Raw genomic sequence first — 285,913 nt, 5'->3', positions numbered from 1 at the left:
ACCATTGCAAATTGGTCAAAAATAGATTTTTCTCAGCAGCTGAATAAATGGGGACATTTAGCAAGGAGTGGGAGACCGGTATCATGTGGCAATGAGTTAGATGGAAAAATTGCAAAGTGGGTTCTTGTCCACGCAATCTGCAGATCTCTGTTAGTGTGGACACTGTATATGCTTATGCCAAGGAATTTGTGTCAAGTGAACGTCCAGAAATTGAGTCTCAAGCCAGTAGGAACTGGGCTACATGTTGTTTAAAGCGACACAACCTGATGATTCGTTCACAGACAACAATGGCCCAGCAGATTTGGAGGAGAAAATAAAATTATTCCACGAATTCGTAAAGGCCAGAAGAGAAGATGATTTTGAAGGCAAGATGATAATTAATGTGGCTGAAACTCTTATGTACTTTGAGCTCATTTCCAGACGAACTGTCAAAAAGAAAGGTGTTAAAAGTGTGAGAATTCGCACGACTGGTGCGGATAAAAAGCATCTAACCTTAGTACTTGCAGTTTCCGCAGCAGGAGATATGTTGCCACCAATAATAATTTTTTGTGGTGTGATGGAGCTAAAGGATATTCAGGCACCAAAAGGATGGATCATACTTGTGCAGGAGAAGGGTTGGGTTGATGAGGAGGTGATGCTACAGTGGAATAAAGAGATATATCTTAAGTGTATAGGAAAGGAACGATCTCTTTTAGTGATGGATTCATTCTGGGCACATATTACAGATGCTGTAAAACAGGCTTTGAGATATGGTAACATGGTGCCTGCAGTTATTCTGGGAGTATGCACCTCCAAGCCACAACTACTGGACGTCAGTGTAAATAAACCGGTAAAGTCCGATATGAGGAAAAGCTGGACACATTTTATTTGTAAAGCAGCAAAGGGCCTTTCCAAGTAAAAAGACAACATGTCTCGTATTAAGAGTACAGATAAATAAACAGTTGGACTGGATTATTTTAAATGTAGTCAAATCGCTTCAGGACAAGCCAGATCTGATCAGAAAATCATTTAAAGTTTGTGGTATTAACAATAACTTGAATGGATGTTAGGACAGTATCATAAGAGATACTGAATGTGATGGTAGTGACAGTGAAGAGGACGAATTTGATGGATTTTAGCCTGAGGAGGTTGAGTGGGCAATTAAGAATGTGGACAGATTGAAGGACTTAAATTAAATATATTAGCAGCATTCAAGTTTGTTCAGCAGTACTTGGATTATGTCAGATATTGCTTTACAAATAAAGGATGTTCGGTTTCAGAATTAATATGTTTATCAATCACTCTACAGTCACTATCTACGGGTATCTCTATCTCTCTCTCTCTCTCTCTCTCTCTCTGTGAATATATTTTTACGTAATTGCATCAATAGTTTATATTGTGCTCATTAATAGTTATTTTGCCAAAATAAGTTGTGTAACAAGCACGAATGGCAAATAAACCTTTAATAATAAAAAAAACTTTGTTGAAGCATAAATTAGAACAGAAAAATTTGAACTTGTTCTCATGTACACAACAATTCATTCTTACCTGAGCTCTTGTTCTTAGCAAATATGCATCTAGGAAGAAAAGTTAACAAGCAACACTCACAGCGTCGTCTTTTTTTAAAGTTTTCTTTAATAAAATTTATGTTTTAGTGCATTTTCCAACTTGTATTTTTCGAATGATTTAAAAGGTGTCCCACAACTTACAACTTGAAAAAAATCGATGTATACCAGAACATACAGTGCACAAAAAAATTAATTTTAAAATTAATGTATGGTGTTTCTGAAGCTAAATCAATTTAATGCACCGATAAGCAAGAAAGTATGAGTATAAATTACAAGCAGACGAATGAATGAAAGATTGGAAGAAAAAACAAATATGAATGAATATATGTGGATGTGGGTTGTGGGAGAATGAATGAGCCAAAAGACAGCACTGGAAATTTGATTTTGGCTATGTACTTTTGAAAAAGGTGATTAAATGATGAAGGGAATGTACGTATGAATGAAATCTGATTTATGAATTTGTGAATAAATTAATGAAGGAATCATATGACATAGTGAATAAGCAAATAATGGATTCATGGATCAATGACAGAGCTGATGAAGAAAAGAATTAATGAATTAAACAGGAAATAAGTACATTTGTAAATGTAACTCTCCACCAAAAAAAATAAAAATAAAAAGAGAAACAAACACATTCCCATGAAACAAGCAGCAATATTAATAATATTAATTAAAAATATTGTGCAGCAAAACTTTTACAAACCTGTTTGGCCAATTTGACAAGCTCATAAAATTGTAAATTACACTTGCATACTAATTTTCTCATCAATTTCAACATAAGTGTCAAATTTTATCCTTTTTCCTGATTTGGTACTACCATACATGTTACCATTGTTACCGTGCACTTTCATTTTCAGGGTTTTTAGATTAATTTATTGACCAGTTAAATGCTCATCCTGGTCACCACCTCCTCCAGTATATTCCTTTATTTGGCTGGAAATCCTTCAGCTTCCTGATAATCAGAGGTTTACAAGCCTGATGCCAGAATTTGACAATCATTGAAGGTGAATGTTAGGATCAATGTGTGTCGCTCACCAAAACTGTGTGTTTTTATGACAATCTATCCCATAGTTATTTTAAAATCAATTACAACTTGTGTCAGTCATCACTGTCCTGGCTGTAACTTCTATGCCACATCAACAATTGACACTGAAAGTTCACTATATTTGCATCTTGGAATAAGCATGTGTCTTGAATCAAAACTGAATTTTAGTTGCCATGAAACTTTACAGACATTTAACCCAAAGTCTGTTATGATCTAAATGAAAATAGTGTCCTGCTAAGATCCATTAACACCGCTGTTTCTGGCATTTTTAGAATATTCTTATAACTACCCCTGAACAAGTGGTCATATAGACATGGGTTTTTCAGAAGGGATAGTTTTATAGTTGTTTCTAAATGAAAAAGGTGCAGATATATAGCCAAAATATGGCAGCCATATTTCAAAACCTTGTTTCACAACTTCTGGTCATATCGACATGTTTTTTCGCTAAATGACTCCTTATGCTCTATAGTTTTTAATGAAAATGGTGCACCTCAAATCTTTAGTATGGCCACCATGCCAGCGGCCATCTTGAAATTCTTGTTATCAATACTCCTGAATGGACGGTCGTGTTGGCATATGATTACACTAAAAGACTTTTCATGGATCCTAGTTGATGTGGAAAAAACATTTTCAACCTGAGAGTCAGTCTGACCAGCATGATGGCCTTGAGACTCTTGAGAATCTTAGTATCGCTCTTCATCCAGAACAGGTGGTCATATGAACATGGAGCTTACACAAAAAGGCTGCTTATGAATTCTAGCTGGTCCTAAATCAAAATTATGCAGTGTTAAGATTTTAGGTCTTAAAATATGTAACAGAAAGAGGTAAAACCAACAATTTAAGTAAAATCAACTAGTTATGTATTCCTTTACAATACAAAGTGAATTATTCAGGGGACACGTTATTGTGAATTAAATCCCAAATAATCCTAAATGTCACATTACAGGTTCAAAGATATAGAACATTCAAAATGAATTCCAGTAGACTTGAATTTCCTGATGTAAGATAGTAATGCAATCCAGAATGTTTTTGAATGAGTTCACCTTAATCCAAAGTAGTGTCTATAAATCTGAAAGTGATGGAGCTCTTTAGTAATTCCAATGAATATTTTAAATAAATAATTCCTCTCAAATTATATATGAACACAGCTGTTAACTGTGATTACAAATGGATACCAAGAGACTGACCTAAAACGGGAATGAATTATTTAACAACCCAATTTATACACATTTTCATTTCATGTACATCATAATAAAATATGAAGATTTCAAACAGGAAAACATCGTAGAACTAAAATCGAGAATGGCATTGAATTCTTCTTACATAGACATTATTTACAACTTACAATCATGAACAAAAGTTATCTATGTAAACATTCTGTTTACAGCTTATTATCATGGACAAAAGTTAATCACATAATATAAATTAAATATACATAAGGCAGATATAACATCCAACATGGCCAATAGAGTGGCCATCTTGGAAATATTACGTTGCTGCTCTTTTTTAACATATGGTCGTATTGACATGTGGTTTTCAATCCAATATTTTGATGTGTAATTGTTACTAAACGAAAATGATGCCTATCAGATCTACATTGTAACTGCCAACTCTTGTTATCACAACGTTTAAAGGGATGGCCTTCATGACATGGATTTTTTGCTAAAAGGCTCTTCATGCTTGGTTTTTTTCTTCTTCAGAATTCAAAATGGTATATGTTAGATACAGTATTGCAGCCAGCTTGAAATTATTGTTATTACGACATGTAAATGCATGGCTGTAGTGGCATGGGGTATCATTAAAACACTCTTTATGAGGTCTAGTTGGTTCTAAATAAAAATCCTTTCAAACTGACATGCTCAATGGCTGCTGCAGTGGCCATCTTGAAAATGTTCTTGCTACTTCTCCTGAAAGGAGAGTTATATCAACATGGGGTTTTAACTCGAAGGCTTCATGTTATCTTGCTATTTCTTCTAATGTTGACATGGTGTCTTCACTAAACTAAAACTAATTTTTAATGAAAAGTAGCTAGTCCCAATTATTGACAATTATAGCCACCAGTGCAGACTTATTGGAAATCTTATTATCACTGTGTATCCTAAAAGCCATATTGTCACTAAAAGAGTCACTATAGTGTATAGTTGGTCCTAAATGAAATCAGACCCTTGATATGCTCATCCTTTAGTCATGTTGTAAATCTTATTACTGATTTTCATTAACAGATGGTATTATTGGCATGGAATGTCACTTAAAGACATTTTTTAATCTGGCTGATGCTAAATTGAAATGGTGCTGACCTCCAAGTATAATGGCCATGATTACTATATTGAAATATTGCTATAGTTACTTCTGAGGTTACTATAGTTACTTCTGAGGAATGGATAGTCTAGCTATGTAGGATTTTCACTAAACAACATCTTACTGTAATAAATAATTTCTCCAACATCGACAACAAAAAATCCCAAAGAAGCCTTCTTGAGAGCTAGCAAAAATGTGTTGCCTCAAACTGGAAAAGACATATTACCTTACCAACAGACTCATATAAATGTGCTGCACGCTGCTGTCCAAGGCATTCCTTCTTCATTCACTCCACAGCAAGGACTAGGTTGAAAGAGACAACGTAAACCTTCTGTTGAGAGAAAGACCAAGAAAAGCCGAACAGCCAGAGAATTATATGTCTTTGGTTATTAAACAGAAGAAAAAATGATGAAATGAGATGCTTGCAAATGTTCCAAGTCAGGACAGGGTCTGTTTGCCATGGCACCCACCATGATGACAATACAAGAATCCAAATGGGTAGAATTTCATCCTATCTTGATTTTGATAACCTCAGCTCCCATCAAATTTGAAATCAAAGAATAGAATGAAAATTACATCAATGTGAATAGTAGTTACTTGTACCTGAAAGTCAAGGTTCTCAAAACAGACGATACCTCTTCAGGTGCCAGTGCCAGAGTAGCTCCATTCAACAATTTCATGCATTCTATATATGCGGCTTTGGGTGTGTTTATGCATCGTCAACCAAGTGTTACAGTTTTACGAAAGCGCATGGACGGCTCCGACCATGGAAAAGTAGAAACATGCGTAGCTCAGCAGCTAACGAGTTTGGGATAGATTTCATCAAACTCGTGACTAATAAGTTGTTCAAAATATGAAGATGGAGAATTTGGGAAGGCGATTTTATGCCGACCCTGTCCGTGACAGTGAAATGCCTGTAGAGGAGTACGAGGGTCTGCATCTTAAAATGTTCACAATCGTGGTCTGATCGCAGATCGTTAAGATCATTCAAAAGGCTAAAGGAGTTACCCAGGATGTTGACGCGAAGGTTCCCAAGGATGTTGACGCGAAGGTTCTTCGGCACAATATGAATGTGGAATGCTTGCGTGAGCGACGCGAATTTTCAAACTCAGCAAATTTGATCTGGCAAAGAAGCATCACATGAGTGTGCATTGTTGCATCAAGGTGAGTTTGTCACAACTGACACCTATCGAGAGCTATTTCCAGACGGAATTACTACTTAAGTATACAGACTCCAAGCGACAATGAATTACCTTACGATTAATGCGCTATCGCATTAAAAAAGACTTTGGTATTTCTATATCCGCTGTAGTAATTTGAAATTCTTCTCGCACATTTGATCTGCTTGGCGGATGTTCTCCACTCGACAGTGGAGCTAAATGGTAACGTGTTGGCTGCCTCAGAAAGTAGATTCGGTCCAAAATTGTAAATGCATCGATGGACCATACCCGCAAAATAGCACGAAGCAGCAACGGTTCAAATAAATTCCTTAAATGGATTGCCCTGTGACAGCCGAGGCCATGTTAGCGGTAAATTTGCATAAATACATTTAAACACATAGGCAACACTTAATGAATATTTGGACGTCAAAGGATCTGCCTCTTTATATTTGCTGGCAATATCATCAATTGTTAGCGCCTACATATATGTTTCTCCTTACGCGATCGTGTGAAAGAAATTAATGATCAGTCTGACAAACCTCTTTGGGTGTTCTCACATGAAACCATTGGAAATCTTACTTAGTGCGGGTATGGAAATGGGTAAACTTCTTACAATGCATCTTTGACTAGCCATGCTCAAGTAACCTCCTGGGAGATTTTTGTTGCGCTTACTAGCATTCCAATAACTGCATGCACTTTAGTATGTTGCGGATAAGGTTAGCTTGAAAGCTGCGCGTTACCTATTAATGATGTTTGTTTATTATCTCAATATATTTGACCTCTAATGAATGAACTTTGCACACCACCACGTGGCTTACCATGAGCGGATATTAAGATTCGTAGAAGACTTTGCCGAGTCGTTCTTTATCCTCGGAGCGAAATATTAACTTGTATGCCTCATTTGATGATCTGTCTAACGATTCTTTCTCAGACATCTCGCCCCGCGACTCCATTGAAGTCATGGATGAGATCTATATCAGCAAAACTGGCAAGCACTAATATCACTTCATGCTAGGTATGTGACATCAAATTGATTATATGCAGGATTGACGCGGCTTACATGTTTTTCTTTTGGATTATGCTGATTGTTAAAATTAAGTCGTAGATCTAGCTGTATAAGAGGAACATAGCAAATGTGTTCAGGTCCCGAAAAGAGCCAGATATGTTTTCCCACAGGGTATTTCTCAATGGCAGCGACATCCCATTTAACGACTTTTCTTTGCTCAACACCGGCCGCAAATATCTGCAATTGCAGCTCTGCCTGTACGTGTTTAAACTAAGTTGTTTTTGCAGTCCGAACTTTCATGCAGCACAGCATATAATTAGAAGGCATGGTTTTGTTGTTCAGTATGGTATCACGAAAGATAAAAAGCTCAGATTTAAAACTCTCTGCTTTTACAGTCATTGACTTCCCAGCGCAGGCAAAGCCCAGACCAAGCAAGCAAGGTGACATATTTACAAATTCAGTTCTTGTGTCAATCATTGGTATGTCTGGATCCTGGAAAACTAAACTGCTGTTACATTTGATCATGAGATCGTTAACAAGGACTTTTCTGCATGTGACTGCGGCGTTGACGGACGATTGACCATGACATAATGCCAGGAAGCAACCACAAAAGTGTTTGCTAAGGTCTATGTCAGAGAGAAACTAGAACTGTACATGGACATCACCTAATATCCAGCAGTCCGCTTGACTTGGAGACACCCAATCTGGTTAGGTTGGTTGCCGGAAGATATGACAGCTATTTCGACATTGAGTGTCGAGTGGTCTGCAACAGATGTTGTAAACCACTCCCTCGTAGCTGAGCCATCTGTCTACCCTCCTGACTTCAACCTTCCTCGTCATCTGTCGACCACAGTAAATCGCTTTCGGACAGGACAGGGTCATTGTGCGGTCAAGCTTGTACAATAGGGCCAGGCCACTAACTCTTCCTGTTGCTGTGCACTCTTCAGACCATGTCACACATTGTAAACAACTGTCCACTGACAAAGTTCCCCGGTGGACTGGAGGCTCCGCACCTTGCTGATGACTTTATTAAATTGCTAAGCATTCACTGCACACGATAAAGGGATAATACAAAATCACTTTAATCGTCACCAAGGAGTAAATCGGCTACCATTAATTTCGTTTCCACAATTGACGAAACCCCTACCACTTATGACTTTGCTTCGAGTAAGAATCATCGCGTGATGCTTGAGCACCCTTGGAAAATATTTTCCCGAGTTCGACACAAAAAATACATACATGATCTAACACAACTTGCCTAAAGTGGCTCGAAACAAATGCAACATGTTAACTATATTTTGTGGCATTGACGCACATTGCCATGCATACATAAACTGGACATGGTATGCCACCTACCACTTGTAGGTTAAGTTTCAGAATATTCTTGCGGCTGTTACCCAGGACCCGTATATGTTTCACGATATTAACTTGACTAGGGGGAAAATAAAATACGGTATGGATAAAACAATTTAACAACCATAATATTACATATACAGTGCCGAATAAACCAGCTGGCGATGATATAGCAGCGACTGATGACGGACGTCACGAAGCCACGAGCGGTCAACGGAAAGTTCTTTGCGGGTAGATGGGTGCAAGCAAACGTGTCAAACATATGTTACAGTTGAGACAGACTACACTGGAAATTACCACGGTGGGTTTTAAACTAACAAACAAAATAGAATTTAGCTAGGTCCGTAGACACCAAGGAAGAAAGTCGCGCACACAAATGCCGCGATGACGGGAACTAAAGATGAAGCTGATCCGATAAGACGTGCGCCAACAGAATTATCAGGAATTATAAACATGTTACAGGACGTGCAAGAGGACGCTGGAGAGACACTTGCAAATCTTCCACAACAAGAATAGCCTGAGTAAGAATTAAAGCTGGAAACACCAGTTGAATGACTGATTCACCGGCACAGCAGACAATCTTTGACTATCCCCTGATGTTCCTGATTGGAAAATATGAAAAGAATATATAATGGTGCCTAAAATAACCCCAAATAGGCTCTCTTCTTTCGTCATAAAGGAATGATACCTAAGGATAGTATAAAGGTGGACTGGATTAAAATGACCATACAGCAATAATGCCAAGTAGAATGTTATTCATAAATTAGTTCTGCTCACGAGAAACAGTTGAATAAAAGATCAGACTATACAGGAATAATACTCTCCATAGATACAAATATTCTTGCAAAAATATATGGAGTTGTCTTTCTGGGGGAGCAATATCTCTCGCGTTCGGAGAAGTAACAGGCCTAGGATAGAAAAGTTCTCCGTGGTCGTGGACATAATTGAGGGACAAACAAAGCTTTCACTGGTACTAGCTGCTCGCGTGAGACGTCTTCAGCACACGAGTCAGGGTTATAATGCGTGTCTGTGGACAAAGAACAGGTAAAGAACATGGATATCGCGGGCAGTAACCCACCACATGATTGATGATCGGATGCATTCTGGTTTTATACAATATAAATATGGTGGAGTTCTTTTTAACTTTTAACTTTCTGTTCTAGGAAATAAATTATGTATTCAATATTACAACCCATTTTTATTTGTCACTCTTTTCTGTCCCTTAGTTTAAGAACTTACTCCTAACACAATCTCATCAACAGCACAAAAGTTTTATGCAACGTTTCTACACCAATCACCTAAGTGGAAATCCTACATACTTGAGGTTGCACAAGTATCGTTATGCGTGTATTACAGTTAGTCTGACGTCCGATTACGACTCTTTGATAGTCTTACCGCGAATAACTCGTTTTGTGTTTTCTTTAGACGGTGGCACCACCTGTAATGGTATAGAACTTCTCGTGGGACCATACGACATGGAATCCATCAGTGAAGACATTCAACGGAAAATTGTATTGCTGACATTCAATGACTCTAAAATATCAATATTTAATCATGAGCCCACGCGCGGCTATGTCACCTCAATCTAATCTCCATAGTATAAGATTAAAATCACAATTTTAGATTAGTCCGAAGACATTCACGTGGACAAACGGATCTTTATACACAGGACCTACAGTGTCTGAATACCGCATCGGGCCAGAAATGGCCAGGATTGCCTCGGTGATTCAGATTAATTCAACCTGTTACGCAAACAGTGGCAGTTACGAAAGTGGAGCTTCTGCAAGCGTAGTTGCTCAAGCTTGTATACTATTTGGGTTTTCGCCAACCGTGGAATAGTGTGATTTTATATTGATTACAACATCAGTGCCTTGTATCTTCCATTTCACAATCCCTGATTTACTCAGCTACATTTTGCGCCTGTGTGTGAAATATCTTGACAATACAACTGGATATTAGAGATAGACCTGATATTTAATAAAATGACAATCGAGCGTGGACGAGTAATATCCGAACGTGTTGATAACTTTATAAAACACGTTTGCATGAATTATGAAGGAAATGGCATTAGTGATATTGTCCAGGGGTTGTTTACAGACGCACCAAAGGTCCGTGCAGGCTTGTCTGTCCGGACTGCACTAATCGCTAAACAAGTTGCAATGCGAGTCGTTTATAGCACTACGAGTCGTTTATAGCACTACCAACGATGCTCCAGACTTGTAGACAAAAACTGAGATTCGCCATCGACTACGACAATTAGTGACACGAACACTGCGGGTACAGCTAAAGGCTATTTCACTTCAGTCATCAGCAGCAATACCAACTCCGGTTAGTAACGTCATCAGTGAAGCTGCTCAACGGTATATAGTTGATTCAGCGATTGGAAATCTGGCAGTTTGAAGCGGACTACGGTTGCGGACTTAGGGGCAAAACCAACAAATCGTATCAGACGAAACCAATGATGTATAGACAATGCCAAACTTTGAAGAAGTGTCCTATATCAATTTTTATATGGACGCGTCATTAATTGATACTCGAAAGCTAAGAGTGTCTGGAGTTCTTTCGCGGTTAATCAGTCATCAGGAACCAGCCGAATTAATTTTACTGGACTTAACAAACAATCATGTTGCACGTGCATATCACAATTGTGCTCGTTTATTGGTCAGAATCAATAGGTTGACACAGATCTTCATACTTCCCTGAAAGACTTTGCCACGTTGTACTCGATTTATTACCACATCGGTCGACCCATATTTTCATTGCTATCTCACCTTTGTCTGCGTAGGTTCTAGTCTCGGATTCAGCCAATGTGGGTATGTGAGAAAGCTTGCCAGTAGCTTCTCGAGGGTTGGTGGTTCTTTCCGGGGATTTCCCGGGTTCTTCCTTCAGCATTAATACTGGCCGCCATGTACAGCCTATCGTGTGCTGAAAATGGCGTTAAACCCTACAACAACAACAACAACTACTACTACTACTACTACTACTCTCAAATATAATCTTGTTAAGGGTCAAATAAAACTCAACAATTGGGACCACCCTGATGTAGCAGTATTAACTTCAAATCAGCTTGGACCTATTGCATTAGCACCTGAAAATGTTCAGTCGCAGAATGCACAACCAATCCTGAAAACTTACAGGACTTATTTTTTAACAGCGATGAATAGGAAATCGCCGACAAATCCAACTTAGCTGCATTCCCCGTCGATTTTTATGCAACATCAATGAATCAGCCAAGAAGAGAACTATTTTGACTGTTATTTTACATGGACGCACTTGTCCGTGCAACAGTATTTGGGCACAAACGAAAACGATCTTTTCAAAAGCTATTCAATGACATAATCAGTATTATATGAACGTAATTGCTTGGCCCCAAGAAGGCACAATCCAAGCTTATGACCAGCGTTCTGGGAACTGTCAAGTGGCTGTCACAAGGTTACACGATTGATGTCACTTTCTAGATTGCGTCATTTACATGTATTTATGAGGTGTCAAGGCGCAAAAGGCAAGTTATATGTGCACATCCGTTCTTCAGAGCTCCCGGCATGTCGTTGCAAATGGATAAGGCGGCTGGTGGTTCCTTTCTCCAAGTCCTGATTCGAGGATGTTTCCTGGTTGTTTTTCTGTTCAAGTACTCACATACACAGGACGTAAGCTCTTTACTTGATCTGTAATCGTCTTTTCTCATGTTTTATGTGGAATTTTATGTTACTGTTTTTCTGTACAGATATTTCTTTCATGACTAAATAATACAATATTTAGCCGGCACAATATTGAGTAATTAGCCAGAAAACATAATTTGTAAAAGTATTCAAAATAAATGAAAGATTATCAGTAGTTCGAAGAAAACTGTTTTGTAACAATACATAATTAGCAACCGCTCCGGTGGTCTAGTGGTTATAGCGTCCGCCTCGGAGAGGGAGGTCGTGGGTTCGATCCCCGGCTGTGTCATATCAGAGACTTACAAAAATGGTACTAACAGCTGCCACGCTTGGCGTTCAGCATTAAGAGGTTAGTGTTAGGACTGGTCGGCCTGGTGTCAGGATAATGTGACTGGGTGGGACATCATGCTATACATCGCGATATGACTGAAAAATTGTTAAAGCTACGTTAAAAATCGAAATCACATCACATCACATAACACATAATGATCAGTATTCTCGAAAAGAATATTTGTTCTGAACTGTCCACCATATGGGAGGGTGTGTAAATACTGTAACTTTACTTTATCGGTTAAAAATTAGTGGATAACACCCTTATACTTCAAGTTTTGAAGACCTTAATGATGGAATGATGGTTTTACTGAGGCAAATCTTTTTAACGGGTAGCACATAGATGGACCTGCTGAAATACATATTTGCGGTAGTAAAATCACAATCAACATCCTCAAATCTTCAAATATAAGAATTGTATCCACATTCCAACACATTATTCAAGATGTTGACGACAAATAGCTTTTGTATAATTCACGGTGGACGAAGTCACACTGTGATTAAGGCGAAAACGTTTCTAAAACTTTTTCTTGAATTTTACTTCTCCGCCATTTTACCTACTACCAATCAGAAATCACGTTACTTATGTTTTTGTACAAGAATTTTGCATCATTAAATGACCTAGTTTTCCCTTGAAATATCCAGGATATTCAAGATATGTCAGATACTAAGAAATATGTATAATTATTAATCTACTTCGGTCATAACTATAATGTATTATATCATATCTAATTTTAATTGCAAATTCCTCAAACTGCACTTCTTAAAATTAATGTAAAGAATTTAATACAGTTACAACAGGGACAAAGGAAAAATGTATGTAACTACTTATGAGTTCAAGATAACAACAATAGAATCCATTAACTATATCCAGCCTAATTAGGGACACAACTCCTGCTTATTTCAATGCATGTTTTCTAACGCATTTTCCTTCATAGTAATATTAATAAGAATGGAGTATAGTTGAAAAAATATTGTATTACTGAATGCGAATATCATTTATCTTCAGCCTGGAATTCTTATGAATCTATGAAAGTCAATTAACCTCTCTGTTTCATAATATCTTAGGGCATCATTTTGTATCATCGAACGAATGGTAACTTAACAATGGTTCCTGCTTAGATCTGATACCTGTGTGAGTGACCTGCTATTTCTTGAGTCTTCACTGGTGTTACACTGGACACATATTCCTTCTGTATGTCAGAATATATTGGATGTCAATGACAAATGACCTGCTTTTCACCACAGTAATACAAACTACAAGGTTAGCGTTGCTTGAGGCGTTATTCTTTTGTGGACAAGTGGGCATTTATTTATGTTCCGTCATGACGGTAAAATGAGGCGTGAAGTGATACTCTTATCAGTCCGTACGTCCTTCCATCCGTTCGATACATCTTGTTTAATTATTGTGATTGGCTTAGTTTATCAATGCTCTTTTTACTGTGTGATTTGGATTTTTAACGTAGCTTTAACAATTTTTCAGTCATATTGCTATAATGTCTGCAATGTGGCAGTTTATAGTGATATCTAGCACTGGGGCAGCATGCCGCAGACATGTAGCATGATGTCCCACCCAGTCACATTATCCTGACACCAGACCGACTAGTCCTGACACTAACCTCTTAAGGCTGAGCGTCAAGCGAGGCAGCTGTTAGTACCGTTTTTTTAAGTCTTTGGTATGACTCGGCCGGGGATCGAACCCACGACCTCCCGCATCCGAGGCGGACGCTCTAACCACTAGGCCACCGGAGCGGTTCTCTTTTTACTATACTTTGTTCTGTTTATGGCTCTTGATGAAAGCCATATACTTCCACAGTAGCTCGATGCGACATATTTTATCCATAACTTTTAAATATGTTTTCCATTGCAAGTCTGGAAAGTTTGTCTTGCAAGAATAACAATCTAAGATCAAAGTTTGCATGGTCACAGTGACCTGACACTAGCATTAGTCTCTGTTCTGCCCTTTTTTATATGCGTTCATATCTGTATTCTGTGTGCAATTGACAATACATATCTCTACACTACGGGTAATTGACTGCTGTAAATATTTGTATTATGCTTGTAATTGGCTATGCATATCTGTACTCTATGGGTAATTGACTATACATATCTGTACTTTACCGACAATTGACTGCTGTACATATTTGTACTATGCTTATAATTGACTATACATATGTGTACTCTACGGGTAATTGACACACACACACACACACACACACACACACACATATATATATATATATATATATATATATATATATATATATATATATATATATATATATATATATATATATATATATATATATAAAGACTTAGGCTCATTGATGCTTTAAGCATCAAGTCTGATCAATCCAAGGCATGCATTTGATACTTCATTCACAGATTGAATCTAATGAGTACATTTTATTCAATGACGAGGCATGCCTATACAGTGGCACAGTTATCCATCCATTATAATTCAGAAATATGGGCATATGGGTACCACTCTACTATACAACACACTCTTGTGTAAGGCATTGTGCAACTACCATCTAAATGTTTTGCTCTCAAGCAGTGTTTCATTTTATTTTGTCGTAGAAATGCTCCTGATTTTCTGATGCTGCAATAAAAATCAAATTACTATGATAATAATAATTTGGTTATATTCATACCACTTTCAGATAATTAGATGCAGTCTTTATATATAACTGAAATAGAAAAGAAATTACTTAACATTTCAACCTATTTGATACGAACTTCATCATAAATCATAAACAGAATGGCATTTTGACCAGCTGGTATGCATAAATATCAGTCTTATGAATGAAGTACGTGTACTTCCAGCCTAAACTGAGAAGAGCGTAACGCGGATTCAGAAAATGTTGGTATCGTTTTCCTACTTCTAGGAAATGAAGGTATAATTATGGCTCTCTCTTGAACATAATTTGATAGATATATAATAAAATATTGTTTCTCGATGGTATAGGGGAAAGATAATTCCGTGAGTGCAAGATTCTTTATTTACTGGAAAAGCATGAAATAAAGATATCACTTTCAATCAGTATCAGATGTATGTATTCCAGACCCACTATTTAATGATTTCGAACTCTGTTCTTTAATGTCTTATATAATTTGTTTTTATTTCAGCTTACCGCAAATTTCTCGTCCAGAAATAGCCCCAGAACTTCACTCCCTTCTGCGAATCAACCATCTAGTGCAAGTATAACATTTACAAAGCAGATTGTTCCCAATCAGCAGACACAGGAACTCACAAGAAACAACTTTCTTCAGAGATGGGCTAATGGAGACGTTTCTAACAGAAGTATAAACACTGTTCAAGATACATTTCAGTCCGTGCCTATACAAGCCTCGGTAAATATGACCAGTGCAGGTGAAAGAAGGGCCTTGAATTCATCACGTATTTTTAGCGTATCCGTTCGTGAGAGTACGGTCAAGGCATCTCAGACTTCGCGGAATAAGCGACAAGCAGACACAAGGGCAAGGCAATTTGTTGATACGCTTCGACGTAATCCCCTTTTGGGATCGTCGCAACCACTTGGCATCCAAGGGATGGGAATAAATTCTCATTTGCAAAATTCGCAAATAATTACAGTTCCAGAGAGACATATACAACGTGAACATCAGCAGTTTAGGATTAACCCAATTAGTAGTAATCGACAATGGGCTGGAAACCAGCATCTAAGTAATCCAGTCAGACTTCAACGGAATCAAGCTACCCAGCTTAGTCAACAAGTAATTCAGCCAGAGAGTTCAATAAGATTTCAACAGCAACAAGAAATCCAGCCATGGAGTACAACTAGACTGCAACAGCAACAAGTTCCCCTGAATGATCAACGGGCTGTTCAACAAGGAGCTGTCTTCCATTCTGTATTTCCAAGTCAAGTGACGAACCCTGGGATGGCCATGTCACTATTATCCGCTTCATTTGCAGGTGGATTTCCGTTCATGACGAGTCCTGACATGTGGCAGGAAATGATGTTTGGCGATACTACTGATCCTCCAGATATAACACCACCACCAGAATCGAATACAACAAAAGCGGCCACCAAAAAACAACCTACAGACACCCCTGTACAAGAATTGCCTTCTGCAACAGTTGCTCTAGCTAATGTCGCAGCATCTCTCCAAAAGATACGTACTAAGCCAATAATTATTTCAAATACAGAATCAGCTCATAACGGTACTTCAAAGATAGCTACGGGGTCTCAACAAAAGATTGATGATCTATTGATTTCCTTGCTTGAGGAGCTCCAGACAAGCAAAACTCTTCTTGATGTCAAAAGAAAGCAACAACAGATTTTACCTGCTAGCACTCATAAGGTTCAAACTATTCCATCAAGTAAAGCATTTGTTTCAACCGTCATTAATGCCACTGGTCGAATAGAACATGTCGTTCAAGGAACAAACGCTTCTGTTTCGAAAGAGAGTGTCGCGCAGGGAACAAACACTTCTGTTCCGAAAGAGAGTGTCACGCAGGGAACAAACGCTTCTGTTCCGAAAGAGAGTGTCGCGCAGGGAACACACGCTTCTGTTCAGAAAGAGAGTGTCGCGCAGGAAAGAAAACGAAACCCGGCATCATTAAAAACTGAGGGACATTCACACAGTGAAAAAGCCCATAGCGTCCACATACGGGCCACCGCACAACGACCTCAGCCTGTAATATTAGAACCAATAACTCCTGCCAATTTCCAAATGCAAGCCCCGAACGCAACAACCTCTAACCCCTCTTTCATCAGTGTAACAACTTCTAAACCCTCTCTCATCAGTGTGCTCCAGGAACTTCTTGATTTCTTCAAAAAGAGAAAAGTTAATTTTGCTACCTCTATACCTACCACACTCTCAACAACCACAAGTGCTTCAATCATTACAGAGGAAGTATAGATTTAATACTGAATACAACTGAGAGAAAACTGCACTTAAATGGAGCCAGAACGCACGCCCTTACTTCCTCATTCCCAGATTTAGAGATAGACGGCACATGCACACATTCATTACTACGTCCAACTTGGTTTAAGTCTGATTGAATCACTGTGATTTCATTTATTGTCAGAGATATTATTTTTCGTGGTTTAGTCATATATGCCTCTTAATACAATGATATTCATGAAATTGAAATTCCTCCTTTGATCTATCATATCATGGTTGGTAGCAATAATAAAATCCGCAAACATTAGGACCCTCGAATAATAGTGAATTGAATTCACAGTACATATTTCCCCATTAGTACCAACAAATAAATAGTGAATTCACAGTAAAAAATTTCCCTATTCCGGCATTCATATATATATATATATATAGAGAGAGAGAGAGAGAGAGAGAGAGAGAGAGAGAGAGAGAGAGACATACAGACAGACAGACAGACAGAGATATTGTGATTGTTTATGTCTGTTGCCGATTGATTTATAGGTTTGGAAAAAGACTTATTCATTGATTTCTAAAGTTGCCAATGATTAGATTTGCCAAGCTTTTATTTTAGATCCATGTGCACTAAAGCATTAGAGAGAATTTGTCCACTATGGTTTTTGGACTTTCTTTTCCAATCAATCGGCTATTTTGCAAAACTTATAATGTTACAATAGAGCTTTTCACATAGACACAGCCCTCATTATAAATACGATCAATGTTGTTGTGTTGGGTGATTTATAGCTACAATTACATATTTATCTAAACTTCCAAGTTATTTAGTTATTATCTATATTTGGATACCTTGTGTTAAGTATGTACATATGTAGGTATGTATGTTCAATGCAATATTAGTACTTCGTAAACCATTGCCTTGACAGTATTATCACTGATAAGCTTGCATACTTACTGAATCACAGATATTGGGAGAATCAAGGCATACACTGCACCTATCATACTTACTGAATGACATATATGTTAACGATCAAGGCATACACTGCACTTATCAAACTTACTGAATCAGATATGTTAACGATCAAGGCATCCACTGCACTTATCAAACTTACTGACTCACATATTTTAACGATCAAGGCATACAGTGCCCCTATCACACTAACTGAATCAATATTTTAACGATCAATGCATACACTGCCCCATCACACTAACTGAATCAGTATTGTAACGATCAAGGTATACACTACACTTATCAAACTTACTGAATCAGTATTGTAATGATCAAGGCATACACTGCACCTATCAAACTAACTGAATCAGTATCGTAATGATCAAGGCATACACTGCACCTATCACACTAACTGAATCAGTATCGTAATGATCAAGGCATACACTGCACCTATCACACTAACTGAATCAGTATTGTAATGATCAAGGCATACACTGCACCTATCACACTAACTGAATCACAGATAGTTTAGCAATCAAGGCATAAACTGCACCTATCACACTTATTGACTCGCAGATATGTTAACGATCAAGGCATACACTGTACTTATCGTACTTTCTGAATCACATATTTTAATGATCAAGGCATACACTGCACCTATCACACTAACTGAATCAGTATTTTAATGATCAAGACATACACTGCCCCTATCACACTTATTGACTCACAAATATGTTAACGATCAAAGCATACACTGCACTTATCGTACTTTCTGAATCACATATTTTAATGATCAAGACATACACTGCACCTATCATACCTATTGAATCACATGTATTACTTAATGGTTGAGTTTTTATCCTCATCAGATAGACAGTTATCTGTTGTAAACGTTTGTTCCAAGTCTGGCAGTGTTAGTATTTATTATGTTATTCGGGTCAATAATATTGGTGTAAAGATCATTTATTATCTTACTAAATTCTTGATAGTTACGTTCGATTTTATTATTAAAATCTTCTTGTAACTGTTATATTTGAGATTGCAAAGTACCATAGCTTGTGAGAGACGTTTTCATTTTCTCCGTGTCACTCTCTGAAGCAGCTTTTTTTTGCCGGGGTGGGGGGGGGGGGCTATTTAGTATATGCTTGATGCATCTAACTCTTCTCTCACTGGTTTGCAAAGCTTGTACGGATAAAGTATTGAATCTCCGTCTGTACTATTCCTGTGCAGCTACAATCCTTTTCCTGTTATCATGTATATGTTGATGTAGATTTGTGTTACTTCGTTATATAGCACTTTGTTAAGTAGCTCTTAATTTATCGTGAGCGTATTCTATACATATTAACACATATGAAATAGTGCTATTGCATAGAGACTTACTAATCTGTGTATCAGCTCATCTTTTTGCAAAATGTATTCGAGATTTATTAACATGTGTATCAACTCATCTTATTACTACAAGTTTATATCATCCTCGTCAGGCGCTTGTTTACTTCATCTGCATAATTGGTGGTGCTGTTTTTCTTGCGGTATATGCCAATTTAAAGCAGTTCTCCTACTACAGCCTTTTCTCCATCTGTTTCTGTAAAATGTTTAACGGTAATAATTGAATAGGACCTCTAATAGATATGTTCTACTCATTCTGCACATGAGCTGAATTTACATGGAAAACATTGTATAGACACATCAAGAAAATATATCACTAGTGTATCTTTATCTATGATGCTAATATTCCAATCTATTATCAGTTCTCTGTGTAATTGTTTGTAACGTATATTAACTGTGCATGAAATAATGAGTAATTTTTGGTGATTTAATGATGTCTAAATGTTTTGGCTACAAAGACCCTCTAACTGTATCAGATTCAGTAGACAGATCAATAGTTCTCTGAATATTTACTCTGAGTTATTTCGAACTTTTATATACACCGTGTCCTTGTTACTCTGAATTATTTGAACTTTTGAATTGTGTATCATACATTCAACATTAAAAAAAACATTATTCATTATTGCCACATTCAGTTATTCACTATTTTAATTGTTTCATGCTTGTATAATAAAACATGTAAACTATCTTTATTTCATATTTATCATTCTTGTAGTTGAATTGGTTTCGTTACAGGGACGCCACTTATTGCAAAATACTTCTCTTATTTTTTACAGAAACTAAACCGTTCATTGATCTATTAATAAAGGTTGTCTTAGGGAAAAATTTAACTGTTTGTTTCCCTTTTCTTTTCTGACTGTGTTGCTTCTTAACAATCTCTATGTATATACTGTACTCGTGGTTGACCAAAATAAAATATGTATGGTCGATTTCGTTGTTGCAATATCACTAATATTGTTGAAGTTGTTGACAACATATTCTACTATTCAATCTCGCTTTATCAATAAAAGCTTTTAACAACAGTTCCTAAACTGATGTCCTAAATCCGGTCAAACTTAACGGAACTCTACTGGTAGCTTTGTCCGATAAACGCAATTCAGTTGATGAAAGGCCTACATCATCTAAAGATCCTTGTGCACCATCCGCTAATTCAGGACTTTGTATGTCCTTTTATCTTCATATCTCATGTTGTTGAAGCGGGCCATATAATGTTTGATCTCTTTAAATGTTTATATAAGTTGCTGTGTTGTTTTCTTAGATGATGTTTTACACCTATCTAGCTATATTTGATACAAAATGTGCCAAATAACAATTTTATTAGGTAGAAGTTCACTTGCTATCAGGTAGTCGATTTTGAACTGGCTGCTAGAAAGTGGAATTAACTTTTCGACTTCTTCAATATTAAATGTTGACAAAATGAAAAAGCTGCCTCCGAGCTCCACTTTTAAGTATTGCAACCATACCATTATTTCCTCAGTAAAGTTAGAAAGGTATCCTTTTGCAAACATTGTTATATAGTTTGATTGTTTAACTGCATTTGATTTTAGGAGTTCCGAAATTATTGATACGACACTCTATGTTTTTAAACTAATTAATAGAAAACAGCGAAAACCAACACGTTTTGTAAAACTGAGCGAAATAATCCTAGAATTTCTAACACAAGTCCTAACGTTCTGAATAAACTTCAGTGGTATTCCAAAATAACTCCAACCTGTAAGTGTTAATGTTCCTGTGGCACGTATTTTAGTGATGTGCTAACAGTCATTGGCCATTCACGCAATCACCTAATGGAACATTTCATTCTGGAAGGTTCAAAATGTTTACAAGGTAACATCTTAGCTATGACTAGAAGGTATGATACTAAAATTATAATATAAAATGTGGTAAACGACAGGTAGGACAGGCACTTCGTGGGGAATCTCCAATGTTCTGGACTCAGATTGAGATAAACGTTTGTTTACAAAACCAAAATAAATGATTCCGGGACAGGTAGAAAATGAACTTGATGTTGGAAAAGTTCCAGTCTAAAATACAATTATACATGGCATATAATGAATAAAACAAAAATTGCTAACAAAGAATGTAAATTAAATATACATAACAGTATCATTTTTTTTTTTAAATGACCGAATACGTTTTCGTCTTTGATTGCTTCTACCACAGTCGTTTGTTGCCATGTTATGGGTGTTGGTGTATTCATAAGTTACGTTTTTGGTCTTCCTGGAGATATCGGCAAAGTTTTGATTTACATATTTTCGCTATATAGTTTTTTTTTCTCCAGAATACAGCCGATATTGTGCTGATGTACCGTTCAATGTTATGCATACATACATACATACATACATACATACATACATACAAGCGTTTGTTGCCATGTTATGGGTGTTAGTGTATTCATAAGTTACGTTTTTGGTCTTCCTGGAGATATCGGCAAAGTTTTGATTTACATATTTTCGCTATCTAGTTTTTGTTCTCCAGAATACAGCCGATATTGTGCTGATGTACCGTTCAATGTTATGCATACATACATGCATACATACATATATACATGCATACATTGATGTATGCATGCACGCACGCACGCACACACGCACATACATACATACATACATACATACATACATACATACATACATACATACATACATACATACACACACACACACACATACATACATACATACATACATACATACATGCAGGCACGCACACACGCACTCACCCACATACAGACAGACATACATACATACATACATACATACACACACACACGCACGCACGCACGCACGCATACATACATACATACATACATACATACATACGCCCTGAGTGGCCGAGTGGTCTAAAGCGCTCTCCGTCACGGATCACTGCCATCTCATCTCTGTCTGCGTGGCTTCGAGTCTAGAATTCTGCCAATGTGGGTATGTGAGAAAGCTTGCCAGTAGCTTCTCGTGGGTCGGTGGTTCTTCCCGGGACTTTCACGGGTTCTTCACCCACCATTAATACTGGCCGCCATGCATAGCCTATCGTGTGCTGAAAAATGGCGTTAAACCCCACAACAACAACAACAACAACATACATACATACATACATACATACATACATACATACATACATACATACATACTGGTACCGATAGATTATAAGAGTTAACATGACCTCCATAGCCGCTATCTTGCCAATCTTGTTATCGTTACTTCTCTTGAACTGGGAGGGGGGGGGGGGCGAGTGGCCGAGTGGTCTAAAGCGCTCTCCGTTACGGATCACTGACATCTCACCTCTGTCTGCGTGGGTTCGAGTCTCGGATTTGGCTAATGTGGGTATGTGAGAAAGCTTGCCAGTAGCTTCTCGTGGGTCGGTGGTTCTTTCTGGGGTTTTCCCGGGTCCTTCCTCCACCATTGATACTAGCCGCCATGTATAGCGTGTATCGTGTGCTGAAAAATGGCGTTAAAACCCTACAACAACAACAACAACAACAATCTATTGGACTGATATAGGTTTTTACTGCATCTAGTTGGTCATATAATGAAATAGTACTGACATGACTCCACAAAATGTCTGTCGTGGCTGTCTTTAAATCGTATTATCAATAATCTCTCTAAATGGATACTTGTATTGACATTGTGCTTTCACAAGAAACGAAAACGTCTCATGTATTTTATGGATATTGAACATGTTTTTGATTGTTTCTCCTGAACATAATGTCAGTATCGGCAGTGTTTTGACAATGTATGGTTGAAAATAGTTCCGATATAACCTATTTTGATGACCGCCACAGATATCACAGTGAATGACATTTTACATCTATTTGGTTTAAAACGATGGTCGTACCTTCATTGTTTGTACAACCAAATCTTGCTAAATGTGTTTCATCCTATCTATTAAAAATTGCTGATCTAGCTTCCAAATGACAGCTTTTTTATCTTAAAATATCCTTATGGCTAACTACCTCTTGTGAACAGCTGGCCATATTCACGTGTGATTTCAGTAACAACGCCAATGTAGTATGTATCTGGTACGGAATGAAAATGGTCCTAATTTAACCTTTACTGAGGTACCAAAGTGGTCACCTAATACTTTTGTTGACATTTATCCTCTTTAACCAATGGTGGCATTAATATGGGACATTCTTTAGGATACGTCTTGAATATATACTGGGTTCAGAAGGCAAATAACAGAGACCTGATCACCAACGTGACCGCTGTTTTCCGAAGGGATTTGAATAAAGACATGTTTGATCTTTGGGTTAACTCAAAGGTCACTTGCTTGCTTTTCCAAACTTCACTGAGGTTATGAATACAGTATTTGAATGTACACAAATGGAAACTGAGCAAACGTTGTATCATGATGCATTCAAAATATCATTTTGATCACTAACATCAATTTTAATATCAAAGGAAAAAGACAATTTAATAACAGATGTACTTTCTCGTATATAGTAATATTATATTGCTTTATATATGCTTTGTGTCATTCAAAAGATTTCATCTTATGTATTTTATTATCACATGTATATTTGACTAACAGCAAAAAGGAAGCTTTATTCCATAAATCTATCTTTCTCTTTACCAGGGAAGTGTTATGCATATTCAATTTGCATCGTTTGTTAGTTAGTTTCTATTTTAAAAAAATATTTCATTATATGCTAGTGTAATTAGCATTGTATTGTGCTCTTAACATTGTCCCAATTCAAGTTTATCTTCTACTTCACCTGAATTGTTGATTTTTTTTCATTCTGTATACAGCTAATACATAGCTAAAATATTCTCTGTGTGTATGGGTTTAATATCAGGACCATTATTAATCGAAGCATGCATGTTAATTTGGATCTGAGTCTAGGTTATTTGAATTCCCCTACAAAATATCTGGCGTACCTGACATAGTCCAAGTTATATATTTTAATTTTAGTAACAAACGTTCTAATTATAGCGAACATCTTATTTTGTAAACATTAATAATTTTCTAGAAGGTTTTTCTATTAGGTATTTTCTTACAGAAAATGTTAAATGTAACCTGAGGTCAAATGCAAGGCTATATATTCTTTTACTGGAAAAATATTATTCATTCGTGCTTTAGGATCTAGCAGAATCAATATTGAATTATTGTTGTGTCCAGAAGCTGATTTAGGCTGAATTTTGTTTCCTCATTTTTTTTAATTCAGTGATTATTTTCTCTGGAAATATAGAGTGCTCAATAACAAATAGTATTCTTGTCTTGGACAAAGGCAATCACTGGGATTTATAGTGTATGGAAACCTGGAATTATATTGCTGTGTTTCAACAAAAAACTGTTGGTTAAACAACGCTATACGAAACATCACAACCACATCAACACTTCAGCATTAGACTTATTTTGGATTTCCACCAAAGTTTATTCAGAACTTGTTTTATTAGGAATTATGTCTGTAATTATTATATCCTTTTGGGATTTAATTCGCAATACCGTAAGTTCTTTCTTTTTCATTTTCACATGTGTTCTAGAGAAATATATTTATTTTTTGGTTGAATTTTACAACGATTGTTGCATTTTGCTGTTACTTTTTAAAATAAGTAAGTAAATAAGTTTAGAGCAGAGACTCTTAACAGTAGAAACTGGATCTAAAAACTAAAACTAATACAATGAACACCTATTAAAAAGCACTATACCGAAGCTTAATACATGAAGCACATTTAGAAAATATGAGGCTGGGCTACATCTTCATAAACTCTACAGATCTTTACTAGAGAATACATAGGCTAAAGGCAGTTATACTAGATGCGATCAAATCATTCATACCTGGAGCTAGAAAACCTAAAAATGCCACAAGAAACATGCATATAAGTGCTGTTCCGTACGCCTACGAAATATTTAGACTGCTGATGCGAGGCAGAGACAGGTTATTGACTTTTGACATGATGTGTATTGACGAATCCTACACATCAGCTTGCAAAAGAAATAAGAAATATGTGTATTAGGAACACGTTAGGAACGAAAAAGGACATTGTACAAATAAGTATGGAACAAAGACTTAATTTATTTGGTCACAATTGCATAATGAAGAGCAAATAGGTGATTAAAATTGTAGAACTTAGAATGATGGATGGAACTAAAGTACGAGGAAAACAAAGCAGAAAATGGCTCGACGATATCAAAGAATTGTGCCATGTGGATGGATATACGTATTCTCAGCAGGATATCAAATGGCCGTGCATAATGGAGACAAACTGAATCATAGATACAAACGTGCGTTGAACCTGTGGAATGATTGGTGGATTTTATGCGGCTAGCGTTCGGTTCCAAGGTCTGCCCATATTTACATATGGGAAATATTTGATTGGAAACCTAGTTTCAAACCCTGAACCTTGTGTTTGCAATTGTGACGATTAGAGCTATTGTACCAGTTCACTCAGGTATTAATAATATAATTAGGATTAAATATACTTCTAGTTAGTTAATATGTTAATAAAATATTTTATAATAGACTTTTAGATATGACATATCCAGGCAAGAAATGTATTAAACTTCAACAAAATAAATTAGCGTCACCGCCGTCTGCGGCAGAATCTTGTAAATAATCACAGTTAGGTTGACAAGTGCGAAATTATCACCTATGTGCTCGATTTCTAATGTCATCTACATTATAACTTTATATCATTTAATAAGATCAAGTAAATATCTTTTTTACGCACTATCACCAATAAATATCTCTAATTAAACCAGGCACTTTCAGGTTATTAAGAATAATGTGCATGGACATTTTATCTATACAGGTTCTACGTTTCAATATTGTAGCAAAACCAACTAATAAGCTACACAAATAATAATGTTACCTCTGGGTACATGCAAGCTGGCTCTCTTTGCTAGGTGCTTACATATAGCAGGTACAATGGATTTTCATAAAAGTTTATGGTTATGAAACGTATCTAGTTAAATAGCACGCAATGTCATAGCAGTATTAAGGGGTGTATACTTCGACCCTAAAAGTTGTTGCTAAAACTATTAATTAGTTGCAGCGGTGGCAGAGTAATCTTGACGACGAGGAAGATAAGAAGGAAAATGTCAGATAAGATGCAATCTTTAAGTCATACAAAATATTCTGAACAGAAACTTAAGAAATTACATGAAGAAGAAATAACAGTCCACTTGCTCAATATACAAATAAAACAAAAAGAAAGCTTTCCGAGGTTCATGTTAATCATACAGATCATTAGTGAGAAGCATTAGAGTTTATTTACAAGCCTATGAGAACCACAATAATAGTCAAAGATATATTTATGTCTGGTCTAAGAAAATATAAGGAAAAAACGGGTGATGTCATACAACAAGGCCTTTTGAAAATATTGGATGAAAGAAAACCAGAAAAATAGAGTCGTTGAAGGAAATGAATTTAGAAAGTACATTTAACAGAGTATGATTCCATGCATTTAGACAAAGAGTTTCTACAGCAGATAGGTTGACGTCTTCACATAAACAATAACAACATTTGGTTTGTCTGAAGGGCAAAGCATATTCACGTGGCAAAGCCAGACATGGAAACGATGACGTTCGAGAGAAGATATCTTTCCACATGAATATATAGATATTAGCGCAAAGGGACCGATCTCCAAAGAATGGACTTTTAATTTAGCTGGGGAAAATCCGTTTAAAAAATCCACGTAGAAATCGAGAAATGGTTGAATAAGTATAGGAAGCGTTGACCGACACCCCCTCTTGACTTTCTAATGGTCTATTCCAAAAAACGAACCTTCCATCAAATATTACAAGAGCTCCCAATACAATGTTACCGGGGTAAAAAAAATGCTGTAGTGTGTTATAATTGTTTAAATAAGATAACTGGCTTATCAGTGAGCCGCGGCAAAATGACTTGTGTTTCAAAACAAGGTAGTACTCGGTAATGAGTATCCCAAGAAAACAAAACACAATTTCTTGTGTCGCCTTTATTATGTATGCGAGACTGACGCGACAGTGTGTGTGCAATTAAATTGTTACTATACAATAATAATGAGTGATTCTGCACTAATTATGGAATCACGTACGCCTAAACTAGCTCGACAACGACTAGAGACAATTAAGGAATATCTCCACGTTCGTGATTCTGCCCAAAAGCAACTGCATCAGGAAGCTAAAATGGAATTTACTGCAAGTACAGAGCAGTTATTTAAACCAACTGTCGAACCAACCAAACAATTGTTGCAGCAACTGGGACAACACAAAAGGCTCTTGCGACATTACCTGCTGGTAGTGTTGGTCGTCTTCAACCCGCTCAACCACCCCACCCCAGCAACCTCCTCAACCGTAGCCTGAAGTTCAACCACCGCCGCCACCAAAAGTTTGAACAAAAAGAATACAAAATGTATTGCAGCTATCATGGATCCAGACCGAGTACTTAATATTGCTGAGTTTGAATTTGGTCATGGAGATCAGTATGTAGAACCTGAATATGTTTGAAGTCTAACATCTGCCGATTAAGTCAGAGATGTTTATGGCCTTGCTGACAAACTTCAGCAAATGAGATCAAAGGGTGATACTGTAAATTTTAAAATCTTTAACCAAGCAGTAGAAGAATATGATGCAAGAGCACACGAAAGGGAAAAACACCATGAATAAATAAAGTTTGAACTTGAAAAAATCTGTAGAAAAATGGAGAAAATCAGGCGTTAAAACTAGATCTGAAAAAGACAGGAAAACAGAAGATACATCAAGGGTGCTCCACTGCGCGCTCTGCAAATACAACCACATGTACATCACAACACGCCACATTAGAAGAAAAAAACGTAGAGGGACTAACCAATCTTGGTCGTAAAAAATAAAATAAAAAGTAACTCAATCCCTTCTAAAAATTTATCCCCATAACGTTCTCGCTGATGTAGATCGTCTAGAAATCCTGACTGGTGTAAGACGAGCCTTTTAATAATTCTCCAAAAATCACCAGTGAAGCAGCTGAGATTTGTCAACTTTCATTCACAGGCGGGTTAATGGAAAAACACGTCTATCGGGCACATATCAATGAAATTGTTGACGACTACTGCAGTGATTGACCTCGACGATGACGACGACACAATCTGATCAGTGATAATAAAACAATATGAGAATGCACAATGATCAACGTAGGCCTGTAATGGTCAGAGTGATACATTCACGATTACCAACACATATGTTATCTACAGAGATGGATTTAATGATGGTGTTCAAGGTCTTTTTAGAACGGTGACCTCAGAATCGATCCCGATTGCAAAACAATTAGGAATGAAAGCCGTCAACGTCTTTCGTGATAAAGCTATTGGCACCGTTGGTTATGTTGCTGATAAAACATTCTCAGTGGTCAGAGACAGACTCGCACGATTAATACGACGAAAACCACAGCCAGTAAATTACCTAGCACCGAACTGATACAAACAAAGGTATGTAAAATAATACATCAAGCTGCAAATAGCTGAATTAGCTGGCATGCCAAAACAACAAGTTGCCGAAATAATGGGAAAACATAATAAAATGTACAAGCATATATCTGATCCTGCATTTGACATGGACGCACCTGTCCTAAAACAATCCTTGTACAATTATCAGTATTATTCTTTTGATGCACGTGTACCTGATGCACGTGGACGAATCAAAGGTCAACTTCTGAAGGCACCATTGTAGGTAAACAGATGTGTAGGTCTGTCAGCACGAGTATTGGTCAATCATGTCCATGTTTAATTTGCCATGATTGAATCATGCTTATTATACGGAAATATTTAACAATAAATTTTCGTTGGCTCTAGCATGCCATTTTGGCACCAAAACTAAGTTCTAATTTATAACGGGAAGGGAAATGGTAATAAAATGGAGATATTTTTCACATTAGATTTTCTCCTTAACCCCAGATTGTCCTCCCAATGTTAAACCTATAGACTACTGTTCAAGTCAATTGACACCATAGTGCCATTTCTAATATTACATCATCACCCTATCCTACTAGCATATCTGTTAAATAAAACTACCGTAATTGATATAACTATGGAATAGCTACATGACCTTTAAAACTTTTCACTGCCATGTTCCACTTTTGTCAAATGCTCTTATCAAAAAAGACAAACTACATTTAGATAGGTTGCCAAATTCGCGAAATTTTAAGGCGATTGCGCGTGTTATTTAGCCAAATCTTTCTAGACGACCAACCTGATTAAACTATCTCTTCTTCGACCACCAATAGATACCAAAAGAAACTATCAGCATAACACTTATATTAAACTGTGTGATCTGATTTTACAGTGGTCCTGTGGAATGTTTGCTAAAGTATGCTGCACCCATCCTAAAGGTCAATTTAGATCAAACACTTCAGCATGTTTACCAGAGAAAGACTAATGTTTTGTTAATTGCCACTGAAAATGCGTTTTGATTTAAGGTAAATATAGACTTGACTAAGAACAATCATCGAGAATGATTGTGAAATACTGGAGATACATTCGCGATTCAACTCGGGCATCCAAAATGTTATCCATAATTGGAGCCTCATGTGATGCAAATCTAGGTACCATGCTCAGTATTCGCTTCGGCATCTGTCACAGAAATGTCAATTACGAATTTCCATATTCTGCTTCGTTCAAAAACGCCATTAAAGAGACAAATTGTAAAGTGTTCTATCAGAGGCTTTGGCACCTAACTTGATACTATTTTAGTGTTTTTAAGAAAGCATTATTATGCAAACAATAATAAAAGTTGACACCTAACGGTATCTGATATATCTTCTGTCCACAAGTTACAAAGAAGTTACTGTCATATCATTTCAGGTATCATTGAAGTAGTTAAATTATAATTTGTCAGTTGGTGGTCATGGAGACATTCTGAGTGACAGGGTGGTCTGTACAAGAAAGTGACGAAAGAGAGAGACAGACAGACAGACAGAGACAGAGAGTAAAAAATGTAATTTATGCTCATAAGGCCATTTAATAACAAAGATATTACATATGCGAAATAGTGCTTCATGATGATCAATGGAAATGAGGTAACATGGATAATACTATCAAAATTTCAACAAAAACTGAGTTAAGTATCCGGGGATTTAGGTTGTTCGCATAACGCTTTTGTGTAAGTCAAATAAACAAACTAACATAAAATGCACAATTAATAAGCAAAGTTAAGAAGAGAATCATTCATAACAACAGTTTCATCTTTAACACTGTGAACTCTCTCTCTCTCTCTCTCTCTCTCTCTCTCTCTCTCTCTCTCTCTCTCTCTTTGTTATATAATCAGACCTTAAATGCAAAGCAGGTCTTCTTTGCACCGGAAGGAGAATGATAAAAATGAAAGATATATTAGTCTTTATTTATGACATTTTTACCGACTATGCCAGCAAAACAAAATGCAAATATGTGCAAGAAAATAAGGGACACTAAAACACAACATCGCATGAGCTAAGATAGCAAAATATACAATTTCAAGTCATCAAAGAGAGTGACTTTAAATGTAATTGGTTTTGATGGGCTCTGTCGCCAAAGAAAGGCCCCATAACTCCTTTTGTGAAATACATAAATTAAAATCAAACAGCATGGTGAAAATTATTAGTATATGTGGAAGACCCGTTGTAAGAAAACCAGCAGAACTCAATGAAGTTCAATGGGCAGTGAGCTGAAGACCTTAATTCTGTACGTACTTTCGTTGTAATTGTTTTTCTTTTCCTCAGTGATGCAGCTTTCCTCAAATGTTGTTGATAGAAAAGCCTCGCATCTCCGTGCCTCGTGACATCTGGTCAGAATGTTGTTGGATTCATATAGAGATATTAGCGGCTAATTTGTATACTATGAAGGTGGACAACATGGTATGCAGTTATTATTATTCATTAATGTGTTACATCACACTTTTAAAACTTTACTAGAATCAATAGTAGCATTTAATATTGTGCCCCATACAAATGCAGACACGTGTTTAGATCAGCATCGAGTTATATAAATGATTCTTTGCAACCGAAGGACGCTTGTTCAGTAGTAGATAAGCAGAATCGACTAAGCATCATTTTGAAAATACGCAGCAAAATGTCTTCTCTTCCAAGTAGAGATGCATACGACTTCAATACAAGCAACTTCCGTGTATCAAATTGTTTGACACCGCAAATGTTTGGACGGCATCCTTTTACCAGAAAATAAAATACTGAAAATTGAACCACTTGAAATGAAAACGTACAAAATTAGAATATTGCTCATCTTACGTGCTTCCAGTCATAAAAGCGTTCACTTCCTTTCAAAATATATCCTTTACATAAGAAAGGTGTATTTGTTTCAGTTCCGTATATTTAATTGCTTCGTTGTAGTGGTAGACATCGTTCACTGAAACGTGAAACTAACGGTCTACGTCTTCGTCCGGTAAAGCACAATAATACAGCTGTTAGCTGATAATTATTTTCGACTTTCCTTCCTTCCTGTAAAGCCACCCAGTTTAAATCTTGGTGAACCGGGCACTTTCACATTTTTGCCCTCTGTATAACACTATGTTCTTTCGAATAGTTTCCAGACATGAATGAGTATCTTTTATACTGTAAATATAAAAAGTATTAACATGTTCTGCCTTGCCTGGACAGAATTAGAATGGCTCATTCCCCGCACAACACCATACTGCACAAAGACAGTACTGCTGGTAAAACCAATCAATGTATTTACTTAAATTAACCATAGTATATCCATTGTTCTTATTTTTTATCTGCACCCTCTGTTCCTTTATTTTCTTCGCCACCTTCACCAGATGGTGGTGTGGTAGTCCTTCTGTTCCATCTGTCTCTAAGATTTCTTATATTATTATTCCTGCGACCATCATTTGAAGGTGAAAATCTCCAATCGTTTCCCCATCCTGATGAGACCTGGCCACGTGACCACGAAGATGGGGAATCCCTCAAAAATCGATCACCGCCAGCATTAGACCATTGATCTTGTGCTTCGTTACGTCCACCTGCATTGAAGGACCCATCAAGGCTTCGTCTCATGGCAGAACGATCCGATCTTCCATTCCAAGAATTAAGGGGTCTGTTCCTCCAATTAGAATCTGATGATGTACTATCTAGAGGTGTGCCGTGCTGCCAGTTATCCCGTCCTTGCCAAGTTGGAGTTGTTGTACTTGCATCCCAGTTGCTAGCATCCCTATTCCATGGAGGAGATCTTGTCTGCCTATCATTCAATTTGCCGTTATTCCACGAAGAGGTTGTAACTGATCGCCTTGAATCCCATCTATTTATGTTATTACTCCATGAAAGTGTTGTTTGTCTAGACCTCCACCCACCTGTGCCTCTATCCCGTGCTCGCACTGTTGGGGTGGTTCTTTCGAAATGTAGACCTTTTCCTCTTAAGTTATCTTCAACAGTTGAGTTTTTACTAACTTTGGGCTTATTAAAATTGTCCCCACCTCTACTATCATTTAGCAAGTGAGTATAACTACTATTCATGCCATTTCCTATAGGACCCTTTCCTTTCTCATTGAATTCTGTTCTAACTGTTCCATCCGTAGATACAAGATGCTGCGGACGCGCTGGCGTACTTGTGTCATTGAGAAAATTGGTATTATTTCCCGATGGCTCTGTCAAAAGACCTTTACCAGGTGACCATTCACCAATGACAGCGCTATTTTGAGAATCGAGTCTATTTGTCTCCGCTGTAGAATAATATACCTTTGGTGATGAAGATGTATGTAATGTCTCCCTAAAGCCGTTATAAAATACTGATGTGGTCCTAAAGGTTTCGTATCCTGGTGTTGTTGTATAGTCATAATAGGCATCCGTGAAATAATCCTGACCTGCTGTATTGTAATTTGAAGTAATTGTATGAGATTCCATTGTTGTCTTAACAGTTGTTGTTTGAAGGTCTTCTATCTCAATTTCTTCGGCTTCTACTTCGGGAGGTTCCTCTGTAGTAGAAATAGTGGAGATATGTTTTTGTCGAAGACCTTGCTGTTTACGTAGTAACGGATTCAATCTTTTTGCCAATGGTCTCTTAAAAACCTTTCGCTTTGGATCGACCCGCGTAATCAAAGTTAAATTCACAGCCCTATTGCTAGAAAACGTTTCCTTGGAATTCCTACTAACAGTATTGTTTTGATTTTCTCTATTGTAGGAAACGTTACCATTATTCGGATTTACATGAATTAATTGTCCTTTTGTCATTTGATGATCTGACGTTTTAGAGCTATGAGAGAATACTGTCTTACTTTTGATAAGGTTTTTATTTATTTCACTATTTTTTGCATCATGACTTGATGACGAGCATGAACAGTCGCACACAGAAAGAAGACATGAGTCGTTTCGACATTTTTGTACACACCAATCTGCAACTCCTGGCACATTAGCAAACATGTCCTTTCCAGTGCAGTAAAATTGTTTCGCAAACGGGCCGCACGTCTGTTGGTCAGTTCCATTACTAGACATGTTGCCAATGATTGTTTGATCGACACCGATAATCGTTGGCTCTCCCCTTTTCTCTGTGTTTTTATTTGCTAACGGAGAGACTGTATTTAGCGTTGACTCGTCTATTTTATGAGAACTATTGATATTTTGGTGAATCAGTTGAGATAGTCTATCGATCATGGCCCTTACTTGTGCAGTGATTTTGGATAATGGGTCTATCTTCATATTTATAGTTTCGTTTGAAAGAGAACCTCCAGCCTCATTTTCAGTATTTTGGATGGAATGTATTTGTTGTGAGTTCAAACGAGATTGTGCCTCAGTATTTTGGATGGAATGAATTTGTTGTGAGTTCAAATGAGATTGTGCCTCAGTATTTTGAATGGGATGTATTTGTTGTGAGTTCAAACGAGATTGTGCCTCAGTATTTTGGTTGGAATGTATTTGTTGTGAGTTCAAACGAGATTGTGCCTCAGTATTTTGGATGGAATGTATTTGTTGCGAGTTCAAACGAGATTGTGCCTCAGTATTTTGGATGGAATGTATTTGTTGTGAGTTCAAACGAGATTGTGCCTCAGTATTTTGGATGGAATGTATTTGTTGTGAGTTCAAACGAGATTGTGCCTCAGTATTTTGGATGGAATGTATTTGTTGTGTTTTCAGACGAGATTGTGCCTCAGTATTTTGAATGGGATGTATTTGTTGTGAGTTCAAACGAGATTGTGCCTCAGTATTTTGAATGGGATGTATTTGTTGTGAGTTCAAACGAGATTGTGCCTCAGTATTTTGGATGGAATGAATTTGTTGTGAGTTCAAACGAGATTGTGCCTCAGTATTTTGGATGGAATGTATTTGTTGTGTTTTCAGACGAGATTGTGCCTCAGTATTTTGAATGGGATGTATTTGTTGTGAGTTCAAACGAGATTGTGCCCCAGTATTTTGAATTGGATGTATTTGTTGTGAGTTCAAACGAGATTGTGCCTCAGTATTTTGAATGGGATGTATTTGTTGTGAGTTCAAACGAGATTGTGCCTCAGTATTTTGAATGGGATGTATTTGTTGTGAGTTCAAACGAGATTGTGCCTCAGTATTTTGAATGGGATGTATTTGTTGTGAGTTCAAACGAGATTGTGCCTCAGTATTTTGGATGGAATGAATTTGTTGTGAGTTCAAACGAGATTGTGCCTCAGTGTTTGTCTGACCGCTGACATGTAGATCTATTTTATTTGCTGCTTGAAAATGTGGAGATTGTTGCTCAGTACTAGGGATGAATACATCTTTTGAGCCATGATTTGGGAAAACTATTGATTTACTCTGCGGTATTGCCCCAGAGTTGTTGCTGTGCCTCGACTCTTGCATACTGACAAAAGTATTCATCGATAACCGTCCAATTCCCATGTTAATGCTACTTAATGGTATCGCTGTAAATCTTTTCTCAAATCTTTGTGCCTCTGTTACTTGCTGTTGTATGCCTTGCAAAATGTTTGATTCGTTAGAGGCTGCCAGATCAGAAAATGCATTAGGTATTCGTAACAATGTCTTCTCTAATTGTCTACCCGTCAATGCATTTTCTTCTGGCATTTTTTTTATTTGTTCATTTGAGGAGTCTACTTGAAGTGGTGTAGCCCTCTTATTCAAATCAGAAAGGATTAATCCAGAACCGTTTACTTTGTTGTCCAAAGCGGGTGTTTTTTGTTGTTGCGTATGTATAACTGGTAACTGCACCAAATCATTCAACATCTTTGATGTCAATGGCATTGGGGTCCACAATGTTATTACCCTTTCTTTTCCGATTGATGGGGCTGGGGTAGATAGTTTCCTTTGTAGTTCTCGTAACTGTTGTTGTTCATTATTGTCTAAAGATTTTATTATTGTGGGTACTTTTGTGGTTGTTGCCTTTGTTTGCTGATTTTCATTTTCATTTTCATTTTCGTTGCTTGGTGAATCTGGGATATCTGGGATATCTGGAGAATCGGGTGATTCTCCCATGAACGGTAAACCCGGCCAAACCGTGCCTCCATTTGTGCTCAGCCAGCTTGAAACTGATGGATTCTCAAACAAATTAACTGGCACTCCTCCAGTTTGGAACAAATTGCCACTCAGATCTTTCACAATCGAAGATGTCGCGACAGTCGGTTGTAGTCGATGTCTTAGCTGGAGAGATACTTCGCCCAAACTTAAACCAGAAGCATGTTGTCCTTGGACAGATATTCCGTTTGTGATTGGAAATGGGGCATTACGGTTCACAAAGTTTGGTTCACCGAGAGCGCTTTCTCTTTGGATACTAAGAGGATTCGAAGACTCGATCCATTGCGTGGGTCTTTGGATATCTCTGCCTATGTTAAGTAGTTGCCCATTAACACCCCCTTGAATGTTTTGAGTGCCACTTTGATCGACGTTCATATCAACCGTCAAAATTTGAGCTGGTCGTAGTGGAGAAGAGAATGCATCGCCATTGTTCAAATCAGAAACGCTCGGCAACTGAGGCATGGTATGAATAGTCGGGACATGGACCGCATTTGATCGAAAGTTACTGGGTACTCTTCTCGTCATCACGGTATTTCCTATACTTATATCATTTGAAGCTCTTTCTATATTTCTCCCCGGTGACCTGAATATTTCGTTTCTCGGTAGGATTCTGGTACGTTCCGAAGGACCAAGTATACCTTTGGTGTCAGTGTTTTGTTGAATGAAACGTGTATCTATACCCGCCGTGTTTGAACCATGATTAATTGGAGACACGAATCGGTTAGATGTTTCTCGCGTCTGTTGTTGTTGGATTGGTTGATCAAACGTTTGCACATCCGGAATATTTATAAGACTTCTTTGCTTTTGAGTGTTTCCTCGAATGTTCTGATTAATTACATGCTGGCCTACACCATGAGATGGTACTTGTTGCGAATGTGGTGTGATGAGTAGTTGATTTTGCTGAACTGCCTTATTTGCACTAATAATATTGGGTACATGCTGAGAAATTTCAGATCCTGATATATGTTGTCTTGGCAACGAATTTTGCGTTGCATTATTTATACCTCTGAGTGGATGATTTACATTTTGAAATATATTAGTTCTGGCAGATAACGAATTGCGCTGGTCGTTCGTATGAAAGTTTGTAGTACTTGGCGATCGATTAGAATTGCTTTGCGGACCACTCTGCACCATCTGTGATTGAAAAGAATTGCTTCGCGCATCAATGTTCATTTGTTGACCAACTGCACCATGACTGAGCTGAATATTGTTTGCGACTACAGACGAACTCCTTCTTACTGGACTCAAGACATTCTGTCCAACTGAAGCTTGATGTGATTGAAAGTTATTTGAAACTGGAAAGGTACTGCTCCTTACTAGATTATTCGTGCTTTGTTGACTAACAGCAGACATGTGAGGTTGAAAACTGTTTAAAGTTGTTGGCAATACACTTCTGTCCAACCAACGTCCTGTGTCCACAGATTCGTCTCTTCCATTTGATAATGGCCTCGTCCAATGACCAGCATGACGTTGTCCTTCAAACGCCAATGTCCTGGGACTCTGCTGGTCATTAGACCCAGTAAATATTGTCGCTGAACTTCTGCGACTGAGTTGTGGAATAATGTTGTTTTGTTGTGACGCATGACTGAATGGCCCTTGCAAGGATTGAAACTGGAAGAAAGAGACTCAAAGGTATTAAGGAATATACTTTAGCTGGTGAAGTATGAACAAAATGATAGTAAATGTTTTAATTCACGGTGAAACATCAACATCTCATTTATCTGTTTTAAGCATTTCGATTTACCAATAATCAGGGCGCTAATGAGGTTCGCTACAAATATTTTATTACATACCCGTTTAATCTTACATGACTAATCTGGCGTTCGATATAGAAGTTAAATCTGTGATTCCGTATCGCACACCTAACATTCCATAAGCAGTCCCCGTCTGTAACTTCTTTCGCAACTTGTATTTCAATAATAGTCCACTTATAAAATATCTTGAAAATGTATGCTATATACTTTCAAATTGTTTATAAAAATGCCAACATACGTTTGTAATCTTAAGTAATGCAGTCATAGTGGGTGAACATGTCCGCTTTTGCTACTGGGGATAAATGTAAGGAAAGTACCTAAGAAGCAACAAGGCGTGCGTGGGCATATCATGGTATATACCGCCGAGAAATTATAGTTAATTGAGGTTGGCATCACTATTTTATTCAGAATCTTTGACAGTGAATTCAACAGTGACACAAACATATGAGAGAGAACAAGTACTTTGTTGCTGAAATCTTGTATTGAAAGGTGAAACAATCCTGACAGATTAAGGCATCTCAGATAGTCGTATCAAGATACATCTAAAATTGGATACAGTAACTAAGGATACAGCATTTGAACTGACTTTTCATCACTCGGGATGTTTGTTTACATTTTACATTCATGTAACTGTTCAAGTACAAATTAAAGAGAAGAAAATAAAATAATATTATTTAGAATTTTCTTGCTAAAATTATCCAAATGAAAATTAAAGATTTAGTCTGATTGTAAGAAACAATCCAAAAATCTTCAGATTTTTTTAATTTATTACACTGTATGCTTATAATGACACAGTTCAGTTCAATGCATCAATATCTTCTTTATTTTTTTTATAAAAAAAAAAACATAACATTAGAGACTTTGAAAGTTCTGTAAATTAATGAACTTTCTGCATAACCTCAACGTATTTAATTGCTGTTAGTCTGTGAAATTTGCCTCGAAATATGGTTGGAAGTGGAACGTGTGTACTTCATAAGAAGAGTGTCAGAAACATCATCACTTACTGATCCAACACCTATGTACCATTAGAGAAAATATTTTAAAAAATCACTCTCATATGACTGTAGCTTAAATCCATTCATATGTCCCATACAACAGTTTTAAAAATTCAAAGCTAGAGTAAATCACTATATATCGGCAATGCATACAGACCGATGTCACAAATGTACAGTATATATATAGGTCTAGCCTCGGTTACGTACATGGGGTTTTTCTGAGGTATGTACAGTATCTTTAATAAAACGCAAAATGCCTCATCAATTTCTTTTAAAATATACATTAAATTTTTTTAATGAAAGTGAATCAAAAGAGGATATGTGATTGTTTTTCATTTTAAAACCTGGTACTAGTTTGGTTCATTCAGTAATATGCGTCCGGATTCATCAACCAAGTACCGTCAACACCTCTAGGGTCGGAGGATAATCGTTTTGTACATCATGTAAATGCTGTGGAATTCAATATCAACTTCAAAGACGTATCCGTGGTTGATGTGTCTGTTTTAATCGTGTATATACAACACATATGTCAATGTAACTAAAATTTATCCAATAAAACACGAAGACTGGTAACGGTTGCTACATTACCCATAAAAGTTATTGGTATTTAGATATATGATGTAATTGTTAGGGGTAGCGGGATCGTAACAGTCTGTTTGGGTTGTTTGCTAGCTCATATCGGTGCCACGCCATATAAATTCATCCATGAAGTGATTGCTCAAAATGCAGCTGCTAATCAATATCGGTGAGAAATTCCAACTCGATTTTGGTTTTGGACAACAACGCATCTTATGCCATTAACGCTGTCGAGAAGTAATGTGCGGGATCAAACTTGTACATGTGCATGGCAGTCTCTCAACATTTCTTAAATCCACTAACGAGCAACAGTACATAAGTGCACAGATACAGATCGTGATAGTCACCCATGTTTTTGCATTGGAATGCTGAACAAACCTTGTGGGCGCGTAATCATTTTCTGTAACACCGTCACGGGACGGCAATGAATGAAACGCTTCAATTGGTAGCAACTGAGTTTCAGCAAATTTGTTTCAGAACTCGTATGGATACACACATTTTCTCCGGGTCAATTTTTGGGGCGCTAGTACCCTGGGGACAATAACTTTTCCTCTTTAGATTGCCATCTGATATGCCCAAGGACGAATTCAGAAACTGATGAATCAATGAACGGTAATTGTCGTAGCATAAACGTCGTGTAGTTTTCATATTTTTTGGAATAACACTTTTTGGTGAGTTTGAAGTAGTAACCACTACTTGCATTATTACGTGGCCGTCATACCCACACTAGGTATGAAAAGGACACTACAGGGATTTTTGTTTTGTTTGGGTAAATTTGTAATTTTGTTAATTACATACGTTGTTTACAGCTGCCCTGCACGCGCCGGTGAGGTGACAATGGTCAGGGATATTTTTTACTGGTGGAAGTAAAAGCTTCTTTACAAATTCAGCAATGAGTAGCTGTGGAAAATTCACAAATGTTATCGCGGGTCAAAACCAAGTCTGCTGGCGAATATAATTATTAAATTCAACGAAATCTGCCAAGTTTTTAAATCTGTGAAATTATATTCTTGGAGCACAAATTGAACGTAATTATAAGATGAACGCCACTTAAAATTACATGATTTAATAAATTAATTAGCTATTAATTATTATTGTTTTGTTCTTAAGTTTTCTGTTAATTTCTTCTAATTTCTTTATTTACTACCTATTATAATTCATGTATACTGTCCTTATGATAGTAATAGCAATACGATTTTGAATGCTATATACTGATGATACCTTTTGCGTCTTCTCCTGAAGGAGCCTGTGCTTAAGCGCTCTCATGTGATTGAACAAATATATTCCGTTTATTTTACAGGTCACACATTAACGGGTTGTAAACTTATTTTGTATCATATTCCATGTATATATGCATGCGTGTATCAATGTTTGTGTATGTATGTATGTATGTATGTACGCGCACGCGCAAGTACGCACGGACGGACGGATGGATGGATGGATGGATGCATGTGTGGATGGAAGTATTATACGTTTGCATGGGTATGTGAGAATGAATATACATATACAATATGTAATTTGTTTGTATGTGCATTGGAACGTATGTACGCTTAAGCATATGTCTTTAGTATATGCATCAAACGTGTCACCTTCAATTTTTGTAACAAACTTAGTGCGTGTATAAAATTGCTGATGGCCTATTGGCTAAATGCAAATAAAGATCATGACTAACTCAGATTATTGTTTGATTAACACACCATCCATGAATATTAGGGAAAAGCCAAGCTGGAGAGAGAAAAAAAGAAGAAAAAATCTGACGTTGAGTGGACGCTGAAGGATATCGCTTAAAGTCATGGAACTGGGCTTTAGTAAGTTACGTTGTGTTTTACCATGTTCCACAGAAAAGACAGACGTTCTCTTTTTAATACGATGATTTTGTCTTTTAAGCTATGCAAGTATTGAGAGTAAAAATGATAAGTGTTAGCATCGAAATTTTAACGTAAAAAATTATGCTACAGTGGTCTACCAAATGTTTTTTATAAAAAAAATATTCAGATAGCTAGTATACTCATTGTTTCCAGAGTTTAGAGCGCTATGCACGGAGAGTCGTTTTCTACTCTCAATTCTACAAAAACAAAAACAGATAATAATAATAATAATAAGAAGAAGAAGAAGAAGAAGAAGAAGAATTTTATTTTTACAACGAAAGAGCATCAAAACGTAGTAAACTTACTTTTGCTTAAATGACGCGAAATGCGCGTAAAACTATGGGGGTGGGGTAGAAATAAAAACATAGAAATCATGTGATAAAAGAACTTAATTATAAACTACAGACACAGAAATGCTATTCGGCACAGAAACAGATAAACGCGGCATTGCTTTAACAGTGAATCGAAGCGACATTCTCTTTTGTTTTATTGAATCAAGATTATCGATGGTATTCAAACGACAGTAATGTCAGTCTCAAAAATCCATCTTCCGGTTTCCGGTTTGGAATATACTTTGGGGACAAATAATATAGTTCAAACGCCCCTGTTTCAAAATAGTATTCCTACACCGCCTTTGGGGAAGACGAAATCTTTTTTATTTTACCTCTTTATGTATATACACATGGTTGGCTGCACTCATTTGTAAGGAACATACAGCTACCTAAGGGTACCTATTTAGAACAGAAAACCATAAACAGGATAATAACTGGAAAAACTAAACTAGCAAGCAGTTTTGGAAGGTTTATAGGAGCCAAAATATCAACCTGCTAGGAAAATATTTATCAAAAACCAAAAAGAGATTGGATCACCACACACATACCCAGAGTTACTTATGGACTCTAATATAAAAAAATCAGCATATAAAAATATAAATAAATTCATAGACTCAGCAGGACTTAGGAACAAAATATAATTACTATCACACAAAAAAATATAATTACTATCACACAAAACCAAAAGACCCAGTAACTAGCTAAATAAATTTAAAAACCACCACATAAAAACCCATAACGTATCATTCAATTTTATAAAAATATTAATAAATAATTCACTTACGAAGCACCTATCAAAAACTAAGGAAACCGCAGAATCGGATGTCCTAGATGTCCTTAATGAACCGAGTAATCAGCTAGGACTCCGGTCCTAGATGTCCTTAACAAACCGTGTAATCGGCTAGGACTCCAGTCTCTTGATAAATAAAGTATAAATAACATTCAGTCTCTAAAAACATTAATAAATAAATAACATAAAGAGGCAATATCCAAAAACTTATAAATAGCATAATGTAGGAAGCACACCCTAAACACCTCGACTAGTAATATTATAATAGCCTTGAAAATCTCTCTTCATACTTGATTTCTACTAACAACCTCTATAAACAGCATAGAACACACACACACATACCTTTTAAGAACACATACCTTTTAAGAACACTTTTTTAAAAAGCACAAAAAAAACGCATGAAATACCAGGCAAATGCAACAAGAAACCAGCGATATGAAGCAACCAGGGCCGTTCCCGAGCTCTCCTTCCCACTAATGACAGCCAACCATTCAACTGTATGGGACCATTATGGACCCACATATTGAGGCCCATCTATCAGGGTTCCTTGAACCCATACAAGCCTGGGGGAGGTGGTACCATTCCCTTCCCCAGGAACAACTAGCAGGCTGCGGTGCAGTCAGAAAAAGGTGGCACATGCACAATTGTGCGCACGTCACTATAATTAAACTCAACAACAACAACATTTGTAATATAATATACTCTCCTGCACCACTAAAGGCCACACTCTTCTAGAATTTACTGATGCATCAGAATTGATTTGGGGCGGTTGTTCTAGTGGAAATGGGGGAGTCGGGAGGAGAACTAATTAAAGTTACTAAAGCACATTTAGAGTGACTACTCGCACTGGTTGGGATTGGTTTGTTTTGTGTGGGTTGTGGATAAGTATTTTAGGATTATCCTTTCAAGTGCCCATGCATATTCCAGTGTTAAGGCTGCGAAGATGGATGAGTGTAGTTACGGCATATTGATATCTTAGATACATCGATAAAACAATGGTCGATGTATTAATTAAGTTTCAGTCGTGTTTATCAACCTACATCTAAAAGTTTTCGGGTATTTTATATGCTTTCTCCTGAATTAATCTGACGTTTCAATTGATGACAGGGAAATATGTCAACTACACAGTTACATTTTTAGACGGGACAATGAATTAGCAAACAGCAGTCTAATGGATGGTGTCTATGCTGATCTCGTCGCTTTTGGGAAATACTAATAAATAGTGACACATTCAGTTTTCTTCGACATATTCTGAAAGAAATACTGTAATACATTTCTTGGCTGAGATTATTGTTATTTTAAGCGTGTTATTATTAGGCTGGTACTGTCCATTTCCAAAACAATGTAATTTCCATATTTGGCCTCAGGGACCGACCATTCAATTTTGTGTGATGGAGGGGAGGGGGGTAGAGGTGGCATTTTCTTTGAACCAAGATATTTTTTTTCATTTACCTCAAAATAATTTTTTTCTCTTTCATTTAATATAATGGATATAATTCGTTCTTACTGTTTTTCAAATCAGAACAAGAATACTGGAAATGTCGACTTTAAAAGAAAGAAATATATCAGCCCCACTTCCACACTCCAGCTATCTTCCAAAAGTTAAATGGTCGATCGCTAAGTCTCTGGTGATAAATAGCATGACCAAGATTTCATAAAATCGTTCATTAATGTGCAAAGGCTTTCTTCGAGGTCGCTAAAATGTTACGATTTCCACGTGTCAAACATTTGCAGTGTAATTTTAGGCATGCTGTTATTAAGCGATAACTTGTTAACATCCAAACAGCGGGAACAATGTTGGTTTACAATATTTTATATGTTTGACATGTTGGATTATTTTTTTGGTTTCGGGCTTCTTGTTTTGCTTTACTTTTGTTGGGGGTGGGGTGGGATGATCTCTATGATTTCATTTGCTGTTTTATTCCGTATCAGTGGGAAGGAGCTGTGACGAAGGTGGAGGTTGTGCGAGGAGCTAGGAATGAAACCAGACTTAAATGTGTCTGGTTCCAATTCCAAAAGTAATGTGCCGCCCAGAAACAGTTGATTTTGATCGGTCAGTGTCGATGGTCTATAGGCTTAGATATACTACTACCTACGTAGGTCATCTATCATGTCCTAAATTTGACCCAAACGTGTACCTGATAGTACTAGGCCCTGTCTAAGATTGATAGACCATTGGATAATATTATAACATTCCTACTAGGTGATCGCAACCTGCAGACAACGAAATCTGACGGGGCGATATAACATCTGGGCTACATTATAGTCTTTGGATATGACATTTTCTGTGACCATTGTGTTAAGAAAGTGTCACTTATATGGATTATAGCGACATAAGCGTGTGAAAATACACGATACTCTGAACTATGGCAAGTCGTAAACACCCTTTCACTCTCTCTGGCTGGGTTATCGTGACTGCGGACAATATAACCTGACTGGAACGATATGACCACATGGTTACAAGATGGTCAATAAAACATTACATACTGTGTGAAGAACGCGTTGCTTTGGGGATATGGAACGATTACAGAACTGATAATTAACAGGACTATGTTCGATAATACGATAACAGAAGATTGTAGTTTCTGAGTTTATATCTGTATATTTCAATGACCGTGCCCCTAAAACGATCAAAGATTTAAAGAACTGAATTCATAATTTATTGTAAAGTAGACGCAATTAATATAACCATTGCGGTGATAAGGTCTCTTTTGTCAAGTCCTTTTAGAAGTAATATTAGTGAGGTTTTACTCACAAAAACTGGACTTAAAGATTACAAACCATTATAGTATATCTCAATGGCAAAACTCTGAAGCAGTCTTCTGCGGAATTTAGTTTCCCGCTTATTTACTCTGTTTATCATGTAACATTGTGATTTTAAAAACATAAATTTCTCCATGTAATTTATTTCCAAGCAAGGTGAAGAAAATAATCTCATAATAAATATCCGTATCTGGACAGTCTACACACTATCACGTTATACCAGAGTTCTTTCAATTAATGAACACATATATCGTCTCATACTAAACAAGTGGAAAAACGTGAAGTACCTTACAAAAGATTACTCAACTCAATTCGCATATTTCACTTGATATTATATGTGCTCGTTCATGGTATGACATAATTTAATGTCTTGAAGAAATAAACATAAAATAAGTTTGTATCATAAAATTAGTATATCACGCGAAAAATCCATAAATGCATGAGTCTGCAATACATCTTTGTCCGAAAGTTCATACCGCCCTTTTACCAGCTCGACATGACAGGTCATCAAAGGTTGTGATGGATTCGGCATTGTCAAAAGTCTCAATTTAAAATGAATTAACTCAAACTGCATATGTCACACTTTCTTGTTTTACAGCTAACCTGTCAATACCATGATTTTGTACAGACTTTGGCAATGTCCCCAATTTGCCAATGGTGTCACCGATGCTGATAAGGAAGATGAAATTTGATATGTCAAGTTTTCTAAACAAAGCCTTTTCCTGTGTTTCTTCTTTTTCTTCCTCTTCTTCTTTGAAGCGAACACAATTATTCTCAGTTTGGTTTATTAGCCTTTTATAATTGTACCATTTCATCCTCCATTTCTTCCAACCCTTTGTCCCGTAACAAATATTTTCCAAACTATGGAACAAAATGGCTGAGTTTTCTCTTTTATTTTTAAATTCGCTACACAAAAGATCATATGCCTCTTCAGATGTAACTTCTCTGATTTTACAAGCTTTTCCTGAGCAAAGTTTTACATTCTGTTATTGTCTTCCTCTGCATCAAGTTTTGAGTTTTGTGAATGAACTCGTTTATTTCGTTGAGGTCTTTACTTTTAGCATGGGGCGGGGGGGGGAGGCAAAATGGGCATAATTTAAGCATTCTAAATATTTTATTATGGAAAGAGTACACATAAATATGCACTTAACATCGTCCTTAGGAAGTCACCAAAAATCTTTTTCAGTCCCCAAACCCCTTATAAGTACTTTTACTCAGTCATTTTATGTAATTTTAGGTCGAAATATTTGCTCAGTTTTCGACGGTACCTTTATGCAAGTAGATCAAAACTGACTCTTGTGACGTGCATTGAACATAAAGTTCAATATGAAGTTGCAAGAAAGACAATCTGAATGACGAGATGCACCAAATATTCAAAGCACGTAAAGCTGAATGTAATAGTAGGGTTGGAGCATCAAATTAAGAAAATAAAAGAGTGTTCAGCGCAAATGTGAAACATATGAGGAATCATTCGATAGGAAATGACTTAAAGTCGATTATCCAGAATAAACTAATATCTGAAACAGTCTGAAACATTACTGTAAAGAATGTTTAAATTATATATATATATATATATATATATATATATATATATATATATATATATATATATATATATATATATATATATATATATATATATATATATATATATATATATATACACACACGAGTTGTTTATGAATTCTAACATGCCGATAATATTAAAGCAATTTCAACTACATACATTATTGTTTTCTTTTTTCACTGATGAATAATAAAGCTTCAAGTATGATGATTTCAGACACGCTGACATTGAAGCAATTTCAAGCACATACATAAAGGAACGATTTAAAACGATTCCAATTGGAAAAAGAATTACTTAGCTCACCGATGATTTCAAACCAGACTGGTATATCAGTTGATTGTGTGTACATAGATACAAATATGCACCACGTGAATATACAGTTGATGGCCATATTCATATGCCATTAGGACTCAAGATAAAATACAGCTAATCATATTAGACCTTCGTAGATAACAAAACAGGGCTCAAAAGCAAAGACTAGAATGGTAGATAACAAAACAGGGATGGTAGATAATAAAAAAAAGAAACAGGGCTCAAAAGCAAAGACTAGAATGGTGCGGCCCAAGACGTGATATCACACTAAACGCAACGAAGGAAGAAGTAATTCTGCCGCTAAAGACCAGAATGTCAAAGGCTGGTAAAAACGCAAAAGACTAGCCAAATAACGACGAAGGCTTATGCAAGAATTAAAAAGAAAAGATAAATTAGGACAAACTACGATTAAAATTGAAAGGAAATTGATTATTTGCGGACAGAATCAATTATAAACATGTTATGGTTGCACTGGCCTAGACTTAAGCATATTCGATGGGTAGGATGAACCGCCTGTGAAGCAAAGTTTTAGCAGGAGTATGAAATATTGTATTCGGTACTCGTTCAGCTTATACTGGCAATAGACTGAGACGACACCAGACGAGGGCTTTCTACCAAAAGACATAGAATGTTATCTATGCTACTCATTGCAAACACAGCATCGTCAAATATATATATATATATATATATATATATATATATATATATATATATATATATATATATATATATATATATATATATATATATATATATATATATATACACATATATATATATACTCAGATGCTATTCTTGTTGCAACGTGAATTACCTGTGTGATGTCGTGTAATTGCATATTATGACACCATTTGATAGTAAAATCTGAACTGACGTCAATGTATCTCTTGATGATTTCCTTATTGTTAAAGTTAAAGGGGCTTTTAGGACTCAAGTTACTATGGTATGTAAAAATGAGAACCAGTCTAGAAATGGGTGAAGATAAAATAGAGTATGTATGTGTCTGACTTGCCTGGATTGGCTGATAAATAAAAGTTAGATTTTAGTAAAAAGAATCTGTTAAGAGCTTATCCTAGTTGTAACTTAAAAAATTGACAAATTGCAGTTTGAAGTACTCATAACTGAAACTAGGACAATGCTCTTTGGTGCAGAACTGAAAGCACGTATTTCAAACACACGCAGATCCAGAAAATGCAGCGGCTCGTATGCTTTTCTATTCACAGACGCTGACATCCAGGATGCCTCTATAGTGATAAATATAGGTTTGATCTTGAGCACTCAGAAATTTGAAGTTTTTTAATGTTTAATATCACGGTGTTTGCATACGTTTACTATGAGAACTAGATTAGTACCGTGGGTCCTTGAGGTCGAATTCATACTGATCAGTATACGATTAGGAGGGACTGCTTAGAAGTCGTTAAGCAGGGCAGATATTTTTGCTACTGAATGACCTTAATTTGATCCATATTATTTCTGCAGTGGATATTTGGAAACTAGTTCTTCTTCTACAGTCTAGTTTGAAACGTTCATGATTCCATTATTTGGCCTCAATCTTGTCTTTAATAGAAATATCACAGTACATTCAAGAAAAAATACATTTACAATACATTCAAGAAAAAAATTGACATAAAACCTAGACTAAAATGAGAGAGAGAGAGAGAGAGAGAGAGAGAGAGAGCCCTTTAAGCTCTATAAATCATTAATTTTAGTAATCAGCCAAAAGTTCGAGATGCTGTACAATTTTCCACACGAACACAAAAGATGAGATTCAGTATGCTGTTACAAAAACCACGTAAAGCTGCCTGGTTTGCAATGTTACCCGTAGGAAAAGAACATTTTCTTTTTACTGTATACCAAATTTGCTCCAGAATCGAAGTTCAGAAGATTAAACTCACTCTTTGGCACATCACGCTCACCCCTACAATCTTTCCGTAAAATTCACCTCACATTCGTGGCCTGATCATAAAAATATACGTGACTTAGAAAAGCGGTAAGATTGGGTTGAATTATTCTGTTGCAGTAAATTATAGTTTTGTCATTTTGTAAACAATCTGACCCTATGTGAAAACAATGCAAGTTCAACTAAGCTATGTATTACAGCGGGTTTGTCGTTGTTGACAAGGAAGTAAGGGGAAATAACTTCCAAAAGATGCGAACATCGTCTTGTCAAATTTCTTTACCAAATATTAATTTTCGTGACTGAAATCAAAGGATGTTCCTAGCACAAAGTACTTGTATTTGTTGCTTCAGATGCAACTTTTTGTAGGCACACAATCAAGCGTCATATGGCATGATCGGAAATCTCATATTTTCACATATGAACATACAAGGATATATTTTTCACAGGTGAAAATATAGGAATAAAAAATGTTAAAATTAGTTTGCAAATAAATCTCTATATTTCACAGTTGAGTATATAATAAAACACAATGTTAAATAAATTTTGTCTTCTCTTACAATATTTCATCTTTAAATATATATGCCATCGATATTCGATTACAAAATGGTACTCAGAGAGAGAGAGAGAGAGAGAGAGAGAGAGAGAGAGAGAGAGAGTATTGTCATATAGGAATGTATACAACATAATAATTAAAATGAAAACCCCAGCCCTTCACAAAAGCCATTCGCAACCACCACCACCAAAATAAAAAAGAAACCATACAACGGAGCATGAATTTCAAGCTAGCAAGCAGTGAATTAACTTCGAAAAAAGCAAGAATTTTGCTCCAAATGTGGATAAAACCTGTAAAAGTGTGTGTGTGTGTGTGTGTGTGTGTGTGTGTGTGTTGATTTATACCATTTTATACCTTTGTTCATTGTCCAACATTGCAATTTAAATCTCATTCGTTAAAATTGTTCGATTAATAAACTATCCTCTCTGAGACCATCATGCAGCTTGTTCATTATAACGTTGCCCAAATAATGTATGCAAATCCTGCTTTGAAAATAATCTAGCTCAAGATTCATTACTTCACAAATTTCAGAAACGGTGATTGCCTCTGTTACATAAAACGTGTAGGTAGAAAATTATCTTAAATCATATTGACAGTATTGTGACTATTGTTCCTATTTTCATATCTGCAAAAAGGCAGTGTGTACTCGCGATCAAGCCTTTCGCATTTTTGAAATTTTCAAACTATAAAAGGTTTTGTTACTTTTTTATTAGAAAATTCGGTGTGTATTTTTTACATGTAATTAAATTCGCTGTATGATATGGAATCTGTGAATTCTTTTTCGGAATAATTAGTGATTTGTTAGTTCTCATTATTATCGTCTAAACTGCAACGCTCTGGTGGTCTAGTTGTTAGAGAGAGCATCCGCCTCGGATGCGGGATGTCGCGGGTTCGAACCCCGGCTAATCATACCCAAGTCTTATAATACAAATGACACTAACAGCTGCCTCGTTAGGCGCTCAGCATTAAGAGGTTTGTGTTACGACTGGTCGGCCTTGTGTCAGGATAATGTAACTAAGCGGGACATGTTGCTACATGTCTGTAGACGTGGCTACAATACTGTTTTGTAAACTCTAAAGAACCACTGGACGACCCCAGTCTTAAAGTAACACTAGTACACACCAAGTATCCAACCCCAAAAGGACCGTTATCTAGTTCAAACAAAGTAAGATACAGTCTTCAACGAAACGAATCTAGTTCTAATGTAACAACCCCTAATAATGATCTTTTTGATGAATGTCTTTGAAAATTGCACACAGAATTTTATTTTGTCATCATTATATCTATATATATTTTCATTACTTTTAAATCTAAACTCTTGTTCTTTTATTATAACAATTATTTTTAAAATGTTATAATCATGCATCGTTTATGGCATTCCAATATGAAGGCGTATTAAAACATAAGCCACTTAAATTTCGCGACCAAATTTCCATTCTGGCACTCTGTCCCTTTGTAGGCATAGCTAGGAAGAAACGTTTAGGAGCTACGTCAGTAAATGAAGCTGCGGATATAGTAAAACTATTCCCAGATACGTAAGGTGCACTACAGTTGTACATATGCTGGAATCAGCTCATACTTTTTGTAATGATTTGATATTTTACTACCTTTTCACTTAAACCGTTCATCCCAGTTACACTATCATACTCGAAGAGAAATTGACGAGAAGAATCAAATGTGTTTATTTATTAAATATCCTAATTTCCTTATATACTATTCTTGTTACCGGTAATTTTATAGCAATACCTGCTTCATTCAAATTCGTACATCTGTCAAATATTTTTGTTTATTAAATAAAAACATTTTAGATTATTTCGCACAAAAATATTCCCCTTTTTACTTTTTATTTTTTTTAAAATTGTATTACATTTCTGACGCTCTATTTTAGATTATCTTGGGGAATTTCTTTTTAAGAAATAGAGCATACAATGGTCGGCTGCCCCAGAAACCTCAGTATTATTCTACTCACGTAGAAGTCTTGGTATATGAAATGACGTTGTTCGTAACTGGAGAAGGTAGATGCCTTTACCATTACACATTTTGCGTAAATGAAGTATTACATTTGTTTTATGATATGTACATTGATATTAAATTATGTTTTGCAATATATATATTTATCACAGACATTATGCTTCCAATGACACTACTGTGATGTTCGGTTATGTGTTGCAAAATTCAAGCTAATATTATTTATTATTGATAATACTATTTGGAAGTCTCAGAAATTATAGTGAATCATCTATGTCTTCGTTTTTCTCTCATGGTTAGTATCGGTTTGTGTAGTTGATGCTGTTTGTATGTATTCAACATAATAAAAATTTTCATAAGTTTTGAGGCTTCATCCTATGGAGACTACGAAGTTTGATCGTAGTTCTGTAAAACAGCGTTATTTTCTGCTTGCGAAATGCTACACGGTTTTCTTTGCTACCTTGGTTTTGTATTTTACACGATTTATAGCACATTACACAGCACGAAGTAAATAAGGATATGAACAGCCCCAATCCCAACCCCACTCAATGAATGCCTAAGCCGATAATTAATATATTGCCATATATCACTCAAACCCTAGTACGCACCGTAAAATATGGACCGACAATCAATAAACCACCTGGCAAAAGCGTAAGCATTGCTTGATTTTACAGGTACACTCGCAACTTGTTGGACTTTCAGGCGTGATGTCCGTCTCTTATCTGACTGCTATTAATAATAAAATACATATTCAAATCGCCATAGCTTAAATATCTTACAGCCCTTTTCATGAAATGTCCAGTGTGCGCTGAAGAAAATGAACTCTGTCAACATACATTTTTAGACTGTATATGACGTAGTATGCTAATGTTCATGCAATATTAACCTATGTTGTAGTAATAGGTCAGTTAAATACCGCCCTTTAGGTACTTGACACGATAGCTGACTGAAACTTGTGATGGCTGATTCATCATTGTCAATTATTATGAATTTTATAGGAAATTAATGCAGCTTGTAATACGGACAAAGCACGTCATTTATGTATTCATGTGGTAGGGATAGAACTAAAATATGTCGCCATATAATACTCCACTAAAAATATTTCGAAAACCAACGAAAGGTAATAGGCAGAGAAAAAGACGAGCTGCTTTGTGAAATTTTCCAATAAAATAAAATTATAAATGCTGTTTCTTAATAACGATTAAATATGTACATTATTTTCATTACATATATCATTCTTGAAAGAGAAATGAGCTTGCAATTGACCTGTTCTGGACAGGACCCTGGAATTAAATATTATTACATTTTATAATAAACTATAAATGTTTGAGGTCTGAATCCTACATCATTTATCCCGCTGCATTTAAGATAAAATCTACACGTTTTATATTTCGTCGCTAAATTAAAACTTTGGTTGCACTATTTTATGACCATATCATTCATAATTCGAATTCATTTGGGAAAAGGACCCATAACAATATATCTAGCATAAAAAATGAAAATAAATTACAACAAAAAAATGAAAATGGTTGAGTTAATGATACAATAAATTCTCACCCCTCATGAGAAAATAGCTGTGTTAAAAGCTTTCACATTGTCAAAATTAGGCCACTTATTTATGTTTAATCTCTCTGAGATGTTCATAAATAAATTAATCTATTTTAAATCAATTTCTTAGACAGAAACATACGAGTAAAATCGATCAGTTAATAGAAAGATCGATCAGTCGATAGAGAGATCAATTAGTGTTAATAGTTAAGTGTTTAAAGGGATTCAAATGCTTGATATAAGATTGTATTAAATCGCTTAAGAATACATAGATTAGAAAACTTTATCCAAGTTGGTAAATTTATAATTTTTGGTGTGCATTTTATTAAATTTATCATTAACGTTTGGTGCAGATTTGATCTCTCTTGGAAGCAAGTCTACTCTTCTTATATGAAATTCTCACGAAAATCAATACAAATCACGTCATTATTTTGCATAGGAACCATTGAAAATGCAAGGGTCGTATGATCATCAATACAGTTTGGAAAACTGGTATGGAAAAAGATGTTTACTTTGTATAGTATCTCGTAGGTGAAATTCGTTGATTTGTATTAGTTGGTTTTTTTAATAATATTTATGGTATTATAACAAATTTCATTGCATTAGACCAATTTATTATTACAGCATAATTTTATCGAAATAGCAACGACTTACCAGAGAAATTACATACACTAATAACATTGCACTGTAATAAAGGACCCAAAATGTTTGATGCTATACTTGATATCATGTTTTCTTTGTATGTGATAAAACATTGAATGAATCATTTACATTTTGCAATGTAATGTAATATCAAAAGACAAACTGGCTATTCATTTGGAGACAGGTTTTTCCTTAATATAGAAAATTACTAAACACAACTAATATATTATGAATTTGAAGAGAAGGGCACATGCATAAACATGAACAAGCAGAAATGAGAAGGTGGTATAAAACTGACAAGTATTTTCATCTGTATACAAAATGGATATTTCCTGAAGTTAAAGCTATGTGAAATTTGTCTTAGCCTTCCACTCCACTGATCCTAGGCAAAAGTGGCATAAGGGTGTAAACAAGCAACATAATGAAAGGAAAACGTGCAGTAATGTTCTAATCTTGGTATAATTTTAAGTATGATAACAGACGACATTGCATGTGTTTAGTTCTGCGTGGGCGGAACAAACTAGTTTGATACGGCGTACGAATATGTCGGGGCCGTCAGGCCTGGACATATGTTCCTACGCCGTATTAAGCAAGTTCTTTCCCCAGACTTAAAACAGAAGACGAGTATTTATTAGTGATCCCTCTTTTGTTCATATATTCTTTGACAAATCTTAACGTATACTGTTACAAAATGAATTAGACATTTGGCATTTTATTACAGATATTGTACACCCCTCTAAAACTTCGTCACATCCTGTGCAGTTGCGTCATCGGGCTGTCTGCATTGCAGATATGGTTATTTACTCATTAACTTTTAAAAATGGTGTATGGGACATATGAATGGATTTAATCTCGAGTCACAGGCAAGTTCATTTTGTTCTCTTGCTTCTCAAGTAGAAAATTGGTTTTGGACCAGTTAATGACCCTTTATCTTACTTACTGAATAGACATCTACTTTCAAGCCAATTTAAGGGTAAATTTCACAGACTAACAGTAAATAAATGCATCCAATTTATACAGAAAGTTCGTTCATTTACAGTACTTTCAAACTCTCTATTTTTACGTTGTCACTTGATACAAGAAATTACTGATGCACTGAATGTAAGGGTGTTATTTCAAGCATATATTTTTTAAGAAATTGAAGATTCTGCATCTTTCTAACATGAGGGGTGGATTTTTAATATTCATTTGGACATTTTTTCTAAATTCAAACAATATTGTTCTTTTTTCTTCTATTTATTTTTCACTTTGACAGTCGCAAGAATTTAAAATGTAAATAGATACACTACCCTGCGCCTACACTTCTCTGCATGTGTCCCATTAATGACAGTCTCAACAACGTGATGTACTTCGTCTAAATTTGCATCACAGAAGAGCTGATGCTCTCTGTGATACGTCTGCTTTTATGTTGCACATGTTTGTGAGTTTTATCCTCAGATTTACAACATAAATTCCATTCATCTGTAATATCCAAAGACAAACTGAAAGTTCCTCAACTTAAACTTTATCCTTAAAAAATGATATTAAAAAATTTGCAAACAATATTTTTTTAAAAATTATGAAGCTGAGATGGTATTTTTATAAGTTTGGAATTTTAGATGATTTACATCATGGAATGTCTGTTCTGTATGTCTTCGTTGCTTAAGCTGGGAACGAGATCAACGGGTGCTCTGTTCAGAAGGTTTTGTTCTTCGTTTTCTTTGATCGTTGCACCCAGACTAGGACAGGCTACGAATTAGGTGGATGTGACGCCACGTGTAATGACATCATGCCTAAAAATTGCATCACATGGGCAGTGTCGTAATCCTCAGGACAAATGTATGAAATCTGGTTGCTAAGGTTCAAGAAGTATAGTTAACTTAAGATGATCGGAACGAAATTACCTTAAACCGTAATTGTAAGTGATATTTTGTACACATTGATATATGTATAGCAAAGTAGTTCACCGTAGGCATCACCAGGTGTACTCTCCAATTATGTTCCGACACGTCAGGTCTTGCGGGTAAATTCTGTGTATACCAACAAGTCGAATTAGTAGCATGCCCTATTCAGCACTTTGTGGCAATTAGCAAACTCATCTGAGGTTCAAATGTTGTAGCCAAAGTTACTGTCCCCTAATTATATGTTAAATGGTTTTGTTGCAACTTTTAAGAGTATCTGGTTCATGGTACAAACCATCCTGTTTCATTAAAGTGACCAAGAAGTCTTCTATTTAAGCGTTCAATTAAAAATGGGGTAAAGGTTTCTCCAACTATGGGAGCAATTATTACCATGCCTTGAATCCTGACATGACTCTCTAAAACTTTGTAATTTGGTCTGGATATTTAAAACTATCAATAAAAAAATTCGGAGGCAAAGTAATGTATGTCTGTCTCTCTGTCTCTCTCATGCTTGGCGTCACCATACCAGTTTCATATGAGAACTCGCTGTCAAACATTCTGTCCGAGTATTGTTGTCAACCTCCTCTGACCGCCATGTATAGCCTATTTTGTGCTGAGAAATGGCGTCAAACCCAAAACAAGAAACTATAATTTCTCGGCAGTTAATTCTGTGAAATGCTCATAAAATGCTGCTCGTCGCTACTTATGGTACTCCCCAATTATCACCAGCTGCAAAAAGCGGCCATTTTCAAACAATAAGACTGTATTTGCTAAAATTACCAACGTGTGCCGACATTTTTAATAATATAAAATGTATAGCAATAAATCATCCACGATATTCTATAAGTGGACTAGTATTGAATATTAAAAGTTGTTAAAGTAGTTCCTTGTTGGTTGTACGATACCGACATTTGAGGTGTGCGATACGGAATCAAAGACTGAAAATCTGTATAAAACACCAAATAAGTCATATAAGATTAAACGGGTATGTAATAAAGGGGAAAGTAAGAACCTTTACTGGGATTGGAACATTGAAGAACAGGCGTTTATATAGTAAAGTCACAGAATTCACAATAGCTAAAAATGAAACATCATCATAGATAACAGAGATTAATAAGAAGAAAAAGATAAATATGTATGAAATCTGGATTCTAAGAAATACGTGTAAAGCAGAGACATGGGAATTAAAATATTGTATTTGTAATAACTCAGATAATCACATCCAATTGTCTATTCATACATTCGTATCAATCTATATACATGCATACACATACCCGCGCACGAACGCATGCACGCACATACATACATACATACATACACACACATACATACATACACTGAGAAAGATGTATGTTATCCACAAATTAAGTTGTAGAAATGTAGTTATACAAAGTCAAGAAATCAGTACGGATATTATAAAAATATAAGCTTACCTGTCCTGACGTAAATATTTGAGCCGTACCTAGTTCCAAGTATAATCCTGAAAATATTGTTAAAATCTCAATTACTAGTATCCAAACGCTGGGCCCTCGGGCCGACATACTTCTTGAACAGACACTGCGACAATGATAAGCTTTCTATGGTTACCTAATCGCTGTCTCATTCTTCTCGTCGATCAAATGTATGTCAAAACGCTTTCACCAATCATTTTATGTAATGCAGCCCCTTTTGGAAAGCTATGATATGAACAACTTCGTCTAGTTGACATCGTGATGCGCGTGCTTGTATTTAATAGACGAATGCCGGAAAAAAAAGTAGGTGTCTATTTTGCTACAGATATATTTCATATATGTCTTTGGTTTCACAAGTACAAAAGTGTCTAAGAAAGATTAACTTGTATTGTGTCACAATATTTCTATTACGGAAATGAAGTATTTAGTAAAGTCATTTGTCATCTCATTGTATTATTTAGACTCGCATGATATCGTTTTGAAATTACCTGTTGAGCATATCATTTGAATAAACAATAGACGATTAAACATTTGCTGCGCTGAAAATAATTTAGACCAACAAAGCGATAGGTTCTGAAAATTAACCGAAACATACACACACACACACACACACACACACTTAATTTAAAAATAAAAAAAGAATAATTAAAATTGTTAAATGTGTGAGCTTCATTAACTTCGGGATGTCTCACAAAATCGAGGCAAGTGACTTTGCTCATAAACTAATGTATTCCGTCTATTTTGCTTTGAGGAGAACGAGGAGTAGATGTATGGGGCTGTTGCACCTCAAGTTATAAGTGCGATATGGCGTCTGACGGGAAATTTTGTATTAAAGTGGTCCATAGGTGTAACATGAGAATGGGATTGTAGCGTCAAAGGATTGAAAGTTTAAATGCCTCCAACTGGATACGTTGTCGGCTTGAGTCCATATCGCTCCACACCACACCTATATAAAGCAATGGAATCTACAAATGTATGGCTTCCAACGGTTTTGTAGCTTCAAAAGGGAATGGTAATGTTAAAATGTTTGTCTACAATCCAAACACTCACCTTTACAACATATCACATATAACATCAAACACAAATCCCCACAATTCAGCACCCACTTTTTGATTTCAATCCAAACTCACACCCCTGTAGTCCAACGAAAAGGGTAGGAAGTGTTTATAGACATGCTTTCACACAACATACAAGCAAACAATCACACACAAGGAAACGAAGAATTATAGATACTTCTATCAGTGTACAAAATTGTCGCCTGTCCGATGCCAGCCAATAAAACGATGAACTGGGCCAAAACATGAGTAACCAGTCCGTCTTGCCAGCTGGATTTTTAATTTAATCTACAAGTGTTATATTTTATGCTGTTAAAAGATCTATTTAAAACCAAGTGAAAAATAATTATTGTGAATTGTTTCTTATGACTACTCGTGCATCTGATTTATATTAGAAGATAAATAACTCGCGTGTGATCTGCATGCACTAGATGCTTGCAACTCAAATTAAAGACTCGTCTTCATCAATGCGATGTCTGACGTCACACATGTTTTTTTTCAGTTTCCAACATGAACATATTGAGTGTGTGGGATGTGTAGAAGCCACCAGAGTATATAAACCAAAAGCGGCCAAAAGTGATGCATCACTATCAAACGAAAACGATACTTGTATTTAAAAATTCATTCGGACTATGGAAACGGCTGCATGCTAAGACCGTGACAAGACTGGTATACTTTTCATTCGGCTTAGCATAGAGAATGATATACCAGGATCGGTGAGTTTTCACGTAAGACTCTCATAATGTAGCTGAAGTTGACGAATTTGTTTCGCGCACGCATGATTTCAACACCATTTGTATCAACATATATCACAACACTTTTCGTTCGATATATCATTGAAGAATGGTCGTGTACATGTAATCAACCACGTTGCCTCTGGAGTTTTGGGTGTGTTCATTTGTGACACAGGGCAAAGCGGTTATGGGAATCGTCTTGTGCCGCAGATGAAACAGTCATTGTCTATTCATTAGACAGGTTTCATCACAAATATACAGTAAATATAGATGTAAATTAGTTTTATAGAAAACTAGATGATGCAGGTGATTTATTAATTAGGTAAATCTATCTTAAATTTCAAGAGATACAAAACAATAACATTTGCAATGCTGAGCTCGACGAACTATAGCATGTCCAGCTGCATTCTGCTGATGTGGATTGTTATGAATATTTATATTATGTGTTTTTATTATTATTCAGGATTTTAGATTGCCAGAGTCGTTTAGTAGAAAAAAGTATTAAATAGATTTTGTCCCTTTGTACACTAATTACGTAGCTTCAAAATAGTGGGTTTGTATTTCATGATGAGGTCATTTCGTTTGGTATACATGTTATTGCGGCATTTTGACCTTGGAAGCTGTAAAAAGAAATCTTATTCACAAATTGATGGAATAAGTTCAAGTAATGGTATCCCCCTCTTCCCGGAAAACCAGGTGACTTAATTCCTGATTGGCTATCTGCTAAAGTATTTAACCGCTCTGGTGGCCTAGTGGTTAGAGCGTCCGTCTCGGATGGGGGAGGTCGTGGGTTCGATCCCGGCCGAGTCATACCTAAGACTTATAAAAATAGCACTAACAGCTGCCTTGCTTGGCGCTCAGCATTAAGAGGTTAGTGTTAGGACTGGTTGGCCTGGTGCCAGGATAATGTGACTGTATGGGACATGATGCTACATGTCTGCGGAATGATGCCCCATTGCTAGACATCACTATAAACTGTCACACTGCAGACATCGTAGCGATATGACAAAAAAAATTGTTAAAGCTACGTCAAAAAAAACACACATAGGCACACACACACACGCTAAAGTATTTGACCTAGTTGACAAAGTTAGACTGATCTAGAATGAATATTCGACTCTCGTACGTTTCTCTATTAGGTCTTAGAATTTTATATGAGGGACGATTCAATGAAAATTAGTTATTCCTAGCATAAACATCATTCATAGTGGAATTCAATTCAGCTGAGTGGATTTAATTTAACTATTCATTAGAACTACAAGCTGTTCATAAACTGTGAATACAGTAACTAATTTGGATTTACCGTGAATTCATTTAAATATATTTTGTACATTGTAATAAATCAAGACTGTTAGCACATCAGACTAAGCAAGACTATTGGCACATCAGCATAATAGATTGGACTTAATTCGTAACACCACTGAAACTCATTTCGAATACTTGATACTTTTGGACTTGTGATAGAACACTTTGGAATATCTAGTATTTCATTCATCCTATTGTAAGTTATTGATAAATTTGTACTTTTGTATTTAGGGAAAATTATTTGTTCAATTTTACGAAGTTGCTGGTATTCATTCTTTTCTGTTACTTTGTTTACGACCATAGAGTTATAACAAGATTCATTTGATCCAATTCCAATTTTAGTAATCCGCAGACCTATTGACATGAACAGCTGTACGTCGTACACCACAAACTCGTCGTTGCATCTTGGGTCTAGTTCTGATACTGTCATTGTTGAAGGTCAACAGATGAGGATTCTGATTTTTATTCAGACTCTTCTTCAGACTGTTCATCGCTGTGATACCCAGCATCTAGATGAGTTAACGTTAGAATCTGGATCAGTCAGACAGTGAGTATCATTGTCCTGGTCAGTAAATAGTGACCATCTTATGCTCGGTGTAATAGAATTTAATAAAGTTTACATGTGTTATGCATATCTATATTTTTTGTAACTCCTGGTACATGGTTTTATTTAACTTTTGTAATTTTTATGCATGACTGTAAATTGTACAGAATATCTTTAGTTAGATTTTCCTTCGTGACCTGAGTCTGTTAAGAACGAAAGTTACATAGCATCTATAAATATACATTTACGTATGTGTTGATAATCATTAATAATAATCTTAATAATAAGACATAACGGCGCCTTTGGATAATTTCTCATTGGCTGATATGGTTTCGGCGTTTTTAGAAGAATTCAGTAACTTCCCTTTGGTTGGGCTGGGTCACATGAATAGGCAAATTCAAGGCAAAATGAATAGTACGATCTGTCACGCGGGGAGTATCGTGAAACATAGTCGCAATATAAGGTGTATTTAATGAAAGAACTGAGCAATCAGATTCATTCCTATTTTGGAGTCGTCTTCATTTCTTGTGTTCCTGTTGTCTGCAAACGTGTTTTATGTTGCATATATATATATATATATATATATATATATATATATATATATATATATATATATATATATATATATATATATATATATATTATTCGATAGGAAAAAAAATACTTGATTGGACTGTTCATTGGAAACAGAAATTGTTCAGTAACTGTTCTGGACAACGCCATCTTGACGTCACCACTTTTGGCGGACCAGTACATTTCCAGTTTTGAAATTTATACAGAACGTTTTATTTAGGACTTTCATAGAACTTTATAAGGATTATTCTGGATTCAATTCATAATACTGTAATTTGATCACACATTTACATTTATAACTTTGAAAATTAAATTCTTTGTTAAGGTTTACACATTTTTATTTCGTTTGCTTCTTTCTACTGCTTAGTTCATGATCAGATTGGTGTAGTAATATGATTTAAATATCTTATTCTATGTTTGACGTTAAGTACCATGTTTCATTATACAAATAACCTTACTGGGGACTGGTGTTCACGTCTACCTGAAACAATCATTGCGCCATTGACAACATTTTGTCTTCTTGCTTGATGAAATGTAGGACCAGTTGGTTATGGACAGGACCAGTTGGTTATGGACAGGGCCAGTGGGTTATGGACAGGACCAGTTGGTTATGAACAGGACCAGTTGGTTATGGACAGGACCAGTAGTATTCTCAAGTTACTTCTCCTGTGGGGTTGCGGAAATTCTCGCACACTGAGTACTAAATCCTATTACACATAAAAACACACAGAACAGAGGAGTAAAAGAGGGTTTATGTAAAGCTGTGAACAACACAGACATACACAAACAGATACAAACACTGGACATTAAATGCAAACGTTTTGGCAAATAGGAGGTGACCACGAAAAGGGCTCTTAGGTTCTTGCAATTACTCTCCTTTGTGTTTGTATATCTTGGGTCGAGCACCGCAGGCCGTATATATATTACCCCGTTCAACCCCCCTCCCTTTTTCCTCCAACTTGTTTATTGTGCAAAACAGAACCAAAAACTAACCTCGTTCTCTTCCTTCTTTTTCCTCCGTCAGATTCTTTGATCACTTGTCCAATGACGTATTCATAAAATGAATCGAATTGATGAACTGCAATTGTCCCAGTCTGAACATGTTGATGGGAATCACGCTTATCGGTGATTTTAATGTGGCTACTGCTTGCATTAAGTGACATCGTACCCACGCAAGTTAAGAAGCAACCGGGGGATTATTTTTGTTTTGTTATTGATACATTCTCAACTGCAAATTAAATGCTTTGTGTGCAACACTTCTGTACGCACCAGTACATTGTTCGCGAACTTTAGCATCGTTGGACGGTTTTGCTCTTTATCGGTGGAAGGACTTTGCTCTTCAGTTAAAGCTTTTTAGCAAAGCCAGTAACCAGTCGTGAAACATTTGGGCATTCAAAATCTGCGTAGACCATATGAGACAGTTATCTTTCGTTGTACTGTAGTAAATGTGACGGTGGTTTTCACAAGTTCTGGCATGATTGTGAGATTTGGTTTTTGACTGATACTACCGCAGTAAACGTCATGAATGATGAGTAGTTGTCGAGTCTAAATACATGCATACAACGTCTGCATGGATATATTTTACTCTTGCGCTTGCTGTGCATGTTCTTTATCCATATGAAGTACGATATTAATTATGTCTCTACCATCTCACTAATCAGCACAACGTCAATCTGATTTTTATAAATTCTGTCTATGGAGAGTTAGTACCTGTGGATTAAAACCTTTGTCATAACTGAAAACATTAACAGCGATACTTGGGTAACTGGGTTACGTGTTTCAAATGTCTTCACTGTGGGTTTGCTAACCTGCACGGGAAATTCGATATCACACACACTGAGTTCACCCAGGTGTTGTTGGCATTTTTGAGGCATATCTTGGTGATCGCTAGCTGAAAATATCACTGACAAAATTGCCCTTTCAAAACATCTGTCAACGATTTTTATAACTGCCATGGGCGGGACCCATTATGATGTTGTTATGTAACTGAAAACACGAAACAGTTAATAAGGTGAGAGATGTACCTCGACTTGCGCACGTCTCATTCGAGTCCATTCTGATTATACATTGGTGTATTTCGCAAGCGTTTCATGGATCTTTTCAATTACGCAGCCCATTAAATCACTGACGGCGCTGTTGTCTTTGCGGCTCAGGTTTACGTGAGTACCATTATGAATCCACGGAGTAGTAGTTATACAGTAATATCTCGTGCATTCGCGTTTCTGGATTCGCGAATTCACGGATTCGCGAAATTTTCATTGGTAACCTCTTCGTAGGTGTTTACTTTATTGTATTGAATTGTACATTCGTTGCATGACTTCTGTGACATATGAAGTTTACCTAGTTTACCTTCCTGACAATGACAAAGAAAACGTCAGTCATTAAGTTTACAGTCCCATTCGTTACTTGGTTTTACCTTACTGTGAGTGCAAAAGAAAACGGCAGCCAATGAAATAGTATAGGGGTAATATTAGTATACATGTACCGTACTGTAAATGCGCCAGTGTGGCAAATACCCAAAAGGCGATACTGTACTCTATTTTTACGTCAACCATTTATTTCTCATTTTAAGGGTAATGTATTAAGCTAACTTTTAAATGAAATTAAAGTGCTTTGGGAGCATGATTTGGATAATATTTAGGGTTTAAACCCTAGAAATAAGCATTTTTTTATTTGCATTTTTAGTGACTCGTACCAAACATTCGCTATTCCTCCTGATCCGCGACTGGTTCTGGAACCTAACCTCGCGAATGTTCGAGGTATTACTGTAAATCCATCCTTATCATGACGCAGTGGAATAACCAGATGCGCGCTAAGAACAATGTCTGTTTTAATCTCAGCGTGACCAAAGTTTTGTAACACCGCTACGATTCCAGGAATCAGAGTTGTCGATAGTTAACGAGAGTCTTTGCTTGGTGTGTATGTGGGTGAGATCATTTCCGCGTGATTTTTCATTTCGTCAGTATGATTCTGAAATTTGAATTCTGGTACTTGTGATTACTGGGGACCAGAGTGGCCGAGTGGTCAAAAGCGCTCTCCGTTACGTATCACCGCCATCTCACCTCTGTCGGCGTGGGTTCGAGTCTCGGATTCGGCTCATGTGGTTACGTGAGAAAGCTTGCCAGTAGCTTCTCGTGGGTCGGTGGTTCTTTCCGGGGTTTTCCATGGTTCTTCCTCCACCATTTAATGCTGGCCGCCATTTATAGCCTATCATGTGCTAAAGAAATGGCGTTAAACCCTACAACAACAACAACAACAACACAAACTTACCGAGCCGCTTCAGTACTTATAGCAGGTGCGAGACGGCGACGACGGTTTTGTTCATACTCGCTAAATACAGCAGGGATTTCAGCTTCCCTTGCTCACCTTGGTATTCGGATAGTATGCTCACGTGCAAATTGTGTTAACTGCTGTACCATTGTTTTATTTCAGCACGTTGCTGATGCAGTGACAACCGGTGGTGGTGGATTCAAGACAGTTATAAGTCACAATAATTCAGGTATGTCAGACTTTCTCATACGACCTGGTGCGTATATACATGGTATGTATATCGCATTCTGCCGTGCGAGCTGTTTTAGCTGTGGCACATCAGGCGTGTTTATTCTAAGGACAGAGTGAAGAGTCTCTAATTGAGAAAGTCTGTTGTTATATCATTTATTTCTGCTTTATGTTTTGTAGTATTTGTATATGCTAGTGCAGTCACATGTGTTTTTGTTGTATCTGTATGTGCTTGAGCAGTAACGCATTTGTAGTTTTTATTTATTTCTGCACCGCTCTGGTGGCCCAGTGGTTAGAGCGTCCGCCTCGGATGCGGGAGGTGTCGATCCCCGGCCGAGTCAAACCAAAGACTTACAAAAACGGTACTAACAGTTGCCTCGCTTGGCGCTCAGCCTTAAGAGGTTAGTGTCAGGACTAGTCGGTCTGGTGTCAGGATAATGTGACTGGGTGGGACATCATGCTACATGTCTGCGACATGATGTTCCAATGCTATACATCACTTTAAACTGCCACACTGCAGACATCGTAGCGATATGACTGAAAAATTGTTAAAGCTACGTTAAAACTCCAAATCACACACACACACACATACACACACACACACATTTATTTCTGCGTGCACAAGGCTAGAAAAGTAGATTATGTGATTTGATTCCAATGCCACATTCAAGGCAGGGTCGTACTCCTGGACCATTACGTAACACCTATGTGCTTTACAGTACTCATAATGGCATGTTCTGCCACAGAGTTCGTATGTTCCAAGGCAGATAGCTAGCTTTACATTTGCTGCGTCCAAATACCATGGAGCTTTCTATAAATACACGCGAGCGTTTTATCCAATTGAGAAGACCTTGCTTAATAGCGCATCGACGCTTTATTTTCACCATCGCTGCAATATCTTTAGGGCATTCCGGATAGAAAGCTTCATAAAATATGCCATCTTCATCCCATGGACATATAGCAAATCGAAGTTTAAAAACGTATTCTCAGATAAAATACCTGATTATTTCATCAAAAAGACATTGGAATTCAGATAAAATAACTTCCATCCCTGCCTCAGTCCAAATAAGCTCAAATGACTCGTCACTGAGTAGTATGCCAACTCGAACTGCAAACCACTCCATGCGCTAGTATCCAATATCATCAAATTTCTTGGAACGCGAGTAAATATCCCGGAGAAGTTTTTTGCTTCGTTGTTTTTAGCGACAGCTTCTGAAAATTGTTATCGGTGCTCACGCTGTCGCAACTCTGCAACGTCGTATATTACTTGATACAAGAATTTCTCTTCTCAGGACGGACTGCTTCTCCATTATATTGTCTTTGTATACGTCTGAGTGTCTTTGTCATTCTTAAATGTATGACCCAAAAGTAATTGTTTAATTAGCCTGTTCTTGAACATCCTCTTCACTGGTCTCATCAAAAACGTCAATAGCTTCAGACGGAATGGGCGAGTTATTTTTCTTTTCCGGCTGTACTCTATCATGCACAATACTTTGCAGATTCTTTATAGTTCTCTTTGCCTAAAATTCTGCCGAAGTTTAGTCAGTTTCTAAGGTCACTCCCAGGTTATCCGATTCATCAATGTTTTCTGGATTTATTTTGGAGAATGCGTACAACATCTTCTAAACCTCCTTATTAAATATATGTGATGTATTCAAACGATATATCGAAATCGGTATATTCGTTAAATTCTTGATATTCAAATCACTTTATGTCGTTATTAGAGATTTCCGTAGATTCCTTCAGTATACTCTGGGAGTCACTGACCTAGCTACTGTTCAACATCTTTATATAAATCAATACAAGCATTTCTTCAATACGAATTTACTCATAGCTCAACTATATACAGTGGAGCCTCGTTAATCCGGAATCCGTTTATCCGGAAACCTCGCTATCCGGACATAATTCAACGGGAACGGAATTCCTAAACGTTAATTTGCTCCGTTAATCAAGAAATCCGCGTTCCGGATCCGGAAATCAAAATCGGGGACCAAAGTGTAAAATTACTTTAAAACTTGTATCGATAATCCGGAAATAATCTGTCAAAAAATAAGAAAATTCGAAAAATCGTATATGAAAATACAGTCAGTCGGATAATACAGATTCACCTACGCAAATTTGGAGGTGTGTCAATGTATCAATCTCTGATTGTTAAAATTGTAGTGGTATGTTAAAGTTATCCATTAATCACGTGATCATGTGTGTGGAAAAACTAGGTAGCGTGACCATGTTGTAACCAGCGATTGTATAAGCAATGTCTGTTTTAGCTAGTCGCCGACGGGGGTGTTAATAATTAAATAAATACACTGAGATCAAATCGTCCACGCCTTATGACATAACATATGGTAAATAAATTAAAAGTGTCATTAAGCCTCTTTGTTGTTTACCAATTGTATGTAACAATCACAGTTTATTGATGGCTGTACAAAAAACAAAAGTTAATTGATTTAAGCTGTGGACAGTATAGGGCTTCATATCAGAATAAAATGGGGACGTCAATTATCAGCTCATTAGCAACAATAACAGCTGTAAAATACGACTGATAAAAACGACTGCATTTTATTAGTTTACCATAACGCATTTAACTGCGAGATATCAGTTTGTATTCGTTGTACATTTTACATATATTATGGCGACACCATCAAGCAAGCATAGACGAGTAGAGATACCGGCCAGCATAAAAAAGATTTGCCAGCACAAAGATCACCCAAAAGCTACCATTCAAGATATACGCCAGCATATTATAGCTTACTCATCCTTAGTCACTGGCATGTCGAGAGTTGCGGATATCATAACAAAAACCCACGGGCAAATGGTTTTCCGTACCTGCCGACTCAGCAGAGACCTAACTCGCGCTCGCCACGCCAAATATCAACAAGTCGATGATACCCGTCTTCTCGTGGTTCTCAAACATGTGGATCCACCACGCCGCCGTCACCGATGAAATGCTCATTGCCAAAGCAAAGATACTCGGAGACCAACTCGGCATCACTGACTTTGCCTATTCTCGTGGTTGGCTACAAAATTCCAAGAATCGGCGGGGCATCAAAGGCAAATTGTATGAGGGAGAAGCAGAGAGTGTCGACATGAACAAAGTGTTCATTATCTAAACTTATATTTACTGTACATGTATGTACAATCGCATGTTATAATAATATGAAATAAACACACGTCAATAGAAGTATTCATTAATTTATTTCAACCATTATTAAATATACAGTACAATTACAGCTAGCATATACATGTACATGTATACGGTGTGATGACATCGTAAAATAAAAATGTGCATGATTCAATTATCCGGAAAGCTCGTTAATCTGGACATATTCACTGGGAACGAATGTGTCCGGATTAACGAGGCTCCACTGTATTTCTCTTTTGCAAGTACAGAATCATTAGATATGCTATAGGAAATGGGCAAGTACTGCTGCGTAGAAAAATTCATACAGAGTTATTGTTGATATAGCATCGTAAAGTTGCAATCAGTAAAATGCGTTAGCTGCCATTGTCAGTTGCCTGGACAGTATCGATCGGTACCGCATACAACTAAATGCATTCCACAATGCAATACTATGAAAGGCTGGCGTTTTGTTCCCACTGGAGCTATCTGGGCACTTCAATCAGTCCATAGACTCATCTCCATCGCTGGATTACATGACGTGTGTGGAGAAAATTGAAAGTGATAAAGATGCAGTAGTCACTTATGGGCTAAGTATGTTACAGGGTTAGAGTCATGGACGGGTAGAAGCATGTGTGGGATCCGCTTGTGACCGCACTCGCTGAACGTTTGACAAAATCAATTTTGTCCGACCCACTCTGTCTAGTAATCAACATCTTTACGCAATATCAAAGATACGGTAGCTATAAACATTGACGGTCTAACTTTTCTTCGATCACTTTAAACTTGATGATGAAGAGGAGGAGAAGGAAGAAGCAGCAATAATGTGTGTTGGTGATTCTGATATTATCATCAACGACATGATACATGTATGCCAGTGATACACGTTTAATGTTCTTCAAGCAGCGTGACCATAAAAAGCATTTACATTTCAAATGTTACCTATATTTAATTTACATTGTGTGCTTGACCTTTGTCCATGACCAAGGATAGAGTTTTGGTGCGTAACTATTTTGTGTCATCTTTGTAAGTTATAATTAGGTTGATTTCTGATATCCGAGTTCAGTCTCTAGTTTTTGTTAGAAATTTAGAATGTTCTGGTGGAGAACTTCTGACCCACATACTGGTCATTTTATTGTCTTACAGTTTTGTATACCGTTGTCCACATAATTATTTAATTCCTCCTTTTAGTTCAGCCTCTGGAATCGTTTTCAGTTATGTTCAGATATACTTTCAGAAAAATCATTTATTTCAAAAATATGCATTGCAATTAGAAAGCGCTCATTGATATTTAGGACAAAATCACAACTTTGGAATAATTATTAATTCAATTAAAGATATTCTGGATTTTAACATTGTGATTCATAAAGACTGTTGGCACATCACCTTATTCAAGACTAATCATTACATCTAATATTGGAATTCATTCGGAATACTTTATACCTTTGGAATTGTGATAGAACGTTTAAGATTATTTTGAATTATTTACACAGTACTATAAGTTCCTCTTAAATTTTCGCTCTGTAATTTGATGAAATGAATTTTTTTTTATTGTACTAAATTTGCTGGTTACGTTTCTTTCTTTTACTTAGTTTTAAAACATAGAGGCATAACACGAGAATTAAATTACAAAAGCATAAATGACATTGTAATCAATAAGACAAATTAAAATGACCAAAGATGCGCATAAAAACATAAGTGTACATTATTCTTGGATGTATTTGTGTCCCATGAATTATATATACACGCTCATGTCTGTTTCTAGTCTCTGTGAGGTTCACTGTCTCATTTTCCCGAAAGGTTACTTTTTCCTCATTGTTTGCTATTTGTACAATGGTATTACTGCTCTCGTGGACTTCCATTATTTCATCCTGCGTCAGGTTCTTATATCACTGCTTCTAACATTGTCTTTACTTTCATGTTCTCTTCTTGAATGGGTTCAAAGTTAACTTATTTTCTTGGATCAGCGAAACACAATGTCTTTCGCATAGTCAGCCACTTCTTGTATTAAAGCATCGAACACAGTACTTTTCTTGTCACGTACATCTTTTCAGTCCTAAATAATTTGTTTGTGTTTCATGTTTTTTTTTTGTCGTCCACCAGTTACAAATAGCCACTTAGATCTTCCAAATATTCTTCCTGGGCAATAACGGTCGTTGCGTCAGTTTTCCCGCAAACATTTCAAGATGACTTTGTCAAACGATCATCTTCCTTCTTTTTCCTACTTATTCCAAAGCTATGCCTCCTCAGCATCGGTACCGGTTTTGGCGTATCTTTGTTCTAGAATCTTGCAATACCCCGAGCATTGTATAGTTTGAAAGCCCTCAGAATATATTCATAGTCGATTGTGCGCTAAGCTTATACATTGAATTTCTAGGCATGGTTGCTGATAATGAACGTTGCCATTGTCTGCAAGTAACTCGAAGGAAGTGTGTGTATTAGTCTTTCGAACGAATCCAAATCTGAGAACAAACTAGCCATCATACCATCTGCTATTTATATTTAATTTGAATTATGGATTGGCCTTTGTTATGTTTTTCAATGCTGTCGATCTTGAAACACTTGTCAATTGGTAGAAAAACCAAATCTTAAGATACCTAAGGCTCGTCTGCAGCTTAATCCTGCATTTGGCGAACCGATGAGCAGAATAATGGTAGACTGTGTTTGTCCCTCACCTAAGACCAAGTCAGACAACTATTACTTGTTCACCATAATGTGAGCGACCACAAAATTCCCAGAGGCAATTTCTTCGAGTAAACTTAAAACTAATAACATCGTAAAAGCTCTCATAAAGTTTTTTCAACAATGTTTTGCCTTCCCAAATCTTTCCAATCTGATCAAGCGTCAGATTTTATGCATGGAATATCCCAGCAAGTTCTACATGAGCGAGGAATCCAACAGTTAAGTGGCTTTGGAAAGATTTCACAAAGCTTTGAAGAATATGATTCGGTCATATTACATTGATACAGGAAAAGATTGGGAAAGAGGGTGTTCATTTACTTTTGTTTACTTTTATTTATTGAATTTTACCAAACTTGTTGGTTTTCACTCTTTTCTGTTACTTAATTTAAGACCATATATTCTAAATACCTCTCAATATTATCTCTCTGTCAGCCGTCGATGACGAGTTAGCTGTCTCTATATTGTTTGTGTATGTGGTTAAAAGAGTTAAGAACATTATCAAATATGAATAATATTACTACACAGTTAAGCTTTCACCAAAGTATATGTACAGTGTATTCATTATTTTAATTTCTGTTATTTTAGTAATTAACTTCAAACATACAGTATCTTAGAAGTTTATAGCAAATTTCACCCTCATGCTGCTAACAGTTCCTATTTTCCTGTTAAGATTTAATTTCTTGTATGGTGCACGTTTGCTATTTTCATTCTTCCTAATCTAGCTAAATCGGTAGAGCGTCGAAATTGTAAACCATTGGTTACGGGTTCGATACCTGCCCAGGCCCGGCCATTCCTTTGAATGATGTAGCCAATCATATGATGAATGGCACGTTAAAAACCAAACAAACAACTAACTCGAAGAATAATGAAATTTCGATAAATGATTCTTCTGTGTCATCCAATAATATGGAAGTTTGTCATTAAGATAAACTAAATTCAGTATTTTCTACTTGTATGACTCACTTAATTTTGGAATGCTTATGACTGCCATTATTGTTGAACGGGACCAAATTGAAATTAATTTAATTCTAAATTTCTTAATTTAATGTCACAAGACATTTATCTCTGTTAGCATCTGCCAAAAGAGTCGCGTCAAATAATTTGTGCGTTATAACAAGGAAATGCACTTGCCGATGATTGAATTAGTCATGTGTTTCGTCATGTTATGTTTTACAGGTAAGACATGCAATATATGACACACGTGCATACACTTCACTGATAATGTGACACTTTCACTTTGTGGTTTGTAAATTTTTCAACCACTGAATACAAGACTCCAAATAGTAGTCACGTCTTCGACATTTCGATATAATTGGGCAGATGGAAAGAATGGACAGACTTATGGACAAGCGGATAACAGCACAAGCCCAGTGTTGATATATATATATATATATATATATATATATATATATATATATATATATATATATATATATATATATATATATATATAACTTTATACGCCGCCTTAGAACATTGAAACGAAGCGGTCTAAACAAAGAAAACTAGAAAAGAGAGCCACACACAAATCAAATCATTTATTTTATTTTTTTTGCAGAGGGACGTCTTCTTTTAAATAATTCTCTTAATTTGCTTATAAGTCACCCAATGGTCTATTAATTACTATTATAACAATGAAATATCCGGGATATAATTTGTGCTAACAAAAATTTACGTAAAATAACAAATGGTGATAAGGTTCATCGATTTCTAGGTCAATATAAAATATTTTTCTGCATTCGCACCAAGCTGAAGTAAAACTAGTTGAAACATAAAAACAATTTCAAGCTTTTATTCCTGCAGAAATAGTCATTTCCACTTTTGTAACCTCAACGATTTTTCTGGGATTATTTTTATGTTTGTCTTGTCTCTGTTTTGTGTTTGCCTTTAAAAAGGACTCGTTTAGAGTCGAAAGAGTTCAGGGTAGTTAGAAACTACAGCATGAATGTACCTCACAGTTTGTTTGTTCCCCCCCCCCACTACCCATTAAAAAAAAAAAAAACACAAACGAGATGAAAGATGCACAGTTAGTTCATTTACTGATTTATAATTTCAAACCTGATTATGTCCAGGGGGCCCAGACACTGTTATCGTCAGTGTGTTTTATTCTAAATGGAAGTTTTCAGTGTTAAAGACGACCCTGCTCACCAGTCATTTCCGGTTCCTGGACAAGTCGATTTTCAGCGAAAGGGCGTATCCACCGTTACACATGTATGTGGACCCAGAACACAATTAATTTTACTATATATTCTCTGCATTTATTTCTCAATACTGAACTTTCCGCTGTGTGACAAGCAATACAATTCATATGTTAACCTAAAATACCTTGTAACGTTTTAGGCTCTTTAAAACAGTAGCAAGAAAAGAGTGAAGACAAAAACCTTTTTGAAATTTAACAAATAATTTATTTTATCACGCTTGCTCATGGATTTTCATACGTATCTTCCTTCTACGATTGTCCAGCTCCAGATAGATCGATCGATCGATCGAGAGAGAGAGAGAGGGACCTTTTTATTTTGAACATTGGTACACTGTATACATACCATTTGGATGACCCGGGTTCGTGTAGGCTACTTGGTGCAAGTTCAGTTTCATCAGGCCCATGTTCTTTGTTTCTTACGCCACAGAGCCCCGTATTTTGTACTTTATGTAAAAGAGAGAGAGAGAGAGAGAGAGGGGGGAGTAGTATATAGGGCCACCTTTGCGTCAATGGACTTACCATGCAAAAACGGTCCATGCACTCTGGCGTCAAGGGGAATTTAACATGGGGAATTTTAACATGGATGGAAGTGTAAAGTGTCAAGGGGAATTGAACATGGAAATTGAACAGGACCGGTGCTTTAGCGTCAGTGTGACTTTAACGTTAAAATATGGGGTTTGCACTTTGGCGTCAATGGGAATTGAACATGGGAATGTCACCTGGGAATCAATGGGAATTAAACATTGGTGACGTCATAGGTTTATAGGGTCAAAACCTTTTATAGGGTGAAATGTATTTGTAGGGACAAAGGGTTGATAGGGACAAACATAGACATACAGAAACAAACAAACACACATCCAAACACACAGAAAAGAGGACAGAAATATTTTAAAGAAAGACTCACAGATAGAATAGAGACTCTAAAAAGAAAAGTCTGTTGTATGGGTTCAAAACATTTATTCAAGTATATACATGGGCACTCTGGCCTGTGCTTTGGTTTAAGCACTATCTATTTAATACACACACATTTGGACATAAAACAAACCTATTTACGAGTTATTTAGTTATTGAGTCTAGTAATCTAATGTTTAAAATTAACGTTCACTCCTTTCTAAAATCACTTCATATGCAACAAATTTACATTAAATGTTCGTTTATAAGAAAACGCTAAAATAAAGCAAGTAACAAACAATCAAATAAGAGAAAGTTCATGTTTGTCTCTCTATCCGTCACACACGTTGTTTAAAATCTGGTCAGCTACCACTTGTGTCCCAGCATAGATGTTTCCCATCACGTACTCCCTTTCAGTCGTAAATCTGCTGTTACATCCATCGTGCTAGGTACACTTATCGGTAAGCAGATCAAGAGCAGTCATCGTCTTCTTCCCATGGAGGTACAACATATGCCATATGAATAGTCACTTTTCCATCGGTGATGTTAAAGTTTTCTCTCATCGACTGCACGTCTTCAATAGCCCTCAAAAGTTTGGAAGAAGTTATTTCTGCAGGTGTGCTAAATCCGAGACATACAGGCGAGTTCAAACTGTCGTGATACATAGATAGGCTCAAACGACCTCGATCTTTGACTTGGCAATGACATGTTCCTCTAACAGTGAGTCAAGTAGATCCGTAATGAAACCTGATCCTTCCTCGGCTGGAACGTCAGACGCGAAGTCTTTAAATTTCACCGTGTAAGTGTAAGTTGGCGTTCTAAATTTTCTCGAGGTCGCTGTCTGAGTCATTTGGATGCAAAAATACTCCTTTAGGGCTATTGAATCCTTTTTCTTCTTGAATGCACTTTGCTGTGACGGTATGGTGGTGAAAGAGGTCAATGATGTTTGTTCCTTCTCTTTTTTCTTCTGCGTAGAGTTATTCATCTTTCTCGTCGCTTGTCCTCGCAATGAAGTGTCGTTCTTGGAAGTTGTCCCTTTTTATATGCTGACCAATATCGATGTAACCGAACGGCAACGTAAAGTGATTGGGAAGTCTCACTCGCTTCTGGTACACGATTCGATAGACTTTTTCCAGGGATCGACTGACAGTTTGGTGAGTGGGTAAACGTACAATCTTGTTCGGTTGGTGAGTGGTCACTTTAAAGTTTCCATCCTCTCCAGATTGCAAGGCTTCTTTCAATACCCCAAAGTTGACCACTCGACTGGTACGATAATTCAGAGTCAGTCCTTTCACTTTGCACTCCGTGTGCACTTCTCCTTGTTTGTCCCGGTATTCGTAGCCGTAATTTTTATGACCGCCACTCGCGAAACTTAGAATCTTGTCGTCGGGGTATTCGTCTGTCCAGGCTCCTAAACGGTCTCCTTCGATGTTAGGGTGTTGCTGACCCGGTCGATCGATGTAGATGCAACTGTCCGTGTCAAAGTACAGGACACGATCCCCTAACAGTTCTAAAGCTTCGTACAATTTTGAGCGAGCATGGGCTGTCACATAAGCCGCAATGATGACATTTCCAAATTCGTCGGCTTGTACAAAGTTCAGATCTTCTTCGTAATTGACTAAGATCAAATCCTCGCGAACGACGTCCACGTGGTTCATGAATTCGGTTTTGTCGTGAATCATCTGGAAGTAGCGGGAAGGTTCTGTCAAATACTCCGTCTTGGGTAAACACGACCGTTGTGCCATTTTACCCCACAAGCAATTTAACATCACTTTGGCAAACGATCGCCTTCCTTCGTTTATCTCGATGTGGTCTAAAGAGATGCCTTCTTGTGCCCAGTATTTCTCTTTGAATGTCTTTTGGTCTTCGGGAGTGTGACACCAGGAAGGATAGCCACTGGCTTCTTGCTTTAGTTTCAAAAAGGCATCCACGTAGTCTGCGAAAATGCCTTTCTGAGTGGGGTCACCTTTGTGGTATTGTTCTGTCTTGGGAAAGTGGTAAATTTCGTACACTTCTAACAGCTGATATCCCATGTCCAGAGCTTTTGAACAATTCTACGCTGACCCAGGTTCCCGTCAAGGCGCCGTCTTCCTGTGTGTGCTGACAAGGTTGATCTCGGTTGCACGTTTCGGCACAAGTACGGCACAAAGGAAACATCAGTTTGCCTTGACAATGGTGAGGTAACACGGGATGGTACAAGTCGGTCGGAGGCAAAACTTTGCACTTGATCAAGCCTTCGTATTGTCGAATGTTTTTCAGGTCGATGTGTTCCGTTAGCAATTGCGGGTGTCCTGCAGGAAAGTGACAATATTTGCACACGTAGGGATACAGCGAACACACGTCCAAGTATTTGATTTCTTCTCCTTTCTCTTCGTCGGCTTGGTACAGCAAACAGGTGGCATTGGTCCTTCCTCCGTACAAACTATCCCTCGGGTTCAGGGGGTCCACCCACTGGTAACTTTCCACGACACGTTTAAATTCGGGATCGGTTTTCAAACGGTGATCGTATTCGTGTTCCCACATTTCCACCACTTGGTATCCTTGCTGTTCTAACTTTAGGCGTCGCTGACAAGTGTCCTGGTACAAGTCCTCCGTGGTTCGTTGTAAAAACTGATTTTTAGTGCCACGGTCAGGGTAACAGACGGGACATCCGTGAAATAAGCAACCGTTAAACTCGTACACGATCTTGGGGTTTTCTAAGTCGCAGCCATCGACCGAATGCGTTCCGATGATCTTTTCGCCTCCTCCGTTGCGGGCATGCTGAATCCATTTGTCTTCCTTGTCACACAAGTAATGTAACCAGCGTAGGGCTTTGACCGAGTATTGACGTTTGACATAGTTGGTCGTTTGAGGACTGATGACAGCCACGGTGTTTTCAGACATGAATCGTTGCCGGTACACTAAGGAACACGCTTTGGCAATGGTGCAAGCTTCTTTCAAAGGATCGACCCCTCCGTGTTCTATGAACAGTTCTCGAAATTTTCCATAGCAACGCCGTAAAATGTCCACGTCGGAACGACAATACTTTAGCATTTCTTCCTGAAAGTCAAAAGGGTCTGAGGCGTGAGCCTGGTACCAAGCGTAGAAAGCTTCTCGTTGGTCGGTACGCATGTTGTCAGGGTCGTAATAGTGCGCCTCAGGCAAATGGGGTAGAACGGCGTGTTGATTGGCTTCCGTATTGAAAAAGTGTGGAAAGTACCCTTTAGCCATTTCTGTCATTCCAAACGTTTTAGGCATTCGACTCAAATGCATGGCCAAATAGCTCATCGAATCTTTAAACTGTACTTGTCCCACTTGCATGAAAATGATTTTGGCTCGGTTCAAAGTGACTTTAGGAAGTTCGGTGCCACGTTTTGTATAGTATCTGAGAAGAAACTGTCCATCGTATCCGCTGAAATTGTGAGCCATCACCGTGGCATGACGATGACAATCTCGGTAACGTTCGATGTCCTCTTGGCTCCATGTTTTGTCGATGGGGTCTAAGACCCATCGGGCGAAATCGGCTAGCGTGTTCGGTCCCCGAAAGATTTTTTCACGTCCTCCAGGAATCTTGCTGCAGTGAGGGTAATAACTCAAGATAGGTTCTTGAATGCACTTCTCGCACGCTCGATGAGCCACGCAGAAATTAGGAATGTGAATACCGGTCTCTTGCATGCATTCGAAATCGAAAAAGATGAAATTGCCTTTCTTCTTCTTCTTGTGACCATCATCTTTCTCTTGTTGGGTTGCTATTTTTGCATGTAGCATTGGTGTTCCAAGTCCACGATTCGTTGACTAATTTGACATTTTTCTTTCCTCGACATACGTGTGCCTTGGCACTGTTGGTACATATGCCTTGTCCACACGTAGGGCACAATCTCAGGAGTTGACAAGCACATTTCTGTTGTGAACCTTGCGTCTTCAGATGTTGTTGGTAACAGGCAGGACTGACAAACGTGCGCAGACAAGCTGGACAATGCAATCGTTCTTGCCCTTCGTTCAGACAGGGTTGAGAGGCCAAACATCCTGAGCATTTCGATCCACAATGCTTGTGTTGCTCTCGATTGTTATAGCCATAGTCACATTTCTCACAGTAATATCTGTATCCTAGGAATCCGGTGATGGCGGTAATGGTATCGAAATGTTCATCGTGATAACAGACATGAATGTATTTTCCGTTCTTAAAGTTTTGGCCTCGAAACAACAGAGGTCCGCTCACTTCTTGAGGGTGCACTTTCAATGTGTATCGTGGAGCTAGGGCATCTTGCATTTTTTGCATCTCAGGAATGCCACATGGTGTGCCTTTGGACAGTCCGGCTTGTTATAACAAGAGTTCTGCTTCATTTCGTTGTTTGGCTCGGTCGGATTGTTGAATAGTTTTCCAGGTTCTTTTCCATTCTACTGTGTCGTTCTTGTTGGCATAGGTTCGTCCCACCACGATGGCACGGGCTAAACACATCTGGTCTTGAGGGTTGTTAATTCGGACGAGACTTGTTTTGGTGTTGCGAAGGTCGTCCACCAATAAGACCTTTTTGCGTCCAGTCCCTTGAGGAGGAGAGACGTGGGTCATGTCCAGTGTGGCTTTTCCATCGGTGATGTCAAACCCGTCATTGGTTTGTTGCACGTGTTGAATCTTGTCCATGACTTTGGAAGGGGTCAATTCTGCAGGGCTGCTAAACTCGATCCAAACAGGGGATTTCAAACCGTCGTGTTCTATGGAAAGTCTCAAGCGATCGTATTCTTTGGGTTGACATTGTCTCTTTAGTGTGGTGAGCAAAGAATCCCACACCTCGGTGATGAACCCTTCTGCTTTCTCCAACGGTACTTGAAATCTTTAAACTTCACCGTGTATTTGTAAGCCGTGGTTCTAAATTTTCTAAAGGGGCGCTTTTCCGTCTCTCGAATGTGGTAATACTTTGCGGGGGATATTGGTGGACTTTGGTTTGGAGTAGACTCTCTATGTCTGGTCGCAGACGTGGAAGGTATTGGTTCAGGTTCGCTCATGTCTTCTGTTTGAGCGAACACTTCATTTCGTGTGTGAGGCGATACGTCACTTCGCTGCCTTTTACGTTCTTCTTCTCTCTCACTGAAATCGTGCGATCGTTTCATCTCGATTGCTGATTCAGAAATGATCTAACCAAGTTCATTCTCTCCATATATACCCTCTCTACCTCTTGTTGTCACAATGACTTGGTATATTTCACAAGGGCAAGTGAAAGCCAAGCATATAGGAACCCAACGACAGCGGTGCGTCTTAAACACCTCATGCATCTTGACGACCCTTCGATTCAAACTCTACCGCGAAAGAAAAAAGTTACAAGAAAAAAAACCAGACAGTTGGTGTCTTCAAGAGAGCTAGAGACAACAATGTCTCCTTCTCAGTCACTTCTACTTTGTCACTGACTATGATTCTACGAACCCTGTTTTAACACACGTTTTTCTTCATCTGATATTGGTAAAAAATATACTAAACTCATTTTTAAAAGAACTACCCTTTCTCGACAGCAGTGACGGCGTCTCCTCCTGCTGTTACCACTGTTGCTGCATAAAGGTGATCTTTCCTTAAGATCAAAATATGAGACAGATCAAGTAAGTTGTGAAGTTGAGCGGAGGTGTCCAAACAACAACTGTCAAGCCCCTATGTTCCATTTCTGTTTGTGATAATAACTTCTGATACTTCACATTTTCTAAAGTGGAAATCTTTGCAAACCGTACAAAAGTTATATGACTTCGGCTTCTGACAGTTGCACAGACTCTTCACTTTATAAGTGTCACGAGATAATTGTGTATCCAATTTTTACTATTTTCCAAAACACACACATACACACTTGCAACGTGACCAGAAATCTCTACTTCTTTGTTTGTGGATATCCCACAGACCCGTCCCAGCATATAAAGCTGGTTAAGAACTGTAGGAATATCACCTCATTTTTTCAGAAATATCAAAGCTTTTATGTGTATCTTCCCTGTTCCACCCTTTATTAGTGCTTAGGTATGTTCCCTAAAGACACAAACAATTTGGAACAAAATTATATTTTGAATTAAGGTTTCTCTCTGTTTATACATTTTTTTCAAGTTGTTGGTGCATAGCAGATTACATCCAAATACCTTCTCAGAGTGAGAGGCATTTCTACACATGTCATTGCCTTTGTTAAATTCGGTTTTGTTGGTTAATCATCGTTAATCTTTAATTCTATATTTTGACGTATTTCGTTCTTTTTTATAGAAGATGCAAGATTATTTATTGTTGTAACGGTATTTATGTTGTTTAGTCTGTTGCTGCGAAAGAAAATGTCTATAGCAAAGTGCTTAAGTTTGTTCAGTTTGTTTATTTCAAGCTCTACAAAAGGTACCAAGTTTGTCTTGCATGGGGATTGAAACTTCAAGTTACGCAGATGTGAAGGAAAACATCTTTGTTACTACAGTTTGCTGTCTTTGTGTTCGTTCTAATCATGCTTGTCTTATATCTTTGTGTTTTTTAGATCATATTTCTTCCGATGTAAATACATGCATCAATGGACATACAGCTTGGGTTATCATCCTTGAGGATCACTGTACTTTAGTTTATTTACTTCATGCAAACCCCAAATCCACTAGTTTGAAGGGGGAAAAAAAACCCAACAAAAACTGACACCCGATACTGTAACACTTCTGTCTCTATTGATGTGAGTGTGATTGTCAAAATGTTTGAGGAAGATTAAAAATGTTTGTCAGTTTCAAAACGCGAACCAGTGCTCTGGTTGTTTAATATTTGATGTGTCAAGAAGAAATGGTACAATACGCAACAAAGGGATTGTAGGTTTACACGCCAATCTGTCTGCAATGAATGGTAACAACGTTCTTGCGTTGACATTATTTTGCCACACTACCTTAGAAAAAAACAATGCATCACTCATCATAAACGATTTCGTTTGCTAGACTTATTTTCTGACCGCGTTCGCTTCGAATTGACTTCAGTACCTTTTCGCACAGGGATAAGATCGGACGTGTTTCTTTTTATTCTGCGGCTGGCCTCTACACTATTTGCCCTGAATTTACAACCAAACAATGTGTTACACATTGTAAGTGACTTCATTGGCTAACCGATATTTTCCGCCGCCTTAGCTTCAAATTGGTTTCAGTTGTTGTTCGCACCGCGAGATGATTAGATGCGTTTTCCTGTACCTGACCACTAGTCACTTCACAAACAATAAAACTAACACAAACGATCACGCCATGGGCGACTCATGGAAATTATGTTAGTCATATTACGAAATACATCACCACTTGTTTGGATGTACCATTCTGTGGTCACTTTTTAATCACATGCGTCTTCAGTTCACTCTTGTAATATTTTTTAAGGGTGTATTTTTTATGGATGTGATTATGTTATGTTCTATATGGTTTTTTTTATGTTTTCAATGATTTTACTTTATATCTATATTTTAATTTAGATGTATGGACTATGTAGTCTAAAATAAAGAATTCTTATCTTATTTTACGTAAGTGGAATGAGTGTTTCTTTGAAACTTTCATAAGGAAAATATACCATAAAAACAAACGTACGTGTCGTGATACACTCTCTCTCTCTCTCTCTCTCTCTGTCATTGTAGTATTGATTGAAATGTTAAGGGTATCTGTGCCTGTTTGAAGATACCTCTCCAAAATTGTGATCAGTAGTCACCCTATTTCTGTGAACTGTTCCGTTTCTCATGTCATTTTTTTTTCTTCAAACACTTACATCCTTACAAATTGTAAATCAGTAAATTGTTGGATGAAATAAAATTTTGAGTTGATGAACTTGTACAAATCAGGCATCGTAGCTTTCTCTTTATTTTGGCACTGCAATGTGTCACGGAAAAAATTCTAACATTAGATCTACCGTTTCTCAAGAAAGGAAACAAGCACAAGGCTTTTTCAAGAATGACGCAAGTGACATTGCACTGTATAGCCCTGCCTATGGTTAACTCTGAAATGGAAAACCAAAACACATGTTCGGAAAAAAATGTAACAATGTTCAAGAATGACGCGAGTGGCCCTGCACTGTATAACCCTGCCCATGGTTAACTCAGAATTCTAAAGCCAAAACATGGGTTCAGAAGGAAAAAAATGTAACAATGTTCTCTCAGTTTAGACTGTGGATAGAACAAGGAGCGTTATGGTGCTGTATATTTTTTTTTTCTCCGCCCTTAGTGCATCACTCAATGAGATCGAGAGATTGAACGACACATATTATCACTCGAATAATACAATAGGTATTCTTTTATAACAAATCTAAATAGTACACCGTTCCATGGTCAAAATTCGAAAACCATAAAACAAATTAAAAGATAAAATATAATATATCATAACGGATCTTAAATCCAAATTAGGAAGAAATACAACTGGGAAAGATATTTGATTTATACTTGCTGTCTCAAACAGACAGAAAATATAGCATACACACAATATAGCAACACTACATACAGCAAACACTGAGACCTAGGCGACCTATAGCAAAGGTCACAAAATTTCAAGGGAAGGAACTTCGAGGAAGGTAAAGGAAACCAGGCTCGGACGAACAACCCTTTAGATAACACTAAGGAAACATAAATACCCCATCAAAAATTCTAAAAACTACATTTCTGATATAAAATTTTGTTTTAAATAAAACATACAACACATCTGAGGGGGAAACACACAAACATAAAATACTTTTATTTTTTAAAAATGCGGGGGGGGGGGCATTTGTCTGGTGCCCAAAAAAAAAGAAAAAAAAAAGAGAGAGAGATTGAGAGAACTACAGTGGTAAATCCAGTAGGATGACAGAACCAACACGACCAGTGAAGAAATAAATTTGGTTGATACCTCATGAAGATTATTTTATACAATCTAGTTGACCCAAAAGTGACTTGTAGGAAAATTTAGAACGATGACATACACCTACATGGTTACATTAAACGGTTTACGTCAATGGTTGCTATTTCTTTGTTATTAAATGTTCGTACAAACGATATGTGTGTAAGCGAAAGCTAACACACACACGCACACGCATACAAGTGTTACTGCCTTGGGTGACAGTAGAACGGACAGTACTTTAGTCTGGAGTGTTTTGAGAGATGGACAGATAGACTTAACATTACAGTGGAGAGAGAAAAAAAGAATGGTAAAGAAAAAAACAAACGTAGGACACCATTTTTGGTTCCGTTATTCTTGCGGTATTATAGAACAAAGATAATTGAGACAACCATACATTCTGTGTGAAATATGTTCTTGCGGTATTATAGGACAAAGATAATTGAGACAACCATACATTCTATGTGAAATATGTTCTTGCGGTATTATAGAACAAAGATAATTGAGACAACCATACATTCTGTGTGAAATATGTTCTTGCGGTATTATAGGACAAAGATAATTGAGACAACCATACATTCTATATGAAATATGTTCTTGCGGTATTATTTTTTTTTTTTTTGGCCCTATATACTACTGGGGGGGGAGAGATAAAGAGACAGAGATTTCGATGAAAGTGTGTACCATGTTAAATTCATTTAGAAAACGGATATTATTAATATTTTCTTCTTTTATTTTCTCAAGTCGCCAATGATTAATCAGTGGAAATTCACCAATGATTTATAGAGCGTGGAAGTGATAGCCTACTGTTGAAACAATGTTGTTTACACATGCGTTTTAATGTCCCTTGGTCGGATAACAACTTGATATACCAACAGTATTAGTGTATCAAATTGCTTTATATCAACACTTTAAAAGCCGCGTTATTTTTACATAATAATAATAATAATAATAATAATAATAATTTCCAAGGAAACTTGATGCACTCATTAAGAGAGAGAGTAACGATGAAAGCATAAACGAGGACAAAAAGTGGCCAAGACACAAACTTACACCTATCTTTCCGGTGTCAAACTGTCAAGATGAGGTGTTGTGGCCCATCCCGTTACTGAGTATAATCAAGCGATCCGTCAATAAATTAGTTCATCTTTTGCATAGCACCTGTGTTTAGTTATGTCATAAACCAATATCAAAGTCGTATTAACGTAGGCATGAAATTATCTATGCAGGTTTGATCACCATCTAGATATTTCATTTTGAATATGAGTTGACCATTCACAGTGGTTGTGTAAGTAATTCCAGTATTTTGGTACCTAAACTACTTTTAAGTTAAATGAAATGTGATGTTGCAACATTTTTCATTATGATAGCATTTAATTGTTTTTAGAATATACGTAAAACCGAATGTCTTCGGGATAAAACTTTGAAATGTATTGGTTAAGAGTATGCGTCGACCGCAATTTGTTAGGGTATAGATCGGTTGCGGTAAAGGTTTTAGGTGCTATTTATTATTATACAAAATCTTTCGAAAAATACGAGTTTTCTTCTGAGTTTGTTTCTCTCTGTTATGGATATTTAATTTGTATTGTGTGATTGACCTTTATCCATAACTGAGGGTAGAAGTTTGGTAATTCCTTACTAATGTATTTTTGGTAAAAACATATTATATAGCCAATTTTTTGTCTATGACTTTAGATTATATATTAAGATAATATTAGTTGTAGGTAAACATGTTTACTTGGATTTAAGTTCAGGACATTGGTTTTCTTCTCCGGATTTCCTGGTGTACCTGATGTTTGCCGTGTTCTTTACTAAACTTTTATTAATAAACCGGATCTTGCTGACAACCGATAATGTTCTAGAAATACAAACAATAACGATAGAAAACGAACCAGACTAAATGCAGAGTCCGAGACTTAAATCACTAAGGCCCGTGCCCTATCGTGCCGTGTATCTTAGCCAATATGTCGGCGATACCATGTCATTGCCAGATGGGACATGAAGTGAGATGACAGTTACTAGTTCCGGCCAGTAGGCTCTTTGATACTGTCAGATAAAGACTACAGTACAACCCATTCTGTCGACCTACAATGCTATTTTAAACTGTCAGAGAATAATTATAATAAAGCCCACTAATAATGTATGCTTTCCTTTTCTAAGCTGTCAGATAATGACTATACCACAGCCCACTCAGCATATTTACTAGGCTACTTTAAACTGTCAGATAATGACAACAGTAAAACCCATTCAATCTAATATTGTTGTTCGTCCTTCGAGTTCGAAGACGACCAAAAATTCACTGACTGTTCAGCCACGAGTCTTGAAATTATCAGAGTTGTATTAGAGAGACTTCTTGATGTTGTTAAATATTGCCTTATGAGATAATGAAGTGCTGTCTTCTAGATACGTCTTCTGTAACCAGTGCTTCTCATTCAGAAGTCTCTGTATGGTAGCATCGTTCTCGTCAAACCAATCTAGATGTTTGCGTGTTGTGGGATCAAGAGTTTAGGATATTGTTCAGTAGACAGAGTCTCTGAAGGATGCTCAGTTTTCCTCGACTTTCTTGAAGTTTCTATCGCATATATCCAGTTGGCAGCACAGTTCTACAACAAATGCCTGTTTCTATCTACTATGCCATTATAACCTGTCAGATCATGCGAATTGTGAAAAGATATATATACATCGAAAGGATAACATTTACTTTCCCTTGGTTTTATTAACTTGGGTGCATAAAAAACAAACTGAAGTAAGTCAGGCACAAAATACAGTAATTTTTATTGTTAATTTTGGTTGAGTCATTCACTGACCATTGAGTGCGGTATTGAAGCGTAAGCAGATGTCACATTTTACTCAATAATTGTCGACTGACATGCTTAGAAAATAAACCAGAAATGTTAAAACATACCATCTAAATTAACTTTGTGCTGTCTATCTTAATAAGTATGTTTACATATTGTATATGAGCAACTATCCATCCTTGTTTAGAATTTTGGGGACAAGAATTTCATATATTAGTTGGGGATATAGGTTATAACTGTACCTATAGCAGTTGCTATCCACATTATTGACTCCATGCACTTCACATATCCAAAAAAGTTGTTATTTTCAGTCTGGCTTAGTTTATTTATGGTAATATCTTTAAATTTAGTATTTTGTCACTCAATCTTCCTATATACTGCTATGCGTTGTTAATAATAATAATAGTAATAATAATAATAATGTATTCAGTAATTTAGATCACCGGCCCATATTACAAAATAAAAAACACAAGTAAATATAACGTGTGCCATGGTTTAAAGAAGTTAAACATGGTGTTCATCATGAATATATATCATTAAAATCTTTAAGCACATCGTAGCATCTCTGACCATCCACGGATGGTGCCACTAAATATAACTTATCCACTTGAGCCATCTCATTATTAGATTAAGCAGTAATTGTGTTTTACCCGATCCGGATGGACCTATTATTATCATTCTGATGGGATTCGGTAATGCTGAAATATGTTTTACTGGCTCTTGCTTTCTTGTCGCTGAGAAATCAATGACATCCGTGTTGTACAAATATAATAAATAATATGGATTTATACTGTGCTCGATGCAAAGCATCCACCCCCACCAGTGGATTAACAACAATAATAACAAAAAATAAAAAGCATGCACTTAACAGTTACGTATGTAAAACGTGACAAAAGATATAAATTAATCCCCCTTGACAAGTCAAGGAAAACTGGTGGTAATATCACTACTTCATTAGGAAAATTACCAGGAGATCCATGGACTAAATATCCAGGAGAAAAAACATCTTCCCGGATATAATTATTGTGGTCCTGGAACTCGACTTGATATCTGATTTGACGAGCGAGATCAACCAAGACCTGGAGAGTATTCAGTATATGCGATTGATCAAGCATGTCACGTTCATGATGTAGCTTATAAAAATAAGGATTTACAAGAACGACATATTGCAGACGTGAACTTCAAACGTTAGATTTCATTAAAAATAAATCTTTCAGATAATCATTACGTAATTGGTTGATAAGATCTGCGATGAAAGGTAAACTAGTATTAGGGGCCGGTAATTAATCAACTGATAATGATGATGATGATGATTACTGAATCGATTTATTATAGCCTTAGAGGATATTGGAGGGGTAGAGCAGCGATTAGTAACCTTGCTGATGCAGCAAATGTTACGCGTTATGTTGCTGCAAATTGGTTAGCACGACAGGCAATATGGCAAATTTACCTAACGTCGAAATCAGACGAGGACATACCGCAATTCATCGCGATTAGGCAATCGTTGAACGATTTAATCGAACACTTGCTGAACGGTTATTTGGATATCAGTATGCAACGGAAATAATTCAGAAAGACAAGAGATCTCGTGAATGGTTTGGAAGATTGCTAAGTGTGATAGCTGCGTTAAATAATGAAATTACTCGTGCAATTTCTATGAAACCCATCAATGCAATTACCAAAAAAACATATACCAATACATGACTCCTTTTCAAAACAACCAGTACTAGGTAATGTGATTGTCAGATATTTATATGAACCTGGTGAACTTGAAAGTGAAAAAAAAGAGTGACTGATCCTGTTTGGAGTATTATGACACATAAAATTTCCAGCTGTTAAAATCCTCATATTTACAGATTAGATTTAACTGCTCCTCAACGTGGATTTGTACGCTAGCAATTACAAGTAATTACTGAAGACACACAATAACCACCGCATTCATCTTTTGTAAACTAGCATTTGGACGTCGATTGCACTCAAGACGGCCAGCATCATATTTTCGCGTGTGTGACAAAAATTACAATTAATTCTATCTACGGTAAAATATCTCGGATTATTATTTGAATACTGCCACAAAATTACTCTGTTACAGCCTGCACAATAATTATTTTGCTGTTGATTCAGCGTCATGAAAAATTTAACATCGAGATTAACGTCATGTTTATTTTTTTTGTCACACAGTTTATAACCAATTATTTTTTTCTTCTTACTACATCATTATCAATAACATTAATACCAACAATTTATGTAATGTCTATAATAACCCTCCGCAGCTGAGATATTCTTCTGACTCGAGACACTGCGATATAAACTAAATTTGACCATTCGATACGATCGTCAATAATTCAAATATTAGTATCAGAAATAGTTCATCCTTCCAGAGTCCATGGAGTTTTGTCACTGACTTCGTCAGATATTAGCGCGCTCTCAGCAACACTGACAGGATCTAAAACATCATTTAGTACAAGATTTTGTTTCTCTGATAATCCTGGTATACCAGCTTCAATATTCTGTCGCCGCGTATCTGCTGGTCGAAAACATAATGGTACGGGTAGATATAAAATTCCTCAGCCATTTATGTGGAGACAATTCAACAAAAGGTAGTGGTTGACCATGATCGCCGCACATTATTACAGCAATATTTTTTGTCAACAACCAATCAAGAAATATTCGTAGTGTTTCTAACGAGACTGTACATATTTCATCCCAGTTAATAATCTCTGGAATATATTTTTCACCCATTCGCTCAGGAGTCCACGTATCACCCTTCCGCCGAAAGAAGCTATGATAAGTATTAGATTTTACCCCTCGCTCTTTCATTTCTCCTGAGAGTCTATGTGTAGATGTTAAAACAACCATATCAACATAGTTTGAAGAACTTTGACGAAATAATTCGATCATCCATATTGTTTTACCAGAACGTCCTAGTCCATTGGGATAAACAGTTTTATGTCTGGCGACAGGATCAAATACCGATGGTGGTGATGATTATTTTGATATTATTTTTGTAATAAATATTTTTTATTTCAATCTCGGCAGATTCAGAATAATTATCTTTTCCTGTTTTACTCTCCATCCACCCCATGATGCATCAGCATCTATTATGTAATTGTTCTAACAATCCTGCTTGTTTTTACTGACATAAAATGAATGTCTAGATCTTAAGATCTTAAATGAGTAAACTGCGGTGACTCACTATCAATATAACTCACAACTGTACCTAATTTAGTTACATTTTGCAAGAAAACAGTTTCTCGACTTATAAACACATTTCTCTTCGTTGTATCAGCAATTATAAAATCTAGTCCAACATCGTTTAGCATTAATTTTGTACAGTGTCGTTTATGATCATATGATCCTCCTTGGGTAAATTTACCAATTATTTTTCTGCCAAAATCGTTTGCGATTTTATTCTCAAAATCGGTTATATCAGGATTTTCATCATCACAATATTTCTTTTGCTATGGCAACAAACTTGTTTCTGTGGACGATATGATATAATTGCCTCACGTACTGTTAACAATAATAGCATTTTTACATCAAGCATATAACGTATTATACTGTTCGTGCTCACATTTTTTTTCAGAAAAATGTTTGCCAATCCAGACATAACAAATCGCATGAAGATCTTCGGCAAACTTAAATGACTCGATACAAGCGAATCCAGTCAAATCAAAATCTGGTAAGGGTCCGTTTATCGATACTCTGGCCATCTCGTGTGTTGGATGTATGTCCAAATTGCTCAAAATGCTTAGAACACTACCATTCCAAGAAAATTTCCGGGATACCATGCAACCATATCAACCGAGATAACATCTTTATAATCGTAGCTAGTTATTCCATAATAAAGTCTGTATTCGACACAACTCGATATCATATCATCGAGAAAATCAAACCTCATAGGCTTCAACGAATTTGTCTCTCAAGTAAAATGAGCTGCGACTGATGGAATCGTAAAACAATTACTGAGCAACTTTTCATGATCGTTGGTATATTTCAGCGCAAGATTTTTCATTTCTTTGTGGGCAGATTCTGTTAGATAAATCTCACCATTAGGTCTTACAAACTGATCATAGTTTTCATCATCGGAACTCTGAAATAACCATATTGATACGAGATAATTTTACTTATTTCGTTAATAAAATTAAATATATCACCGTTACAAAATTAAGCAGTTCAATTTCGTGGAAATATTGTTATAAACGATGTTCATGCATGCTCTTTATGATCAATAATTTTAATCGAAGCTCCTTTCGATTTATATTTCGATTTGTACAAAATCTCTCTTGTTATTATTTTTACTCTTATTGAGAATTTTAATTTCTTTCCTAATTCAGCAACATGATTTATTGTAACTCCTTTATCCTTGATTGATTCAGCCCATTTGTTTATTGTTTTACGTTGTAGATCTGTTAAACCATTTCCAAGTATCGTGTTTATAAAATGTTCCATTACTTGTTCGGCTACACAATTTATTTTCTAAAATTTCATTGGTTTTAGATCATGACCGAAGGGTTTATCATTCAGCGAATATAGTGCATAAATAACTGTGGTCACATGATAAGCTCTTTCATAATACGGTTTGTCAATACCAGTCAACATTCCTGGTTTGGAATTTCTATTTAATTTTACAGTATCTCCAACACCGTGGTGTAATCGAACATGGTCAAGTTTGTCACTGATAATCCATGTATCTTCTACTTCCTTTATAAATTTTACAATAAAAAAATATCGTTGATTGTCGAGATAATTAATAATCGTCGCCGCTCATTGGTCATTCATTGTAGCATCGATGACTATGTTATCGTTAAAAATTCTAAATGTTGATCACACCTGAGATGCACCATCTTTGCTAAATTCTTTCTTGGTGTCACAAATACGTTTAATAAGAGTTTCTGTCGGATCAACCAAAGCCTGCTTCCGCAAGTCAGAGGTTCTTCTATCAAGGTCGAATCTAGATTTAGAAGGTTCGATTGTAGAAATCTCTCAAATTCTTCCATATTATAATTAAGGCACACACACACACACACAGATATATATATATATATATATATATATATATATATATATATATATATATATATATATATATATATATATATATATATATATATATATATATATATATATATATTTCAAACAAAGAATAAATGCAAATGGCTTATGATAGGTTCTACAACTGCAGCAAAGCCTACATAAACGAATTTTGTGGACTTCACTTACAAAGTGTACTAAGAGGGAGTTATGGACCAAAACCGTGTTTGAAGTTTGGTGTTGGGGTTAGAGCAGAAACGCAGTTGTGTGTGCAATGTGGTGGTAAAAACTACAGAGAGCTGAAAAGATATTATGGAAACAAATAGCGCCGACAATGATGACAATGTCATAAGAAACACTGAAGATTATCTCGCCAGATTTTCAAAATAATTATTTAGACAAATAATATTATTATATAAAATGGAGCAAAAAGAATTTATGAAACATCCTATCATCAAGGATTACGAGGCATCTCGTGATAGTGTAATCATGCCCTGTCGACTAAAAGAAAATAGTTCGTGCTGTTAATAATACTGGTTGTATCAAATTTATTGTGGGAAAAAAAGATATTTTTGTCACAGGTTTGTCTACGAATATTTTCGGGGGGGGGGGGGTAATTGAAGACGTTCTTGTGATCGATCATATTGATTGACATCCCAAAAATAATTCTTTGTACAATTTACGAGTAATTACAGAGTCAGAATTGCAAATATTGAAATACTGGAAGATATAAAACAATTGCTAAAAGGGCAGTTAAAGCTGTAAATACGGAAACTGGTGAAGAAAAAATATTTCAATCAATGAACACAGCTGGCAAGTATTTTGATATTTACTCGTGTTTGGTGCAACATGTTGCAGATAAAATATAATATTTGGCGTTTTCGAAGAAATATAAACAAAAAATAACATTTCAGTATCTCCCGACTGTGTTAGATACAAACAAATGAAGGGACATAACTCTGTCAGGTAAAAGATAGAGCGCTTACAGAGTAACCGCGCTTGTAGTTTACAATATTCAGCAGCAGAGAGGGTGAACAGACCACTTGCTGGAAGATCCATTTTTAAAAATTAAAACTTCCTACGAAAAATGAAACATATAAGGTCAATAACGTCAAAACGAAGCCTCTAACTAAAACCGAGAGTTGTCTAATTGGGTTAGTTTATTTTGTTACTCTATATTTGTCGTTCGTGTTTTTCAAAAATTTGTATATGTTATGTTTACCCACAGTGACACTTATTTGTGGTTGCACCCTCTCTGCTGCTGTAATGTGTGAGTGTAGTGTGTGAGTTATTATAATCATTATTATATCAATAATGGAATCTCGCACAGCTAGATTAGCTCAAGAGTGACTAGAGTTAATAATACCCTGTTCGTGATTCTGTCACGCAGCAACTACAAGCATGTCAGGAGTCTCACGTGGGATTTGCAGAAGGTACAGAACAAATATTAAAACCAATTATCGAACCAACGAAGAAAATTCTGATTAGATTAGGGATGTATACTGCATCGCTACTAATACTCAACAAATCAGATCTTATGAAGATGTTAATAATTGTAACATTTTTAACCAGACGGTAGATGAGCGTATTAGATGATCAATTCTGAAAAGGAGACAAAAAGAAGAAGAAATAAAGTTGCAACTTGAAAAAGCAAATGCATAAATGAAACAAAAAGAAAAAGAAATGATGTCTAAACTTAAGGAGGTTGAATGAGAAAGGAAATAAAATGATTTGCAATCTGAAGAAATTAGACGAAGAAAGAAATTAAGTTCTTCACCAAGTAAGAAAAAAGCAGATAAAACAAGTGAGGAAGTGAGGTTAAAAATGTTAAAATTATTAACATCTTACAGAAATACTAGCTTACCTATCCAAAACTCAAACAAAATGAAAACCATATAGAATCTTCTTTTTCACAAAACCCAACCCCTGTCAGAAGGAGAGGGAAAAGTTAAAATCAAGTCTCAACAGAATTATGGGCATGAAGATTTTGATGAGCATTTGTCTCATTTGAAATTAAGATACAGATCAATAACTGGAACTACCATGAAAAATCCTTATATCTGGCTGGAAGTCTTAGTTGTAGTGCTAGGGGATTTCTATCCAAATTAAGCCCTCAAGAGAGGCACTACCTTGATTATTTGGTTCGGATACTAAATATTAGATTTGGATTAGATGAACGGTCAGAAATGTATAAAGCAAACTTGCAAACAAGAGTTAGGGGAAAAGATGAGTCCTTATCAGAACTTGCACAATCTGTTCGAAAGCTAACCTGGTTAGCCTATCTATCAGCTGACTCGGCCTTATTAAACACTTTGGCCATTGATTATTTTATTGACTCTATCCCAGATTCAGAAGTAAGGCTTCTTATAAGGGAACTTAGGCCCAAAACTATCAACGAAGCTGAAAGTCATGCTATCCGTCTGGAAGCACACAGACTTGCTGAAAGACAACTATCTGCACAGCATAAAAGCAGTGTAACTGTCTGTCAGACCCAGAAGCTGGCAGCCCTGATAAAAAGGAGGAAATCGACATTAAAACCCTTAATGAATCAATCAAAGCCCTGAACAGTACAAGTAAACAGCTAATAGAAACTCTAAGGGGGGGGGGGTGTAACTCTGGACAGAACAGAGTCTCCAACACACAAATGCCTGGAATTGTAATCCAAGTTACATTAAAATGAACCAACAGAATTATAAAGGAAGTCAAAGGTATAACCAATACATCCATGGCAACCAAAGCTTCCAGGGTTAGACAATACACAGACAGAAATAGCCAATCAAAGAGCAGACAGACAGAGGAAAACTAGTTAGTGCTGAATTCAAGGGTCAGAAGAAAGCAGAAATGAAAGAAGGACCCACTGATATTATGATTAGCAATATAAATGACAGTAATCATGGATTGTTTGTTTGTGCTAAAATACAGAATTATCAAGTACCTTTGCTTGTGGATACTGGTGCCAGTGTTACTATCATTAGCCATAAATTTAAAGAGAAATTAGGCAGTATGGAGAAACGTCAGATTGAACCTGTGAAATTAAATTTGGTTAGTGTAACTGGAGATAGGAGACCTTTCCTAGGAAAATGCTGGCTTGACCTTTCACTAGGCAGTCAAAAGCTTAGGAATGAGGTTCTCATAGCCAATATAGAACAGAATGGAATCCTTAGTCTAGACTTCATGACTAGACATTCTTTTGATATTCTCTTAAATAAAAACTGAGTAAACAGTTAAAGGGGAAAATATTCCAGGCTTTCAGTATCAAACTGAAATGGAACCCATTTGTAGCTGTGTTTCAGTCTTGGGTGATGTTATCATCCCTCATAACAGTGAAAGTATTGTCCCTGGAAAACTTATTGGCCCAGCTATTAAAGAAACAATAATTTACTATGCCATTAAAGGACCCAGGTCAAGGACAACAACCAAAATTTTGAAATAGTTATTCCTCAGAGCTTAACAAAGCTCTTGCTCTGAAGCAGTTACACATCAGTGTAACAGGCGGTCATTTAGGATTTAAGAAAATCTTTTAAAAAATTAGAGAAAGATACTTCTGGCAACACATTAGCAAAAACATCAGTGTAACATCAGTGTAACGTTTGTGACCAATTTGCTTCCAAACATATAAAACATCAGTGTAACGTTTGTGACCAATTTGCTTCCAAACATATAAAACATCAGTGTAACGTTTGTGACCAATTTGCTTCCAAACATATAAAACATCAGTGTAACGTTTGTGACCAATTTGCTTCCAAACATATAAATCATCAGTGTAACGTTTGTGACCAATTTGCTTCCAAACATATAAAACATCAGTGTAACGTTTGTGACCAATTTGCTTCCAAACATATAAAACATCAGTGTAACATTTGTGACCAATTTGCTTCCAAACATATAAAACATCAGTGTAAAGTTTGTGACCAATTTGCTTCCAAACATATAAAACATCAGTGTAACGTTTGTGACCAATTTGCTTCCAAACATATAAATCATCAGTGTAACGTTTGTGACCAATTTGCTTCCAAACATATAAATCATCAGTGTAACGTTTGTGACCAATTTGCTTCCAAACATATAAATCATCAGTGTAACGTTTGTGACCAATTTGCTTCCAAACATATAAAACATCAGTGTAACGTTTGTGACCAATTTGCTTCCAAACATATAAAACATCAGTGTAACGTTTGTGACCAATTTGCTTCCAAACATATAAATCATCAGTGTAACGTTTGTGACCAATTTGCTTCCAAACATATAAATCATCAGTGTAACGTTTGTGACCAATTTGCTTCCAAACATATAAAACATCAGTGTAACGTTTGTGACCAATTTGCTTCCAAACATATAAAACATCAGTGTAACGTTTGTGACCAATTTGCTTCCAAACATATAAAACATCAGTGTAACGTTTGTGACCAATTTGCTTCCAAACATATAAATCATCAGTGTAACGTTTGTGACCAATTTGCTTCCAAACATATAAATCATCAGTGTAACGTTTGTGACCAATTTGCTTCCAAACATATAAAACATCAGTGTAACGTTTGTGACCAATTTGCTTCCAGGAAACTGCCTCATAAAAAAAGGAAAAGCACCAGCAGTAGGGAAAGCGAACAGACCACTTGGTTGAAATATAATTTGCTTAAAACAAAACATCATACGAAAGAAAAAATAAGGTCACGGATTATTTTTCGTATGTACTTTGTTTACATATATGAGGTCGCGCCTTCCCTGCTGCTATTAATTAAAAAAATTATTGTAATAAATAATTGTACATCCGGAATCTTATACTGCAAGAATAGCTCGAGAACGATTAGAAGCAATTAAGAAATCTCTTCCTGTTAGAGATTTATTTAGAAAAAAACCTACAAGCGCAGCAGGAAGCACAAGTTGAGTACGAAGAAGACATAAAAAAACTATTTAAACCTGTCACTACAGCTACTGAAAAAGCTGCAGAGACTGCTGAAAAAACTATATGGGGAGATATTAAGGCTGAGGAGGAGAGGAAGAAGGGTATTTTTCCAGTATTAAAACAAACCGCAGAACAAACTGAAAAAATAGCAGGAAGAACTAAAAAAATAAAAGGGATTTTAAAAGATCTTCCAACTAATATAGTGCAGCTCAACCTCCACCTGTCGATGAAGAAATACTTGAAGGTATTGGAAAACTTCGTACTGAAGTCGCCGACGTGAAAGAAGAACTTGCACCTAAACCTAAAACAGGAAGAGGAAATGTTAAATTGATTGCAAAATTTAACGAAGGGTTTATCGAAGGTATTAGAAATACTAAAGAAGCTGATTTACCCGAAAAAAATATTGATTAGTATATTTAATAAATCTAGTAATTTTAAACTCGGTCATGAAAAAATAAACAATAAAAACTTTATTAAATGGGTATATCGTATATATTACAACATAAAACAAGTAAAAAATAATGATTATAGATACGATGCACTTGTTAAGGAAATAAAAAGACTTGATAGAGAGACTGGAACAAATAGAACAACCTTCCCAGGAGGAACTTTCATATCAACTTCCTCCACCTCTGCAACAGATAGAACAACAACAATCTTCTTTACCGCAGCAAAACCTTTCACCTCTGCAGCGATTATACACCCGACAACGTACTAAAATGAATTTAAAAAATTGAGGAGTTTAAAAGAGAAAGAGAACAGATGTTGGCAGGAAAGCATGATGATGATCCTCTGAGTGCTGTAGGAAGTGGTTTCCTGACTACATCAGGAGAAAATAATTATGTTTGTCCTGATAATATCCTCAATGATGTGTCACGGTTAGAAGTTCTCATAGGGGGAAAACGTGCCGGAAATAACTCACCAGAAATAATTAATGAAACAGCTGATATTTGTCGGCGATTATTTCAAGGTGGTATCATGGATATCGGCGTTTACCGAGAACTTATCGATGAACTCGTTGATGATTACAGTGACTAGTTGTTAAATAAATGGTAAATAAAATAAAAATGATCGTACACAATAATCATCGTAAATCCGTACCGGTCAGAGCGGTAAACTCACGATTACCAGTCTACGAGGTATTTTACGGAGATGGACTTTGTGATGTTGTTCAATGGTTATTTAGAAGATTAGCTCCAAAAGTAGCACCTGTTGCAAAACAATTATCGATGAAGAAGCTCCTGGTGCAATTATCAATGTTGCTGGTAAGGCGTTCTCGGCGATCACAGATAGACTAGCACGATTAATGCGCTGAAAATCACAATCACCAGTAAAACTATCAAGTACTGAAATTATGCCCGCAGATGTCAGTAAAATAATAAATCAAGCTGCAAATCTGAGACTAGCAGCACTAGCAGATCAAGGACTCGGTGAACCAAGAAATAATATTTCAAGTTTAATATCAGGAAGCGGAATTTCCCGAACGCGGTAAACGAAAACATTTATAATAAAATGTTCCAGTGCATGTCCGATACAGCATTTGACATGGAAGCACCTGTCCTTAAAGATGAGTCGGTACGTGATTATCAGTTTTATTCTTATGACGCACGATTACCAAATCAACGTGGAAGAATTGAACTACAAGTTCATGACACAAGTAGATATTTCTTACCCGCTGAAGCTTTTATTGAGGTAGAAGGTACAATTGTAAGAACAAACGATGCTAATTACGCAGATGCAGTACACGTTGGTTTTGTCAATAATGGTATTATGGCACTGTTTGATAGCGCCACATATATGATTGATGGAAAAAATATTGAATCAATTCAGAAAGATGTCGACGTTGCTACAACAATAATTGGTCTAGCAAGATATTCTGATGATTATACAAGATTAGCAGGTCCCACAATGATGTTTGTAAAGGATAATACTGGTCACCCTGATGATATTTCGCATAATATAAGACGACCAATTAACAATGTAAACAACGCTGATGATGATGTGTGGCCAGTGGTTCATGGTGCTAACCCAAATTTCAACTCGGAATTTGCAGTGCATAAAAATATGTTGCTAGGAGCCAATAGAAGTTTTTCATGTACAATTCCACTATCGCATATTTTTGGATTTTGTAGGAATGTTATAAGAAAAGTTATTTTTGGAGCTAGACACACGGTTGCTTTTGTAAGAAAGGGTGATGATAACGATGCTCTGTGGAGACCTGCTGGTGATGCTGGTAAAATAGTATTAACAAAATTTTCCTTGTGCCGGTGATGACTCCAACGATCGCAGAAGAACAAAAATTACTTTCTTTCATGGACATAGGTGGTAAATCCTTGTTGTCATGGTTGACAATAAGCACGGATAGTATACAAAGTAATACTAACGGTCAGTTTGCATGGCATATAGCATCACAACAAGGTGTTTCTACACCACGGCATATTTTTATTGCGTTTCATAACTATGATCGTTTAAATAATCAAGAACGTACTCATATGATATTTGATAAACTAGGTAAAACAGATATTTCTTTGCGAATAAACGGACAACAAGAACCAACGGAAAATATACAACTTAATTATGAACAAAATCATATCGGACGTGTGTATCATCGTTTGATGTCATTCATGGGACGTGATCAAAATGTGGATACTGGTTTGCAAATATCACAACATGATTTTAGAACTTTGTATCCGATTTATTATTTTTCAATGAAGCATCTTGATTTATCGAAGCAATCTGTTGTTGATATACATCTTAAAGCAACATTGAATACAGGTGGTGGTGTTGATTATAGAGTAATCGCGGTCATACTCAGCGATAAAGCAATGTTACTTGAAGGTGGTAGTGGTCGAATGAGAATCGTTGATGCACCAGTGGAAAATCTGTAATCATTATTTGGAGCGTGGCAAGTATTTATCATAAAAATGTCATACAGTCAAGTTAATGTCACTCTGACTCCCGGTCAGGTGAAGAAACTTCAATCAAATTCAACAAAAAACTGCGGCACAAAATAATATTAAAACAAGATCAGATTTCTAGTGGTGGTCCAAATAAACTGTCACTAACCAAGAATCAAATTAAACACTTCAGTAAAGCACTGAAATCAAAAACCGGACTTCAACTTGTTCTTTCTCCGAGTGCCATTAAAGATATGGTTAAAACATATGGTATTTTTCCACTTCTTGCAGCAATACAAGCGTTAATAGCTGCTGACGCTCCAGCCGTAGCAAAAGCAGCCGCGTTAGGTGCTGTTGGAACAGCTGCTGGAATGGCTCTAAAGAAAGCAACAGGAAAAGGATATAAAAAAGGGATCTGGTCTAAGATTACCAGGATCTCGTTGTGGAAGAGGTCTGAGGCTTCCAGGATCACTTCGTTAGACGCTCCAGCATCAAATTTTTATTTACTCGATGCTGCTACACTATTAAAAATAAAAAACTTCAGAGGTGTTTTTATGCGAGATCAATTACCGAAACAACCAAACAGTGTTGAAACAGGTATTATTAATCTCGACTCGAATTCAGGACCCGGTACTTATTGGGTATCATACGCGGTTGATCCACGTGGAATCGTTTATTTTGATTCATACGGGTTAGCTCCACCGCGTGAGTTTATCAAGTATGTCGCGCCACTTTACACGCATGTTTGGTATTCAACGCTGCCCACACAAACAATGACAGATCCGCCAATATGCGGCCGTGAAGTAATTAATGTACTCGATGCTATATCAAAATCATCCAAACCGCCACATAATGTCGTGCATGATTATACAAGCAACCGATTCGTTTTAAACAGATCTTAGATCTTATATAATGGTTGGTATTTACGGAAGAAGATCTTCTTCTACCAGCGTTAAAAAAAACAAAGATGACATTGATCTGTCGAAGTACGCGACTAAAGATGAACTCGCTGATATTATGAATCTTGCTGGAGTTGACCCAGATGAGGTTATTTTTCAGGATCGATATGGTAAACTGAAAACTAGCAATATCAAATGGAATGATATAGTTCGACGAGTACTCGGTGCGGTCAGGGATAATATCCCTGTGTTTACTGACAGCGTAAAAATCAGGGATTTAAGTGTATCGCTTTCAACTATCAGAGATGAAATTTCAAAAAGTGTTGCTAATCGCGTGAAAAATACTGGTGACACAATGAACTCAGCATGAACGGGAACAAAATAGTAGTTTTAAAAGATTCAACATCCGACGAAGACGCAGCAACGAAAAAATATGTTGACGTCAACTACAACACCGTAGATGGTAAATTATCCACGTTGCGGGCCGAGTATGACGCCCACGTAAACGCGTTCACAAATCTCCGCAGAAATTTTAGAAAACTTAACGAAACCGCAGATGAATTGTTTGGTAATCCGTTGATCGTTGACGCAAAACTATCTGATATCAAAAAAACATTAGATACGATTAAAAAAAAAAACAAGAAGACATCGTAGCGGGGATTCCTGAGATCGTTAATAAAACCAGTTTGATTAAAATTTTAGCGGGAATAACTCCCGGGCATATTACCAACATCGTGTGCACAGTATCATCTGGATTCGCAACATGGTCAACGCAGAATAATACTTTCAAATATACCGTAACAGTCAATGGCGTGTTCAGGTTGTCTGTGTTCAGTGCTGAAAAATTTGAGATATTCACAACATATCCCTGGCGACATTCCACCGATAGGTTTTCCGGGGTTGTGACTGTTGTATTAAATAAAGGAACCGAAGAAATATTTACACTGGAAGCAGCTGATAAAACATTAACCTCAGCATCTTACTGGTGGTGTTTGGAATTTGTAGCTGAAACACCTCAATTATATACTGCATAAAATAATAATGAGTACCCCACTCGACGTTCAAAAATTCAGGTACAATCAAGCACGTGAATGGCAAACAGCGTTGAAAGATATCATCGAACACTATACAATAAAAATAAAAAAATATCGACGACGACTAGTTATCGTCGACGTGATTGTTTATTCAGTATCCGCTGTTGTTGATGAAACCGGTGTGATATTATCAACAATAACAATGATGGCACCAGTAGCCGTGACAATCTGTATTTCAGCGACAACAACGATTGCAGGTGTTCTTAATATTATTGCAAAAAAATATGCACCTGCATGAATGAAAAATTATCTGATTACATGATAAAATTATATACGGCGACGGTCGCATACTCGAAGTTATCTTCGTTGTTATCAGCGAGTCTCAGTGATGGAATTATATCTGATTTCGAGTTTTCAGAGATGATTAAAATAAACAACTGCGCTGGTATTAAAGGTACGAGTATTAATAATGACATCACTAACAACGTCAGTAGGGCTACTGCAGCAGATCGTGAGAAACACAACTCCACCAAAAACAACAATGATATCAGTAAGCTCGACTAATCCTGAATGTAGTATAAACTTTCCAGCTGCAATTCCAGTAAAAGAAATTGCACTAGCGCAGTTACGAGTATATTATAGTTGGCCAAATATCAGATCGAAATCATTTAATGGTACATCAGCAAATAATTCGCTTGTATTTGCTAATAAAAAATAAACCCGATGGAACACCTGACTGGAACGTTGTTGGGATACCCACTGGTAGTTGTGAGATTGAAGAGATCAATGAAGAATTTCAGCGCAGAATAAAATCAATAACAGGAAAAGAATCAAAAATGTCAATAAAAGTTCATGAACCAACGCTGTCTTCTGCAATCGAAATAAACTCTCCCGACTACATCGTGGATATTTATCAGAGTTCGATCAGAACGGTGTTAGGATGGCCTGAAATCCCACCACCGATACCACCACCGTTACCAGGACCAAAAAAGTCTGATTATGTCACGGACAAGCAATCATACCACGAAATTACCCCATCATATAAACGACATTTACTTGATATAAAAAATGCAACGGCGGATATCGAATTTATATTTTTCAGCAAGAATATTATTCAGTGGAATTTTGCTATTGAGTTAATTCCTGGAAGAGGAAAAATAGAAAGAAGAAAAAGAAAAATGGATGTTTACTTAAGTCAAATTATTGAATACTATAAAGAAATTAATAAAGAACATAAAATACATCTACAGCTGCTACGGCAAAGTTTCCAAGAACATATTTTTAATATAGCAAGTTCACGCATCGAAATCATCAAAAATATTGAAATATTAAATCAGCTCGCGTCCGACATGGAATATATTAACCAGCGATTAATTCAGGCAATAATTTATCATATTGACGACAATTACTTTAGTTCTAAACAACAGTTTTTAAATGCATATTCGTTGACAAAAGCTACACTGGTAAATTTTAAATTTGCCGGGTATAACGCAGACGAACTAAAAAAATCCACCACCAAAATCATCGATGAAAACATTCCTGAAATACTAGCTGCGTGGAGAAAAACAATACCACCTCAGGTTGTTCTTAGATACAATGATCCACACGGAGGCGGTAGACATGTACCCCCCGGAATTGTTAATATAACATCGACAGTCGCGGTTAATCTAGTTTGTGATGTGATCGATGGCAGTTATCAAATTGATCTTGGAAAATCAAATCAGGCTCAACAAGGATATATCTTATACACGTTCACACGACAAGTTTCCCCTGGGGATTTCATCGTGCAAGTACCAACCAATCCTGTTTATCTGCGGTGTCATACTAATATGTTAACACGAATAAATTTTAAACTAACTGACCACCTTGGACGCTTAACTGATCTGCGTGGGGAAGAATTAATTGTAAATCTGTATGTAAAATCGTTGATTTTTATCGTAATGATCTTTGATCAAAAATATTTTATTATTATTCTGAAATATTTTATTATTATTCTGAAATATTTTACTTTATCAGAAATATTTTATTATTATTCTGAAATGTTTAATTTAATCAGAAATATTTTATTATTATTGTGAAATATTTAATTTTATCAGAAATATTTTATTTTATCAGAAATATTTTATTATTATTCAGAAATATTTTATTTTATCAAAAATATTTTTTTAATTCTGAAATTGATGGGTAGTTAGGTAGTCAAAATTAACAAAATCAATCAATTTTGTAATTCTGATGGGGTGGTTGGTACTCAAAATTATACAAATCGATCAGTTTGTTAATTCTGATGGGTAGTTAGGTAGTCAAAATTATACAAATCGATCAGTTATGCAAAAAATACTACAAAATTATCGGATTGATATTCTGAAATATTTTATTTATTCTAAAATATTTTTTTATTCTGAAATTGATGGGTTGGCTGGTACTCAAAATTAACAAAATCAATCAATTTTGTAATTCTGATGGGTTGGTTCCTACTCGAATTTATACAAATCGATCAGTTTTGTAATTCTGATGGGGTTGTTGTACTCAAAATTAACAAAATCGATCAATACCACCGAAAAAAATATCTTATTATTATTCTGAGATATTTTTTTATTTTATCAGAAATATTTTATTTTATCAGAAATATCTTATTATTGTTCTGAAATTGATGGGGTGGTTGGTGCTCAAAATTATACATGTCGAGAGTTTGTTAATTTGTGATGCGGTGGTTGACACTCAAAATTATACAAATTGATCAGATTTTATGCAGAAAAAATATTTCAGAATAATAAAATATAAAATATTTCAGAAAAATAAAATATTTCAGAAAAATAAAATATTTCAGAATAAATAAAATATAAAATATTTCAGAATCAATAAAATATCAAATATTTCAGAATAAAAAATATTTCAGAATAAATAAAATATTACACGTGCCCATGTTCGATCGTTTCATCAGTAACGAAGTTACTTTGGATCATTTCATGATCTAACATAATTTTTCTTAATTGTCTTACACGAGCATTAATTGTTTTCTTTGCCTCGTATTCACGAGATAACCCAAATCTAATTTTTTGCTACTGCGGCAGAGAGAGGGACGAATTCCTTGACCTGATCATCTTTTACTGCAGCTAGTAACTGGAACATCGCCGCCTGAATTCGTTTTATAAACTTGCATTCAGATGGCAGTGAATAACCACCATCCATTTTACATTGTTCTAAAAAATCAAAATCACAAATAATCTTTTCAGGATTCAGTTCATCATATATATTAATACCGTCTTTTTCTAATTTTTTAATAGCAACAATTACATCATTAATATCTTCATGGTTCATTATTTAGTATATATATATATATATATTTAAAGGAAAAAATATATCCCCATGTGAACCTCAAGTCGAGTGTTCCAGCAGGCTCAGGAGGATGTTTCAAGGACAGCACAACATATATAATGAATGAATGAATGACGACACAACATATAATCCCCTTATGAACCCCTAGTCGAGTGTTCTAGCGAGTTCAAAGAAGACCCTGTTGAGTTTGGTATATGAAACACAACCCCCCAGTGTTCTAGCGAGCTCAAGAGGGCGTGTTTCAAGGACAGCACAACATGTATAATGAATGAATGAATGAAGGACAGTACAAACATAAATTTTAATTAAGGAAGGCACAACATACAAAATTAATTAACTTAATTCTAGGGACGGCACAGTACATATAGAAGCAAATTTACAGCATCGTATTTACATATTTACAAGTACTTACAGTAAGGACGGCACAGAACATATAGAAGCATATTTACAGCATTGTATTTACATATTTTCAAGTATTTACAGTAAGGACAGCACAATATATACGGGGGCCTTCTCCACACTCAACAAATTTTGACACCCCCCCCAATAATCAGCCCGTGGGTGATACAAAACATGTATCCACCACTGGTGACCTGGTGGGAGGGAGTTTTCTTTTCTGTTGAGTTTCGAGGCTTTAAACGGAGCCCCCATTTAATTATAAATTCGCAAATAAGCGTAACCACCGACAGCTGTCAGTCATGTAACTCGATCGCCAGACCTCGAGTTTCATAGTTCGACGCGTTCGCAATGAGCTACGAAAGCATCTGATATATATACGTTTCAGAAATTATTATATAGTTAACCGTTCACAGTTATCACCGAAGAAAATAATATTTCGTGTTTTTCGATACAACTGAATTTTAATTCTGAACATATAAATTCAAAGTTACACAATATATTTATTTTTACCTAAACAAAATCAGATGTACCTAAAAATAATTTAGGAAAAGTTGTGATTTCGTGACATGGTCAAAGGGAGGTAACTTCATTACATGAATATACTCAACAGAGTTATCTCCATTAAATACACTGAAATTTTTATTTTAACGCAGAATACTAAAAAGAAGAAAATTTATCCAATTTATGATACAATATTACCGGTTTTCACCTGACATAACAAGGATAATTAACGTAAATTTTTTTTATTTATTTACAAGTCTGCTATTTTATCGTAAATACGTCTGCGGGTCCGTGACATGGTCAAAGAGAGGTAACTTAATTACATGAGTATACTCAACGGAGTTATCTCCCACTAATAAACTGAAATTTGTATTTTTTACGATATAGAAAAAAAAAATTAAATAAATAGTTAATAAATATAATTCGAGGTAATTACTTGCTAAAGATGATAGTTTATCTCATTAACAATAACAGAAAATAATTTTTTGTTTATATTTTTTTGAGAAGGCGGATTTGGTTATATTTTCTGCGACTTATTTTACCACACGCGGGTTAACATCAAAGTATTTCACAGCAGAACACATTGATTGAAAAATCATTTCTTCGCTAGTCTCTGTATTAAAGGATTTAACCACCCTCCTTGCAACTGTTTTTTTCATATTTACCGGTTCCTCCCCGTGTAGAATTCTCACTTTGTGTAATAGCCTGAAGATTGGATAAATTATTATCGATTTTTACACTGGTGATGTGATCGATCACAAGACCATCTTTGATCAACCCCTTGTGACACTCGTATATGAAACGATGACAGAAATACGTTTTCTTCCCAGCACCAAACATTAGATAACCAGTATTAATAACAAAACCAACTGGTCTCTTCAACCTGTAATTTCTAATCACACCATCACGATTTGATTCGTAGTTTGTTATTGTAGGATGTTTTACAAACTCGTGGTTCATATTTTGCTCTATTTATATAATAATATTATTTGTTTAAATTATAATTTGTCTGAAAACTTAGTTAGATAATCCTCCACGGATTTTATAGCATTATTTTTTTATCATAATATCTTTTAAGCTCGCGATATTTTTTCCAATCACAACTTCCGCACAAATGTATTTTTCCTCGTACTGCAACACCACATCGCAGACATGGTATTGGTCCTAAACAACCTCTACGAACGCTCTGCAAGTGTTGTCCGCAGAATTCCTTTTTACAGGATTTATTACAAGGGGTCAATGAACCGATCATGAGCCATTTGCATCGAGACATTGTATACATAATATTTTAATTTAAATATTTGTTTGAAATGTAATATGAATGAATTCGATAGATTATCACGAATAAAGCCTTGGATAGCAGATAAATTTAATCTCGACAGATTATCTCCTGACCGACCGATGCGAGATCTGGTTGATCCGAAGAAAAAAGTTTGATTAATAAAATTCACGACGCCAAGAAAGAATTTCACGCAGATGGTGCATATCATGTCTGGTCAACGTTCAAGATTATACGCAACAAAGATATCATCAACGCTACGATGAACGACAAACGAGCAGCAACTATCGTTAAATACCTTGATAATCGCAAATATCTTTTCAGAATAAAATTTGTCGTGCTAACAGAAACAGACGATTGGATTATCCGTGACAAATATCATCCTGTTCATGCTAATAAAAAAAAAACTGTCGTACTAAGTAAAGATTCCAAACCAGGTCTATTGACTGGTACTGACAAACCGTATTATCAACGAGCATACCCTGTAACAGCAGTTATTTATGGAATGTATCCGATAAATGAAAACCCTAGCGTTGATAATCTGAAGCCGATGAAATTTTCAAAAATAAACTGCGTAGCTGAACGAGTAACAGAACATTTTACCGTTTCGACTCGTAAAAACGGTCTAACGGATAAAAGACGTAAAATAATAAACGAGTGGGGAGAAAGGGTTAAAGATACCGGAGGGTCTATTAAAGATGTCGCTGACTTAGGAAAAAATGAAAATTCCCAATAACCGTAGCGACGATAAGAGGAGAAATATTTATGAATTAAAATATAAATCAAAAGGAGCTTCGATTAAAATTATTGATCATAGTGCACACGCGTGGACTAACGCAGTAACAATATTTCCACGAAATCGACCTGAGTAGTGAATGGGGGCACTTTACGGACAATGGGAATTAGCATTAAAAACACCCTTGGGGCACTTTACGGACAAGGGAAAATTAACATGGAGAAAAATCGTGGGGCACTTTACGGACAAGGGGATTTAACATGGCAATAAATCGTGGGTCACTTTACGGACAAGGGGAATTGAACATGGGAATAAATCGTGGGTCACTCTACGGACAAGGGGAATTTAACATGGGATTTTTTTTTTTAAAAAAATTTTTAAAAAATTTTTTAAAATTTAAATTTAAATTTAGGCAATTCAAAGACTATCTCTTTTCGAGAAATATGGCTGGCCCTGAAAAGGGCCTTTGGGTTTTATGTTAATCTATTCATTAACATAAATGGCACCGCATTGGTCTTCTTCTTGTTCTTAGGCTACGTCTCACTGTTGGTCCGTACATCAGCACTCTTTTTAGGCATCCTTGTCTTTCAACGTAGATCCTACGTATCCACAGGCTGGTGTTTGTCCTGTGGACAACGGTCCACTTCGATCGGACATACATGAGCAAGTCTGTCCGAAACATCATGGAAGACACAAGGGTGGATGACTCAACTGTGGTCCACATCTTGAAGCGACGAGAACAGGTGAATCAATGCAGTCAACGGTGCTTATTTATAGGGACAGGTAGGATTGAAACGGATTGAGTTCATTCACCAATCCGAACACGCGTTACAAAATTCAGCCAGCCGCATCCAATCCGAAGAGAGCAGTCTGTGACGTCACGTAGTCAATATAGATCTGCTAGCGCTTGTGTGCAGTCAATCTATGCGACAGTCATTCAACATGACGGAAACTCAGAAAACGATCCAGTGGGGTGCACCAACAGGGGAGACTGCCCAAGGGAACTCGGACTTACTTTCAGAAGAGGTGAATTGGGATTTTGTGGATTTTCTCTCTTCGCAAGAATTTGTTCCGGAACCTGCGTTACCTTCTTCATTACCGCAAGTGGAAAATTTTAGACAGAGACAGAAAGAAGAATTGGAGAAATTTATACAACGACAAAAGGAAGCGGAACAGGCTTTTCTCTTACAGCAACAGCAACAAGAAGAAGAGGTAAGAAAAAAACAACAGCAACAACAGCAAGAAGAAGTAGCAGCAAAGAAACAAGAGGGTGAAAATCAAACGGTCACGGTACTGTTGGACATTTTAGCGGAGTTAAGAAGTCTGAAACAAATGTATCAGACTTCTTTATCACGACCGAAGAGAATACGACCTTCCCGAGCCAAACACGTCAACCCTGTGACTAAGCCTACCGTACCACCCTTAGTGATTTCAACCCAATCATTATCATCATCATCATCAACATTACGCAGTCCAGAAGTAGGCCTTGGCCGTGGCAAAGGCTTAAGGCAGTTAAAATTGATTGCTTAAACTCACCATAAAGAAAAAAGGCCCTTTTCAGGGCCACCCACATTTCTCGAAAAGAAATACAATTTCAATTTGCCAATAACTCATAAAAAAACTCACCCATGTTACCCTTATAGTACGTGTCTGTGTATGAGTGCGTGAGTGTAGCTTCTTATTTTAAAATCAAAACTCAAAGACTCTTACCTTATATCATTCATTTATTCTTTTCTCCATTTTTTACAATCCAATTCACAATTCACAACACAACACTTTAATAAAAAGTTAATTGACTTCTTCTTTTCTCCTTGTTTAGTCTCTCTGTTTTTTGAATTTCTTCACCGTCACACTCTTTTCCTCTTCTTCTTCCTCCTCGCTTTCTTCCCTTCTTCTTTTTTTCTCCTGTTTCTTTTTCTTCACCTGTCTTCTTTCTTCTTCAGAAGAATCTCTCTCTTGCTCTGAAGAATCCCTCTCTTCTTCTGAAGAATTCCTCTTTTCTTCTGACTCCTCTTGTTTCTTTTTGGGGCAATCTGGAGACCAATGTCCTTTTTCTTGACAATAATAACAGGTATCTTGACTTTTGTCTTTTTTATCCCCTGTTTTTTTTCTTTTTTGACGGTCTGGACACTCTGAAGACCAATGCCCTTTCTTCTGACAGATATAGCAAGTATCTTGACTTTTATCTCTAAAGGAAGGAGAGTAGTCCGTAGGCTGGTCTGAAGAGAATTTTCTAATGACCCCTCGCAAAGCTCTGACGAAACGTTCCATCTGGTCAGTCTCTTCCATCGTTGTGTTCGGCTTGAGAGTGAAATGAATAGTGAAAGGACAAGACACACACCCTTTTATATACGCTGGTCTGCTATGACTATAAAGTAGTTTATGGTGTTTGAACTTGAGTCATTTGACTTTTTGCTTTCAAGATGAAACGATCCCATTCATTCGAGAAGAAAGAAGAAGAAGAAAGAAGTAAGAGGCAGAAACGTGATCTATCGCCTCGTACCAGGGCTGAAATCTTGGCACAAATTCATGCCAGTGATTTTGAAGAGGACATGAGTGAACCAGAATTTGAAACCTCTAAACCAAGTTCACCACCCTTAGTCAACCCTGAAAAGTACTATTCCATTCGAGAGACGGAAAAGCGCTCCTCTAGAAAATTTAGAACCACGGCTTACAAATACACGGTGAAGTTTAAAGATTTCAAGGCTGAAGTGCCGTTAGAGAAAGCAGAAGTGTTCATCACTGAGGTGTGGGATTCTTTGCTCACTGCACTCAAGCAACAATGTCAACCCAAAGAAGACGATCGCTTGAGACTTTCCGTACAACACGACGGTTTGAAATCCCCTGTTTGGATCGAGTTTAGCACCCCTGCAGAATTAACTGCTTCCAAAGTCATGGACAAGATTCAACACGTACAACAATCTAATGATCAGTTTGACATCACCGATGGTAAAGCCACACTGGACATGACCCACGTCTCTCCTCCTCAAGGGACAGGACGCAAAAAGATGTTATTGGTGGACGACCTTCGCAACACCAAAAAGAGTCTCGTCCGAATTAGCAACCCTCATGACCAGATGTGTTTAGCCCGTGCCATCGTGGTGGGACGAACCTATGCCAACAAGAACGACACGGTAGAATGGAAAAGAACCTGGGACACTATTCAACGTTCCGACCGAGCCAAACAACGAAACGAAGCAGAACTCCTGTTGCAACAAGCTGGCCTGTCCAAAGACACACCCTGTGGCATTCCTGAGATGCAAAAATTGCAAGATGTCCTAGCTCCACGATACACCTTGAAAGTGCACCCTCAAGAAGTGCGCGGACCTCTATTGTTTCGAGGGCAAGACTTTAAGGACGGAAAATACATTCATGTCTATTATCACGATGAACATTTCGATACCATTACCAGTATCACCGGATTCCTGAAATACAGTTATTACTGTGAGAAATGTGACCATGGTTATAACAATCGAGAGCAACACAAGCATTGTGGATCGAAATGCACAGGATGTTTGGCCTCTTCACCCTGTCTGAGCGAAGAACCAGTGCCTTGTTCCACTTGTCTGCGCACGTTTGTCAGCCCTACCTGTTACCAACAACATCTGAAAACGCAAGGTTCACAGAAGAAATGCGCTTGTCAACTGCTGAGATTGTGCTCTACGTGTGGACAAGGCATACGTACCAATAGTGTCAAGGCACACGTATGTTCAGGAAAGAAAAAATGTCACATTTGTCACCACATCGTGGACTTGGAACACCAATGTTACGTGCAAAAATACCAACCCCCACCAGAGAAAGAGGACGGTCACAAGAAGAAAGGCAATTTCATCTTTTTCGATTTCGAATGCATGCAAGAAACCGGCATTCACATTCCTAATTTCTGCGTGGCTCATCGAGCGTGCGAAAAGTGCATTCAAGAACCTATCTTCAGTCATTGCCCTCACTGCAGCAAGATTCCTGGAGGACGTGAAAAAATCTTTCGGGGACCCAACACGTTAGCCGATTTTGCCCAATGGGTCTTAGACCCCGTTGACAAGACGTGGAGCCAAGAGGACATCGAACGTTACGGAGATTGTCATCGCCATGCCACAGTGATGGCTCACAATTTCTCCGGATACGATGGACAGTTTCTTCTCAGATACTATACGGAACAAGGCACCGAGCGTCCTAAAGTGACTTTGAACGGAGCCAAAATCATTTTCATGCAAGTGGGACAAGTACAGTTTAAAGATTCGATGAGTTACTTGGCCATGCCTTTGAGTCGAATGCCTAAAACGTTTGGAATGACAGAAATGGCTAAAGGGTACTTTCCACACTTTTTCAATACGGAAGCCAATCAACACGTCGTTCTACCCCATTTGCCTGAGGCTCACTATTACGACCCCGACAACATGCGTACCGAACAAAGAGAAGATTTCTACGCTTGGTACCAGGCTCACGCCTCTGACCCTTTCGACTTTCAGGAAGAAATGCTAAAGTATTGTCGTTCCGACGTGGACATTTTACGACGTTGCTGTGGAAAATTTCGAGAACTGTTCATGGAACACGGAGGGGTCGATCCTTTGAAAGAAGCTTGCACCATTGCCAAAGCGTGTTCCTTAGTGTATCGACAACGATTCATGCCTGAAAAGACCGTGGCTATCATCAGTCCTCAAACGACCCACTTTGTCAAACGTCAATACTCGGTCAAAGCCCTACGTTGGTTACATTACTTGTGCGACAAGGAAGACAAGTGGATTCAGCATGCTCGCAACGGAGGGGGCGAAAAGACCATCGGAACGTATTCGGTCGATGGCTGGGACTTAGAAAACCCCAAGATCGTGTACGAGTTTAACGGTTGCTTATTTCACGGATGTCCCGTCTGTTACCCTGACCGTGGCACTAAAAATCAGTTTTTGCAACGAACCATGGAAGACTTGTACCAGGACACTTGTCAGCGACGCCTAAAGTTAGAACAGCAAGGATACCAAGTGGTGGAAATGTGGGAACACGAGTACGATCACCGTATGAAAACCGATCCCGAGTTTAAACGCCTCGTGGAAAGTTACCAGTTCATGGACCCGCTGAACCCGAGGGATAGTTTGTACGGAGGAAGGACCAATGCCACCTGTTTGCTGTACCAAGCCGACGAAGAGAAAGGAGAAGAAATCAAATACTTGGACGTGTGTTCGCTGTATCCCTACGTGTGCAAATATTGTCGCTTTCCTGTAGGGCACCCGCAATTGTTGACGGAACACATCGACCTGAAAAACATTCGACAATACGAAGGCTTGATCAAGTGTAAAGTTTTGCCTCCCACGCACCTATACCATCCCGTCTTACCTCACCATTGTCAAGGCAAACTGATGTTTCCATTGTGCCGTACTTGTGCCGAAACGTGCAACCAAGACCAACCTTGTCAGCACAGCCAGGAAGAACGGGCCTTGACGGGAACCTGGGTCAGCGTGGAATTGTTCAAAGCTCTGGACATGGGATACCAACTGTTAGAAGTGTACGAAATTTGCCACTTTCCCAAGACACAACAATACCGCAAGGGTGACCCCACGCAGAAAGGCATTTTCGCCGACTACGTGGATGCCTTTTTGAAACTGAAGCAAGAAGCCAGCGGCTATCCTTCCTGGTGTCACACTCCCGAAGACCAAATACAATTCAAAGAGAAATATTACGAACAAGAAGGTATCACTTTAGACCACATCGAGAAAAACGAAGGCAGGCGATCGTTTGCCAAAGTGATGTTAAATTGCTTGTGGGGCAAAATGGCACAACGCCCGTGTTTACCCAAGACGGAATATTTGACAGAACCTTCCCGTTACTTCCAGATGATTCACGACAAAACCAAATACATGAAACACGTGGACGTCGTTCGAGAGAATTTGATCTTGGTCAATTACGAAGAAGATCTGGACTTTGTGCAAGACGACCCTTTTGGAAATGTCATCATTGCGGCTTACGTGACAGCCCATGCTCGCTTAAAATTGTACGAAGCTTTAGAACTGTTAGAAGAACGCGTCCTGTACTTTGACACGGACAGTTGCATCTACATCGATCGACCGGGTCAGCAACACCCTAACATCGAAGGAGACCGTTTAGGAGCCTGGACAGACGAGCATCCCGACGACAAGATTCTAAGTTTCGTCAGTGGCGGTCCCAAAAATTACGGCTACGAATACCGTGACAAACAAGGAGAAGTGCACACGACGTGCAAAGTGAAAGGACTGACTCTGAATTATCGTACCAGTCGAGTGGTCAACTTTGGGGTATTGAAAGAAGCCTTGCAATCGGGAGAGGATGGAAACTTTAAAGTGACCACCTACCAACCGAACAAGATTGTACGTTTACCCACTCACCACATCGTCAGTCGACCCTTGGAAAAAGTCTATCAAATCGTGTACCAGAAGCGAGTTCGACTTCCCAATCATTTTACCTTACCGTATGGACACGTTGGTATAAAACATTGGTTGTAAGAGGATAGTTACCCACCAGAAAGATGACTTCGCCACAGCAAGAATCGAGTGAGAAACCCGATGAGAACTCCAAGTTCAAACCCTACCATTTTCCAGTCTTCTTACCTGACTATTGTGATTGTGCCCGTCGATTGGACACGTTTCAGAAATGGCCTACGGATAGGGAAGGATTACCTTCTTCGCATGTTTTAGCTAGAACAGGATTTGTCTACTTGGGACCTGAGTCAGGATTGGGATACGAGGTACAGTGTTTCGCTTGCGGACTGAAGTTACGAATGGATCTATGTATCTATAAAGATTCAGCTATTCTGGAGCATACTCGATGGTCTCCGCACTGCCCTTACCTTTCTATGGCCTTTCCACCCATCACACTACGGTACAATGTTGACGGTACCTTAGAGACGGTACCTTCCAGAACAGGACATAAAAAATGTAAAAAAGGAAAGATGTACAAGTTGGAGACTGCATTGAGACTAGTATAAAAAAGGGGCTATGGTCAAGATCGATAGTTCATTGTGACTACCAAGACCGAGCGAACAAGATGAATACTTTGAAAAAGACATCGTTTCAGTTTGGGGATTGTAAAAAAGTTGTATCTTCCTCTAGTGTGACTAATACTGGATGGATAAGACCCATGCATTGCGACGGAAAATGTCCGGAAGGAAACTGCGATTGTCCATGTGGTTACCATTGTAATTGCGTAACGGAGTTTGCAGACGAGTGCGATTGTGAGCCTTGCGATGGGACCGATGCTGTACGTTGTGACCTGAGCGATGCCGTAAAGCATCATGGGAACTTTAGTGCCCCTACCCCTATCATGGAAAGTGATGCTGTGCGTGTCAAACCTGTGGGGTGCGAAAGCGATGCTGCTCGTCCTCTTGGACATTTTACTGGGTTTCGTTTTAAAGGGGAATGTTCACCTTCACGTCTACCCCCCTACGGATGTCATCCAGCCCTGAGCAAACTCCTGTTCCTGTCACCCAACCCTCATCGAAACGAACCTGTGAAAGACGAATATTCGTTTCCTGTGCGTTTGTCGGAATACTGCGACTTTGAAAATCGTCTTCAATCGTTCAAAGGAAAATGGCCAAAGTATCTGGGAGGACCGACCCCCGAAGAATTAGCCAGAGCCGGATTTTTCTACTTGGGCGAAGGAGATAAAGTCAAGTGCTTCAGTTGCGGTGTGTCACTTCACCACTGGGAACCGCAAGATTCGGCCTACGTAGAACATGCTCGATGGTCACCGAATTGTCATTACTTACCTTTAGTGGGACCGAGACATTGAAGTAACTTCTTACCATAATCATCTGTTCATGGATACTTTACAAGAGAACATTTGTGCTTTGCCTGTGGAGTTGAGAGAACGCATTTACCGAGAGCTGGTCAAAATACAAGTGAAACGTAAAGAACAATTGCATCCGATACGTCACCGGTGTTTGAACCACTGGTACCTTCAGGCTATACAAGGACTGATTCAATTGAAAGTGTTCCATTGGACAGACATTGATCAACGATCTCCTGGTTATAAAAAGGATTGGTTTGGTATGGACGATTCTATCTACTACATTGTAAACGTATTGCATCGAATTCCAGAGGAAGAGTTAACGAATTACCAACATCTTGAACACAATGTCAACTTGGTGAAAGAGGAAACTTCTGAACGAATTGTAATGTGTAGATTAGTGACTCAACGATTTAAATTCGACACTGAAGTGAAACCATGTTTGTGCAAAGAGTACATTTCTTGTGTCAGACCAAAGAGGATTTAGTATGACCTATTCATGGATACTTTACAAGAGAACATTCGTGCTTTGCCTGTGGAGTTGAGAGAACGCATTTACCGAGAGCTGGTGAAAATACAAGTGAAACGTAAAGAACAATTGCATCCGATACGTCACCAAATCTTTAACCACTGGTACTTGAATGGTATAAAAGAACTGATTCGTCAGAAATTCTTTCAATGGTCAGACATTGTTCAAAACTTTGAGGTCGCTAATGATCGACATGTTCATGATTATGGTTACTTCGAGATTCACCTACAGCAATACATTGAGGAAGACAAGTTAAAGGATTACCAACATATTTTACGTGGAATCTACTTAGAGGAAGAGGAAACACCTAAACGAACTCTGACGTTTCGGTTACAGTATGCAAGATTTAGATTCCCTACTGGAGAACGAAGATCTCTGGCTAGAAAGTACGTCTATTGCATCCGAAAAAAAGAGAATATAAAAAGAGGCTGCCATGCCACGGTTTATGTCACATGTCATCCAACAGATTCCGTGGAAGGAACTCAATGACCATATTCAAACCGTGGATCATTACCATCAATTATTACAAGAACTGTATCCATTCAATTTTGGACGACAAGTGGTGTGTGTCTTAGTGACTTGTTTTCTGGGATTTCGTTTACCAGCCGATTCTTTGTGGACTCTTTACGATCAGTACTTACCACCTCCATGGCCTTAAATGGTCACGAAAAACTCCTCTTGCTCAAAGCCTTGCGTTTTCATCTGGATACTTCTCGACCTCTACGGGAAAAAAAGATTCGTCAACTTTTAGCTACCCAAGACGTGTATGACGATGTGTGTGTAGCTTGTGACTTACATCCCCATTGGACAGATGTCCGTGCCTGGAAAGAATGGGATTTTGAGGCTTGGACCCAAGAAGTGGCCCAGTATGCACGAGAGTTGTTCAAGGAAAAAAGTTACTTTTCAACCCGTGTTAGTGACGGTGCCAGAAGAACCCGTCACCCAGGACAGGACTGTCGTGGACAGACCTGAAAGACCCTTTCGGGAGGACACTTGTGTGACCTTACCCCCTGTTGAACTGGTTAGAACATTACCCAAAAGATGTGATTGTTGTACAGACACTTGTGTTTATTCCACGTTCATCGTTATCATGTGCCTTTTATCCTTGTACTTAAGCCTTTGGCTTTTATGTATTTTTGTCTTTCGTATTCATGTTTGAAAAAAAAAAAACATTCAATAAACGTGTTCTGAAAAAAGTATATAAACTCTTGTCTTGTTTGTTTTCGTGTCACAAGTGACATTTCTCACACCATGGCTACCTCTGCTGTCTCTGCTCCCTCTTCCTCTACTGTCAAAGTCATCGACGAACACTTAGATCGTGCCAGTTGGGAGGCTTTGTATCTTCGCCATCCCTTTAACATGCTCATTGCTGGACCTAGCGGTTCAGGCAAAACCGAATTCGTCAAACGTTTGATCGAACATAAACATCATTTGATCGATCGGCCCCCTCAACGGATCGTGTGGTGTTACAAAGAGTGGCAATCGGCGTACAGCCTCTTGCGTGAAAGTCAAGGCGATTCCATCATGTTTGTGGAAGGCATTCCTAAAGAAAACGATGGCATCGTCTCTGACTCCCGTCTAACCCATTTGGTCATTTTCGACGACATGTTAGGAGAAGACGAAGAAGAAATTAAATTGTGGTTTACGCGCAAAGGGCATCACCGTAATGCCAGTGTCGTTTACATCACCCAAAATTTGTTTCAACAAAGTAAAGCCCATCGCACCATCAGTCTCAATGCGCATTACGTAGTCTTGTTTAAAAGCCCTCGAGATAAATCGCAAGTGCAAGTCTTAGCCAAACAGTTAGGAACGCCTTGGCTGACTCAGGCGTACGACGATGCCACTCAAACGCCACACGCCTATTTACTCGTCGATTTGAAACCTACGACCCCCGAGGATTTGCGATTTCGTACCCACTTGTTTCACCACTGGTGCCAAGACGGAGGGCCTGTCCTGTACACGTCTCCGTCCTCGACTTCATTTCACTCCTCCCATGAAAAAAATCTATAAAAACCTCAGACCCTTTTTCGTCTGTCTCACACAGTGTGAACATGACGTCCCTTCAGTCGCATCTTCCCGTCAAATTGATTCGTGCCTTGTATGGCATCAGTCGAGAAAAAGATCCACAAACACGAGCCCGTGTCTTAGAAGCTAGTCTCAAAGAAGTCTTACGATGGTTCACGGTGACGGCACGTCAATTACTCCAAGGAATCATTCAGATTCCTCATCAAACCCAACGCTTTTTCGATCGAAACAAAGTCGCTTTGGTCCAACTGGCCGATCCCCGCATCGACACTCAAACCAAAAAACAAATCATTTTGAAACCTGGAGGGAGCGGTACTCTAGGAGGGGTCATCATTCGCTCACTCTTAAGATGGGATCCTAATGCCCCCAAAGTTATCCCCAAGACAAAAGTCCAACGAAGCCCCAAGAAGAAAAAGAAAAAGACCAAGTCCCCAAGAAGAACTTCTCCAGTGGGGGGACCCTCCTCTTACCAGACACCACCACCATCACCCCGGAAAAAGAAAAGAAGCCCCAAGAAAAAGAAACAGAGAAAAAGTCCCCAGAAAAAGAAAAGTCCACAGAAGAAAACTAGTCGCAAGAGAGGCACTTCGGCCAGGACGCAACCTTACACTCGCAAGCCACGACCTGCCACAACGTCTCCGGCAGCCTCACGTTTGTCCACTTCTCCGTTGATGTCACCAGGAACTGAAGAGTACTTGGAGACGTTGATTACACCAAGAACTTCTCCGTTGATGACCCCCAAAAGAACTTCCCCAGTGGCAGGACCTTCCAATTTAGCGGCAGTGGCTGCTGCTCACAAAGTACCTTCTCCCAAAATCAAAGTTCAAGAAAGATCGGGCATGTTACAAAGTTTACTGGATTTGTCCAAGCAAGAACTGGCTCGATTTAGTCCGTTACGTACCCCTGCACGACGTGTCATGCCTGTCCTCAAACTGATAAAACGTAAAGACAATCAGTGGCGACGCGTTCCAGTATAAAAAAGGCCTGTGACCGAGTAGGGTATCAGTGTTTTTTAGGTGCTCCTAAAGACTCAAAGATGTCACCCTCCAGAAAACCCCAAGGAAAGAAAAGGAAAGGACTGCCACCACGTTTAGCCAAACATGGGGACCTGTTATCTGTCCTGTCCAAAGCTTCTCCACCCCTACGAAAAAAACTCATTCAAACGGCCTCCAAAGAGGTCATCGATACCGTGTGCGAATGTTGTTTGAACGTTTTGAAAGGCACGATCCCTTTGTCCAAACACCAGAAACAATGCTTAGGCAAACATCGTCACGTTCTTCGGAAAATGGTTCAAAAGAAAATTCCCATTCGTCAAAAAAAGAAGATGTTGGTCCAACGTGGAGGCATTTTACCTCTCTTGTTAGGCCCCATACTGAAAGGAGTCTTGGGAACCATGTTGGGAGGACTGATGGGAGCAAGATAAAAAGGCCTTCGGAAGTCCCAAGATCTCAGAATTCACCCCTGACAACCCCATGGAAGGACGAAAACTAGCTTTAGTGCCTTACAAACGATGGATGGAATACCATCGGTGGCAAGAACAACGCACCCCGCATTTACCTCCCAATCCCAATTTAAGCGAAATGTCCCAGTTACAACACGAATTGCAATCCTTGCTGGATCGCCAAGATTTGTCCGAAACAGAAAAATCGCAAAAGTATGGTCAACTCTTGCAACGACTGCAACTCTTTCACCAGAAAGCTTTAGACGAAACAGCTTTACCCACTCTGAAAGATTTTAAGACTTTGATGAAAAGTCCAGCACCATCACCAGTACCAGTACCAGTACCACCAGTACCCGTGACCAAGACAGAAAAAGGAAAAGAAGAAGAAGAAGAAGGGTTTCAAACTCCACCAGAAAAAGTACGCAAGTTAACAACACCACCTACCTCCAGAATTGGATGGATTAAAAAGATGATGGCGACCCCTTCTTCCTCACAAGAGAAAAAGAAAGTGAAGACAGAAGTGAAGACAGAAGTGAAACAAGAACCGATATCCCCTGCTCAGACATCTTCCTCTTCGACACCTATTGCTGGCCGCACACGCAAAGCCTTGCAATCCAAGAAAATACCCCAAGAGAAAAAGAGTAGCCTCTTCCAAGAGTGGGTGCCTTATTAAGACACCAATCAACACAAAAAAAATGGAAAAAGTCTTAGCTAGCATTTACTACGATCCCTCCCATCCTGCAGGTTACGCAGGAGTTCAAAAATTGTATCGTGCTGCCAAAACGCGACTGAAAAGTCTCCGTTTACCTCAAGTGCAACGATGGTTACAAGAACAAGCTACCTACACTTTACACAAACCCATTCGACGCAAGTTTGCCAGAAGTCGCACCCGAGTGGAAGGCATCGATCATCAATGGCAAGCCGATTTAGCCGATGTCTCTCATTTGGCCAGCTACAATCGTGGTTACAAATATTTGTTTTGTGTCATCGACGTCTTTTCCAAATTTGCCTGGGTCGTGCCTTTGACTTCCAAATCGAGCAGCGAGTTAGTGCGAGCCCTGCAACGGGTGTTGAAACAAAGCGGTCGTCACCCTCTTCGATGGCAAACGGACAAAGGCACCGAATTTCTGAACCAAGCTTTCCAAAAAGAATTAAAGAAACGTGACATTCATTTTTTTACCACCGAGAATCCCGAAACCAAAGCCAGCATCGTGGAACGTTTTCAACGCACTTTGAAAGAACGCATGTGGAAATATTTTACGCATCACCACACTCTGAAGTACATCGACATCTTACCGCACCTGGTGCAAGCGTACAACCAATCTTACCATCGAAGCATCGGACGTGCCCCGCAAGACGTGACTCCCGACAACGAAGTGCTGGTGTTCGAGCGCCTGTTCGGTACGTCCCCGACGAGGGCTGTCCCCAAGAAAAGTGGAGAGTTGGCCGTAGGAGATTGGGTGCGCATTGGCAAAACCAAACGCACTTTCGACAAAGGTTACTTACCTAACTGGACGACCGAATTGTTTCGCGTCACTGGACGAGTGCATGGCCGTCATCCTGCCGTCTATAAATTGGAAGACATGAACGGAGAAGTACTCAAAGGAACGTTTTATTTGCCCGAGTTACAACGTGTCACCAAAAAAGAAGACGACGTGTACGACATCGAAAGCATTCTGGAACGCAGAACCCGTAAAGTGGGCAAACGACGTGTCAAAGAAGTCAAAGTACGTTGGAAAGGATATCCACCCAGTTTCGATTCTTGGATCGACGCTTCGCAAGTCATCGACTATAAAAAGAAGAAGTGACCATCATGCCCTTTCACACAGCAGACGCAGCTACGTCGACCAGTCCTTCTTCCCCTAGTTCTTCTGTGCAAGATTTACAAAAACAACCCTTGTGGGTGTGGTGTGGAGAACGTGTGCCTAAAACGCAAATCGTCTTTTTCTGCCAAATCTTCGTGGTGTATTGTGTCATCGGGGCAGCCATCGCCAATTTGAGTTTGCAACAAGGAGACAAACAATTGTGGACCATTTTATTGAGCAGTTGCATCGGTTACCTGCTTCCCAATCCCTCCCTGAAATTCTCCTCGAACGGGAACGTTGTGTCCAGTGCCAGTGCCAGTCACCACTCCAACAACCACAACCAGAACCCCATTTTGGGCGGAGACACGCCTCTGACATCCAGTAATATCCCCTCGGACAGCCACAGAACTCTGGAATTATGAGTCACCAAAACCAATTTTACTTAACCTTACCCAGTGACAGTTCCATGGAGGTGTTTCCCAACAACACGTTGTGCTGTTACACGGCCAAATTACCTCAAGCCATCCCCTTAGATCACGAAGCCCATTGGGAAGTGGCTTTAGTGGAAATGATTCACCCAACCCAAGTCCACAATATCACTGCCCAGCAAAATTGGTTTAAGGTGGAAGTTCATGACAAACAATTGCAAGAGGAGTTGGATAAGATTGGCACATATACCAATAAAACCTCTGATGACAGAACTAAAACAACCACCTACAACTTGTTCATTCTCCCAGGCTATTATTTCAGTGGTCATCATTTGGTCAGCGCCATAGCCTCCAGGTTTAATGGCGTGTTCCATAAAGCTTTGAGTAATGTCCAAAAAAGTGTCACCCTGGAATACCACAAAATAGCTCGTCGCTTTCTGATGAAATTTTCTGAGGGGTCCAAAAAATTCATGTCTTTCTTATTTTGTCCTGAATTGTTTGACATATTGGGCGGTGACGTGGAGCTGAGGAAGACAGGAGAACAAAAAAAAAGCCCCGAATTACCAGTCATTCATGACAACGACTCTTTTGCCAGGTATTTTCGTTTCCCGGTAGAACTGAACCAAGGACTGAATTTGATCTTCGTGTACTCCGATGTGGTGGAGTACAACGTGGTGGGACACACCTCCGTACCGTTACTACGTGTCATTCCTTTCAAAGTGGATTCTGCCACAAACGCTGACGAGGAAGGTGGAAACACTTATCATGTTCACCGCGAATTTGTCCATCCTCACTATTTGCCGGTCAGCAAGTCGTATTTGGACACGGTCAACATTACTATAAAAGGAGATTTGGGACAAAATATTCCATTCACCAAAGGAAAAGTCACGGTGAAACTCCATTTTCGAAAACGGTTCTCTCACGACTCGTAAGCAAGTCATGTATCCAGTGTACCAAGGGGTGGCTCGACAGCGAGGACACGGTTTAGGAGACATGTTAAAATCGGCCTTTCGTTCGGTGGCCCCAGTGTTGAAACCGATGGTGACACGAGGATTGCACGCCTTGAAAGATGCGGCACTGACGCAAGGCAAAGAATTTCTCCAAAATGTCATCATCGACAAACAAAACCCTAAAGAAGCCTTCATGAGGGCAGGCAAAAATGTCTTGCTGCAAACGGGAAAAGACATTTTGGGCCGACGAGACACACCTATAAATGCCCTGCACGCTACCGAGTCAGGCATTCAGCAAGGACAAGGCAGAAAGAGACGACGAAGAAGAAAACACCCTTTCACCAGACTTCAAGCGAGAAAGGCCAAGAAAAGAAGAACCGTTCGAGACTTAGACGTTTTCGATTATTGAGACACAGAACAAAAAAATGATGCACCGAGAGTCTTGCGCTTGTTCCAAGACGGAACTGGATCTGTTTGCCATGCCCCCCACCATGATGACCATGCAAGAATCTCAGTGGGTGGAATTTCACCCCGTCTCCTCATTGACCGATTCCGCTCCCATCGAGTTTGAAATCAAAGGACAGCCCGAAGATTACATCGATCTGAATAGCAGTTACTTGTACCTGAAAGTCAAAATTCTAGATAAGACTGGAGGTCCTATAGACACTGAAGCAGTAGCTCCCGTCAACAATTTCATGCATTCCTTGTTCAGTGGAGTGGACTTGTACTTGAATAACAAACTGGTCAGTAGCAGCATGGATACTTACCCTTATCGTGCCTACCTGGAAAATCTCTTGACGTACGGAATAGATGCCAAGAACACTCATCTCAATTCCTGTGTGGTATGGGAAGCTGACGAAGCAGGCGAGTTTGAAACATTCGAAATTGATACAAAGAAAGAACACAATGCGGGATTTGTAGAACGAAGAGACAGAATCAAAGATGGACAGAGTTTAGAACTGATGGACCGTTTGCATTTGGACATGTGGTTGCAAGAGAAATATTTGCTAAACGGAGTGAATGTTCGCCTGAGACTGAATCGGAGCAGTACCGCTTTCCATTTATTGGGTAATGCTCACGAGTACAAAACCAAAATCCTAGAAGCCAGACTCTACGTACGCCGTGTGGAAGTGTTACCTAAAGTGGGAAACGACATCAGTCAGACGTTGAGCAGAACGACCGCCAAATATCCCATACGACGCGTGGAAGTGAAAACCTTCACCATTCCCAAGGGACAGCGATCCATGATCGAAGATCATCTGTTTCAAGGACAGTTACCCAAACGTTTGATCGTTGGTATGGTCGAGAATACAGCCTTCAACGGAGCTGCCGATAAAAATCCTTTCAACTTTGAACACTTTGACGTGTCTAAGATCGAAGTCAGTCGCGATGGTAAGACCTTGTGTACCCGACCTTTTGAACCTGACTTTAAAGAGAAGAATTACTTGAGATCGTACTTGTCCTTGTACGAAGCCACCGGTCAGTTAGGAACCAACACCAGTCACGGTATTACGTACGAAGATTATGCAGGAGGCTATGCTTTGTGGGCGTTTGATTTCACTCCAGACCAAGGCAGCGACGAGGGACATTTCCACCCTATAAAATCCGGCCAGATTCGTGTGGAACTTCAGTTTGCAAATCCTCTGCCAGAGACAGTGAACGTCATCCTGTATGCAGAATTCGATAATACCATAGAAATCAACAGTTTGAGAGAAGTCATTCTAGATTATTAGAAGCCATGGAAGACTGTTATCCCTCTTTACAAAGTGAAGAAACTTTGGACATGAAATGTGAGGAGACCGTGGAAGGAGAATCCCAAGACGAAGAAATTGTCATGATGAAGTCGAGATGGCCAGAACAAGAAGCCCATTTAGTCTCCTGTTTTGCCAAACACTTGGTCGACAAAATGACGGAATTGATCAAGAAAAATTGCTATGGATGTCAAAACGATCATCCCAGTCAAATTCAACACGATAAATGCCTGATGTTAAGTCAAGAAGAAAAATTGGACGAGTATCTGGACGAAGCTTGGAGTCTCATCTCGAATGAAGACGTGTTGCACCAGTGGTATAAAGACTTGCGTGAACATTCTTGTCCACCATTAACCACTCAAGAGATCCATCGTATCGAAGCTCTCCTGAATCAGAGTGAGGAAACAGAACGAATAACCGTTTATTCCTCAGACATTTTCAAGCAAAAAGTCAGGATCGAATTGACAACGTATTATTACCTGTGAAGAAGAAAAAAACAAACACAAAACAATGGATACCTGGGAACTTTATTACCTTTTGAACCACAGTTCATATACGTCTTCTTGGAATCCCGTCGTCTGTGCTAAAGATGAACTCCCTCATCGCAAACCTAAAGACCATCAAGCTTACGTGATCAACACGGACGACAGTCATCTCCCAGGAACCCACTGGGTAGCCGTCTACTTTCCTCAAGAAGGATGTGTGGAATATTTCGATTCGTATGGATTGCCCCCTTTGGAAGACGATATCATCGACTTTATGAGAAGAAATGCTCAAACCACCCGATTCAATAATGTGAAATTACAAGGCACAGATTCCTTGGTGTGTGGACAGTACTGTGTGTATTTTCTGCATCATCGGAGCCTGGGCTATTCCTTAGAACATTTAGTGACTCATTTCGATCCTCGTTCTTCTGCTAGAAATGATGTGAAAGTAGATCGATGGTTTTGTGACCATTATGTTTATCTTTTGTCTCAAGCTAGGAAACGTAGTGTCCATCAATGGCCTAATGATTTCCAACAGTGGAAATCACAATTTCATTCACAACGTTGTCAGCCCTGTTTAAAGTAGATTGTGAATTGAGAAAAAAATGTTTGTGATTTGAAAAAATTGTTTGATGTTATAGTGTTGGATTATTGTTAAAAATGTTAGAGTTGTTGTTTAGTGTTAAGTGATTTTTGAATAAAAAATGTTGTGTTTTGAAAAAATGCTTTTGTCTTTTGTTTAGCTATAAGAATGTTGAATTGATGCTCTTTCATTTCTTACTATCCCTCTCATGACAATCACTGAACGTTGCGAATCGAAAACCGTGTGGGGGATGTTTTCCTTCACGTCCGCGCTTTCACTTTAAGAACCGGGGTTGTTTCCAGTCTAACCATCCATTGTCGACTCATCCTCCTACGAAGATGTGCTCCAAACTAGCTAAGCTCAACGAAGCCTACGTGAATTTGCATAGGGTCAGACACAGTCTGATACCGAAGCCAGAAGAAATAGAGAATGTGAGAATGTTAAAAATCACTGAAGACCTGATAGAAGAGCTCTTCAGAGAAGAAATGAACAAGGAGAAAGAAGAATGGACAGAGAAGTACAGACTTCAGAGACAGCAGCAACAGCAGCAACAACAACAGCAGCAGCAGCAACAACCTGAAGCTGACAGAGGCTTTGTCGATTGTCGTATCGACACCAAAGAATTCTTCTTCTCTTTCCGAAGAAGCAGACCTATCGCCAGAAAGTCTATCCTCAGAGGACATCGCATTCTTAGAAACTAAAAAGAATGCCATAGCAAACAAAAAAACAGCCCTTTTCAGGGCTACCCAATACTCTAGAAAAGAAATAACGATCGATTTGCCAATGTGTGTAGGTAGAGTAGTGTGAAAATAAACACTAACTCTTTTTAAAAATGTGAGGGTATGTGTTGGTGTGTTTGTGTTAGTAAGAGCTCAAGTAAGTTGGTGTGGATAGTAGATTAAAATGATATCTTTTCTTAGTGTTTGAGGTGTATATTTGGAGTTAGATTGAATTGCTTTGCGTATGTGGATAGTCTATTGAAGTGATTTATAAAAAAATTTTAAAATAGTGATGGGTAGCATAAAAAAGTGAGTGAGTGTTTCTTTTAGGTCCGCGCGTTGTTGTTGTTTTTTTGGTCATGATCTAGGTAAGATGAATTTTATGTTTTTAGGGGATGTTTTCCATCACGTCCGCGCTTTCAGTATAAATTGAAACTCGCTGGGCAGTCAAGCTACCCTTGTTGATTGATCAACACAAGAATGAATAGCAGAATAGTGAAACTGTTAGAACTCCAGATGCACCTGGAATATGCCAGGCGCATAGTAAACGAACTATCAGCGGAGGCTATAGTAGAAGAAGCAAGAGTAAAGAAGGAAGAGGAGGAGAGAAGAGAGAGGGAAGAAGAGGAAAAGAAAAGAGAAGAGAGGATGTCGTTCAATATTCCCGAGACAGAGGATTGGGGTGTTGAAGCGAATCATCCTCCCTCTGCGCTTCCCAGAAGAAAGGTGAAAGAAGACTGGGGAAGAAGATGCGTGTGTGGCGCCAGGCCAGGACGGTGCAACCATTAGATAGGTGCATCAGGAGTTCAAAAAACAGCCCTTTTCAGGGCTACCCAATACTCTAGAAAAGAAATAACGATCAATTTGCCAATGTGTAGGTAGAGTAGTGTGTATATAAACACTAACTCTTTTTTAAGATAGTGTGAGGGTATGAGTTTGTGTGTTTGTGTGTTTGTGTTTGTAAGAGCTCAGGTATGTTTGTGTGAATAGTAGATTATGGGTTTCTTAGCGTATGTGAAGAGTATAGTTAGGGTTTCATTATATGAAATGAGAAAGTAGGGGGATGTTTTCCTTCACGTCCGCGCGATGTTTGGTCATCATCTAGGTAAGATCCATTTTATGTTTTAGGGGGATGTTTTCCTTCACGTACGCGCTTTTCGTATAAGAACCCACAGTATTCATCGTTCAAACCATTCTGCAAAGAATACAAAGAAGATGGCGTCAAACCAAATGGACAAGATGCAAACCTTGCAAGACGTGTTAGACAACTTAGGAATAATGGAACAGATGCTAATAAGACTGGTTGAAGACCATTATTCCTATCGTCCCCATCGTGTAAAGATGGAAATTAACAATTTAAGAAAAGCAAAGGACAAGATTAGTGGTGTAATGAAGGAAATCAAGGAGGAGAAGGAGGATGAAGAGGAAAAGATAAGAATAAGAACATGGAACGAAAAAATTGAAAAAGAAGAGGAAAATGAGAAGAGGAAGAAAGAAGAAGAGGAGGAAGAGAAGAAAGAAGAGAAGGAGAAAAAAAAGAAGAGAAAGAGTGTTGGAGATAAAATAAGAAGTTGGTGGAGGAAAAGAAGAAATTAGAAGAAGAAGAAAACCCAAAGGCCCTTTTCAGGGCCAGCCATATTTCTCGAAAAGAGATAGTCTTTGAATTGCCTAAATTTAAATTTAAATTTTAAAAAATTTTTTTAAAATTTTTTTAAAAAAAAAAATCCCATGTTAAATTCCCCTTGTCCGTAGAGTGACCCACGATTTATTCCCATGTTCAATTCCCCTTGTCCGTAAAGTGACCCACGATTTATTGCCATGTTAAATCCCCTTGTCCGTAAAGTGCCCCACGATTTTTCTCCATGTTAATTTTCCCTTGTCCGTAAAGTGCCCCAAGGGTGTTTTTAATGCTAATTCCCATTGTCCGTAAAGTGCCCCCATTCACTACTGACCTGTTAAATACTATCGCGGAGATATGTTTGATTTTATTAACGAAATAAGTAAAAACGATCCTGTGTCAGTATGGTTGTTTCAAAGTTCTGAAAACGACGAATTAGATATGGAAGGAAAAAATAAATTTGATCAATTTGTAAGACCAAATGGTGTTATTTATCGAACAGATCTTCTTCACGAGAAAATGAAAAATCTTGCACTGTAATATACTGATGATACTGACGAACTATTAAGTAACTGTTTTACTGTTCCGTCAGTTGCGGCTCATTTTGCTAGAAAGAAAAATTCGTGGAAACCAACTAGATTTGATTTTCTCAATGATATAATATCGAGTTGTGTCGAATACGGGCAAGGTGGACAATGGAATACTAAATACGGTCATAAAGATGTTATTTCAGTTGATATGGTTGCATGTTATCCAGAACGTTTTCTCGGATACGGAGATTGTTCTGTATATTTTAAAAAATTCGGTCATCCGACACACGAAATGACGCGAGTATCAATAAGTGGACCATTACAGGATTTTGACCTGACTGGATCTGCTTGTGTCGAATCATTCGAGTTTGCTAAAGATCTTCATACGATTTATTATGTTTGGTTCGGTAGGCATTTTTGAGAAAAAATGTGGGCACCAATAGTACTATTATGGTATATGCTTGATTGTGCGATATTAATATCGCTGATTGTAAGTGAAGCAATTATATCATATCGAAAACAAACCGAAGTTTGGTTACCACAGCAAAAGGAATATTCCGATGATGAAAACCCCGATAAAACTGATTATGAGAATAAAATTACGAAGGATCTTGGCAGAAACATAATCGGTAAATTCACCCAGGGAGGATCATATGATCATAAACGATATTGTACAAGACTGATTATGGACGATGCTGAGTTAGATTTTATAATCGCTGATACAACGAATAAAAACACGTTTATAAATCGAGAAATAGCCTTCTTGCCAAATGGAAATAAACTAGGTACAATTGTGAGCTATATGGACGGTGAGTTACCTCAATATATTCATTTAAGATCATCAATGTTAGCGTACGTTTCGATAAATGTATTATCGATGATAAATAAAATTTCTGAGTTTGCTGTCAGAGTCACTACAGATTCGTTTTATATCAATAAAAAATATTCAGGACTGTTAGAAACATTAAATATAGACACTTGTGCATCGTGGGGTTCGTGGAGAATAAAAAAGAAAAATATACTTAATTATTCCGAATCAGCTGATGTTGCGGTTAAAGATATTTACCTGATAAAATCAGGCAGAAATAATCAGATATCTTCTGCACCATCGGTATACGATCCAATAACCAGAAATAAAACGGTTATCTAAACGGACCTGAAGGTTCTGGTAAAACCACTCGAGCGATCGAACTATTTCAGAATTCAGATATGATCGTACTAACACCTATACACAGACTCGCGCGAAAAATGAAACAACGAGGAGTACAATCATGTACTTATCACAGCTTCTTCCGATGGAAGGGTGACACATGGACTCCCGATCGAATGGGAGAAAAAAATATTCCGAGGATTATCGTTTGGGATGAAATATGTACTGTGTCGTTGGAAGTATTAAAAACATTTCTCGATTGGTTATTAACGAGAAATACTGCTGTGATAATGTGCGGCGATCACGGTCAACCACCACCTATAGACGGACCATCTCCACATGATTGGCTGAGAAATTTTGTTGATTATTACGAAGAAATAAATGATGATCATAGAGCACTTGATGCAGAATTAAAGGAATTTAAAATATTAATCAGACTATAACCGAATAAAATTCAGTGTGAGGTAATGCGCGAGATAATTTCAGAAACACCCATGAACGACTTTCTACAAACGTGGAGACCAAACGATTTGATAGCTGCAAGTAGAAAGATAGTTTGTGATACACTTCAACGGGAGTTGTTTCAGTTACAACGAGAGAAATTTCCAACGTTGCCAGTTCCGTTATGTTATCGACCAGCAGATACGCGAGGGCAAAATATTGACGTTGATATACCAGGATAGGGGAAACAGGATCTTGTGTTAAATGATATTGTTGCAGTTGATGTTGATTTTGTTGAAGATGCTCTACGTGCTGATAAATCCCGTGGGCGCTTGGATACGCGATGACGATTCATTCGTCTCAGGGATTAACTATTACTGATACAGTTGTCTGGATCGTTGATGATCGTATCGAATGGTCGAACTTAGTTTATCTTGCAGTATCTCGAGTTAGAAAAATATCTCAACTGCGGAGAATCGTCATGGACTCGTCAGTGATCAATGATGACTTCGATAATGATATAATAAGAAAAAAATTGGCTGGTTATAAACAAAGTGACAAAAAAAATAAACGCGATTTTGATCTTGATGTTGAATTTATCAACACGCTGCAACAACAGCAGAATAATCATTGTGCAAGTTGTAATTGTATAATGTTATGACGGTATCTGAAAAATGATCCAAGACAATTTACCGTAGATAGAAAAAATAACAATCTTGGTCATACACGAGAAAATACTATGTTGACCTGTCTTGAGTGTAATCGACGTAGAGGTGCTAGTTAAGTGATTTGGGTGGTAATTGTGTGTCCTTGGGAATTATTTGTAATTGTTCACGTACAAATCCACGTTGAGGAGCAGTTGAATCCAGTCTGTAGATTGCTGGTCTACCAGTGGATCTTGTTACGCTAGATATCTTGTGCGTCGTAATACTCCAAATAGGATCAGTCGCTCTTTTTTTTTACCACCTTCATGTTCACCGGGTTCATATAAATACCTGACAGTGGTATTTATAGGTTACTGCATTTGTATGGGAAAATAGGAACGAGTTTTCGGAATGAATACTGCACGAACTTGTGAGTGCAGTATATCCTTCCGACAAAACGAGTTCCTATTTTCCCATACAAATGCAGTAACCTTTTTATTATATGCTCATTTTTTTATTCAACCTAAGGTTTAGTTATATAAACAAAATACACTGCAAGAAACAACGTAAATGAATGAATGCTGTATTCCAAACTAAATACACAAGCGCAGATTTGACATTACAAAATGACATCATTATTAATACGCACATAGCTCCGCCCAGATAAATTTGAACTTAGTCGCGCGGTCGACATAACTTTCGAAAAGAAAATGGCGTGTCTAGTTAAAATTGAAATTTGCAGTCATATTGTGAATGACTGGGCATTGCAACGACTTTTTCATTTGATCTGGAGTGAATATATTTTGGTGTTTTGTTTCGATTCGACGAAAGTTTGTGATTTTGGACTGGATTCATCTGTGCAAATTATACATGAAATACATCGGATTGAAATGGCGCTGGAGAAGCGTGTTTACGTCTGCAAATGTGTTTCTGTTTCTGTCACTGAATGTTGCAAATCCTAACGTGGGGAAAATATGAAGTCTTTCAATTGCAATTTTCAAAAAGACGCTATGGAATTTAATGTGTATTTCATTTTGAGTGCAGTAAGGAGGATGCAATTGTACTTATCGAAATTACAGCACACTTTCGAAATGTGTAATCCAGATTGAAAACCTATGACATGGCTCATGTAATTCGGATTTGCAGAATTAAGAAAAAACATTTTGAGGAAATTCAGGATGTAAAACTGTAAGTATATTTTATTTTGCCATTCTTATCACCAGCTAAAGAAAACAGTATATGCATTGTTATTTGTAAGGACCTAATCCGTCATTTATACAAGGTAGCTAGCCTAAGTCGGTAACATTGTATCAGCGCAAAATGTCAAGACAGCTGGGGTTTTTTGCAGTCCACGAAACATGTTTAAGTTCATTCAGAAACAAATAAACAACCACAACTTAAAGAGCCTCTTTTGCGAGTGTGCATGGTTTGTTTACAAATCAAAAGTGCTGGCGTCTGATTCCATTGTTTATTTACAAAAGAAAGTAGTTCTTTTATTCACGTGAATGCTATATGTGTATTATCGCGCGCGTTCAGTATCGGGGAATACTGAACGATTCTGTCAATGTAAAGTTAACGGGGAAAAAAATGAGCATATAATAATACCTAATACTGGATGCGCTGAAAAATCACGTTGTTGTATTGGTATATGTTTCTTTTTTGTAATTGCATGAATAGGTTTCATGTTGGTTGTTCGAGTAATCTCATTATTTAATGCAGTTATCACATTTGGTAATCTTGCCACCCATTCGCGAGATCTCGTATCCTGAATAAATTCCTTCACGTATTGATATCCAAATAACCGCTCAGCGAGTGTTCGATTAAATCGTTCAACAACTGCCTGATCACGATGAATTGCAGTATGTCCCCGTCGTATTTTGACATGTTGTTTCATCAACGATGATACTGGACCAAGAAATTCCTTGCCAGGATCAACCTGTAATAACTGTGGCCATCGTAAACCACCTCGTTGATAAATTCGTTCAAATGCATCGGCTACTTCAGATGATGTTTTAGTTGATAGCGGTTTTGCATCTTTGTATCTACTTGCAACATCAACAACAGTTAGCGAGTATTTATATGTTATTTGACGTCGACCAATTTTAACGGTATCATGTGGTAGAAATAATATATCAGTCTGATGAACTTCATTAGGAACACTAACATCGAAATGTGCAAATTGAATTTGCTTGGGTGGCGGTAGGTAGATTTGCCATATTGCTTGTTTGGATAACCATTTTGCGGCTGTAGAATACTTGACTTTTGCTGCATTAGCGAGTTTACTAATTGCTGCTTTACCCCTCCAGTATCCAACTGGGGAATAATAAATCGATTCCATTTATACATTACCAGCCCCTAGCGCTAATTTACCTTTCATCGCGGATCTTACTAACCAATTAGCTAATGATTCTTTTATATTTTATTTTTTATAGAATTTAATGAATGAATCAACTTCACATCTGTAATATGTCTGTCTTGTAGGTTTTTGCTTTTATAAGCTACATCATGAACATGACACGCTTTATCAATAGCGTTTATTGGTTCCTCGCCTGGTTTTGGTTGATCCTGATTATCAAGCCTGATATCAAGTCGGGTTCCAGGGCCACAGTAATTATATCCTGGTAGATGTTTTTCTCCAGAGTATTTAGCCCACGGAGTTCCTGGGAACTTTGACATTAATTTAGCAATATCACCACCATCTACTGCACATTTTCCACCATATACTATTCTCGCATTTTTTGTTGTAACCGTAGATAGATCATTAGTTGGGGTTTTAGTTCTACAGCGTAAACAATATAGATTCATATGTTTTTTATATGATATGAATATAATTGATTTCTCAGCGACTCGAAAACGACAACCTGTCAAACACCATCTTGCGTTACCGAACTCGATTAGGATGATAATAATAGGCCCATCTGGAAGTGGAAAGACACAGTTGTTACTTAATCTTATAATGAGATGGCTAAAATGGGATAAGTTGTATTTGGTAGCCCCGTCTGTAGATGATCAGAGATGTTATGATGTGCTTAAAGATTTTAATGAAAACGCAAGATTATTGGATAAAGATAAAGATGTTGTCGGGTTTATAACCGATATTGATGAAGCACCATCAGTAGATTCCATAGACGGATTTATTAATAATTTGGTTGTATACGATGATGTGATGCTGGACAAACAATCAAATCCTGCTAGGATTTTTTCTCGAGGTAGACATGAAAACACTGATGTGATTTATGTTACTCAGCGATACACACAAATACCAAAAGTGATCAGAGACAATTGTAATATTTTAGTTTTGCTTGATGGAGTTGATACAAATACGTTGCGAAATATTCATCAAACTTCGTGTGGCGGTGACATGGATATAAATAAATTTAGAAACTTTTTTTCACGAGCGCAAGCTACTCCGCATGGATTTATAACAATAAATTTACATGATCATCGAACAAGATAACAAATCGGAGTTGATAAAATATTTGGATACATTAATAGCAGCAGGGAAGGCGCGACCTCATATATGTAAACAAAGTACATGCGAAAAATAACCCGTGACCTTATTATTTTTTTCGTATGATGTTTTGTTTTAAGCAAATTATATTTCAACCAAGTCGTCTGTTCGCCTTCCCTGCTGCTGCACCCACGAAATCCTACAATGTAGGAACCCCTATGGAAAGATGGGCAATTGATGTGACTGGGCCTTTACCAAAAAGTAATAAAGAGAATTTATATTTACTGGCGGTTGCCAACTATTTCACAAAATGGGTTGATGCTATCCCCAATAGGAATCAAAAAGCTACAACTGTTGCACAGAAATTTGTTGAAAGATTAGTAACCATTTTTGGCACCCCATGCTGTTACATTCTGACTATGCAGGCAGATCCATCATTGCTACTGAGCAAGATGATAACCAAAGAATCCCCTCTGCAACCCTATGAAGTAGAAAACTTTTATACATATTTAATTGACCGTGACCAAGGCATTTTAGGACTATATTAAATTATCTCAGGAATATCAATTTTGGCTCAATATCCAGAACGTTACCATCCAGCTATGTACAATTAGAGGAACTTCTGGCAGAAGTTCAGTTTTATGAATTGTCGGGCTTGGAGAAAATAATCCATGACTGACTTAAAAATTTTATAGATAAACCGTAGTATGTAAAATTATCTATTGGACCACACAAAAAAATGTCATTATATTTGGCATAAAAAGTTTCACACATTAAACATTTTAATACGAATTCTCATTATATGTAGCTGGAAAATATGAATTTGTTATTTTGTTTGCCTTTAAATGTTTTGTTGTAAGACACCACATACATGTACAGAATTAGACGTATTGAGAGAGAGGGAGAGACAGACAGACAGACAGACAGAGACAGAGAATTTCCTATAACATCAATCGGGTGTGTTTGTGGTGTGATTTGGACTTTTAATGTAGCTTTAACAATGTTTCAGTCATATCGGTATGATGTCTGCAGTGTGACAGTTTATTGTTATGTCTAGCACTGGGGCATCATAACGCAGACATGTAGCATGATGTCCCATCCCGTCACATTATTCTGACACCAGACCGACCAGTCCTAACACTAACCTCTTAATGCTGAGCGCCAAGCGTGGCAGCTGTTAGTACCAATTTTTTTATTAAAAAGTCTTTGGTATGACTCGGCAGGGGATTGAACCCACGACCTCCTGCATCCGAAGCGGACGTTCTAACCACTAAGCCACCGGAGCGGTCCCGTCAATCGGGTTATTATCGGACGAATGCAGTAATAAGACTTATCTGTTAAAGTTTTTCCTGCCAAATGGAATTAATGTTAGCAGATAACCTCAATTGCTATTTTGCAGCATCCATTTTGAACATATATGTATCACGTGATCATGCTGGGTCATGCAAAATAGAGGCTCAACACAGGGTAAAATCGGACACTCCCGGGTATTCTCTAACATTTTTTAAATATCTTTTTAAAAGATGTTTAAACCCTAACATATGTAACGTAATCAAACACAAGAAATAAATTAATCAAGACCATGTAAATATTCAAAAATTATGGTTATATTTACCTTGATTGTTACTGTTTGTATCAAAACTGCACAATGAGGCTTCAGAAATGTTTAAATGAACTATGTAACAAAAAAATCCATACAGTTATTCCTAATGTCAACACTGCCAGTACTATTTTGTTTTCAAATAACAAGTGCAATAAAAGAAATTACATCATTTAAGCTTCAATATAATCTTTCTTTTACATTACTAGTCCATGAATTATCAAGCATGGGATTTTTATAAACATTTCATTATGTCTTAATAATGTGTATTACACTGTTATGTAAACAGTGTTGATGATACGTCATGAGACAGTTAAAACTTTCTGAAATGAAACATCTAAATAATAATAATAACAAACAACTTGGTAAAAAGATTTTATTTTATTGTCAGTGGTGAGGGTTAATGTAGAGTACTATACAGACATATTCGATTCTTAATTATTTATTATTTAATTACTTAATTAATCATAAATGTTATGAACGCAGTTTTGCTGGGAATACCAACTAAATCATCTACAATATCATTTAAAGTGTTTATTATCTTCTTTACAGGCTTAATTTATTTGAAATATTAGCCAACGGGTTGTACTTAACAACCTGCTACGTGCATGTCAAGCGTCCGATAACACTCCCTTCGGTGAACCCCTATTTATTTATCAACCAATCAAACAAATATCAATGCAGGCCTAAGAGTAAACATTCAGGTATAATGGTACAATTGTATAAGACCAGGCGGGCGGAGCTTGATGTGTATGGAACAGTGTATTCAGAAATAAAGAACAACACTAGCTGTAATTGGTTAAGCTTCTTGGCAACATGTAAGATTATGTTAATTTATATTTAGATAATATTTTTTGTATTTATTTTTTTTTTTTTTTTTTTTTTTTATAAATGTGGTACACATGGATGAAAATGTGGCTGTTGTGACTAGATAACTCTTACCCTTGTTTAGTTCCAGCAGAGCTATCTCTCTTGCATGCATTGGAGTACCTGGTTTTGTCCTTGCCAAATTGACAATCTAGCATTGTTCTCAATAGCAGTGTGTGACATGCATGATGAGGTAGGATAGAAAGTATATTTATTTCACAAAACATTAGCATTGAGGTCTATGGAAAAAACAATTGGTACTGTGATACCTATAGGGAAGAACAGCCTCACATTGTATCCATAGAAATGCATACATGTGGGCGGCATTTATGAACTGTACTAGTTTGATGTATGAAAACAAACGGATGCTGAACAGTTTTGGTCAAATATTGAAGTCTATTAAGAACAAAATGCATGAATCCTTCAGAAAATAGCACAAGTTAGCCTTGGATGGGGACTTTTGATTTATATAGCTATAATAGATATTGACTTGTGTTGCCTGATGCCTTTAAGTCTGCATTGTCAGTTCCTAGATTGGAATACATGTAACATAATAGTTATGTAAAAATATAATATAGTTGATTTTGGACAAATATTGACTAATTTACTTGCAAAAGATGAAAAATCATGTATAAAAAAAACAACCATTTTGTTCTTGTAAGGCATGCCATAAACCAGGATAGAGAACACTCTAAGTACTTGTAGATAGATCACTTGTATCATGTATTATATTCTGGTATGATTAATATTAGGTAATTTATTAAATATATGGTATTCCTTCCCACTTTGAATTTAATTGTCCTGCTCTAATTGTCCATTTGTGTACACTTTCCTGCCTTGAAATTGTTCATGCAGTTTATTTAGTTAAGTTCTCTTGCATTCCCTTTTGCTGAATTAGCAGGGAATACCAACAGACAAGAGCAGTTTCTTTAAGTCAGCATTTCCCATTGACACTTGTATAAGCCCAGTTATAATCTACTATTGACTTTCAATTAATTGTATTTACATATGTCCAGCTGTTAATTCTTGTGGAACTTCCATATTAGGTCTAACATTATTGAATGATAACCATTTGAGTCACACATTGCCCATTCATTCCATTCAAGTCCACGCTTTTCTTCAGAATTTGCAAACCATCGCAAGAATCCAAATTGGCATGGGATCATATCTGCTTGGTTATGGAATGCTGCATTCTTCATGGCGGCATTGTAAAGAACATGAACCATATGATAAAACACAGCCGCCTCATAGTCAGAAACCAAAAATACATCCCTCCTGAGGTCTCCACTACATATATGTCTGAATATCAGGTTCTCACTTTATCAATAATGTATTTTTGAATATTTAATTGCATTGAAGAGATTTGTGAAGTATTATATTAGCCCTCAATCATGATGCAAATGTAAGTAGAAGCAATTTAATAATTTCTCACAGTAAAGTTTACAAGTTTAAAAACTGAAAAGGTATGTTTTGTTTGGTTTGGGTAAATTTCTGCCATTATTGTAAATTTCTTACGTAGAAGAAATATACCATATATGTATCAATGTTATTTAAATTATTCACCCTTATATATTAGATGGAAATAAGACACTACTTCACCTGGAATTTGGGTACCTGTAAGGGATGTTATAACCCAGTTGCCTTCGGACTGTCCATGGACCTATGGGGCCCTGCCCCCATAAATTTGTCCAAGGTAAGGTCATCAAAGTAGCTGTCACTTCACATTTTTCTCATGTTGGCATGAGGCTCAACTTTTTTTTATAAGCTTAACAGAAAGTACACCTTAAGCTCCGCCCACTTCAATTGTACAATTGGTACCGTTATACCTTTTGTCCTTGTCAAATTGACAATCTAACATTGTTCTCTATGACAGTGTGTGACATGCATGATGAAGTAGGATAGAAAGTATATTTATTTCACAAAACACTAGCATTGAGGTCTATGGAAAAACAATTGGTACCGTGATAACTTCAGTAAAACAGAACAATAATTGGTCTGTACTATGTCGGATTCATATGCTGTTTCAGGCATATTTATTTTGTCACCGGGAACGCAATAATACGGTTTGGGAGTTAACTATCTGAATACCGGAAATGCTGCAAAAAGTACTCGTTGTAGTACAAAATACATTTTTCATCTTTTTTAATCAAAGTGTCGTTGTATTTCAAAATAATGAACATGATGAGGTCGGATATTACATATGATAATATATTTATGGGTTACTACTTTGCCTTTAAATAGTTTTTTTTTTAATTTGTATTGGTTTGTCCAATAATTTGTCTAGTAATCATTGTTGTATCTTGCAAGACCAAGTATCGTCGTGGCAATTGGTGCATCTGTGTTAAATGCTGGATGGACCAGATACACGTTTGAACATTTTATTATAACTGTTAACGTTTAACACGAAGACCACTTCCTTTTTCTGCCATGCATACACCTGGCAACTCTGCTAGATTTCTTATTAGCAGCCTGATTTATTATTTTACCAACATCTGCAGGCATAATTTCAGTACTGGGCAATTTTGCTGGCTGGGGTTTTCGTCATATTGTGTTAGTCCATCCTTGATTGCTAAGACTACTTTGCTAGCAACATCACCAACAGTACCAAATCTTTTATCACGAACAACGCCAATAGCTTTCATTCCCAGTTGGTTTGCAATCGGTATTGCTTTTGGGGCTATCCTTCTAAAAATACCCTGAACAACATCACCAAGTCCATCACCGTAGTTCGTTTTATATGTTGGTAATCGCGAATTCATCGCCCTAACCATGATTAGTCCACGTTGAGCATTATGTATGATCATCTTATTTTATTGCCACTGATCTAATTATATACCCTCAATCACTGCGATAATCGTCAACGATTTCATCCATGAGAGACCAATAAACATTAATGTTCATGATACCGCCCGTAAATAATCGTTGACAAATATCAGCTGCTTCATTGATGATTTCTGGGGGATTATTACAGCTCGTTCTCCTCCAATACGGATTTATAATCGTTCAACATTGGCAAGAACATTGCTAGGGCAAGGAGTAACAAGACCACTTCCTCGACTAGCAATACCACTTCCAGTGGCGCCGGTGGTGGAACTTGCATCCTGCCATCCTTCTTCCTCACTTGTTGTTTGGACTGGTTGCTGTGGTTGTTGTTTTTATCATTGTTGTGGTTGTTTTGGTTTTTTTATCATTAATTGTTGTGGTTTTTGTTTCTTGTTGTAATTGTTGTTGTTGTAATTGTAGTTGTAGGTGTTGCAACAGTGTAAGATAATTATTACTTCCATCACTAAATGCAATATATCTTCGATCATTACTTCGGACCCGATGAACTCCGTAGTTAAGCGAAATATCCATTTGTAACAGTTATCACGATTTACAGTATCATTAATGTACTCCGGTTTCAAAATTCCTTTTCTTTGATCAAAACTGCGCACGGCAAACGAAGATAATACTTCCACGCCGTGAGCTTTTTGTTTTTAATTTTGTTTTTTAAATTTTATTGTGGTAATACTTTCTTTGGTAAATGTATCAGTTATTTCAGTTCTCTCTCCTCCTTGTTCTGGTTCTGGTATACGGCCTTTAATATCGCCTATTTCAGCACGAGATTTGTCAATACCTTCAAGTATTTCTTTCTTGATTTTGTCAAGAGGTTGAGCTGCAGTTATTTCGCCTGGAAGCTCTGGTATAATCGTTTTTATTATAGTTCATTATGCTATTTTTCCAGCTGCTTTAGCGGTTTGCTCCAACATGGGAAGATCTTTGGTAGCCTTCGTAACCGGTTCAAATAATTGTTCTATTCCCTCTGTAAATTCCACATTAGACTCCTGACGCTCTTGTAGTTGTTGCTTGACAGAATCACGGACGAGGATATATTTCTCAATTGCCTCTACTCGCCCTGGAGCTAGTTGAGATGTGTGAGATTCCATTACTGATATAATAATGATTTCGTTACAGCAGCAGGGAGGGTGACAATGAGTTTCCGGGTGGGTAAACAAACACATACAAATTTGAAAACACGAGCGACAAAGATAAAGTAACAAAATGAGGTAACCCAATTAGAAAAAAGTCTCGGTCGGTTAGAGGCTTCGGTTTGACGTTATTGACCTTGTATTTTCATTTTCGTAGGAAGCTTTATTTATAATAAAAAATATCTATAAAAAAATATATAAAATTTGGTCTGTTCACCCCCTAACCAGCACAAATAAAAATAAACAAACCAAGTTTGTTCAGTCTTTTTATCTATGCATATTTATTGCAATGGCATACTTTCTTTATTTCATTAAACGATAACCTCATAACTATATACACTTACTGATTATAACAACAGAGATATTCGCATGGTTTTTGCGTAGGAATACGGACAAGCATATCGCCCTACATGTATAGTATACAGTACTTAAAATATTCATGCACAAAATTTGCCTTCCAAACCTGAGTCAAAATTTAATTATTCAATGTAATAATGTGGCTAGATTTACTTTAATGGTATATATGAACATATATTCATATAACGTTATTTCATTCGTTAAAATTGATTTTCTTCATTGCCCCCATTGAGGGCCCCAGTTTTAAGTCTACAAAGAATTGAATATAGGCCTGCATGCGCATAGGAGAGAGAGAGAGAGAGAGAGAGAGAGAGAGAGTCATCTATAGTTACTTTAAACAATGAAAAGGTAGAAACATACTTTGGCTCGTTTTTCATCCAAGTTTATCTGCAAACTTGTTCCCACAAATTCTTTGAAGCTGCATTCATTCTATAAATCCCCGAATATTGCACGATGTAAATCAGCATCTTTGTAGACTCTAAGTGCTGGTAAATAGCATTTAAAAAACAAATAATAACATGATTGTCTTTCCAGTTGTTCATTATAGGTATATGTTCTTTATAAACGTGTACATCCTCTCTTTTCACAGACAATTGTGTTCAGTAAGTACAATGCAGTATCCCCGCGCTTGTTTAAAAATAGACGCAAACGGTCTAAAGAGTACAATATCTATAGTCTGTTTCTTTCCTGTATTCTCCAATGCCGTTACTTCTAAAACATATTTCACATTTTTCAGAAGTTCAGTAAAAGTGCTGAACAAAGTGGTTTTTTTTTTCTTTCTTATTAATGTCCATATTATATCTTTACGGATGAATGTATAGATTATAAATCGATTCTAGTTTGATTAGAGGCTACCTCAAGGGGTACAGGAGACAACTTATTTTTGTTTTCTTCTTCTAAAGATAGAAACACAGCAGTGTTTATGTTGTAGAGCCATGAAAATGTAAGGATAAAAGTACATAAATACATAAAGAACATTTGTCATTTCCAGTGAAGGTAACAAACCCATGTATTCGGCGAAGAAGCGAAGGTACAGGCCCCTGTTAACATCTCCATTACAGTGATATTCAATAATATCAAACAATCATTTAATTAATTAAATAATATTAAACATCATTCAGTAATATTAAATACTATTTTACTGAGAAACAGTTGTTTGTTGTTTGTTTTGTTTTTTATTTTATGATTAAATACCTTTTTGTCAACGTATTTTAGAAATAGTTTTCAGCTGAAGTATAAGTTCGATATTCTATTTTTGTCTATGATGGACCATTTTGGTATAGTTTTAGAAACTAAACTTCATTTATAGAGCTTTATAACCCCTAAAATAATAAAAATGCACTATTGCAAATTTGAAAATGAGTGAATAACTCACGGTAAAGCAGTATCTATGAGAAGTAATGGAAAATATTACTGATTTTCATGCCTTTTAACCATGGCAACGGACACGTGAACATAAAACTGATGTCAGAAATAAATGTTAACCACCTAGTGTGTACAGTATACATTGTATCAGGACATTTGGAGAGGCGGCAGAAAATGGCCATTAATCAACATAGTCCATTCCAACAATTTGTTCAAACCCACTTTAAATAAATATCGAAATAACGCTGTCATTCTCATAATGTCTCTATCGAAATCTCTAAAAATGTCCGGCCATAAACAGTTCAAGCGCTGTCAGCCGGGCTTCGGATAGAATATGCAAAATTTGACAACTGCAAAAATAACTGTAAATCACATGTATGGACCTGGGCCGCCCTGAACTCGTATTATTAACACTGATAACAGCGAAAGTGATAAACTGCTATGAGTGAAAATAAGTGACTGTTGCTACACACGCTTCGTACATAAAGCTGATGCTCATCAGCATAGGGGACGTCCATTAATTATGTCAACAATTTTTAGGCAATTTTTTTGCACCCCCCCCCCTTGTCAACAACTGTCAAACTTTCAATGACCCCCCTAATAAACTTTTACCACCACCCGCTACAAACTAACAATATTTTATACGGCTGGCTTTTATGCTAAAAATAGAATTATGGAAATTAAAAGGTCTACAAATAAATTTTAATACATTTTTTTTTACTTGTTTAACAGATTTCAAATTGATTATAACACTTTGAATTCATGAAAAAATCGAGAGTTTATATTCTAGCTTCTATCGTCTTCCCATGGGGAAGCCAAATGTTCCTCAATTGTTATAACGGGCATAGTGGCTGATTCATTAATTTCTTGGGGAACCGAAACACCCGACAAGTCAACATCATCTTCATCTAACCATTCTGCGCTTAACATCTCTCCATGAGCAATAATTGCCATCAGCTCTCTCTGTCTTTTGGGGCAATGTTAATTTTCGCATATAGGCTACAGCAATTTTACAGCACATGCAAATTGGGGGGAGGGGATTTGCCTGAAATGAACAAGAGTCTGTTATCAAAGTGTACAATATTTGTAAGGCATTAAGGTTACTGCATCTGGTTGAAGAAGTTGTATGCTTGTTTAGGCTACATAATTTATTTTATGTATTATGTTAAAGATGACTGTATAATAGTCAAGCTCTCAAGTTTCCTAGGCTCAGTTATCCATCCTTGGAGGGATAGCTCATGGACTTCAATATATATAGCATCTATACATATAACATAGATGATATTTAATATAAGTCCATGGATAGCTATACTATTTAGATGTCTATGGCTCAGTGCAGTCTTTGAATTTAGTAACAGCTTCCCTTAAAAATATGTCTACAGTCTACAATCTACATTGAATAAAAACAAAATATGATGATGCAAGACTATGACTTTCTTGGCAAGAGCTCAGCCGGTTTAGGATTAAACTGGTGGGCTGCTGACGGGCGAGTGAGTGTGTGCCATACCAACACAACGACTAATTTCCTATTTTTTGATTTATTATAAAAAAAATAACATTGTTGACGTCAATTTATCTTGAACTCCCCCATCCCCCATGTCAACAATTGTCAAACTTCTTCAAACCCCCTCCCCCCTCCCCATTTTGTTGACATAATTAATGGACGACCCCATACTAACTCGGATTATGAGTTAAGATGAAGATGATTAGCATACTGAAACGAGTTGGAAACTAAGCGAAATGGGGAACGAGCGAGAGATAATTTTTCAAAAATTTTAATGTATTTACAGTTCATCTAAGTCATTATCATGATAACATACAGTTGTTTCTACCCTCCATTTCTAACTTTCCCAGTTATGTTGCTTTGTGTGACTAGATTTTTCCACTATTCGTAGGTCCAGAGACACCATTGCATAACAAAGGCAAAAATACGCCACGCTCTTTTTTAAATTGATTTTAGCTGGTATATTTTAACTAAGTTATTGAGAGAGACAGACAGACAGAGACAGACAGACAGAGAGATGTGGTGGTGGGGTTCGGGAGACTTACCATAGCTATAGCTTTACCCCATACTAATGGGTTTTATAAATCTTGAAGAAATAAAAATAAACAAAGCATTAAATAGATTACACAGTGTGTATTCCTCCTTATAAATTAATATTGTGTACAAGTCTTGACACTCTTGGAACGTTGTATGACTGGTATTGTGAACACTGTATTAAAATCCAATAAAATGTGTACATCTAACTGTTACGAAGTCCAAGGTTCTTGTATTTTACTTGGTGCAAGTTCAGTTTGTATTTCTTCTCTCACTCCAAATACTTCCCCTATTGTCTCCCTTATGCATGAGAGAGAAGGAGCGTTGGAGCAGAGACGATTTCCATGCACCATATTTAATTAATTTAGTGGACGGGGAATATTAATATTTTTATCGGTATTTTATTACAGTGGCAATGACTGATGCGTGGAAATTCATCACGGATTAAGAAAATATAGAAGCGACATCCTATTGTTGAAATATAACCAAATGTTGAAAAAATATGTATATATGCGTATTAATGCGCCATGGGCGGATCACAATTTGATATTGCAACAGCGATGCTTTATCAGCTTGCTGTATAGCAACAATGTGTGTGTGTGTGTGTGTGTGTGTGGCAAAATCTTCTCATTCTGCACACAAGCCATTGCAGAAAATAGACTGTAGCAAATGCAGCGTTTGATGCAGTAATTACAGCGTAATGTTCACTCTCCAAGTGGCGTTTTGCCACCAGATATACAGCGTTGTGGCAATCGCGTTATATAGATTGAATATACAGACGAAGAGAAAACTCAGTGAATGCATGCCCCACATACCTTATACTGAGTTAGTTCCCTTTAGAAGGATAATACAACTGCCACAAACCTGGGGGAAAATTATGGCAAAAAGCCACTTGGAAGAAACCATACGTTTTGATTACTACATCCCATAAATTTATATTGCATTTTCTGCAATCTTTTCTCTACAATGACTTTAGTGCAGGACACGACCATTTTACCTAATGCCTAGGAGGAGAGGTATCAGGATTACATTCCGATAGTGGGTACCATATATATATATATATATATATATATATATATATATATATATATATATATATATATATATATGTGTGTGTGTGTGTGTGTGTGTGTGTGTGTGTGTGTGTGTGTTTCTTTATTAAAAACCCACCTATTTTATTTGATGTTAGTATGTGAATGGAGACGGAAGGTAGGATCCAAACAGTATACTGGCGTACTAATGCCCTAAGACGATGTACTTAGGTTGAGCTAGTTGATCCAAGAGTCAAAACAGCCACATGCAGCTATATATTCTTGAAGAGTATAAGCTGTAACAAGCATGCAACACCAAATGACGTTATTCGTCAGAAATATTACATCACAATATCATTTGTGTGACGTCACTGAAGACATGAGAGACGCCCAGAACAGACAAGAGCTTAGAAATACATTTTGAAGTCGGCACTCGAAAGAAGAGAATATAAATTGAGTTGAACATTTCATGGGATCTGGCTGTACTAAAGGACGAGTAGCGCATTCGTTTTCTAAGGTACGTCAGGTTGTTATACTGGCCATGAACTTGCATGTTTTGCTAGATTGCTTTATAGCCAGTTCGAATACTCAGGTCGACATTTTTTTCTTTTTCTAAAGTGTACTGAGTATGTCAGTGTGATCATATTACGTATTTATTCAGATTAAATTAAATATCAATTCCTTTTTTTATTATAAAAGTTAAAACTAAAATAGTTTAATCAAAGTTTATTTAATCCTGACCGTTGAATGACCTGCACCTTAAATGTCATCAAATAACATCCAGACGAAAATTATTGATCAATATGGAAAGTTAAAATTTTATCTAGGTACTAAACTGGGTCAAGAAAAGATGGAATAGGGTCTATCAAAACAAATAACAGGAGAGTACAACTTGTTTTCACCAAACACTGCTTATGGACATTGCAATGTTAGCCAAGTAGTACAATGTTGTCGGACATTTCTGCACACTTAAGGTTTCAGCCTCCAATATTGAAGCAAAACGCAAACCGAATTCGACCGATTGACGAAACTAAAATAAAGCAATGAATACCATTTGAAAAGAGGCAATTATCACTAGAATATTCTGTTCAAAATAATATTAATTTTGTACACATGGGATACCACCACCCTGTTTTCCTGACTCGCGATATGTCGGCCTATTCTGCGCACAGCTTTGAAAGATGTAATGTTTATCCATCTGGCTATAGAAATTAAATACATTACTTTGAACTGTTTCTGTCAGCAGTTCAGTTACGGTCAGGTTTATAGCTAATTTTACAAAATTCAACGTAACAATGCCAATAAATGGCAAACTAAACCGAGCTTGTAAAAATGTTAGTAAAGTTCAACATATTTTTAAAGAAGTAAGCTATTATGTGGAAGAAAAACAAAAAAGAATAGGATGCAATGTGTTTACAACGTCTTGTTGATGGGAAAAACTTGTTACAGAATTTAGAAATAGACTATACGCCGGGGATTTTCTTGAGAATTTATGTTCTAGCGGCATGTTGACACGTTGGGTAGCAGACGATTTTGTACGTGTGGGACAACTTCTTGCAAAATTGGAAACTTGGATTAAAATGTAGTATTATTTTAAGGTATACATTTCCATCTTTAATATAATGTATTTCTTTGTATGATTCTAAACTATGCATATATAGTAAATCGGATTTTCTCGGTTACAGGTTCAAGAATGTCATGGAGTGGGTCTTCATGTTAACGTTTAGAAATCACTTTTTCATGTGCATTTGTAGTCGAAATGCCGGATATTTTTTTTAACACTTTATGAATATCACTTTCCTTAATTAAAGTACGTTCGTTTTTTCTTGATACCAAATGGATTTTTTAACCAAAGTGACATGTTATTCAATGTTTACTGAAATGGCGTATCGTTGCGCAGAATTAACCGACGCGCAGAATAAGCCGACATGGTGGTAAACCGAGTCGGGAAATGCCGCATGTACCTCTTGAGGGGTGTAAATAATGACCTTCCAAAGGAATATGACGTATGAGGATCCAAATAAAGTTAATAAATGCCATTTAACGGTAGGAGTAATTAAAATTCTTAGAAAATGCCGCTTATTACTGAAATAATTGGGTTTAAACACCTACATGATCTGTACTATAGTAAATGTCACACAGGCCATCAAGACATTCGGAACTTTTCAGTAATAGGTGGAATTTTATTCATAGCCAAACCATATCAGGACAAGTGGCCAATCAAATCGAAGATCTGCACAAGTAAACAGACATTGTCATCTTGAAATTACTAAAGAATAAAATTCTAACATGAACTTTAAAGTCGAACTTCTGACAACCTATTGAACATCTAAAGTACTAGTCATACAAGTCATGTAGGTATCAACCATAGAGCACATGTCACTGCGGTAGTCGCATCGTACCATAAATACCATAATAATTCCCTGACACGTGCTCTATGCTTGATGAATTAATTTTCTCTAGATTGTTGCGTTAGCGACAGGTTTCTGGTCGTTGTTCTCGGAATAGATATATTGAGAATTAAGTGTACATTCCTTTTGTTCTTTTCTGCAAACATTACATGACTTTCATTTATAATATTTTCGAGCTTTGTGTACAAAAACATTGAAAATTGGTTTATTGTTGATACCGCATGACTCTTGGGTTTCTGATGTAGGTCGCAAGATTTGTGTGGCCATGTGACTAGCAATGCAGAGTGCCAGATACATTTTCATCAACACGGTAGTTCTGTCTCGTCTGTCAGTAGTCCGAATTTCCTCTGACCCTTGTCACCCCATTTTTTATATTTGGACCTTTATGTTGGAGTGTAGGGTTAGAGTCCACTCCCTATTGAATAATTTTAATTCGCCGACACCATTCGTGTCGGCATGGGATTTCCGCTTAATAGCCGGTCCAGCAAACTTGAACGACCTTTCATCGAGATATATCTGCATGAAATCGATAGGAACATGATTTATTTTCTCAAAATTCGTGAGCATAACGTTCATCATGTCTTTAATCCGCTGACAGACGAGACGAAAGTACGTCTTGTCCTGGGTCTGGCTATTTGTATTCTGAGTCACATGATTATACAAATCTCGCAACCTGCATGTTAATGACATCAGAGATTATATTATTGTTTTAAGTCGGTAAAATAACCCCGTCGAGCTAATGTTTCTTATTATGTAATGAAATTCCGACTCTAAATACAATTAGTGTACTGTCATCGTACTTCAGGCTTAATTCGAACTTGTTTACCGCCTCTACAGAGCCTCAACAAAAGAAATCGGTTTATGCGCACGGTTCAATATTGGACCGGTAACGATCATTAAGTATATGTATTATAGTAGTACATTCTGACTCGAGAAAGAATGTGGCATGTGTATTAGCATGAAGGATAAAGTCAAATTTATATATTTTGAAACATTTCAGTAGTGCAGTTTTGGAAGATATTCGTTAATATTTAATATTTTAGTGATTGTACAAACTGCGGATTGTCACAAAATATTTTTGAACGTGAGTATTCGTTTTTATATGCGTATTTTATAATCGCATTGCTATGGAAATCGAAGGGCATAACTGCTTTCAAGGTCAGAAAATCGTTTGCCTTTGGTTGTCTGTTTTATGTAATTCTCATCGTGACCGGTTAAGCAAAGGCGGTGAAGTTATTTATTGAAATGTGAATATACATGACTGCAGGACTCCAGGAATGCGTTCCTGTATGGGTAGTGTGCCACGCCTGACTTACTTTATGCTGCGGCAGCCGTGGTAGCTCAATTGGCAGTGTCGGATCGTAATTCAGTAGTCACGAGTTCGATACCTGCCAAGCCAGACCAGGTCGACTTCCTGGAGAAAGGCACTGAGCTCACATTATCTCTGCATAATGCAGCCAAAGACAGTGTTGTATGCTGTGTGTTATATGTGACGTAAAGGGCTCATTTCATTTGGAGTGGGGTGGGGGCAGGACTGGCTTTAAAAATAACACTCGCTTGCGTTGAGTTGTAGAGAAAAATAGCTAATTATTTCCAGCATATTAGCCTGGAAAAAGTTATCTTGAGATAGGGAAAAATTTGCTTGCAAAGAAAATCGCAACTGACGTTGACCTAATATATTAAGAAACAGACCAGAATGTGTTGAATGAACTCGGGGCAACCTAATGGCAACTACAAGGTCATATATTAGACCAACAAATAGATGTCTCCTTCTTTTTTCCGTTGGATAGTTAAACATTACTTGTGGTTGTGACCTAAGTTAATCATACTTGTGGCTGAGATTATCACTTGAGGAGTTAGGTGAGATGGGAGTCTGTATTCTCCTAAGCAGTATGATAAATCAGCCCCCCCCCCCCACCTCAGCTCCTAACCCGCCAGTCACTATTGTAGGCGAGGGATCGATTTATCGGCCTATCTTCTAGGGTATAAATCATACAGGTCATGTGTTCCGTACTGGCTATTTAAGAAATGGGTGATGCATTTTAGAATTTGATTACAAATACAATACCTTTTTTTAAAAAAAAATTAAATAAAAATTATTCACTTTATTTGAATCCTCCTACACCCATATTCCTTTGGAAGGTCATTATTTGGACACCATGATAAATATATACATCGGAACATAAATGATTTCTAGTTGTGTTTATGAGTGTGTGACCATGGATGCTCATAGGATATATATATTAATTATCACACCATATCGGTCACTTCTCCGCGTCGGGTAATTCTGCGCAACGATAAGTAATTTCTGTAAACATTGGATCACGTGCTATTTGGGTAAAAAATTCATTTGCATCAAGAAAGAACGACCTTACTTTAAATAAGAAAAGTGACATTCATAAAGTATTTAAAAAATGCCCCACAATTCGACTCGAAATACATATGAAAATGTGATTTCTAAATGTGAACATGACCCATTCCATGACCTTCTTGAACCTGTAACCCAGAAAATCCTATCTACTAAATATCTTTTAGAATCATACAAATAAATACATTATTTAAAAGATAGAAATGTTTACCTTAAAAAAGCCTGCATCTTAATCCAAGTTTCCAATTTTGCTCAAAGTTGTCCCACACGTAAGAATCGTCTGCTACCCTTCATGTCAACTTGCTGGTGAATTTTCATCCGACAATGACCAATTACAGAAAAATGAGAATAATTTTACACTGAAGATACAAATAAAAACAAACTAATGATTTTTGTAGAAAGCATACATGAGAGATTTTGACTGCAGTAATCAGGTTAATTCCTGACGCAACTGGTGGTTTTTATACTGAACCAACACTGCCACCAACCCCTAAATTTTACATTCATTTTTGACAAGAAATAGCTATTTTGAATATTTTTCTGTGACAAGGCAGCTAAAAGAATCAGTATGTGCCTTATGCATCAATAAAGTTCACTAGTACTATAACAAATTAGCATACTTTTCATCACCCCTCAACCATCTAGATTTTTAGATATTTACCTCTGTAGGAGACACACATAAATACGTAAGCCAAGTTGGCAGCTCATTTGCAGCCCGAGTTACGCATTTGATCTCCAATGCAAATCTGTGACAGGCAGTCACCAACAAGCCAACCTATTTCCAAGCCTAACTGAAAGTAAATCTAAACCACATTATAGATTTAGCTTATGTGTGAATTTATAAATGCTAGGCTTGTGATAATTAGGTTCATGCCTTCTACCTTCAAAATTGGGGGGGGGGGGGAGCCAAAATACGAAACTAGACCTTAAGAATTCAAATAGCAGTTTGATTAAGGGAAAATCTTCTTATTTTCAAAACTTTGGCCAATTCTAAATAAAACGCAACCGTAAGAAGTTTAAAATTCAAAATTGTTTGTTTCCTATGACTTATTGAATTTATCAATGACCAAAAGCTATCAAACAGAGCAACAGCTATGAAACAGCTTCATACTTCATGTATTACTTTCCCCTCTGAAACATACAATTTCCTTATAATATGTCAGTTTCATCATTTTTCATAGCTAATACACCCTGTCTTGTGAGTGCCTGGTGATATCAGAGATGTCTGAGAACACAAATAATACAACTCTTCATGCAATCTGAAATAGTAGTGAATAAAAGATGTAAAAGAAGCCAAGCTGAATTTCTTATACAATAGCTGCAGAATGTACATGCTAAGTACTTGAAAGAATAATAACGATGCACTGCATATATAAACTGACCAGAACTCTCACTGATTTCATGAAGAAGGTCAAATCTATTCTAGAATAGAGAAATCCAAGGTAGACTTAAGGGAGGCAACTCATCAGGTAACATCAAATGTATGGACCAGTCCTTGTAAACTGAACCACATCATTTGGGAAACTTAAACAATGAAATTCTATACCCAGATTTATCCCATCTGTTGATAAAACAATATGCATGGATAATGTATTTTAAGAACACTAAGAAGGTGACCTTTAAAACATTTTCATACTGGCCGGCACATAATGTTGTTGAAGTTGCTGCTATTTAGAAGTTTGTTTTGCTAGTGATTGTCACCTGCAAAGAATTGAATCTAAAGCAAATAGAATATCATGCAAAGTAAAAAAGGGGAGGAGAAAAAACACAATGTAAAAAGGGACATCCATTTAACATAACTCACCAAAAACTTCAATGAAACTGGTGCAGATATATTTGTTCCTGTGAAAGCTCCACAACAATTGGCATGTCTGACTCCCAATAAATTGTTGATGTTGTCCTATTGTTAGCAATATCACTTCAGCAGGTGTGCTCCAATACACCTTGAGACCTACAAGAAAATAAAACCCTGAACTTCTTATATATAGATCATTATAACTTAAATTTCTGTAAATAAGATGAAATATGTGTATTGAAACATTACATCATGAGCAGATATGGATGTAAGAGCATTAAATTAAGGCAATCATCATAAAATTAGGAAAATATACTAAGTTTGTACTGAAAATGTTGATGAACTGAATAAGTATGTGAAATACTTCAATTAAACCACCTTGCATGAAACTTATAAGGCTTTTGTTGTTCATTAGGAGAATGGATCAGGAGCAATACCTGGTAGCATTAAAACTGTTGAGTTAAGTCCCTTCTTCTACTATGATTAAGTGCTATCAAATCTATATGAAGTGTATGTTTGGAATACCTAACTATGTCAGATTCAAGATATGGAGGTAATAAGGAAATGATTTATGGCACAGTGAATCACATTTGACAAGCCTGAAAAAATGACGCTGGTTCTTTATTAAGGTCTCACTGGACAGTTTATCTGGTGAATTTTCATCTGACAATGACCAATTACAGAAAAATGAGAATAATTTTACACTGAAGATACAAATAAAAGCAAACTAAAGATTTTTGTTGAATGCATACATGAGAGATTTTGACTGCAGTAATCAGGTTAATTCCTGATGCAACTGGTGGTTTTTATACTGAACCAACACTGCCACCAACCCCTAAATTTTACATTCATTTTTGACAAGAAATAGCTATTTTGAATATTTTTCTGTGACAAGGCAGCTAAAAGAATCAGTATGTGCCTTATGCATCAATAAAGTTCACTAGTACTATAACAAATTAGCATACTTTTCATCACCCCTCAACCATCTAGATTTTTAGATATTTACCCCTGTAGCAGACACACATAAATATGTAAGCCAAGTTGGCAGCTCATTTGCAGCCCAAGTTATGCATTTAATCTCCAATGCAAATCTAACTGTGACAGGCAGTCACCAACAAGCCAACCTATTTCCATGCCTAACTCAAAGTTAATCTAAACCACATTATAGGTTTAGCTTATGTGTGAATTTATAAATGCTAGGCTTGTGATAATTAGGTTCATGCCTTCTACCTTCAAAATTAAGGGGGTGTCAAAATACAAAACTGTCCAGTGAGACCCGAGATAATTTGCGAGGGGGGGGGGCAAGATTTTGATTGCCTGAGGGCCTCCACAGGGTTTAATCCGGCACTGTCTATGAATGTGTTATATATGGCATTTAAAAATTATCAAAAGGGTAAGTAAATGTAAAATGAATTGGGCATCAGAGTGATCTGTTAATGTATATACCATCAGGTTTTGCAGTTAGTATTGCTTCTTTTGAAACTATTGCTTGCAGAATGATGTAACTTGCAATAAAGCTTCATTATGAGAAGAACTATGCACTTTAATCAAAAGTATATCACTGTGACGTCTGTTTTCTAACACAGCGGCCTACTTTAATGTTGGCATTGAGTAAATTTCTCATATACTATTCCATGTACAGTTTTTGTAATTTTGTGTGTAGGTTTACCATGAAAGGGTACTATACCCTTAAGTAAAAATGAGTCACTGTGACCTATACTTCACAATTCGTTTCGCTTAGTTCAGTTTCTCAAACAAACTTGTCTGAAGAGCCATGTATATAGATTCTTCATGAGAAGTATAGACTCCTACAGGCAGAACAAATTCATTCAGACCTTATATTTGAACCTCCAAGCTTTGTAATCTGGCCATAAGCATCATATTTTTCATGTTTAAATAAATCTTCCACAATGAGAAGCAGGTGTAATATAGCATTCATTGTACATACTCCTCTATGTATTTGCAACATCCATCCTTGTCTGTCCATCCATATATTCTCCCAGTCCAGGAAGAAACTCTTATTCTAATACACAGTTTTAATTACAGTGTACATTATTAATACACCTATTGGTTTGAGAGGTAGCTGCATTCAGGTGGTCTAAAGTGCTTACCTTTACTGTCCACTGCCATCTCACCTCTGTCCACATGCTTTCAAGTCTTGGGCTCTGCCAGTGGGGGCATGTTATAAAACTTGGCAGTAGCTTCCTGGGTCAGTTGTTCTTACCAGGGTTTTCTGGGTTCTTCCTTCACCAGTTATACTGGCCACCGTGTATAAACCTATCATGCGCTAAAATAGGGGTAAACCCCAACAACAGCAAACAATATGATACATATTTGAAACAAACTTGAAGTTTGAAAGCATTTTAAAATAAGGATGTGTAACATACAAGGAGCTGTGGCTCATGTACCACCATCACCTTCCTGTCAGGTGGCATCAACCAGTAGGCTAGATGCATTGCACCATTTATACCATTCAGGAATGCCAAGCAGTCTTGTCATTCCACTGGAATTTCTCATACAGAGAGAACCCCTCAATTCATTTTGATGAGCTATAGGCAGTGGCACAGAATGTGCCTTGTCACCATCATCCAGAGGGAGGGACATAGTGATGTCCAGCCACTTTTCTGTCTGGAGTGTTCTGGATGATAATAATGCCCTGTAAATTGTCATCAACTTAAATGAATATGATGTGGAAGCAACTCAATTCATGCCTCCCGTCAGGCCAATTAGTTCCAATCAGTTGGATGAGATGAGGTGTATCTGGTCCTTTGATACAGCAGCAAATTCAATTTTTACCTCCTCTTACCTGCAGACTTGTGACCAAAACCATCAGGTGCATAGTTCAAGATGATTCTTTCAATTTTGAAAAAGATCTTATGGGCTCAACATCATCCAATTTCCTACTTGTTCATCTGTCCTCCATAGTTGAGGACATTATCTCAGAGGTTCTCTACAGGTCTGTTCTTCCTTCTACATTGAGACTAATAATCTCTGTCTTGAGCTACTGGGTACATTCCCCAATGGGGCCTGTAAAACCTCCCAACTTGGATGCCAGCTCATATGAAGCTGATATTTCCATGGAAGCCTTGGCACAACATTCCATTAAAACAATTGATGCTTTTAAACAGACATCTAGGTGGTTATCCTATTAGCTTCTTGGGCTGACCTTTTCTCAGCTACTTCATTGTGTTGGAGGAGGCTATACTGAATACAACCACCCTGCAATGTATGTTAGAAGCTGTGGCTACAATGTCCCAACATACACTTTCTGTTTCAATGGCTTTATTGGTGGAACTTGTGGCCCTAGTGATCATGATTCAGTGATCTTCTAGACCTGCTTATAGATCAACTTCAGGTCCTTATCCCCAGAGGAGGGATCTACTGTCATAATGCAGAGTCCCCCATACATTCTTCACCTTTATGCATGGCTCATCTCAAGTGATCTATCCAATGGAATAAGTTTTCAGGTCAGGTCACTAGCTAATTAATTCGGGGCAGAAGAGATTCTACATCCAAGATCTATCATGTTAGGTGGAGAATCTTTTGTGCTTGGTGCAGCAGGAACACATTGATCTGAGCTGTCACTCTAGGCATCCCATTGCTGGCTTCCTTTTGATTCTTTTCAAGAATAAAGGATGTTCAGTATTGACTGTCAGGGGTTATAAAGCTGCCATTTCCAACACACCATAATTCTCTCAGTGCATGGCAGTTGGTTTAGATTCATATCTTAAGTATTCTGAGCTTCAAAGACCTTTCTCCTGCTCTCTTATGCCCAGATGGAATCTGTCTTGTGTTTAGTGGTCCTTGACCAAACCCCTATGAACCAATGAGTGATGCTTCCTTCCAGGACTTTACACTCAAAACTACTTTTGCCTACCTTTCTGTCTGTGAGAATCCTGAATGTGCTTTATGCCATGTCCTTGACACTGGCTGTCTGTGGTTATTGGCAAATATGATGCACTTTCTCTGCTTTGCCTAACTGGGATTTATACCCAGATCATCTGCCTAGGTAGTTCCACTACTGTACCTCACAGAGATCCCCAATCTTAGTCGACTCTGTGCTGGGGATGATCAAGGTAGGCTGTTGTGCCATTTCAGGGCACTACATTATATCTTTATGTTTCAAAGGGAAAAATAAATGTCCAAAATGTCTTTTTTCTCTGAAGGGCACCATTGATATTCAGTTTCCATCATTTCATGATGCATTGTTGCTACAGTCAAGAGCTCAATAGTCCCTTACTGATAGAAGCCTTAATAAAGTTAAAAGCTCTTGAGATTCAAGCCACTGTTGCCTTATGGGCATCTTTAAATCAATCAGGTTTGGAGGACATCATGAAGGTAGCATTTTGGCAATAATATACTACTTACTGTGCATGAAAATCATCTCTACACCTATCTCTCCAGATTTGCATTTCAGATTGGGAGTGGTTTTGGTTAGACTTTTTATAAATGTTGGTATCGCAATAATTTTTAATGCCGAAGTCAAGAAGTATATTGTGTGAAGTTATTTCAGTAAGTGTAATGCCTTAGTCTAAAATTAGATCACTGCAATGTATTTTTGAGGCTTCATTGACTTTGGTCAAGCTTTGTGTTAAATATGCTTCCTCAGCCACTCTTGTACAGGGTGCTGGAAAATTTGTAAAACTTGATGGCAGACATCATCCCAGTGGGTAAAGCAGTTGTACATTATAGCCAACAGCTATTATAATCAACATGACATGATTATTGGACATGAGTTATTGAGTATTGTTCAGAAATTCAAACCATTTATCCTGTAATGGACTTTGGTTGGTATTATCAAACCTGTCTGGGTAAATGTTATACATAGCAATCACCTTGATGTTCATGTGTGTGTGTGTCAGTATGTCTCTCAATACCTTTGATTAAGGTCAGTATTAAGTTGTTTTAGACTGAACTCAGTGTTTTTACTTTCTAGTTAAATAAAAGACAAGTTTGTGGGTCTCCTTTTTAATAGCAATGGTTTTCATTGAAATTGAGATCCAACTACCAGTCTATTTTTTTCAACAGATACATTAAGTCACAACATTGACACATGCAGACAGCTTATGAGTACAGGACAGCTTTGTTGTTTGTGGTTTCGTGAGCTTAATACCATTGAAAACCCGGGTTGAACCAAAATCAACTCACAGAAAGCTGTTTGCAAACTTTCTCATATATCCATCTGTGGCCCCATGGACAATTGTAAATCAACATGCATCCAAGCATAATATGGACATAAAATATATATATATGTGTGTGTGTATGTATATATATAACTGCATACTAGTTTATGGACAGAACAAATCACTATTTAAATAAGAAAAAAAGATAAAATCTTAATCATAAAGTTCAATAATATTTTGTATGCTTTAATGTTATTAAAACTCAATGTTTTTTTTAATATTATATCTGTTACCTACATGTATATCTTTTATACACATTTTACAGAATTTTAATGTCTTTACATTTGATATTTTATCTTGTACTTAAATGTTTATTAATTTTATCTCTCTATCTTTCCTAATTTTTGTGCAATCCATTGTTTTATGTTTTTTAAACTTTATCTTAAGTTGGCACCAAATAGCCACTGCATACATGAAAACATGCTTTCTATGAAAAGTCAGTCAGGCTTGAAAAGAACCTACCTGTTCATTACTGGAGCAACTTTGGTAGTATATGTAATACCAGCACAGACTGGTATACACATATAATCAGCTGACATAAATACTGAATTGAATATGCCTAATAGTCCACGCTTCCGATACTAGATACTTGACTTGGCCAGACGCCCTCCAGATTTGAACAGTAAGCATTCTATATGAGGGACTCATGGGTTGACTTTGTTAATACTGGGAAAAATGTATTGTACTGTTTTCATTTTCATATCCAGAAAGTAATATTTCTGATCAAAAGTTATTCAGTTTTCTCATTGATGTTTGGTTGGTTCCTTGCTTGTTATTTCAATGTCACTTTCAACACATTAATGGCTATGTCATGTAGATTAGATGGGATTTAAGTACCTATCTCAATGAGCAGACAGCCTGGGCCTTTTCCAATTAAAGCTTTAAGTTTGTTTGGTTATTCATATATTTTAAGCACTGGCCCTTAGCTTTTAGATTTTGGTCCCTCCCACAGGAAACTTTTTGTATTAATTTTGATGTAACTGTCTCTCATTGAGAAGAGAGGGACTTGGTATGAGATGTGGTGTGACTTCCTGGAGATGACTGAATCCTTGGAGGAAGGGAATTAATACTTTTTTACTCTTATAGCCTCCTTGTCATGACAGTTCAATTGGTTTAAAGCATTTAGAAGAGGATTATATGGATCTTTATGAGTCATTTCTCACCTGTTCACTACAGTGGCCTAGTGGTTAGAGCATCCGCCTCAGATGTAGCAGGTCATGGGTTCGATCCCCGGCCAAGTCACACCAAAGACTTAAAAAATCGGTATTAACAACTGCCTCACTTGGCGTTCAGCATTAAGAGGTTAGTGTTAGGACTGGTCGGCCTGGTGTCATGATAATTATACTGAGTGGGACATCATGCTACATGTCTGCGGCATGGTGCCCCAGTGCTAGACATCACTATAAACTGCCACATTGCTGACATAGTAGCGATATGACTGAAAAATTGTTAAAGCTATTGTTAAAAAATCCAAAATCACATCACATCACTTCTTGCTTATTTAGCCAGGCCTGGTACTATAGCCAGGGATTAGTGCTGCTGATCTTCAAGTAGTGATAGGCTAGTGTAGGTATTAGCCAGCTGAATAGTGTTTATGCATCTACAGGGGCAGACAGCAAAGGCTTTTGTGCAGGAGTCAGATAACATATTATTTCATTGGCCAACAAGACCACCTCACATATAAATCAACTGACCCTGCAGAAAATAAAGTGAGAAGCAAAAATAAAATTCCATAAAAATAATTTATTTTCCTGTAATACACAGTGAAAATTTATAAAAAAAGGAACTTATATTGTGAATTAATTATTTTAAAATATCCTAGAATTACTAACACAAATGTAAATAGTGTTTTCTTGAATCACAATAATAAAATCCAGGAATTTATCCATATTTGAATGTCGCTATAAATCTAAGTCTTTATTTCCAAAAAATTTATTTTTGAGCAGTTTATATTTCCAGAGAAGAAAAACTTAAATTAAATAATTTCAATAAACAAGTTCTAGCTCAGATAAAATACTGGCCAATAATACAACTGATGATGCTAAGATCTAAGCACACAAAAATAATATTTCCAGTAAACAAGATTGTATATTCCTCTACTTGACCTCAGATCACAATTAGCATTTTCAACAACAAAAATTACCTAATGGAAAATTTCATTCTGGAAGGTTCCAAATGTTTACAAAAGATAAAATCTTAGTTATTATTAGAGGATCTATTACTAAAATTATAATATAGAATATGGTAAACAAAATGTCTTTGATTCAGACCAAGATAATAATCCTAATAATTATCCATATACATAGAGAAAATATTAGCTATGTATTAGCTGTTTACATAATTTTAAAGAAAACCAATCATTCAGGTCAAGTAGACAATGAACTTGAATTTGGACACACACACACACCCAGTACATTTTAAATGCAACACAATATTATCAGGTAAATATTATATAATTCTGCCCTCCACCCACCAAGTACATTTGAAATAAATCACCTAATTATGGAGACTGCAGGGTGAAGGGTCTGAGATTTTGGGAATGTCAACCTCTAAAAAGCTGTTGTGCTCAAATGTCTAGGAAAATACCTTATTCTGTCAATCATTTTGGTTGAATAATTATATTGTTTTTAATGAAAAAGAAATCCTGCCCCATCCCATTAAATTAGTGGAGATTCTCCTCAAACCAGAGGTTAGTTTTATATTATGTCCGATATTTTTCCTCTGGTTGCAGTTATGTATATATCCAAATCAGCTGTTAGGAAATGGTTCCTACTTCATTTCTGACTAGGACAGATTAACTGATATAACACGATTTTAGCGTGACAAGGATATTTATAAGATTATATGTTCAAAATGTTAGTTATCACATGATTTTATTACTACAATGAAAGTTTGCTCTAGAACATATTGACCTTCACATTTCTTGTGTTTAGTGGGGCAATGTCTGCAATTTGATTAATGCCATTGCGCATTAAAAAAGCATTTGAAATGGTTGGAACTGACATTAAATAAATTAGGTGGAGAAACTTTGCACAATGTAATTAAACTCAAATATATTGGTAAATTCTGTTTTAATCACAAGTAAATAAAATCATCATTATATCTAATTATTAATTGAAATGTGTTTTCACCATGGGGTTTTGACAAATGTCCAATCCTATTAATGTCACAACCTCCTATTGAAATCCCACTTGTGAGTAGGTTAACATATCAGAATCTTGGCTAGTGACAATGTACAGCTATATACTCATGTGTAGTGTACAGATTTCCTGATAAGAAATTGGGTATTTTACTCCCTGGGTTGAAACTAATGGCACTTTAAATAGTTTCATAAGGCATTTTGTGAAAACTGCCAAACACAATTTGTGATACTGAGTCTCTATCATCGTGATGTCAGTCATACTTTTTGAAATGTATAAAATAGCTTACTGCTCAGTTTGAGTTAGTTTTTTTCATAGTCAAATGAGTAAGTCATCATTTCAGCAGTATTTACAGTATTGTCACAGTGGTGCTACTTACCAAAGGGATGTAACTCTCTCTTTTTGGAGTAAGATAATAAGTATAAAATAATCACATGTAGAAAATATCACACAACATTGTGAAAGATTTTGTCCCAACTGCAGCTGAAAGTAGGTGTCCCTTTTTCCAGAGGCTGGTCCAGTGGGGGATGTGGTACACGCCCCCACCCCCAAAAATGAGTGCAATGGCTGAAATGATTCATAGAGTAAGTTTTTGTTACAGTAAAATGGAAAGGCTTAAAATGCAGGAGCTTTCTGTAGCTTTTGCCCCTGGGCCTCTTTTTTTTTGGGGGGGGATGCCCTCAGACCTCTTGCATACTTGTTTATGTCCCAATATTTCTGGATCTGCCACTGTTTTTGACAGTGACACTGATGATCTTATCTGAATATTAAGGTGCTAAAGGAAAAATATTGTTTAGAGTTCACTTTATTTATTACCTCTGTAAAATTTGAGTACAGTTGGCTTACAGTACAAGAGAAATGAATCTTTAGTAACTCAATTTCTCCAGTACAACATGTTCATCGTCTTGCAAAGAGTGTTGCATTTTTGCATATAACAGCACTTCGAGTTATTGGCTTCTTAGCACTGTAAAGTCTATTGAATTTAATCAGATCACTGTGTATTAGTAGGAGAGAGAGAGAGAGAGAGAGAGAGAGAGAGCTTGTGTATATATAATAGTATTGCCAAGTGCAAGTAGGTGAATACACTACATTTTCAGTGGCAGTTTATCAAACATGTTTTATAAATAACAAACATGATGTAAACATGAATAGCTGATACCCACAAATTTCATCTAATTCATAATGGATATGATCATTATAAAGTAAAGTCTTCCACATCCTGTGAAGAACATATGAAATAATATCGATAGCACATTCTGGACTTATCAGTCTATTTTTGGATGTGATTATTCTTAGATACTAAGCCTATACAGACAACAGCAATATTATTTGTATATTATTCCTGTATAACTTATCCTTTTCTAAATTTCTTTTTTTTTCAAGTCACCAACATTTACTAGATTTCAATTTAGAAAAGCAAAACTTAATGGATTAAGTACATGATAGAGCTAATGAAGAATTGCTTTACCACTATACAAATTTGAATTATATTTTGTTTTGCTTGTTTTAACAACACTTTGAAACTCATTATTGTCTATATCATACTGATGAAATGGGGTGCCTTTATACGGGACACTTGGTTAGAGCCAGCATGACACAGCCCTGTGATAACTAATGTTACAGTGTGGTGTGGTGGTGGTTATCAATGTCTAGAGGATGATCAGCCTTGGTGTTATCGCCTGAATTGAGTGAATAGTACAAAATTATAAACTTAATAGATGGAATAAATGTAGATCAGAGCAGAGATATAGAAAAGTACAACACAAGCTCTGATGTGTAAGATATAAATATTTAATCAGTTAAATAGACAAAATAAAATTGTACAAGACACATGAAGGATACACTTCTACTAGAAACTAATTACCAAAAGTTATTTAAAAATGCAATAAGCAGTACTGTTTACACATATATGACAAACTTCACCACAAAATTGAGTGAGCATTTCAAACTCAGTTGTCTAGCATGTCTGCATAATCTGATGACTGTTATGGGTCACTCCAGATCCAACATCATTAATAGGTTGGGGTCGACCTTCTGGCTTCACATGTGATACTTCCTACAACAGTCTGTCTCAAATCCAACCTCTTATGGGTCAGTAACTGTAAGATGGGTTGTATTCCTTTTACATTTTCTTGTGGAGCTATTTCCTTTTTAAAATAGATAACTATGCAACCTAATTAGTTTATTGGGTCTTCTTGGATATAATATCCTTTCTCATTACATCAGATATTGTCATATCATAATTCAAACAGACACTAACTGCTAATATGGTTTCAGGTCATAGCCTGATATTCCATATCAAATAAATTGTAGCTCAATTCATTCCTTAAACAAAACATAGTACAGGAGGATTAATGTATTTCTCTAATAGAACTATTTAACATCACTAACTGATCTATCACTTAGTCTGGTCTCACTCAAACATTCATCCTACATTGAAGGTTTCATATCAGAAACATTAAACAAGATATATGTGGACTAGTTTAAACATAAGCAAAGTGAGATCAAATCATTGATCCATTTCATTTGGGCCAAACTGTGTTTTGTAGGTAATGGATGGAGAAATGGATGATGGTAAAGGATGACAAGAAAGTGAAAGAGGTGTTCCTGTTTTTAAATTTTCTTCTTTAAAAAATGTTGTTGTCAATACTTATTTAAACATTTTTGTGTCTATAAATTTTGTTTCAATATTTTACAGATGATGAAGCAGCAATTTGCAAGACAGATGTCTTCAGGAGTAAGTATTAATCAGTCTTCTCAAGGAGGTATGAATGTAGTATTCAGTGCTGTAAACCGAGATGAGTTCAGTACCTTTTTAAATCCTACCTTCAGTTCTCTTTGGTTCTTATTATTCTCTTCATCACTAAACTTCATGTGACTTTTTGTGAAGACCAGCTGACACTAATGTATATTTTGTCCATTAATAACTTATGCCTTTCTATTTGTGCATCACAATTTTCTTAGCAGTCATTAATTTTAGGCCATTTCAGTGAAATAAATAAAACATGCACATTTATTAGAAGTTGTGTTCCATCTATGCACATTTACTAGAAGTTGGGTTTCATATCCCTTTACATCAAAATATATTAAGAATTATTGAGCTGAAACTTAAACCAAAATGTTGATCAATGATATTCGGCTGAAAATAGGATTTACTCTTGTTCATAATACACACCAAACATGTACAATTTAGGTATGACAGATAGAGCAGCAGTTTGCACAAATAGAGATCCAAACTTTGTTGAGCAACCTAGGTAATTTATAAAAAGAGCAAATGAAACTAGGGAAATGGTGAGCAGTTTCCTCATGTTACTATACAGTAAATGCATTAATGAGATTGTCTTACACTGCATTTAGCTACAAGACAAAAAGGGCAATAAATGTTTAACAAAGTGTGGGCAAAATGATGATTTTGGTGATAACCATAATATTTACCAATATTTGCCAAGTTTCATGGCAATCCTTCTAAAACATCAGCAGAATTAGTTGTGCTAATGACATTAAGTTTAAGATGGAAGGACTGATTGATAGATCAATGGACTTAAAGATTACTATAATCTAGAGAATGTTAATGTGAGGGTTTGCTTTAAAAACTTTTAATTTAGAAAATGTCGATTTTATCCCAGAAATATTGTTTTGATTTGTTGAAAAGCTTTACTAGAACTTCTTGAATTTCTTTGAAGAAATACAAAATGTGGATAATTGAAGAAATTATATGTTTTTATTAAGATTTTTTGTTAATTATGTATTTCTTTAAAAATGATGCATAACATAACATAATAAATGGCATAGAAATTTGATATGCATTGATAAGCAAAGAAAGCTTTGAAAATAAATCTTTATCTACCATGTTCACTTTAGGCAGCACACTTCATATACTTCTTAGATATATACATTTCAGTTCCTGTTAGATTTACCTTCCATGGAAATAGATATCCATATTTGTATCAGTCTTCTTTAGTGTTGTTATTGACAGAAATAGTAACTCGAGCATGTTATTACATTACTTCTGTGTTATCTAGGTTCATAATCAATGCCTTAATTTTCCATAAGATATCTGATGGAGTAATGTTTAAAAACCATAATAATATAAATTTTAGCATAATGGTGTGTCATTGTTTTTCATGAGCTTGAGGGATAATCAATCCATGCAGTTTTTACATTGCAGTGCCTAACATTAAGATACCATTGCAAAAACTTAACATAATTGTTGAACTGGTTACATAAATAGAGCCATTTGCAACTTCTCAAATGAGAAACCTTTCAGAAACACTGATGTCCTCTGCACACACATGCACACACACACACAAAACTGTATACTAACGTCTTGCTTCATATGTATTTATTTTCTTCAGTTGTTGAGAAACATGAAACCATTGAACTTAATAAACAGAGCCATTTCCTACTTTCCAAATGAGAAACTATTTGGAAACACTGATGTCCTCTGTACACACACACAACTGTGTACTAATTTTATTTTTTTAATCATTGAGGAAAAATTAAATGAATGAACTTAATCAGATTTGCATGAAAGTGTAGGCAAAATAATGTTTACCTTTATCCTATTCAGTAACATTTGCTTGAAAATAAGTTAAGAGCTTTATGATCCTTCATTGTGAATAATATCAGTATCTTTATTATGGAGGCATTATGACACATTGTGTTAATGTACAAAGATGACACGCAGTTTGATAAACTGAGTACCATATGCCTAACTTGGCAAGATAGGTGTTTCAGTCTTTCCACCACCAGGTAGCATCGCCATCAGCTTGGCGATAGAGTACTGCTTTATTTTCATTCTTTAGCGCTTATGTCATGTTTAAGATGTGGTTATAAATAGTAGTGTGGGAGTAGGGCTTTTGGATTATTTGGGGGAATATTGGTACTTATCTAGGTCAAAGCCTTCTGACCCCTTTGATTTTTCCCTAATAAGAATTTTTGCACATGCATATGTAACGATTTTGCTACTTTGCTTTGGCATAGGCATCTGATAGTACCATTTCTTGGCAGACTTGCTTGTGATGTGAAGAATACCCTAGACAAGCCACTGTCATCATGCCACTGTACACATATCTGAGATAGTAAGACAACTCCATAGGCATCTCATAGTACCTTTTCTTGGCAGACTTGCTTGTGATGTGAAGAATACCCCAGACAAGCCACAGTCATCATGCCACTGTACACATATCTGAGATAGTAAGACAACTCCATAGGCATCTCATAGTACCATTTCTTGGCAGACTTGCTTGTGATGTGAAGAATACCCCAGACAAGCCACTGTCATCATGCCACTGTACACATATCTGAGATAGTAAGATAACTCCATTGGTGTGAGAGGTTCATGCAAAAGTACAGACATGAATAAAATGCAAGTTCTACATAAGTAGTTGCATATGCAAGTACATGGAATGGTACTAAATTCATATGCATCAGCTTATAATCTCAAATAAATGCTGATTCACAATCATTACCCATGTGAAGACTGTAATGTTGAAAAGTTAACTGATTGATGCATATAGTATTTCATAAGGATTTATGAGCATATCCAATGTTGAGGACAACAGAGTGTTTGTAATGTCACAGGAAAGATTACATGACCATTTCACTTAAATGCATCATACAGATTTGTCAAAGAGGCTCAAAAGATTATGATTTTTCAAATATGTATCCGGAGTTTTTGATAATTGAGTTAGGGATTCTGTTGGATGAACAACGATGCAAAATAGGTCAGGCTTTTAAAGTCATTGTATGATATTATGCAAGAAAACTTCAATTCCCTGATGTAAGCCAAGTTGTCATTGAGCAGACTTTGCAACAAAGGCATTGAAAAGTAGTGAATACATCACCAGTGATAGTGAATGTAGTGTTGAGGAAATATTTTCAGTTTGAGAAATACTTTCAATATTAATATTACAATAGTACCCACACTTGACCTCTACTATGAAATGCTGTACAATGCAGCTGAAGCAGAGCAGCAGAAGCAATGGGAGTAATTCTCAGAACCTATGGCCTAAAACAATGAAGCAAAACCTATAGCAGAGGTTTACAAGCACTTAAACACATTTAATTCTTGTAGGATTTGAGTTGGTGCAGTATTTTATAATGGGTCATTGATACTTGGTTTGAAGATATTTTATTCAAGCTTGCAGAGAACAAGCCTGTTTATCTGCAGATGCCTGATTTACACATTCATATTACTGGATTGTCAAGATATGATTGGATGCCTGATGGACTGTGTAAAATTCTAATATGCAAGCTGGATATTATTCTTCTTAGTCAGATACCACCACATGCTTATGAGGATGTAAAACAGTGGCGACTGGAAAATCAGTCAGATAAAGTTTCACATATGGATTAAAAATTCATTGGTATTGGGTAAAAGAAAGGTACATGTACATGTCATGGAAAGTATTAACTATGTTGCAGAACATGCCATTACAAATATTGTAAATCACATTATTTGTTGGTCTAGTGCTTGATCTTGCCTTAAATGTAGTATTGGAATAAAGTCGCATAATCAGCTTTGCTGACCATGTGGATTTGTTCATGAGTATTATTGTGCACACCAGCAAAGTCTCACCAATGCAACTAATATGGAACCTGTTGGTATAGAAGCAACCAACTATGTCAGCACTTGAGAAAAAAGGTACAGAAGTCAATGAAATAATAGCTAGGATTGAAGTGATTGTAGTTTCTGATTCTGGTAAAGTGTAAATATTCTCAAACTTTATTGCCAGAATTTGCAGTTAGACAGTCCATTTCCCTTATATACCAGTATGTTTACTATGTTTCATCTAAGGCAGCGTTTGAGAGTGTGGGATATGAACACCAGGTGGCAAGCGAAGAACTGTTTGTTAATAGACTCTATGGTCTTTAAGTAAGAAAAAAAAGACAAAACCAACAAGTTTTGTAAAATTTAGCAAATAATTTCTTCGCTTAGAATACACAGTGAAGATTAAAAAGAACTTATATTATTGTGAATTAATTCCCAAAGAGTCCAAAACGTTCTATCACAAGTCCAAACATTGAGAGTACAAATGTACTTGGAATGAATTCCGCTGAAGTTCCAAATTAATTCCACTTTGAATGTGATTATGTAGCAATAACCTGGAATAGTGTTGTTGTGCTTACAATTTTGATATATCACAATGATATAATTCAAAATGGCTCTAAATGAACTCCAGGGTTACACATACTATCGGGAAACTGGGAAAAAGTCAGGAGAAATGATAATTTTTTCCCCGATTGTGAAAAGTCCTTGAATTTTGCAAATATTGACAAAAGTGAGGAAAAACCTGTGAATTTTCGTTCACAAATTGACGCCCGAAACGAATACTTAATTGAATCTTAACTGAACTGATTGTGAGTTAAATTTATGAGTTCCAACCAAAATATTAGGGCATTGCAGTATGGTTCATTTGGGTGCTTGCCATAAATATATTTGTTGAGACAATCCAGATGCTTAGTGGATTAGATTCACCTAGTAGACTTTTGTTTCACAGACAGTTTGAAGTTTGATATCCGTATCCTTTTTTATATGTAAGGTATGAAAACCAGTCTAGCATCACAAGAGGTCAACATGGTGGCATTAAAGCATAACCGCATAGCAGATGGGCTAGTAAATTTAAACGTTGTTAAATCAATTTATACATGTACTTGCATGAAATCGATAAGAAAATTATTTATTTTCTCAGAAATTGTGAGTATTAAAATTGTTATGTCTTTAATCTGCTGAAAGACAATAAAACTAATGCGTTGATGAAATTTGAGCTGGTACTAACAATTTTGATTGCTAGTAGCACATACACACAGTCTCACAACTGCCATTTTCAAATATTGTTGAAAAAATATTAAATGAAAATCATATACTGGTTGTAATGAAAATACAAAAATGAAAGAGCACAAAATTCTCTATATTTATTCCGAGACCAACTGTCGGAGTTTTGTTGTATCACGTGACTACCATGTTGACATGTGCTCTGTCTCATGCAGGGAGCATACAAAGCATGAAACCAGACTACTTGATGAATCTGACTGGCCAAGTTTCTTGTAGTTGTTCTAAATAAATATGTTGAAATAAATATGTTGAGAATTATATGTTCTTTGTGGTTTTTCCAAAAGGTATCAGACTTTCATTTAATATAATTGAAATTTGTATAAGAACATCACAAAGGAGTTTGTTGTTATATCACATAACTGTTGAACTTCCAGTGTTGTTCTTTGAGATTTGTGACTAATAACGCAAATGGCGAATACCAGGTCCGCTTTCATGTATGTTGAGTTTTGTCTAGTCTGTCAGTGGATTAAAGACATAAGAATTATAATACTTGTCATTTTTGAGAAAATAAATAATTTTCTATCGATTTCATGCAGGTATAAGTCGATATAGCATAGTTAAAATTTGCTAGGCTCGGTGGTAAGCTATCTTATGGTGTTGGGAGATTCCAAGTTTTTGATATTTATTTGCTCTGAACCCACACTCCATCCTAAACATCTAAATATGACAAATGGGGTTGGAATATTCAACGGAAACCCATATTAGAAAAATTTTGAATCTCTGAGCTGAACTTTGGTGTGAACCTATTACACAATGTAGCTTGAAGCGTTAATTTCAGATCTTAAATAAAATGCAGCAGAAATGGGACATTGTCGTCCCCTTTAGTATATCTTTGTTTGAAATTTTATTGGCACACACAAATTCAAGGTTAAACCTTTTTTCATTACAAGATAAGATTCTAATACATTGCATTTATTGGGTTTTTTTTTCCATACTGTGATAGGAAATATTAACTTTGTATAATATGCACATATATTGCTCTAGAATTCTTTACAATTAAAGGTTTGAAAGGAAACAAAATAATTTATGATCATTATGTTGTTTCCACGTAGCAACATAATGCATGTCAGCAAAGTAAAGTTAGAACTAGTATTCTATACATTGAAAAGGCTTTAAATGCCAATTTATAGGAATATAGTCAGATTTGTTTTGTGTAACTTATTTTGTCATTTTGTACATGAACATCTTTTTGTGACCTGTATGTTTTGGAGAGTCTTGAAAGAGAAACATCTTCAGATTTGGAAAATGCCTGTTTTATAATCCAAAATTTTCTTTAATTCCATTCGGTAATGATCATATGTTAACCTTGAAAAAATTAATTTCATCCTGGAAAAAGCCTGGAAAAGACCTGGAAATTTATATTTAGAAAGGTGTGGGAACCATGGAGCCATGGAATTCACAATAAACCCAAAATAATGATTTAGTTTGAGAACTGTCAGTGAGCACATTGTAATTCCAATGAATAATTAAAATAAATATGTCCTCTCAAATATTAACTGACACAGCTAAAATTGATAACTCTTAAGACTGATGTTAAGATAGGAATGAGTAATTCTAATATAATCAACCTTAATATATAAACCTAAGCTTTTCTTTTTTTTTAAATCACATCCACTGTCCCTCTCCACTACCCACCACAAAATAAAATTGTTGGTCGACAATGTGGAATGTTCCCTGTCACCACTGCCAAGAACTCTTGGAATGAGACATTAAAGGAAATGAGACATGTATATATGAACTAGTCATTGTAGCTGCCATTGATGTTTCACTGTTTTGCTTCATGCCGCTATGTGGACTCTTGCCATATGTTTCTGCTAATTGCAAATTAAATTTTTAAACAAGTTGAATACTTTCTGTCATTTACTACAAGCCTTCAGTTTATATTTAACCTTGTTCTTCCATTTAATCTACCGTGTCATGATGTATGCATTTTAATGTTGGAGGTTAGCTTTGTCTCGTATTTTGTTGATAATGATTATTGAATTCTTTCTTCTGTGATGTTATGGTTTACCTATTAGTCAGATTATTTATACAGTACTACAGTATTACAGTAGTGGTGAGTACCCTAGCTTTGAAAATAGCATGTAATATAAGGTAGATCTAATGGCTTTAAATGTCAAAATTTCATTGGAGGTCACACTGACACAGATAGTAGATATTCAATGTACATGCATAGATCTGTGATCAGAGTGTCTTCATCATTGTCAGCTAGGAAACCCTTTAACTACAAGCTTTTCATTTCCTTCTGCTGTCCTTGATAGACATATATACTATAATCACATCCTGTAAGTGGTGGCTGGAAGGCAGCTGTGACAATAATTAAGTTGGCAGTATTGGACTAGTGTTGGACCAACAAATCAGTATTTGATAACAAGTTACCATAATGGATTGCTTGGTACGGATCCAGATTGATGGAGATAATCACCAGGATCAGGTACTAATATGTGTAAAAATTGTGATGTGCATATCTGGATAAATTTAATGTAATTTAATTTTCACAGTTTTACTGAACAATATGTTCATAAATAACAAATATGTAACTTGAAGAAGTGGAATGAAACAGTTGGTAAAAATCTATCATTAAACATGCAGAATATTTAGAAATAGGTAATTTGAGAAAAGTTTGCAATACTATTTCATATACATGTAAATAAAATTCACAGATAATGACTGCTTCGGTGGCCTGATTAGTTAGAGGATCTGCCTTGGGTGTGGGAGGTCATGGGTTCAAATCCTATATAAAAATGATACTAGCAGCTGCCTCGCTTGGCACTCAGCATTAAGAGGTTAGTGTTACAGGACTGGTTGGCCTGGTGCCAGATTAATGTGACTGGATGGGGCATGATGCTACCTGTTTGGGGCCTGATGCCCCAGTCCTAGACATCACTATAAACTGCCACACTGCAGACATTTTAGCGATATGACTAAAAAATTTTTAAAGCTACTTTCAGTATACAAATCATGCACACACACACACACACACACACACACACACACACACATAATGAAGGAGAAATTAATGGGGTTAGTTTGTAGCCTGTACCAAGATAGTGCTGTTTTAGCTTACTATGTATTTTAAGTATCCATTTCATAATAAAATGCATTGTTGTAATATGTCATTATCTTAAGAGCTCACACATGTTCCATATTTTTTATCTGTTACCTGGCAACTGTTATTGTTACAAATTGAATTTTAGATCCTGATGATGGTGAATATTACTGCATGATCATTCTTTGACATTAGTTTCAGTTTACTGTCTCTACTCGCTATAACACAAGTTAGCTGCAATCAACATAGTCCCTGACTACCACTGCATGATGTGCTGGCAGATCAGGGCCTGTCAGGGATGGTGCTGGCATTAGCAAAGTTGTAGCCCCAAAAATCACCAACCTCACTATTTTGTAGCCTGTTTTAAAAAAATGTTGCCATTTATGTAACAATAGATTCCAGTGCATATTATATCCAAGTTTGTAGCTTCCTTTCATGGTGCTTTTAAATTTATCCACCCCAAACCCAAGATTGTATGAACATGTTTAAACAGACAAAAATTGCTGTTGCCAAGAAATCGGCAGATGGTATATTTTGTCGCCAATAAGTATAATAAAACAATGCAATTTGTGACATTAGGAAAGCCCAGATCCATCCCTGACCTGTATTGTTTGTTATTCTGATTACTGTTAACAAACTGCATAGACACAGATCTTTCTGTACATTATATGCTAGCAGGTTTTGGTTTGTGCAGTTTGCACTTGGATGCATATTGTAAGCTAGTATGTACAGTATACGCTGACTGTTTTTCACAATGTAATTTTCTTTTGAAAATGATCTATTTATTGTTTATTCAAATGCATTATTGAGGGATGTCATGCCTTCTATCTGTATGTAATCACCAAACATGTTATGGAGCTTGCCCATGCAGGTGATTATCTTCAAAAGGGGTGTGGTTTGTATGATTATCTTCAAAAGGGGTATGGTTTGTGGACTCAGTGCTCAGGTTTCTTCTAGAAGGCTTAAATATAAAAATTGGAATCATAGTGTCATTTTTAGTTCACCTGATAATGAAGCATTGCGCAGATCCATTGTGCATTGTCTGGCTGTCAGCAACTACTCTTGGAGTCAATATTTCTGATCTGAATTTGATCAAACTTGGAATATGGGCTTATATCATCAAAATCTCAAAAATGGTCAATAATGAGTGAGTTACCAGCATATTAATGAGGTAATATTAAGTCTAACCGGTTGATCTTAGATACCACTGTAGAGGTCATATTTCCAATTGTTTTGATCAAATATGCTTAGATCTTGAACAAATTCTGTAATTATCCTGAAAGAAGCATAATAATGATGTGCGCTAAGACTACTGCATTTTATTTTGTGAACTTGGTACCTCTCAGGACACTGTGTTTCTAGTTTGATTTTAATCAAACTGTCATATAAGCTTATATTATCAAGATCTTAGATATTTACAGTAAATTAGTAAATTGCTTGCGTATTAAAGAGGTCATTTTGATCGCGTTTGCTACCACACTGGAAGCCATATTTCTGATCCGATTTTTATCAGACTTTGAATATATGCTTATGTACTCAAGATCCTTGAATGCTCAGGTGGCCTAAGTGGTTGAGCATCCTCCTCAGATGCAGGAGGTCATGGGTTTGAACTCCAGCAGAGTCATATCAAAGACTTATAAACATGGTACTAGAAGCTGCCTATTTGACGCTTAGCTTTAAGAGGTTAGTAATAGGACTGGTTGGCCCGGTGTCAGGATAATGTGACTGGGTGGGACATGATGCTACATGTCTGCAGCATGATGCCCCAGTGCTAGACAAAACTATTAACTGCCACACTGCAGACGTGCTAGTGATATAACTGAAAAATTGTTAAAGCTACATTAAAAATCCAAATCTCTCATACACACACACGCACACACACACACACACACACACACACACACACACATCTAAATGGCTGAGCTTGTTACCTCTCTTTATCACACTTGGCATAAAGCCTTAGATTTTCAAGATCTCTTATGAGTTTGACAATGAGCAAGGTCAGTACATATTAATTCTATTTTAAAGGCCAATTTTTTTATAACTTCAGTCAAACTTTGAATAAATGCTTACATGCTAAATCTCTCATGAGTTTGATAATACACCGAATGCATACATACTAATTAGGTGATATAGCATCTGATTGGATGAACTTGTTACTAATCAGGAGACTATGTTTGATCCAGTTTTTATCAGTCTTGGTAAATAGGTTTAACCCAGCAAGATCTTGGTTGAGTTCAGTTATTATCAAGATATATGTACATTAGTGAGGTGGTCATTCTTGTGATTGGCTGAGTGCCTTACCATTTGACCAAATTTTAATTTGGACTTGCTATTAGTAGGCTAATGTCATGGTTGATAATATTATAAGCAAGAGCTGTATATACTAATTATGAAATGACCTTGCATCTGATTAGCTGAGTTCTTTTACAACCCAATGGTTGATAATATTATAAGCAAGAGCTGTATATACTTATGAAATGACCTTGCATCTGACTGGCTAAGTTCTTTTACTACCCAATGGTTGATAATATTATAAGCAAGAGCTGTATATACTTATGAAATGACCTTGCATCTGATTGGTTAAGTTCTTTTACTACCCAATGGTTGTATTTTTGAGAGATTTGGATCAGACGTGGAAAATATGTTAGTGTCATCAAAATCTTAGTAGAGTATGATTATGAGTGAAAGTTAAATTTCTACATATTATGTGGCATTGCATCTGTTTGGCAGGGATTGTCAGCACATGTACAACTTTATTTCTGATCTGATTTAGATAAAACTTGTTAAATATCCAAGTCGTATATTGTCGGGATGTTTGATGAGGTTGATTATGAGCAAGATCTGCACATCTTAATGACTTGAGCTAGGTACCGGTAATCTTGTATCTGATTTGCTGGGCTTATTTCCTCTCTGGAGGACAAATTCCAATCAGATATTTACCCCACCTTTGTAAAAGCTTATATTATCATTGTCATAGTGAGGTTGTATAATAAATGAGATCTGTGCATATTAATAAGATACCTTGCATATGATTGGCTGAGCCTGTTAGCCCACCAAATCTAGAGACAATAAATTTATCATCCAGTTTCTATAAAATTTGGTTAATGGGTTTACATAATTATGTTTTTGAATGACTTTGATTGTGAGCAAAGACTACATGAATGTATATCAATTATAAGTCTTCAGCTTTACAAAGAATTTGTATCAGGATATATCGTAAAATATGATAAATCAAAATGATGTAAAGTTTGGGAGATAGTTACATGATTTGTGTTCTTACAATACTACAAAAGCTTGCTTAGTGAAATGGTCAACTGTTGAGTTAAATAGTGGACAGTATCAAGCTGACTGTGGCATTTTCTTCAGTATTTGGGTGGCAAAACTTGTGTATGTACAGTAGTTGTAAAATAGCAGCATGGCTCCACCTTGGATCCTTCAAACCCTCATGGTATATCTCCACCTTGCATAACATTTTTCTGAGGTCAAACATGGCAGGAAGGAAGTGGTACAGGAGATGGGGTGGTGGTCACATAAAGGGTAGAAAAGTTTTTTTAAAGTGGGTATAAAAAGGGGTAGGGCAATTGGGTGGCCAACCTACCAGCTCAGTTAGAAATCTGGTAAGTCTTTGGGAATCACAGATAATGGGAATGGTCATATCGAGATGGTAAGAAAGTAAGCACCAACAACATGCCCAATTAGAGACATATGGTGTGTCCATGATATACCATCAGTAGCCATGGTCCTATGAAGTACAAACAAAATGGATGCCATGGGGACATGAAGCACTGTGTTAATAAAAATGCTTCAGCACCTATTGTGTGGCATAGAAATGGGAAAATTAGATGGTTTACTTCTTACTTAAATGAGAGAACACAGTTGTTTACGTTAATAATGTTCTGTCTGAACCTGGAACAATTAGATATGGAGTACCACAAGGCTCAATTCTAGGTCCATTACTATTCATTTTATTTATTAATAACCTACCACTTTTACTAAGAGACTCAATATCATCTTCAGATCTCTATGCAGATGACACAACATTGTCAGACATCCAGAACACAAAGCATGAACTCAAAATTTCTTTACCGAATGCCCATAACAAACTGGAAAACTGGTGCACATGCAAAGGCATGGTGGTAAATACTGGTAAAACTAAAATTACTTATCTCAACATGGCAAAGAAGGACAAATCTTGATAGTGATGAACTATGTCTGACATGAAAGGATACAAATTTGCAAATGGTCTGTCATGATAGACTACTTTGGTATTCTGGTAGATAATAACCTATCATGGACTGAACATATCAAACATATCAGTAAAAAGGTCAATTCAAGTTTATGGCTTCTCAGAAGGATAAGACAATTTCACCCTGAAAGGCACAAAAAACTATTTTATAACAGTTACATACAACCCTATTTAGACTACTGTAATACAGTATGGGGTAATTCAAATAATAAAAACATAGCAAAGATGGCACATCTTGAAAAAAGAGCATTTGGGCTAATATCAATCCAGAAAGAAAGCAAGGAAAATATCACTGGTAGGTTAAAAATATTACCTATTAAATATCGAATCTGTTTGAGAACATCCACAGGATATCTCATAACAGTGCTCCTGAATATTTACAATCACTATTCCAGTATAGGCTACCTGGTAATACTCCCCAGCTGTGATCCATTGTCTACCAAACGGTATAAAATTCCCAAACCTTGAAATAAGGAGTTATTTAAAAAAAGTTTCCAATACTCTGGAACTCTGCTCTGGAATAGTATTCCACAGTTGAGATTAGAAATGCCCACTCTATTTCCTTCTTCCAAACCCAATATATCCAGTGGCAGCATCAGAGATGCAGCTAAAATAAATAAATTTGTATGAGGGCCTCAAGGTAGATCAGTTCTTAGTTAATTGTGTTACCCCCTTTAAATAAGGTCATCATTATTATTATTATTATTATTATTATTATTATCATTATTATTATTATTATTATTATTATTATTATTATTATATGGCTAGTGACATAACATGAATGCAGGGCAGGCACTATTGTAACTCACTGCATATGCAACCTGTGGAGATGTTCATTAGGCTCACAGCTGCGTTGCTTAGAACTATGTAAAGCTCGTCCTAACCGCAAATATCTTTCAGTTGATGCCACTAAAACACTTGTGTATTCATTAGTACTTTCAAGACTGGACTAACTCAGTAATGTCTGGTTCATCTCAATATCTGCTCCAGAAACTTCAAAAAGCTCAATACACAGCTGCTGAGATGGATCATACCACAGTCAGTGCACACCTCCCCGCTGCTCTGTACCCTACACTGGCTATCCATTCGATCCAGAATCAAACACAAAATTTGTTCTCTGTGCTATGTTTCACTGTTGGACTCTAGTCCAACATACCTATCCGACTTCACCCATGTGTACACACCAGCAAGATACTTACGCTCCTCTTCTGACAATCGTTAACTCATTATTCCCACTATGAAAACAAAGTCATATGGACAGCGTTCTTTTGCATACCAGGGCCCAGCAATGTGGAATAAATTGCCCACTGAACTTAGACACAAAGACACAGTGATCTCCTTCAAGAGTGCTCTAAAAACTCACTTATTTCAACTCCAAGAACAAACTTAAAGACCTAATAATGTTTCCTACCTTAAGTATTCTAAACATGTTTTTTTTAATCATTTCTAATTTCATGGTGTTTGTTTTTGTAATCATATCATTATATGTTTTTTATCTTATAGGTGTTGTCTAATGTTGTAAAGCGCTTAGAGCTTCTAAAGATTAGGCGCTATATAAAGTCCTCATTATTGTTATTATTATTGTTATTATTATTAACCCTGGATCATACAAAGTGAAAAAAGGCTTTATTAAAGTAGTGCTGGAACAGCAGCATATTTCCACCTAACCAGTGATGATCATAAACACAAAATTTAGAAAAAGGATAGGCACCATAACAAACACCAGGGTCAATATAGTGAGTTGGCCTCATTTGACAACAACCATTGACAATTTTATATTTAGAGAAACGATGTGTATTATAGACACTATTGACCATGTACATGATAAACATGCACAGAATACGATGAATAATCAGGATCAGTGAGAACAAATACAATAATATGCAGGGTCAGTACTGTCCACCAGAGCAATTAAAAATGTAGGCAGCCAACCCCAACTACTGGTTGGCCAAGTCCAAAAAGTGTTAAATGATCATCATACTGGCTCCTCGGTAACCACCCATACTTGTTCCAAGGCAGCAACCCAAACTTGCTCTAAGGCAGCCACCCATACCAGCTCCAAGTAGGCCTCCCATACCAGCCCAAAGGAGGCCACCCATACCAGCCCAATGGAATAGACTGCTGTGTTATAGACTCAAAGCCTCAAAGGACCTTCCTGCCAGAGTAGGGAAATAATAAGCTATTCAGCACCTCTGTTATCAGATGGCTGCACCCAACATTATCTATGCTGACCTCTAGGCCCTTAACATGCCTGTGAAAAGGAATGAGGTTGATCCTCCTTACAGTGACACCTATAACAAAGCCAACCAGCCCCCATGCAGCTTTTGCCTCAGGTGAAGTGCTGGCAAAACCAAATGTTTCTGTTAGGCAAGCAAAAACAACTTCGCCCTGTGATTTTTTAGATGCACTGAGTGATAGTAGGTTTTAAGATGCTCCCTAATGTATTAGCCAGTCATTTCAGGTACTGTGTTGTAGCTGTAGGTGAAATGTAGGCATCAAGCCAAACAATAGCTGGTGTTGACTTCAACTGCACCAACAAACAAACTTTAGCACATTCGCAGGCATGTGTTTTGATAGCTGATTGATCATTAATCCTTTCCCAAGTACATGTAAGCTACTAAGCTGTGTTATCTATGTCTCTGGTCATAGCAACTATCACAAGCTGATTTCTGCAAGTTATCATTTGATGATGAAAACCATACAAATTTGTGTTTCTATTATAAATAGCATTTTGTGTTTTAAGAACAGAATCGGTGACCTGAAGATTTTAACTGCTGTGTGTCTTATTTTCTTCATAAAATCAGTTTGAAACCATAAGTGAACCTATCTGGGGGAAATAATGGCAGACATTGCTGTGTCTGGGAAGTACCACTCTGTTCATTTGTCTGTTTACATAAAGATTTGGGCAAATATTTGAAGGAAAATATTCAGTTCATAGAAAGCAACGTCTAAATATTATGTTATTCAAGATATAGGATAAAAATGCAATTATATAGGTACGAAGGTATGGGATAATGCTATTGTGTGGGATTCGAGAAATACTGTTGTTTTCACCCAATTTTGGGAAAATACAGAATAAAGCAGTGAAACAAATACTATTTAACCAATGCCTGATGTTACTATTTTACAAGAGAAATAATAAAAACATAAATTTGCAATCCTATCAATGGACTGTTTAAACTAAACTAGAATGTCAATGGTTACATTAAGAAAGCCCCTCTTTCTAAAAGTAGGTTTTAGTTCAGTCATATACCGACTGTATTGCTTCAGTGTGTTATCTTTAAATGTTTTATTGGCAACAAAGAAATTGAGATGAACACAATTATATAAAGACATGTGCATTTTTGCTTTCATATTCATGTTACAGGGGTTGTTTCAAACTAGTTTACAATTATTTTTTCAGCTGCCATTTTATAACCTTCGTAAGTTAAAAAAAGGTTCTTGATTTTGCCAAGTTTGTTGGTCTGCACCCCAAGATGACCTCCATCCTATGGGTGGATAGTGTAAAGTCTCAGCTAGCTAAGGGAATAGTGAGATCCACTGTCAAGGCCAATGTCCAGCATAAGCTATACTTTGAGAGCTTTAAGAAGGAAAAAGGTTTTGACATACTTGCTAAGATATCCATAGAAAGAGACATTAAATTGGAGTATATAGTACGACAAAGACAAGTATCTAACCACCAGATACTAACAAATGGATTGAGACCAACTGATGGAGTCATGACCAGAACCTACGGTCATGCCAAAATGGCTAGGTAGTCTAATGAAGATTTTGAGGAATACCTTGTCTCCCACCGACTCATGTATCTGCAGGTGAGTCAACACCCTGATGGATTAGGTCAGGAGATGCTGTACCATCATGGGGATGATTTCAGGCATGTGCATGGCAAAGCATTTGCTCTTGTTGTACTTCAAAGTCACGTAATCTGCATGATCTGCTTGTTTGGCAGATCACTCAAAAGACATGACATATAGCGTGAGAATGAGCTTCCCTTGATTCACTGGTCTTTTATGTGGGTGGCAAGACCACTGATAGGTATTTGGATATCTTCTGGTATGACCTGCAACACTTCTTGCATGAACATATAGTGAGGCTGCTGATGACCAACCCCCATTGGTGGACTTGTTAACCTGGTATGTTAAAGGCTGCTCAAGGATTTGCAACTAGTTGAGTCTGACATGTATATCCAGTGACCATATTTGATTGGTGGGGCCAACCCTTCAGCTTGCTGCACACATAAAAGTACTGCACCATTCATTATGCATCAAGTGACTGCCTGAACAGCTTACCTGGTGCGCCATATATACCTTTAGTAGGGCACAGATGGCATTGACTGGCCTTGAAGTGGAAACCTACATGATTAACTTCATGCAAGGAGGGCAGAGTACCCTGTCATTCTAGCAGGGTTCATACAGAATTCTGAATGATAAATTCAATGACTTTTCCCAAACTTTCAAAGACCACAAACATAGATTTCCAAGACCTATTTTTGCTAACCTTTTGTATACAAGTTATGTTATGTGAGAAAACAATGAATGCAAAATACTATAATATTGCTTAACGATAAAATTCAAACTATAATTAATCAAAAGAAAGAAACCAAGAAAACTCGACTACATCCAGATCTAATAACCTTGGACAATTTTATTTGTGATTATGGAAAGAAATTAAAATGTTTGGGTTTATTTCAATTTTCAGAGACTTTTAAAGACCTCATGATAGTCTGCTTGATTTTCCCAAACTTTCAAGGCCTTGAAAATGCTGTGTCTATTTTCCCAAACTATCAAAGACATTCAGAGACCATAAGAACCCTGTTCTATGCCATAACCATGGACACCAGCATAGCATAGTCAATAGCCAGTTGTCCTGGTAGATTGGTACTCAGCAGGGCAGATCCACTCTCAGTCATGAACTTCATTGGCTGACACCAGGAGATGTGTTCAGGACTGCTGAATGACTTCACTGGACTTTACCTGATCTACTTATTCGTCCTAGAGAGTCTTGACCTTGTCAAACGATTGGTCATGGACATGTACCTAAGCGCTGTGTCTGCCCAGACCCCACTGGCACCAACTACCAATCCTTTGTCATCTTCCTCTCTGACGAAACGATGCTGCTTGAGGGGGATATGGAATGAACGAGGCCTCACAAGGTAATAAAAATTAAAGCTCAAGGTATATACATATATGATGCCACACGAATGACACCTCATCTTCCTCACCAAGGGCCAGCTGGGTAAGTTTGCAATGTCCTTGTGTACCTGCCTGGACACAGTTAGATACAGAAGAGCTCCATGAGTATCAGCATATTTTGCAAGTCCAAGCACAGCAACTTTAATCTTTCCTCCCCTGCTGGCCATGCCTAGTAACCTCCCACTTCATTGGTGATAGCTGCCAAGGCAGTGATCCTAGCTATAGCAGCTGCTGGCTGGTGGCAGCCTTTGGAACTGTTTTGCCTGTCCTGGCCACATCTCACAGGTTGATGTTCTTTGAGGCTGCCAATTGGAGGAGGTTCCATGTTGGAATGGATCATGACACATCAACCCTTAGGCAGTGATCCTAGCTATAGCAGCTGCTGGCTGGTGGCAGACTTTGGCACAGTTGGCATGGTAACCCTCTGTTACTTAATACTGAGCATTAGGTATCAGTATTACAACATGATCAAATGTTATGTGAGAAATCAAAGAATGTGCTACCTTACAAGCTATGGGATTATTGTCATAGGAAGTTGAAGATCTCTACTTGGTACTGAACAAGTAAATGTATTAAATTTGAGACTCATTCAAAAGGATTTTCAAATCAATAACCAAAGTGAGTTCTAGCTTTACAAACCAAGTGCTGGTCAGGCCATGTGTAATGGCAGAAAACTTAGGAAATATAAACTTGGGAATTAAATCTAATGCATTGAGAAGAAAATACAAATTAAATGAAAGCATTTATTGTATCAAAAACATATATTTACAGTATAGAGCAAAACAAAATTGTTATTACAAATACAGGACATTAGGACTTGCATGAAAATGGAAGCAATGGATTTGCTAGTAAACATCGATAGTAAACAACAATGAGGAACACTTCACTTTGTGGTGGGGAGTATATAAAAGTATTATGTAATGAATGCCATCATGAAACAGTATTATGTAATGAATGCCATCATGAAACAGTATTATGTAATGAATGTCATCATGAAACAGTATTATGTAATGAATGCCACAATGAAACAGTATTATGTAATGAATGCCATCATGAAACAGTATTATGTAATGAATGCCATCATGAAACAGATAAGCACAGTGCATATTATATATGCATTTCTGAATGGAAATCATGTGGCATAAAAATAAAAATTTGTAGTATTTTTGTGTAATGCAAACATCTAGTTTCCAACATTACACCTAGCTTTATTATAAAAAGGTTTGTGTGTCACACTTATAAGACGACCCTCAGCAGGAATCAAATTTTCTGTAAGAATGTAGATTTATAAGCCAGTGTATATTGCACTCCACAAGTTCTACCAATAGCACAAGGTAAGGATGATAAACGGATGAAATCCATGTTGATTCTAGACCTGTCAGTACATATTGCTGGCAGTCCTCATCTGTGATATCCCATACACAGACAACATCTTTAATTGTGTTGGCCACCATTTTGGCTACCCATTTCCCTCTCTGGCTGCCACCCCCATCTATCCCCTTTTGAACACTGCTAATACTACCCTCCACCATGTTTGACCAATAGCAAAAAGTGATGTAAAGTAGGGCCAAACCCCCTTGGGATTGGGGGTGGATCAAACATGTCCTTCTATCATCTGTACTGCTGAAACTGATGCAAGGTGGGGCAAAACTGCTAGTTTACAACTTCGTATATTCATTAGAGAAGGACAATTATGCATATAATGGAATTTGGGTTACAACCCCAGGGTTATTTTACAGAGGTGGTGGAGTGGGATGATATGTAATAGAAAGAATGAGGATTTGTTGTGGATCTATTTCTAGTTTTTGCATGTAATGAATAAATAAATATATAGTTGAATGGATATGTATATCTTTCCAGGCCCCTAAACAACTGGTAAGCTTTTCTTTACATCAGTGAATCTTCAGGACTCGATCTTCACCATTACCATTTTATTTTGAAAATAATCTCATGATGACACTTGGTTAGCGTTTCCATCTCACCATTGACAATAGCCTAGCTGAATGGCTGGACAAATCGTGTATTGATCCACTTGGCTGCAAATGAAAATTTTTCATGATTTATTCCCAACATATCTTGATTTTACTGTACATTTTTTGTAACAGATCTGGGAAAGTGGCAACAAATTTGTTTGTAATGTCATAAAAAATTTCAACTTAACGAAGGCTGGTAAAAAAAGGTCATTTTCCACCCCTGACTGACTGGTTACTGGGATTGTGGAACAAAACGTCAGATGAATTTATCCAATAGATAAACTTTCTTAATGAAATATGAATGCATTTTTGCCAAAATTGTTGATTTATGAAAACTGTGCCTTTATTCACACTTCAACCTTTCTAATTTTCAAACGTTTGATGGAATTGGTGTATACTCTACATTCCCAGTATTTCAGTCTTTAGCAGGGACAGCAATGTCCTATTGTTAAAATCATCAAAACAACATTGCTTGATACCAGTTTGTATATTGATATGGAAAATCGAGTCCTGAGAAAAGTTCTCCTTCTTGTCTTATTTTCTTGTTTCTCGTTGAAAAATAAAGTTAATTTTATTTACTATTTTCAAAAGCTGAACAGTTCAGTTTTTTTCTCCAAGTTTCAGTTCTGTGCCAAAGGAATTTCAAAACTGATGGGCAGTTGTTTGAAATCATAGAACTCTGATCTTGAGTTTGGAATTGAGATTCCTTTCACAGTCAAAACAGAAAATTTTGTGCTCAAATTATGAGTGTATCCCTTTACCCTCATTTGTGCATCAGAGACCCCCAAAGTTTGTATCTGACCTTTAGTTTTGACATTAAGGTTTGTGTTTTACTCAATCAGCCCCCATTTCCGACAGCAAGGGAACATTTGACTCTCAAGCTTGCACATCTTTGGGAAACACTTGCAGTCTCAACAGCTATGATCTCCAGGCTTGCATTTTGACACGTTTTTGATCCATGAATGAAGTATCAATACAAATTTTGTTATTGCTTATAAGCCAGGTCCAACCACATATAGCATAGACCCAGATCTGTTGTCACATAATATGCCAGCAGATCAGGGTCGATGTTGAACAATTTGCTGTTGGATTTAAATTATAAGAGGGTATGTATGGTATTCAGAATTATGTGAATGTTTGCAGTTGCTAGTTATAGATGTTTACATTGCCTATGTGTCAATATTTATCCTAATCTGATCTAATTGTCATGTTTACATTGTCTATTTGTCAATATTTATCCCAATCTGATTAAAAACAATATCTAATTGTCATGTTTACATTGTCTATTTGTCAATATTTATCCCATTCTGATTAAAAACAATATCTAATTGTCATGTTTACATTGTCTATTTGTCAATATTTATCCCAATCTGATTAAAAACAATATCTAATTGTCATGTTTACATTGTCTATTTGTCAATATTTATCCCAATCTGATTAAAAACAATATCTATTTGTCATATTTACATTGTCTATTTGTCAATATTTATCCCAATCTGATTAAAAACAATATCTAATTGTCATGTTTACATTGTCTATTTGTCAATATTTATCCCATTCTGATTAAAAACAATATCTAATTGTCATGTTTACATTGTCTATTTTCAATATTTATCCCAGTCTGATTAAAAACAATATCTAATTGCCATGTTTACATTGTCTATTTGTCAATATTTATCCCAATCTGATTAAAAACAATATCTAATTGTCATGTTTACATTGTCTATTTGTCAATATTTATCCCAATCTGATTAAAAACAATATCTAATTGCCATGTTTACATTGTCTATATGTCAATATGTATCCCAATCTGATTAAAAACAATATCTAATTGCCATGTTTACATTGTCTATTTGTCAATATTTATCCCAATCTGATTAAAAACAATATCTAATTGTCATGTTTACATTGTCTATTTGTCAATATTTATCCCAATCTGATTAAAAACAATATCTAATTGTCATGTTTACATTGTCTATTTGTCAATATTTATCCCAATCTGATTAAAAACAATATCTAATTGTCATGTTTACATTGTCTATTTGTCAATATTTATCCCAATCTGATTAAAAACAATATCTAATTGCCATGTTTACATTGCCTGTTTGTCAGTATTTAACGTAATCTGATTAAAAATAACATATACTCGTTAGGTTTGCACTGCCAATGTGTCAATATTTATCACAAACCAAGAACAATATTGACTTGTCAGGTCTACATAGCCTATGTGTCAATATTTATCCCAACCTGATTAAAAACAAGATCTACTTGTTGATAAAATACATCTTGGTTTGGTTTGCTTTTGTGTTTAATGCCATTTTTCAGCACATGACATGGTGGCGAGTATATTTCATGGAGGAACAAACTGCGAAGAACAACAAACCCATGGATAGTTACTGGGAAGCTTTCTCACATACCCATGTTCACTGAGCTGAGACTTTAACCCATGCAAACAGAGGTGAGATCAGAGTGATCTGTCTTGGACCACTCTGCCACCAGGTGCTCACAATAATGCATCATACAGGTATCGATATTAGTTAATGTTCTGGTGACCTATGGAATTTCATGTCCGTTTACGTTTAGGAACACATCATCGAAAACATTGCATTTCATGTTATGGGGAGTTATTGGTAATAATAGTTTTCACTTTCAGTAGTATGAAAGCTGTAGTCCTAGACTAATCAATAGTCTCATATTGGTACCTGTCAGAACTACTTTTTGACAAGATGATAGTGTGTTTTATTAGTCCAGACATTTCATTGTGGAAATCCAGTATGGAATGGGTCATTATGTAGAAAACCACATTGCATGACATTGTTCATTGAACTCGTTAACCCCACATGCCATGTTTATGCATCATGAAGTTGTATCCTATTTCCAACATCATTTACGATTCATCAGAGTGGGTGATAGACAGATGGTAGTTCTACAATGATACCAAACAAATGTACGGTAGACTTTCTACTTGCATTATAACTGCTCCAGTGACCTTGTGATTAGAGCCTCTGAATCAGATGTGAGAGGTCCCGGGTTTGAACCCTGGCTGAGTCATACCAAAGACTGCTAAAAATGGTACTAACAACTAGCTCGCTAGGGAGCTTAGCATTAAGAGGTTAGTGCTAGGGCTGGTTGGCCTGGCATCAGGATAATGTGACTGAGTGGGACATCATGCTACATGTTTGCGGCATGATACCCCAGTCCTTGACATCTGTAAATTGTCATATTGCATATAGTAAGGTGACTACATTTTTTTTTAAAGCTATGTTAAAAATCCAAATCTCACACACACACACACACACACACACATGCACACACTCTACTTGCATTATAAAATACAGCAGGAAAAACCTAATTTTTGAGAACCTTTGCAAAGGCAGGAGAAGTTTGAGATTTGGAGTCATATGGGACCAGGACATGAAAATCATGGGTCCAGTATGCAAACAAATGTATACATGTGCAAACGAAATACCCAACATTTTTTGTACATGTGCCATTCAGGTAAATGAAAGTCTCTTTGATGTAGATGTATTGGGATGCACTCAGAAGTAACCCAAAAAAATTTTTCATACCACCTTTTCAGGTGAAAATGAAAAGAATCTCCAGGGGTTAATGAGTTCATGATGCCTTACCTTTATACAATAAATCTTGTACAAATGTTTATTTGAGACGAAAATGAAACAAGTTGATTAATATTGTATGCCATGAGCAACTGGCATATTGCTTTATTCAACAAGTTTTATAAATTTAATGTATAATCAACATGAGTTTTGAGATTATTTAACATACTGTGGGCATTACTCTATGCCATTTTTAATTGGCTATGTGATGTGGCTGAGTGTTATGCTACAGTGTGAATTATCAAATAGTGGACATTATTCTATAATATTTTTCATTGACTATGTGGCAGATTGTCATGCCACAGTGTAATATATCACATCATGGGTATTATGCTATGACATTGTTATTTGGCCTTGTGATGGGGCATGTTAAATGGCTATTAAGTGTTATGCCACAGTGTAATATATCATATGGTGGGCATTATGCTATGACATTGTTATTTTGCTTTGTGATGTGGCATGTTAAATGGCTAAGTGTTTTGCCACAGTATAATATATCATATGGTGGGCATTATGCTGTGACATTGTAATTTGGCCAAGTGATGTGGCATGTTAAAGACTATGAGTGTTGTGCCACAGTGTAATGTGTCATATGGTGGGCATTATGCTGTGACATTGTTATTGGGCCTTGTGATGTGGCTAATGTTAAAAGGCTATGTCATGTGACTACAATGTAATATATCATATAGTGGGCATTATTATATGTTTTTATGCTTGACAATGTGATGTGGCAAAGTGTGATGCCACAATGTAGTGTATCATATATCGGGCATTTATGACACTGGCAAATGACTGTGTGATGCAATACTTAATGCATCATATAGTGGGCATTACATGCATACCTTAGAATGATGTGTCATGTGAAAAACACCACTTTAACTCAAACCCCCCAAACTCAGTTGTTTTGACAATCACAATTTTCGGTAATGTAGCCACACAAAAAATCAGAGAAAGAAACATTTCTTGGACAACACTATATGTGCCCAAAACCTGTAGTCTGAGTAAAAATTTGTACTCATGTAAAACTCGTCTTTGGCAGTATATACAGCTGATTGTCATGGAGGCAGTTAAAAGGTAATGGAGTCACGGAAAAGCCACAATGATTTACAGATTACCTAATTGGTTAAAAATAGCATGGCTGATGTGGGAGATCCCTTTAGCCTTGCATATTACTTTAATAGGATGAAACCAATTAATTTTAAGTTATTACACATTATGTCTCTAAATAAGAATGTTTAAGATTCTTTGTAAAGACATTCACAAGCTTGTATTAAGTGGCAATGTTTCTATGAGTTGGAAGTTACTTCATATTTAAATATAAAACATTATTTTGGTAGAGAGAGCAGCGTACAAGAGTGATTATTTTTTAAGGCAAAATGTAGAATGCAGCTCTGATCCAGGAAAACATAAGCCATCTGCCAGAGCCCAGCATTAAAAATAAATGTTAGAACTCATGGTGCCACAGTGTAATGTATCTTGACATTGTTAATTGAATATGTGGTGTGGCCAGGTGTGATGCCACAGTGTATGGTAATTAAGTATGTGGTGTGACCAGGTGTGATGCCAGAGTGTAATGTATCATACTGTGGGCATGATGCCACATTTTACTGTATAATTGTTTATTTACTATGTGTGATGCCACAGTGTATGGTAATTAAGTATGTGGTGTGACCAGGTGTGATGCCAGAGTGTAATGTATCATAGTGTGGGCATGATGCCACATTTTACTGTATAATTGTTTATTTACTATGTGTGATGCCACAGTACCGTATATCATCTAGTTGGCATTTCTTATACGATATTGTTAATTGGCTATCTGATTTGGCCAAGTTTGTATTATTTAGTCAGCATTATTCTATGACATTGCTAATTGGCTTTGTAATGTGGTCAGATGTTACATCACAATGTAATATATGATAAAGTGTGGATTTTTATATAACATTGTTAATTGGCTGAGTGATGTGTTCAGTCATCATGCCACAGTGTAATGTATCATGTAAAGGGAATTATTCTAGCTGTGACATTATTAATTACCTGTGCGATGTGGTAAAGTGTCATGCTATAGTGTAATGTATCATAAAGTGGACATTATTCTATGACGTTGTTGATTGTCTATGTATATGACATTGTTAATTGTATATGTATATGATGTTGTTAATCGTCTATGTATATGACATTGTTAATTGTCTATGTAGTGGAGCCACAGTGTAGTGAAAATTTCATATGGCATTTTGATGCCAGTTAAGGAGAATGTTACTGTATGTGGTATTTATAGCTTATCAAAAAACTTACAATATTTCTACTATCTGTATAAAAAAATTGGGCCAGTAATGTATTCAGTGTAACACACTGCATACCTTAATAAATGTGCATCCCTGTTTTAGGTCAAAACTTGCACAGAATATTCCTTACAGGACTTGGCATGTTTATCTCAACATGTGTTGATGCCTAAACCTGCCCTGAACATTTTGGTTTTCTTGAAACTTAAAGCAACACATATCTTGTGTCTAGGGCTTGATTGTTATGATGATAAACCTATGTAGATTGATATTACATACCAATACAATGACCATTAATCATATTTAACTGGATCATTCAATTATCAACAGTAGTTTTAAAACAAATAAAATTAATTTTAGTTTTGTGATACTTACCCATTGCTAATTTATAAATGACACTTTTTGTGATGACAAACCATGTCCATTTGATGTGAATATATCTTCCCACAGAGTGGAAAATTGTCATTAGAACACCCTGTCCCATGTACCTTGTATGCCCATGTGCAGACATCATCTTTTTCAAAGGATAAGTGTTCTAGGACATTAGAGTGGAGTGGGAAGAGGTTATATTCTGCAATAGTGACAGGTAGTACAGAATAAAAGTTAGTTTTATCTCCTTAAAAAAAACTACAGTTTAATAGCTGTAATTTGTAATATGTAGCTATCGTGTAGCTTAATTTTTAAGTTAGGTGGATTGGTGGGTGTCTTAAACTGATGAAAAACAGAAAAATGGAACATACTCACCATGTGAGAGTGGTCCATATTGCTATTTGTAGGTAATCTCTGGGCCACATGTTCCTCGGCCATAGGTCCCAGAGAAAGAATGCTTAGAAGTGTTCTGTTGCATTTAAGAGTGGAGGTCAATGGAGGACAAAATGTGATTGCCAAATGTCTGCCTTCATGATGTACTCCAAGGGAGATCATTTATGTAGGTCCATGAAGCAGCAACTCCTCAATCCTCATGAATGTTTTTTTTTTTCTTTCATGATATTAGTGGCAATCCACCATGGATGGTGGAAGCCAAATATCAATGGAGCCCTTTAGAGAAAGAAACAGAAATTTTCAAGTTTACCCCATCTCTTTTGAGGCATTGAGATATAAATGTAGTGCCCTAACAGAACATAAAACCTATCTTGATTATCACCAGCACAGACTGGGGATCTCTGTAGCTAATTTTACATTTAGGCTCTTACAAAGTGCAACAAGAAGAGTGAAGACAACAAGCTTTGTAAAATTTAACAAATAATTTATTTCCCTAGAAAAACAAGGTAAAAATAAGATTTTTTAAATACTGTTTTATGAATCAAATCCAAAAATAATCTATGATAAATCCAAGAATTAAAAAATGGAAGTTCTATTAATAAAAAGTCCTAATGAAACTGAGTTTGAATCCTGATGAAATCCAAAATGGAAGGCAGTGACATATGCTTTAGTCAGCATCATCCTGATGTGTCAACAGTTCTTTGTTGAATCACTGAAAATAATATTCCAGAATTTCAATTCTTTGTAAATTTTGATAACTGTCCTTGTCCAAGAATTGATTTAGAGCACAAGTATTTCCAGGGAAAAATAATCTCTTGGAATCCAAATAATTTGAAGAAAAATTAAAAATTCAACTCAAACTGGTCACAACACAACGCCTTTAAGTGTCAATAGTTTAAAGCCCAACTGCCCAAATTCTCTATATAAAACAACTATATACTAATTTAAGATGCAAAACAGATTCCCATATGAGGGTCACATGATCATGTTTCTAGAACAACATAGAAGCTTTTCACATGTCTAACATCATATACTCCCAGTATGGCCTCGATTTCACTCTATTGTTGTTGTTGTTGTAAGGTTTAACGCCATTTTTCAGCACACAATAGGCTATACATGGCGGCCAGTATTAATGGTGGAGGAAGAACCAGGGAAAACCCCGGAAAGAACCACCGACCCACGAGAAGCTACTGGCAAGCTTTCTCACATACCCACATTGGTTGAATCCGAGACGCGAACCCATGAAGACAGAGGTGAGACGGCAGTGATCCGTAATGGATAGCGCTTTAGACCACTTGCTATTCAGGGCCCCCGATTTCACTCTATGAATCCGACACTAAGAAAGAATATTTTATTATTTTTTTAAAGTTGTTGTAACTTCACCCCACCCAATGATTCAGAATCAAGGCCAGGAACTAGGTCGGCATTAGATACAAAGTTTCTATTATTAGATGTTTATAAAAAACCGGTCAAACTGAATTATTTCTGGAAAATGTCAAATCCAGTAAATAAATTTACATTACAATACATGCTATACATGGAATAAACATTTTGAAAACTAACAAACAAACAGTTAAATTAAATCAAATATAAATTAAATCAAATATACATAACACTGCTGAAGGTAATTGATTGTCTAAGGTCCCAGCTGCCAAAGAAAGTAAACAGAATCAAAATTGCCAATAAATTGGAGACAGACAATGTCAATAGACAAGGCATGAAGCTTGCTTTATGTTTTTGCAGATGCCAAAGTGAGTGAAAATGATCTGGATTGTAAGTTTTTGGAAGGAAGCCTCACTTGAGGGGTGGGGTCATGAAAGACCACCAAACAGAAGACATTCCATCTGGGCATAAGAGAGTGGGAGCAAATGTGAGCAGTTAACTGAAAAATGTTGGCAAGGTGTTAAACTGAACCAAATGCCATGTGCTGAGAGAAGTTACTGTGTTGGACTTCAGAGCTGTTTAAGCCTTTGACAGTCAATACTGGATATACATTGTCCTTGATAAAGAAACAAAGGAAATCAGTGACTGATCTCACAGAGGGACAACTCAGATTAAACTGTACCAATTGTAATGGGGGGGGGGAAATTGTCCCTGGTGGGTGTCCCGCCAAATTTGGTTTTCGTTATCTAGGGGTTGACCGTCCTCGATGTTATTGCCCGGTTCGAGTAAATATAAATATAAGTGGTGAAACTTATAGGTGAAATAGATAGAGATCTGAGCAGGTATATAGAACAAACCAACATGAGCCCCCATACATGTAAACAAACAATTTAATCAATTACATAAAAAACACTGTGAAAATTCCTTACATCAGGAATATACTCTGCTTTTAGAAATTTAAACTTTCACCGAAATGCAAAGAAAAGGCAAATAGATTTAAATAAAATGTTTACTGATAGATTTAGTTCATCATAGGATCGAGTGAACAATTGAAGTCAACGTCTTGTACAATTTCATAACCTGCTCGTCCCCAGTCTGTTCTGTTTCCACTGTAGCTGTTCAGACCCTTGGATCTCAGGGTGATACTTTCCACCATCCGTCTCAGGATACTCTCAGAATACGTTTCAGAAATTAATACGTTGCAGGATTGCGTCACAGGATTATACGTCTAAGGATTATGCGTCTCAGGATTTTACGTCTCAGGAGCTATTTTCTCCCTTTGCTTTCAACATTCCTCCCTCTAATCGGTAAATTAGTTCGTCGGTTCCTTTCGACAATAGTCCCCTTTGGACAACAGTTCTTTTACGGGGAATTTCTTGCAAATCCCCTGGAGCCTACTCTGGTTTCTCACGTAGAAAAGCTTAGACTGATTAGAATTTCCAATGTGACAATTTTAAAAACCTAGAAAATTTTGTGTGTGAAACACGCCCCTTATTTAAAATAACCAATCAGAATCAAATATCTCTGCCGCCTTTTTCCAGAGGTGCCAAAGTCAGGGTCAGCTTGACCTGGTAGTTTGAGTAACAGAGTTTCTGCGATTTCTCAACTGTGACAGCTTTACCATGAAAAATGAAGTTTTCCTTGTCCCTAATAGTCCGCCTGGCTGCTGTATAACCAAATGCTAAATTAGGAACAAAATTCTCCCTCTAAAGGACATTACCGTACATGGTAGTATGGCGATATGATACGCACCTGTCTCCATAAATCTAATTAATGGTTCTCTGGTCTCAACAAATGTGTTCTTGTTAGATCGACAGAAATTTGCCACTTCACACCAATCATATCAGATTTTCTGTAATGCATCACAGACCTTGTACATAGAATATCTCCATGCCTGAATGATGCAACTTGCCAACTGACCTATCTACTTGTTCTGGCAGATAAATCACTCGAGATCAGTCAAGCATGAAAGTGGAGAATGTGTGTGTTGTGAGAAGAATAAAAGCTGTGGAAATTCTGATGTTTTGTAGAACTTGAGGTGGCAGATGGAATGATGGGAAAGGCATACATAAACAGACATTTCCACCTGAAGTTGAATGCATCCACTGTCCATGCTCTCTGGTTTGGGACTGGTAAAAGGGAAGTCTGTTGCTTGGTCACAATTAAGTACAACAGAAACTTTCCTCAGTGTGAAAATGAACACTGTTACAGATCGTTGTAGAGACCATTCTGTGGAACTGTTTTGCCTGTCCTGCCCACATCTCACAGGTTGATGTTCTTTGAGGCTGCCAATTGGAGGAGGTTCCATGTTGGAATGGATCATGACACATCAACCCTTACTTTTTTGATGCACCCTTGCAAAGCTAGAAATATTGCCTTCATTTGTGGACTGTCAGTGTGGATGGGATGATTTTTCCTTAATCCACCGACCCTGGAAGATTAAATTCTCAGGTTCTAAATGAGCACCACAACTAGAATCTGACATATCAGTGAAGAGACAGAAGTGGGGGTTGGGAGCATGCATGGAGACCCCAGTCAGGAACCTGACACACAAGTGGCAATGAAAATCTGATCCTAGTGGACTCAGAGCTAATCAAGGATCTCTCTGTGGCTTCCATCTTGTCAGAGGGAGAATCTACAGATGGTGCATATGCTTGCATATGGGTCTTGTCTACTGATAAAGTAGGTAAACATAGGAAACAGGTGGGGAGGGTGAAACGTCGATAATAATTTGTCTAATAAGTAACCTGTTTGACTGGGTTCAGTTGGCATTTGAATTTTAGCGGACACTAGACAAACTTTTTGAAGTTATGTAACTTATTCAATTCAAGGTTGGTGGTCCATCTGTTTTATTAACTCATTCAGCCCCAGCACTGTTATCACTATCTCTGCTGCTATGCCCAGAAGCACTAAACTGTGTCTAGCTGCTTGTGCCCCAGAGTTTTTATCTGTTTGAAATTTTTTGAAAACATCATGCACATGCATTCACTCTTACCTTAATGTCTCTTCTTCTATCCAATAAAAATCCACGAAATTTTTATCAATTATTCCAAATGAATTTGTCTACACAGTGAAGTGATTTTTTCTTGTTATTTGTCCAAGTCTTTAATCACAACTTATCTATACACTATTTACAAAATTATGTGCAACGTTTATCTGAAAGAACTCTATCATCATCACTGTCAGCATCCTCATCTTCTGAGGATTCAATCTCAGAAACTTCTATGTCTGAATCTAAATCTTGCAAAATATCCAACTGCCAAACATATCTTTCCTCAGCTTGCTCAATATTTTCGAGATCAAACCTGAGAAATTCCTCATTTTTGCTCTCATCAAAAATCATTCTTACGTCTGCCATCATTTATGATTTTTTATGAATAGAACATGTATAGTGAAACTACTCTCAATTAGTAACCCTTGGCTTCTGAACAATTCAAATTTGCACAAACGAAAGCAAAATCATTTCTGATTGGTTTAATATTGGTCTGATTCTTGTAAAAATAACCATTTGTAACCAATCAGAGACATATCTAGCACACATTCATCATGACTGGTGACAGGATCAGCCATTGATTCAGCCACTGAATGCAGTATACAAACCACGACTACAGGCGGGATCGGCCACTGAATGTAGAAAACGGATCATGTGTACAGACGGGATTGGGGCTGAATGAGTTAAACACATTAATATTATTAATCCTTGATCATTTCTGCATGGATTAAATATAGGCTGTTCTATAGAATTGGGGGTGGGGGTGCATCAAATGTATAGACACAGGTGTGTGTGTGTAAAAACGTATGCATGCATACAGGGAGGGGGAAGGGTCAAGCTTTGCCAGATTTTTGTATACGTACTAAATGGCTGGCCCCTAAGGATGAGTACATAGAGGATTGGTAAAAACAATAGTAGCAAACATGTGCAAAACATTATAGGTGAGTACATGATAATAATTGACCGGTGACTGTACCGGTCACTGGTCATTAACTAGTCAGGTAACATGAAGATGTCAGACCCTTGTTCATCCAGTTCATCACTAAAAATGTGTAGCTGCTGCTCCTCCCACTTGTGAGGACATGACACACTACCCGAAAAGTACTGTTTGGTGCAGCCAACATGCTACCCAAGATGTGAGGCTTTTTGGCTTCTCCTTTGGCAGAGGGTGATCATTATTACATGGTATTTTGATAAAGACTTCTAATGATGTCTACCATATCCTCTATGAAAATGGTGCCAATTTGACATCCAGTAAGTTGAACACAGCAGCTAGTTTGCAAAGTTTTGTATCACTGAAGAACGTCAGAAATGGTTTAAACACATGCACTTTGTACAGGAATGACCCTCACACTCACATTCTAGAATTTTGTTTTTTTATGTGCGTGCTTTCACCATATTTACCATAAATTTTAGTTTCTGTAGCAAAGAATTATGTTAAATGTTGTTGTTCAGCAACAAGCCAAGAGAAGTAATATATTGCTTTTTGATATAAATACTGAGTAATGCTTTGGCTGGCGGGGTATCATAAGCCTTATGCGGGGACTGCCGCTCCCTGGACACATATGTTGCTCCTGATAATTTTGACACTTAAGACATAACAGCTCTGCTACTATCATGAAAACGAGGGAGTCTCAGATTGTTATACAAACAGTATTTATTCACACACATGCTGAGTACACATCAATAAGCTTCCATGATGGATCATGGTGCCCCCTGCCTCCAGGCGGTCTCCCTAAACACAGAAATGTACAGTAATGGAGTGTAATGGATAGTAATCGGCAGTAATGCACAGTAATGTAGACGAAAAACTGTAATGTAAGAAACGTTACAAGAATGGAGTAAATTTATGGAACTAGTTTTATAAGATTTATATGCAGAAATTTATGGCTAACAGAAAGAGTCAGAAACATATTTACTTTTTGTTCCATCATGATTGTTATTTAAAATGTTACATTCCAGACCACATGAATCACTATCCCTCATTCTTTCATCTCTCTCATTTAATTCTATGTATATATGTCAACTGTCTGACTTTTTTTGAGACCTCAAGCCTGTGTGTTCATTAATTATTTTTATAATGGAGTAACACTTTTAAGTTGAAAAACTTAAGTCTAATTCTTTTGCTCTGCATACACATATTTGGTCTTCTGGGGAATAAAATATGTAAAACAAAACAAAATATATATGTTGGCACTTGTGAACGGTATGTACTAATCTATGTTATCAAATAATAACATAGAGTTGCATAGCTATGGAACTTAATATATTTATCATTTTATTTCTGTCTTCATTTGGGGCCCCGAGTGGCCGAGTGGTCTAAAGCACTTACTGTTATGGATCACTGCCATCTCACCTCTGTCTGCGTCGGTTCGAGTCTTGGATTCGGCTAATGTGGTTATGTGAGAAAGCTTGCCAGTAGCTTCTCGTGGGTCAGTGGTTCTTTGTGGGGTTTTCCAGGTTCTTCCTTCACCATTAATACTGGCCGCCATGAATAGCCTATCTTGTGCTGAAAAATGACGTTAAACCCTACAACAACAACAACAACAACAACTGTCTTCATTTACGAGTGTCTATTTAATTATTCGTTTTTTCAAAATTTTCTAACAATAGAGTTAACTGATTTCTATTTTAGGACTAATGGCTGAAACATTTCAATTACATAACCACCTAAAACTAGTATAGTGTACTTTCATTAAATGCTGCATTCACACCTGTTGCAAGTGTCTTTGATGTCCACTTTAGCTGCACAAAGAATCCATTAAGTTGAGTAGGCAGTGTCATGTATAGACTAATATAATTATCATTTAACGACATAATGTGAGATGTAACGGTCAGTGAACATTAATAGAATTGAACAGAGGTATCAATAATATTATTTGTTACAGACTTTAAATTATATAATGATATATGAACAATAGTGCTTGTTACCAACTTTCACTAATGTTTAAACAGTGATTTTTAATGTAAATAATTGGCCTCAAGATGAAAAGAATGAGAAGGCTGCAATAGACATATATTCCTTATATGTATAAAAAGGTTGTAGTCGAACCAGTTTTTTTCTTCTTGTATTCACTGTATTAAAATTCTAAATTTTGTGGACATCTGTGATATCAGATTGGTAAAAGGAAGGAGCAAGAAACAGTTTCCTTGCAATGACTGTAAGAAAGCTTGTGAGTAATGGGCTGTCTTTTATGTGAGGTACGTCTTCTTTTGGATTGCTTATATATTGTTAAGTTTCTATTTAACGATCTTTAATTAATATCATTATTATTAAAATATTCTCCCTGCAAATTCTTTGAGCTGTCAGTACAATCATTTGTTTAAATATGCAAACCTCCTGTTATCTGTGTTTAACATTAAACAGTATCTACATAAAATGAATAATTGCCAATAAAATTTATCAGTTGTTGACATTTGTAACAAACACACTGCTTCAATAATATGCTATCAAATCTGAAAAAGAAAGATGAAAGAAGTGATTAGAATAATAAATAAAGAGCATGTTCCCAAGCATATATATGTTCTGTTTGTGTAATTTTAACATCACCTGTAAAAAGTAATTAATAATAGTACCTTTCTTAAATTCAGTTAAAATTGGTAAAGTTGATGTTTTTCAATTTTAATTGCATTTTATTATTAGCTTTATTATTGGATTGATTAACGTGTGTCACTGATCACAAAATGATGATTTTTAGTCTTTAAATTAGCATTCGATCTTTCCATCTGATATTTGAGTCTTTAAGAAGAAAATTTGACCAATTCGATGTTATTTGTTGCTGACTGCATACCGATATTTATCTTGAAAATGGTCAGTGAAATGTAGTAAAATCAATTTAAAGGAAGAAAATGTACTAACTGTCATAATAACATTTTGGGTGATGAATTCCATTACCTCGATAATAAATGTTCTCTCTCTCTCTCTCATAATGTTATTCATACATCTCAGTATCTTTATTGTCAGATGATACATGATAAACATATAAAATGTTTTACGGTATTAATGTATTATGCTGTGTCATTATGTTTTTGCAAATCATCCATGTTGTAATGACTCAAGATTTTTTCTTAAATGATGTCGATAATAAGCTCCCAAGAACTAATGTTGAGTTGTTGTTTTCAATCAGGCCATTAAATAAATCACAAATCTGGTTCTAAGGATGATGCTGAAAACTACTGACCAATCTCAATACCACCAAACTTGTAAAAATTGTCATTGAAAACATGTCCATGACTCATTCATGTCATATTTAACCAAACACTTGCTGTTACACCCTAATCAATCAGGCTTTAGACAGAACCATTCCTGTGAAACTGCCTTGATCTCCATAACTGATAAATGGCTTCAAGATCTTGACCAAGGTAGAATAATAGGATCTGTATTTGTAGATTTCAGGAAAGCTTTTGACATGGTGGATCATGAAATCCTTTTGAAGAAACTGAAAATCTACCAGTGTGATGAAAGAACAATTAGATGGTTTACTTTTTACTTAAGTGAGAGAACACAACATGTTTACATAAATAATGTTCTTCTGAACCTCAAGCAGTTAGATATGGAGTACCACAAGGCTCAATTCTAGGTCTATTACTATTCATTTTATTTATTAATAACCTACCACTTTTACTAAGAGACTCAATATCATCTACAGATCTCTATGCAGATGACACAACATTGTCAGACGTCCAAAACACAAAGCATGAACGTGAAATTTCTTTACAGAATGCCCTAAACAAACTGGAAAACTGGTACACATGTAATGGCATGGTGGTAAATACTGGCACAACTAAAATATTACTTAAGTCAACATGGCAAAGAAGGACAAATCTTGATAGTGATGAACTATGTCTGACATGGAAGGATACAAATTTGCAAATGGTCTGTCATGATAGACTACTTGGTGTTCTGGTAGATAATAACCTATCATGGACTGAACATATCAAACATATCAGTAAAAAAGCCAATTCAACTTGATGGCTTCTCAGTAGGATAAGACATTTTCTCCCTGAAAGGCACAGAAAACTATTTTATAACAGTTACATACAACACTATTTGGACTACTGTAGTACAGTATGGGGTAATTCAAATGATAAAAACATAGCAAAGTTGGCACATCTTCAAAAAAGAGCATTTGGGCTAATATCAATCCAGAAAGAAAGCAAGGAAAATTTAGCTGGTAGTTAAAAATATTACCTATTAAAGACCTAATCTGTTTGAGAAAAGCCAAATTAATGTACAGGATATCTCATAATAGTGCTTCTGAATATTTACAATCACTATTCCAGTATAGGCTACCTGGTAATACTCCCCAGCTGTGATCCATGTCTACCAAACAGTATAAAATTCCCAAACCTTGAAATAAGGAGTTATTTAAAAAAAAGTTTCCAATACTCTGGAACTCTGCTCTGGAATAGTATTCCAGTTGAGATTAGAAATGCCTACTCTGTTTCCTTCTTCCAAACCCAATATATCCAGTGGCTTCAGAGATGCAGCTTAAATAAATAAATTCCTTTGTATGAGGACCTCAAGGTAGATTAGTTTTTAGCTAATTGTGTTACCCTCTTTAAATAAGGTCATTATTATTATTATTATTATTATTATTATTATCTTTCTGATTGATTCTTATATTTAAACTCCCAAAATTATCCATTGGAAATATTACAAGAAAAGGTTATTTATCTTCTCATTTATTCTTTATGTATATCTAGATTATTTATATTATTTTCAACATACTTGATTCTTTTAAAATCCCACTTCACAGATTACTTTATTATGTTTGTCAAATCTAAAACAATATGATATAAATTAGATATACCCACCACCTTCCTAGAACTAATTGTATTATCATCATAAAATAGTTATTTTTATTATTATTATTTTTTATTTTTTTTACATACATTTAAATGTTACTCTTTTACCCATTTCAATTTGTGCAAGCAGTTTGCATCTTATGAGAAATGTAGACTCTGTATACATTTTGATTCAGGTAAATGATTATTGGTGCCACTCTACATGTGAAGTGATAACAAGCAAAGACTTTAAAACCTGTTCTTTCATTGATGACAGGTACATCTGTCGTCAGTGTCGTTCACTATAAGGCAAATGTGATTACTTGATGGGTATCACTTTAAGACCTGGTCAGTACAATAAGCCAACAGTAAGGTCGACAAATGGTAAAATTACTATACCAAAAACACCTTTAGGAGGGAAAAAAACCTTACTAGAGAAAAAGGATGATAGCCGAGTCAGACGAGAACAAAATAAAAAAAATGGACAGTCTTTATATATATATGTGTATGCATATATATATATATATATATATATATATATATATATATATATATATATATATATATATATATATAGAGAGAGAGAGAGAGAGAGAGAGAGAGAGAGAGAGAGATCTATTTTTTGGCATTATTTGAATTAAAGCATATTATGAACACTAATAAAACAATATAACAACCACTTGTTATTTATAATTTATATATTTAAGTCCGTACAATAAAAATTATAATATTTATTGTACATTACTATAATTTCTTTAGCAATATTGTATTTTTGTCCACATTACTGCCCATTACTCGCCACTACTGTACATTAGTGTGTTTCAAGACCCGCCTACTGGGAGCAGTCCCTATATACTGTTGCAGCTACTAAGGGGAGCAGTTATTAGTTAGAACTAGCAAGTAAACTACGACAATGGCATAAAACACCAAACAAAACCGTTTCTTTTCTCTTTTTTTTTTTTTAACAATTCAAACACGCTGAAGACACTCCTTCTGAAACAAACAGAAGTGATGGAACTTTACAACAATTTCAGTCACACCCAGATAACGTGTTGTATGACCCCAGACACAACCTTGAAAACTTTAAGGGAAGTAACTCTCATTCACGTTTTTAGCACCTGCATTTTATCGTGCTGTACGTACAGACACTGACCAGTGTGTATCACTTGCCAAATAATTAACATATAAGTGCACCCACTCCCTGAGAATAATGTCTAAGAAAACTGGTAGCGGGACGTCCTTAGGTTCTAATCATGGCTTGAAGAAAAGGGCAGCAGGAGAGGCTTCTGTGGTATGTACAAATTCGATTTGAAATTGTGTTTTTATGATGCATGGCGTAATGTTCACCAAAGCAATCGATATCACGGTGAGCTGAGTCACTGAACACTTGAAATTGAAATATGAGCAAATAATTTTATCTTCATTCTTGACCATTTCAAATAATTTGAGCATCAGTTACATTTAGTTTCTGTAAAATTTAGTTAAGAAGGTACTCGCCATTTTTCACTTTCCTACGGGTGTGGGGTGGGGTTTATGCTGGAGTTTTTAAAAAATTAAAAAAGCAATTTTCAGCCCTTAAATAGTTATTACCTTTATATCAATGTATTCCCCTCTAGAAAAATAGGCCGACCCAAACGCCCTTTCAATGTCAAAAGCCAGGGAGTCGTTATTTGGTACAAGTGTGTAGGCCAATAGAACAAGTCACATAGCCATAGGTTTCAGCCACTTGAGATGAAAGCCTGTACACCAGACCATCAAAAACCTTACAAAGACCAACAACAAAAAACGTGGTTACAGCAAAATTTGCTCAGCACTATGTCATATTTTAAGCATATTAATAATTCAATAATTTTGTAATGATTTGTAATAGATTGTGTAGGATGACTGGAGTGAATTGGGAGTGGTAATGGTATGCAGCTTTCATTACACCTGCACTGGACAAGACGAATGTCCGACACCCGTTAGGATTGGCTTGACTTGTTGTGGTTGATTAATTTGTAAAGATATTGTTAACATTATATGACTATCTTTTGAATCAGAGATTGAATCAAAATATGGTACTTAAGGATGGAATCTTTTATTTTCATTTTCATTTGAGATGGATAGAAGAGAAAGCCTCTTCTATCCATCTCAAATGAAAATGAAAATAAAAGATTCCATCCTTAAGTACCATATTTTGATTCAATCTCTGATTCAAAAGATAGTCATATAATGTTAACAATATCTTTACAAATTAATCAACCACACAAATCAAGCCAATCCCAACAGGTGAAAGCTTTTTTCATGTTACTTCCATAACGAGGGATTTTTGTATTGACAGTTGTATAGATATGTAAGAGATATTGTTTTAGATGGCTATCTTTCTAGTGCATGAGCAAATGGGTGAAACCTGGACTTCTACTTTTTTCTGGGTTTTTGTGTGTGATTATTTGACCAAATATGTTTTCTGCCTGCTTGTCCAAGTTACCCAGATAGTGTGAAGGTTCCCCTGTCCACTTGAAGTTTGGTCAGGTCATATCTGCTTCAGATCTTACAAGAAGTCAAAAGTCCAGACAAAGTCTTAGACCCAGGAAGAACGGTACTGCCTATTGATGCAGAATTGATTCTTTCATCCTTAATGACTTAAGGGAGTTACTTGGAATTTCTTTAAAATTTTGTGTATCAATTAATATTTTAAAGTTTTTGTATAGTTTTAATGCAGAAGCAAGGAAATAGAGATACATTTTAAAATTTAATGACATTCATTAAAATTATCCATGCTATGTTAACTCGTTAATGCAGAAGCTTATTTGCATTTTCACCTAAGATGGGGTTAGAAGAGAATTATTCATGTTATTTCATAAGGAAGCCAAGCACATCAGATTCAGAGGGATATTTGTGTCAACAGTTGCTTAGGTATGTAAAAGAAGTTTTGGATTGGCAGTTGGACCCATTGATGAAGAAATGGTTGAAAATTGGACATCTTTTATGGTGCTTATTTGACCCTTGAGTTTTGATAGGCTTGTCCTGTTTATCCCAAATCCCAGAGTGACCAAAAATTTACTTTTTTTTTCATCTGTATTTTTTAATATACATATATTGTCTACATGGCATCATTGTAAAGCTACATCCTTGTTTTTTTTTCCAATGACATTGGTTTGGGTCTGTTGTAAACCTGGGGCTTTGGGTGGCAGAGTGGTATAAAGTGCTCGCCTGTAGCGATAACTGCCACCTTACCTCTGTCTGTGTGAGTCTGAGTATTGGGCTTGGTCAATTTAGGTATATGAGAAAGCTTGCCAGTAGTTTCCTGTAGGTTGTGTTCTTACTGGGGTTTTTGCTGAGTTTGTCCTCCACTAGTTATAGTAGCTGCCAAATATAGCCTACCTTGTGCTGAGAAGTGGCATAAACCAAAAAATTTTGAACTTTTATAACGTCGCATTCTCTGGGAGAAGGTCCACACACACACACAAAACAGGTACATATGATTTTTACCATCAAAACAGTGACATCTTTACTTTAACAAATTATGGGTGATAAAGATCTGTTTTACTATGCATGTTGACTGCTCCAGTGGCCTAGTGGTTAGAGCGTCCGCCTCGGATGTGGGAGGTCATGGTTTCAATCCCTGGCTGAGTCATACCGAAGACTTACAAAAATGGTACTAACAGCTGCCTCGTTTGGCGCTCAGCATTAACAGGTTAGTGTTAGGATTGGGCGGCCTGGTGTAAGGATAATATGACTGGGTGGAACGTCTAAGGCATGATGCCCCAGTGTTAGGCATCACTATAAATTGTCACAATGCAGACATCTTAGCGATATGACTGATTTTTTTTAAAAGCTACATTAAAAATCCAAAACACATATACTATGCATGTCATTTGTGACTTATTTTTGGTTGATTTCCAAGAAACAATGTATCAAAACATTTACCATCAGAACGGAGACACAAAGATGCACAGTGTTCAAAATTAAACAATCAGAATGGATATTCCATAAGTACACCACTCCCTCAATAACTCATGCTCTGATAACTCGCTAACCTGCTTATAATGCTGGGTCAGACGTGGATCCCATTTTTAAACCAGAAAATTGAACCCTATTTGTTGAACTCAAAGAAAATTGCGATAAAAATTGGTATTGGAAACTTTGATATATCACTCATTTTATTGTCGAAAATGGTAGATCGGACCTGGAAATTTTAATCAACGTTATGAAATATCAATCTAAAAAAAGAAGTCATAAAATCTGTTACATTTTCTATCCAAACAACATTCTTAGTACACCCTAATGAACGATATTCATTGAAATTTCAGTAAATGAAAATGTCACTTAAGCCTAGTGGCAGTAGTACTTTAATAAATAAATTCCAATTAAATAATATTTTTATCAATTGAAATTTGTGTTCAGGTTCTGTATTTTAGTTCTTTTTAAGTGTAATCATCATAAATGCAATGGGTCCTCTTGTAATTAAACGTAAAATGTGTCAATCTACTGTAGCAGCTATGTCTGTGAGCATTTTTCTGAGAACCTAATTAAGTGCTGACCATGTGTTGATATCAGACTAGTGGAAGCATTTGTTGTATTACATCTTTTGTTTGATTGGTCTCAAATGAAAATTGTGTTGACCTGACATCCAATAGTGTCGTCATGTCTGCCATCTTGAAAATCTTATTAGTGGTTTGATTTATAAATAAAAAGAATTTCACCAGTTTTCCTCACTATTTGCTTTGGCAATTCAAATAAAGACCTGTGTATTGGGTATTGTTAAAAGAACTTTTTAATTCCCTTTATTTTGGTATGTGTTTGACAGTTGTAAATTTAGTTATACTATACAGCTTTGCCTTACTTATCAAAAATCTGCTTGGTCTTTTTCACTTTATGGACTTCAGAGATGAATAGGAAAGAAATGAGCCAGTACCATTTTTTAAAAACATATTTTACAGTTCAGAATGCGGCTGGTATTGCCTACTCTGGCAATATTAATTTTCCCTATTTTAATATCTACTTAAATTAGTGTACATTGGATTATTAGTTCAAGCAGATTTTTTAAGCACATGGGAGAAGCCATTTTAATCAGCTGTATGCATAGATAATGTATGATTTCCACAACTACAACATGCAAAGAAATTTCAGCCACAGTACATAAAAGTAGCATAGAGGTATGCCAACATTCTCTCCATTGTGCATTTGCAAATGCAGATGACTTTCCCTTGTACCTGTCGCTCTGTCAGAAGTATGTAAGATCTGTAGAGTGCAACCATCTCCAGAATGGAAAGGATTTCAATGTTAAAATCTCTGGAAGACCTAAGTGTATCTAGTTGGTGTTAAATAAGTGTACTGACCTGACATCCTATATGAATACCTCAGTAGCCAGCTTGAAAATGTTATTACCACTTCTAAATGTAAAGTCTTATTGACATTGGGTTTGCACCAGAAGACTCGGAGTGTGTAGTCCTCAATGAAAGTGTTACCAGTCTGATCCACAGTATGACTAGCACTGTTTGCCATCATAAGACTTTTTAAGTTGTCTAACTGGTACTAAATTAATATCTTGTCGTTACAGAATGAAAAAAATGCTGATCTGACATGCAATATGGCCAGTGTAGCCGTCATCTTAAAAATCTTATCATTACTTTCTCTAGAATTAAATGGTCATATCAACATGGGGTTTTCACCAAAATACTTCTGTTTTCTCTCTCTTTCTATAAATTGGGTAATTCTATTCACATGAAGATGTAGCTAGCAATAATTTGAGTTGCCAGGCTAGTTGAGCACAGGAAATTATCATAACACTGTTGCAGCACAATTTTGTATTTTATGAAAATGTTTAGGCTTGTTTTGTTTGCTGTAGTATCTATAATGTGTACATGACTCTGTTGCTTTTTTTTCTTTCAGTTTGACCTGAAGGCTATGGAGCATGAGGGTGCCTACTATGTCCAGGCCCAACAGCTCCAGGCTGCCCAAGCTTTGTCCCACCTTGAGCATATGTGTAAGCTTGATATTGACTCAGAACCACACCTAGTCCGCGGTACTGGCATCATCTGTACCATTGGTAAGTAGGGGAATTAAAGTGAGGTGTTTGTAAAACACAGATCTCCAAGATCTTTGCTTTGTCCCACAACATTCAAAATCTGAGCCCATATGGTCATGCTCCAAGGAAAAAATAGACCCAGGGGCCCATTTTAGTTGCATATGTCTTTTCATGCCTAGTGTAATTGTATGTATGCTTAGGGGGTGTGAATTTCAGTAGTTTCCATAAAAAGGTAATTTATGTTGTTGTTGTTCTAGGGTTTAACACCATTTTTCATCACAAGATAGGCTTTACATGGCAGCCAATATAACTGGTGGAGGAAGAACCACCGACCCATGAGAAGCTACTAGCAGGCTTTCTCACGTACCCACATTAGCTGAGCCTTGGACACGAACCCACACAGACAGAGGTGAGATGGTAGTGTTCCGGAACAGTGCACGCTTTAGGCCACTCAGAGCCCCAGGCAATTTATGTATTGGTTGAACATTAATAGCCAAATGTTGATATAGTTTTCAAAATGTCTGCGATGAAAACTGCTTTCTTTATGCATTATACAGGGGAAAAGCTTTGTTTATGTTATTAATAATTCGAACAAAAGTATTTCTCATGATGATTGATCTTAAAGTTTGGTACATTTCTATCACTTTTATAAAAGAGAGAGTACAATAGCAGTAAACTAAACAGCATGTGAGGCACTCAATATATGCAGCATGGTTTGATACTTCACTGACCAAGGTTATTGGTTTTGGTACTTTATTGTCATACCCGAATAGAACTTGACATTATCTCACAAATCTTTGTTTTTAAATGGTATTTATCTCTTAAGATCCTGTATATTCAGTGGGTAATAAAATCAGGAAACATCTCTAGATTTCATTTTTTTAAATAGAAAATCATGCCATATTATTGCTTTTATTTCCCTGAGACAACACACCTCAACATAAAATATCTAAAATGGGGTTTGAAAGGTCAGAGGAAACTCAGACAGTATGGAGTTAATGCATAAAAAGAATTTGTACACATTCATGATTGCATGTACCAAGTCCAAAATGCATCAGCGTGCAAGCACATATATACATGTACAGACACAGTCCAGGGGCATCAAGACTTTTGATAAGAGGCTCCTTGCTCTTTACCCAAGGATAAGGAGACTTCAATCTGTGGTAAGGCCTACAATCAAACCATTTATTATTTAATTTGAAGAAATGGAGCAGCTTTGATAGACTCTCACCCGTTTTGACAATCCACAAGCATATTTTCAACATGCATATACATTTTAGCATAAAAGAAAACCAGTATATTATCAAAATCTAGAAAGATGCAAAAGATAGTCCCCAAAAGGCTCTGTCCCCTCTAGGTTTTTTTTTCTTCTGGATATGGACATTCTCTTGTTGATCTCTCAATCTCGATCTCTCCCTTTCTTATGCACACACGCGGACATTAATGGTCATGAGCTGTAGATTTGTACTAATCAGCAGCAGGAAACAGTTGATTGATAAACAATAATAAGCTAGGTGACAAATGTAAGCAACCAGTTGAAATAGCATTATTTAAAAACAAATTGCTTTCTGGTTTGTTTTTAAGCAAATTCAAATCTTTGGGTAATTGGTGACAAAAGAAAGACAAAGTAAGAAAGATATAGTTCAACAGGAACAGACTTGAATCACATAAAGAAAAAATAAAACAAAACTTATTTATATGTATAATATCAGAAAAGATAAAAGTATGTTCCTAATGATGATTTATGATTTAGTGGTAGTCGGAAGCCGTCATGAACTTTACCTCGACAGTATGTGGAGTCATTAAATCATTACCGGAAATTATAGATAGCTTGTTGCTTGTGTGTATTCTTTTGTGTAAGAGTAATTTTGTCCTAAAAATTCTGTTCTCCCTTTTTAATTTTTTTTATATGCATCTTTGCATTACAAGTAAAGTAAAATTAATAACACTGCATATTTTATTGTCAGCTGGAGACGGTATTCAGGTCTTCAGTAGAGGAAACTGTGAAGTTGTGTACTGAAGTTATTCATCAAATGGAAAAGAATGAATAATAATACTAACATGTTTGCACTTTAAATTTATTCCATGCCGATTTAAATACTTTCATGACTTGTGTGTATGATTCACATTATTATTTCATACTCAGAAGAGGTCTGTCCAAGTTCAAGATTGTGAATTCTTGCAAGGAAAAAATATTGTCTGCAAAACAATTAAAATAATGACCATGTTAAGGAGAATATATACTGTAATGTTATTTCTATCATCATTCCATTATCTTTTAGACCAGTTAGTAAAACGCTACCATAAGCTGCTTTTGTTTTTGTGGGTTGACTACCTTCATTCACATCTTTTATATTTAACTACCCCATCCCAATATTCAGAATAACCCAAAACATGATCAGAAAAAGCAAAAATAATACAAATTAAATGCAACATTTGAATGCCAGTTATTTTTTTTTAAGAGGAGAAAAATGACATTGTGATACTTTGTACTTGAATTGCATGGTTCTTGTGTCGAGGGACAGGGTGTGTGAGCTAAGAACATGGTTTGTCTTACTTGTCTTTTCGTTAAAGAGGAGCACAAACAAGAATATATTTGAAATTGGCATAAGTATTAGATGTTGTTTTCTTTAAAACTGTCTTCTGTGAAAATATAATGCACATTTTCAATTGTGCTGGTAGTTTGTGAGTCTTACTGTCTTTTGAAGATGCAGAAATGTGGCAAAATTTGCTGTTTTTGAGGAGCATACACTCAGTGACTTAGGAACAAAATGTTTATTTAATAGTGTGAACACAATACTATATGTATACATGTTGCAGTGGACATATAGCCATTGTGGTAGATGTCAAAATTATTGTATGCATTCATTGTTACAGTAGCAGAAATACCAGTTTAGATCTAGTTAATACTTGACCTTTGTAGACAGGCAGGATACCAATGAATGCTGACAGACTTAAATTTTATCTTTTTTCATATGGTCCACATGCGGGAACCAAAATGATATTCTTGTAAAGGTTATTCACAGATACCTTTATATTCTGTAAAAATATTAATTTCATTTCATATTTAAAAAATAGCTCCAATTTTCGCACAAAATGTCGATTTTGTAGGCAAATATGTCATGTGCACGTGTTATGTTATATCAGATAACTTTTAAAAATCAATCATTTTTCAAATGTTGTAGTTCAAGAATATCAAAGATTGTTTCAATATTCAGCAGATAAAAAGAAGACTAGTCTTATCTTGGATTCCTGGACATTCTTTTTGGCCAGTTGAGCATCAGTCCCTTTGAGGAACTCTGTATCATCTATACCATCCAGAAAAACAAAGTCTTATCTCTTTTTAGATTAGGATTACCATTGTGTAGGCAGATGAAGCCCAGTCCTCCAGTTCCGACAGCAAGTGTTGACGTACATTATTATTACCTACATAAAAAATTCTAATCTTGACAACTTTGTGTTTCAGGCCCAGCTTGTGGAAGTGTCAAGATGCTCCAAAAGATGATAATAGAAGGAATGAACATTGCTAGGCTAAACTTCTCCCATGGATCACATGAAGTAGGTCTTCCCCTCCTCTCCCCATTCCACAGTCAATTCTTTTCCTATAATGTACCTTTGTTGGACTCTTGAATGGCATGACACAAGTATCACTTTATAGCAGTAGTGTTGGCATCATTGCTGACAGTATTTAGAGTTTGTTGAACTTTTGACAGTCAGATGACTCTTACATCAGTATCGGAATTACACTGAAACCTGGAGATAATACTACTGTATAATTAAAGTTTGTAACTGATATGTTAGGGCTTTTATCTATTCTGCATAATGCTGTATTCTGTGGATACCTTGTTCACTGCTTTAGGCACGTATTTGCACCTGGCAATTGCTAATGTTATTAACCTAATTATAAATTTGCAAGTCACAGTATTGTTGAATAAAAATTGTGTAATGCTAAAATATTCTTATTGGAATTTTTAGCTCAAAATGGACAAGGAGAATAAGTATGAGGAAGTTTTAACACAGCATAATAATCAGTAAATTAACATTACATTTTGATGAACATTATATACATATTTCATGATTGCATTAAAACTCAAATATAGAGGGCAAAGAAACAGTGAATTAAATCAGTTTGCAGAAATTAAAGGATTCTTTTCCTCAGCCTACATATTGAAGTTCATACAAAAATGTCATTTTTGTTAAACCATGAAAATTGATAACCCACAACTGGAATGTTAGGGAGTGTATTCCACCAGCCATTTAAAAATTACGGTGAGAATTTTGTAAAAGTTGGAGGGATTTATTGAAGAGATACTGTACATGTAGGGTTTTAAAACATGGTCATTAGTCATTGTTTTCTTGCAGGAAATTTTTATTTTGGAGCACCTTTTTGGGAAAGTCTATGGTGAAGTGTGGCCACAAGAAGGGTCCTTGAGACATACACTCAGATGGCCACAAGAAGGGTCCTTGAGACATACACTCAGATGGCCACAAGAAAGGTCCTTGAGACATACACTCAGATGACCACAAGAAGGGTCATTGAGACATGCACTCAGATAGCCACAAGAAGGGTCATTGAGACATGCACTCGGATAGCCACAAGAAGGGTCCTTGAGACATACACTCAGATGGCCACAAGAAGGGTCATTGAGACATACACTCAGATGGCCACAAGAAGGGTCCTTGAGACATACACTCAGATGGCCACAAGAAGGGTCATTGAGACATACACTCAGATGGCCACAAGAAGGGTCCTTGAGACATACACTCAGATGGCCACAAGAAAGGTCCTTGAGACATACACTCAGATGACCACAAGAAGGGTCATTGAGACATGCACTCAGATAGCCACAAGAAGGGTCATTGAGACATGCACTCGGATAGCCACAAGAAGGGTCCTTGAGACATACACTCAGATGGCCACAAGAAGGGTCATTGAGACATACACTCAGATGGCCACAAGAAGGGTCATTGAGACATACACTCAGATGGCCACAAGAAGGGTCATTGAGACATACACTCAGATGGCCACAAGAAGGGTCATTGAGACATACACTCAGATGGCCACAAGAAAGGTCCTTGAGACATACACTCAGATGGCCACAAGAAGGGTCCTTGAGACATACACTGAGATGGCCACAAGAAGGGTCCTTGAGACATACACTCAGATGGCCACAAGAAGGATCCTTGAGACGTACACTCAGATGGCCACAAGAAGGGTCCTTGAGACATACACTCAGATGGCCACAAGAAGGGTCATTGAGACATACACTCAGATGGCGATGGCCACAAGAAGGGTCCTTGAGACATACACTCAGATGGCCACAAGAAGGGTCCTTGAGACATACACTCAGATGACCACAAGAAGGGTCATTGAGACATACTCTCAGATGGCCACAAGAAGGGTCATTGAGACATACTCAGATGGCCACAAGAAGGGTCATTGAGACATACACTCAGATGGCCACAAGAAGGGTCCTTGAGACATACACTCAGATGGCCACAAGAAGGGTCCTTGAGACATACACTCAGATGGCCACAAGAAGGGTCCTTGAGACATACACTCAGATGGCCACAAGAAGGGTCATTGAGACATACACTCAGATGGCCACAAGAAGGGTCCTTGAGACATACACTCAGATGGCCACAAGAAGGGTCCTTGAGACATACACTCAGATGGCCACAAGAAGGGTCATTGAGACATACTCTCAGATGGCCACAAGAAGGGTCCTTGAGACATACTCAGATGGCCACAAGAAGGATCATTGAGACATACACTCAGATGGCCACAAGAAGGGTCATTGAGACATACACTCAGATGGCCACAAGAAGGGTCATTGAGACATACACTCAGATGGCCACAAGAAGGGTCATTGAGACATACACTCAGATGGCCACAAGAAGGGTCCTTGAGACATACACTGAGATGGCCACAAGAAGGGTCATTGAGACATACACTGAGATGGCCACAAGAAGGGTCCTTGAGACATACACTGAGATGGCCACAAGAAGGGTCATTGAGACATACACTCAGATGGCCACAAGAAGGGTCATTGAGACATACACTCAGATGGCCACAAGAAGGGTCATTGAGACATGCACTCAGACTGCTTCACTTGTTTAAAAAATGCACACAAATATTTTTAATGTAAATTGTAAATTATGGTTAAATGAAAATAAGAATCCAGATGTACATGTAGAGGTAGAGGAAATGTTCATCCCCATCCTCTTCAGAATTTTTAAGTTTCTTTCTTGCAGAGCTCCTAGAGAATCAATTTGATTTGATCTTTCGGTCAGAAGAGTTTTCCTGGGTCTCAGGAGGTAATGGAGAGAAGGAGAAGCTGAGCACATCTCACATTCAAAATAGTATGTTGCTTCCCCTGGTGAAGTAAAAGTACCACATGCCTCACATCTTGGTTAATGTGGCACAGCATGCACTGACGGAGGAGCTGAACTGCACTCATCACTTCTGACGTAGTATGTCATGCCCTCTCTAGTGGGAGGAGCAGGACTGCACCCTTCTTACCAATGAATCGTACCAACATGGCTCTGGCATATGTGTGGCTTGACCAGTAACCAGTCTGGTCACCAGTTGGTGTTTAGTGACTGGTCACTGATCATTTAGACCTGTGACTGGTCAGATCATACTGGGCACTGGTCACCTCTCACAGATCAGCAACTATTCACCAGCCATCACTCAGAGGCTTCACAGAATGGGGATAGGGCCCCTCAATCCACAATCTACCATCACATTTCTATGCAGGGATGGGTATCTGCCCACTGGGTTCAGACTAGGGAAAGTTTCAGGCAGGTATTATCCTTATTATTCTTATTATCCCAATGAATGTGTGTCCCTCTACCTCAAGGGATTTGGTCTTTTTCACCTCCATGGAATGCTGGACCCTGGACCACAGAGTAGAGCTGATACTGTGGCTTGTGAACTGCCGTCACTTACCTACTTGTCCGGTGGCATTATCCAGGAAGGCTGGAGGTGTTGCATCGTCAATACCATCAAGGAAACCAAGCAATCTTGTCTTCCCACTGGAACTTCCAGTATAAACAGAGCCCCATACTCATCACAATGAGCTATTGGCAGTAGCACATAATGCTACAGTGGCCCTTAGGCCTGGGGTTGCCATTTGCATCATTCGGATCTGGAAAGATTCTATCCAAGGTCTATGGTACAGTTGGAAAACCTTATGTGATTAGTGTGTTAGGAAACAGGTTAGCCCTTGCTGTCCTTTGAGTTCCATCCCTAATTTTTCCTTTTGTTTGTTTTTGATAACAAAGGATATTCATTACTGGCTATCAAGGGCTATAGAACTGCCATTTCCGATACAATTCCTCTTGGTGCACAGCAGTTTGTTCACATTTGCACTTCTGCTGCTGTCTTACTCCCAGTTGAAATTTATCTTGCATTTTGTAGTCTTGAACCTAATCAATACGTGTCAACCATTACACCTTTGGCATAATCATTACACTTTTTTTCAGCAAGTTACATTGTCCGCTAGACCAGTTGGCTTATGCCTAAAATAACAATGATGCAATAAAAAGTTGTTTATGTCATTTTTATTATCATCTATTTAATTCCAGTCATAGATTTGAGAATATTCTTAAAAAAGGCGACTGCTGCGTAATAGCGCAAGATCACTTGCCTTATTTGCTATTTATAGCAACTGTACATGACCCATTTCAAAGAAAACAGATGGGTATCATTTAAAGTGAACTTTGTTAACACATTCATTCTGTTAGTAAGCTAGTTAGTTAGTGAACCAGTCAATATATTTAAAGAAAATTGCACCAGAGTGAAGTGAAATGTCTGAGCATGGCCTTTGGGCTGGTAAGTCAGGGTGCATCAGGTTTGTACCAGATAAATGAGATCCACCTTGTTATACCTCTGCACCATTGTTGGCCATGCAGCTGTCAAGAACCATACAGCCATTACTGACCATCCAGCATGAGAGACTTTTGAGAAGACTGCCTGGGCCAACTTCAACTCATTTGGGCAGTGGTTCCCAATTTTAATTAAGACATCCTAGTGGGCATAAATACCCCAGCATGTCCAAGTATGTTATTTGAGCCTAAGAGTCCAAATACATGGGGTTTGTACTGGATCCATTGGATCTAATGCATAATAAAACTGCATTATTGCCAGTTGTTCAGCCATCACTGGCCGTCTGGACATTCCAACATGGAAACCTTTTTGATGAATCAGTCCAGCCAACTATGATTCACTAGGATTTTAGAGACATCTATCCATCTAATTGTACCGTCAGTGACATGCCCTTTCTGTGACAGAGATTTCAGTGAGAAATCTGTCCAGCCAGGCCCTTGGAGTAGCTGGACTGTCCTATATACCACCAGCTTCAAGGCTGACCAGGCATACCAGCCGGCAGTACTGGACTTCCATATGGCCACTGGTTGTCAACAAGGGAGAGCTAGTGATATTTTAATGGGGATGGAATTGAGTCTTCATACAGCCTGATATGTCTTCTCCAAAGCTACAGGTAGACCCAGTTGGGCCTTGACACACAGAATGGACTAAAGTTTATCTTTCAAGCTGCCTTCTAGGACATTTATAGGGTATTGTTTTCTTCAGAATGCCCTCCACCCTCTACCACAACTTTAATGAATCAGTAGATCTCAATGAGGAGGAAGATACAGACTTATGCCTTCAGTACCGATCTCTTGACACAATAATATGGTAGCTGTTCATATATCTGCTCTTCTGTTTTACAAGGCAGACAGATATGCTTCATGCTTGTCAGAGCTGCTTTTAGACTTGACCCGAGACTCCAGGCAATAGCCATGCTTGGAAGACAACAGACAGGATTGATTGGGACATTGACCAGAGCTGCTTACCATACAATGGCCAATATTTTGATGGGTTCAGCCAGTTTACTTTGGATACGACAGATCACATGTTTGTGATCCATGTCTCTCAGACCTTGTCATACCCTTCCATTCAAGACGACCCTGTTCATTTCACTGTTGATTTGAAGGAAGAATGTTTGCAGGCAGGCGGCTCAGGAACTGCCCCTCCACCTTGCCATGCCACCTACATTAGAGTTTTGAATCACTCAGCCCCTGCCACTGTGAAGAGATGTTGAGCGGCCTTAGGACAGGGAATCTTCTCTGTCACATGTGTACCAGTATAGATCCCTAGGAAGCAATTGTTCAGTGGCAGAGAGAGGAATCCAGGTCATTTGTAGGGTCTGCAGATTTTTTGTTAAAAAAACAACCCCCTCTCCTCTTCACAGATACGCTGTCAGATCAGGAGAAGGATGCTTACTATAACAGGAGATACAGTCGCTCATCAAAACAAAAGGGTGGTGAAGCTTGTGCAAAGACAACAGTCCTTGGGGTTTTATTCAAAACTGTTTATTTTTTTAAAGCAGACAAGTGGAGACCTATCTAAAGCTGGAGTTGCTTCAACCAATTTAAGATGGAGACCGCGAGATCAATACGCCTCTCCATTCGATGGGATGAGTATGTGACAGCTGACTTGATCCCACTTGATACATCATTTTTATATGGACCTTGCAAGCACCATGGCACCTTTTTTTGAATCCCCTTGATGAAACAGTCATGATCACAAGTGATATTTGATCATTCCTGTGTCATTGGTGTATCGTACCCAGGTTGATTGATCATGGGAATCCCACTAGAGAAGCCCCAAGCGAAAATAACGGTAGGTACTGACACAAGTGCACATGGTTGAGGTTCCCATCTGTTACAAACCTTTTCTCTCATGAGCAACATGTAGGAGCTGGGAGAATGGCATCTACACATCAACATTCTAGAGCTGAAGGCTATCATTAATGCCTTTCACTTCTGATGAAAAGATCAACTCTGAGACAAATGGTCCTCATTAGGTATGACAACTCTGTGGCGATGACCCATCTCCTCCAACAGGAAGGCAACAAATCACCCGACCTATGTGCTCTGATTTGGCAGTTTCTACATTTTATGCAACAATCCCCATATTAACATATACACCTTCCTGGCAGACTCAGCATGTTGGCCGAGTGATACCGAAAACTTCTAAAGCTGGTACTAACAGCTGCCTCACTTGGTGCTCAGTATTAAGAGGTTAGTGTTAGGACTTATTGGCTTGGTGTCAGGATAATGTGACTGGGTGGGACATCATGTTACATGTCTGCGTCATGATGCCTCAGTGCTAGACGTCACTATAAACTGTCCCACTGCAGACATCGTAACAGTAAGGTTGAAAAATTGTTAAAGCTACATTAAAAATCCAGATCAAACACAGACACTTTCCAGAAGAGGTGAAGTCATTCACACAGAATGGTCTCTCCATTGATCAGTCATCTCTTGGATTTGCTCACTGTGTGGGCATCCGATGATCGACCTCTTTGCGACAAGGTGGAATCACGAGCTACCCACCTTCTCTCCAGTTCCAGACCCAAAATCATGGGCCATGGATGCACTGTCAATCATTTGGGAAGGATTGTTTTCATTTGCCTCCCCTCCCATGTTGCTGATGGCAAAAATAATCCAGAAGTTATGGGGTCAGAATGGCATGATGATTCTGAATGCCCATGTCTGATGGGACAAGTCAAGGGTCACCGATCTACTCATTCTTGTGATAGATCTATCCAGGAAGATTCCGGCCAACCCCAAAAAATTCTTGTTAACACTCACGGGTGGTCCTTTGCAGCCTGGATGTCCATCCTCTTCTACATGCTAGGCTCTTAGGACAGCCTTGCGAGACAAACAATTCAAGAAGGCCATCCACACTGAAGGTTTACAAGAGAAAGTGGCATGTTTTCAGGGACTGCTGCCATACCAACAATATTGTCCCTCTGCATGCCTCAATGCCTCGATTGGCAGAATTTTCTCTGGCTCTTTGAGGAGAAACAGTTTGTTCCAATCTCTATCAAAGTCTACCACCTCATGATATTGAACACACTCCGGCATCATGGCTGACATGATTCTGGGTATGTTATAGACCTGTCTGATCATTTAGACCTTTTTGGGATCAGTGGACCAAAATTCCTCACTCTATGTTTCCAGATAGAACCAATCCTGGGTTTTAACATGGCTCTGTTTGAATCTATTCGAACCTCTTGCTCACACTTCACTAAAGTCAGTACTATCCAAGTCATGTTTCTTTATAGCTTTAGCTTCCACATGCAAGGTAAGCAAATTGCATGCCATTTATGTCAACCCAGACTCTCTTTAGTCCACATTGGAGGGTTTGCTGGATCTCTTGACACAAGTAAGCTTTGTAGCCCAAAATAGGTTACCATCTGTCGGTAACCAAAGAGTCATCACTTGCTTTGCACTCTTCCAGAGACAGATCAAGAACAGCAGCCATGCAAGATCCTGTTTGCACTCACAAGCACTACATGAACGCCCTGGCATGTGCAAACACTTCTTCCTTCCAGTATGAGCAAGAACACAGGATAAAGTGGGTTGTATATTACTCTGATGTCTGACCAGTTCAGAGTTGCCTCAGGAAGATTATTGCTCTGAAGCTTCAAGCCACATCTGCAAGTCTCATGTTTGAATGCAAAATTTTGATCCAAGGTATAATAGAAGTTGGCTGGCATGTAGAGTCAACCTTCTTGACGATTTGTCTAAGAGTTTTAGCATCACAGAGGCAAACCTTGAATCTGTTAGGTCCAGTGGTGGCAGCACAGATGGCCACCAGACCAAACTAGATTAATCAACATAGCCAGTTAGATTTGCTGGATTCGCTGGTGAAATTTTAGAGGTAAGAAATTTCAATATTCATCTTCTTAATTCTATGTCAGGACCAAGGTCAAATGACCCCAGGCTATGTTGCTTCTGTAATTAGGAGAATGGGTTATTGTTCAAATGGGGAATCCAGCCATCATTCCCTAGAAGGATCCCCAAGGTTGAGGTTGGATGTTTATTCTCCTAAAGTATTGTGATTTAGAAATGTATTCAAAGGATAAGCAAATTTTTGACATAAATTATATTTTTCCTAGAATACTTACCCAAACACATTACTTAAAATCCCTCCTAACCACCTCGCCATGCAAGCATCCTTATTTATATCTTGCTCACTAAATGCTATAGCGACACCTGGTGGTGCCAAGAGGAAGTAATTGCCAAATGTTATTGCCCTTTGTCTGTTGAAATAGAAAAAGATGAATTTCGTCTTTTAGTAGGACTGGATTCATGAGGTAGCAGGCTAATATTCATTACATAATGTAATTGGATAAGTATTCTCAGAGAAACATAATTTACTGTTAACCAGGATTTTTAGTTTAAAAATTAAGTATTATCACCAGCTACACCAACTTTGGAGATTCCCAGTAGTAATCCAGTCTGTGCTGGGGATGAATAAGATAGGCTTTAATGTCATATTAAGGCAGTTTTCCAAAAGGAAAAAGAAAACAAGGAAATATCTTTTTCTGTTGATATTATTGGATTGTCACTACCATAAAAAGAGCTTGACAGTCACTTATGGATAGGGATCCTTCTTTTTTGAAACTGAAAAGCCCACTAGGTTCAAGCCATCACTACCTGGTGGGCCAACTTAAACCATTCTTCTTGGGAGGACATCATAAGGGCAGTGTTTTCTCATAATATATTGCCTTCTCATATCTTTACCACAAAAGAACATATGCATTTTATTTTCTGGCCTGGAAAAACAATCCTGTTTTGGTTTTTGATCATTGTGAACACAATTCAGCCATGCAAAAGCAATGAATTATGTATAACTGCTCATAAAATGTAGTTGTTGTTTTGGCGGTGTTACAGCTAGGTATGCCCAGCCTTGTGCAACGAGAAAAGGCAATATTTGAATTAGGCCCCCACAAAAATGTGTATTTCTCATTTTGACCATTGCACTTTTTCCCTTATGTTAATAAAAAAACAAATCACAAAAAATAACATTAAGTATACTCTAATTTTAAAACCAGTACAACGGGAAACTCATTTTTCGTGTGTTTTGGCCTTATAGACTTTAAGGACCTACATGAAAACCTACTAGCAAACAATATTATTTGCTAATGCAAGTATATGCAGCTTTAGAAACTGACTTTTTGGGCTAACTGGGAGCACGAGTCATAAAAAAATATCAACATCTGCAATCACAAAGAAGGAGCTACAAATGCTACTGTTGCCAAATGATGTAGTCACTCTGTTTTAGTTTATCAAATCAAAACTAATTAAAAATGCATTAATTTTCAAGAATGCTGTTGCATTACTGCTGAACTTGTTGATATAAATATGGCACGAATCCACTACATTCGATGGCATATATTATCAGAGGTATAATCAGTGCCTTTCGTAGGTGCGATGCCACAATTTGTCAAATATTTATTATAAAACTGCAATCTTTTCATTGTTTAAATAAATGGTTACAGTAAGCTTAATTTCTCCTTGGTACATCTCATAGTGTAATCTGAGTTATTTTTGATGCAATTTGAGATATGAAGTGCTTTTAAAAACATGTTCTGTGAAGCATAAGTGTTGACATTTTTGCTTTCTTCTATTTCCAGTATCATGCACAAACAATCAAGAATCTTCGTGATGCCATCAGTCAGTTTTCACATCCCAGACCAGTTGCCATTGCTTTGGACACAAAGGGACCAGAGATACGAACAGGGCTTCTGAAAGGGGTAAGTTGATATTTGCACCAATTTTTTTTTCCAACATGCGGTTTTATTATCCTTTGGTATTGCAATAACAGTTCTCAAAAATTTCCCTTATCCTTTTTTAAGTGGTGACAGGGGATGCTCTACAGATATTATGTGATTTTGAGACAGTAACAGGTGTAAGGTGAAGTTGTTTACATTTGCAACATGCACACTGGAGAGAATGTTGGTATACCTCTGTTATTTTCATGTACTGTGGTTGAAATTTCTTTGGATATTGTACTTCTGGAAAATTTTATATGATATAAGAATACGGCTAACTAAAATGACTGCTCCATTGTTCTCAAAACGTCTGAATAAGTCTAAAGTACACTATTGTTAGCAGTTATTAAGATAAGGAAAATGAATTTTGCCAAGCAAGACAATACCAGCTTCTGAAAATGCAGTGAATGAATTACCAAATACCTAAAATGTAGTTTTAAAAAATTATCAGCTTTTTTTAAAACAATTTACCTCTGAAGCCCAGGAAGTGAAAATGACCAAGTGGAGCTAGTGGTTTTTTGAAAGGTGCACATCTGAAGTAAGGCCAAGCAGTAAACTCAATAACCCATAATACACCAATCAATTGTACCTGAAAATAAGAGAATTAAAGGTTCTTTGAACAATTCCTAAGATATACAAGGTCTTTTTTAAATATCCAGTATAACCAGTGAGGAAATTCTAACCCTATGAAAATACAAAACTGCATAGTGCCACCTGTGGAAGAGCAGGTCACTTTTCCAGGGTGCTAACCAAATGGTTCAGAGACATTTTAAGCAGATTTAGTATCATGGACAGTGTAGGATGTGCGTAAAATTGATTAAGGACAAGTGAAAGGCCCAAGTCACTTGCCCTTCAGGACAAGTAGCCAACTGAAAATTTGTTGAGATGGGATGCTGTTTGAATATCCATCAATCCATCTGTCTGTTACCACATGCCCTTCAAAATGGCTGGGACAGTATACACAAGATGGTGTCTTTACGTTATTCCTATGGTAACCACCAGTGACAGGTGTCATACTTAGCTTTGGAAGAAGCAAACATATGGGTAAATTGTACATAAAATTAGATCTCGTTTTATGGCTGTTGCCACTTGTGAATGGAGAGATCTTGCCAGGTCAAGATTTTTATAGAGGGCCCCTACAATGGAAATTTTCTCAAAAAGGAGGATTTTCATTTTGTTTGAAATTTTTCCTCATTTAAAGATCATTCATAGGGTATAAGCATGGTTACCAGTCTTACGACAGACTGAAGTACTGTGGTAATTTGACCAAACATTAAGGTCTAAGGGAATTTATTTAGTTGTCTGTGCACTCTATAGCAGCTGATACACTACAGCAAATGGAAAATATCAAAATATGCCTATGTCCTTTCTCACCATTTTTTTTTCAGTTTGGCTGAATTTTTGGGAGGTAATATTAGCTTGAAGTTGTCTGTCATGCAAGTTTTTGATGTTTTTTCTGTGCATTACCATTTTTTATTCACACGTGATTTTAAACATGGGCACCATGGCATTTTGGAATAAAATGCTTTTTATGGTAATACATTTTCACATCAGCACATAAATAAATGAGTAACAATTCTTGATGTTCAAAAGTGGAACTTGATGACCCCAATTATTAAAGACAAAGGATAAAAAAAATAAGTTATAGTAAAAGTTGCGTTAAAGTATTGCATTTTCATTATTTGGTCCAACAGGGTGATCTACACAAATAAAATTGGATCACTGAAGGAGGTTACATAATCTTCATCTTTTCAGTGTAATATATTGCTTTTGTAACAATTTTATTATTAATGATGCATTATTTTTCTAAAAAATTTCATCCATTGTCTTAAAAGGTTTGGCTGATTTGATTACAGATTGATCTATCTCCACCTTGGGTCCTGTGATGCAAGTAGTCAAGAAACTTTTTCATCTGATGCTTTAAATATTCAATTTAGAATTTCATTACCGTATTTCATATATTTTTTGTACCCTTTAATATTTCTTACATAATCCAGTTATCAAAATCATAATTATTTAAATGTATCATAATTTTTTTTACATGCCACTTTGTATTTTTCGAAAAATCCATTAAATGATCAGATATAAAATTTCTACTAAGAAGATTTACATTTGCAAAAATATAGAAAAAACCATATTGCCATTTTAATTTTATGTAATTAATAATTAATTGTTGCTGAGAAAATACAATAATTGATGCATAAACTCTCTTATTGTCATTACAATATCTACTGGTGTTTATTAACACAGACCATTCCTTTAAATATCATTGTTAATTAGTTCTTATAAAGTCCATCACTGTAACAAAACACCACATGCATTTTGAAGTGAGTTAGGAATCCCTTTGATGTTTTCTTATACAACAAAAATTACATTTCAGTACATGCTAAAGTGAAGACCACAGACCCATGGTCAGTTAGTCGTATTGTTTCATTATAGTCATACAGATGTAAAATATAAAAACCTAGTCATTTTCTATCATAAATTTGAAAGTAACGGACTCCGTTAAATCAATTCATATATACATATCCTATCTTTTAAGTGCTTGTTCTGTTTTGACTTGGGTATAATTAACATTTTATTGCAAATCAATGCAATGATATATCCCTCTATTATCTTTATTGGTGAGTTCGAATAACAAGTAATGTGTATGATTGCTTGTCCTTATAACAAGTTCTGTATGGACAACGGCTTCAATAGCACATTGAAAGATTTTCAGTTCCCTAAAGAGAGTCTCATCCTACTGGCAGCCTCGCTTATTTGACCTATTCTGTTGATTCTTTCCCTCAGTCTGGTTTCAAATGGAATAACCAAAGCACTAAGCATGTTTAATTATCTTGTAAATAACACTGCATAGCCATGTGGTTGTTGTGACAATGTACATCGTAATTAAAACAGGAAAGAATTATTGATTTAGTCATGTTTATTGATAATGGAATATAGCAGGGTCATAATACATGGGGATTGTCACAATCATCAAGTAACTCAATATAGTCTTTTTTCTCTTGGCAAAAGCTACAAATAAAAATCACCCTAATAAATACTGTCTTGTACACGGACACAATTTTTCATCTCTCTCTCACACACGTGCACACACACATTTGTATGCACATGTGCTCATGCGCATTAACTAAAAGTAATTTCTAGTTCTTTATTTGTTTTATTGCAGTTTGATAATGATATTATTGCTGCTGTAAAAATACAAGTTGCAGTTAATTTCTTGATAATGTGGTCTCATTGCATACAATTTACCAGTAAATAATATCTTTAACTAATATATGTTCAACTATCTTAATCATGTTGCTAGTCCTACATGTAAGACCTTGATGCTGATATTTATGTTTTGACTTTTGTGTGCACTAAAACATAACATGTGATATGTCTTGCATGTAGGACTGTCAGTTTGCCAACATTACATGATGTAACAGCTACATATGCTCTAAATACAGATGACCTTTCACACTGAGAAATAATCCTCTCTCTCTCTCTCGTTCACTAATAACAAAAAAAAAATTGAGTACTTGTTTTTATTGTAATTAGATTCTTGAGGTGAGAGCAGAATGAGACACTAATATACGTTTACTTTGTACATTTGCACCGTTAGGTTGTAGAGTAGCAAATTTTCTCTAGAATTTGTTCAGATACGATCCCTTTATTTTTCGTACACAGTCAGAACTGAAAAATGAAAATTATTTTAAATAATTTTTTGTACACTGAAATTAATAATTATTTTTTCATGTACAAAAAATTACATGAAATACGGTAACACTGAAAAGGACTGCTTGGTTTCACAAACAGTGAAAATTGAAGTCTGTGAAGAAGGGAGAGTTGGTTCCAAAATTTACTTTCTTTTTCACCTTTCATAGAAGCAGTTGCTAGGCATGTCTCTTTAAAGAAAGAAATGTAATTAAAAAATTTTGAATAATTTATAATGATTTGGAACCTATATAATTATCCTGGATTTTCTCTCATTGAGTGTGTGGCAGTGTGTTGAAATTCATTTATATTTAGATATTATCTACATATCTACACAGGAACCAAGATACTTTTTGGGGTATTTCAACAAGTTTTAAAGACAGTCTTTTTGTCATTTGTGGAAATTTTTTATCATTTTGTACAAAGAAATTGAAATATAGTCCTTGATATCTTAAGAAATGGAATTGAGACCTGCAAAAAACAAGGATAAGATCAGTTGACTATAAATAATTACTTTGAAAGTAAAATTTATTTCAGATCACAAATTAATGTATGAACTAAAGAACCATTTGTAGTACATATATATTAAATAGCATATTTTAAAGAATAAAGGTTGCAGATTGGTTGAAAAAAAAAAATTGTTTGGAAGAAACCTAAACCTGTTTTTATTTTGTTGTTGTTCCTGCACAAGTACTACTTCACATAAATGAGATCTCAACAGGCCGGATTTCAATTGTGGGCCAGTAATATAAGGAAATTGTCATTGTTTTAAATATTTCCTTTTGCATTCATAGAATGTAAGCGTGATTTCCCAATCTTACCACAGAAGTATAGTAATTTGACTACGCATTATGATTACAGTCCATGGGAATTGGTTCTCTGCGCCCATTTTAGCCAATCTTAGTAAAGTCCATTTTACACATTATCTAGTCATTCTGCTCTTCCATTTACAGGGAAAAAACCCACTTCAGCCAATTAAAAATGATAACTACAATTCTTGACAATAATAGAGCTGAGTTATTTTGAATAGATACATAAATCTCAGTTTCAGTTAGAGTTATAATTTATAGTAGATGAAGAAATATGTGTACAAATTGGCCATTTTTGCAAGTCATTGTAGGTACTTTTCTGCAAGGTATTATTAGTACATGGTTATACTCTTAATACCTATTACTGTTTCAACTAAACATGTTTGTTCTGTGATGTAACAATGCTTAGCCTCTGAATAACCTGTATTTAAACAATGTCAGGAAGTTCTCTTAGCCATGACTATTAAAAATGTGAAGATTAACTCTATTCAGGTCAATAAAATTATATATATCCTTTGTATGACTATACAAATTTAAGTGGGGCCTCGAGTGGCTGAGTGGACTAAAACGCTTTCTGTTATGGATCACTGCCATCTTACCTCGGTCTGCGTGGGTTTGAGTCTTGGAATCAGACAATGTGGGTATGTGAGAAAGCATGCCAGTAGCTTCCCGTGGGTCGGTGGTTCTTTTCCGGGGTTTTCCGGGTTCTTCCTCCACCATTAATACTGGCCGCCATGTATAGCCTATTGTGTGCTGAAAAATGGCGTTAAACCCTAAAAAAGCCAACAAATTTAAGTAAGGGGTCAAACCCCGTTCATACCATATCCATTTCCAGTCCCTTTTTGTGCTTTTCAATTATAAAATAATATTTTGCTTCACAGTTTAAACAATACAAGCAGGATTAGTGACATGTCTGATTTTCTTTAAGAGTAAATCTTTATCCAATTTGGGGGGGGGGGGGCACATAAAAATGTATTGTCATATTTGTGAATTTTGTGTCAGCATAGTTTCTTAGATTAATGGTACCAAGGCAGGTTAATGAGCCCTGTCAATAACAAAGATTAATAAAAGGTGTTTTCTAGACATGAGGCATATAATTAAAGTGTAGGAGGCTTGGGCTTTACTATAAATATACCATGCAATATAACTTATGAATATCATAAATTATAATTATTTAATGGATTTACTACATGGCCACCATGGCACTTCCAAGATGGACATTAAGATCAAAATGTGTTTTTTTACCAATAATGTTTAAGTATCCTTAAGGAAAATGGTACAAATCATATTTCTAATATAGCCACTTGGGCAGCCATGTTGAAAATCATGCCTCTACTCTTGAATGTATTTTCATATTGAAATGGGGGGTTTGTAAAAATTCTTCCACTGGGATCTAGTTTGCCCTAAATATAAATTGTGCTGATATTCCATCAAATATGGGTACAGTAGTGACTAATTTGATCCTCATGTTCTTGTTAAAAAATATTGGAGATGGTTTCGACATTCAGCTGTTGAAAAGAAAATATGGTTTTATCTTGAATTCCTGTAAATTCTTTTCAGCCTGTAGAGTGTCAGTCCCTTCTAAAGACTTTATTAGTAGTAATACAATACCTGCCACTATTGCATTATATTTCCTTTTCAGGGACTGCTAGTCCCCACAGTTTAATCTCATTATTCCTACCTTCAGTTTGTATTGTGGGAGCCAGAATTGAAAGAACATTATACCAGTCTGACTCCTTGGTCATAACCAGCATATGAAAAACGTTCAGTTTTTCTTTGACATTTGCATAGGACTCGTGTGCATTATTGCTTGTATTGCTCATTGAAATTCACTATCATTGTCACGTTAAACATCTTTTAGGCCAGTCATTTACCTCTTTGTGTCAGTCGACTATTTATCTTGTTCCTTACTTAAGTGATTTTGGTTTTCCTTTCCTTAATTTTGAATGGTGCTTGCACCTTGTTTAGCATACATTGCTTTAGTAAATTGATCAGTTTTGACATTCAAAACAAGGTAATTATTTTTTTAAAAAAATGATAACTATGTAAACAGGAACTAGCATCCTTCCAATATGTAAAACTGATAGGAATTGGTTTTTGACCATTCAATCAAATTCTTTAATTGATTCTTTCATTAGTCCATCTGTGCATTCCCACCTTCTCATCATTCCATTTTTTATTTGTTTTTGACATTGCTCATTTGAGATCTATTGTTTGTTTATGCATTAGTTAGAGTCTGGTTTGAATGGAAAAAATGTCCAAGAGTGAGTCAGCCCTCTTGGTAAAGAACAAGTAGTCCTTACAAGGTTGGTGTCCTGGTGACAGAGATAAACAGTCATGCTTTCTTGAAAGGGAAACAACAGCAAGTTCAATATATGTGATGTGGGCTTGTGCATTGGATTTTCATTGCTGGACAGGGCACAAGTTACCCATTATCCACTGGTCACCTGTCTCTGAGCACTGGTCACTTGGTGTTGTTTATCAATCTGGGGACAGGATTGAGTCAGTAGCACCCTGTTTCTATATTATACTTTAATCCCTATGGGGACAGTTGGTTCATACTCACCCAACTAGGGATGTAGATCAGATTCCTGTTGAATCTCCGTAATATGTGGGTAGCCCCTTTCTGGGAAGTGAAGACTTCCTTCTGCCCCATGTCATAGAAGACTCTGTCTTGGTTTCAAGGTAGGGTGGACATGACTAGCCATGGATCTCATCCATTGCACCCCAGTCTTGTCCAGCAAAAGGAGGGGATTAACCACTCCATACATTACAACCATTAGGTTTTAATCGTTATGCTATTTGTCACGAAATACATGTTGTGCTCGCCTGTGTATTAATTACTTTTAAGGTACATTAAAAAGTAAATAAAAGTAAGATAATAAAAGTTACATTTGTAATTATTTTATCATCTCTTTAATTCCACTATCATAAAGATTTGAAACTAATTTTTCCATCATAGAGAAATGTGTACTTTCCTAATGTCACCTCTGTCTGCGTGGGTTCGAGTCTCGGGCTCGGCAAATGTGGATATGTGAGAAAGCTTGCCGGTAGCTTCTCGTGGGTCGGTGGTTCTTTCCGGAGTTTTCCCGGATTCTTCCTCCACCATTAATACTGGTTGCCATGTATAGCCTATCTTGTGCTGAAAAATGGCGTTAAACCCTATAACAACAACAACAACTTTCCTAATGTTCTATTTATAGCAACTATATATGACCCATTTCCAAGAAAACAGATAGGTTTCTTCAATCTGAAACTTTGATTCACAGATTTATTATATTGATAATGAGTTCATTATCTGACCAGTCTATACTTTTGAAGAAAATGGCACCATATATTAAGGTGCTTTTATGGGTTGACTTGTGGATGAAAATTCTTAGAGCAGATGGGTCTTTTTAAACTTAAGAAAATGTCTGATAAGAAAAAGGACAAATTCACGCCATTGTACAGAGTTGTAAAGAAGAATGTAAGGGTTATTCCAAACAGCAATCAGATTGAGGACAGAATCTGTGGACTTCATGATCATTCAGCAAAAGTTAGACACATATGATGTAGACTAGTTAAAGCTAATTTTGAATATAAATAATTTTTCACTATGTTTTGTGTTCTCATCTTGAATTTGCACGGGAAAAAGAACATTTGTTTTTATTCTAATCCACATCGATTTTGCCCATTTTTCAGAAGTATTTTGACCTGCAGATCCATGTTAGTGGAAGAAATAAATGGACATTTTTTTTTTTACTGTGTTCTGTAATTACAGCATGTAATGTCAGTGAAGTAGGGCTACTAATATTAGTACCAGTAATGTATAGATTACACTTTTTATGCGCAGATTATGCTTTTTGCCACTTATATTAGCAAAAAATACGGTTATACATCTCTTGAAGTTGGCATGCATGCCATTCACTGTCTAGATAGTTTAGAAGGGATCAGTGAACCCATTTTCCTTGGAGGACAGCTAAGAGGGTTAGTCCCATCATCCCTGGTAAGTGGTTTTGGGATGATAGAATCAATGTCTCTCTCTACAAAGATAGGTACTGGGAAGGACAATAATGTTTTGCCTCAGGATTGAGCTAAGATGTCCTTTCTATCATGGTGGAGTTGAATGAATGCTCAGAGGAACAGGTGGTGATGGTACCTCCTGTTTGGGTCAGGTGCTGGAGGAGGAAGTTTAGATGTTGTTGAACACAGTTTACTGCTTTATTCCTTTGGACATCTATGCAGAATATGAAAGTTCTTTCCAGTCTGGAGAGACTTTCTGGGGCCTCTTTTTGTCCAGATCTTCTGCTCCTGCATTCTGTAAGGGTGGTCCAGAATCTTACACTGAAGTTTTCTAGGGACCAATCAGTACAAGGGTGGTCTTTCCCCACTCTCTGTGATCCATCCAATGGTATATGCCATCAGCTATTGAGTTCCATCTCTGGCATGTCCCATTAAGTCCTCCTCCCACCCCTTGAACTCTTGATGCATCATAAGTGTGGATATAAGCTGGGGTCTACGATCACCTCATGGTTAAAACCCTAGAGACCTTTAAGCTTAAGGCCTATCCACTATTGACGATCACCTTGCATGCTGATTTCTCTCAGGTGGATTCCTTAAGTGTCTGGAAGGAGGAATCATTGTCTCCAGCAACACTTAAGCACTTGCTGGAGGCTGTAGTGTAGGAATCCCTTCATACACTTGCCATGTCAGTGGCACTCTCAAAAGAGCTTTTTTGCCTCTGAAGGATGCCACCTTCGAGATCTCTGAAGTCTTGCAGAACCATAGCAAGAACCTTTTAAAGGCTACGCCGCTTGAGGGAGAGATGCTTTTCAGAGGTCTCATCCCATCTGTAACATCACCAGATTTTGAGGGACTGACATCACATGTCCTTGGCACAATTCTAGTATTTTGACAACTGGTTGATGCATAACTTCCTAAGAGGTTCTGTTCTAAGGACTTGTCCATGTTTTGGTTGACAGTGACTCATTTCAATCATGTCTCCATTCTAGAGAACTCGGATCACAACCTTTTTTGGCACTTTGTATATGTGTGACTGAATTTCATCACCGTCTTTGGAGGATTTGTGTTCCTCCAGACAGGATTGCCAAAATTCCTGTTCATCGTAATGAGTATTCTGGCCAAGACCTGATCTGCTTACCTTTACCTCTCATTGCTAGGAACTTAGAACTTGGATATAGACATAGTTCTGCAAAGGAAATTTCACTTGTGCCCTCTCCAGTTTCTGTTTATAGCATATTGAAGGCTTAAGAAGTACCTGATATCAGTTCTGATCCCCCTGGGATCTTACTTTTACCACCCTTTGCATTATCCTCTTAAGCAGAACTAGTTTCTGACTGAAGTCCCAATTCACTTTTCTAAATCCCACTCCATTCTGTACAATGACACATCAGAAGCCAGAGAGGTTAGTTCATCAGGTAATTTGGTATCATGAAATATGGACAGTGTTCCTAGTCTTAGCAAGGTGTTGCATCCTGATAAGGCGTCAGTTGGTGGATACAAATTATATTATCCAAAATGTCTCTAAATGGATTCAGAATAATCCCAAAATTGTGATGTAATGCAAACAAGGATCAAGGAACACTTTGTAATTCCAGTGAATAGTTAAATAAATAAATCGTCTCAAATATTAACTGGAAAATAAAACAACTAAAAGACTGATTCCACTTTGGATGTAAAGATAGGAATGAATAGTTATAATATAAACAACCTTAATATAAAGATCTAAGAGACAATAAAAAACCCAGGATGAGGGTGAAAGATCAATTTTAGAACATTCTAAGTTGTCAACAAGATCAGGTCTGTTACTAAAATTATAATAAAGAACATGGCAAACATTAGGTATTCCTGAGGGGAAAACTAATGTCCTCAACTAAAATCCAAGTAAACATGTTCACCAAGTTTTAATTATCTTGATATATTATCAAAATCATAAATAAAATTAGCTATGTAATAAGTTGTTACAAAAGAAGACATTTATCTGGTAGGCCTAACTCCTACCCATAATTATGGATAAAATACAAATTTAAAATAAATGACATTGGTGTGCATTTTGCAAGTCAGATCCATCTGAAGGGATGACTTTTCATCAGTGAGTTGCACTTTACAAATATAAACAAGCCCATCTGATTGGATGGAGAGGCGGTGGTGGATGGATTATATTATTAAGTAGAATTTATCACAGATAAACTGACAACTTAAAATTTGTCCTAATTAAATCCATTAAAATCCATAATGATTGATTTGTTTAATCCATTTATATGATAAATCCATGAATTCACTTATAGGTCAATTGTTAGTACTTGCACAAAAATGGAAGAACACACATGGTAAACAACATTGATGGACACTTCACTTTGTGGTGAGTAGTATTTAATTTACCAGTAATAATTTCAAATTATTAAAATATAAATAATTGTAGATACAAGAATGGTGTAATGAATACCATCATGAAAAGGAAGCATACATTGCATAACATGTATTCATTTCTGAATGGGAATAGTGGCATAAAATTGTAGAAATAATTGAAATCACATTATTATTATTATGTACTTGTAATATCTCAAGCTTCCAACATAACATCTAGATTTATCAATTTCTTGTATGCATGTTACACTTATAAGATGACACCTACTCTGCTGGATCAAATTGTCAGTATATAAAAAAGTCGACTTATAAGTGAGTAGTGTGGTACTCAACAGGGGATAATGAATGCTGCTATTTTTTATGACAAGGAATACTGCATTCCATTGTTAGGAGAGTACTCATCTCAAGGAAGTTTAACTGATTTAGTTGCAATTGTAATTCAGAAGATCTTGTCAATAGAAGGAGTTTTTGATTCAGGTAGAAATTTAAAAAAGGGACTATATTCAGTGAATAAAACCATTTCTGTTTTCATTCTTTCTTGCTTTTCTTCATATGTTATTGCCATACTCTTCAAGTATGACTCCAGTATGGACCTTTGACTTAATTTTTTTTCAGTGTCCAAGCCACTTTGTGTCTCCAAATTATAAATTTCTTAATGAAATATAGGTTTTCATGGGTCATATGTACTATATCTTGGATAGATCATTAGCATATTTGGATTGTAAAATGAATGCTTTGGTAAGAACCATTATCATTGCTAAACTGCATGTGGTCAGACAAGACATGCAGCTTCTTGGCATTCATGTGTTAAAATATTATGAATATCTTAATATTAGGAACATAAATGTATACTTTCCATTAAACTTTCATTGGCATTCATATCAAGAATAAACTGAATTTACCAATATGTGTGTAAGTATATTTCTGTGAGTATATTTATTTAGCTTTGTGTTATATATATATATATATATATATATATATATATATATATATATATATATATATATATATATATATATTTGATACTCTGTGATAGGGGTGAAATGATTAATCCATACATCAATATTTATTTGATATTGATACAGTACTCCTATTGATACAAGAGGTGAAGAGTGGATACCAAATGATACTTGCTCTATATTACTTAAACCTTCAGTACAGTCTCAAATGGTTATTAATGGTTTGCATTTATATTCTTCAAATTAAAAATTCATATGAGACAGCCATAACAGGCACATGCATTTACATGTTGGCAACAAAGAAAAAGTGTTACCTCACCTTCTACAAATTAGTAAACACAAGGTGACTGACTTGCATTGTTTGATTACACTGACAACATATATCAATATAAAGAAGACATTCTAGATTTGTTCCCCTTGTATTATTTAAGTACATTACTGATCATTTAGTAGCCACTTTTATGTGAACATTTGCAGTTGCTTCACATATGGTTATGTATCAAATGCAAGGACTACTATTCTGGTGTACGACAGTGTTACATTCCATTCTGATTGGTGGTTATTGCATGTTCAGTTAAGATTAGAACAGTAACCACCAATCAGAACTATTTTGTTTGTTCTCTGCCTGACACACCAGAAGTTTTGGTATCAAAACTCAGCTAAATATTCACAAATCATATTCACAAAGCAATGGAGGCCTTGTAAAGATGAAAAGGCCATCCATTTGATACATGTATCGATAATGTATTGTAGGCTTTGTATCTTGAATCATATAAATACACAGCAATGGTGTATTTTTTCACCCCTACTGTGAGAAGCTTATCACAAAAAATTATTTAAGCTATTTGATTCCTGATCTTGCTGATATTTTTGATATTTTTCAGGACAAAGTCTTGGAGGTTTGAAAAAACATGTTCTGTTATTTTCTTATTTGTAGCATTCCTTGTTTACAAATTCATGCTTGGCTTGAGGGCTGGATTTCTTATAATCAGTTGGCAGTTTGTTTGCTCGCTGTTCTTGAGAATAGTTTAAAGTTTCTAATAATAAGGCACTTTCTGTAATTAACTTCTGGCTTTTGACCTTGAAAGGTCAGTCAAATGTGTATATAGGGACATAACTCACTTATAATCCTAAATCACTTAAAATATTATTATTATCTCCTTTGATATAGTTTGACATCCTCTTTACATGACTTCAGACAGTAGAGAATCATTTCAATAAAAAATGTTTATGGAAGCTAATTGCATGATTATTTTCCTCAAATCAATTCTGTGTTAACCCTTTACCTCATGCAAGCGTCTTTGGATGCCTTTACTCCATTCACATGGAAGCACCTTTTGATGCCTTTACTCCATTCGCATGGAAGCGCCTTTTGATGCCTGCTGTAAAGACCTGCTGTAAACATCAGCCATTTTGAGCTGGTTTTCGTAGCGCCACCTTCGGGGGAAAACCCTCCTATTAGATACTACATTCATTTCTGTGAATGACAATTACGTCAGATCACGTGGTCGCTATGCATGCACTGGTCGATATCTGCTATTTAATGTAACTGGGTCATAATCTCCACTCTCCAAAATGGCGGTCACAGATTTCATTCAGTACGTACAAAGTTTTCAAGATTAGAATAACAACTATGAAAGATTCAATAACTTAGGTAAAGGCTCTGATATTGATGTAGGCAGTGATTAGTTTTTATAAATTATCAAATTCAGATGATTTAGTGATGTAGATGCAGATGAAAACCTTGTAAATTTCGAGTATGGGAAATGGCAGCTACGGTTGGTCAGGCGGCCTCACTGACATGATGGTGAACGAGTTCTCTCTCGATTTTAAAGCACATAAAAAATTCTTCTGTGAAAAATAATTACACAGCTATAACAATCGGACTTTACTCTTAAATTTTTCCACATATAATAGATGTGTACCAAAAATGTAAAGTGGTTAAAACTGCTGTTAAACGTAACATACACTACATTGCTTAACAGTTCACAGGCAGACCTATGCATATGCTGTCGACTAGGTAATAGGTGTTCTATTTATAGTGCGCTGCACTTTGTCACTATGCTTTATGAGGTAAAAGGTTAAGAGATAGGAGATAAAAGTATCTGATCAATTATTTTTCTGAAAATATTTTATAAATATCATTTTTTAATTCTCTGTAAAGAGAATCAGAGAAGAAAAAACTTAAAAGGTTATATGTATTTCAGTGGATATTATTATTTGGTTATGGTCATAAAAGAGGAAGGTGATTATCTATATTTCACATGTTATGTTCAAGCATTTGATCTTGTCTAACGAACATGTACCTCAGTATTCTCAGTACTATGATTTAGAGATGTTCCAGGAATGGGATATTGTGTTAAATGCACTTTTTCAATGACCCCACTGCTCCACAAATCTTAATTTGATGATGATGGATTAATACCTTTTGCTTTCTATTAAAATTATATTTTGTGACCTATTTACTTTTCAGCACTGTTTTAGCATACTTTTAAGTTGAATATAGATATTTATATATACAACACATAACCTGTTGTATTTGAAAAGTTAGTTATTAAGTAAGCTTCAGTATCTTAATATTACCGCTGCTGTTTAAACTGTTACCACATTAATCAAGCTTTTGTGCATAAAATTGCAAGTTATTGATTAGACTATAATCTGTATTGACTGTAGCTATTTGACTGGGAAGAAAGGTGGAGTGTATTAAATTTTGTAGTCTGTCTCTCTGTTTATTACCAATAAGTTTTGCTGACAGTGACTTTAATGTCTGTGATCTACATTTACGGAACATTTGGATGGCTTGCACTTCAGATAAGGAAGAAGTCTCTAGATTTCATTGTCAGAAGATCTTAAGACAAGATCACTTTGATTGGTTGAATGGTTTCCATACAATAAATGGAGTTCTCCATCTTTGTTACAAAATTTTGTGAATAGTTTGCACTCTGTGTGTGTGAGAGAGATTGGTATTTTTAACACAGTTTCAACACTTACAGTCATATCACTATGATATCTGCAGTGTGGCAGCTAGTGATCTCTAGCACTGGGGCATCATGTCCCACCCAATCACATTATCCTGACACCAGGCTGACCAGTCCTAATACTAACCTCTTAATGCTGAGCACCTAGCGAGGTAGCTGTTAGTACCATTTTATAAGTCTTTGGTATGACTCAGCCAGGGTTCAAACCTGCAACCTCCCACATCCAAAATAGATGCTCTAACCACATGGCCATTGAGTGGTCCAGTTGGTGCATGGAAGAATGTTATTGAGGTAAATGGTCAAACTTTATGGTAATTTGTTAATGAAATAATAAAATTGTCTCAGCTAAATATCATTAGCTCTACATGATACCTGGCCAAATTTTGTGGATGGCTTGCTTATGTTGTAGGGTTTAATGCCATTTTTCAGCACATGATTGGCTATACATGGCAGGCAGTATTAATGTTGGAGGAGGAACCTGGGAAATCCCCGGAAAGAACCACCGACACTCGAGAAGCTACTGGCAAGCTTTCTCACGTACCCACATTGGCTGAATATGAGACTCAAACCTATGCAGACAGAGGTGAGATGGCAGTGATCCGTAATGGAGAGCACTTTAGACCACTCGGCCACTTGGGGGCCCTGTGGGATGGCTTGCACTTGGGATTATGAAGAATACTTGATTTTGGCTCAAAAGTTCAGAGGTCAGGATCAGTGACTGATAGAAGAAAAAAAGCTGTACATCACAGACTTTTTCCAATGAATGGCTTGCACTTAGATAAGGAAGTAGCCTGTTGATTTTGGGGTCCAAAGGGAAACGGTCACGGTCACTCTGAAAGAAGGTAAAAGGTTTCTGCACAAAAATGTCGGTTATCAATATAGAAGATTATTAAGCATGTGGCTTGCATGGTACCCTTGTTACCAAAATAGTTTGACCTGTTTTACATATTACAGGGAGCCTCTGCTGAAATTGAACTGAAACCTGGGAAAACCATCAAGATCACAACTGATGACAAATATAAAGATGAATGTTCAGAGGAAATTCTATGGGTGGACTACACAAATATCACTAAGGTGATGAATGTTGGAAGCCGCATGTATATTGATGATGGTCTCATCTCTCTCATTTGTAAGGAAGTAGGTATGTACAACAGGTAGTTCACACAGAAATTAAAATAAGGTATCCACATCATACCATGCTATGAAACTATACTTATAACATAAATATATCTTAATGAACCCCCTCCCCCCTTTTTCTAAACAAAATTAATTGGATGGGGCTAGATCATGTATAAGATAAAGCTTTACATGTTGGGGATTTTCCATGCCTTTGAAAGTAATGGAACAATGATATGGCTAGAAAAAAGTAATCGTAGATTGTAACAGCTGTGACATATGATAAGTGATATCATCAAAACAACCAATCAAAATAATTTATTGTGGATGATAATAACTAGCTAATAAAATTTAATTGTATCTCTAAAAAAAATATGACATTAAAAGTGCAGAAGCATGAAATGTTGGGTTTTAGAATGTGTAAAAATTTCAGTGAAAATGATTGGTGTATTTATTGAACCTGTTCACATAAGGCAGGGAACATAATATTTGTAATGTTATCTGGGGGTTTGCCTGTCTGTCACACTTTCTGTTCCACTTAACTTATATTGAGTGTAACTCATATGCCATTTGAGATAAAATTAATATGTTTATACTCATTCATATTGTCATGTAGAGTGGTGTATGCTACATTTGAATCTTGTCTTTTAAGATCAAGGTCATAGGTCAGTATTTACAGCTGTATGCCTCACCAGTAAATAGTTGCTGGCATTACAGTTTATAGTCATCAGTGTTGGTATACAGATGGGTTTCTTATTGGTTTCCGGATGATAACAAGCTCTAGTGTGACTTAATATATTTCCCTTTTGCCCAGGGAAGTCCCCTATTGATTAGGAGGTCAGTAGCTCCAATGTTAGGATCACTGTTGTTAAAACTAGATTTTGCAGACACATTTCATTTTTTGATGACCACTTTATTTCTGAAGAGCAGAATGTTTAAAAAATTTATATTTGATTCATTCTCTTTAGCTCCAGGAAGAATGCTGTTGCTTTGGGTGTCAGTAGCTCCAAGGTCAAATGTTGCTGTCCTAAAAATATTTTTGGTGATTTTGCTGCTAAAATAAATTGCTTTATTACTGGATAAGTGTGTAATTTGTGTTTTTATACAAAATTCGTAATTTTCACATATTGTTGTAGTATTATATTATATACTATAATAATTTAGGGGGTAATGAGTGAGGCATCTTAATCAAAATCATTTCACTACATTATACTTTGGTGAAATGAAATCCTTTTGTCATGTCATAAATAGTATCTTATATTTGTGCTCATGTCAAGTGAAATTTACATATTAAAATAAAAGACCTGCCAACCCTTATGATTTTGCCATGAGTCTTGCAAAAATGACTTTTAAAATACAGACTTATTGAATAAAATAAAAAATTATGGAAGTACAGTGTTCGCAATAAAAACCAGATAATGGCTTCTATGTGTTTGATTTGAATCTGGGGTTTCATATTAGTTTCAGTGGAGTTGGTTAGGGAACCAGACTGACTTCACAGGAGTATCATATATACTTCAGACTGCTTGTATTTTGTGATGTAAAACATGTATAATGATCAAGATGTTGCTTATTTTTGCTTTTAACAAATGGCATTCAACAAGCGACTATTCAAAATGAAAGGGACAATAAACCTTTTAAAACGTTTTAATAGTACAGAAGAATAAAGGAGAATATTCAGATTTTGGTGGGGAAAAGCAGGAAGGTCAACAGTTAGGTTTAGCGGACTTCATGCATTGATTTGAGTATGTCACATGGCAGGAAAGACGATTGGCATTGCCATGGCCCTTGTGAAATTTAATTTTTTTTTAATGGTTACATAAAGTTGAGAGATAGCAAGAAGCCATTGAGCCACAGCATTGTTTGGAACTGCAGTTTGTAAAACTAATTAAGGTTCAAATAAACTTTTCAACCTTTTTAAGTTGAACACAATGTTTACCATCACTGCACCAGTCTTGAATCACACTTCTGGATTTTTAAATTGTATGTTTTCCAGCTGGACTTTTAAATGCATGTTTTCCAGGTGGATTTTTAAATTGTATGTTTTCCAGCTGGACTTTTAAATGCATGTTTTCCAGCTGAACTTTTAAATGCATGTTTTCCAGCTGGACTTTTAAATGCATGTTTTCCAGCTGGACTTTTGAATGCATGTTTTCCAGCTGGACTTTTAAATGCATGTTTTCTGACATGACAATAGCAGCATGATAGTCTGTGACACCCTACTGAAGACTGGTCTAACTGATGGAAAAAATCAACTGCCTTACTGAGAAGGTCTTGTTAGAGTTGGCAGGTCTGAAATAAAAAAAATCAGTCCAGCTTTCACATTTTTTCATGAATTTCATTTGAAATAAGCACTCGTGTAGGATCCTCTTCACATGCTGGACATATTTGTACAGACTTTTAAATTCATAAAATGCACACATATTGCCATTGCATTTCATTACTGACAACAACTTAAGTTCTAGATAACAGAGTGAAACAAACTTCAGTACATTTTTATCCTTAGTAGGGTTGGCATGTTCATTGAAAGTCATTGAGAAATAAACACCTCATTTCAAGGCTTTGAAAATCATTGAATTTTCACTTTGATCATGGAAAGTCATCAAATTTGAGTGATTTTCCATAAATGTAAAATTTGATAGAAAAGTTAACTCTTGAGTCATTTATTTTATGTCTTGTCCAAACTGAAAGTATCGTTTGATTTTCTGTCATATGCTAGCCTCTCTATTATCAGAATCCACAGGAAGTAATTGTATATCATCCATAGTGCCCCTTTCACTTGACCTCATTAATGCACTCTTTCACATGAGTGAGTTTTAATTTATCTTCAAGCAAGAACGTTTCATTTGCGAGAATTTTTTTAAACAAGCAATCATAGGAAAATACTGGGAAAATGCATGTTCAGCAATAGTTGGTTACAAGACAGGGACTTTATTAATTGGCTAAGGAAAGATGCAACCTTGCAAAACATAGTTCTTTGCATAGTATGCAAGAAAACTGGGGGTGGGTGATTTGGATTTTTAACGTAGCTTTAACAATTTTTCTGTCATATCGCTATGATGTCTGCAGTGTGGCAGTTTATAGTAATGTCTAGCACTGGGGCATCATGCCGCAGACATGTAGCATGATGTCCCACCCAGTCACATTATAATGACACCAGGCCGACCAGTCCTAACACTAACCTCTTAATGCTGAGCGCCAAGCGAGGCAGCTGTTAGTACCATTTTTGTAAATCTTAAAGAAAACTGTTGATATTGCAGGAATGGGCATTGCTGCTTTATTTAAGTAGCAATGCAAAAGGAAAGAAACACTTGGAACTTATGAAAAAAACTGTTTTGATGTCCTCATTCATACTGTCAACACAGAAAAATCTAATTCTTTGTCATCACCATCATCTGCATCAGAAAAGCCAGTTTCAGCTTTAGCAGGTTTGCAATTTCAACAGCTGTCGAGAGGGGTGCAGGATTTATGCAAAGCAGTGATGTGCAGAAGGCTGAAATATTATGGACTTTAAATGTGGTTTAGTCATTATAGTTTCAAATGCAGTGACAGTGGTGCTCTTTTTCCATCACTGTTTCCAGACAGCAAGATTGCTAAGCAGTATAGTTTCAGTTAAAAGAAGACTGCCTACCTTACAACTTTTGGCATCTCCTCGTATGATAAGTTGGATGAGGCACTAAGTATGTATTGCTCTTTGATGAGAGTTTGAACAATGATCTGCAGGAGAAACAGATGGATTTATATATATGAATCTGGGATGGAGACACCATCTCCTCACAGTTTTTGGGGCATGCTGCAGCAGATGACATCTACAACCAGTTTAGCTTGGTATTTCCAGAAACTTCATTCAGCTTTCCATGGATGGCCCAAATATAAACAGGCATGTGTATCAAATCATGCAATCTGAGATTGACAAGCAGAAAGTTGCTTCAAAAAGGAAGTTGTGGGCTGCATATGCTGAGACTGACAAGCAGACAGTTTCTTCAAAAATGAAGTTGTGGGCTGCATATGCTAAGATTGACAAGCAGACAGTTTCTTCAAAAAGGAAGTTGTGGGCTGCATATGCTGAGACTGACAAGCAGACAGTTTCTTCAAAAAGGAAGTTGTGGGCTGCATATGCTAAGATTGACAAGCAGACAGTTGTACCCTGTCAAAGTACCACAAAAAATGTATCATTTTAGGAGTACCTAGTTGTAAGATCAGAGTCTTTGTCATAAAATAGATTATTTCTATTAGACTTACATAAGCTGCTGTATGTTGGTCTTCATGTACAGTCTGTTAATTTCATCAAGTATACATGTGCATCTAAGGAATCTTCCCAAATAAGCAGGTACTTATTTTTTTACTTATGATCATGTCGACTACAGATGTAGCTACATACATGATAATATCTCAATTCTTAGTAAATTATAGACCAGAAACTCTGTGTGTGTGTATGTGTGTGATGGTACACAAGTACAGCAATAATGATATCATGCTGATTAAAAAGTATGTTTAAATAGAGATAGAACAGAATATAAAATTCTTAAAATAATAGTGTTACAATTTGTGCTATAAACTGCATTCCTTCAAAAAGTCAAGATTTTTTACTAGTAGTTGGACATGTTTATATGTACATTCATGAAACTTAATTTCTGTGTTCACCCATCGATAGGAGGTGTGGTAGTTTAGTGGTTATCATGCTGGACTAATAAATGAAATGGTATAGGTTCATATCCAACTTTGGATTAGCCTTGGTTGGCTATTATGTTGTGTCTTTGGGCTTGGGCAAGGCACTTTACTCCAATTGACTAGGCACTAAATGTAGTTGCCTAAGGAGACCAGATCAACAGATCAACAAATCATCCTTTGATACACGGCTCACCACTGGAGCATATATTGGACAATATTTCCATGTACAGTAATGATTTTGTATGCGCTAAATAGCCCAACAGTGCTGATGCTTCGTAAAAATACAATCAATCAGTCAACATGTACAGTAATGAAACTTCATTTCTGTACTCAACTTTTGACACACCGCTCACGGAGATGAAAATTATATCAAAGTAAGCAAATGTTAGTGCCAGTAAATGGTTGATTTTTGGATCATACATAAGATGAACCAGTATGTTGAATTCTTGTCTATTTTGGTGTATTTCAGGGAGTGATTATCTTATCTGTGAGATTGAAAATGGTGGAGACCTAGGCAGCAAGAAAGGCTGTAACCTTCCTGGGGTGGCTGTGGATCTTCCAGCTGTCTCAACGAAGGATGAAGAAGATCTTCGTTTTGGTGTTGAACAAAAGGTATGATTAAAGAATACTGTAAATTTTTAATTATATGTTGCATTTTTAAAATATCAGTTAATAAAAGCTTTCAGTATTGCATACATGCTTTTGGCATAATCATTCTGCTTTTTTCCCTAAATTATGCCTTGCATATATCTGTATTTGGATTACACATTTTCGGTATATCCCCCTCCCTAAAAAATTAATAAGTTGTTTTCTGATGCAAGCGAGTTTGGACGTCTCTACTCCATTTGCATACAAGCGCCTTTGGGCACCTCTATACCATTCTCATGAAAGTGCCGTTCGATGCCTGCTGTAAACAACAGCCATTTTGAGCGGGTTTTTGTAGCACCACCTTTGGGGAAAACCCCCTATTAGATACTACATTCATTGCTGTGAATGACCATTACATCAGATCACGTGGTCGCTGTTTATGCCCTGGTCAAAATATGCTATTTAAAGTAACTGGGTTGTATACTCCACTCTCCAAAATGAGGTTGCGGATTTCATTCAGTACTTACTCAAGTTTTCACGATTAGAATCACAACTATGAAAGCTTCAGTAACTTATGTAAAGGTTCTGATATTTATGTAGGCAGCAATTAGTTTTTATAAATTATCAAATTCAGATGACTTAGTGATGTAGACACAGACAAAGAACTTGTAAATTTCGAGTGTGAAATGGCAGCTATGGTTGGCCAGGCAGCTTCGCCAACTTGATGGTGTACAAATTCTCTCAATATTTTAAAGTACATAAAAATTCTTCTGTGAAAAATAATTACACAGCTATAACGATTGGACTTTAATCTTAAATTTTTCCATACATAATATATATGTACCAAAAATGTAAAATAGTTAAAATTGCTGTTAAACATAATATACACTGCACTGCTTAACAGTGTGTATGGAGTTGAATAGGTAACAGGTGTTCTATTTGTGGCGCACTGCACTGGGTAACTTTGCTACATGTTTATCGAAGAGCTAAAAAGCCATACTCTCATTTTAGGGTCTGTGTAAGAGACTTTGACAGTGAAAAGGGCAAAGTTAGAGTGCTCTTCTTTCATTACCGGAATTAACAGTAGATTCCACTGGAGAACACATTTTTTTATTTGCTTGATAATGCTTTGAATAAACATAACTGCGAGAGATTGTTCAGTATTGTTAACATAAATAAAACTGAATTCAGCTCTAGGCTCAGTAACCCAGCACTTAGTGCTCTACTAGTGTGCACAACATTCATAGTATTAGCTGGTACAAAGTGTTTTGAAATGCAATATGACAGTCTATTTCTTTTTAAAGCTCAAAGTGTTATATTCAAAAACTTGAAGCAGTAATTGATGTTAAAGTCCAGAGGGATAAATAAATCATTTTGTCCATATGCTCATTGAATTTTATCATGTTATATGTGGATTACTCTTTTTCTGTTCAGATTACTCTTTTTGTCCACTTGGATTACACTTTTTCCTTGCCATAGGTTGGCATGTATGGTATTGTGGATAACAGCCTGAAATGGTCTTTGAAAGGATAGAAATGAAAACTTTGAAAAACCACAGGCCATCAATAAAACATTCATAAAAAAAGCATTCACCCAGGCATATGTGGGTTCCATTGCAAAACATGGCATCCTGAGTTGTTAAGAGAGACCATGACATGAAAAGTTTGGATAAGGTTTAAAAAATGTATGGAAATGGGAATGGCTGGAGCAGAAAAAATTTAGTTGATCAGTTTATAAGAAAACTGAACTCTAGAGGACTGTAATTTTGTAATTTTGTGACCTCTGCTCTATGGTAATCGCAGTTGGGAGAGTTTGAAACAGGAGCTACAAAAGAAGCTGCATATGAAACAATTGAAGCTCAGAAGGCATCTGGAAAAATTGCAATTACTTACTATAAGAATAAAGATAATTCATATAAGAGAACAGATGTAGCCCTCAGTCAGAATATGTGCATTGTATGTTGCCATTGTAAGCACCAGCTTGAAGGAAAAAGGCTCACATTGAGAAGAAAAAGAAACGATTGCATGTTGAGCCCCAAAAAGTCAGTCATAACAAATAGGATGGCTAAAGAAATCTTTGCCAAAGCTGCAAAACGAGCTCAACAGGTTGTGTCTCTTGGAGAAAAAGACAAGTGAATGTATGGGATTACTTGTGTATAGCTGATGTACTTGGGTGTTTATTTTACAGACTTGTTATGTAAAGACAGAAGTATATTATATTTGCTGCAAAAATTGAGAAATTATTGTGACTTAATTACGATGTGAACTCTAACAAAAGCTTGTAGATGTTAGTTATACAATCATCTATTAAACTTTGGTTTGATATCTTGTAGCTTGATAATATCACAACAAACTTTCAAGCATTTCTCTTTTTCAGGTTGACATGATCTTTGCATCCTTCATCAGAAGTGCTGAGGGTGTTCTTACAATTAAAAAAATCCTAGGAGAAGAGGGCAAAAATATCAAAATCATAGCCAAGATAGAAAACCATGAAGGTGTAAGAAGGTAGGGATAAACCTGTAGGGACTTTGTCAACATAGACAACCATTATAGGATTAATTGAACATAGTCTAAGGGTTAATGTTTACCTAATAACTCAGAAAGTAAATAATGTATAAAGGACTTTATATTAACTTTGTAAGTAATTGGGTAACAATACTTCGATTAATACCCATCGATAATTAATAGATCATTAAATTCCAGTTTTTCACCTTTCTATCATCAAGTCAGCATATGTCAGGAACAAGGCATTCAGTTTTGGGTTACTTTTAGCTTTTATTAGCTTCTTCACACTGTGCCAGAATGCCTAGTCCCATCTTGGCTAGCCTTGGATCATCTACTGGTATAGTATTATTGATATGGTAGAAGGTGAGAGCAGGTAAATAGCATTGTTCTGTGTGATTGTTTTAAAAATTGAAAGTCAGGCTGTTTTTTTTTTCAACATACAGGTGTGCATCTAGAACTGGTTGTTTTAATATTAATTGTTCATGCTTTCTGTGCATTTCAGTCTTCCAAAACAAAATCATATCCATTTTAGTGAGATACCCTGCTGTCACATCATGTGACTATGACCTTCATTAAAAGACTGAAACATGTTATCAAGCACAAATGCAGTAATTATGAATGTAGAGCTTGCCATATTTTTTTTGTGACTAAATAGGTGAGTGTTGGGTTGCAGAAATAACTGTAGTTACATTGTTTGAACTTCTACTCAGTGATTTTATTTTTGGTTGTACATTTTTATTGTAAGTCCTGGAGTGGATAGGTGTGTGGCTTGTTATTAGGAGTTGATGTAAACAAAGCTTTATCAAAAGTTCACTGGAAGTTGATTGGGAACTGAAAGTACCTTATTTTCCGTATGTATTGGAACACTGTATTTGTTGGGACACCATTTTTAAAGTAACTTTTTTGTGCACTGTATGTTCTAGGTCACATCATTTTGTAGAGTCGAATGTTGTGGGACACCTTTGAAATCATTTAAAAATTACATGTCAGAAAATACACTCTCGAAGTTAAATTCTTTTTAAAAAAATATTAAACTAAGTACCTGAGATAAAAAAAAACTACTCCACTGCAGCATCACCTCATTAACCCAACCCTTCTTCATGCATATGATCCATTCTTTCAGTGTATGACTACTTTTTTGACTCACTCATGCTGTCAAAAATTATCATTGGAGACAACACAACTGCTGCAGAAACTGCAAGGATTAAACTGTGACTTTTTAAAAATCTGTACCAGTCATGTGAATTCTCACACCTTTAACCCCTTCTTTTTGACAGTCTGCCCTAGAATGAGTACATCAGAGTTTCATCCATGTTAATACTCATCTTCACTCACAAATTCATCGAATGATTTTATTTTCTCTTCAAATTTTCTGGGAGATACTGTGTCATTGTTTCATTAAAATATTCTTTGTTGCCCACACTAGTGAAAGGTTTGTCATTTGTACTCACAGTGAATGTATTTTCAAATAGTAATTTTTATTCATGAGATGCTGTCATATAGTTAACCTGGATATAATACATTCTTGGTTATTTTGGACCTTACACTGTGTCATGCATGAATGGAAGGTGCCTTCGATTAATTGGTTGATATCCCCCCATCTCTCTCTCTCTCTCTTTTTTACATTCAAACCTTCGAGTACAACCAAACATGATTCATTTCTCTATAATTCACGTCAGTGAATGTGTTGTGTTGTCCGACATAAGCAGTGCACAGTGCAGTATGGATGCAAGCTGGCATATGCTACATATTCATATTTATACAAATGTTGCCGATCAGCCATCAAATATGGACATTATTACTAAATATGGAAAATAAATGAAATTACTTCTCCAGAACTGTTCAGTAGCATTTGAAAAAGCCTCGACTTTAACTCATTTGTCCCTGGAGACTTTTGCCAGAAATTAGGTTAGGAAATGCATTTTTGAGGTTAATTCTGATTACATCCAAATACAGATGCTTCTAAGTGTTTTTCACTTAAACTGATACCTAGTTGTGCTAGATATGTTTTTTATTGGCTGTTTGGTTCGCACATGTGCAGAAGGGTACAAGCTGGAGTTCTTTACTTTTTCTCTTTTTTGGATCCTTTTTTGTTGTTGTTTTTGCTTATTGGACCCATAATTTCAACTCTTTGACCACTTCTTACTCCCAACCCCCAATTTGTCATACTTTTTGCAAAGGTTCACCTATTTGTATGAAGTTCAGATCTGTCTGCCTTGGATCACAAGTCAAAAACACTCAAATTTGGACACCAAATCCGATTCCGACAATGGACAAATTTTTGGTGTAAAAAAATTCAGTTCTGAAAAGATATGTTTTCCCCTCTTCATTTTGTAATGCGAGTTGAAAGTCCAGATTATTTGGTTTCATTGTAGAGCTACATCTGTCAGCTTTATTGTAATGTCATCCACTTTGGTGTATCGTAAATGACCTTGACACTACAGAGCTCGAAAGTAGGGTACTGCCTCATCATGAGTTAAATATTCTGGCAGGAAGATTTTTCAAGTTTATGCAAATGTTACTGACCCACCATTAGATACTGTTAAAAAATATAGAAAAACCTTTTAGCAGCTGCTTCTGCAAAACCATATAATAGAATGTGACCAATCTTGATAGAAAGATTCCTGGCATGCAGACCTTTTTACTTCATACATATGATGAACAGTAATCAATTATGGCAACTATTACCAAAAATTAGAAAATAAGTTTAAAACTGCTGAATAGAATGTGACCAAACCTTTCAAAAGGCATCCTGCCATGAGGACTTTTCAGTTCTATGCAGTTTATTTGGATCTATCATCAAATATGGTTGCCAATACTAAAATTAGAAAAAAAAACATTCAACAGCTTCTCCAAAACCACAGAATACAATTTGACTAACGCGGGATAGAAAACACCATGGCATGAGAACCTTCAGATTTATGTAAATTATGCCAATGCATCATTAAGTATGGGCACCATTACTAAATTTAGAAAAACAAAAACTTTTGAACATAATTTTGAACATAAATTTGATTTAAAGCATCCTGACATGAAGAGTTTTCAAGTTTTTACAGCTGATGCTGATACACAATCAAATATGGCCATCGTTGAATTTGACCAGATTTGATAGAAAAGAACCTTGGTAATGAGGACTTGTGATTTAAACAGATGATATCAATTCACCTTCAGATATGGCCATTCTTACTAAAAGTGAAATAAATATTTTTTAGACCAACTTGTTGCTTAAAGAATTTTGGTAACAAGGATTTTCAGGTTTGTTGCAAATGATATGTATTCACCATAAATTGTGTTGTTTACTTAACACATTAACCCCTGGTGACGAGTTTATGTGGTAGGAGGTAGTAGCCTACTGCTGAGCTCTGTAGCGTCAAGGTCATGTATGATACACCAAAGTGTGTGGTGTTAAAGAAATGTAGTCAGAAGTAGCTTTACAGTGATACCAAATAATCTGGAATTTCTAGCTGTACTACAAAATACAGAGGGAAAAGCCTCATTTTTTGGACCCTATTTTTTTCCACCCAAAATTCACCCATGGTCAGGATCCGATTTTGTGTCCGGAATTTAGAATTTTTGGTCTCGACCTAAGGCAGACTGGTATGAACTGCAAACAGACAGATGAACCTTTGCAAAAAGTAGGATAAGATGGGCATTTGGAATAAAGGGTGATTCAATATGAAAATAATGGGTCCGTTAAGCCAAGAAAAAAATATCCAACTTTTACCCTTCTGCACATGCGAGAGCCAAATAGACGCTGAAAAACGATGTTTCTAACACAGATTGGCAGTATGTTATTGGAAGATGACCAGGAAGTTGGTGTTTTATGATGTTCTTAGAAATAGCTTTCAAAATCTGTTTCCTACTCGAATTTCAGATGAAAATGACAAAAACCTCCAGGGGTTAATGTGTTTAAAATGGAAAATCATCTTTAAAAAAATCACTGAACAAAATTTGACCAGATTTTACTGACAGCATTCTGGCAGGAATGACTTTCAGGTGTACAAATGATGCCTCTGCCATTAAATGAGCCTGCTCTTTCTAAACAAACAAAAAATAGCTAATAACCTTTATAAAACCACTAAACAAACTTAGATCAGATTTGAAAAAAAGTCCTATCTTAATGTCTGACAGATTTATTCAAATGATGATATTCTGCCATGAAGTATGTCTGTCACTACTAACAGTAGATAAATATTTGCACAAATTTTTCTAGAATAAATGCTAAACAGAATTTAACCAATGTTGACACAAAGCTTCCTTCCAGTATTGGAGAAATTATGCAGATGTGCCATCAGGCATGCATGGGAACACAAAATCTTGAGAGACCCCAGAACAAAGATATTCAGTCAGTAGCATTTAGTAGAAAGCAGTCTCCTAATCTAGATCTTTTGGACATGCATTGGACTGCTCATCGATAGACATGAGCCGACCATGCCTTTAGTTTTAATCAGTACTTGGTTATAACAACTGTTTTTATTTTTTTCTTCTCCGTATGTTGTAGACCTACCTAAAAAAGCCCATGGTCTTCATGGTGACAGGAAGAGGGTTCTTTGTCATGATGGAAAGTAGTCCTTCATTATTTTTTACTTATGGAGGTCACATTTTATTCAAACAGATTTGATGAAATCCTAGCAGTGGCTGATGGCATAATGGTTGCCAGAGGAGATCTGGGTATTGAGATTCCACCAGAAAAAGTCTTCCTGGCACAGAAGATGATGATTGGACGTTGCAATCGAGCTGGAAAATCTGTTATATGTGCTACTCAGGTTTGTTGGGGCTGTAAAGTTATCATGTAATTATTTGTAGCTCACCTGACCGTAAGGCTTGAACATTCTTGATCTGCCACCTTGTACGGCTACTGTTGCAAACAGTACATTAACCTTTGTAGATATCTTACTGATTGCTTTGATAGGTTTAGAAAAGTGGGTAAATGTTGTTGTGTTTATCTGTTTGGACTTCCATACCCATACCATGCATTATTTTAAGCAAATTTGCAAACGGTTTCAGGGTATGGGAATGATATATTCTGGTTTTACTTGGAGTATTATCTGTTAGTATTTTACACATAATACTTTCAACACGAATCATTACATTTATACCAAGGGCACAATATCAGACTTTTAATGTTATATATATATATATATATATATATATATATATATATATATATATATATATATATATATATATATATATATATATTGTTGAACTTGGGCTTAAAAACAAAAGAAGTATCTCAGAGTATGCTCAGCTTGAGTTTACTACAGTTTTACTTCACTGTATCATATATATAGGACTAAAAGTAAACAGAAAGAAAATCATATTCATGAGGAAAAACTATAAAACCAATTATCATATCACTGAATAACAAATTTACTGGGGAGTTTGAGGAATTTGCACATCTTGGGAGCAAACTATCATTAGAGGCTCAGACAGATGTATACTTGGGTACACAGAAATATACACGGAAGTCCAAATATCTTGGATAACAGTCCTAGCTAAGGACCTGCTGAAGAAGTTTCCTCAGACTGCTGCTTTATAGGTAAGAATGCTGGAAGCTAAGGATTATACGAAACAAATGCCTTAAGAAAATTCTCTGCATTTTCTTGCCTAACAGGATGAATAATGATGATCTGAGTCAAAATACAATAAACATAATGAAAGAAATCGTATCTAACCAACAGACAACATAAATTACAAATACATACAGAAATGTTTGAAACCAATAATTTGCAATCCTATCAATGGATTATTGTAACAAAGCTATATTGTTTATGGTCATATTAAGAAATCCGTTTCTAACAATAAATCTACCCATTTGATATGCATGGTGCCATGTTACTCTTGGCTATGATGAGATTCATCTGGAAAGAAGGATCTAGTTCATTTATAGATAGACTTGAAGGGTTTAGTTCATCACAGAGGAACAGCTATGATAATATTTTATTTGCAACAATGAAGTTAAACATATAGGTTTTTAGGTTAATATATATTTAGGGCCTGAAAATTTTTGAACTTTGGGTGTTACTGATTATGGAATTTTCAAGCACAGTTCAGTTGCCGTCACAAAAACATGTTTTCTGAAGTTATTCATTCACTTGGCCTGCTTTCCATACTTGGGCATGTTAAAATTTAGTACAAACATATTTCAGAGTGTTATTTATTGTTACTTGTCATTACCACTCTGGTGGCCTAGTGGTTAGAGCATCCGCCTCAGATGCGGGAGGTCGTGGGATTTGATCCCCGGCCGAGTCATACCAAAGACTTACAAAAATGGTACTAACAGCTGCCTTGCTTGGTGCTCAGCATTCAGAGGTTAGTGTTAGGACTGGTTGGCCTGGTGTCAGGATAATGTGACTGGGTGGAACATCATGCGGCATGATGCCCCAGTGCTAGATATCACTATAAACTGTCAGACTCAGACATCATAGCTATATGACTGAAAAATTGTTAAAGCTACGTTAAAAATCCAAATCACACACACACACACGCACACACAGTTACTTGTCATTAGTGATGTTGTTAAGCATTAGGGTAAATCTGTCTAGTTATACCTGTGTTTATTTAAAAAAAAGAATATCTTACCAAATGATGTTTCATTCCATTGAAGAGCTGACCTAGAATATTGACTAGTAAATTCCTTGTTCTCAGAATTTTTTGTTGACTGCAGATTTTTTTTCGAAATCACAAAAGTAAAATTAGAATATTTAAACTCTGCAAAAATGCTTGCATTGAGGATATGATGCTATGAACACCAAAGCATTATTTAAATTATAGGATCTTCTGCTTAAAAAACCCATTAATTTTACCTATTTATATGCCCCATCATGACAGTGGTAGGTCATATAGTATTACTGTTGTTTGTCTGTCTGTTATACATTGGGCAAGATTTCATGCACTCTGGTCAGGCATCCATCTACTGTGAACATATTTTTTCTTGTTCCTTTTTGTTTGTTTCTGCTCTTGTTTTTTTGTCATTGCATTTATTACCTCACCAAGCCATAAGGTCAGGTGAGCTTATGGTGGATTTATACCTAGGATGAGTTTGATAATGAGAAAGATTCATTCATGGTAATAAATTGTCTTGCTATATATTTGTTATCCTTGTTACCACTCTGAATATCTGAATTTGGAAAATAGATTATATCATTATGGGATCAAATGAATTCGATAATGAAGAAGATCCATGGATACAATTGAGATGATCATGCATCTGATTCACTGAGCTTGTCACGGAGCTTGAAATATAGCAGCTTCATTAAAATCATGGATTAACTTATAGGATGCCTGAGATCCATACTTATTTGGGCATCATGCATTTGATTGGCTGAGCTTATTGCGACTTAGAAAGACACATTTCTGATCTTCGATCAGACTTGGAATATGGACTTACGTTGTCAAGGTCTGAGATGGGTTCAGTAATGAGCATGTTCAAAATATATTAATGAGATAATCTTGCATCAGATTGGCTGACATTGCTAACACTGTGGAGGCCAAAATAACAGTTTGAGTATTAAAGCAAGGGAAGTAACCTCTGTTCAGGTCGATTTAGAATCACAGGTTTTGTGTTCGGAAGAAAATTTCCCTTCTGGAAAACATTAAAAAACTTAAGACAAATCATTTTTAAATGCATTTATGAATGTCAGTAAATAAAATAACTTCAGTTTGTGAAATAATACACCTTGAGATTAAATTAAGCACTCAATCATTTTGAACCTGATCAAATAAAAATAGTACATAAAAATTAAACAATAAAAGGTTTTGAGGAAACTCTTATTTTATACATAATGTTGGTAATGAAATGAGGTAGGTATCGTTGGTGGGCTTCTGATGTATACCAATAACATCATTTCCCAGCAAGACTTAAAAGTCACCAACACCATAAAATGGTAGTGCTAAATTAGAATACCTTAAATATTTGGTGTCTTTATGTCGTCACATGTACAGTATATTCTTTGTCATTTCATATATTAACTGTCATTAGTTGTACATTATTTTCGATTTATATATGGTAGTTTGGGCCTTTAAAGACACCCTGGCAAAATCATACGGTAGACTTGTGAAAAAGGCAATTGCAGCTGCCTCACTTGGTGCTCAGCATTAAGAAGTTACTGTTTGGACTGGTCAGCCTGGTGTCAGGATAATGTGACTGAGTGGGACACTATGCTACATGTCTGCAGCATGATGCCTTACTGCTAGACATCACAATAAAATACCACAAAGTAGACATTGTAGAGATATGATTGAAAATCTTTTACAACTACTAGTACATTAAAATTCCAAATTACGCACACACACTTTTAAAGAAATTTGAAAAAAGCCCACAGTTCTGTCTTTAACCAAAATGAATGACTGCCAATTTTCGGGATGCAAATCATAGATATTTTTTGACTATGAATAGAATTGTAAAAAATTTAAAAATATAACTGACAAACTAATTCTTTATTTTTCTGAGTTGTGACAAGATCACATTTCATTTCATTCATAGGTAATAGTATTAGAGTTCATATTCATTTGGACATTTAGTATTTCTTCCAATATTATTTTTATACCAGTCTGAGATGGGCTTAAAAAAATGATTCATTAGTGGCTATCTTTTCATGCTGTTTGCTAATCATTGTCAGATCAGTATATTAATTGGACAAACAAATTATTCAGTTCATTATACAGAAGGTGTCTGTCTAACACTCATAAAACATCGTTTTCTTGATTATACTGACAGCCATTTATCGTAGGAATAAAATTGGGTAATGCAGCATGGTTTACTTTCTGTAAACAGAGAGGAGCGAATGAGTTTTAAAATTGTATTTTAAGTATCCAGTCCAGTTCTTTTGAGTATGAAGCTGGAAAAATTCATATTTTGTAGGCCTTATAGGTGATCTGGCAAGTAGGTGCTCTAAACATCAGGCCTAAAATTTAACAAAATTTTCCATGTGGCCAGACTCGTAGATTGAGATTTTTTTTTAGTCCTGCTGAATCTTCACTAGTCCTTTTCACGAAACAATGTTGCTTTTATTTCATAAATATCACTTTTGTTTATAATCCAGGAGTACAAATCTTACTGTGGAAACCCACCAAGATTGCTTGAAAATATTCACTACAAGTTCACAAGAAAACAGTAATTCTCCAGAAATTAACTCTAAGATTACTTGTTAAACAGTTTTAGAGCCTCATTATTGAGGAAAAAGACTTAATAAGAGAAGATAAAGACCTCATTCACACTGGTGATCATATACACACAGACAGATGACATAACATAGTACCGATGGTGCTACAGTGAAAGCAAAATAAGAATATCTCATAACAGTATAGGTATTATGCAGGTTGTTACATCAGATATTTTTCAGATGCCTTTCAACAAAATATGTGTCTCCATGATGCCAATTCTTTGTAGAGATTTTGTTGAACACAGCACTATAATGGTGGCTTGACAAGTTCATAATTCTGATTTACTGTCAATTTGTCCAAGTTTCCTCTGATCTTTTCTACCTGATCTGACATTTACAACAGAGTGTAAGGTGGAACTAATTATCAAAAGTTGGTATTCGCTTAAACCGCATAATATTGGCACAGAGTTGACACTTATTACTGGGTCTAGCAAACTTAAATAACTTTACATCAAGCTACACATGAATGAAAATGATAGAAAGATGCTTTATCCTCTCAGATATTACAAGTATAACATTCATATGTCTTTAATTCACTGACAGATTCATCAGGCAGAAAGCACATGTCAGCTTGGTTTTTGTTAGTATCAGAGGACTATTGCAATGGCGCAATGAATCTGGTTTTTTCAGGTTGCTATAATTTGTGAGAAGAACAATCATCCTGTTTATTTCATTCAGGTAGGGTTCACTGTAAGATCATTCAAGTTTGCTGGGCTTGGTAGTAAAATTACATATGACAGTATAAAAAAAAACAAATCAAGCTATCAAATTGACAAAAATTACTAGTCTGATATGAAATTTGTAAGCTTTGGGACCTGTACTTATTTAAATTTGCAATATCAAAACTTGTTTTTTTTTTGTTGTTTTTTTAATTCTTCTGAACCACAGGGTCAACCTTCATTTTTCTTTGACTGGTCTGTTTTCATGTATTTAATTCTATTTTTAGATGCTTGAGAGTATGATCAAGAAACCTCGCCCAACTCGTGCGGAGACCAGCGATGTGGCTAATGCAGTGCTGGATGGAGCTGACTGTGTGATGTTGTCTGGAGAAACGGCAAAGGGCGACTATCCATTGGAGTCTCTGAGAATGATGCACAAGGTGTGTTTTTGTCTTTTCTCACAGAGAAGACTCCCTGCAGATTTGCTTGGTATATAAGTTGTTACAGTTGAATTTTAGCACACCTTACCAAAAGAAACAGATATGAAAGACTGTTTCTTTAAGTTTTTTTTTCTCTTACCTGCAAAGCATAGGTTTGACATAGGAATCACTTTTACAATGTTGTTGTTGGTATTTGGTGCTTTACCCCACATCAACAAAAGTAGGTTGAGGTAAATACCTTACCCAAAAGACACACTACAGAGCTGACAGCTGTTGATCCATTGGTAGGATTCAAACTCGCACCCGATGGGTCTGGCACATAAACCACAGTGCCAATACAACTCAAGTCTCCTTTAGTCACACATCTTATATAATATGCAGAATGGTGCTTGGAGCCAATCCACATCACTGAACCTGTGGGTATTGTTGTTGTGATATGTGTCAGCCTTGAGGTTTTTGCATTTAGCTCTGTTTCTCTGACACCATTTTGCATACAGTCATGAAACTTGATGGGGCTATGAATCATGGAATGTACTATTCGCCACAACAAAATTTGTTCATGGCGATCTATTTTTCACACTTGAGCATTAAGTTTACATTAATTTTCGCAATTAGCAAATATCTCCAGCACTGTTGTATGTACAGTCATGAAACTGGATTGGTTTAATTCAAGTTGAGTCACTGCTCACCGTGGACAAATGTAGGTCACTGACCTACTTTGTCATGCTCCAGTGCTTTAAGTTTCTGCATTTATCTCAGTTCAGTAGACACTGTTGTGTATACAGATGTGTTATTTGATGGTTTTTTTTATGTTAGTAATATCAATTACCTTGATGACCCATATTCAGATCATAGTGACCGACCCATATTCAGATCATGGTGACCTAGTTTTCATCTTCCACTGATTGTAAGTTTTTTGCATCTTGCTCACTGTTTCATACACTGTTGTATGTGTAAAGTCATAAAATTTGATGTGTGTGTGTACATCTATAATGTATACAGGGTTCCCACGCTACCAGGAAATCAGAAATAAATCGGGAGAAATGATAAAAAAATTCCCCGACTGAAAAGTCCTTGAGTTTTGCAAATAGTGATAAAAGTCGGGGAAAAACCCGGGAATTTTCTGCCACCACTTGACGCCTGAAACAATCACATAATTGAATCGTAACTAAACTGATCATGAGTTAAATTGATCGTGTTCTAACCAGAATATTCGGAGGTGCAGAATGGATCATTTGGTTGCTTGCAATAAACATATAGTCTAGTCAGTGCAAATGCCCAGTGGATTAGATTCGTCCAGTAGACTTTTATTTTCAAAGTCAGCTTGATATCCTTATCTTTCTTTACATGGAAGGTATGAAAACCAGTCTAGCATCATGAGAGGCCAATATGGTGTGGCAAAGCTTAGCCACTTACCGGATGGCCTAGCAAATTTTAACATTGTTAGATCAAGTGATTCATGCATTAAATCATTATGAAAATTACTTATTTTCTCAGAAATTGTGAGTATTAAAATTGTAATGTCTTTAATCTGCCGAAAGACGAGATAAAACTACGTCGTTGATGAAATGTGACCTGGTACTCGTGACTTGCATTGCTAGTCGCATGAGTACACAAATCTAACAAACCACATTTTCAGATGTTGTAGAGAAAGAAAAAAACTAAAATAATATTAAATGAAAGTCGTATACTGGTTGTAATAAAAATATGAAAAAAGAAAGAATGCAAAATTCTCCATATTTATATACAATGCTCTCGGGCATTTCTGCACGCTTAAGGTTTCCGTCTCCATTATTGAAGCAGAACTCATACCGAATTCGACCAATTGACGAAAATAAAATACAGCAATGTTTACCATTTGAAAAGAGGCATTTGTCACCAGAATATTTTTTTCAAAATAATATTAATTTTGGACACTGGATACCACCCACATGTTTTCCTGACTTGCGATATGTCAGCCTATTCTGCGCACAGCGTTCAAAAGATGTAATATTTATTAATCGGCCAATAGAAATGAAATGCATTACTTTGAACTGTTTACGTCAGCATTTCAGTCGAGTAATTAGGTCAGGTTTATGGCTAGTTTTACAAAATATATCGTAATAATGCCAATAAATGGCAAGATTTATTAAGCAAACAAAACTGATCTTGTAAAAGAGTAAAGTTCAACATTTTATACAAAAAATAATCTACTATATGGAAGAGAAACAACAATGAAAAGGATGTAATGTGTTTACAACATTTTGCTGATGGGGAAAATTACTAAAAAGTTTAGAACAGACTATATGTTGGTGAATTTCTTGAGAATTTTTATTGTTGCGGCAAGTTGACACGTTGGGCAGCAGACGATTTTGTACGTGTGGGACAACTTCTTGCAAAAATGGAAACTTCGATTAAAATTCATTATTGTTTTTAGATATACGTTTCCATCATTTATATAATGTATTTATTTGTATGATTCTAAATTTGTAAATCGGATTTTCTGGGTTACCGGTTCAAGAAGGTCATGGAGTGGGTCTTCATGTTGACATCTAGAAGTCACATTTGCATATGCATTTCGTGTTGAAATGCTGGATATTTTTGTACACTTTATGATTATCACTTTTTTTAATTAAATTGCGATCTTTCTTCCTTGACACAAAATGGATTTTTGACCCAGAATAATGTGATCCAATGTTACAGAGATGATGTATTGTTGCGCAGAATTACACGGCGCACAGAATTGGCCAACATGATGGTATTCCAAGAATAACTTTGGAGTTTTGTTGTATCTCGTGACTACTATGTTGACATGTGCTCTCTGCTTGATAAATCAGACTGGCCAGATTGCTGGATTTTACAAAAGGTATCTGACTTTCATTTAATATAATTGAATTTCTGTACAACAACATTATAAAAGAGTTTGTTGTTGATATCACGTGACTATTGGACTTCCATTGTCATCCTTTGAGATTTGTGAAGTCATGTGACAAAAGTAATGCAAATGACAAGTACTGGGTCAGGTTTCATATACACCATAGTTTCATCTAGTCTGTCAGCGGATTAAAGACATAATGATTATATTACTTGCCATTTATGGGAAAATAAATTGTTTTCCTATGCAGATATGGGTCGTTATAAATTTAAATTTTCTAGGCCCGCTGGTGACTACCATATGTCACTACCGCACAGTGGCATCGAATTCCTAGATGTCCAAATATGGAAAATGAGGTGGGACTATTCGGAGGAAACTCAGATTAAAAAATGGACTGCTATTTGTTTAAAGCCAAATTTGTAGTCCAAATTGTTGAATCTCAGAGTTGAAATGAGAAATTGTCATTCCTTGTATTATATATTAAAAAACTATACAAGACTCTGTATCAATACAGGTTTGGAGACTGGTTTAATGAATTACAAGAAGACAAGTTCATTTTACAGAAAAATCAATCCTTGTTTATACAACAGTATATAATTTTGAAGGTCTTTTGTCAAAATTTAAATCGACCATTTTGAAAATGTTTTTAAATGACAGATTTTTAACCTTGTTGCCTTAAGGCGATTAGGTTGTTTGAAAAATCTTGTTTGGGATTTTATTGGCACAGATATATTCAGGGTTAATCTCTTTTTATTACAAGATAAGATTCTAATTATTTGCGTTTATTGTTTTTTAATTTACTGTAATAGGAAGTTTTACTTTCTATGCGTTGCATATATATATTGCTATATAATTCTTTAGAATTAAAGGTTTGAAAGGAAACAAAACATAATTTATGTTCATTATGTTGTTCCCACCTAGCAACATAATACAGCAAAATAAAGTTAGAACTTTTATTCTGTACTTTGAAATGACTTTACATGCCAATTTATAGGAATGTAATCAAACTTGTTTCGTGGGATACATTTTGTGGTTTTGTACATGATCATCATTTCTGACCGATCTTTTTGGAGAGCCTTGAAAGAGAAACATCTTTAGATTTAGAAAATGTATGTTTTATAATCTAAAATGTTCATTAATTCCATTTAGTAATTGTTATATGTGAACCTTGAAAAAATTAATTTCGTGCTGGAAAAACCCTTCAAATGACCTGGAAATTTATCTTTAGAAAAGCTTGGGAACCGTGTGTGTGTGTGTGTGTGTGTATATATATATATATATATATATATATATATATATATATATATATATATATATATCTGTCAATTAGAGGGCAGCATGCAATGAATAAGGAAGAACACTAGAGTGGGCGACCCAATCACCATCAACGACCAGCCTCTGCAAGAAGTAGACGAATTCACGTACCTGGGCAGCAAGGTCGCCACAGATGGAGATTGCACAAGGGAAGTCACCACAAGAATCAGCAAGGCCAAAGAGGCCTTCGCAATGCTGAAGCCCATCTGGAGGACAACAAACTTCAGCACCCACACGAAGATCCGTATCTTCAAGAGCAACGTGCTGAGCGTCCTTTTGTATGGGTCAGAGTGTTGGAAGGCCACTGCTAACATAGAATGCAAGCTCGAAGTCTTCCAGATCAAGTGCCTGCGACGGATCATGAGGATCTTCTGGCCAAACATGATCTCAAACAAGGAACTCCGGCACAGAGCGGGCACAAGCACCATTGCTGAGACCATTGCAACTCGTCGATGGAGATGGCTTGGCCACGTCTGCAGAATGCCCCCTGACTCACTACCAAGGGTGGCACTGAGATGGACTCCACAGGTGAAAAGGAACCGTGGCAGACCCAAAGAGACCTGGCGCCGAACTGTGGAGCGAGAACTCAAGACCAGAGGCCTCACCCTGCAGACCCCCCCCCCATAACAGCAGCCGACAGACCAAATGGTGCTCCCTTGCTGCCGCTTCAAGCACCAGACAGCGCAGAGAGGATTGATTAGATTGATTGATTGATTGATTGATGCAATGAATATCATAAGGCTGTCCTTTCTTGGTGTAACAGTTCCCATTTTCCATACTAGAAGTTGTAGACATAAGCAAGAAAATTTGCATTTGAATCATATACAACATTGAAAGTCAAACGTAATTTTTTATAAAAGCATGAAAGTTAAAAATAAGTGCATTAATAACATTGGTGTATCACAACACAGCTATACATTATATCCTTGTAACCATAAAAAGGAGCTCCATAAATGTGATTACATGATGTTTCAGATTGCCAGAGAAGCAGAGTCAGCTATGTTCCACCATCAGCTGTTTGAGGAACTGAGACGAGAAACCCCAACCCCAACTGATCCTACCCACACTATTGCCATTGCAGCTGTGGAGGCTTCATTCAAATGCTTGGCTTCAGCCATCATTGTCATCACAACCAGTGGAAGGTAAAATACCTTTGTATAAGCTGTTATTCAATGAGGCATATAGTGTAATTACCAATGTGACATATCTTGCAGTAACCATAGCGAGACTTGTACTGTAATTACTATATATCTCATAATTACTTTTTTTTGCATAGTCAAAATAATTAGGAAGTAAATAAATTCACTTGTTTAAAAACTTCAAAATTGAGAAGGTGCAGACACTTTCTTCCCACTTCCCAACAATGCTCCACCAAATATAAAGAAACAATTCTTTAGGCTTTGATCAGAGCGTAATAAATATTTGTTCCTCTTTTTGACTTTGTTAACTTAATGGATGGCCTGTTGTCTTTGACCTGTTATGACTCATTGGTCTTCAGCTAAGTACCAGAAAGAAGCAAAACCAGTAAGTTGGTAAAAGTAACCAATAATTTATTTCTCTTAGTTTCAAAGTGAAAATTAAAGGGGAACTTGCAATATTGTGAATTATGTCTAAAAAAATCATAAATGTTCTATCAGAAATCCAGAAGTTTAGAATGTTTCAAATGAATTTCAGTATTGAATGTGGTGATGTACCAGTAGTCATAATCATATAATCCAGAACGATTTGAATGAATTCACAATAATCCCAAAGTAGTGTTTAAGTTCAGAATAGTTAGTGAGCACTTTGTAATTCCAATGAATAATTTAAGTAAATGATTTGTTGCAATTTATATCTGAACACAATAGTAAATAATTCCACAAACTGAACTTAAAATGGGAATGAAAAATTTATTTACCACATTTCTTATATGCAAAGTGTCACCTGACCTATCATGCTATAGTATTTTCTTGAAAATTTCACTAACTCTTAAACAAAGTCAGGTTTTGAACTGAAATTTTAGTAAACAACATGACAAGAATCAGATTGACACAACCCTCAGACGTAACATTGGTCAGGTAGGCCAACAATCTACCCTTACCCTCAGTCAGAAAGGTCAAGCACATAGTAAATTAAATATACAACACCTGCTTTCTGTCATCCATTATCTGACTGACATCTGTCTGTTGGCATAAATTCGTTATGGATACTCCTCCTAAACTACAAGCAGAGAAGGTTGTGTTAGGGTCTACAAGCCGAGAAGGTTGTGCTAGTGTCTAGCAACAGAGAAGGTTGTGTTATAGTCTAGGTACAGAGAAGGTTGTGTTAGGGTTTATAAGCAGAGAAGATTGCGTTAGGGTCTACAAGCAGAGAAGGTTGTGTTAGGGTCAAAGTTGTCCGATAAATCAACCCCACAAATCTGTGTTGATACTGATGGACAGTATGTGGGTCTAATGGCACCTGTTCATTAAAATGTGCAATATTGCTGCATGCAAGTCTTTCTGGAACAAACATGTGTACACTTTGGATGAAATACCAGTAATTGGTAACAGCCATATCTAGCACAAAATTAAAAACTACCACAGGACAGATGGTTGTGCTATTCCACGTGAATTTACAAGTTACCAAACATAGGATTTGCTCCTGGAAATATAATGTATATATCACTAAAAGAACCCTTAAGCTGATGGTAGCTCCACAGCCATGAGAAATACCGATAAGCATATAAAATGTACACGGATCTGTTCAGCCAGAAATGGCTGCAGATATTTGCAGCTTTTAATGAATAGGTGATATCTGCCCCTAAACCAAAAGTCAATATCATCATGGGTGAGAGTCGGATTTGTCGGCCTTTTTTTGGGTGCAGAGAAGGTTGTGTTATGGTTAAGCAGCAAAAACCAGTCTTGCCAATACTATGAATTCTGTGTTTCCAAATCTCCAAATTATCTTCAAAGCCCCATAAAATATTTGATCTTTGTCAATTTTAAAAGTCCTCAAACATTAAACATTTCTCTTTTTCAGAGTAAATACAATTAAATCGGAGTCTTCTATCAAAGATGCATATTCCATGTTGATGAATGGACAATATAACTACTAAAGGGGGATGGTTTTTGTCCAGGTCACTAGCAATTGTGTACAAAAACATGAATTATTGCCCAGTTCTGGTACATGTCAATCTTCAGACTTGGATACCCTCTTCAGACTTGCATGCCCTATCAGTCAAATTTGTTGATTGGCTGACACATCATTGTTCTGCCCAAAGCGATATTTCAATGCCATTGAAAGAAACATTGTAACATCTTAATTAGCCCACATGTTTTCCAGTCAAGTTGTACCCAGCCAGTTATAGTAGCTAAGTATACAGCCAGTGGAGTTTATTTAGCCCAGCAGTACTTTGCCTTTCCATAACAATGACTCTGGACGTGATGGGTCCATTCCTGTAGATACCTGGCATATTACTAAAGAAAACCAACAAAACATTTTAGCTTCAGTTGACATCAGCATGAACATCTAAATTGCTTTAGAAAGAAAAGGGGGTAATAACTTGAAAATGTTGAACTTGCGTTTAGGTGTAGCACTCGTTTATAGCCAAATTTTCATGTAGATCTATAATTGCTGTTCCTGTAAAACATACCTGGGACCCAGCGAAGGCACTTTTGATATGAGGTACTCACCCATAGATGCAATTTAGATTGTTCTTATCATTTTAATAAGAACTCTATGAAATTAAAGCAATCTGACATCTATTATTTTTTAAACTCCCTTGGCTGGGTACCATGTATATTTAAATAGAACAGCCCTAAATGCAGAGTACTTGGGAAAAATAAATAATACATGTTTATGCCAAGCTTATGATAGCTCTAAGATTTCAAATGATATATGCTAATGAAGTGAGGATTTAAAAAACATGCTTATATGTCAGGTCCAACTGCAGACTGCATAGACCCAGATCTGCCATTGCATGATGTGCCAGTAGATCTAGGTTTATGCAGTGTGTTAGGTGTAATCAATAGTACAGTCCACCTTAATCTGACAGCACATTTTTAAGTTTTTATGTGTCTACAAATCCACCACCATGTCAGGCAAGTACTACACATTTTTATTCACTCAGAATAACTTATACTCAACCAGCTATTATAGAAATATACAAGCTGTCAAAATTAATGACCTAAATTTGACTATTTGTTAGGTTATTTTACAAAATGTGCCATGTGACTTGTCGAACACCAGTTGTAGGCAATTGTAAATTGAGACCAGTCTTTTCTTCCTCAGGTTTTTAGCACGTGTTAGTATTGAAGAGAGAGGGCTAAAAACTTGTATGTGCTTCATCAAAACAAACAGAAAACAAACTTCTAATAGAAAGTATGGATCTAAAATCAACAAAGTCAGTATTCTTGAAAGAATAACCTTTTCATTAAAAACAAACACTGGTCAGCACTTGAGGAAGTAATAGAAAAATTCACTTGACCAAATTTTAATTTGTAATTTTTATTTGGGCAAGTGAATTTTCAACCCAGTAGTATTACTTAAATATATTATGGGCATTATAGCAGATTCTGCATCTGGTTTGTTATTAACTGTACAATGATCCTGGGAAACTTAAAATATTTCCAGACATGAACCTTATTTATAGCTGAACGGTTTATGTTTAAGATTTTATTAACGACTTTGTTCTTAGCAAAGCATTATGGGATCAGATGTTACTTTTCCATTTTGTGATTTAATCTACACACTATTTTTCATGCCTACATTTATAAGTTACAAAATATAGATGTTCATCACATTAATTTATCATGGTCTCTAACACATCCAGTGATAAAGTTATTCTGATGATTTGTCACTTTGACTGGTTTCTCTTGCTGAGTAGAGGAACCAGTCTGAAAAATAATGTCTAGTGGATAAATAGCATAATAATTCACAAAAAAAGAACTGTCAAATTATTCATTACTTGTATAGGAGAGATATAACATACTTCAATTTTATTTATTTCTGGTGACTTCAGTTAATGTATAACACTTGTGATGATATATGTATTGAAATATTCCAGCATTAGTACAGATAATGATGCAGTATATCATTTTACAAAATAATGCAGTGCTGATATGTACTGCTGAATCATTATACCTCTAGTATTTGTGTTACACTTGACATGGTAGATCTACAGTGATACAGTACTTGACTTATTACTAACAGGGTCAGAAAAGTGACATGTATCTACTAAAACTAAAAATAAGCTAAGTCAACTGATTGCACATGCATTGTATAAGACTATTTACAACTTGACTGGAAAACATGGGCCCATCAAAAAGTTACAATGCTTTTTTTCACTGGGTTTGAAATTATCAATGGGGATAGAACAGCATTATGTTGGCCAGTCAACATGTATGATTAACACAATATGCCACTTTAAAGCTTTAGTAAGTGCAGCAAATTTATCTTCAAATCAACATTCTGAGTCAGCGTTATCTTCATTGTAATGTTCAAGCCTTTATGGACATAGGGCATTGCTGACTTTATTGATTCATTAAACTTGGCCCTAATTGCTAATGTTCACAAAACTTAAAAATTGTTTGTTTAGAAGTATGGTTTAATTGCATTTCTTGCATTTTAGCAGTTATTTTACATGGTTATCATGGATTATTGTCATAGTTTCTCTGATGTCAATTTGGACAATACTTGATGTTAGATGTGTCTATTTATACCAATCAGAGAATAGCATTGGGCAGGAATACTAATGAAGGGTAGAATTAAACTAGCATCAATTCTGCATTTCATTCCTATTACAGGTAATACAATATTTTTCAGATCTGCCTATTTGATTTCTGCATATCGCCCTCGTTGCCCAATCCTGGCAATTACCCGAAATGCCCAGACTTCCAGACAGTGCCATCTCTACAGAGGAGTATTTCCTATCCACTACATTGGTTTGTAGGATTCCTTCATACTTGTAGCTATTCCATCATATTATAATCAAGTTGTATTGTGATCTGTAGAAATGTACTAAAAAAAATATTAATGACTCTACACAAGACATTTTACACCTGTTTTGAAACATTCCCTATAAATATATATAACAGCATATGTTCTGATGTCATTACACCATAGCAGTTATGCATTCAAACCTAGGTGTTACAGATGAGTAACCTTAACTTTGCAAATAAATGTTTATGGTGTGAATTAAAAAGTTAATGCAGTTGTTTGAACAGTTAGTTTTTAATGGTATTTTGGAAACTTAATGCATTGTTTATTCTTGTTGCTGTTTATTTAATAGTTATGCCTGTTTGTTAGTACGTTAATGTGGTTTAGGTATCAGTTGGAATTAATTACAGTGTATAGTTTTCTGCCATGCTCATTTAAGCCATATCATGAAAATCCATGGTGCAGTGACCAAAATGGGTACGTAAACCTTAACATAAATTGCCATGGTGTAAAGACCAAAATGGGTACATAAACCTTAACATAAATTGCCATGGTGTAAAGACCAAAATGGGTACGTAAACCTTAACACAAATTGCCATGGTGTAATGAGCAAAATAAGGACTTTAACTCTTAACATAGATTGCCATGTGCTTCAATGTCAGAAACTAAGCAGTGTATTTCTCTGATTTTTATTCTTTCCTGATGGTGGCTTTCAGAGTTCACAATTCTACAGTTAAACATGTAAGCTACATTATATCTTGATTGTTTCATTTTGACTTAATATTCCATAAGATGGGGCATGTTTTATTTTCCACTGTCCATCTGTCTGTTACCAATTTTCTTTCCGTGCAAAAACTTGAATTGTCCACCGTCTGTAGTTGCCATATTTTGTTGATGACTTTTACTTGGTGTAAGGGAGAACCTTATCTGTTAAGGGGTTTAAAGGTGAAAGGTTAGGATCATTATGACTGACAGAATCTAAATGGTTGCTACATGATAATTTGAGTTCTTCATCTATTATTACCAAACATCATGGATAATTTGCACATTATATAAAGGAAGAAACACCGAGTTTGGAATCAAAAAGTCAAAGGTCATTGTCACTGTAACAAAAAGAATTGTTTCCACTTGTAACATTAGTTCTGCATTGGACTGAATTTTATGGATTGTTTGTACTTAGGGTAAGGAAGAAGCCTATTCATTTTTGGGTCAGAAGATCAAAGGTCAGAGTCACTGACTGAAGAAAAATGGTTTCCACATAATAACATTAGTTCTGCATCACAAACCTGCATCAAACTTTTTGGATGGCTTGCATTAATGGCGATGAAGAAGTCTGTTGAGTTTGGGGTCAAAAGCAAACTAGTCTATGTATATCAGCATTATTTCTCCACATATTTTTGTCAATGGTCATGGTTAATGCAACTGATAGAAGAAAAATGGTTTCTGCACAAAAATGTCAATTGTCCAAATAGAAGACTATTAAACACAGGGAGGCATATAATGTAACGTGCTGTTCATGGTACTCTTATTCCAGTTTATTCACTTCAGTTTAATTAAAAACAAAAACACAGTCATATGCGATTGTAGGACTTGCTACAAGAGCAGATAACTTTCCCCTTTTTTCTCACTTCTTTATTGATAGATGAGGCACTGCTGTTAGCCTGTTTAATTCTGTTTAAATTTCATGATGCAGAAGAATAGATTTTTGATTATACAATGAAACCTCGCAAGATCAAAACCTCACTTATGTCATCTTAAAACGGAAACATTTTTCTCATCCAGAATTGTTCCCTTTTAACTTAAATTAAAAAGTTGTTCATTAAACCAAACCTATCTATTTTGAAAACCTAAAAAAATTTCTCTCTCAAATTTCATTTTTACACTGAATAAAACTTACTTCTTCAAAGATGACCAGTTATCTTCCAAATCGAGGTTGTGGTGAGGTCAACCAATTGGTAGTCTTTCCACCTCACTGATGTGACAATTTTCAAAGTTAATTTTGCAATATAGTGTCAGTGGTTGTGCAAATAAGACTAGATTATGTTTATTTGCCCGTCATCTATGTTTAGTACTCAACAACTAAATAATCCTCAGTCAGATTACTTTCGAACTTGTTCTTATAGTTACTGACGTGCAACATTTTATTAAATCAAGTACATTTTCATGAAGTTAAATGCACATGTTTAAAGAAAATTAGTGTAAACACTTGTAGTATAAATATCAGTGTAAACAATATCTTTATCGTTATATTGGCACTAATAAATATATATACATTGTGTTAAAACTAAGATGAGATAATTGGTTAAATCTCGTTTTAGATTAAATTTTTGAGAATCTCTCTAAACCAAAGCCTGTCAGACTTGAAACTTTTACTTGGTCCTATGAGATTTGTTGGTCTTCAGGAGTTCCACTGTAATATGAAAACAGTTGTCCAGCTCTATCGTAGAAATAATGAAGCTTACAAGTTTTCTCATTTGCATTTTCTTGTAGACTGCATCCTTTAAATCTATAATGTTAAGTATATGTCAAGTGAAGATTGTTCCTGTTTTGAAAAATCTTGTGACAGTTTTGATTATATGTGGTATTAAAATAAAATTCTTTGACATTTTATTTGAGTAGGATATTGGAAAGAATTTTGTATAATGTATTTGGATGAGGCTGGTATATGAAGAATAGATATGTCCAAAATTTTATGTTAGAAATAAGCACAAAATTGAAATCAGACTCAAGGTCCAAAATTTAAATATTAGGATGATAGTATTTTAATTATAATTGAAATTTGACAATACTCTTGAGAGATTTAGTATAGCAGTGTCCTGTAATTTAAATCGCTTAGATTTATTTTTTTGAGTTTTAAGTCAAAATACTCGTTATCAGATTTGTAACCTCTAAATCCTAATTTGTTTGAATTCCATTCACACTGTATAGCTAAACGAATATTGAAAAAATAAAGCTTGAGCTGGGTAGTAGGTACTAAATACAAAACTGCATATATGTAATGAAATGTGTTTTGCCTGATTCATGGAGAATAAAATGATTTGATATGGCATACAGGTAGTCTTAGCCTGGTTACCTTGACATTTGTTTGACATGTCAGACTCCACTGAATCAGAGTACAACATGCAACATTAATCATGTTTATGTATCATTCATCAAAATTAATCAGATTTCACCATTAGCCGCATCTTCAAAAAGTGGTTACTTGTATTTTCAAAAGTAGGAACTTACTAATGACCTAGGAATATGTATTGTGCTGACAGTATGGTTTAAACCAATATACTAAATGCTTGTGGAATCAATATTGCATAAATGCAGCTTTTTTGTTGAATTGATATTTTGCAATACTATTTCATATGCATGCTTCCTCAATAATCAAATAGCATGTCATTATGCATGTATTGATAGTGCTAGTATTTGTGTGTGTGTGTGGTCTCGTAATTCACAGGATTCAGAATCAATGTACAACTTTTTCTGCCACTGATTATTATGGGCGCTGTGCTTCTTCTGAAATAGTTTTATCCTTTGCAGTTGTTTTCTGTAACCCTAAATTGTATGGCTCCTGAGATTATCAGTCATACACTGCATTTCATATTTTTCAAACAGTGAAATTAAATTTTCTTATTGCAGAGTTTAAAAATTCATGGACCAAGTTTGTACTTCCTAGGAATACCTACTATTACATCTAATATGATTTACATCTATCAGATTGGGTTCCATGTTAAATCAAGCCTTGGGCAGACTGTGATTTAATTTATTCTTGTAGGTTTCAGTTTTCATGGTTTTGGGTAAAAGGGCAGTTTCCTTTGTCCATACCATATACACATGCTTGTAAGTCAAATCCAAATACAAACAGTGTAGAGTATGTGCATATGGATCTGACTTTTATAAGTGCTAGGGTATATATGGTATGTCTGTTGATTTAGGAAATGATCCTGTTGTCCACACACACAAACATAAATTGACAGTATTTGAAATCAACATTGCAAGCAAGCCTGCAACTGCTTTTGGTACTGGCATTATTATGTACTCGTAGTGTAATGCATAAATATTAATTTTGAACCCTATTCATCTACAGTCTAGTCTCATATATCCATCTTCATTTGTCTTGTTAGTACACAGTCTTACTTAAAATTAGATCGAATGATTTTTTGTAAGCTTATGGTGTGGACCTTGGTTTGTAGTACAGCACCAGTCTGACATCCATCAACAATTGTTATTTTTGTATTTTCAACTTTTTCTGAAAGAAGCCACCAGACTTGGAACAACATCCTGTCTTAAAGATCTTTCAGATTTCACCATCAGAATATATCCACCATTACTAATAATAGTTAAACCATTCAAACAGCTTCTGCCAAACCACTAAATGGAATTTGATTAATTAATTGAAAGCATCCCAGCTTGAAGTTCTATCAGATTTATACAAATGATACCAATCCACCATTGTGTATGGCTGCTGTCAATAAAAATGTGAAAGCCTTTCAAGTCCTGAAAATAGTGGTGGTCTGAGGTCCAGTTCTGCAGTTCTCCCATTGGAACCAAGAGAAAAATTTGTCCGAAGCCTGTTGGACCTCCCACTTTTGGAAAAATAGAAATGAAAAGTATTCCTCAGCATTATGAAATTTGTTTCTTAACCATAGTGTTAAATGTCCAGAAATTCATATCCAAGATTGGGAACAAGCAGTATTACTCAAAACCTCTATACTAACATTTTGCGGCACACATGGCAGTTAAACTGGAACATCTTTCAGAGAAAAAGTGTACGAGCCAGTGATGTGTTTACATTTAAATTTTAATACCCTTCTACATAGGTATCAAAGTCACAAGATTTTAAGTCTAATCTCATTCAAAGGGACTTCACCTTATTAATTAGAAACAGAAAATTCCAAAGTCATCAGCTTGAAGCTTTGTTCAGGACTGAAGATGCCTGATCCAATAGCTACCTAAAAAATGTGCTCAATAATGCAAGATTGGTCCTCTCCCATGTAGTTGAATTAGCCACTAACTACAAGACTAAAATGCAAACGAACCTGACCAAGTGGTTTTGCATTAATGAACATGACATCAATACATGAGCTTTATTTAATTTTGACTTCTCATCCAGTGTAAAATCTAAATATCTGCAGGAACCCAAAAATGATGCAAAGTTTGTTAAACAAAGCTTGCATATTTAAAGAACACTGGAAAACAACTTGGCCATGGGTTAAATATGATTGGGACCCAGGATAAATGTGTTCAACCTGTTTAAAGTGCCCCGGTTCAGCTGATTAGTCAAGCACCCTTTACTGTGGTAAATCAAACTTAAAGGTTGACCCATTTCTTGCTCATGCAAGAAGCAAAGAATATTTGACATTTGCAAGGCAGCAGTTGGGAAAATCTGATGATGAAGATTGTAATTTTGCTGAAACAGATGTCCCAGTCATTAAAGCCATGATTAAACTGAATAATGAGCAGAAAGATTGTATGTCATACCTGTTCAATACTGCCTATTGTGTTGCAAAGCAGGAATACAATTTTGAATTTTTTTGTATTGTGCAGGAAAAAATCCAGTCCATTTAGGTGAAAATTATATCAGTTCCCATGGATACACTGACTTAATTGCATTTATTGCTGATTCCCTTCTGGATGTAATCAAACATAAAAGCAAAGCAGCAAATTTAATGCACATTTTAAAGGATGGATCAACAGATAGTGCCATTGTATAACAAGAGATCATATATGTACTTTATCTCTTGCCATCATAGACAATACCCCTTGTAAGATTAGTTGCGATTCGAGGCACTTCAGGAAATGCAGATAGAATATTTACTGGAATAAAAATTGCTTTGTCAGATTTTGACATCAAGTTTGAAAATCTAAATCTAACACTCAACATCAGTCTGGAAGCAAGCTATCACTAATACATGCTAGTTTTGATGGTGCCTAATTCAATCTGCGAAACAAGTCAGGTGTTATAACCAATATGTAATCTGTTATTGCTTCTGCAGTAGGACTAGCCATTCTTGATGCAAGCAAGTCAGTGTCATACAAGAGTAACTTCGATGGAATGTTTGGTTTTTATCATTTCTCTCCAAAGAGAATGAGGGAGCCAAGTGTAATTATGCAAACAGGAATGTTTACACACCTCTGTTAATCAAGTATGATGATTGTCTAGCAAGGAACATGCTCTGAAATCTATTTAAAAAATTCTACAAACTCTAAAAGTTCACCTGCAGGATCACTTTATAACAGGAAACAAAGCAGATGACGCTAATCATGCAAAAAGACTACCAGAAAGTTCAAACTTAAGTGAAGTTTCTTTCTTAGCTGTATTTCCTATTAGATAAGATGCCATTAGTAGCAAAGCTAACAAGGCAATTTCTTTTGATGGATTTGTTTGTTACCGAGTTGCCAAAACACATTGAAGTTTGCCATGTTTAATTGGCAGTGTCGAAAACCCAGTCAGGTAAATACATGAAAATTTCCCTTGAATTCTGTGACAAGGCAAACAAGAAATACAAGTATCACTGGTCCAACATCTAAAGTGGGTGTTAGGCACTGTTTCCTGATGACTGACTATTTCATCAAGTACATCCAGGAGTGATTCAGGAATCTCAACTTATTCTACATTAACGAGATCGTTTCCATGCATGGTCACTTGACATTGAGCAGCTTCAGTTTTGTGAATGAGGAGCTGAAGTCCATGTTGAGGGGAACTGTTATTGGTGAATATTTCAAAAAGGAAAAGAAATATGCAACCCTGTACCTAGACTGTTTACCTCTGAGACTATGTAAGACCACGGAGTCAGTCAGATTCGGGCAGTGGCCAGTCCCCTTCTTGACATATGTTTAGGGAGTCTGCTCTAGCAGAGCACATACAATAAGTGTCAAAATCTGTTTCAAAACAAGTCTTAGGCAAGACAATGTTTTGTCAACAAAAATGCTGAGATGTCAAAGGCCTCAGGTAGTGTAGATTTCAATGCAGATATTTGAATAATAAAATGTTTGCTAAAAAGAGCAAGACATATGACCCTTATGCAATGGGCCAAGGGAGATCACTGACAAGGATGGATTGGTAGAATCTGGAAAGTGATTCTGAAATGGCCTGATTTTGAGATCACAGTATATAATGTGTAAATGTCCCTCAATTTTTATTATGTTAAGCCAGATAAGTAAAGAAAGGCAGCTGCATTATTTAAAAATAACTAATTTATTCGCTTATTAAAGCTCCTAAATGTAAAACTGTTTTTGTATTTAATTTGATGTTCTTAAAATTAATGAAAAGTTTTTTATTCAAGTTTAGAATCAAAAAGTAGCAATTATGGTTTTATTAATAACACTGGATGGGGGAAGGTTCCAAAATGGTCATTCAGGTAATTTTGTTCTCTCTGCTGGACAGTGAGACTAGGCTGTACTTGTAGCACTTTTGCTGTGCAACTTTTCTGGTTTGCTTTCTGTATTTATCTTATAAAGATTGCTTGCACCATGGTCTGCTTTTTGTCATTGCCTCTATCTAGATCCACGTTCAGAAATCTGGACTGATGACATGGATAAGCGGATCTACAAGTGCATTGCTGTTGGACGCCTACGAGAATTTATTAAAACTGGAGACAACATTGTAATTGTGACTGGCTGGAAATCAGGATCAGGATATACAAACACCCTCCGACTCATTAGTGTTCCTGAGAAGGATGGTGACCCTATACTTGGAACACCGATCGTCAAAGACTACAATGATTAACTTTTAGCAAGCATTTTGTCAGCTTGCTAAGACCACTGTACTGGAATTCAGTCACACATATGTTACATCACCCAAAGAACATAGCATTATTTATAGATTTATTGGTGAAGGACAGATGATAATTTGGCATATGATTTCATCAATGATATATTGGGAAATATATAACTTGTTGCTTCTAGCTCTGGTGTTAAAAGACAGAAGAATTTTGGGGATGGCCTGTTGTCTGTCATTTGTCTTCCCATTAGCACATGTTTGCTTTTGCTACCTCCTTTGCACTTTCAAGGATTACAATGAAACTTTTCACACATTCATTCCATTTGACAATGGTTTAACTCGTACATCCAAAATAGCCACACATCCAATATTGCCACCACAAAAGCCATTTGAAAATCTTATTAGTCCAGAACAGATGCTTCTTTTACTAAATGATTCCATTATAATGTTTAATTGGTCCTCAATAAAAATAGTCATCTTTAAAATCTTGTTAGTTATTGCTAATACTTCTAGATGAATAGTGACATTTACATGGGATTTTCACTGAGGACTTCTTATATCTGTTATGGTTCTACATGAAAATGGTGCCAGTATGACATCAAATATGGCAACCATGGCAGCAGTCTTGAAAACCTTGTTATCGCTTATCATTTTCAACGGAATGTCAAATCGGCATGGGGTTTTCATCAGAGGACTTGATACGTTTAGTTCATCCTATAAAATCTTATCACAACTTTTACTCCATGGATGGCCATGTCAACATGGAGTTTTCACCCAGTTTTCTTTCTGGAATTTCTTATCTGCTAGTAAAAGCATGAATCCTTTAGAGGAACTCTTTTGTTTTGCTTTTATTACACTCTACATTTTTTAGTGTCATTTTTTTTTCAGGAGAAAACTGCCATCATTAAGGCTTCTAGTCTTGTAATCCTTATTACTGAATATAGGCAATTGACCCACTTTACAATTTTCATTCAGAGTATCCTCAGCATTTGTCTCCCATGCTGTCTGATGGTACAACACGGTGAAATATTTAATATTGCTCTCAAATATTTAGGTGTATTAGGCTTAAAATGATCGTCCATTTAGTTATTTGGTTTTGGGTTTTTTTCCACCTTCTCTAATAAATGTTTGTTGACAAACTTGTTCTGTATATACCAGTCACTGTGCACACACAAACACACACACACACACACCACATAAAGTAATTATATTATAAAGGATATTTATTTTTCAGAGTAAAACTTAATTTAACTTTAGGATTTACAGTTAAAATTTATCTTCATTAATTAATATGCATATGATTAATTTGTGGGACTTTTAATCAATAAGGAATGTGCATCCACACCCAAGTCCATACAAAATATTGCATCACAAAAATGATAATTGCTCTCCGTACCTTGTTTGTTTTTTAGGCAGCATCTTTTCTTTTCAAACAATTTTGTTTCCTCATCCCTTTTTTTAACACTAGTTCCTTTAAATTCTTTCCTAAAGAATTGTTGAAAAATCGGATTTTCACGGCAAGCAGCATTGAATTTTCCCCGACAGTGTACACAGTACTAATAAATCAAACTCGTCCTGAAGGTTAACTTGAGAAAGAATTTAGCATGACATGATTATCTGTTGTAATTGCCAACAATGAATGGTCATCATAGGTAATTTAATTTTGTAAACTCCATGGCATGGGCATTTGATTTAAAGATGCATGTCACACTCGCTCAGATTCTTGACCATAGAGTTGGGATTAGGGACATAATATCTAGCTATTAATTTGCATTTATTCTCAGAACCGTTAATATCCAAAAAACAACTGTAATAATCCACCATTATCTTTAGTACAAACAAATGAGGCATACACCATTAACAGCACTTTCATTTAGCTTTATAATTTTCCTTTCATTATTGGTCATTGTGAAACTTGACTGTAGGTTAAAATTTAAAGATCTGTGATTGGTTCATCTTGTGAGCTGCCTTTATCTCATTCATTGGAAATAGGCTCTAAATTTCTGTTATGAATAACAGCCAACTTACCATTTTTTCATTATTTTTTTTTCTTCATGGATTCTGTTCATCAGGTACTTGAAAAGGGTTAAATTGTCTCTATCCTGGAAAGCCAAATAGTTCACTGGTGAATTCGTTGTATGCCATATTTTTCAAAACAAATAAAAGGCTATATTGTATGGAAGTGTTTTTGACTTTACTTGTCCAGGAACATTTTATCCCCAAAAATTGAAAATTTTCAAACAAAGAAAACTGAAATTGTTTATATTCTCTCAGAAAATTGTGATCAGAAGTTTGATTTTTTAAAACGTTTCTCACAGTTCCCAATTATTTGATTTATCATTGCACCACTACTTGCTATTATCACATTACTTACTGTACATTATAATTTGACCACTCCGGTGGCCTAGTGGTCAGAGCATCTGCCTTGGAACTGTGAGATCACAGGTTTGAACTCTGGCAGAGTCATACCAAAAACAAAAAAATGGTACTAGAAGCTGCCTCACTATGCACTCAGCGTTTAGAGGTTGGTGTTCGGACGGGTCAGCCTGGTGTCAGGATAATGTGACTGGGCGGGACATCATGATACATGTCTGTAGCATGATGTCTCAGTGCTTGACATAACTATAAACTACCAACCACACTTCAGACATCATAGCAATATGACTGAAAAATTGCTAAAGCTACATTGAAAATTCAGAATACACACACATTATAATTTTTTATACAACATTATCTGCAAGTTTTAAACATTTTGTGTCCATCTGGCAGCTGGCAGCAGTTACTATTTTAAACTTTGAAACTGCCAGAAGAAGGTTACCTTCTTAAGTGTTTTACTGCTCAAGTAAACATCCCTTAGAGTCCTAATATGTGGTCATTTATAGCTAGGAACCATGTCTAACACATAGACCCTCTAGCTAGTATATATCCCATTTTCAATAAACACGTGTCACTAAGCAATTCACTATGATATTGTCACTAGTAGCATGTGGGTATAGTTGTTTACATGTTACATGTACTTAAACTGGTCTATATTTTGGTCAACTGGAGACAGCTATCATCTTGCTGAAGCTACCCAAGGGATCAGGCTATTCATAGGGAAATGAAAACGTGAACAAATTAAAAAAAGTAACTTGATGGCCAGGTATTTATGGTCTCAAAAGATTGGAAATTTAAATTGCGTTCATGCTGCCGTTGGTTATAATTGTAAGCATAAAGGTTTTTCTGCAAAAAAGAACATTTTATGGCACAATAAATGTTTGAAGCCACATTGGAAAATAAAACAATCCATCAGATTCCATTGAGAATTATTTTTAAAGAAAATTTTGCATGTACAGGCACTAGCTGCTGTTTTCTGTGTTAAAACAAGCAATATATCAAAGTTTCACAGTCTTATTTTATTCACATTCAGCATTAATAGACCTATTTTGGAAGTATTTTCTGCCAGATAAAAAGATATCTGTACCTGTCCCTGCATTATAGGTGGCTTAATGGGTTATCTGGGTGTGCCAAAATGATGGAGTGATGTATTAGGAACCAAATTGTTTTCAAAAGATTCTTGTTTAATAATACATGATTAGTATTTTTGGTAAATGTGCTGCTCTGCAATTCTTAGTATTCAACACATGTATGCATTCTGACGGTATTATGCAAAAACATTTCTGATGCACCATTACCAATAATAGAAAAACATTTAAATTTCCCCCGACACAGTTGACCAAATTTTACTAATCTTGACAAAAAGCTTCCTTTCAAGCTTATATAAAGCATACCAGTGTGCTATTAAATAGGGCCACCATTACTAAAACTTGAAGAGAAAAACTTTTGAAACTGCTTAGCAGAATTTAAGCACGTATGATAGAAACCATCCTGGTATTCAGGACTTTAAAATATATACAAATTTCAGATATGGCCGCTGTTCTGTTGTTTTTTTGTTTAAAAAAAAGGTAAAATCCTTTAAACAACTACTCAAAATTGAATATAGAATTTGACAACATTTTACAGAAGTCATTCTGATATGAAGGGCTCTTAAGTTTATAAAAATGATAACATAAAATATGGCTGCTGTTACGAGAAGTATTGAGAAATATGCAATCAAATATGAATGAAGATACAAAAACCTGAGAATGATGTTTTCATAACAGTCAACAACATTGGAGGAATTTGGACTGAAAGCTTCCTACTGACCCATATTTTATGGCTGAGTGCTCTTGTAGTTGCCTGACAGGTAAATGTGGGAAAGGTGAGCAATCACAGGCCCACTTGGGTCTTTATTTTCTTCAAACAAATTTGATGATTTTGCTTACTTAAGAATGCGCTGAACATCATAACTTGTACCTGTGGTTGTTTGTTTGCAAAAAGTGAAGATTAAACTGTTTACCAAAAAAATGCAGACTATACACATACATTGTATTTGCTTTTTACTACTGCACTGTGCATGTTAGGTAAACTTGATAAGGATAAACCTGATGTCATAAACAGTGTCCCCTTATCATGTGTATGTACATAGTGTATATACTCACAAGTCCAGCTGCAAAGAATAACTGATCTGCTGCCATATAATGAACTTGTAGATTAGTGTCCTTGTTCGTAGTTTAAGTTATTACTCCTAAGAAATTGCTTAGACCCAGATCTGCTGGTGCATTATGCAGTAGCAGACATGGATCTGTGCAGTGTACATTTGAACTTGACTTATAAGCAAGCATATACACTACTGATAAAATTAACTCTGTCTTGTGGATTATCACACTTAATCCAGCATGTGTGTGCATTTTATAGATCATCATACTTATTGAATCATCGTACTTATTGAAGCATGTTTTATAGATCATCGTATTTATTGAAGCATGTTTTATAGATCATCATACTTATTGAAGCATGTTTTATAGATCATCGTATTTATTGAAGCATGTTTTATACATCATCATACTTATTGAAGCATGTTTTATAGATCATCGTATTTATTGAAGCATGTTTTATAGATCATCGTATTTATTGAAGCATGTTTTATAGATCATCGTATTTATTGAAGCATGTTTTATACATCATCATACTTATTGAAGCATGTTTTATAGATCATCGTATTTATTGAAGCATGTTTTATAGATCATCGTACTTATGGAAGCATGTTTTATAGATCATCGTACTTATTGAAGCATGTTTTATAGATCATTGTATTTATTGAAGCATGTTTTATAGATCATCCTATTTATTGAAGCATGTGTGTGCATTTTATTGATTATCATACTTATTAAAGCATATATTTTATAGATCATCGTACTTATTCAAGCATTTGTGTGATATGTATTTTATAGAGAAGCTTTCACGGTAAGATTTAAAAAATCTTGTCCTTTTGAAAAAAATGCAAGACATAGAAATAATGATGCTTGCATTGGTGTCATCAGCAGCAGTACAAAATGTGTGTGGAGAATGTTGTGTAAGCCTTTGTTAAAAACTCTACAGTTTATTTACCTGAAAAAAGGCAACATAGTTTTCCATGAAACTCTTGGCTGACAAGAGTTGTAACTTGAGTCAAATACACAGGGTACAAAACTATATATATATATATATATATATATATATATATATATATATATATATATATATATATATATATATATATATGCAGTATCCTCCTTTTCCATGCATGCATGTTAGAAATTGTAGCAAAATGTATTTGCAAGAGACCCATAAAAAACGTCTTCCATTTTAGTGAAAGTAACCATAGAATTGTCTTGGGCACTTTGACTTACATTAATAAACTTTGTATTCAGTATGGAAACTTTCAGTCTTGTACCTTTTCACACAACAAAAGACTATGATGAGATATGCCTCTAATTTGAATGGGCAAAATCCTTATATTCTCCCACTTTTGTGTTTAGATGTTTTCAAGCACTGGTGGAACATCACATGTTCCATAAACCCATTTCTAGTTGATGAAATTGCATCCATCCATCCTGAGAACAGTTATATCCACATGTTGGGTGTATCTCTACATTTTTGCATGGCATGAAATCCACTGTAATCTGCAAGTCACTGAAAAAATTAACTTTACAGCAGACAAGTAGTAAATTATGATTTACAAACGTAGTATATATGGAATCTAGTATACTTACAGAATAGTTGCATATCATCTAATGTTTACCATTTGCCATTTTAGTATGTCTTACAAGACTTTAGCTACTTGGAAACCTTTTTGCTGTTGGACTTGTAATGATAAAATTGAATTATTTTTTGTTGTTTATCTTGTTGCAGTGAGGATGGGGTGAAGGTTGTATGGAAAGAAAATAAGTGACTTTTATTTTTGGCCTTAATATATTCTTCGACTCTGTGACTTTTGAAGGACATGTTGGATTGAAACAGAAATTGATATAATGTTAAATATCAAAAGAGATATGTCAGCTTGAATTTTAAGCCTCTTCAATCAAACAAGTTTGACAGGTTATGGCTGCTGTTCAACTTAAAACTTAACCTTTGCATCATGAATTTCCTTTTTTTTCTTCACAACTTTTGAAGCACATCATAGTTTAAACCCAATTTTGGTTTAGGGCATAAGTTGAAAAGGACCTGTGTCAAGTCTCCTTTTCACATTCATATGCCCCTATCATATCAATGGAAGGGCACTAAGTGTATGTCTTTTTGTGTGTATTATCCATTTTAAATTTTGTTTCCATCCAGTAGCTGTTGAAGTACTTCCATATATTCTCTCATACAAGTGGAGTCCAATTGCAAATAACACAGATCCTGATCTGCTGTCATATAATGCACCAGAAGATCACAGTCTATGTTGTTTGTTCTTCTGGTCAAACCTAACAAAATGCATAGACAAAGAACTTCTGGTGTATTATGTGATTTTATAGGTTTTGTATCTTGTCTTCTGCAGCAAATATTGCTTGAATTGTTCATCATCTACATTTCCATTCCTTTCATAGAAATTCATTTTTGCACTTGACAGATGCTGTTATGAGTGAGTGGACTGCAGATGTAGATCGCCGCATCTACAAAGGTATCGAGGTTGGATTCAACAGAAACTTCCTAAAACCTGGGAACTCTGTTGTCATAGTCACAGGCTGGAAACCTGGCACTGGGTCTACTAATACCATGCGAATCATTACTGTACAGGATGTTCGCCTAAAGGACCAGCTAGCACCAATTACAGGAATATCCAGTGTCCCAAGCTTCAATGTTCTGGCAAATGAATTTTCAACAGTGCCAAGTGAAGGCACCGAATTCAATGAAGAGGATTCAATTCCTCGCTTCTTCTGAACAGGATGTTGAACAAGATGTATTTCATATTGATTCTGCAGGTTTTTTTTGAAGAACTTTAAAACCTATTGTTGCAAAGTCATTTGTTTTTCATGTAGGTCATTTTGACTTAATTTAATTTGGTTTTTTGGCTTGCCATACAACAGCTTAGTCACAATGATTCAATATGGGTTTATTCAGCAGTTTCTTAACATCAAAGTAGCATGGGAATAATGTAATAAATGCAGATTAATTATCCTCTGATTCATCTAATATTTTCTTCAACACTTGTAAGGGAAAGGTTTGATATGGATCAGCACAGCATTATATTTAATGTTTTTTTAAATTTGGCCAAAAAAACCATGATCATGCTGAAAATATGGGTAGTGTTCGACATCTTTTAATTTTATAAGAAATTCCAGACTTGTATAAAGTATACAATAATATAATCATGTAAGTGCCTTGACTGATCTTGACTAAAAATATTTTTATAAAATTAAATACTTAATTAGTTTTACCAAAGCCAGTTATTCCAAATTGCTGAGTAATCTGCACTTATTTTGCTGTCACTAACCTTCCAGTCAAAAGTTATCATTAATTATGAATTTTACAATTAAATCTGGCACTAAATTGGGCACAGAAAAGAATGTGTTGTGCCAAATCATTAACAGTGCAAGAGATGGTTCAGATTATTTTCCAACATGACATTCAATACGATGTTCATGTAACTTTAACATTGGTTTTGTTGTGTAGTTCTTTGTATGATGATCCTACTCAGACTGCCTAGCTTACTATTGTGGCTTGTCCCAGAGTACGTCACTTGATAACCAACAGGACATAATCTTATGTAAATTAGTAACATACTGTTAAATATGGTAACATTTTAACTCCGTCAGACTGTACTAGTTGTACATACTGTTAAATACAGTAACATTTTAACTGAGTCAGGCTATGCTAGTTGTATATGTTTTTGTTTCTGTTTTGCTCATGTGAAATTTATTAGCAGCCCCAAAAAGAGGAGTTAATTTTGACCAAACTTTAATGTTTGTGAAATATTGTACAATTGTTGGCTTGTTAGATTTTCATTACATTAATAACAGAATTAAAGAATATGGTCCAAGGCAGTCCAAAACTGCTTCAGTATGTTAACACAGATGGGGTATTCACCAGTCAAAAGTTAATAAAATGTTAGATGGTAACAGAAGGAGAGGGGTGAGGGCATTAACAGTACATAAGTGACTTAGCTATGTAATTACATGAATTGTACTACTTAATACAAAATAATTTCAATAGAAAATGCTCGTTAAAGATAATTGCTTAAATATTTCTATCAAAATATTTTACTGAATGTTTCAGTTATCAGTTATCTATTAGTAAAAAGAAAACTTGAAACATTTTAATTTCACATCACATGTATTTAGATGGGTTAATGGTAATTGCTTAAGATCATAGCAAGAAATGTCGTTGTCAGTGTCTCACAATTTTTATGTTCATTCCTTTTATGCTGTTTAATATACTATTGTTTATTCACATTAAAATGACATTGGCTTAAGTGTTGTATTTGTTCAGTCTGGAGACTTTCCATTGAAAATTACGTGACTTCACTGGCTGCTCTTCATGCATCATTTGAAATTTGGTAGAATTACAGTGATCTACATATATGACTAGCATTTCCATCTAAGTGCTGCTCCATTGAAACATACATGGTAGCAAAGGCAATCTAAACCATTGTTCATGAAAATGAAAGAAAATTATAAATTGCATCCTTGGGTGACGACTCCACACTGAAAGTGCATCCCATGTATGTTTTTGATAACGTTCTGTGTAGTATTAATTATTTCTGTTTTGTTTCACAATGCATTTTCAGAATTGATCTTTATCAAATCAGATCAAATTTGTTGTGGCAGCTGTTCTGGTGTAAAGATCTGACATTTTTATTTTGAAGCAAGGAAAAGTTGACTTGACTAATGGTGGTACTTTTATCGGTTTCTTCTGTGTATCTAATCATAACCTTGCTTCTGCTGTGAAAGTAAAGGAAGTAAGATAATGAACCAAATTCAAGAACCTATCAAAATCAGAAAATATGGAAAAGATACCTTTTAATTTGCAAAATAAAGTTACACAAATGGACTGTCCAACTTGAACAATATTTAAATCAGGCTTTGTTTCTAATTGAAAAAGCCAATGTGTTGAACACGCTGTTAAAACCCAACTGTTCATATACACAGTGGTAGAAATCCATGTCTTAGTTTTTTTCTCTCCACCAGTTATACTGGCCGACATGTAATACCTAACTTGTGCTGAGAAATGGTATTAAACCCAACACATCTGTTTTTTTAATATAAAACAAGTAGACCTACACAGCACATCATCAGGTACATTATTATTCTTCAAGGACATTTTAACTCCCTCTCTCATTTACATGCTCTAATTAATGATTACACATGATGTGATGTCTAAAATGGTTGTTACTCTAAAGCTAAATTCTAGACAAAGCAGACTTGTAAACAGAGAAATCTATATTGCCAGTGCTGGTACACAGGTTTGTCGAAACTGATGATAATAAAGTTAACATCAAATTAATATAATAAATAGTGTCTACTTGCAAGTTACTTTGTATTTAACATGTTTTAACGTGTGTTGGAACATTGTGCTCTACATATTCAAGATCAAATATATATTTGACCATTGTTGTCTGTTCTAGCTTGTCACTAATACAGAAGTGATGTGTTGTTTTCTTTGATATGGATTTATGTGTAGAATTTTTGGAAATGTAGCCACTTCATTTTTTCTTCAGTCTGTTTTAAAGCTTTTGAATTAAAAATACCCAGATCCAATAATTTTGTTCATCTGATTTCTGACCCATTATGCTACTTCATTGTCCATCCATATGCCTGTAAATTAACCTTTTTTTTTGTCAGACAGCCTTAGTCAATTGTCAAGGTAACAAAAAGGGAAAAAGAAGAATAAACTAGATTTCAGTAAAACTTGACATGACCAAGTGTGATGCACATCATAGAATTGCCTGTGTCATGAGGTTATTGTCAAAGCCAATTAAATATAAATTAGTGAATTGTGTCCTCCTTCTGAGAGTTTCATCCTTCAGGTATTTCTCTAGGATTTTCCATATATTTTTTATTTTAACAGCAAATATAAAATAAGGTGGTAGCCTGTGTTGCTTTTGGATGAAAACCATTAAGACCATTAATATAAACTGACTGGACCGATTTATTTCAACATTTTGAAGATATTAAAATTTCGTATTACATATGAAAATTAATTCCTTTTCAAGCATTTGATGTACATCTGGTTCTTCAACACTTTAATGTTTGTACAGTATTACCATAAGCACGTACAAATTTCTCTTAGCGCCTAATCTTTTGGAAGCTCTGAGCGCTTTACAACATTAGACAACACCTATAACATAAAAACATATATAATGACATGATTACAAAAAGCAAACACCATGAAATTGGAAAGAGAAAAAAACATTCTGAAAATATTTAAGGTAGGAACATTATTAGGTCTTTAAGTTTGTTCTTGCAGTTGAAATGTGTACATATACAGATTCACGTTACTTTGACGTTCTATTCTGTCGGCCGCGATCAGCCGTCATATGTTACTGATCAGGATAGGTCTGTCAATGTATTTAAAAATCTAGACCAAATTGATTTTCCAGGACAAAAAACATTATAACCTTGGACAAGTGGACCAAGCCTCCATGTTTAGCATTTATGCGAGAGGAATTTCAAGTTACTCCCACAGACACAGAACTATCACCAAGCAGAGGTGCACCCAGATTTTTTGTCTCTAATTGGGTTTGGCATTCTGCCTTTTCTACATGTAATTTTGAAATACTGCAGCAAGTAGGGTTGACTTGTATGTGTCTGTTTTTGTCCAACTAGTGTGTGCTTCTGATTTGTATTCAACATAAGTTTTGGATTCAAAATCACTCACTGGCATCATCATGAATACTTTCACAGCTCCAATATGGGGTCATCCAGTTCATGTATATATGCAAAAAGTCGGCCATTTTCAACCCACCCACCCCCTGCCTTGTTCTTCTCTTATCACTTCCCCCAGAAGTTTAAAGCAAAATATGTGACCATTTAATAGCATTAATAATCTCAATAATTCTCGAGTTATATTTCCTTCCTCTTTCATATTATTTCAACTGGGTCTTTTGTTTTAGAAATATTAAAACTATAACACTCCAAACACCGAAATTGGTTAAAAGGATGATAAAATTTTTGAATGAAACAAAGTTATCTGAACACTTTAGTATTGTATTATTATTGGTTTCATTAAAGAAAAAAAAAGACTTCAACTTAACCCAACTTCAGCATTCCCTGCTTCCATTATATACCAGCCAAATGTAGACCAATAAAACTTGAGAACTTGAATTTATTAGGAGAAGAAGAAAACGAATATGGTACATAAAGTCTGATGTTAATCTGTAGCAAAGTGTTGTTATGGACTGTGAAGTGTGCAAGATAGGCATGAAAATTTGATAAATATCAGGGTCAAGGTTTGCATTGTAGGACTGGGTGCCAAGACTGCTACCAGTGGCACAACTTGTATATCGCAACAAGAACTTAGGGGTTAACAGCTAAATAAATTTATAGATTTGCATCTCTGAACTAATTTGTGGAATTCCAGCACACCACTTGTGCAAATTTTGCACCTATGCACCCTGGCAGCACATTCATTTAGGACCAACTAGACCATGGGAAGATTGTGTGTAATGTTTTAAGACAATTCTCCATGTACTTTAGGATTAGTAGTATTAACAAACTTGTGCTAACGGACCGAAGACAACTGAAAACAGACCATTCCCATAGCTCTTTGGTCTATCACCAGTAGAGCTAAATATGTTTCTCCAGTAAAATCCAATTCTTGCCACTGAAATGAAAAATTCTAACAAATGCTTAATGACATTGTTCTTTTGTTAAGAAGGCTTTGTCAGATCTGTTTTTAGTTTGTTGCAAAGGGTCTCCAATTTTACACAAACTACTAGTATTTGTACTAGTACCTACTCTGGTCACAGGGTACTCAATATATCCACAATATCAGATTATACCATATATGTCAACCCCTGGTGAGAAAAAGTGTGATCTAAGTTGACCAAAAAGAAGAGGAATCCACATATAACACAATTCAGTGAGTATATCTATAAAATGATTTATTTACCACTCTAGTCTTTTAAGAACAATTACTGCATCAAATTTGCATGTACATGTATAGCAGTTTGAGCTTTAAAAAGCAAAAGTATCTCATTGCATTTCAAAACACCTTGTACAAGTGTTGTTGTTGTTGTTGTAGGGCTTAACGCCATTTTTCAGCACACGATAGGCTATACATGGCGGCCAGCATTAACGGTGGAGAAAGAACCACCGACCCATGAGAAGCTACTGTTCGAGCTTTCTCACATACCCACATTAGCCGAATCCTCAACTCGAACCCACGCAGACAGAGGTGAGATGGCAGTGATCCGTAATGGATAGCGCTTTAGACTACGCAGAACCCCACATTGTACAAGCTGAGATTATGAATGTTTTGCACACCAGTAGAGGACTAAGTGCTGGGTTACAGAACCTGGATCTGAATTCCATTTTATTTTTGTTAACAATACTAAACAATCTCTCTCAGTCAGCATTAGAATGGTAAAGAACCAATATTCCTTTCATAACATGACGGAAGAGGAAATATATATCGTCCAGTTATTGGGTCTTTTAGCTGGGACATAAAGTGCAATTGCACACCAACCTGTCCGCATGAAGTACTGTCGGGTAGAATGTCAACTTGATACTTCAGTTCTCCTAATTTATCAGCAGCCTTTCCTGCAGCAAGGTGCATCATATGACAGGGAAAACCTGATATGTACAATGATGGAAACATTTTTCAAAATGTATAATGCAATTTCTTTATGAGTTCCAGTCATCACTGATCCATTATCAGCTAAAACCCCCATTCAGTTGTGCCAAATAAAAAATGTTTTCTCCAGTGTTATTTACTGTAAATTCTGGTAATGAAAGAATTGCACTCTGACTTTGCCCTTTTCATTGTCAAAGTCAGAGTGCAATTCTTTCATTACCAGAATTTACAGTAAATAACACTGGAGAAAACATTTTTTATTTGGCACAACTGAATGGGGGTTTTAGCTGATAATGGATCAGTGATGACTGGAACTCATAAAGAAATTGCATTATACATTTTGAAAAATGTTTCCATCATTGTACATATCAGGTTTTCCCTGTCATATGATGCACCTTGCTGCAGGAAAGGCTGCTGATAAATTAGGAGAACTGAAGTATCAAGTTGACATTCTACCCGACAGTACTTCATGCGGACAGGTTGGTGTGCAATTGCACTTTATGTCCCAGCTAAAAGACCCAATAACTGGACGATATATATTTCCTCTTCCGTCATGTTATGAAAGGAATATTGGTTCTTTACCATTCTAATGCTGACTGAGAGAGATTGTTTAGTATTGTTAACAAAAATAAAATGGAATTCAGATCCAGGTTCTGTAACCCAGCACTTAGTCCTCTACTGGTGTGCAAAACATTCATAATCTCAGCTTGTACAATGTGGGGTTCTGCGTAGTCTAAAGCGCTATCCATTACGGATCACTGCCATCTCACCTCTGTCTGCGTGGGTTCGAGTTGAGGATTCGGCTAATGTGGGTATGTGAGAAAGCTCGAACAGTAGCTTCTCATGGGTCGGTGGTTCTTTCTCCACCGTTAATGCTGGCCGCCATGTATAGCCTATCGTGTGCTGAAAAATGGCGTTAAGCCCTACAACAACAACAACAACACTTGTACAAGGTGTTTTGAAATGCAATGAGATACTTTTGCTTTTTTTCATTGTCAAAGTCTCTTACCCAGACTGGGTACAACTTTTTGTCACAATCACTACTCCTGTCTGTTGCAATACTAAACAGCCCAATTTTCATGGCTTTTACAGTTTTAAGTGAATTATCTGATGCTAAAAACCAAACAATATTGGATGATTTTGTTGTACATGCATATTTTCTGCAATTTTGGAATCGGGGGAAACAAAGTACCAACGTAGCCTTTCAGTGTTAGGAATAGTCGGTGTTCTATTAAGAACATGGTAAATAAAACCTCTGAATTATCAAACAAGCTTATTCAAGGTTTGTTTTTCCATCATAACCAATATTAAAATTCTTTCCACACTGCCTGCAATGTGAGTGAATCTGCCCTAGAATTGTGTAATTCGTGTATTCATCTTTGAATCGATTTTTCATCTTTTTCTAATCCATCTGTTTAATTATCTGAAAAACATTTTTGCTCCAACACGTGCATCAACTAGAATATGACTTAGCGCCAAATACCTACAGACTGGTTCTATACCAAATATGAATTGGAACAAAGAATCTGCAAGCAAATGTTACAAATTAGAAAACCAGCCTGTTCTCTCCTAAGCCATACAACTGCTATAAATGGAAACTGAGGTCAAAAGTTTGAAAGTAGAAACCAGTATGTTTCTTGGAAAACATGGCAGCTGCTATAAATAGAAAATAATACTGTTAAGAAAGTGCATGCAAATCTACGGACAAGAGTCCTCTTATGTCAAAGTTACATAGAAGCCGTCTTTTCAAGAATACGGTCTTAAAAATTAATGGGATGTTAATAAAAATGAGATTTTAAAAAAAAATTGGGGGGTGGGGTGGGTTTTCTTTTGACCGAACATGCGTAATGCGAATACATTTACGCTTAAGGCGTAATTTTGTGAAAAAACAATGACACTGGTACCACATAAAACTGGAATTTACTTCAAATACAAACCACGGTGAATATCACCAATTTTAAAAGAACAGAACTATGATGTGCTGAATGTCTTGCGCCGAAAAAAGTGAAGTGAAGTTTTAGTGCTAAACTGACTAATCAGATGTCACATCACCAGAATTAAGCTTTAAAAACTGTATACTGTACTGTTCATTTTGTGGGCATCAACTGTATTTAAAACAATATGCCAAGGCACCCAAGAAATCCCAGAATGTGGAAAATAAAACATGGCAATTCAAGATGCTAAGCACAATTTTCCACACATGGACTTGGCTCAACCAAGCTACTTGGATGGCAGGGTCTAATTTCGTAAATTAGTCACAGGCAAATTTATCAACTTATGGCCATGGTGCAACTTCTTTTTTTTAAAGCTATTATTGTTTACTAATTAAAGATATGGATACATTTGTGAACTATGTGTTTTGAGCTTGTGTTGTTTTTGAAATTGATGCCAGGCTTGTACACCTTCCACAGTTACACTGCAGCATGTAGATACTGAAATACCAATAGTAAGCTAGGAAGAAGAGCTAGCCTCCCATAGCAGTAAACACATGAGTAGAATTATCTCTAAAACGGCTTGCATGACACTATTTTCAATTGCATTAGCTCGTTTAGTACACGTTTTTTTCACTATTGTCATCTAGGAAAATGGCTCATGTTTGCACTGTGCGCATCACGTGATATAAGCTTATATTCCATGGCTGATTAAAACAAGATTAGAATTATAGCCTCCAAAGTGGCAACAAACTTGGCTAATCAGATGCAAAATCAACTCATTTTATAATTCATACAGCCATGGATTGCTGTCATCTAGGAAAAGAGTTTGGGTTTGTACCATGAGCATCACATGGTGTCAAAAATGACCTTCTGGCACGAAAATTGCTGGCATAAAGTTAGGGATGGGGTGCACAAATGTCTTCTGCCATGAACTCCCATTGACTTGTCTGGTTAAGTGGATAATCTTATGCTTTGTTTTAATATAGGTATCCAAAAATATGGACCTATTTGACCTCGCATGTGCATTTGATTCAGCAGCAGAGGGGGCGAATCGGACATTTTGTCCAAACGTCATTTGGTTTAATTGATACTTTTCTGCACTCAGCGGATCCAGCGTCGTCAGCGCCTGGTAAAAAAAAAACGACGTCGTCGTCGGGGGGGGGGGGGGGGGGGCAAATCGAACGTCATTTAGTTTAATATACTTTTTGCATTTTCGATCCAGCGTTGTCAGCGTCCGGTAAAAAAGCGCGACGACCGCGTTGATGTCATCGCCCCCTCTGCTGCTAAGAGGTTATTTACAATGAAAATCCTTATGATCTTACAAACAGAGTGATCACTAACTCCTCCTCTTGTAGATCAATCAGGTTATTTGACTGATCGGTAAGTCTGAAATTAATTCTCGTTAAAAACCGATTATGGCATCGCATATAGACCGGATTAATCGGACTCTCAACGATTAAAAACCCGGGAGGAGCTGTTGGTGAAAATGAATAAAGGATATACCCCTGTTGAGCCTGATTTGATTGCTTGGTATCCACCTGGTAACTCCCTTCGATAACATCACACACTAGAATGATTGCTATCACCGATGCAATATTTACGTTGTACGGGGCAATATGCCTACCACCCTCTCCATTATCGTGTCTGAGGACAGTCGATGGACCGAGAAAATCATTAAGAGATTTTCTTAGTTCTGGCGCGTTGTATCCTGGAAACTTGAAATCGGGTAAATCAGCTTCTGTGATATTATACTCGGTTAGGAATTTTTGTTTATTATCATCGCTGTTAGCAGATATTGTTTTAACGATTCGTTCATTGATATATTCCATGTCTGATATAAGTTGATTTAACACCTCAACGTGTTTTCGTGTTTTTGT

General features: G+C 36.4%; 1 protein-coding gene and 1 long non-coding RNA gene across 12 annotated transcripts; one reads left to right on the top strand and one right to left on the bottom strand.

The window, feature by feature from the left end:
* The first annotated feature begins 143,992 nt into the window (after window positions 1–143,992).
* On the top strand, window positions 143,993–279,068 carry LOC149794137 (pyruvate kinase PKM-like). Of its 11 annotated transcripts, none has more exons than XM_089968203.1 (15): window positions 143,993–144,112; window positions 161,191–161,229; window positions 180,680–180,694; window positions 203,487–203,643; window positions 207,089–207,180; window positions 217,119–217,238; window positions 229,971–229,985; window positions 233,019–233,205; window positions 238,321–238,463; window positions 240,816–240,943; window positions 245,559–245,709; window positions 251,057–251,209; window positions 256,353–256,519; window positions 261,162–261,280; window positions 268,769–271,163. In XM_089968203.1, the coding sequence occupies exons 1-15, from the start codon at window positions 144,065–144,067 to the stop codon at window positions 268,990–268,992; spliced, it is 1,758 nt and encodes a 585-aa protein (XP_089824329.1). In that variant the 5' UTR covers window positions 143,993–144,064; the 3' UTR covers window positions 268,993–271,163. The 11 variants fall into 11 exon arrangements, with proteins under 11 accessions (XP_089824329.1, XP_089824330.1, XP_089824319.1 ...); XM_089968193.1 differs by lacking the exon at window positions 268,769–271,163 and adding an exon at window positions 275,939–279,068 and having other exon boundaries at window positions 143,996–144,112; XM_089968199.1 differs by lacking the exons at window positions 143,993–144,112; window positions 268,769–271,163 and adding exons at window positions 146,947–147,090; window positions 275,939–279,068.
* On the bottom strand, window positions 180,706–189,750 carry LOC149794138 (uncharacterized). The gene is made up of 2 exons (XR_016422963.1): window positions 187,433–189,750; window positions 180,706–180,855 (listed from the first exon to the last, which is right to left on the bottom strand). It is a non-coding gene; the product is annotated as an uncharacterized LOC149794138 (long non-coding RNA).
* Window positions 279,069–285,913: the final 6,845 nt, after the last annotated feature.

This window comes from Sinohyriopsis cumingii, chromosome 8 (genome assembly GCF_028554795.1).
Source record: "Sinohyriopsis cumingii isolate HCF-2022 chromosome 8, ASM2855479v2, whole genome shotgun sequence".
Taxonomy (NCBI): Eukaryota; Metazoa; Mollusca; class Bivalvia; order Unionida; family Unionidae; genus Sinohyriopsis; species Sinohyriopsis cumingii.
The sequence above is the reverse complement of the archived record's forward strand: the minus strand, read 5'-3'. Positions and strand labels throughout refer to the sequence as shown.

Excerpts from the sequence above, each read along its gene's own strand:
- LOC149794137 (XM_089968193.1), top strand. The coding sequence starts at position 144,065 with ATGGGATCTGGCTGTACTAAAGGACGAGTAGCGCATTCGTTTTCTAAG. Across the intron at positions 203,644-207,088 it reads TGGCATCATCTGTACCATTG|GCCCAGCTTGTGGAAGTGTC; the intron begins GTAAGTAGGGGA and ends TTTGTGTTTCAG. Across the intron at positions 240,944-245,558 it reads AACCATGAAGGTGTAAGAAG|ATTTGATGAAATCCTAGCAG; the intron begins GTAGGGATAAAC and ends TTATTCAAACAG.